Below are 257,440 nucleotides of genomic sequence, written 5' to 3'. Positions count from 1 at the left end.
TCAGATCTATGACCACCATAAATATTGAACAATTGGAATTCTACATTTAAGAAATGAACTAAAAGTAAGATATAAAGGCATTTGGCCTCCGACCTCTCCTGGTCAGTGAAGCCCAACACCACCCCTTGGGAGGAAAACATCCATATTGTTTAGAAGCTGGTTTGAATTTGGCTCCAAAACTTTCTATATAGAGAAAGTCACTGGAATACAACTGGGCTTTCTTTTGGAATTTGTCTTAGACTTGTTTTTTCTTGAAGAATGTAACTTGGGCTTTTAGAAAAATTCAACTTGGGCTTGCAAGAAGGGCTTGTAGAACATAAGGATCTTAGAAAAATTGACTCTTAGAAGAATGCAACTGGTTTAAGAATTATTTAAGGACTACAACAGCGCGAATATTTTCTTGATAACTGTGAGCTTTGACTCTTACAGTCCAAGAGCCCGGATGGCCTACCATGCAAACCCCCCCCACCCCCCCACCCCCCCCCACCCCCCACCGGCAACAAAATGCCACCTAATTTTTTCAACCTTTATGATGTCCTAAATGAGACTTTGAATGGTAACAGTAAAATAACTCATTCCCACTATAATTTTTTTTACGCTATTTCTACTTTACTCCAAAATGCGATATTTTTCCACTAATTTTTTGGTTCTTTTTTACTAAATATATGACATAGCTATCATAGCCATTTCACTCATGGAAATCACAACATATTATATATCATATAAAAGCTTGGAATCTCTAGTTTACAAATCATATTGTTCTTGTATTTTCATTACAATAGAATTGACATATGATACAATGACAGCATGCCTCAGAGTTAACTTTTTCACGGAAATAATATTAGCAACTCCAATTTTATTTTATATATATATATATATATATATGTCAACTTTTTTATTGATGTATAGTACATTCCTGATAGAATGTATTCTATATTGCATATTTGCACTATAATATTATGCATTGCAATGTTTGGTTGCTTACAAATACTGACTTACTGCATGATCTTTGGATTCATTTTTGATCACTTTCCATTCCGTTTGTTGTTCTTGTTACTTTAAGCCTTTATGTTCTGGCTTAGTTAAGGATGTTTTAAAGGCTTTTCAGTAAAGGATGGGGGTCCATCTTGGGTAAAACCAGCAGATTTCACAAATTTTCAGATTTTACCCCAGGAGTGGCAGGTACAATGTAAATAGCAACGTAAATAATCTTTGTTTGAGCATTAACATTTTTTGCCCGTATCAAATTTTTTGGTAAGTTATATTTCAACTTTACAATTCAGTTTCTGTTTTAAATCCAAATTTGAATTAATTGTTCATTAGTTAAGTGCTAACAACACATAATCTAGTATTTACACATGTAGCAATAATATACTTCTGTGTAAATTTCCTTTAATATGTTTTCAGACACCAATAGAGCTGCGAAGGCTGTTCTGCTGATCGTAGAGCAGATAACTGCAAATTTCAGGAGAATCATTCCTTTCCATGAACAAGCACCAAATTTGGCTCACACACTCCTTGGGGATTGCTCTTTTGATAAAACCCATTAGCCACCCAAAAATTCAAGATGGCGGCCATTTTTCAAGATGGCCGCCATCGAATAGACAGAAATATTGCTTTTTGCAATAAAATCGCAGAGGCTTGTCCCATTTGAATGATCTTGGTGTCAAATCACACATTTTTGACTGTAGAATCTGAATTTGGAACCATGTACCTACTCACTGGCTTCCTGGTACCATAATGTCAATCCTGGAATTCTAATTAGGGTAAAAAGTGGCCATATCATAAGCACCATCAGTCCGATATATTATTGGATGTACATGTAGGCAGTAAGCCATTACTCGTTTGTCATTTGTTGTCTTGCTGACTGGATGAGTATACTACAATGCTTCTAAATCTCACATCTACAACTGCACAATGTTGTGCAGGTCAGACCAAAGCAGTTGCATTTGCATCGACCGCAGCATTCAGACTTGCATCTACACTTAGCTGCTGGAAATTCTCTGCAATGGGTGGGAGCTCTGTCCAGACGATGTGCCACAGATCTACTTTCGTGGCAGGAGTCTGTGTTTCTGGTTGATGTACTGTTGACTGACTCCAGATGCAGCCTGCCTGGTAGGTAGCATGCTTCACATGCTGCTTCAGCGCTGCTCAGGTTGGAGGAATGCTTCGTATGGCCTCTGCTTCCGAGCAAACATTTCCAACTTCGCATCACTGACACCTTAAGCTGTGCTGGATCTGTCATTCATCATCCACTACAGGTGGGTACTGGCTGAGTTTGCTGAAGACACCGGAAGCCTCATCACAAACATCCCAAGTTTGCCACCCAGATTTCTTCCCTTTGCCACAGACTGCGCAACCAAGTGGCTGAGTTCAGGACCAGCTATCATCTATCTTCTCTGTGCTGATGGGTCTTCAGTCACATCGATGGATGGATAGATGCATAGACAGATGCATAGATAGATAGATGCATGGATGCATGGATAGGTGTCCTCCATGATACACAACAGCTTTGTCATCATCCTCCTGTCTCCCACAACCTCCACAGGATCAAGGGGGCAGCCCTGGGTAGGCCATCTGGGCTCCCGGACTATTAGCGGTTTTACTTGGGTACAAAGTGCTTTCTTGTCTCTGCCTTCCTGAACCAACACATCCAACACATCATCACAGCTCCACGTCCTGCAGCGGCCTCTCTCTCATTACTACAAAGGCTACGCAAGTATCATTTGCCTTCTGCTAAACAGGGGAATTTACAAATTACAATTGGTTTTCCAATTTTCAAAGTCGTTCTAAATTCATCACCTTTTTTGTCAACTTCTTCCAGTGACGATCACAGTTCACCAGTTTATCAGCATTTATTCATTCATTTATTGTCATTGTTGTTCATTGTTTGTTTGTAGTATTAGTTAATAAATGTTTGTGTATAATTATAATCAGTTCTACCATGTATTTCTCTGTTTTGAGCACTGGAGGTCAATGAAATCAGAGTTTACGACTTTCATAATGAGACTGATCAACTTCATTTTAATCGAAGTCTCTTTGAGACTTAGTTTAAATTGATAATTTCCTCCGGCAAGCTGAGGATGGGCCCCTAAATTAACGAGTGCAATTTTAATCATAAAGTGCAGTTTCTACCATTAGGCATGTTGCAGCCTACACTTTTGCTACATATACATCTATTTTTGGTTCCGCCGTATGAGGCTAATTTGTACAACAATTTTGCACAAAATTCTTTTATGGTTCCCGTGCGAGACACTTTCTATACTTTCTGCTATATAAACACACGTAGAACCTGATATGGAAACTTTTGCCATGTCTACAATCTAATATCTCGAAATAAGTCAGTTTCTAAACGCCTTGAAACTTTAACTTTAATTGATTTTCATGTTTTCACATTGGTTGAAGGTTCCCAGGTTCCTCAGTAGGTTCATAAGTCTGTACAGCTTGAATATTCTGTGTATGTTGAATATAAAAACGGATCATTTTTCAGCGGCCACATTATGTTCACTTTTAAAAAACAAGACAGATCATCCATCTCTGCAGTCTGTTGGCTACCACTTTACCACATTAAATCACTCTCCAGTTTTATATTACTAGTTGTTAAAAGGGGGAAGATGTTTTCCTGAGCTTGTACAGTTATGAGAGAAGCCTGAACACAGCTATATTGCAGAAAAAACCTCCTATAACCTGAAGGTAACCTCCTGAGACATCAAAATCACACAGAGGTTCATGTTTGCTTTGATATATATATATATATATATATATATATATATATATATATATATATATATATATATATATATATATATATATATACACATATATACACACATATATACACACACACACACACACACACACATATATATATATTTCGTGTTGTTGTTTACTGTGGCAGCCGAACATTTAAAATTAACATTAGCTGTATCACTGCAAAGGTAAGAGAGATTAGTGTTTTCTTTTGTCCAAATTTAAAGTTTGCACTACATTGATGAAGGTTGGGCTAGTTACAGGTACAGGTATAGGTGGTGATAGACAACTAAATGTGTATCGAATTACTTTATGAGATAAATTTCTGTTTCTAGTCTTTACGCGTTGGTCTGTGTTCATGTGCACCGTGTTAACACACCTGACATTACTTGAAGAAATGCCATAGAAAAGGTTTCCTTTAGTAAGGCTGCAGTAGGCCTGGGTGTTTTTCTGCCTATTTGCTGGTGAGACACTTGGCATTTTCTGTATGTTTTTCACCACAACTTCTGTTTAAAACATTTGCACATTTTTTTTCTCATTAAATTAACTTTTCAAAGAAAAAACTTTCAACATATTAAGGCAACAACAATGATACCGTCCAAACGTTTAAAATCGTTTGTAACCCAAGACAAAGGATAATTTTTGTGCAGTTGGTTGCCAGCAAATCTTTATTTTTTTCGTCTTCAATTTAGAAACATATCATAGGCAAGAAATTTTTCTAAAGGTGGTGCTGCGCTGGCTTTAAGCACTATAGCTGTGAATCCCAACAATTCTAAAACTTTCAAGCAGTTTAAACAGAGCTATGCTAAGTGTTAAATATGAATTGGACTTGTAAAATTTGAAAATTTGAAGTGTCAAGAAGAACTGATCTTTTAAAGCATTATAGACTTAGACATGGTAATGGTGGTTTCTGCCTTGCCTCTATTGGGAGTGTTATTGCTCGTTTAAAATAGCACAGCACGGGAGGAGAGAAGGGGAAATTTTTCTCTGTTTACAAGACATCAAAAGTGTCTGTCATTAGCCCTTGCCTGCAATTCAATGTCATTTTGCAGTTCAATGATTTCCATGTCCATACCATTTGGTAAGGAAAACGCCTCCTGAAGCTTAGCAGCCAGCGCCTCAATGTCTGTGGGAAGGAATGGGTTGCTGATAAATCTCACAATGTCCTCCATTTTACCCATTTCTTGAAAACGCCCGTCAAATTCAGCCCTCACTTTATCCAGATGGACCCAGTGTTTAGGGATGGGGTTCACTCCCATTATCTGAAAGTCTCTCCAGGTTTGGGAAGTGTGTGAGTTTTTCATTTCTCAGCTGAGAAATCCACAGACCGAGTTTGGCCTTAAATGCACTGACAGCGCTGACCATGTGCGTTGCATCTCTGTCTTTATGCTGCAACTCTGTGTTGAGCTCATTCATTTTGGCGGTCAGGTCTGTGAGGAATCCCAGGTCACGCAGCCACGCATCATCTGACAGTTCTTTACGATGCTCTTTATGTGATTCCAGAAATGAGCAGATCTCAGGCAACAGGTCGATAAAACACTGCAGGACTTTTCTGCGACTTAACCAGTGCACTTCAGCATATCACCATAAACTGCGTCAACCTCATCCAGCAATGACTTGAATAAACGGTGCTGCAATCCCTTCACTCATATTGAATTAACAATCCTTGTCACCAGCGTCATTACATTGGGAAAAGTTCACAACCTTACTAGCAAGAGCTTGCTGGTGGATAACACAGTGATAATTGACAACAACAGGGAAATCGGGATCTTTGCGGCACAGTGCAATAAATTCAGCGTGTGTGCCAATCATTGCCGGAGCACCATCTGTTGTAATAGCAACCAACTTATGAATGGGAATATTGTTGTCGCACACATACCATTTGAACTCGATGAAAATGTCCTCGCCCCTGGTCCCCTCCTTCAGTAGTAAAAGAGTCAGGAAGGCTTCTCAAAAGTCATCCGAGCGAACACCATCAGCTGTGCTGTGTCAGTCATGTCAACCGATTCATCAAACTGCAGAGAAAAGCACTCGCACAACGGTAAATCCGACATCACTTGTTGGGATACATCCTCTGAAAAAGACTCGATCCTTCTCGCCACCGTTGCAGGACCAATTGGCACACTCTCAGTTGCATGTTTGAACTCATCCTTGTTTTTAAAGTCTCTGAATAAAGTGTCCGCAGTTACAGACATTGCCTCCTTAAACAGCTCTCCATCGGTGAAGGGTTTCTTGTGTTTAGCCAAAAGCTGACTCACACAAAATGATGCCTGAGTCGTGGCTTTATTTTTGTCCACCGGCTTGGTAAAAATTTGCTTTTCAGTGCTGTCTGTAGCCCCTTAACTTTGTTGGTGTGCAGGGCGCTTTTCGGCGGGTACTCTTCCCTGAACTTGCCGTGGTTTGTGGTGTGGTGACGCTCCAAGTTACCTTTGTTTGAGAGAGCAGTAGACTGGTGACAGATGAGGCACACAGGTTTGCCTTTAACCAATGTGAACAAAAAGTCATGTTCCCACTCAGAGTGGAAGTGGTACATTTTCGCCTTTTTTCTGTTTGTCCACCATCTCGACTGCTAGGCCTGCCGAGCGGTTTCTGCTTCGTCTGTTACAATGCTGGTAGCCTGCAGCTGAGGATTTGGATGACCCAATCAGAAATCGGAGACAGAGTGACAGATTTGCAACAAAACTATGATTGGTGTGAAGTAGTAAATATGTATTTTTAAAAAATATTTTACATTATATATATATATATATATATATATATATATATATATATATATATATATATATATATATATATATATATATATATATATATATATACATTTTTTTTTTTTTTTTTTTTTTTTTTTTTAAAGATCGACTTTTAACTGGGCAAAGATCGACCTGTCGATCGTGACTGATGGGTTGACGACCACTGTTTTACAGTCATGCTTAAAGAAGCATAATTGTGAGGTTGATGATTTGATAATCTCAGAGATTGCGACAGACCTATGCAAGTCTAACCCAATTACATTAGCTCTAGGACATAATGGTCCTCTTTCCACCTCCTGAAAAAGAAGAGAGTATTTCAAGGAGCATTTTCTGTGGTGGAACCTATACAGTATCTTCTCAGTGCTATGGAAAAGAAAAGTTTCCAATATGTGCCTTTTTTTTTGTCTGCATTTATTTTCATTGTTTAACTCCACAAAAGGGGTGTCAACATTATATGAGATTGATGCATATTTTAGTCTTGCAGCCAAATATTTTAATATTTAGTGCATGTGTGTGACCATCACCAGCCCTCCCTGAAAGCTAAGCAGACATTCTTTATTAGAATTCCCTATTATGAGCCAGGGAGGGCAGTGCTACACCTCAGTGATGTGCAGGGGAAACAAAGACTGGACAGGACAAAACAGGATGAACAGGGATAGAACCTAACAGGCGGTGCTATTACAATTAAAGAGTGTGAGGTGGTGTGTTATTCTAACTACTAACTGCCTATCAATAAAACAGAAAAAAAAAAACTAACAAAGAAAAACAACATCAACAACAACAAAAAAAAAGAGATTCAATAAATAAATAATTAAACAAATGGTATTGAACACCATAATTGTGGATGTCTTGACATTATAGAATAGAATAGGCTAGAAGAGGATAGTAGTGAAAAAGAGAAGAGAGGCTCAGCACATTCTGGCGGGTCCCATCATTCGCTGTCAATGGGACTCAACAGGAGCTGGTGAGAGCTGAACAAACCTGCAAGTGTGAAGGACCCCGAAGCCCAGAACAGCAATTACGGCAAGGCAGGGCCAAGCTACGACACCCCCAGCATGCCAAGACCAACCCAGGCGGCCCGGGGCACGAGGACCCCCCCGCCACCCAAACCCCAACCCCACCCACGCCAGCCCCCACCAGAACCCCCCACCCCACCGCCCCGCCTAGGAGTAGCTATATACAGTGAGGTGTGAAGTATGTGAAGTGCACAGTAAGAGGCAGTCTGGTGTGGATCCGGCCCATGAGGACAGAGCAGCGGGGGAGACAGGTAGTAAGACCACCGTTACTGATGCAGAGGGCCCCCGGAGCCCAGAGGCAAGAGGCCGAGGTGGGTCCACACGAACCAACTGGCCCAGCCAGCACCACAACCCCCGGAATTGGCAGCGCCAAAGCAGCACCCCGAGAGATGCCATAGCCACAACACGGGCCAGCCACACGCAGCACCCTGCCCCAGAGGGGGGACCAGGCCACACCACCAGGAAGCAAGGGCCACGAGCCCCCACGCCCACCCCGGAGCCGGCACGTCCAGGATGCAGGGCGCCCACCCCGCAGCACCACGGAGACCCCACCCACCCCACCACACCCCAGGACAGCACCAGGCCCAGACAGAAGCCATGGTGCCATCCTTCTTAAAAAGGTAGAGGGTTAATAAATTGAAATAAAGCAGAGAAAAGTCAGACCATACACACAGACAGAATAAGTATCACAATTTTATAAGGGAAGTGTCATACGCCCACATACAAGCGGAGGCTATAGATTAATATTTATTGATTTAATAAATGGAGACCATTTTTCTTTAAAAGAGTCCAATTGTTTTTTTCTGATAGCACATATTCTCTCAAGTGAAATATGTTCTGTGAGGAGGTTCAGCCATTGGATGATGTTGAGGGCTTTCTTGTCTTTCCAGTTAACTAAGATAGTTTTTTGGCAATGGCGATAGCTGCAAGTGTGGGTTGGATATGAATGTCTGGTAGGGCTGTTTGCGTTAGATCGCCAATTAGGCAAATGTTCGGGGAATGCGGAATCCCGCAGTCCAAAATATTGGAGAGTTTCTGTGTGATTGTTACCCAGAATTGATAGACGGGTGTACAAAGCCAAAGAGTGTGAAAGTAAGTGTCAGTCATGTTTTGGGTGCATTGCGTACATGTGTCTGAGCGTGAGAAGCCCATTTTATACAGTTTACATTGCGTTATATGCGTTCTGTGAAGCACCTTAAATTGGATCAATTGTAAGTTGATGTTTTTTGTCATTTTAAATGTGTTTTCACAGATCTGGGTCCAAAAATCAGAGTCAAAAGATCTGGATACATTTTTTTTCCCATTTTTGAGTTGGTAGGTGTATAGAGTCTGTCTTTGAAAATAAACTATACATTTTTGAGAGATTCTTCTTATTTCTTGGAGACAGTTTCACAATGTATTTGACAAATTCAGGTGGCTGTAAATCCGTTGGCTGTAGAGTAGTCTGAAGCGATGGAATTCTACTTGTAATCGTCTGCTTTACCTGTAGGTACTGGAGAAAATTTCCATTTCTTATTTCAAATGTTTGGAATAAGTTTATATATGTCCTAAATATGTTATCATCAAGAAGGTGATGGAGGTGGGTGACTCCTCTCTCTGCCCATGTGCTTAGATAAATAGCTATTTTGCTTGCAAAATCAGGGTTGTGCCAGATTGGGGAGAGTATACTGGGTTTTAATTGGGAGTCTGTGATTTCCAGCGCTTTCCACCAAGCAGACAAGGTGGAAGTGATCATAGGGTTCTTGAAGCAGGACTGATGTTTAAGGGCAGAAGTGATAAAGGAAAGGTCAGAGATTTTGATCTGGTTACAATCTAACTGTTCTAGTTCCAGCCAGGAGTTATATTCTTCATGTGGATGTATCCATTTGGTGAGATATTGTAGTTGGTTGGCTAAATAATAATACATGAAGTTGGGAGCCTCTAGTCCCCCTTCGGGTTTATTCTTCTGGAGGGTAGTCAAACTGATTTTAGCCTTTTTATTCTTTGAGTAGAATTTACCAATAGCAGAGTCTAATGATTGGAACCACTTTGATGTGGGTTTAAATGGAATCATGGAGAAGAGATAGTTGATTTCAGGAATATTTTCATTTGGACTGTAGCTATTCATCCCAAAAGGGAGATGGAGAGGTTGTTCCAACGCCTCAGATCATCACAGACTTTGTCCAAAAGTGGGGTGAAGTTCAGGTGAACTAGTTCTGAGAGTTTGGAGGAAATATTTATGCCCAGATATCTGATGTTGCCAGTAGGAAAAGCATAGTGCGAGTTTTGGACTGTGGGATTCCACGAGTTTTCTGTTAAAGGTAATATAAGTGATGTGCCTATTTTGAAGTCCTTACGTGAGGTTTTGATGAAAAAAGCGATCCAGGATTTGTTCAGACATAGTTCTGAAGCAGGCAGCAGGTCCGACACACTGCAAATCATTTCAGGATGGCATACATTTTAAAAACAATACATTGCTATCAGAAAACAATCCAGCCATTTCTTTCATACTGTATGTGGATGATTTTGAAGTGTGTAATCCACTTGGCACATCAAGAAAAAAAAAACACAAAATCACTACTGTATATTGGGTATTAGCTAATGTGCCACCATTGCTCAGATCCTCACTGACATCAATCTACCTTGCCATTCTCTGCAAGGCCGATGATGTTAAAACGTTTGGCTATAGTGCTGTGTTAGAACCACTGTTAAAGGACCTTGCCAGCCTAGAAGAAGTAGAACTTGCATTCCTTCACTAGGTCTACGAGTCTAAGGTAATGTGTATTGTGTCGTTGCAGGTAAGCTTGGTGCCCATTCTATCGAAGGGTTTGTAGAGAGCTTTTCAAGTACACACATCTGCAGGTTCTGTCTTGGAGAAAGATCCCAATTCCAGGTGAGTGAAGTTAAAACAGGAGCATTTTTTTCCTCGAACAACACAAGAGCACAGGGTGCATATTGTAACGGCACAGAGAGATACAATTGCATCTCATTGTTATGGAGTAAAGAGACAGTGCCCACTGACTGACAGACTACAATATTTCAGTGTTTTATCTGGCTACCCACCTGATTTTCTACATGATCTCTTTGAAGGTATTGTGCCTTTAGAGTTAGCACTCTGCCTAAATGCCTTAATCAAAGGGAAATATTTCACACTGGATGAATTAAATAAATTAAAGAGTTCCTATACAGATGGGCTGATAGAACGGATGCACCACAACCAGTGCCACTGACTTTTGCTGCAAGAGAAACAGTTGGTGGGAATGCCCATGAAAATTTGGCTTTGCTTCGCCTCACTCCCCTGATAATTAGAGAAAGAATCCCTGAGAATGAACCAGCATGGCTGATCCTTCTGAACCTTAAGGACATAGCTGAACTTGTCCTTTCTCCTGTTCATACAGACCTCACTATTTGTTTCCTTGACAGCAAGATTTCTGAGCGTCGGCACAGATTCCTGGAGATTTTCCCCCAGGAAAGACTTATTCCGAAGCATCATTTCCTCGAACACTACCCACAGCTGATGAAGGCTTTTGGTCTACTTGTGTCTTTGTGGACCATGCGCTTTGAAGCTAAGCACAGCTTTTTTAAGCGTGTGGTCAGGCATACGCATAGCTTCTGAAACATTCTGTTGTCTCTTGCAGTAAAGCATCAGTGAATGATTGCATACCATCTACGTGGCAGTAAAAGTTTTCAACGTCTCCAGGTAGCAAAACTGTCAACAGTGGATTTGACTGTACTGAGGGAAAACATTAAGAAAGCAGTAGAATCAAAATTCCCTGGTGAGTCATTTGTCCACATGGCAAATACAGTGTGCTACAGTGGCACCAGTTACTCCACTGGCATGATCTTGGCACATAATTCAACAGATGGTCTGCCAGATTTTGTAGAATTGATACAGCTTGTTATCATAAATGGGAAGGTTGGCTTCATTGTGAAGTGTTTAAATTCATGATATATTGAGCCTCTTAGAAGCTATGAGCTTGAAAACACAAGAAGTGTTAAACTCATTGAACCTAGTGAGTTGTTTGACATCTTCCCCATGGCAGCATACAGTGTTGCAGGGAAGCGCATGGTGACCCAAAAGTGTTATATTTATGTATGCTTGGATGGCAAAGGGGTCAGTGTACCTTGTCATTTGTATAAGTTTATAGATAAGACCTCAAAAATGTAATAGTCCTCTCTGTATATGGGGTTACTGTCTCATTATGAAAACAAAGCGTCATCACTTCGGCACATGTCCAAGACAAATTTCCCTACGGGGACAATAAAGTATATCTTATCTTATCTTATCTTATATCAGTTCTATAAAGCATCTTGAGACAATGTGAATTGTTATTGGTGCTATATATTAATAAAATTTAATTTAGTTGTCTGCTTTGTAACAACCAAATCGGAAAACATCTAGCCAATCATGTTGCTGCCCTGATGCAAGCATGGTGTTGTGAAGCTGTCCACATCTGTAGCTCAGGTATATAAAAAAGCTTTCTAAATCTTACTTAGTGGTTAAGTCAACAAAGTGTGAAGCAGTTTTTCATCAGATTTGGTTGGTGATTCATTTGTCTTAGTCCAGCAAATAGGCTGTAACAAAAGCAAGGAAAAAAAAACAGAGGGACTTGGAGCATTTTTCCAACATGTGTTATGTGTTTGTTGGTGCTCATGAACAGCGATAGCGAGGAAAGGGTGCGAGTAGGAGGAGAACAGTGAATCTGCACATGCTAACAAGGTATGGACATTCTCTCAAAAGAATCACAGGATCCACCTTTATTACACATACATGTAAGCTGGAAACCTGGATCGTGTTTTAAGTGAGTATTACTGCTTTCTTTGCCACCACTTTGTCCCAGTGGTCACTCACAGTATTTCAATGAAAAAATGCAGCTTTTCCCCCTTTGACTGCCGTTATGAAAGAGATGTCTGTAAAGGTATAAGTGCACCTCCCTCGGCAACCAAAGTAAGTTTTTATCTTTTGTTTCCCAGAACCTAAATAAGTGAGTTTTATTTTCATTTCATCATCATGATATAAAATCTACAGGATTAGTAGGAATCTGTTGGTGAGGCCTGTGGAGAGACACTAATGTGCAGTATATGATGTGAATACTAACCTGAAAGCTTGAAAACTCTTCTTGTTTATGCATTAGGTGACCAATTTTTTTCCTGAGCAATTGTATGCCATCTTTAGCATCAGGTCCATAAATATTTGGACATTGACACAATTTTCAGCATTTCGGCTCTGTATACCACCACAATGGATTTGAAATGAAACAATCAAGATGTGCTTTACGTGCAAACTTTCAGCTTTGATTTGATGGTATTTACACCCAAGTCAGGTGAACGGTGGAGTAATTACAACACGTTTTTGTGTGCCCTCAACCTTTTTAAGGGACCAAAAGTAATCGGACAACATTCAGCTGTACCATGGCCAAGTATGTGTTATTCCCTCATTATTTCATTTACAAGGAGCAGATAAAAGGTCTAGAGTTTCACACACATTTCAAGTATGGCATTTGTGTTTGCTGTACACCATTGCTGAGCCTCAAAAACAGAAAGACTAGATTAGAGTTTGTTAAAAAAAAAAAAAAAAAAAAAAAAGATCTACAGGAGTCTGTGTAGTTCTGGAACAACATCCTATGGAGAGATGAGAAAAAGATCAACTTGTACCTGAATGATGGGAAGAGAAGAGTCTGGAGAAGGGAAGGAACTGCTCAAGACCCAAAGCATACCACCTCATCAGTGAAGCATGGTGGTGGCAGTGTATAGCTGCCAGTGGAACTGGTTCTTATATTTATTGATGACGTGACTGCTGACAAAGCAGCAGGATGAATTCTGAAGTGTTTAGTTCAATATTATCTGCTCATATTCAGCCAAATGCTTCAGAACTCAATGGACAGCGCTTCAATGTGTAGACAATGGGGGGGGGGGGGGGGGGGGGGGGGGGGGGGGGGGCATGGCTCAGTGGGTAGAGTGGGAGTGGCCGTCTTGTAACCAGAGGGTTGCTGGTTCAATCCTGGCCTGGAAAGCTCATGTCGAGGTGGCCCTGAGCAAAACACCGAACCCCTAACTGCTCCTGATGGGTCGAAAAAGCGATTTTGAATGCAGAGTGTGTACTTTGATATGGAGCGGTACTTTGGACATAACTGATTATGTATCTAAAGAACAGTACAGACTTCCGACTGAGAAAGGGCAGCATTGTACTTTCCATGTCCATGAGGACATGAGGGTCTGCATGATGGAAATTTCTTCATCTGTGCAAGTCCATGTGGACCGACCTTCAAGTGCAATGCAAAATTTGTGTTTTCTCCGCAAGGGAATGCTTGAAATATGTATGGAACAGAGTTTTAAAAGCAAACTCCAAGTAGAAAATAAGGTAATATAACTGCAACAGCTATGCGTCTGTGGTGTCCACAGTTGTTTGTGTGTATGCCCACAAGGGCGTATCATCAAGGCCTAATACATAGAATAGGTTTACGTTATTAATGTGTGCCAGGTGGTTGAAAAATATTGTGTATATTTTCTTGATCTCCCTAAGACCTGTTTAAATATAGGTTGCTGAACAAGGCCAGATGGATCGCTAACAGATGAAGGGAAGATGGCATCTCAAACCTTTATTGAAAAGTACTCTCCCAGTATAAGTTTCTGATGCCATTGGCATCCGTACTTCTACAGATGACATTATTTTGACCCCTGGCAGGAAGGAGCACTGCAGAAATGCCTCCCAAAAAACTCACAGAGAGTGAGGTCCTCATTCAGCTGGTGTCAATTCCAGCAGCTGCAGTCAGAATTTGGAGGCTGCCAGGCTGACCTGACTGATATCAGTATTACACCTCCTCTACTTGCTGGCCTACAGCTCCTGACAGACATCCAAAACAGAAAACAATTGTCCCACACTGTAGAAAAGACCTGTGGAGATGCTGTCTTCACTGTGGTAGAGGAAAATATGTATATTTTTTTCTTTATATTAGTCAGAAAGGCAGTAATAAATTGGTGAAGTTCAATTTGTTAAAATAAATAGAGTTTTATTGGAAGTTGGAATTGACAGAAACTACACTGTAAGTGCTGAAAGAAGTCAAAAGTTATTTTGTTTTTAGTTAAAACATTTAATGCAAAAGTATATATATTTTTAAAAGTGGCTAAGCAGCTTAACGAAGCATAAACAGTGGAAATTATGCAGTTAAGAATATGGAGGGAAAGTCAGCAGATTTATAAGAAACTAAACAGTTAAAACCAGAAAACGAACCGTATACTTACTAAAAATGTGTTGTTTCATTAATTAGACAGACTTCTAAATAATAAAACAATACCTTTTAGTTTTTTTATGTATGTATTTTTGGGATTGATTGTGACTATTCTTTATTTCCTTTCAATTTGTATGCCTGCATTTTATTTCTATTGGTTATTTTATTCTTCTTTTTCCTGTTATTATTATTATTATTATTAATAAAGATTTATTAAGTCATCTGATAGTAGTCCTTTTGACTTCCTATACGCATGCGCGTCACAATAGCTCGAACTAAGCGAGGGAAAACGACTCCAGTTTCCGTAAGTTTTCTTCTTTTATTTCCAGGGAGGAGTGAAATGTTTCTTTCTACTGACTAAGAAACACTGACGTCGGTCTTTAAAATATCGCAAATGCAACATGCTGTTCATTAGTAGGTAGAGCAGTGGTAGTTTGACGCCTCTCACGACTTTGTGTTTGAGAAGGAGCGGACGGGGCCAGACCCAGTATAAAAATCTTAATGTTTGGTTTGCATTGCTTACTGTCAAGTCCGCACGCCGTGTAGCGTAAACTTGTGGGTGTTTTGATAAACGGTAGGTCCCACTTAATATTTCGGCTGGTATTTCAATTAACAGTGTAATTGTTTTCTAAATTAAATTATGCCCTTAATGATTGGGTTGTAGGTGGTCACAGTGCTCTTCGTTCCCTGAATTACGCTATCCTCTACTGCTTGCAGTCAAAAAGGAATGTTAGATAATGATTAAAGTACGTGCTGCAATATGTATTTGATGTCTGCCGAAATTACCAACAGAGTACATAAATTTATTAACATATGTATGGTATCTTCTGTGTTTTGTGTATGCTTACTGAGAATCAACCAACTTTAAACTGAAAATTTTTAAACTGAGTTCGCCTTATCGTACCCTGCGCATGTCTCGTTCGTTACCAGTTTTCTCTGTTTGCACATTGTTTAGATAAGCTGGTAGAGTTAGTGGAGAGCGTGGAATTGCAAATGACCAAGTGCTAAAATGATTGCCTTCGTGGTTCAACCAGAGGCTAGCGAGGCTACCCTCCGTGGTTGTGTTAGCTGTAGCTTGCTAACTAGCTAAGAGTGAGCTCCCTGTTTGTTAGCCAAACTTTAAGTTGGCTATCTGACCTAACGCACAATATCTTTATCGGTTCCTGTAGAGAAGGAAACTGGAATCTAGATGTGTGTTGTTGATTATCTCACATAGCTAGACAACCACACATGAAGAATGACAAATGGACCACAGAATCCTCATATGACATTAGGCTACTGTCCATCGCAGTAACTCACTGGCTGCTTTAGGGCATCCTGAACGTTTGAACCACTCCCGTAGAAACTTTTCAACGGCTGGTTTTGGGTTAGTAGCACTTAGTCTCAACGGTGGCTCTAAATAGTGAATGTGCCTGTCTTACCACTGATTAGTTGTCTTGGAAAAGATAAACGCTGATTGGTTACACTCATACCCTATTTTTCTTCCTTCTTGATGTCCTTGTTTTGTAGCATTTTTTCCCTCTCCATCTTGCCATCTTCAACATAAAATTCACCATATGGGCCAAAATAACATAACTCCATTGTTATATTCTCTACATGCATATTGAACTGGAGCCCTGTAAGTAAGAGTTTTGCTTCACTATGAGTTAAGATTGTCTGCGAAACTCTGGATCCTACACAGCGGTGGAAACAGAAAGCCTGGACAGGCAGATAATGGGGCCATTCCTGTAAAGGTTTGTGCCACCTTGTGCCGGAATCTGACCTGCCTTCCTGTGAAAACCACTCACTGGTAGGTGTAGGCATCACTAGTCTGAGGAACTAGTCAGTTATGATGGATTGATGGATGTGTCAGTTGATTTAGCACAGTGCTTCTCAATTTTTTTTTTTGTCGGGCCCCCTTCGGAGGACAAAAAGCTTCCACGCCCCCCCAATAACTTTGTGTGTGTGTGTGTGTGTGTGTGTGTGTGTGTGTGTGTGTGTGTGTGTGTGTGTGTCTGTCTATATATATATATACACACACACACACACACACACACACACACACACACACACACGTATATATGAACTGTGAAAATGTGACTATGCAGGGCTGTGTTATTTGATCTGATTCCATTTTGTTGTTTTTCACAGTAAAAATCAGGGGTGTCAAACCATATGAAGCGCAGTCTGACCTCCAGTTGGCCCCACCAGTAAAATCACAGCATGATAACCTGTAAATAACCACAACTCCAACTTTTCCCCTTTGTTTTAGTTGAAAAAAGTAAATTCTGAAAATGTTCACATATAATGAACTATCTTTTTTTTTTACAAAACATTATGAATCTGAAATTTCTTATGGAAAACAAATTCCATTTCAACATTAGCCTATTATGCCTGAGTTCATCATTTACACATGCACTGTAACTGCCAGATCACAGTTTATCTACAAAAACACAAAACATTCAGTCACAGGTATCTGGAACTGAACAATCTAGTATTTTACTTTATGACCAAAACGACTTGTCACGGTCTAGAAATTATTTTAAATTCACAGTTTTACAAATTTACAGTTAATGTCGTAATTTTTATCCGTCCCGCGGGCCGAAATGGACCATCTGGTGGGCGGTTTTGGCCCGCGGGCCGTATGACATTGCTGGTAAAAATCATCGGAGTAGATTAGCCAAGTATGTGATGTTATCAGGTATGCTGGTGTTGCCACTGCACATTTACGATGTGTTCTCCCGTTCCTGGGAGTCTTCCGAGTCTGAACGGCCAGCCCATATACAGTCTATGGGCCAGCGCAATTTCAGTATTGTTGTGCGCCATGAAAAACAGGCCGACATTAAAACAATAGTTCAGCTAATTAGTTCAGTGTAGGTGGACCTTTTCCTCCCAGTCGCCTGCGCCCCACTTGACATGCCTCTGCGCTCCACCTGGGGGGCATGCCCCACTTTTTGAGAAACACTGATTTAGCATATCAGCTTCTAGTACAGGCTTCTGTGTACTGAATGAACACCAGATGTTTTAGAGTGAATTTGCCACATGGTACAATGATTACAATTTGTAGATTTATAGTAGGTTATACAGTGTTCATGTAATTTTTCATTTTTGGGGTTCAGTGTTAGCTGTAATCTGATGCATCAGTTAGACCCTTGGCCCTGTGTCATGTAATGCGGGACTTAAATATATTAAATTCAGTAAATTCTTCAAATATAAGAGTGAACAGTCAGTCAGTGAACTCCAAACATCTGGAGTACAGAAAGCCATCACTGTTAGCTACAGAGGTCTCTTATTTCACAGTGGCTAATGCTATGCTAATGACTAGCAACTTAATTAGGAAGTAGCCACAGATTAACTGGAAACAGTGTCTGAAGAAGCAATAATGAGTGATGCTTAAAAATATGGAGCTTATTGGGAAATAAAGTGAGAGAACAGAGAAACATTATGAGAATGATGAAGAACAGAAGGAGCTGCAGCAGTACAAATTATTATTGATGTCAATCAATCTCTCTCAGTAAACAGATGATAGCGTCTGTCAGCGTGTTTGTTTACTTGCTATAATGAGGAATCCTGAGTCTCAATTATCCATTAAGAATATTTAATATACATTGGAGAATTGAAAGCATGTACATGGACCTTCATGGTTTGGAAAACCACAGTTCTCTGTGACTAATACACAATCAATCAATCAAGATTTATTTATAGAGCACTTTACAACACTCAAAGGTGACCAAAGTGCTTTCCAGTTAAAATCAAACAATAAAATTAGAATAAAAGCAAATTAAAATAAAGGAACAATAGAACACATGTCAACAAATAAAATCAAGATAAAATAAGATAAAATAAAATGTCCCCACATTACTGAGTTTTAAAAACCAGTCTGAAAAGATGTGTTTTGAGCCGGGCTTTGAAAAGGCCAAAGTCAGTGATGGTACGCATGTCAGGAGGCAGTTTGTTCCAAAGTCTTGGTCCAGCGACTGAAAAGGCTCGATCACCCCAGTGTTTGTACCTGGTCCTAGGGACTTCCAGAAACAGCTGTTTAGAGGACCTTAACGCCCTGTCAGGGTTTCGGACAGAAAGAAGTTCCGTTAAATAAATAGGCGCAAAGCCGTTGAGGGCTTTAAAAACGAAAAGCAAAATTTTAAAATCTATCCTAAAAGAAACTGGAAGCCAGTGGAGGGAAAAGAGGACCGGGGTGATGTGCTGACGCCTTGAAGTGTTCGTCAGGAAACGGGCTGCCGCATTTTGCACCGACTGGAGGCGGCTCAGGGCTGACTGGGAAACACCAACATAAAGAGCGTTGCCATAGTCTATTCGTGAGCTGATAAAAGCATGAATAGTCCTTTCAAGGTCGGTGCGATTTAAAAAAGGCTTTAGATAAAAGACGTAATTGATAAAAACTCGCTCTGACCACGTTGTCGATCTGTTTGACGAATGTAAAACTGCTGTCAAAAGTAACCCCAAGGTTCTTTACAGACGGTTTTAGCTTTGAAAACACAGAGTCCGAAGCCACAAGAACATTGTCACCAAATAAAATGAACTCAGTCTTGTCCTCATTTAGATGGAGGAAATTTTTCTCCAGCCATGACTTGATGTCATTGATGCAGTGTGTGAGGGACTGAAGAGCACCACTTTTGTTTGGGAACACCGGTAAATACAACTGGAAATCATCGGCGTAGCAGTGAAATGCTAAATTATGCCTCGCTATAATTGACCCCAGTGGCAACATATACAATGAAAATAGCGAAGGGCCCAAAATGGAGCCCTGGGGAACTCCACAAAACAAAGAGGCAACAGAGGAGGAGATATGAGAAGAGAGAGTTGCTGTAGCCAACTTCCCCAAAAAGGATGCCTAACTTAACATTACACAGAGTTTTCTATGAGAATGTGCTTCTATCAGATTGGTCTGTAGTTGGGGAAATCCGTGGTTTAAACTTGAACCCCCTAAACATCTGTCTTCAGCCAATCTGGACCATCTTCACCCTGAAGGATGATATGTGAATGTAGAGGTCTTTCTACTGTGTTGTGAGGACTGAATGTGGTGTATATGTGAGTTCCTGATAACGCAGAAGTGAGGTGGATGTGGTGTCTTAGAGTGGCCTTGAGTATCGAGTAAGTGTGTGTGAGCGTGTATGGGTGTATGTGTGTCTACAGTGCATGTTCGTGTGTCTGATATGTCTTGAGTGTAAGCGGATGTGCTTTTCCCTCTGTCTGACCTGGTGCTATTCAACTTTGTTTTATCCCAATTCACATAGTGTGAGATAATGTTTGAGACCCTCATTCATTCACAGATCAACACAACTCTTTATATTGCAAATAATGCAATGTGTATATCAGTATTAAGCCAGCAGTATGTTTAATATAAACAATAAATCCTTACACACCGTGAAATAATAATATCAACACTGTGATAGCATTATGTCACTCTCAAATGTCAGCATTCATACCTCTTTATTTGTACATGTTCAGTTATAGTAATCCTTTTTGATGAAGAAGCATTGTTATGAATGACAGGTTTCCTGCTTTGTGTGTGTGCGTGTGTGTCTTCTAGGGCTGGACCCGAATTTAGCTTTTGGAGTCTCCTCTCCACTGCTTCTCCTGTGTGGAGCTGCAGACCAATATTTATAAGCTTATTCATCCTGTCTCCACCTGCCTGCCAGAGATAAAAGTCCCTCATGCTTTTGAAGTGCTGGCTACTTGCTTCGGGATAGATCACACAATGTGTAACCCTGGCAACCTCCTGTTGGACAGGTATATGAGTGGGCGAGGACCTTTTACTTTCATGTGACTGTGGCATCCTAGTATTTCTTCTATTTGCTTTGGTGGCTGCTGCATTAAAGACATTGCCTGCCATTTTTTGTCTCCCTTTTCACCTGAAAAATTGTCAATTGGAGTAAAAGGGAGCAAGTCCAGAGTCTGGCTAGTTTCCAGCTGAAGAGACTGAAAGAGCAGAGTGAATCTGTTCAGCAGGAGGCTGAGATAGCAGCATAAGTCAGTTCTCCGTAAAAGTCTGACTGAAATAGGACACTGTGTTGTTGGCTATGCAGTGATAGTCTTACAAAACACTGATAGTTGGAGCTTGAGGCTGAATGATTAACCATTTTTAAACTGAAAAAGCAGTCTGAAAGGGAAATTTTGTCATTACATACACTGCCGTTCAAAGTTTGGGGTCACCTAAACAATTTCACGTTTTCCATGAAAACTCACACTTATATTCATGTGTTAACATAGTTGCACAAGAGTTTCCTAATCATCAATTAGCCTTTCAACACAATTAGCTAACACAATGTGCCATTAGAACAAAGGAGTGATGGTTGCTGGAAATGTGGAAATGGACCTCTGTATCCCTATGTAGATATTCCATTAAAAATCAGCTGTTTCCAACGAGAATAGTCATTTACCATATTAACAATGTCTAGACTGTATTTCTGATTCATTTAATGTTATCCTTATTGGAAAAAAATCTTTTTCTTTTAAAAACAAGGACATTTCTAAGTGACCCCAAACTTTGAACCGTAGTGTATATTTGAATAATCTTTACAATTACTTGCAGGTTTGGCCAGCTGCAATACATTTGTCACTGGCAAAGTAACACAGCTGTTGCCTATTAATGTTAATTATGTCACTTGGCCAAAACACAAGGTGAAAATCACCTGTGTCATTTTTGTGTTCCAAAAGATTGGAAGTGGACAAAATTTATCAGAATGAAGTGTTTTAGAGGTCCATGCACTGCCCCCTTAGAAACCTTCTATCTAGCTATTGATATGACACCCAGAAAGCCCCTCTTTGAGTAAAATAACAATCTGACTGAGCTTAGTTATGATGTCATGTTTTCTACTACCACAGTGTTACTTAGTAAACGGTGTCCAGCTAGAAACTTGAGGGACAGACTTATTTCTGATTTAGGGGAACACACAGGCAGTCAAATCCGTGTCATCTGCTAGCAAGCTTCAACAGAATGGATTCTGACGTTTTGTATAGTAGTCATAATTTTAATAACAAGTAAACTGCAGCGTTGTGAGTCAGTAATCGATTAATCATCAAATTTCAGATTATTTTGAGCCTTACATAAAAGTCTAACAAAGTTTGATGTAGTCTCAGGTTTAGGACTCTGCTATACATTGCTACAGTATTATAGATAAATTTAACACTAATTTCTATATGTCACTTATTTCATCAATTCAGTATCTAAAACTGTTTTAAAAATGTGTTTTCATTGTTTTTCCTGAAGCTTGTTACAAGCATATACTATTTTCTATCAAGGTATACATCTCAAATGTTAACATGTGGAGTTGTTAAATGGCAGACACAATCTTCAGCCTAGGACTGCAAGTATGTATTTTCCAAAAAATTGTTCAATCCTAGATAAACTGGTAACATCACAAATGTGGAGGTGACAGAACAGGTGGCAGGTGAACACAACAGGAAGTGGCTGTGTTGCAGATGGGTTGTAGGCAGTGATTGACTCAGCAACATGTAAGTCGGCTGCTGATTTTTCATTTAGGAACACAAGAATGCTCAGTCCTCCATAGATACACTTTCACTCTCCTCTCTTCTGTCTATTCGTCAAATGACCGAAGGGTCGGCGGTTCGATTCCCGCTCTGTCTTAGTCATGTGCTGTTGTGTCCTTGGGCAAAAGACACTTTACCCACCTTGCCTCCAGTGCTGCTTCTCACACTGGAGTATGAATGCGTGTGAATGTTGGTGGTGGTCGGAGGAGCCGTAGGCGCAGATTGGCAGCCACGCTTCCGTCAGTCTGCCCCAGGGCAGCTGTGGCTACAAATGTAGTTTACCACCACCGAGTGAGAATGTGTGAGTGACTGAATAATGGATTTATTGTGAAGCGTTTTGAGTGCCTTGAAAAGCGCTATATAAATCTAATCCATTATTATTATTATTCTAGTAGCTGGTTTTTTTGATTCTGATCTTTTTGGGGTTTTCAAACTCTCCCTCTTCCTCTCTCATATAGAAAGAGACAAAGATTATGCAAATGTGTAGCAAATAAGAATTGGCAAAGAGTTAGGCTGAACAAACAGAAAGGACAGTTTGTGATTTGACACACACTTGCTGTTTGTCAGAGGAAAACCACTGCAAGGCAGCATTGCCATCACTGTCTGTGTGACGTGTTTGTTTTCCCATCCACCTCACTTCATCCTGATTAGGTGAGGTTTGGCAGGGCAGATTAATTTACATATTCTGCAGTTTTACCAGAGTTTCTGAAATCAAAGCATTGAGACTCAAAAATTCAACTGTGTAGCTGTGAATTATAGAATTTAAACTAGTAAATGCTTTTCATAATTTTTGTATTCAGGATTATTCAAGTTGAAAACACACTGGAGCCATATTTTGCTTGAACCCATTCTCATTTGCAGTACTACACCTTCTGCTTTTTGCTAGCTAGAGATATCAATGCATCTTCCACATTAATGGACAGCTGAAGATCAACACCAACACTCACATCTGCAGTAAATGTTTTACATGGTGAATGGTGTCACTTGTGAGTGCGGCTGAACCAGCTATCTCTCTTGCCTTAATTTATAATAACAGGTAACAGTCCACAGCTGCAACTTAATGAAAATATTCCATATCAACAGTGTGTGTTTGTGGTTTAATCTGTAACCTCTTTGATTCTGATAAAAATTAACTCTGTTTTTTTTTAGCTCAGTTCCTACAGTCCTTTTGGGCCATTGTGAAAAAAATGCTGCTCTTTTTCGTTCAAATTTGGCCGGGTGGTTAATAACCACCTGCAACATCTCTGCAAACATCTCTCTGCCCTGTGATGGTACCCACCTGCCACTCAAAGTACCTCATCCTCAACTGGTACATAACTTTAAGCTTCAGTACAATTTTGGTGATGAACTTTCTCAAAAATCACCTCTGTACAATTGCCATGAACTGGGAAATTTGCTATGAAGACCAAATTTGCTTTTTGTACCGGGTTGTAAACATGTTTATTTCTGCTGTAACGGACATTTTAACATGGGGGTCTATGGGAATTGACTTCTTTTGGAGCCAACTTCAAGTAGCCATTTGGGCACTTCTGTTATGGCTGTATTTTTCAGCCCCAGAGGTTGCTGTGTGCCAGTAACACAGTTTTAAGTCATATGATAAACACAGAACATGTAGCTATTACTGCTTTACATGGATTTTAAAACAGTTATTCTTAAACTTTCAGGTTGGCTTTGTTTGCTTCAACAAGAATCAGAACTTAAAAATAGGCTTATCTTAGATCATCTGCTATATGGGATTCTGATCCTTATTTTCACTGTTGATTGGTCTTCATTGATTATTTTAGCAGTTGGCCAACAAATTAGTCAAATGTAAAATATTGTGTGTTAGGATAGAATTTAAGTATGAAATGCTGAATGCTGTGAAGCAATTTACATTTGATCATTTGATACAGATGTTTCACATTTTAAACACATATCTTAGCTGATGGTCCAGCACATTAATAATCAACAGCAGCAACACTTTTTAAATTCCAAATAAAGCCTTCTATCTGCTGTTCATTATGTTATTAACAGTATTATGCTGCTGGTTTCACAGTATAAGCCTTGTAGTAGGTCAGAGAACATAATCAGCCCCTTTTTTGACAGGGTTTTAATGTGAAACATAAGCCAAAATTTTTGTTACATCAACGCAACCCCATCATTTTAACATCTGTAATATCTCAACAGGAACTTTTTTGATATCTTACATTGCTGTAATTTATGTTCTTCACAAAAAAACTCTGTTCATTTGTTATTTTCTCTGACACAGTAATTGCATGCGTGCTGATCTTGTCACCTGTATCCGACAACTTTAATCGAAGTCACTCTTGGGGATAAATTGAGATTAAATTTTTTTTAGAAATAATTATTTTAGTGAGGTAATCCTCAGATAGACGCTAATTAAAAGCTCTAATCATTGCCATTATACCAATAAGACATGGCACTGTGGCGCCTGTAGTCAGCAGCTCATCGATAGCTATTGAGTAACTAAATTCATTAATAGAGGAGATCCAGAATCCAGTAGCTCAGCATGTAACAGTCTGATATATTGTTACAAATGTGTGCAGGAGCAGATTTGTGAGGAGTTGCATATAGTGTTTGGGTATAGTGTTTGGGTGAATCCACTCTGCCTCATGTGCTTTAGCTCTTTAGTTGGTTTCTTAGTTTTATCAGCATGTAAGAGCGAAACCCACAGCCTGTGTTCTTGCTACGTTGCATTCTGCTTCCCATCAGTCTGTTCATTACAGCTGTAATGATCAACTGACTTCAGTCATGCCCCTCAGTGTACAGCATTGATGTTTTCATTACTGAAAGTGTGTCAGTTTCTTCGTATCAGTTGCTGATGATGACAGAAGGTTCTTCTGTCTCTTCCTTCTGGGAGGATTTGTCTGATTCCCAGAGCAATGAAAGTTCCTCCAGACTATGAGAAAATAAAGCTCTTGGACTGGTGTTTTAACCTGGGGGTCAGGAGATAAGACAGATAATTTGAGAGAATGCATTGATAGAACATATCTCCACTGCACAGACCATGTGTACCATTGTACCTCCAGTTTTTTTAGTTGTTTTTTTTTTGCAATACTTACTGTCTTCAAGACTCTTCTGGTGAGAAATTAGATACACTATAAATATTTGGACACTGACAGTTTTCAGCATTTCGGCTCTGTACACCCCACAGTGGATTTGAAATGAAACAAGATGTGCTTTAAGTGCAGGTGAATGGTGTAGAAATTCCAACACATTTTATATGTGTCCTCCACCTTTCAAGGGACCTAAAATAATTGGACAAACTATCATAATCAGAAAGTTGAAAGTCATTTGCAGTCAATGACAGCCTGAAGTCTGGAACTCATAGACATCACCAGACACTGGGTTTGGTCCTCGGTGATGCTCTATCAGGCCTCTACTTCTGCCTTCTTCAGTTCCTGCTTGTTCTTGGGGCATTTTCCCTTCAGTTTTGTCTTCAGCAAGTGAAATGCATACAAAATTGGATTCATGTCAGGTGATTGACTTGGCCATTGTAGAACATTCCACTTCTTTGCCTTAGAAAACTCTGTAGTTGCTTTCCCAGTTGCTTCGAGTCATTGTCCATCTACACAGTGAAGCGCTGTCCAGTGAGTCCTGAAGCATTTGGCTGAATATGAGCAGATAATATTGCCCAAAACACTTCAGAATTCATCCTGCTATTTTTGTCAGCAATCACATCATCAATAAATATCAGAGAACCAGTTCCATTGGAAGCCATACATGCCCACATCATTACTCTACCACCACCATGCTTTACTGATGAAGTGGTATGCTGTGAATCTTGAGCAGTTCTTTCCCTTCTCCAGATTCTTCTATTCCCATCATTCAGGTATTGATCTGTGTCTCATCTGTCCATAAGATGTTGTCCCAGAATTGCACAGGCTCTTGTAGATATTTTTTTCTAACAAACTCTAATCTGCTCTTCCTGTTTTTGAGGCTCAAAAATGGTTTACAGCTTGCGGGGAACCCTCTATATTCACTCTGGTGAAGTCTTCTCTTAATTGTTGACTTTCACCTCCTTGAAAGTGTTCTTGATCTGCCCAACTGCTGTGAAGGGGTTTTTCTTGACCAGGGAAAGGATTCTTCTCTCATCTACCTTATTTGTTTTCCATGTTCTTTTGGGTCTTTTGCCATTGCTGAGCTCATCAGTGCTTTCTTCCTTTTTAAGAATGTACTATAACACTTGATTTGGCAACATCTAATATTTCTGCTATCTCTCTGATGGATTTCTTTTGATTTTTCAGCCAAATGATGGCTTGCTTCATTGATAGTTGACAGCTCTTTGCACTTCATATTGAGAGTTGACCTCACCAGTTTCCAAACACAAATGCCACACTTGAAATAAACTCTAGACCTTTTGTCTGCTCCTTGTAAATGAAATAATGAGGGAATAACGCACATTTGGCCATGGCACAGCTGAATGTTGTCCAATTACTTTTGGTCCCTTAAAAAGGTGGAGGGCACTAGGGCTGGGCGATAAATTGATTTTATCGATTAATTCAACTTTGTACTTAATGTCGATTTGTTTTAATGAAAACAGGCACAAAATTAATTCAACAAATCTCTACATCATTCACAAAGAGCTTGCGAATGAAATTGGAAAAAGGCTCGAGTACAGCCATTCTTGATAAGTGTTCACGGTCCAAACCAGCTCAAAACTGTTCTTCCTTGGCAGCTTCCGGCACTTCCAGTGTTGCAACAAAATAAAACAACAGCTGTATTTTGTATTTCGGGTTTATAAAGCTAGAGCAAAAATCCAACACTGTGGTTTTTTCATTAGTTAAATAATAGATTTCTACATTTAGGTTTTAAAAACTAAAAAACAACAAAAAAAAAAAAACAAAGCGGTTTATTGTTTATTAGATTTTATTTTGAAACTGAAAAACCAAAGAAAAAGCCATATACGGATTCGAAGCATTTTAATTCTTGTGCATGTTTTGTGAAAATTGGTGTAAAATCTGCATTGAATTTGAATGAATGCTTTTCCAGAAACACACCAGCAACCAGTTAGCCTACATGTTTTAAACAGACAATAATAACAAGGAGGCAAGAGGAAGAAAACAACATGTGTTGTACAATGTCAATGTGCAACCACTGAAAGTTCTCATGGAGATGCTGTGTGTAGCTTTTTCTCTTTTCACCAGAGCAGATGCAACAATCACCTTTTCAGCTGATAGTGAACCTGTGACCAAACATATTGCATTTGCACATCCTTTGATTATGGAGCAATTATATAATTATTAATCTACAGTCACATTTATGTCAAACTGGTAAGTCGAGGTCGCTCCCTTTTAGCTCCGATTTAGTCTCTACCAATTCTTTAAGGAAGCAGGTTGCGATGTAATTAGGTACACATTCATTTTGTTTGACTTCGTGTGTATGTGTGCAATTTTGAACCCCTAAAGTTTTGGCACCATGTGTTACAAAGAAGATATCCACGCTCAAGGAGTGGAGTCATTATTACTTGTGATGTTCTTCATTTTTATAATTGTTGTTATTGTTTTACTGATTTCCAATTAAATACATTAATTAGATTATGTGGTTCTTTGGCACTCATGCAACTGCCACTCTGTTTCTGCAGTGGGGCTGCATGATAATGTAAAAACTGACATTGCAATGTTTTGTTTTTCTGCAACATGTATTGTGATTAGTGGTGAGACACAATTAAAAAAAATGTATCTATTTAATTACAGGCTTTGGAGTTAATCGCAATTTATCGCATTTTTGTCACATAGCAATATTTGACACAATAAGCTAAATTTTTCAATTCAAGTAATTTCGGTTGATGACTGACTCGATGAATAGACATATACGTGAATTTAAACAACAAAAATGTTTGTTTCATTTCTGTTTATCTGTGCATTTTTCATCTGTCTACTACATTCACAGATTACTGCAAACTCAATGTGCAATTATAGCGATTATATTCAACATTTTAAGACTTTGTAAGCTGAAGCACTTTCAAAGCCTTGAAAAGTGGTCTGTTATGAGCAAGCTACACTGTTTGCCGGCGACAGGACTGTTGTAGCTAATGTTAGCTCTGGTGCTCACAGGAACATGTTTTGCACTGAGGTGATACAGTTGGCTTAAAGTGCTGCGGTGATAAGTAAACTCTTTGTTGCACAATTTGCACACAAGCACGCTTTTATTGAAGCTGCTATCGGGAATATTTTTTAAAAGAAAACTTTCCACTCAAATAGCTCAATGCAGTCTCATCTTCCATCACTGTTCACCAAACTTTCTTGTGCACTTGTGCGTATATCTTCTTCGCGGCTGGCAAACTTTAGGTGCATTACTGCCACCTACTGGGTTGGAGGGTTCATCAGTATTATTAGTGTGCCAGAAATTAGGGAACTGAGAAAGGTGTGATTAAATGCGTTATTTTTTCTGTAAGTCTCGAGCCCTAATTGTGATGTGTAAAATAAAATACAGAAGTTTTCACTAGATAGCCTGAATAGTTTTATTTACAAATAATTAATTCTAGAATGATTGAGGTGATTTTGTATAAACATTAGCTTCTAAGGGTATTTAAAAATTCACAATAATCATTTTATGTCACGTTATAGTCTATGATTTGTGTTAGAATTTGTGTCTTTCTAACCTTTTTGATTTCCTCATTTCTGGATTTTTATTTTTACTGCAGATGTGTATTCGTTCAAAATATGTTATTGCTCATCATGTTTACTATGAATCAATAACGGTATTCTCCCTGAAAAGCCATATTGGTTGACCCCTATGCTACACAATTCTTGACTCAAATATATGCAAATGAAATCTGAAAAGTGTGCCCATGTTTTATTTTGTCAGGGAGGCCAGAACCCAAAGGTATTTAGTTTGGATTGCTACAAAACAGAAAAGTTGCATCCAGAGATTAATAGTTTGTTGTTACTTTAAAAATAAGATTGATGCTCAATGACATTTCAAGGCATTAATAGATGTGACTTACACTTACCAAGATGGTCAGGGTGCATTGTTTGTCTGAGTCATACTTCAGTAGGTCACCTTGGCGTCTGAGGGGAACAGGTCGGTCATATTTCAGTCTATGTGACCACTGAGCATCCTCGCACCACAGTAGTCATATCTGATCTGCAGTCCTAACTGCCATACTACAGACATGGTTCAGCAGTGAGCAAGTATTTGGAGACCCATCCAGTGTCCCTGTGCAGCCTCTCTAGTCATCATGAGTGATTTTGTTGGAGTGAACTTGAGTTACCCTCTGAGTTAATGAGCATCCCAGAGAAGCTGAGCAGTGGGTTTTGGAGACGCTTGGAGAAGGAAGGTCACCGTCTGCTTGGGGTGGCCTGGCTGACATTTGGCAGGGAGCTTCTGTTCCACTGCGGGGATCAGCTGACTGTTTACAGGCAACTGTTGGGCTCCGTGTTGTTGTTTTGTGGGGAGGACTTCTACTCTCAGCTTGGTCTGAGGTTAATTGACACACCAGCTACAGGATTCCACACCTCAGCTGGCTGCCCTGTATATTGATAAGATCATACAAGTCCAGGTGTTAAAATGTTGTCATGCAGGTTGTTTTTGTAGCCATGCCGACAGAATGCAGTGAGGCCATTTAATGGAGATGCAAAGCTGAGGGAGATGCAGGTTCCACAGATACTTTACCTCGATATAAATCAAAATTGTAAAGATTTTTGTGAATAATAACCTCTACACAGAAAAATATGAGTCTCTCGCAGGATTTATTCACACTATTCAATTCAATTCAATTTTATTTATATAGCGCCAATTACAGTCAAATTGTCTCGAGACGCTTTACAGAACCCATATGCCTGACCCCCAGAGCAAGCCAAAAGGCGACAGTGGCAAGGAAAACACCCTTTTAACAGGGAAAAAAACCTCGAGCAGAACCCGGCTCTAATGTGGGGGGACCCATCTGCCTGCTGGCCGGGCGGGTTGAGAGGGACAGAAGAAGTAGAGAGGTAGAGATAGAGGGGTAGAGGTAGAGATAGAGGGATACAGATAGAGGGGTAGAGATAGAGAGGTGGGGGGGTGGGACACAAGGACCATAAAACACAGCCACACATCTGAAGCATCCAGCATCCAGCTCTGGGACCAGGGACACTCGGAGAAAGGACACAGAAAGAAACAGAGTGAATGTAATGCAATAATGGTATATATAGTAAATACATAGGTAGTTAGAGAAGGGCTCAGTGCATCCAGAGAGGTTCCCCAGCAGCCTAGGCCTATAGCAGCATAACTAGGGGCAAACTAAAGGGACGTCAAGAGGGGAAGTCAGTTGTGCAAATGAAAACACCAGCTCACCCCGTCAGGGTCACCCAGTCAGCCCTAACTATAAGACTAAAAACTAAAAGTTTGTACTACAATATGAACCTGGAGAAAACCCATGCATGCACATTGAGAACATATAAACTACATGCAGAAAGATCCCAGGCTGGGACTTGAACTGGCGATCTTTGAGCTGCAAGGCGATGATACTAACCACAGAGCCACTGAGCAGCTTAGTTAAACTTGCTAAGACAAAATAACAAAATAAAACAACAAACAACAACTCCATAGCTAAACTTTAAGGTAGCAACACCCATGTGTCTGACAACAGTAATTAACAAATTAGTGCAAGTGTAAAGAATTAGCTAAATGAACGAGTGCTTCAAAACACATACAAGCTCAGAGCCACTCATAACCATTTCTCAATGGCTATGGAAAACACAAGACAAGTAGCTGTTAAGTTGCAGTCACAGAAGCTCAGTCACAGCCATCTTGACTGTAAGTTTGGCTGTAGATTTATACCTCAGGTGTGGTGATTGGTGCAGTTCGATTGGTGGAGGGACCTGGGTGGTGGACCAATCAGGCAAGGCAGTAGTAGGCGGGCTGGAGTGCAGGGCTGGAGCTCAAGGCCAATTATCCAGGAAGACAGACAGCTGGAGTCCGGAGCATATGCTTGAATCAGCTTTAATAAAAAGTCTACACAAACCATCTCCCCACGTAGAGGCTACAAGGGCCAATCACAAAAAAGGACATGGCTACTGGGGCCTTTTGCAAGGATAATGTAAGGCTGTAAATAGTAGAATAAGGCGTGATCAGTCAGATTTGATATCTGACTGATCACGCCTTATTCTGCTGTTTACATCCTTGTCAGGATGTAAACTTGACAGATACAATCCTCTTTGAGAACTCCTACATGCACTTGCTTTAGCTTTCCTGTTTACCTGATTCTTGCCACACAAGCGGAACTATTAGTATAGAATGCAGCCAAAATTCGGTCATCCTTTACAAATAAAATTTCCCATTGAAAAGATGCTGATAATCTGGGAGTGCAGCCATCACTTCCTGTTCCATTAGTTCATTGTACATTTTCTCCTAAAAGATAAGGATCTCCTATTTGAGATTTTTCTTCATATTTAGGATTTACGGGATACTATCTCTGCTTTTCAATTACTGTTCTCACATTGTCTTTTGCTGTATTATAACTGTGTTCTGTATCAGCAGTGCATATCTTTAGGCTGTACCTGGTAATCTTACATTGGTCAGTGTATATCTGAATGGCCTTGAGTTTACTTACAAGCATTTTTTTCTGAATATGACATACATGTGAATACAAACATGAAGATTTTGGCTTTGTTTTACGTGCATTTAATGTATTTTTTCTTGTTGTCTAAAGTTGCGGTTTGCTAAGCACTCTCAGCCAGAGGTTTGATTTCCACTAAGAACTGCTCTAACAAAGGTTTACTGAGATTATGAATTCAGCTGAATCTGACATTTGGCATGTCCTTTTGATACATAAGTTTTAAAAAAAAAAAAAATCCTCGGTGTATAGCCACTGAAGCGAGTTTTTACATGTTTTTATCAGTGTCCAGTATAAATCAGTGACACCAGGATGACAGAATAATTTTGTAGTTTGAACTGATCTGCCAGATGAGCTGCAGCTGTGGAGTTCAGACTGATGGAGCTGCAGGTGTAGGTGAGCCTGTAAACCAAAAAGCAACTCCAAACTCATGAATAAATGAAAGAATCATTCATCCTGCTCTAATTCGGCCCTCCGGCTCATACCTTCTGGTTTAAATCAGTGAGGTTTATTTGATTTTGTTTTTTCCATGGCTGGGTTGTCTGCCTGACTGAGTAACTGACAGTATGGTTGACTGAACAGCTCTGCTGCCTTGCAGGCTGTTCCTGCTCTGCCATCGTTGTTCAGTGAGGTACCACCAAGCGACTTGCCAGTCAAATCTGCCCGAAATCAAATCAACAAGCTCTGACAGGAAGCAACGTGCTACCTGCTGGGAACATGGCCAACACTTTCCTGGGATTCTATCTGAAATGCCTCATAGACTTTAACCCTCCCGCTGTGCTGTCGACATAGATCTGGTGTTTCTTGTCAGATGTTTATCATTGTATTGAGTTGTATGTGGTGGGAGGTCGACTGGACTTTAAACCAGAGATCACAGGTTGGATCAGTGTCTGTCAGCAGCCATGTGTAATGTGTACTGGACAGGTGACAGATTAAAGCCTGAAACCACTAACGTTCACAGATGTCTAAAGTAGATTAACAGGAGCTGAATTTTTCCCCTTGTTTCACTGGTGACATCATTGATCACTATGTGTGATGGTACATAATTGATTTATGATTCATGTCTCTCAGGTCACCTTGACGTCATGCCTTTCCATGTGCTGTTGGAGGGGATGGGGACAGGCCCGCAGATACCAGCACACCTGACCAGGATTTCCATTTCACTCATCACCACCAGCACTGACTTAACCAACAAAGTAGTTAAGGTTTGTTTACAGCGAGCCTATAGTCCAAAAGAATTTTTTTTTGTAACATAATGCATGTAATCACACCAGAAAGCCCTGTTTCACAGCTTTCAGGGGCAGTTTGAATGATTAAAATTGCATGAAATAGCAAGGAGTTACAGTAATTAGAAATACACATGCGCCACGGTGTCACCGGTGATCCCTGTGGTTTTAAAAGGGTTAAGTTAGGTTTTCATCAAACAATCCAGCCCCATGGAAGGAATATAACTGGAACAGCATGTAAACAATATTGACAAGGTCAGCTCTTTCTTTCCTACCAGAGTTCCAGAGAAGTCTTTTATAGACTTGACTACTGCAATCATTTAGAACTTATACAGGGTATTGTTGTTATGAATGTGTTTATTGATCAACTCCAGTATGTCTAAGTCTAATTTTTGACCAAACCACTAAAAAAAAAAAAAAAAAAAAACAGTTCTCTTTCCACTGCTCCAGTAGAGTAAACCTTCTACTTGTGATACATCTCATGAAGTTTCAACATTATGGTTGTGTCAGCGGGAATATGCATTTCTTTGTGCCGTAATGTTTAATATAGGATGATATCTGAGTTTTGTCTTGTAAATATTCTACACAAATTACATTAGAAATATTAATATTTGCAGAAAATGATGACACACAAGCCATTACCTGCTGCCAAGAGACAACTAGGCAGGATGGTCAAGCAAGAAATCACTAGAAAATAGATCTGCAATAAATTAGAAGCTCTTCTGAGGGCACAGTGAAGTGCATTTTACTTTGTCATTGGCTGAGAGGCTGTCATGCCAGAAGGAAACCGTCCTCTAGAAGTGGCACTTAAGGCCTGACTGAAATTTGCTGCTGATCAAAGGACAAAGAAAAAGCCTTCTGGAAGAATGTTTTGTGGTCAGATGAAACTAAAATTATGCTATTTGACCAGTGATATGTCTTTAAACCTAAAAACTCAAACCTGCTGTTGAGCATAGTGGTGGGATTATGATGCTCTGGGGCTTTTCTGGTGCCAGTTGAACTGATGCTTAACACAAAGTAAATTGAATAAATAAGAAGGAAGATTTACCTCCACATTCTTCAGAAAAACCTAAACTCATCAGCCAGAAGGTCTTGGATGCAGTTGGGTGTTCCAACAAGACAATGACCTGAAACACACATCAAAATGCTAAAGAATGACAAAATCAGGCTAGAATTTAAGGTTTTGGACTTGTCTCCCCAAACTCCTGACTTACACCTGTTAAGAGAACTGGTCAAGGATACAACCAGAAGCTTGTGGACAGCTACCAAAAGTGCCTAGTTGAGGTAAAAATGGTCAGTGGATGTTTAACCAAATATTGGCATTTCTATATGAATATTTTTACCCAGCGGATTTTGTCATATTTCCAGAAAGCCAACATTCATGATTGTTTCTTTGTGACATGGATAGATGGGTTTCAAAGATTCTCCCATAGAAAATTGAGAGCTATAGCAGTCATTGGAAACTCAAGACTACCATGATATACATGATCTTCACAAGTGCATGTAAACTTTAATTTATGGTCACAATCTGAATGTGAAAGTATGATGCACAGTCACTTTAAGAACAAATTAACTACGAGATGTTTTGTGGTGCCTGCTGTAGATACCAAATCTTTCTTGTAGATTTCAAGGGTTTTCTCTTTTTTCTCCACTGATATCCATCTATTTTCTCCCTTTTCATTCGTCTGTCACCTACCTCCATCTGTTCATCCACCTAATTTCTTTTTTTTTCTTTATGTGAGGATGTTGTTCTTGATTAGAACACTGCAGGAATACATTAATGAAAGCCAATGCAGCAAAATAATCACCTTCTGTCTTGCAGCTCATTTCCCCAAGGCACTTATCAACACTGCTCAGTTTCCTGACGTGACTTTGATCGGTTGACAGGCCCTCAGTGAAATTCAGCAGCGCTTTAGTCTGAGCTAAATGCTTTTCAGTTCATCTTGAAGTTTAGTGTTTTTATTTTTTTGTTCTTTTCCAGGGAAAAGTGGTTCAAAAAGGGCCGCTGGTGTCATTAGCACCTGACAACTTTATCCTGAAGACTGTCATCCAAGGTAAAGCTCAAACGTGTTTTTCTCCATATTTGTATCAGCTTTTCATTTGTAGCTTAATTTGGTCCAAGCAGCTGTCTGCTTGCTTCTGTGTGTTGTGAATTAGTTTTAGATTATATGGCTTTACACTTTATCTTGTCTTGACCACAGTTCCCCTCTGCCTGCATTTCTTAGTGACATTTTGGACAGTGGAAATTTCAAGGTGGAAGTTCACTAATATTTTTTTTGTAACCTTTCCCTGCTTTGTAGGTGTCAACGAGCTTCATTTTAGATCCTTGTTCAGAAGAACCCGTGGTTGCTGAGTGTTATTATGGCAAAGTTTGCATTTAAAAATTCTCAACTATGGAGTTGTCATCAACTGACATTTCTTGGCGTTTCTTTCATCCTCTACTTCATGAAATAAAAAGTAGCAGCACATTAACATCTGAAAGCCTTATTTGCCCAGGGGAGCCCAAACGCTGCTATACAAATGTATATCTAAGGCTGCTCCCCAGGGGAACAGGAACATTTTGAAAAACCCAGTTACTCTACCCGCGCATCTACTTTCAGCACCAGGGTCTAAATGAAGAGTAGTACTTTGGCCAGGACTCCCTTGAAAAAGAGATCATGTACTCTCAATGGGACTCACCTGGTTAAAAAAAGTTAAACAATAACTTTAGCCTTGCTTGGGGCCTACTACTTTTTGAAGTTTTGGGAACTTCTGGTGTGAATCTCTTTGATGAATAGCTCAAGTGGGCAGCAGTTTTCTTCAGTATTTTACAACTGCCATATTGGAAAACCTACAAATGCAAATAGGTCTATCTTGTTTTTGGTTATTGTGCTTCAACACAACAGCTGTGTGACCATATGGATGGACAGTCAAGAGGAAAAGCTCCAGTGCATAATTCCTTGGAAAGTTCCAAAATATCAGTTACTGGAAGTAAATGTTATGGGGACTGTTGATGGAAATGTCTATCTTCTGATTCTTTATGACACAATTTGATTCAAAATTGAATGTTAATTGAAAATGCTTCTTGATTTAATTTGATATAGGAGGCACTGTGATTCTTCTTTTGTAACTTTACTGATGATCAAATGATTGCGATCCTACTATAAATTGACTGCTGCGGACTTATGAAGACTTATCTGTCAGAAATGATACAATTGATTAAATTGTGGGGGTGTTTCCGAGTCCCATCAATTCCTGCCGCCCACTACATATTTGGGTCACGCGATTCGGTATCCGTACATAATGCACACATGTATAACACATGCCTGTGCTCAGCGCAAGGTCATTTTTTATTAAAGATTTCATCCATTGGAAATGATACAACTGAGCAGCCTTGGCGCAGTACTGTGCTCTGTGAGTGCTTTTCTTGTTTGTTATGTGCGCAATGACCAATCTGTAGAAAATTGTCCTGCTTGAATCCGGTCCGTGGTGCAAAAAAGGTTGGAGACCGCTGCTGTAAAGTATCCACTTTGTTTAATAATACAGACTAAGTTTAATCATTCATCTATGCATATGTTTCAGTCCAAAAAATGTCAGAAAATGGTGAAAAACAGCCATCACAACTCAGTTATGCCAGTGCGACATAAAAATGATTTGTCTGGCAATCAATCAGAAATCCAAAGATATTCAATTTAATACAACATAAGACAAGCAAAATCCCCACAATTGAAAATGCAGCTATCAAAATACTCATTATTTCAAAGTAATTGTCTAATTATCAACTAGTCATTTAAAAGACAAATTGTTTAAGCTCAAGCACATAAATTGTATAATACATTAAGTTATGATGGTTCATGTTCATATATTCATGGCTACAAATATTCATCTGCCATAAATTTCTTTATATGAATGTTAAAACCTTATCTCAACTCATTCCAGTGTAAAGACATGCTCTGTGTGTGTTTTTCAGAAGAAGATTCTGAGTTGAATGCCTCGTCTCAGAATCTATCTATTAACGTCGTCCTTTTTGGAGAACTGGCCAAGAACTTCAGCCAAGGTGTCAATCAAGAGGTGGGTTCACTCAGTCAAAGATATGATGTTAAACCACAGTCAAGACTGACTTTAGACTTTAAAACAAAAAGACATGGAGGCACAGCAGACTTTGTGACTTTAAGGGTCAGCGTTACATCAGGGTTTCTTGGAAAAACTTGTGCTGACAGCAGTTTTCCTATACTGCATCTTTAGGTCACGTTCACGCCTCATCTGTGAATCATGTATCATATGCTGCTGTGATGAAGTGTGGCCTATGCAGATGTTCCTATGCTGGCATGTGTGATGTGTGACTGCTGAATTCAATTTACAGTTCAAGTTACTTTCAGTTTCCTTTTTCCCCCTTACTTTTATTAATCCCAGAGGGGGATTCTGTTTTTCGCATATCCCAATTGAGGTCAGAGCACAGGATCAGCCATGGTTTGGTGCCCCTGGAGCAGGAAGGGTTAGGGGCCTTGCTCAAGGGCCCAACAGTGGCCATCGGGGTTTGAACCTCTGACCTTTGGATCAGTAGTCCAGAACTTAGCTGTTGCACCACCACTGCCTCATAAATTTTTTCTCTTCTGTGTCAGCTGAGTGTTATCAAAACCGTGAAGTTTCTTTGTTACTTGGCAAATATCTTTAGCTCTTCCAGACATGTGCAACATTACTGGAGTTTCAAATAGAGACAATGACCTTCCTCTATGCAGTGATCCATGTCTTCATTTGAATTTGGCTTTTATCAGAGATTAGTCATTATTGTTTGCTTTCTCCTGATTTATAAATATATTTCATTATGTTTCAGTTAGAATTTCAGTAGACCTTGTTTTTATTATAATTTTTTTTAATATACTACATGCATACTTTGTTTACCTTCAAAACGAATGTCATGTTCTGACACTTACTTTTCATGACGCCTACTGACTCTGTTTATATATATATATGTATATATATATGACACGCCAGAGACTAATATAAGCAATGACAAGCGCATTACGTTTTTGATTTTGTAATTTGTAAAATTATTACAATCTAATTTATAGATGTCAAGAAAAATGAATTTCTAAATGAGGGAATTCCTTATTTGATCTCAAACATTGGGATTGGGACTGACCATGGTATACAAGGATCATAAAGGGAGAGCACATTTTGTGACAAGACACAAATCATGTGACAGGATACAAATCCTAAAAAAAATTCTAGTCAGAAATCTGCTGCATTATCAATCAATCAATAATCTGTTAGCTGATACCACAAATTGAGCATAGCTGACATTTGCTCTGTATTGATATAACTGTTTCAAACAATGGATGCACAATTTGGGACACAAAGTTAACTAACACTACTCGTATATAGGAATGCTGTCCTAATCATTCTCAGCTTGTCTTAAATACATGTGCACTGGCTGGGGGACATCAAGCATCACAAATGTCTTTGTCATGGTGTCCATTGGTGTCCATGGTGTCCGCAGAACTGTTGTCATCAGAGCCCTCCAATAACAAAGAAAATGCTACTTAGCCACACCATTGTGAAAATGAAATCGTACTGGAAGATTACACTATTCATGTCTACAGTTTGGAGGCTAATATTCACAAACTCTCCAGCAGTACACATGCTAGAATAGAAGAATAATACTTTATTGATCCTGTACAGGACATTGTGTTACGGGGCTAGAGGGGTCTGAACCCAGAATGCAGGCACACAGACAGCAGGCGGAGACAGATCAGAATCAACCAATTTCATTTACAGAAGGATATTGTAACAAAAGAAACTGGGCCGAAACTCAAACCCAAGCCCATTCACAAAACTCAGGGTTTAACTAAGAACTAAACTGGGGGCGGCATGACTCGGCGGGTAGAGTGGCCGTCTTGTAACTGGAGGGTTGCTGGTTCAATCCTCACCTGGAGAGCTCATGTGTAGGTGTCCCTGAGCAAGACACCGAACCCCTAACTGCTCCTGATGGGTCGTGGTTAGCGCCTTGCATGGCAGCTTCCGCCATCAGTGTGTGAATGTGTGTGTGAATGGGTGAATGTTATGTATAATGTAAAGCGCTTTGCGTACCGTTTCCGGTATGGTAAAGCGCTATATAAATACAGACCATTTACTATTAAACTGGACTAACCAACTAAAAAAGATAAACTAAGGCCAGGGCTCTAGAGGAGTAATTAGTTTAAACTAAACTACGACTGTATTTGCTAATGGGTAGGTGGCAGGCAGACTCAGAAGAACAGTGTTTGAGAGGAGGCGCACCGACCGAGGGAGACCGGCACCTGGGAGGAGGCGCGCCAGAGCAGGTTGAGGATGGCCGCCATGGGCGGCAAGGCAGAGCCTGTGTGTGAAGGCAAGCAGTCATTGGGGAAAGAGCCAGCGGCAGTGGTTCTTCTAAGCAGCAGGCAGGGGAAAAAGAGCCAGCGGCAGCACCTCGGCAGGCAGGTCAGACCGGCAGACAACTATGGCAGAGCAGAACAGAATCAATTGCTTTTTGTATTAAGCGAAAAGAAACAAGAATCGTACTCACACACTGGTGGGTAGCTGATGCTTATGATCCGGCAGAGACTGGAGAGCAGAGCTGGGATTTATGTGCGGCATAACAAGACGCAGCTGCGCTCCCTCAGCAGCTGCGCTCCCTCAGCAGCTGCGCTCCCTCAGCAGCTGCATCCAATGCGCCCTGATACTTGGCAGCCAGGAGCATAGCAAAAGTGGGGAGGTACCAAGAAGGAGGACGAGAAACAGAAGCAGAAGGAAAGAGAGAGAGAGTGAGGAGGAGAAGAAAGAGGAAGAGAAAAGGTAGAAGAGAGAGAAGACAGCAGGAAAGGGGGCAGGCAGGGGCCCTGACACATTGCTTTGTTACAGCAGTATGTTAACACCAGACAACCCACAAACCCGACAGAACACCAATACTAATAGTCATCAGTATGACCATATACTTCGGACATAAGTTAGAAAAAAATTATAAAAGTTAAAACATATGCACAGCATATAACTCTTAAGTTAAACTATTAATATGAACTGAAAAGCCTTAGTCCACCTGGTAGGAAGGACTTCCTGCTGCACTCAGACCTGCACTGAGGAGGGATGAGTCTGTGGCTGAAGGTGTATTGCCTAAACACCTCCAGATTGTGTAGTGGGTGAGAAGCATTGTTCATAGTAGAGTTCAGTTTCCTAAGCATTCTCACCACAGCCACCTGTTGGACTGATCCCAGCTCAACACCAGTTTTGGAGCTCGCCTTCTTGATCAGCTTATTCAGCCGGTTTCTGTCCCTGGAGTGAGCCACCTCCCTCAATCACACAACCCCAAAAGATAAGGCACTGGCCACCACAGTCGGGTAAAATGTACATAGAAGTGGCCTGCTGATGTTAAAAGGCCTTAACCTTTGCAGGAAGTAAAGTCTGCTTTGGACCTTCTTGTACACTACCTCCATGTGTCTGGGTGAGTCCAGCTTGTCGTCCAGCTGCTCTCCCAGGTACCTATAACCAGGTACCTACCATGGGTACAACACTCCCCACCCTCCAGGATATCCACACCAAAAGGAGCGTGGCCAGGGCGAACAGGATCATGAACGATCCTCAACACCCTCACAACGAACAGTTCGAGGGGCTGCGCTCTGCACCTTCGCCTCATCAAGGCGAAAACAGAGAGACTCAGGAGAAGCTTTTTCCCTCAAGCTGTCAAAACTGTCAAATCTGACCTCCAGTCAGCACCTCACAAACAAGGACTATGAACACATAACTGTAAATATTGCAACATTGCACATGCACATTACACAGACTGCACATTCTCTGTGTGAATGCACATCCTCACTTTTGCACATCCACTACATTTTGCACTGTGTGCATTCCATAAATATTACCATTTCACCTGTTTATATTTCTTGCATATTGTAGTTTTACCTATTTGTATTTTTTTTGTATTTTATATTTTTACATATTTAACATTTTGTATTTATTTTTATTTTTTTATTTATTAATTTTTTTTTCTTTTTTGTCTGCATTTGTTCTCATTGTTGAACTCCACAAAAGAGGTGTCAACATTGTATGAGATTGATGCATATTTTAGTCTTGCAGCCAAATGTTTTAATATTTAGTGCATATGTGTGACCATCACCGGCCCTCCCTGAAAGCTAAGCAGATATTCTTTATTAGAATTCCCTATTATGTGCCAGGGAGGGCAGTGCTACACCTCAGTGATGTGTAGGGGAAACAAAGACTGGACAGGACGAACAGGACAAACAGGATGAACAGGGATAGAAACTAACAGGCGGTGCTATTGCAATTAAAGATTGTAAGGTGGTGTGTTATTCCCAACTACTAACAGCCCATCAATAAAACAGAAAGGAAAAAAAATAAATAAAAAAAAGAAAACCAACACAAAAGAAAAAGAGATTCAATAAATAAATAATTAAACGGTACTGAGCACCATAATTGTGGATGTCTTGACAGTATAGAATAGAATAGAATGGGCCAGAAGAGGATACCAGTGAAAGACAGAATGAGTTTAGGGTAGAGACTAAGAGACTAGAGATTCTCAGCACATTCTAGCGGGTCCCATCATTTGCTGACAATGGGACTCGGCAGTAGCTGGCGAGACCTGGTCAACCATGCAAGTGTGAAGGACCCCGAAGCCCAGAACAGCAATCACGGCAAGGCAGGGCCAAGCCAACAGGGCACCCCTCCCCCAGGGCCGTGGGAGCCACAGGGCGGCGCCCCCAGAGAGCCACCAGGGCCACCGTGAACCACGCGGACCCGGAGAACAAGAGGGAGCAGCTACCGACACCCCCAGCGCGCCAAGACCGACCCAGGCGGCCCGGGGCACGAGGACCCACCCGCCACCCAAACCCCAACCCCGCCCACCCCAGCCCCCACCAAACCCCCCCACCAGCCTGCCCGCCCACCCCCTCCCCCACCCCCGAGGGGGCCAACGGCCCCATGCAGCCAGGAGGCCAGACACAGGGGCCGAGCAGCCCACCAAAGGGATGGCAACCAGCCCAGCACAAAGCAGGCCACCACCGGGAGCCAGCCAGAGGAAATCGGAGCCGGGACCCGATGCGAGTCCAGAGGGTAAAAATGGACAGTGTGGTGGGGTCCAGCGACGCCGACAGGGAGGCACCCCGCATACCCCCCGCACCAGGCCCCAGGCCAGCGCAGTACACCCAGGGCCCCCACACCCTGCAATGCGTCCCGACAACCCACCAGGACAGAGCCACCACATGCCACCAGCCCGCAGTAAAGCTACAGCGCCCACCAGGATGGCCAATCCAGCCCCCGCAGCCCACCAAGAGCCATCGCACCAGCCCGGACCCGTCAGGCATGCAGGAGAAACCCCCCCCGGCCACAGCCCCCAGGTCCCGGGGACCCCCCAGCTACAGCAACATGGATGATGGTCCACCCCCTCCACCCCATAGCCATAAGGGGGCCGGGACCACAGAGGATGGCTACTCTGCAGCCTACCCTGACCCAAGTTCCCCGAGCCATCCCAGACCTACCCCCAAGGTGTGAGTGTGTGTGGTGCATTAAAAAGAAAAGAAATTAGAGAGCAGGGGAGGCAAGCAAGAGGGTGATGGGGAAGAGACAAGGCCATAAAGCCCTGTCATCCGCCCCACCACAGAGCCCATCGTTCCCGCCCCCACCTGCTCTCGGGGCCCTAACTGTCGTGTCCCTATATGTGCCTAAGAGTAGCTATATACAGTGACGTGTGAAGTATGTGAAGTGTACAGTAAGAGGCAGTCTGGTGTGGATCCGGCCCATGAGGACAGAGCAGCGGGGGAGACAGGTAGTAAGACCACCGGTACTGATGCAGAGGGCCCCCAGAGCCTGGAGGCAAGAGGCCGAGGTGGGCCCACTCTATCCCGACCGGCCCAGCCAGCACCACAACCCCCAGAAGTCGCAGTGCTAGAGCAGCGCCCCGGCAGATGCCATAGCCCCACCACGGACCAGCCGCACGTAGCACCCTGCCCCGGAGGAAGGACCAGGCCGCACCACCAGGAAGCAAGGGCCATGAGCCCCCATGCCCACCCCAGAGCCGGCACGTCCAGGATGCAGGGCGCCCACCCCGCAGCACCACGGAGACCCCACCCACCCCACCACTCCCCAGGACTGCACTGGGCCCGGACAGAAGCCCCCAGCCAGCAGAAACTGATCTCCAGTGGTGGCACACAGGCAAGTACCAAGGCCTGTGCCCAGATGAGCCAGAGCCATCCCCCCAGAGAGACCACCCGGCCCCCATGCCAGATCCCCAGGCAGCGGCGGGCCCCAGGCCCCCCCAGGGGAGGGAGAGGGGCGAGGAAGAGCGGCCAGGTAGGAGAGGAGGGAGGAGGAGGGAAGCAGAGCGGGAAGAGACAGGGGAGCGACGGGAGGGCCGACCCACCCCAAACCCCAGGGCCAGCCAGGGCGCCCCAGAAGAGACCAGCCGCTGCCACTCCCAAGGCCCCGGGAGAGCGCACAGACCCAGCAGACCCAGGGCTCAAAGGGAGAGACACCGGGGACACCCACCCCCAGGCAGAGGGGCCCGAGCCACGCAGGCCCTGCAGAGCCAGAGAGCAACCCCAGGAGCAATAGGGAAAGGACACCACCAGTGCATGCACACGGCCTTGAAGTCCACGGTGCCATCCTACTTAAAAAGGTAGAGGGTTAATAAATTGAAATAAAGCAGACAGAAGTCAGACCATACACACAGACAGAATAATAATTACAATTTTATGAGGGAAGTGGCATACGCCCACATACAAGCGGAGGCTATAGATTAATATTTATTGATTTAATAAATGGAGACCATGTGTTCTGTGAGGAGGTTCAGCCAATGGATGATGTTGAGGGCTTTCTTATCTTTCCAGTTAACTAAAATAGTTTATTTTTGGCAATGGCGATAGCTGCAAGTGTGGGTTGGATATGAATGTCTGGTAGGGCTGTTTGCGTTAGATCGCCAATTAGGCAAACGTTCGGGGAATACGGAATCCCGCAGTCCAAAATATTGGAGAGTTTCTGTGTGATTGTTACCCAGAATTGATAGACGGGTGTACAAAGCCACAGAGAGTGAAAGTAAGTGTCAGTCATGTTTTGGGTGCATTGCGTACATGTGTCTGAGCGCGAGAAGCCCATTTTATACAGTTTATATTGTGTTATATGCGTTCTGTGAAGCACCTTAAATTGGATCAATTGTAAGTTGGTGTTTTTAGTCATTTTAAATGTGTTTTCACAGATCTGGGTCCAAAAATCAGAGTCAAAAGATCTGGATAGGTCTTTTTCCCATTTTTGAGTTGGTAGGTGTATAGAGTGTGTCTTTGAAAGTAAACTGTAAATTTTTGAGAGATTCTTCTTATTTCTTGGAGACAGTTTCACAATGTATTTGACAAATTCAGGTGGCTGTAAATCCGTTGGCTGTAAAGTAGTCTGAAGCGATGGAATTCTACTTGTAATCGTCTTCTTTACCTGTAGGTACTGGAGAAAATTTCCATTTCTTATTTCAAATGTTTGGAATACGTTTATATATGTCCTAAATGTGTTATCATCAAGAAGGTGACGGAGGTGGGTGACTCCTCTCTCTGCCCATGTGCTGAAATAAAGAGCTATTTTGTTGTTTACAAAATCAGGGTTGTGCCAGATTGGGGAGAGTATACTGGGTTTTAATTGGGAGCCTGTGATTTCCAGTGCTTTCCATCAAGCAGACAAGGTGGAAGCGATCATAGGGTTCTTTAAGCAGGAGTGATGTTTAAGGGCAGAAGTGATAAAGGGAAGGTCAGAGATTTTGATCTGGTTACAATCTAACTCTTCTAGTTCCAGCCAGGAGTAATATTCTTCATGTGGATGTATCCATTTGGTGAGATATTGTATTTGGTTGGATAAATAATAATACATGAAGTTGGGAGCCTCCAGTCCCCCTTCGGATTTATTCTTCTGGAAGGTAGTCAAACTGATTTTAGCCTTTTTATACTTTGAGTAGAATTTACCAATAGCAGAGTCTAACGATTGGAACCACTTTGATGTGGGTTTAAATGGAATCATGGAGAAGAGATAGTTGATTTTAGGTAATACTTTCATTTTGACTGTAGCTATTCGTCCCAAAAGGGAGATGGGGAGGTTGTTCCAACGCCTCAGATCATAACAGACTTTGTCCAAAAGTGGGGTGAAGTTCAGGTGAACTAGTTCTGAGAGTTTGGAGGAAATATTTATGCCCAGATATCTGATGTTGCCAGTAGGAATAGAATAATGCGAGTTTTGGACTGCGGGATTCCACAAGTTTTCTGTTGAAGGTAATGTAATTGATTTTGACCAGTTGACGGAGTAGTCTGAAAGATGCGAGAAGGTTGTGATGAGGTTAAATACTTCCTTTACTGAAGTTTTGGGTTCTTGTAGATAAAGTAAAATGTCATCTGCGTATAGCTTAATTTCATGTTCAGACTCCAGAGCGCAGATACCTTTGATATCGGTGTTCTGACGTACAGCTGTTGCTAATGGTTCGATAAAGATCGCAAACAATAAGGGAGAGAGTGGGCATCCCTGTCTTGTTCCCCTTTGCAGACTGAAGCTTTGTGAAGTGATCCCATTAGTGGTGACTGTAGCCTTGGGTGAGTTGTACAGAGCTGATACCCACTGGATAAACGATTCTCTGAAGCCAAATTTGAGGAGCACAGCGAAGAGAAAGGACCAATTAACTTTGTCAAAGGCTTTTTCTGCGTCCAGTGACATAACAATAGCTTCTTTGTTGTGGCGTTGCGTCAAAGACATTAGATTTAGAAATCTTCTGATATTGTTGGTGGAGTCGGCCATTCATAAATCCTGTTGGATCGCTGTGAATTATTGACGGGATGATTTTCTCCAGCCTAGAGGCGAGAGCTTTTGAGATTATTTTGATGTCGGTGTTGATTATTGACAGAGGTCGATAGCTAGAGGGAAGCGTAGGATCTTTGTCTGGTTTCAATAATAATTTAATTGCAGCTGTATTCATGTGCGGACTGATATAACCATTATTTTTAATCTCTGTCACTGTCCTGAAGAAAAGGGGTGCTAACATTGACCAGAAATGTTTAAGAAATTCAGCAGGGAAACCATCAGGACCAGGTGCCTTGCCTGCTGGCATACTGTCTAATGCACATTGTGATTCTTTCATAGTCAATGGAGCATCTAATATGTCTCTGTAATCTGACGTTAGTTTGGGCATGTTTAAATTGTTGAGAAAATTATGAATATCTTCTATGTTTGGGTTAACTGCTGCTGAGTATAAACTCTGGTAATAATTATAGAAGGTCTGGTTAATTTCCTGAGGTGACTGAGTATATTTTCCTGAGGGATCCTGAATTGCTGTTATGAAGGATTTTTCTTTATTACGCTGGAGTTGGTTCGCCAGAAATTTTCCAGATTTATTATTGTGTTTGAAATCAATATATCTTAGTTGCTGTAATAAAAACTCTGTTTTCTTGGATAGGATATTATCAAGATTTAGTTTTGCACTTTGTAGTTCGGACCATAATTGATCACTTGGATTTATTGCATAATTCTCTGTAAGTTGTTTAATTTTTTCTTCAGTTTCTTTCTCTGTTTGTAGATCTTTTTTTTCCTTGTATGAGGAGTACTATATTATTTTACCTCTAATTACAGCCTTTCCAGTTTCCCAAAGTAAAGATGGAGATAAATCATTAGATTCATTGTTTTTTAGAAAGTCTGCCCACTCACTCCTTATTACTCGATCAAATTTTGGGTCTTTGAGTAGAGACATGTTGAGGTGCCAAGTCTGAGGAGGTTTAGGGATGGAATCTGTCAGCAGGCTGAGAGATATTGGTGCGTGGTCGCTGATAATGATTGGGTAAATTTTAGTGGTAACTTTATGTGCGATAGAGTTATTTGAGAGGAAAAAAACAATTCTTGAAAATGTTTTGTGCACCGGAGAGAAAAATGTATAGTCCTTCTTTGTAGGGTTTTTGAGTCTCCAGAAGTCATCTAGTCCAAAATCTTTCATATAATCATGTATGACTTTAACTGATTGTGATTGTTTTGCATTTGTTAGATCGATCTACTGAAGGGTTTAAAACTATGTTGAAGTCACCACCGATAATAGTTGTTGAGTTAGCAGATAAGTCTGCTAAGTGAGAGAAAACAGTGTGAAAGAAGGCTGGATCGTCATTATTCGGAGCATAGAGGTTTGGAATAGAATATAATTTATTAAAGATTGTTGCCTGGATAATAATATATCTGCCCTCTGAGTCGGTTACTGTACTTTTTAAAGTGAATGGTACTCTCTTATGGACTAGAATGGAGACCCCTCTTTGTCTGCTGTTATAACAAGATGAAAAGATAATACTATAATTCGAGTCTGATAGAGATTTTTCTTCCGACTGTATTAAATGTGTTTCTTGGAGAAGCAAAATATCTGCTTTTAATTTAGAGACATAGTCCATGATTTTAACTCTTTTTGTTTGTGAGCGTGTGCCATGAACATTCCAGGCTACGATATTAAACTTCAGCATAGAGAGAGAAGATGTTCTGTCACTGAGTATGTAGCAATGTAATGTAACATCTGTGTGTGTCCTTGTGAGCTGTCTGTTGCTGTCTGTGAGCTGTGAGTGTTGGAGAGAGATGTATACAGCAGGTCAGGATCTATATTTACATTATATAATAGCACATCATTGCCTGAAAAACTATCAACAAACACATTAAAAAACATACAAGCACAATAAACATGGGGGGTACATAGGGTGTGAGTGAGAGTGTGGGGGGTGAGTGTGTGAGAGGGGGAGAGAGCTAAAGGGAGACATATAGAGAGGGAGAAAAGTAGAAGGAGGAGGGGGTTCTCCAGTGGGGAGTGTATATTAGGAGAGTGAGACGTTTACATCTGTGAGTTTTTTTTTTGATTACATTTTCTAGCATAAATGACTAAGTAATGTATTAAGCGTTTAAGCCATTTTTTTTTGTTTGTTTTTTTTTTTTTTTTTTTTAGAAGAGCCAGGGGGGTAATGGAGGGTTCCCGAAATAGCTGCCCATCTATGTACATTTTCTCCACAACCAGTGCAGTCCGTTTACCTTTCTGCCTGTGTTCTTTCATGATGGGGTATAATACTTTGCGCCTTTCGTTGATTTCCCTGGGAAATTGGTCGTTTATTCCGAACGCCGTGCCTTTTAGCTCCCGTCCTTTGCTTCTTACGAGCACTTTCTGCTTGAAGTGCTCGAACTTTGCGATGATAGGACGGTGTCGGTTTCCTCCTCGGGGTCCGAGCCGGTGGACGCGGTGGAAAGTGATGTTTTTAACCGCAGGGATTTTAAGCGCCGACACCATAAAGTTTTTAACAAGGGTCTCTGGGTTATCCAGTGTGGACTCAGGGATACCAGAAAAGATCAGGTTGTCCCACATGCTCCTCGACTGGATGTCCAGGATGGTCTCCCTCAGGGTTTTATTTTCTTTTTTAAGTGTATTCACCTCTGAAGTGACAGCTGTCAGCGTGGACCGGAGTTCAGTGTTGTCCCTCTGCAGATCCTCTATCTGCTGGTGGGTGAACTCCAGGCTTGCTTTCAGGTCCTTTTTCTTCTGGTGAAGCAAACAAAGGATATCGAGCTTCTTATTAATAGACTCGAGAACACTTACCTGGATATCCGTGATCTCCAAGTCTTGTGTGTCTGTCGAGGAGTCTGCCTTCTTCCTCTTGTTCAGGTTGGCGGAGTTGGCGTCTTCCATGGTGCACCGGACGAAGTAGTCGTCAATAAAGTTCTCAAGGTCCTCCACTGTGAGCACTACCGTTTCCGATCTTGAGCAGGCTATTTAGTTAGGTTGTTGTTTTGTTTTTTTTTTAATATAAATACGTCGAGACAACGGCGATTTGTCTACTTCTCATCTAGCAGCTGGGAGCCGCCATGTTGAATTTCGTCACTCTCACTCAATCTCGCGATCTCACAGCATCTCGGGCATCTCCAATCCACATTTTGTATTTATAAAGCCTGGTGGACAGTCACTGCATTTCACTGCCATACTGTATGTCCATGGATGTCCATGTGACAAATATAAAATCTAATCCTAATCTAATCTAATCTAATCTAATCTATAGCTTGAGACAACCCCCATCTCCGTTCAAGGAATGGTGACTGGGGCCTGTGTGGACTTCTTCCTCCTGAAGTCAGTCACCATTACCTTGGCTTTAGAGGTGTTCAGTATAATTTGGTTGAGGTTGCACCAGTCAACAAAGTCCATGATCATGTCCCTGTACTCCTCCTCACATCATCCTCTGGTACAACTGACAAACGCGGAGTCATCAGTAAGTTTCTGATGAAAGCAGCTCTCTGAGTTACACCGGAAGTCAGACATATATACAGGGGGTCCTTGGTTTACGACGTCATTGACCTACGGCGTTTCAGTGTTGCATCGGAACTGCTTACATGGAACTATTTGACGAGCGGAGCGGACGGATATGTCATCAAGCGGCGCTATAAGATGGCTTTGTTTACACTCGCCAGTTGTACGCAACGTTGCATTGTGCTACATTCGCTAACTTTTTGTCCTTCATTATGGCTCCCACGTGTAAGTCAGACTCTTCTGATGGCGTAATACAATGCTTACAACAGGGCGAAATGCTGATGAACATCGGTCAAGATGTAAAAACAGCGTAACATATTGCGGCGACCCTCTGTGATGAATTAGTTATTTATCCCATTCTCTGGTCATTTATTGACACGGGGTACTGTGGGCCATAGCCAACACCAAAATAACTACAAAAAAACCAATAACTTGGCTCCAGAATTAGCCACCATTCCCAGCTCTCTCTCGCTCGATACACACATCGACACGGCACGGAGCAACACGCACGCACGCACGCACGCACGCACACACACACACAGACTACTGCTGACTCAGCCAATCAAAGGTGAGCAAACTAAACATGGCATGTTCACTGACATTAGGCAAATCTCGACCTGACCAATAAACATTGAAACCTCAACATCAACAACAATATCAGTCCGTTAAAATATTCTGTTATCTTCTTGTAAAATGACTCGTACATGCATGAAAGTCATTGGTATTCATGTCTTTTCCGAAGCACTGGTCATATAGTGATGCACGTAATGGCTTTGTTTACATCTTCGTCGGAGGTCCGACTTATGGCAAAAATCGACTTACATAGATCAGTAGGAATGGAACTCCGATGTAAGTCAAGGACCCCCTGTAATATGAAGAGGAAAAGGGACAGGACAGTTCCTTGTGGGGCCCCTGTGCTGCTGAGGATTTTGTTTCACACACAGTTCTGCAGTCGAACATACTGTGGTCTACAGGTCAGATAGTCCATGACCTAGGAAACAAAGTGCTGATACCACCTGCATTATTCTCATCTTCTTGCCAAGCAGTGCCGGCTTGATAGTGTTGAAGACACTTGAAAAATAAAAAAGAACATCATCCTTACAGTTGTATCAACAGCGTCCAGATGTCCATAGGCCCTCTGTGGCATGTAGATGAGGGCATCATCCACACCAATGCTGGACTGATATGTAAACTGCAGGCAGTCTGAGTACATCCTCACTCTGGGTCTTAGATGAGAAAGTACCAGTCTCTCAAGTGTCTTCATGATGTGAGAAGTGAGGGCTACAGGTCTGTAGTCACAGGAGTCAGTAGGTTGTCTCCTCTTGGGGACAGGGACTATGCAGGATGTTTCCACAATGTTGGGATCTTCTGCAGATTCAGGCTGAGGTTGAACAGGTATGTGAGGATTCCACACAGCTGAGTGGAGCAGGTCTTCAGCAGTCTGGGGCTGATACCATCAGGTCCAGCTGCTTTGTCCTGTTTCAGCCTGTTCAGTTATCTTTTCACCAGAAAGGGCAGGATTGTTAAGGATGGGATGGTAGATGAGCTGGTGGAAGGGAAGTGAGATTGAGTCAGAGGGATGGGACCCCAGAGGGTGAGACTGAGCTGAAGGAGGGCACCAGAGCTGATGGGGGGATACGAGGGGTGTAAAAGTTCCTGACCACCTTGAGAGGGAGCTTAAAGTCCCTCAGGCATCTGAGGTGGTAGAGACGCTGTCGAGCTTTCTTCACCAGGGTGTTGATGTGACAGGACCATGTCAGGTCCTGCGTGATGTTAACACCAAGGTACTTAAAGCTCTCCACTCTCTCCACCTATGTCCCGCTGATCCTGAATTGGTGGTATGCCCTCTGCTGCTTCTTGCTGTAGTCCACAATCAGCTCCTTGGTCTTGCTGACGTTCAGGAGGAGGCTGTTGTCTCTGCACTAGTCCTCCAGGTGGGCGATCTCCATCAAATAGTCCTCCTCGTCGTTGTTGGAGATCAGACTCACCACTGCTGTGTCATCAGCAAACTTAATCATGGTGTTAGTCTGATGTGAATAGTCATTAGTGTACAGTGAGTACAGCAGCCACAGCCCTGGGGGGCACCGATGTTCAGGGTGCATGAGTGGGACAGGTGTCTTCCTACTCGAACCACCTGTGGTCTGCTGGTCAAAAAGCTGTAGACCCAAACCCAAAATTCTGTTTGGTAGTATATTTTTTGTCACATTTACAGTGGTTGTACATTTTTTGTTGTTTAATTTCATCAGTAAATAAATGCAATTTGAGAAAATATCTGTGCCACACAGAGAGTAGATTTTAGAAGTTACTCTGTTGGAACTAGGCACTTAAAGCCTCACAGGGTTGTGCAAAGAACGGGTTGAAAGGGTTTATGTAATGAATATTCATGAGATTCCATTTAGACTGTTTTATGTTATTTTCATTAAAAACAAAGTTTGGCTGTTTGGAAAATGTGTCAGTGGTAATTATTTTTTTCTGGATCGTGAAACCTGTGATTTGAGTAAGTCAATGAGCTGAGTATGACTCATCTGATTTGCTGATGAGCCTAACATCAATCTGTAGAATGATATAAATTAATTTGCATAGAGATAAGCCTCTAATGGTTTGAAGTAATGGAATATTCTGTGGTTTTATAAAGAAAATCAGTGAAACAATCTACACTGACAGTTTATTCAGAGAACCATTTTATTTGCAGGTTGTGTAGATAGTGACAAGAGTGGAAAAACTACAATAAGACAAATGTTGTAATAAATGAGAACTATCCTTTATCACTGACTCATAATCAGTATTTACCCTGAAAAAAAATGCTATATACATTATTTGCCATGTGCTATTTATCAGTTACATTTCTAGTGAAGAAGCTGTGAAGAGAGTGTTTGCTGCCTCCAGACCTCTGAAACTAGTTTCACAAAGATAAACTTTGAATGTCGCTTAGATCTAACAAATCTTTCAACTGTAGCTAGTCATTGACAGGTGTCTGTCGCACAAAGTTGTTTAGCTTTCGACTGTTTTAAGTGGGACTATTTGCTGTGAATTCTGGATGAATTAAGACTTTTTTTAACCCTTTGATGCACAACATGGGTCAAGAGAAACCCATTTTCCATTGAATATGGGTCACTTTTTACCAATGTTGTGCATCAAAGGGTTAAATGAATGAACATGGCGGACCAAAGAACTGCATCACAACAGCTTCCTTCTGTCCAGAGAAAAACCTATGGCTCCTTGAACTCAAACACTTGAACAGAATATGCTATCTCTATCTATCTATCTGTCTATCTATCTGTCTTCTGCCCTCAGTCAAGTGTAGGGACTTGTAACCTAGGCAGCAAGCTAAACTTGTGTAAAGATGGCTCCAGCAATGACAGCACACATATACTTCTTTGCTTCTTTGTCTTTACTGAAGTTCATACTTCAACACGTAAACAGTAAAACTGTAAAACATACACAGAATGTGTCTTAATAACAAAGAAAATATGAAGCTTTCAACAATTGCAAGCAGTATGCTAGCTTGCAGTGAAGAGGCTAACATGAGGCTAACAGAAAAGGCTAGCATAAAAAACGTTTTTCTTTTAGCTTATAAAAGTTATCAAAAAGTACACAAAAGTACCTAAAACATGTACAAAACAATGTTATCATATGTATAAACTTACAGATTATGATTTATCAAGCTCCTCAACGATGTTTTGGGCAAGGAGATGCGTGGCCTGTTTCACCTCTGAGGTCTTTTCTCTTTCTGCCGTTATAACCAATTTGCCTGCTGCTTACAGTGGGCAGCCACTAGGGGGCAGTGTCGCACTATACTAATACCACCAAAGAAGGGGCTGTAAGCCTAGTGGCAATGTCGACATCTACTGGACAAATAAAAAACTACAAAAGCTTCTGAAGTAAACTGACTTAGAGAATAAAATAGAAAGTATACACTAAAAATGGAGGGACAGAATAATCTGTCTGTCTGCCCCTCAATACTCAATATTATCAGCATTTTGCAAATGTCCACCATGTTTCTCTCCTTCCCAGCAGTTTGTACCACCATGGAAATGGTCTGGGTTCAGAGTTAGCTTGTGGGCTAGGTTCCTAGATTTAAAAGGTGCCATATGCGGTTATAATCCATTTCTTTTGTGTGTTTTGTGGTTGTAGTAAACGTAGAGGTAGAGGTAACTGCTGTCAAGATATGAAGATGTTCACTTCTGCCATTCCTTAATCCCTCCCCAGAAATAGTAATCCTGCTCAAATGCTTGTCTGGGTCTGGGACTGACAGCTGAAGGTGTTGGTCACAGACTGTAAATTGGCAGTAACAACAGCTCACTGGTTTTCAGAGAAAAACAGCTAATTTAGAAGAGGCCTTAAACCAGGGTTATACAGTCACAGTGAAACAAAATGTCTTTGCAGTATTTTGCGCTAAATAGATGAAAGACATACTGTGGGAACATATAAGACTTTGATTAATATGCTGAAAAGGGTCACAATATGGGACCTTGAAGGCATAAAATACAATGATCTTTATTGTTGTGAAACAGTATAGCTTGCATTAAACTAATCTGAGACAAACTGTAAGAACTATCGCCTTAAAGTTTGCTTCAGAGAGTAGATGATGGTGAATACTGTTGCTCTGTTCATGTAAGTTGTATTTTCATCTATCAGGGCTCAGGTGTGACATTTCAAAGTAGCTTTGCAGCAAAACAAAGTGACTGTAAATCATTGTTGCTTTAGCTCAGATACTGACACGTCTGTACACAGCAGCATCTCTGATGTTGTTTACAGAGTTGCATTTGTTTGTGTCCTGGGTGGAGACAGTGAACACATCGGGGATAATCCTTACCATCTCACTTTGTTTTTGGTTTCCCTACAATGGTGTCTTGATAGAACTCCAAGGCCTGTAAAGCTTGGTGACAGCAGGAAATCATTGCAGCCTGAGCTGCTGCGCTCAGCTATGGAACACAGAGGTCTTGTCAGGCTGTGTGTCTCTGTAAACATGATTATTCAGACTATCTGCTGTCCCTTTGTCAGCCCTGAGCAGAGGCTTAAAAGCCATCTCGGGGGCAGCTGACATGCCAAACAAAAGACAATCTTCACTTTTCACACACCAGCTTATCATCAGCAGCTTGTTGTGATGTCTTGCTTAGCATCTCCCAGGGTGCAACATCTGTTTCTCCAATCTGCTCCTTCCTCTGGGAAGAAGAATGCATGTTTATCACTCTGAACTCTCCCACTTCTAACCCCAGATTTCTCTGCTTGTTGTTGTTTATCTTGTGTTTCCCTGCAGGATATGGTGGTGGCCGCTGGCTTCACCATGAGCAAATCTCCCACAGTTCGTAAGGACAACCTGCACCCATTTAACCTGCTGCTGTCTGGAGATGACGCCTGCATTTATGTGAGGACTTTTATATATATATATATATATATATATATATATATATATATATATATATATATATATATATATATATATATATATATATATATATATATATATATATATACGTGTGTGTGTGTGTGTGTGTGTGTGTGTGTAATATGTACTTTATGTATGTGTTGATACATATGTCAAAAGGGTTTTTCTTAATTTTTCGTATTTGCAGTGAAGGGGCTCTCACACTCAGCGAACTCATTCCTGTTCATTTGTGGTCTAATGCAGTCATTGTGTACTGAATGTGGTAGTACATCAATCACACCCAAAATCATAATCAGGTGACTCCCTCTGTGAGGTTGTGAGCCAAGGTGGTCACATTGCTACTTCTTTTTTCTGTCTCAACTTAATGCATCACAGTTTCATTTCTGAGTATGTGCCTATTTATTTTCAAGCAAGAGATCTTCTCTGTGTGCTAAAAACTGAACTTGACTCATCTCTGACCATGTCTAATTCTATGCTGTTGTCAGACAACAATACCTGGAAGCCTGTCTCTGTTTACCTGCTAATGAATTTCTCATCATCCTCATGTTTTACCTGCAGGCAATCATCAGTACATTAACAATGCAAGACGTTACCTCAAAGCGACAGCAGGGACTAACTTTTTCTTAATTTTCATACATATTCAAAATCACATGTGCAATTTGAAAAACTTTGTTCTCTGCATACTAATAGTTTAAATACATAACGCTAGGGAAAAATTGCAAATTTCTGTCATGCAAAATGGAGAAATATGCCAGGATCTGCTCTATTTCCAGGTCAGCAATCAAAGGACATACACGGATCAGGCATAACATTATGACCACTGATAGAGGAAAGGAATAACACTGATTATCTCTTCATCATTGCACCTATTAGTGGGTTGGATATATTAGGTAGCAAATGAACATTTTGTCCTCAAAAATGTGTTAGAAGCAGGAAAAATGGGCAAGCGTAAGGATTTGAACGAGTTTGATAAGGACCAAATTGAGATGGCTAGACAGCTGGGTCAGATAATCTCCAAAACTGCAGCTCTTGCGGGATGTTCCTGGTCTGCAGTGGTCAGTGTCTATCAAAAGTGGTCCAAGGAAGGAACAGTAGTAAACTGGTGACAGGGTCATGGGTGGCCAAAGCTCATTGATGCACGTGGGAAGTGAAGACTGGTTCGTGTGATCTGATCCAACAGTTGAGCTACTGTTGCGCAGATTACTGAAGAAGTTGATGCTGGTTCTGATAGAAGGGTGTCAGAATACACAGTGCATCGCAGTTTGTTGCATATGGGGCTGCATAGCCGCAGACCAGTCAGGGTGCCCATGCTAACCCCTGTGCACCGCCAAAAGCACCAACAATGGGCATGTGAGCATCAGAACTGTACCACGGAGCCATAGAAGAAAGTGGCCTGGTCTGATGAATCACATTTTCTTTTACATCAAGTGGATGGCTGGTTGCGTGTGCATCACTTACTTGGGGAACACATGACACCAGGATGTACTATGGAAGAAGGCAAGTCAGCAGAGGCAGTGTGATGCTTTGGCCAATGTTCTACTGGGAAACCTTGGGTCCTGCCATCCATGTGGATGTTACTTTGACATGTACCACCTACTTAAGCATTGTTGCAGACCATGTACACCCTTTGATGGAAGCGGTATTCCCTGATGGCTGTGGCCTCTTTCAGCAGGATAATGCACTGTGCCAAAAAGCAAAAATGGTTCAGGAACGGTTTGAGGGTCACAAGCAGCTTGAGGTCTTGACTTGACCTCCAAATTCCTCAGATCTCAATCCAATTGAGCATCTGTGGGATGTGCTGGACAAACAAGTCTGATCCATGGAGGCCCCACCTCACAACTTCCAGGACATATAGGATCTGGGCAGGTCATAATGTTATGCCTGATCAGTGTATAGTGTCCTCTAAACCTCTTCTCAAGAGGGAAACAGGGACAAATGCTGGTGCTGAGCAAAAACATAGCAGTATTTCACAGTGGCTAATGGAAATAGCCCTATTTAATGATGAACCCCAGTGTGGGATTAGTGTCAGTAACAGAAGAGGGAATTAAGGAGACCGGCAGGAGAGAGACAATGATACCACAGTTGATTAAACTCAAAATAAAACATGCTGCTGGGAATGTTCAAGTCTAGTGCTAATCTGGAGTTGGACTGGTACTGCATCAAATTTGGAAGTGCAAAATTGTACTTAAAATGTAAAATCGCTCCTCAGCCAATAGATGTGTTTAAATTGACATTGAAATTTGCAGGTAAATCAGTCTGCATTGATGTATAAATTAATATGAGTGATTCTAACAGTACCTGTTGTCCACAGCCTCTTTGTACTTTGTGAAAAGCTCTTCCTTCATTGCGTTAATTCTCTGCAGCATCTTAAGGCAACAGGACACATATTGATGAATAAGAAGCATCTAATTAGAGAAACGTCGTGCCATAGCACAGTGCCATTACATATCACCGTCCACTGTGTTTAACCTAATTCATATCAAAATGATACCAGGGTGCGACAAAGTAATCCCAATCAATACAAAACCATCAGAGTCATGGTATTGCGTGGTTTCTTTAGGTGATGTTAGAGTACAGTGGCTCATCCATCCTGTCTGTCACTTCTTCTTTTCTAAATTTAAATTTGTTTTTAGCAAAAGCAGCATTTCATGTATGCATGATGGTGCAAACTCTGATTAATACCCACTTGCCCTCTCACCATCTGTGTAAAGTGTTGCGTGTGGCTACAATTTCATTGTTGTCTAAACAGTGCAGAGCTGTTGTCATCATTAGCATAGCTGTTTTAGAGGGAAGAGACCAGTGATGTGACTTGCTCAGGGTTACATTTATTAGACAACATGCTTACATTTATATTCCACTTCCACACCAAATAGCAGGTATACCCTAAGTCACTGACACTGTCTGTGTACCCAAGACAGATGGCACATGGTTATGTAATGTAGATAAAGACCTTTTAGGCAAAATTGTGATTTTGGTCTGCAGTTATGAACAAAAGTTGCCATACACTTGAACAGAAACATAGAAAATTAATAGTTGTAGGAATTACTGGAAAGTCAAGACTGATATACATGGTGTGCACCACCAGTGCATGTAAACTTTTGTTTGCAACTGCATATAAAAAAAATTTACTGTTGGACCATGCTGTATTTTGAAGTAAATGTTCACTCATTTTTACTATTTTAATTTTAGACAGCTGGCATTATCTACTCACCTATGCAGTGTGTCTGTGTTGACTTGTAGTGCTAAGAAAACTGACAACAAAACAGCAGTTTAACACCTCATATCTGTCTCCTGTTGCTTTTCAGGTGTTCCGTCCAAAGCCTCCTCCTGACGACAGATCTTTGCTGGCCAACAGAAGGAGTTCCACGCTCTCTGCTGAGGTCAGAGTCAGAAGCCTGGTTCACTGAAGCTGCTGCTGGAGTGTCTTGTATCTGTCAGGATGCTTCACGTCATTTGTTGGCTGTGCTAAGGTCACCTCTGCTGAAGGGTTTCACCACACCTGTGTTTGGCCTGTAGTCAATATATGATACTACTCTATTTAGGCCTTTAAAGTCCCATTTTTTAATAATTTGACGCATTTTGACTCCACCACAATGGATTTTATGGAATAAAACAATCAAGATGTGCTTAAAGTGCTGACTTTCAGCTTTAATTTAAGCCATGGGCCATGTAACAGCTGAGCAGCCAATTGTCCCATTGCTTTTGGTCCCTTAAAAAGGTGGAGGGCACATATAAAATGTGTTGCAATTCCTACACTGTTCACCTGATTTGGATGTAAAGACCCCTAAAGCTGAAAGTCTGCACTTAAAGCACATCTTGATTGTTTCATTGCAAAACCACTGTGGTGGTGTATGGAGCAGAAAAGCTGAAAACTGTGTCAAAAGAGCCTCACAAACTCAAGAAATAAATGTTAAGCGAATAACGAACAGACTAAGAGTGAATTTTGAAAACAGAAAAAAAAATAGCAGACACAGCACACAGTAACACTCACTGTAAAAGATTAGAGATTTTCAGAGTCCTGTGATCAAAGTTTGAAGGCTGGATTTAAAAGAAAAGTTAGATTTCTCCTCTGTTCGATCTGTATTGTAGAGCAAATGCTGGCACAAATAAATGTCGGACAGGCTTTGACTCCCTGCTTTTCTCTCTGATGAGCATATGCTCATTTTTCAGATCTTTTTTATTCTCCTCTGAATACCCAATCTTGTGTAAGGAACTCAAAGAGATGGAGGGCATTTGCAAACTATCAGCTACTCTGATCAGTCATTCCCTAAGCTTTTAGCTTTTATCTGTCTGTTTAAATGCCAAGATTACAAAATCTGTGAGTTACAGAAAACACATGATTCATAATTGATTTACTGTTTGAGACATCATGCCTGCAGTTAGTCTTCCTCACAGTCTGTAATGATCATGAGCTGTGGAGGCTTCTCAATCAGCTCACTGTTAGCATGTTAACATGACTGTTTGACACCTGTTTACCCAGTTATACTTGCAGTAAAACTCAGTCAGGGTGTATTGTCCTGCATAAATTTCAGGACCTAAGGTTTCCCAGTTAAACATTGTAGCAAGATTACCAATGTCATTCAGTTCACCAGGTAGTGTTTCTAGAGTTGTGGATGATCTGTGCATGCTAACATGCCAACACTGGTGTGTAAACAATGGCATACAACATACTTTTTTTTTTAAAACTTGGACTTTATTGTCCCTGTGGAGAAATTCTTTTCCACAGCGCCATTCCACTGGATTTACATTGACAGGACAGTACAAAACAAAACAAACAAACAAAAAAAAAACCCATACACATTCAACAAAAACACTGTTCAACGCATAAGTGTAGTTTTCACTCTGGCCAGATCACCTTGGCCCTTTATTAAGGGTTGCTATAACATATAGGATCAGGCTTTTGCCTAGTTATCTCAGTGTTCAGAATCTATGTCCTGAGGGGAGGAGGGGGAGGTATGTGTTGAGCGAGTGTTTTATGTCCTGTTCCAGTATACTTGCAACTCGTATAGTTGCCCTGTTGTTTAATTCTGAAATGTTTGATGTGGGAAGACCGATTATTTTGGAGGCTGTGGTGGTTATACGTATGAGTTTGGTTTTGGTTGTAACAGTGAGCATGTTGTAGAAGCAGGTGGAGCAGTACAGGAGGATATGGATTGGACTGGATGATGCTTTGATACAGCAACAGAAAGAGATGGGAGTCAACATAAAGTCCTTTTAGTTTACAGATGGTTGATAGTCTCTGGTGGCTTTATCAACAACATGGAGTACTAACGTGGAGTGTTTGTGCTTCTTGTTAACATTTTTTTTTCCTTTTCAGGTTTCCAGGAAAACTAAAGTTCCAAAATACACATATGTCCGACTGGGTGACCTGACGGCTGGGTCTGTTGTTAACGTGTATGGCGTGGTGGTGTTCTTCAAACAGCCGTTTAAGAGCCGTGGCACAGGTCAGTCAGTAACTCCGACCACAATGTGATTTGTGTATGTTTCTCAAACAAAACACAATATTTCTACAGCCCTGCTAGTAGATTCATCAGACTGTTGAAGATAAATACTAATGTTAGCATGTGCACACAAACAATGCTAACGTGCTGCAACATTAAATGTTTGCCATTTTAACCATCTTGTTTAAATGTGTTAGCATGCTACCACTTGCTAAAAAGCATTAAACATAAAAACATCAGTAGCTGAGGGAAAGGATTAAATGTTTTGTTGATTAGTGCATTATTTACAGAATTGAACAGATAAAAATTTTGACTAGAGGAAAAAATCTGAAAATGACTGTTACAATTCATGCCACAGAGATCATGAATGTCTATACCAAATTTTGTGATAATCCCTCAAATAGCTTTGAAGGTACAGTCAGGTCCAGAAATATTTGGACATTGACACAATTTTCAGCATTTTGGCTCTGTACACCACCACAATGGATTTGAAATGAAACAGTCAAGATGTGCTTTAAGTGTAGACTTTCAGCCTTTATTTAAGGGTATTTACATCCAAATCAGGTAAACGGATACATTCTTAAAAAGAAAGAATGTACTTGTGAGCTCAGCAATGCCAAAAGACCCAGAAGACCACAAAAAACAAATGTGGCTGATGACAGAAGAATCATTTTCTTGATCAAGAACAACACCTTCACAACGTTTGGCCAGATCAAGAACACTCTCCAGGAGGTAAAAGTCAACGGTTAAGAGAAAACTTTACCCATTCTGGAATGATATCCTATGGACAGATGAGACAAAGATCAACTTGTACCAAAATGATGGGAAGAGAAGAGTCTGGAGAAGGGAAGGAACTGCTCAAGATCCAAAGCATACCTGCTCATAAGTGAAGCATGGTGGTAGTAGTATCATGGCGTGGGCATGTATGGCTGCCAATGGAACTGGTTCTCTTATATTTGTTGATAATATGACTGCTGATCAAAGCAGTAGGATGAATCCTGAAGTGTTTAGTTCAATATTATCTGCTCACACTCAGCCAAATGCTTCACAACTCACTGGACGGTGCTTCACGAGTTTTTTAAGGCAAAGAAGTGGAATATTCTACAATCGCCAAGTCAGTCACCTGACCTGAATCCACTTTAGCATGCATTTCACTTGCTGAAGACAAAACTGAAGGGAAAATGCCACAAGAACAAGCAGGAACTGATGACAGCAGCAGTAGAGGCCTGGCAGAGCATGACCAGGGACCAAACCCAGCGTCTGGTGTTGTCTTTGGGTTCCAGACTTCAGGGTGTCATTGACTGAAAAGGATTTTCAACCAAATGTTAAAAGTGACAGATTTATGATTTTGTGGAGCAGGCAATAGGTCACGTGTTCAGTCGGCTCCGCATAGAAGATGCATTAAATTCTTTTTTTTTTTGACGATTTGACTGAGAGTGAAACACTACGGCTCATTTAAGACAGTATAATACTATACGAGATGGCTTTTTCTTTGAAAAATGGCAAATAACCTGCGCAAGTACAAGTACACGGGCAAGGTTTCTGCAAGCGGGACAAGTTCCGACTCTGCTGACGATAGCAATTCCGCTAGCATCACGTCCAGACCTGGGACTCCTGCGGATCCTTCAGGCAACTCAGCTAACATGAGGTCCAAACACAATGAGCAAACTAACCCGAAGGTTCTGAAAATCGAGCTGCTGGCATCTATTAAAACTGAAATGACTGTGCTCTTTCAAAGAGAAGTGACAAAGGTGATTACAAATGAGATCGAAGGGCTTAAATCGGAGCTACAATCAGTTAAGCTGGAGATAGCTAACAACACAGCAGCTCTTCGTTCGGAGTTGGATACAGTCAAAACTACAGTTTTGGATGAGGAGCGGGTGCTTTCTGTCCACTTGGACGATATAACGATGCTGCAAACCAAGGTCCGGAAACTGGAGAAAACTGTTGAGAGTCTGCAGGAGAAAAGTGTGGACATGGAGGGGCGTATGCGGAGATCAAATATTCGTATATTGAATGTAGCTGAAGGATCCCCAAGCACACTTGTTGCTGTATCCAGATTACTCCGAGAAGTACTGAAGATGGACAAGGACGTGCTTGTTGACAGATCCCATCACATTTTACAAGGGAAAAGAGAAGATGGCAAGCCCAGAGCGATCATAGCCAAATTGCACTACTACCAAGATGGGGTGAATGTCCTCCGTCACGCACGGGAAGCTGCTGGCCCACTTCACCACAACGGCTCAACCATTTTTATCTTTCCCGACTACCCACCGAGTGTGGTCTGCCTTTAATGATGTCAAAAAGTTTCTTCGGGGACGAGAGGGGGTGCGCTACGGGCTCCTCTACCCAGCCCGGCTGCGGATCACCCACAACGGCAAGGAAAAGATCTTCGAGGACCCAGCGGAGGCCACAACGTATGTAGAGGAAAACGTGAGGAGAGACAATAATTACCGGTAAAATTGCCCCATTTTATTTTGCATATTTACCATTTCAAATTGGTTAGTGTTTACATGCAGTATCGTTGCAGAATGTTTAAATATCTTACTAAGCTTATGGCACTGGGGCATTGATATTTTATAATGGCCTCGCTCCTTTCAAACGTTTTTGTGGGATCACATATCTGTTTCATTTGTTACACTCTCACCAAAATAGATAATTAACGCCATTATTTTTTAAAATATGTATATGAATGCGTATGCATATGCATGTATGTATGTATATGTGTATGTGTACATATGTATATATATGTATATGTATAGAGCATTGCAACAAAAAGACTTTTATCCATATTCAAGTTTTATTTGGAGCTGCCTGCCAAGCTAGAGTTCGTACAAACACGTAATGTGTGGATTTTGTTGTAAAGGGGTGTTTAATCACCATGTTCTTGCTGGTGACTTTTGGGATTGCGTACCTGTTGCACCAAAATTATCTCATGCATATTTTATGTTGGTGATGGAATTTTCTTCTGTATGTTTTGAATCAACTAAACACAATTTTGCAAGTCGTATTACATTTCAAAACTTATGGTTAGTCAATTGAGTACTCCAGGTTGTGTGTGCCAGGTGAATTTTGTATGCTGGAATGTTAAGTCTCTAAATCATCCAGTGAAACGTAGGAAGGTGCTTACACATCTAAAGCAGCTGAATGCAAACATAGCGTCTCTCCAAGAAACCCACTGATCCACTTTTGATCACTCAAAACTCAGAGGGGGTTGGGTGGGACAATTCTTCCATTCAAACTTTCATTCTAAATCTAGAGGAACGGCCATTTTAATTAAAAACATAGTCTCCTTTAGTGCATTAAAAGTTGAAGATGATTCAGCTGGGCGTTATATTATAGTAGTGGGGAGGCTAAATAACACTCCAGTTGTTCTGGCAAACGTATATGCCCCTAACTGGGATGACAGCACGTTCTTCACCGGACTCCTCTCTTGACTACCAAATATAGATACACACCATCTCATTCTGGGAGGTGATATCAATTGTGTGCTGTCACCGTCACTGGACCGCAGTTCACCAAGGACCATGCAGCCAACCTGATTAACACAAGTGGTTAACCAGCTTCTCAAAACATATGGAATGAATGATGTCTGGAGAATTCGAAACCGTGGTCGTAAAAGTTACTCCTTTTATTCATCTGTGCATAACACATTTTCTCAAATAGACTACTTTTTCTTGATAATACACTTCTTCCATTTGTTAATAATTGTGAATATCAAGCATTAGTCATATCAGACCATGCACCACTGTCGATGACTTTGAATATGCCAACTTTGAGCCGTAGTTACCGACCATGGAGATTTAATGCACTTTTGCTTTCCGATGCTGAATTTGTCATTTTTATCTCCAAAGAAATAGATGAATACTTGGTGCACAATAAAACTCCAGGTATATCCTTTGGTCTGATTTGGGAATTGCTAAAAGCATATATTAGAGGCCAGATTATATCCTACAGTGTTAAAGTAAAGAAATCTCAACAAGAGCGCCTCAGAAAGATTAAAAGCGATATTTTATGACTTGATGAAACTTTGGCTCACTCTTTTTCATCAGAACTATTTAAACAACGTCTAGCTCTTCAGACTGAGTTTAATCTGATAACTACAAAACAAAATGAAAATCTTTTAAATGAATCTAGACATAAAATATATGAACATGGCGAAAAAATTGGAAAAATATTAGCTCATCAATTGAGACAACAGCAAGTTGACAAGACTATTCTTGCAATTAACAATATGCATGGGGTGAAACTTACTGAACCTTTAGACATTAATCACCGGTTTAGTGAATATTCCTCACAATTATACACTTCAGAGTCCTGTGGAAGTGAATCACATTTTGATTCCTTTTTTAGTAGGTTTAGTCTCCCCACTGTTAGTGATCAAGCTGCTCAAGACTTGGAGAGGCCCTTCTCTAAAGAAGAATTTCTGAACGCTATTGCTTCTATGCAGAGCGGGAAAGCTCCCGGGCCGGATGGCTTTCCGAGCGAGTTTTTAAAAATATTTTCAAAAGAATTGTCCCTTATTTTGCTTTCTGTATATGAAGAGTCCTCGGTATCTGGCATACTTCAAGAAACTATGAGGCAAGCTGTTATATGTCTAATTTATAAGAAGGGCAAAAGTAAATTAGAACGTAGTTCGTATCGGCCAATTTCATTGTTAAATGTGGACAGTAATATTCTTGCCAAAATGTTAGGACGTCACTTAGAATTAGCTGTGCCTTTAGTTGTATCTGATGATCAAACTGGGTTTATTAGGAATCGGTATTCATTCTGTAATATTCAAAGGCTTTTAAATATTATTCATAGTCCCACTCCACCCGAGACACCAGAAGTAGTTCTTTCACTCGATGCAGAGAAAGCTTTTGATCGGGTGGAGTGGGATTACCCTTTTGATACCCTTAAAAGATTTGGCTTTGGTGTGAGGTTTATATCATGGATTTATATGCTATACTCTTCTCCTGTTGCTGCAGTTCGTACAAATAATAATCTTTCACATTTCTTTAAATTAGAACGTTGAACACGACAAGTGTGCCCCCTGTCCCCCCTATTATTCTCGCTGGTTATAGAGCCTGTAGTGGCAGCAATACGTAGTGATGCTTCAGTGAAGGGTGTACGAAGAGGTGTTTCTGAACATAAAGTGTCCCTTAATGCGGATAACACTCTTCTATATGCATCTGAGCCACTTCAGAGCCTGCCAAGATTACTTGGCCTTTTGGAGGATTTTGGGAAAATATCAGGTTATAAGGTAAACATGCAGAAGAGCGAGCTTATGCCCATAAACTCTATGCCCCAACATGGTATGCTAGGTTCACTCCCATTCAAATTAAGTAAAGATAAATTTAAATACCTATGGGTATGGATAACAAAAAATTATAAACACATGTACAAAACAAATTTTCTCCCACTATTAGACTTTTTAAAACAGGATTTTGAACATTGGAATACACTACCATTGTCATTAGGGGGTCGAATAAATATTATTAAAATGAATGTGTTACCCAAATTCTTATATCTATTTCAGGCTGTACCTATATTTTTGACAAAAACGTTTTTCATCCTCTTAGACAAGTTAGTTTCCTCTTTTATATTGAATGGGAAAACTGCACGCATCTCTAAAAATATTTTGCAACAACACAGAGAACATGGAGGATTCTCGCTTCCTAATTTCCAGTATTATTATTGGGCATCCAACACCCGTGCAATGTTATATTGGCCTCATGCATCGCATATTAGTAGCTCTAAATGGCTGAAACTTGAAAATATGTCTTGCAGTTTTGCCTCTACACTCTTTGCTATGTTTAGGGTTACCTATGTCTCAACCATTATGCAAATTTTCCACAAACCCAGTCGTTAAGCATTCATTCAAAATTTGGGCACAATTCAGGAGAGGTTTTGGTCTAAATGATTTGTCACCTCACGCTCCTATTGTAAAAAATCATATGTTTTTTCCTTCCATTATTGATGATTCCTTTACAGTTTGGGCAGCACCATGGACTGAAGTCACTGAAAGACATGTTTGTTGAAGGACTGTTTGCTTCGTTTCAACAACTGAAAATGAACTTTCAGGTTCCTGATTCTCATTTCTTCAGGTATCTTCAGCTACGCAGTTTTGTATCAACCTCGTTCAACCATTTTCCTGCACGGCCACCTGACTCACTCCTTGAAACCATCTTGGACTTGAATGTACATTCGAAAGGGATAATTGGTAAAATTTATGCTGCTATCAACTCCTTCAAAGTGGAGTCGTTGGATCGTGTTAGAGGAAAGTGGGAGGAGGAACTTGGAACTGTAATATCTGAGGAAAAAATGGCAATCTGTGATTAAAATTATATTCAATCTTCAGTCCGTTTGAGACATAGAGTAATCCAATTCAAAGTTGTCCATAGATTGCATTGGTCAAAAGCAAAACTGGCAAAATTTAAACCAGATTTGGATCCAATTTGTGATCGATGTGAAACTGAGACAGCAACGCTATCTCATATGTTCTGGAAATGTTCGAAATTGACACCATTTTGGCAGTCTATACTCAAATTTCTCTCTGACACATTTTGGATTGATATTGAACCAGATGCCACAACTGCACTTTTTGGCACTGTATCACAATTTGCTAATCTGAATAAAAAGTATAAAGATGTGATTGCCTTTACTACACTTACTAGTGGAAGGCTCATACTGCTTAAATGGAAAGAGAAATACCCTTCATCCTTCAAACTATGGTTCATTGACTTTTTGCATCATTTAACTCTGGAAAAAATAAGGTATTCCTTAAGACGCTGTGCTAACACATTTTATCATATCTGGCAACCTATTTTAGATCAGATTAAAGAGGTGGATCCATCACTGATTGTTAATGAGTAATGCTGCAATTATTGTAATTTACATTTTGTCCTTTTTTGTTATTGTGCAACAGGGTGGGATTGTTCGGGGGTGGGGGGTGTTTATAAACAAAAAAGGTAACTGTATTGTAACCTTGATATAATGCCTAAGTGAATTTTCAATAAAAAACAGTTTGAACAAAAAAAAGATTTATGATTTTGTTCGTTTGTCCCATTACTTTAAGTCCCTTAAAAAGGTGGAGGGCACAGATAAGATGTCTTGTAATTCATCCACCATTCACCTGATTTGGATGTAAATCCCTTCAAATTAAAGCTAAAAGTCTGCACTTAAAGCACATCTTGATTGCCTGCTCCCAGTAGTTCAGTTCACCCACTTACAAACTGTGCAATAAAAATGTAAATATAGACGCTGTGCAATTTCATAGAAATTTTGATGTAAATATTTGTATTTTTCTTCAAGAAGGAGAAAGTATCTACACACTTGGACAAAATTGTTGGTGCCCCTCGGTCAATGAAATAAAAACCCACAATGGTCACAGAAATAATTTGAATCTCACAAAAGTTAAATTAAAATTCTGTGAAAGTTAACCAGTGAAAATCAGACATTGCTTTTGAGGCCTGTTTCATGAGTTTATTTTTAAAAATAATTCTGTTGAACCACAGTTCAAAAGCAATGTCTGATTTTCATTGGTTAATTTTCATAGAATTTTTATTATTACTTTCCCTTCTGGGGTTTAAGTTACATAAACAAGCCACAAAAAAGAGATGGCAAGCAAGCTTTCAAAATGACACAATGCACTCTAAAACTAACGTAAAAAAATAAAACATTAACTTATAAGACCCTTTTTTGAGGTTGATAAAATAAAGTGCAAACAAAACTCTCAGTTACCTGAACATGTTTAGCATAATAAAGTGGTGCGTGTGTGGTAAACAAAAAGTCTTGTTCCTTTCATAGGGAGCAACACCTCTCCCACTCAGGCATGCACTCTGAACTACAGAAGCCCAGCAGGCAGGCGTTGGTGACGGATGTTGATGAGATAATCAGTTTTCATTAAAAGAAATTGACATTAAGTACAAAGTGGAATTAATCGATAAAATCAATTTATCGCCCAGCCCTAAGATACAGTAATAAAGAAAAACCATGTTAATAAGAACAATAAACATCTTATCAACTGAAAAAATAATGACTGAAAATCCCATCGTTTGAAAAATTGTGGAAATTTTATGTTTAAATTTTGAGAACAAAGTCATGCTTTTGGGCTGTCTAGTAGATCGGTGGTTAGCACTGTCACCTTGTAGCTAGAAGATCACTGGTTTGTGTCCCGGGCTGGGCCTGAGATCTTTCTGCATGAAGTTTGCATGTTCTCCCTGTGCATGCGTGGGTTTTCTTCAGCTACTCCACCTTCTTCCCACAATCCAAAAACATGCTGAGGTTAATTGGTGATTCTAAATTGTCCGTAGGTGTGAATATGAGTGTGATTGTTTGTCTCTATATGTAGCCCTGTGATAGATTGGTGACCTGGCCAGGGTGTCCCATGCCTTCACCTCAAACAGGCCCATGTGACCATAATGAGATTTAAGTGGTATGGAGATAATGGATAGATGAATGGAAGTCATGCTTCTACAAATAGAATTTCTATTTTACCAAATTTACAAAACTTCCCAAATGAAGAAAACTAGTGAGAGAGGAAAAAAAACACCTTCTTTTTCTCGTTTGCAACTTCTGTTTTCATTTCCTTTCTAATATTAGAAACAGAGGTTTTTCAGTATGTAAATGTTTACAAGAGACAAAACTGGCTCGGGCGAAGGCAGGGGACACCCTAGACAGGTCGCCAGTCTGTCGCAGGGCCACATACAAAGACAAACAAGCACTCTCACGTTCACACCTACGGGCAATTTAGAATAATCAATTAACCTCAGCATATTTTTGGACTGTGGGAGGAAGCCGGAGTACCCGGAGAGAACCCACGCATGCACAGGGAGAACATGCAAACTCCATGCAGAAAGATCCCGGGAAAGCCGGGACGCGAACCAGGGACCTTCTTGCTGCAAGGCGAAAGTGCTAACCACTACGCCACTGTGCAGCCCTGTTTTCTTTCTTTCTTTTTTAAAACAGTTTCTGTTATTAAACATTTACTGTTATAACTAAAAGTAGAGGGTTCATCTTTTCAGCACCATGGACAACGGTGTAAAATGCTCAACATCTGTGTTTGACACTTTATTTTGGTATTTTTTGGTATCTTTTATATGTCTAAAACTGTCAAAAAGCATGCTAGCTATTGAAAAACAAGGCAAGAAACCTGAAGAATGCTTCCTCCTCTATGACAGAAATGATCTGACAGACACACAAAAAGAGAAAATCTTTCCTGAAGCTATGAAACCTGGATCAGTGTGGTGTGAGAGCACGAGCAGCAGCAGCAGCAGAGAGTTGTTTGGGTGGAAATATCTGTGATTATTCCTGTGCACACACAGAGAGGTGTTGAGAGAGGTTCAGAGGAGTCGGATGGCTAAACATATTTTCAGTTTATGTGTTGGTGGGCTAATAATGGAGGTCTGGGTTTAAAAGCTTCGATACTCTTCATCATCACTCTGGGAGATGTGCAAATCTAATCCACTGAACCTTGGGAGCAATGTTTTGTCATTTGTTTAATTTCCCTATTAACACTGTTCAAGTGATATCATCATAAAATAGAGAAGATGCAATTTGGCTTGAGGTTAGCTTGTAGATGACTGTGTCAATACTGCAAAAGAAGAGTGATGGACATGGTGGTTAGGCAATAAACACTAGATTGTTCAGTCTGGGTCAGCATGGCGTGTGTGTGTGTGTGTGTGTGTGTGTGTGTGTATGTGTGGGGTGTGTGTGTGTGTGTGTGTGTGTGTGTGTGTGTGTGTGTGTGTGTGTGTGTGTGTGTGTGTGTGTGTGTGTGTGTGTGTGAGTGATAAACCAGGAGTCTTTCACAGTAAGATGATTGTCATTTTTGCTGGTTCTAGCTTCTCCAAGGTGAATATTTGATGCCTTTCTTTGCTTTGTAATTCTTTGCTCTGAAAACAGTCACTACTCACTATATACCTGTGTTCACCATTTTGGAGAGTGCTGTCTGAATGTTAAGTTGCAATTGTTACACCATATATAGTGCTCTCAAAGTATCACACAATGCACCGTGAAAAGTAACGTACAGCTGATAGTTGCTAACCAAGCAATATATATGATATGGTATACCATCATGCCTTGTGTTGAAGGAGAAGGATTGGTGCCATTTCAACAGCTTCCTGATGGCTATTTATGTTTATATGTATATTTTACAGAATAGCAGAATAGATCTTTTACTTTTGTGTAGCTTCTTAAAATGACACTGGGCATGAGACAAATTCTTTAGTTACTGTGTGAAAATATTAAAATGAAAAATCGTAATTTGTATTAATATTACTTCTGGGCAACTATTAAAATTTTCAATCGCAATTAATCACATTGTTATGCGGAAATTAAATAATGAATTTTAAAGTAGTGTATTTTGCCCTTTTATTTTAAAAGTACTGCTATATGAACAAAAGTGCAGTCACATTTGGTTTGCAAACTCTTTAAACAAATAAAATGCTTTTTAACAGCAGTCTGCCCTAAACACAGTAGCAGTTAAAATATTTCTTGTAAATCTCAACCTAAACATTAATGTAATCAAATCAAACAACACTATTTGCCACTGCCAGGGCATTAATGTTTTATGTGGTTTGCAATAGAAAAACAAGTTATCCTCAGGGTCCAGAGCCATGATCATAACGTTATAACAGGAACCTTCCCAGCAACAGCAAGTTAACATTTGTAAATCTGTATTCTTATTTTTTCTCTGAACAGGTACCAGCAGAAACATTTTTCTTTGATCAGGAAGCAGCAGAAACAATCAATGTTCAGTAGTGGCTGCCCCTGTTAGAGCGAAGTGAAGTGGTCGAACACACAAAAATACGCAGCTCGGACTGACTGTGCAAAAGACCTTTTAGTCTGTGAAGTCCGTGTTTGTACTTCTTTTTTTTTTGGCCTTTTTAGGCTTTAATATATTGGACAGTGGATAGCGGATCTCTACTCCTCTACCCTCTCTACCCACCGGCCAGCAGACAGATGGATCCCCCCACATAAAGATCCGGGTTCTGCTCAAGGTTTCTTCGCATTAAAAAGGGAGTTTTTCTTGCCACTGTTGACTTTTGGCTTGCTTTGGGGGTTCAGGCATATGGGTTCTGTAAAGCGTCGACAGTTTGACCTGTAATTGGCGCTATATAAATAAAATTCATTTGAATTGAAATGAATTGACAGGAAACATGGGAAGAAGAGCATATGGCCATGGGTCAGACTCAAATCCATGACCGCTGCGTCAGGGACTGTAGTCCCCGGTTATTTCGTCACACACATACACAAAAAAACATTCTAGTGATTGCAGGTTGAGGCTTGTACATGCTGTCATTCGTTGTGATCCTAAGAATGTTAGACAGACCGACATCTTCCACAATATTAATCGGAATGCAGTGTATGGCCAACTACTTCGCTGTGGCATTTGTTAGCTTGTCTTGTTTTAGTTTGTCTCTGCTTCTCCCACACACTGTATCCAGCTAGTCTGCCAAAGCCTCCCTCCACTGTTAGTTTGGGTGAGATATGATGATGCCCATCCGAAGTACTGATCAACATCCAGCCCTCCTGTGATCCATGGTTAGTCTGTCTGTGTATTCAGAGCCAGTGAGCAATGGACTTTTACGATAATATTGTAGTGACCCTCTGTGATGAATGAGTGAGACTTTATTTCGTTCTCTGGTCGTTTATTGAACCTTCACACAGGCTACTGTGGGCCGTAGCCAATGCCAAAATAAATACTAAACCCTATAACTTAGCTCCAGAATTAGCCGCCATTTCCAGCTCTCCCTATTTTTCTTTTAAAAAATAGCTATTTGGCCACAATGACCATAAATATGTAAGCCAGTAACAGAAACATCCCACTAGGTGGTACTGTATGTTGTTCGGTTGAATTAAGCAAATTCTATATTTTTATCCCTTCGAGGACACCGTAGTTAGACCGGCGTTCAGCTGAGAACGCCATGTTTCGGGGTGAGATACGTTTTACTGTTGTTGAAGAAGGTGGTATGTACAAGGATAGTTAGCAATAAAAATAAATAATAATAATAAACCGGTCTCCATCGCAACTCCGAGCCCCGCCGTCTGCTTCTTCTCGCTGCAAGACACCCTGCACTCAAATTTAAACACACACACAACGCAGAGCTACGCAGGGTTTGTGGAGAGGCGCCCCACCGGAGCAGAGGCGCAGAACGTGTGGGTTACAAATACAATCATGGAAAAAATTATTAGACCACCCTTGTTTTCTTCAATTTCTTGTTCAGTGCCTGGTACAACTAAAGGCATAGTTGTTTGGACAAATATAATGATAACAACAAAAATTGCTCAAGAGTTTAATTTAAGAGCTGATATCTAGCCATTTTCCATGGTTTTCCTGATAATAACCAAAATCACTTAAGTTCTTACATCAATAGCTATGGCATTATACTGCCAAAAACAGTGCTTTTAGGCATTCCATATTTTCTTTTCTGTCCGTTTTTGTCACGATACACACAGGAGTTAGTACTTGATTGCATAACCATTGCTTTTCATGACTGTCGCCATGCATCTTGGCATGCTCTCCACCAGCTTCTGACATTGTTCTGCTATCACAGCAGCCCATTCCTGTTGCACAAATTCAAACAAATTTGCTTTGTTTTTGGGCTTGTGGTTCTCCATTTTGCATTTGATGATCTTCCACAGGTTTCAATTGAATATAGATCTGGTGATTGAGCAAGCCAAGGCATGATTCGACTGTTCTGGTTCTCCATCAAGGCTTTAACTGACCTTGCCGTGTGGCAAGGGGCATTTTCTTGTTGGAATATCCAGTCATTCGAGGCAGGAAAGAGTTTTCCAGCTGATGGAAGAAGACTGTTTTTAAGAGTAGCTTAACGAGTAACTGTACATGCCCTGGTTCATTCGTCCTTCACACAATTGCATTTGCCCTGTTCCAGCCCTACTGAAACAACCCCAGATCGTCACTGATCCACCCCCATGTTTTACTGTAGGGGTAAGACAGTCAGATTCGTAGGCTTCTCCAGACTTCCTCCTAACCAGTAAGTTGGCTGGAATGGGCATCAACTGAAAATCACTGAAGTGAACCTTAGTCCAATAATCAACAGTCCAATCCTTGTGATCCCCAGCAAAGAGTAACCAGGCTTTCCTCCGCCTTTCGTTGATGAAGGGCTTCTTCCGTGCCCTGTGTGACTTCAGACCAGCTTCAACAAGTCGATTTCAAACTATCCTTGCCAAACAAGTCTCATTTCCCGACAGTGCCTACTGATTTTTAAGGTCCCTAGAGGTCTGATGGCAATTTTTGACACAGGAATGGATGAGTGCATGGTCATCTCTTTGGGTAGAAAGACGTTTCCTGTTGCGACCGTCTAGCAATTTGGTAGTACCATTTCGGCTTGTTTTTTCTTGGTGTAATGAATGGCTGTCTTGGAGATCTTCAGTTTTTTCGCTACCTGTCTCTCACTCATGCCAATTTCCGGCAGTGCTGAGATGGCTGCCTTTGTGGCTTCACATAATTCTTTTGTTTCAGGCATTATGTGAGAGCTGACAAATTCTGAGTTGTGCTACAGCTTGAATGTAAGCAGGAAACCACTCTAGGCCTTTGCATGTGCAGTGCTGCTTATGACATGAAATGGCCTCTTATGTACTCTGGGAATACAATTAAGCTTAAGCATGTCAAATTGGACATAAAGTATTATGTAATCAGCTGCATTTTTTGTTATGTTCATTGTATTCATCAGGTAATATACCTTTAGTGTTACCATGCATTGAAATGATCAAGAAATTGAAGAAAACAATGGTGGTCTAATATTTTTTTCCATGACTGTATATTTGGAGGAGAGAAATTGAGGCCCTTATTTCCAAAAACCCCATACCTACCGTCAAGCATGTCAATGGTAGTATCATGTTCCTGGGATGTTTTGCTGCCTCTGCAACTGGTGCTTTACACAAAGTAAATGGAATTAAAAATGAATGGAATAATGAAGAAGGAGGATTACCATTCCTTCAGTATTCTTCAGGAAAATCTAAAATCATCAGCCAGAGGGTTGGTTCTTGGACACAGTTAGGTATTACAACAAGACAATGACCCCACCCAAACATGCATCATGCTGAATCAGGCTCTAATTAAGGGTTTAGACTGACCTCCCCAAAGGCCTGACTTAAACTGCATTGACAACCTATGGACTGTGCTGAAGAAACAAGTTTGTATCAGTAAGCCAACAAATTTTGTGCACCAATTCATTCAAGAGGAATGACAAAAGATACAACTGGAAACTTGCCAGAAGCTTGTGAACAGCAACAAAAGCGCTTAGTTGGTGTGAAAATCGCCAGGGGACGTTTCACCAAATTTTAGCACTGCTGTAGTTAATGATTGCATCATAGAAAGCTAAGAGCTGTTGGAGTCATTGGAAACTTAAGACTGCCATGATATGCATAGTCTTTGCAAGTGTTTGTATACTTTTGTTCACAACTGTATACCTGGATAAGAAGCTTATGTTACCTGAACTTGTGATTTTGAACAACACACTGTTTATAGACATGACATAGCTAATAGTGACAGCACTCATTGATTGAAAGCACAAAGTTTCAGCGTATAGACAGGGCTATCTTTTCCATTTGAAGTCAGGATCTTTTTGTTTAAGGAGTATAGTGTGCTACCTTTCACACACCATGCAGCCTCTAGTCTCAATAGCCACATGTCAGGCATTGAAGCCCTTCCACCTTAATACCGAATCAATAATTTCTAAAATCTATCAAGATGCTTATCACAGAGCTCCCACTTACCAGAACATTTGTGTGATTGCAGTTTAAGTGAGTTGCACATTGGCCTCAGCCTCAAGCTGTGGTAACTGCAGATTGTTTCTAACACTTGGCCCTGGCTCACCTTGCCAATGGACCATCCAAATCATCTGGCAACAACACAGTCATCTCATTTATGGGAAATATGTCAGCATGAAATAAAGGGGAGCATTCATTTAATTATTCAGGGAAATAGATGGGCAGCAACCTCAGGTCAGATCAATATGTAAATGCCTGAGCAAGTTGTCTAAGAAAATCAAATCCTCAAATGCCTCTGTGCCATTTTTTAGAGGTCATGGGGGTTGAATTCAAGTTTCCTCCAACTACTTTGTACATACAGCAACCTGCCTTGACTTTAAGTTTATTCACATAGAGTTTTATCATAAAGCAGGATGAAGAGTATTTTTTAACTCATTACTAGCCAGAAATGAGTCCATAATCCATAAAACTGTTTTTAGTCTTTTGCTTTCATGGTGAACCACACATTTGTTTCTGACACTTGGAATTTTCTTTCCATAGACTCCTGCTCCATCCTGAAGATCACTGATCAGTCCAACCAGAACATCACCTGTAGCATCTTCTGTGAGAAGCTGGAGGACCATCCCAAAATCTTTCAAATTGGAGACATTGTCCGCATGCACAGAGTCAAGGTCTGATCTTCCAAATGGGATTTTGTAGTAACGTTAACTTGTTACTTGCTACATGTTTATTCTAATCACATTTTTCTACACAGGCTCAGTTCTTCAAAGACTCCATCTCGCTTGTCAACACCTTTGGTTTCTCTGTGGTGACATTTGATGGGACAGTAGGTGGAGCTATGGAACCGCGAACATCTAGCCGCTCTTTTCACTTCAACCAGGAGGACCGGCAGACAGTGGAGGAGCTGCGATCCTGGGCCTCAAGCCAAGCTCTCTTCCCCACAGTTTCTGCTGCAATCCACCTGTCTGCTGTGCAGCCCAAATCTTACTTTGACCTGAACTGTCAACTGCTGGCCAAAGCCCCCATAGACTCCACCTGCATCCTGCTAAGGGTAAGAAACCTAAAGAAAAGCTGCTTTCAAGTACAAATGCAGCCCACTGCAAATATATACAGGAGTCATAATTATTGCATTTATTTTGTGATGATCTGTTGTGTAACTTAGGGGGTCAACAAATGTGATCGCGTTAAAAAAACAATATAAATTTAATTTGGTCTTCTCAGGATGAGAAAATAAAAATCAAAAAATATAATTATTTTTGCAGGTGGGTAAACAGGGACAGTACAGGTATCAAACAAAGATAAGATAAACTTCATATTGATGTACTTAGCATTTTTTAATTGTAGAAAACCTGTTTAAAATCGATAACCTCACCTTTATCGGATTCATTTTTACCTGTTGTATCCCTATCAGTAAACTAAGATAGTAAATAATAATACAGGACACTAATGAGCAAACCCACATGATCATATAATCACCTCTGCATTTGAGACGCAGTGTGTGCATGTATTCAAGTTTCTACAAAGATGTAGATGTTTGAAAAAAAAACAGCTTTCTTGAACTGTAGGTACACTGAACAGGCAATATACGTGGACTGTTTGCAGATCAGATGTGCTGTGGATTGTACCTTTTTACTGGCTATATCTGCAGTGTGGTGACCATTAATTTTGTGATTTTTGTGTCTTCTGTTTCTGGACCCAGCACAGCGTGAGATTTCAGGTTTTTAAACAAAATTGTGTCCTGTGGGTAAGTTAACATGATCTACAGACCAAAGTAGACTCTGTAAGGTATAAAGTTACTAAGCAACTGTGAGCTGGTACTGGCAAATAAATGCCGACAGTTTGATCATGACTCCAAAGTGGAATCCCTGTTTGTTACAAACACATACAATACTTTATGACCCATTTCTGTATTAAAGGTCCATGCAGACCGTGTGTGAAAATAAAAATAAAAGTTACATTTTTATGGTTGCAGTGTGAATCTATGCGAACACATCATTTACTGGTGTAGCTATCTCCTCTGAGCAGCTTCTCTGCAACTACTGCTCCATGTTGGGTCTGCATTAGGGATGTCCGATATTGCCTTTTTTGCCAAAAACCGATATACCGATATTGTCCAACTCTCAATTTCCCATTCCGATATCAACCGACACTGATACCGATATATGTGGGATTGGAAATAATTCCAAACAAGAGACATATTGTTTGTCAGGCACAGCAAACTTGTTACTGCAGCTACACTTGCAGCGCTAAAAGTGAAAAATAATCCAAAATCTGAACTTTTTTGCTTTTGGGTGTGGGTCGGGGTATAATCTAGCTAACTAATAAGAAATGAAGATATCTGCATTCAGAAACTCAGAATGCAGATTATAGTAATACTAAAAAGATCAGTAGGTGGTGGTAGATATTCCATCTGACTACAACATGGTGCACATATATTATTTAGCAGCTAATCAGTAAAAGACATGGAAAAAGGATATTGATTCACCTTTTAACAATATGTGCACTATTTATTCTGAAATACAACTATGTAAACAGCTACAGTGCAATAAATATAAATAAAAATATAGTTTATAACAGCAAAGTATATTTCAGTTCAAATAATAACAAAAAAAACATCAAAGTGCTCTAAGAACTGGTAACTTAAATAATCAGACATAAGAAAATAGAAAATAAATACAATTTACTACAGACAACAACAGTTTAATTTTAAAAAAAATTACTGTGTTACAAGAACTAGTAAGCTATCTATTTATTCTTTCTTTCTGACATCTTTTACTTGTTCCGTAAGTGTTGAGGCCATGTTCACTTTTCTGTTGGCCAGATGTTGAGTTCCTCTGGCCTATTCATCATCAAATAAACGAACAAGCACATGAAGAATTGTGTCCATGCTCTGGCTAGTGGCTTCGTCAATATCCAATGAAAACACAATTTTTTTGGAGTTTTTCAGGAAGACTTTTCTTAAATGCTGGTGCTATGCCATGTGTATTTATGGAACCAGCATGCTGATTTGACATGGACAGTTTTGACAAAGCATTTTTATCTTCAGCAGAGATTAACGAGTGGCTGAGATATGGTGAACGACAAGCCGTGTTCTGCAATGAACAAGCACACGCATTTTTATATCACAAACCTGGTCAATCTGCTGTCGGTACCTCAGCGATGACTGTTGCTCCCGGAAAATGAGTTGTGAGTTTCAGAGCTGACAGCAGCGCCATGGGTCTGACTCGTGGTGTGACAAAACTTTTTTGCCGCTAGTTGCGGCATGAATTTCTTTTTAACACACGGTACAGAAGCAAGCACCTGGCTCCTTCAGTTTTTTGTACCAGCAACCAAAGGATTTTCCGTTTCTGTTGAGCTCTTCCAACCACGCGAAGCGCCATTTATTTTTACTCCGCCAAGGAACGCGACAGAGTTATGTGACGATCGGCGTATGTTTGTCCTTCCATCTATTTGTCGGTACACAACATTACTCAAAAAAAAAGGAACAGTGGATTTGTATGAAATTTTCAGGGAAGGTCAGAAATGACACAAGGACCAAGTGATTAGATTTTGGCAGTGATGCGGCTTATAATCTGGATCCATGGATTTATTAAAGATTTCTGTATCACTGCATCACAATAATCATGACATCAATGGACTCACCTGCAGCGGGATCTCAATGTCTTTCTAAGACCCGCCCCCACTCTACTTACCTTTGGCTAGTGATATTTGATTGAGAGCAAAAACTGCGTTCCCCTCATTCCATTGGTAGACGAACTCGACTGGCAATGTAGTACTATCTTTTTTTTAGAGCCAAAAGCCGGCACCGCATGCTGGAAATCCAGCACGGTTGTTTACACGCTTCGTGATGCAGTTTGATGATATGATCATTTGCGCACCGGTAAATGCCGGCGAAATCCAGACATTATTTTATCGGTTTTCATGATAGGCAAAAAAAAATCGATAACGGTATTGACCGATAATGCATTTTTATGCCAGTATCGGGCCGATAATATCGGTGGGCCGACATCCCTAGTCTGCATATATTATGTATGCAGTATAGCCACTGGGTTACTCTACACATGCTATGGACCCTTCTGCTGGTTTCCAACTTAGTTGGATATGCCAGAAGTTTCCACACATGCTTATGTGCCAGTCACCGCCCTCTGCATTGCATACTCCTGCATTAAGCCATATGGGTTGCATTTGAATTGTATTAAAATCTGCAGATTTGCTTCGACTTTACTTTTTGAAAAAGTGATCAGCATGCAATGTGACTAAGGTTGCATTAGATCTGTGCACTGTCACAACAATGCATTAGAAAAACTGAAGCAAACAGGAAATACAAGCCATGTCCTTGCAGAGGACCAGCTTTCATGTGTCCCCATGATGTTCCACAGAGGCCAGAGGTGTTCCAGCGAGGACTTAGACTGTGGTTTTAAATTTGTTTTTCATAGGTGTTGACTACACCATTTAATTTGGATTGATTCCACATGACACACTAATGAAAACTAATGGTAGACTCCAAGGGTGAGGTTTACCTTTAGTGTGGGATGTGTCCTGCAAATAAACAACCAACCAGAAAATCCCTCTGTGTTCACGAAGCTTCCCTCTAGAATATATACTGTCTGCTTATATCCATTTTTTCTGACCATCTTGTTTATATACCCACCTGCTTTTTAATTGTTCACTTGACATGCTTTCTTGTTAGGAAACTGTATTGCTGTCTTGTTCCTCCATGTTCTTCCAATTCCTTTCCTCTTGTAATAGCAATCTTTTTCCTCCTTTAATTTGAAAATTTCCATAGTTAATACTAAATTTTAGTCTTTGGTGTAGTGGAGCTGTTTACTTTGCATCTTCACTTGTCTTGTAGTTAATCTACTTTACATTCTGGTGGTATCAAGAGGGGGAGGTCTCATGAGATTTATCTTGGTCTTGAGCAGCTTTACCTGCCACTACAGTTTTCAGAACAGAAATGAGGCCGTAAGTGATGTCTGGATTATTGCCAGTGAGACTGATACAGGAAATAAATTTGAACAGGATTTGGTAGTGACTGCTGGTATGCAGCCAGTAGGCTCTCACTAATTTTAAAGCTGCTCTGAGCCTGTTGTTACACAATGAAACGTACAACCAGGAAAGGATGTTTTTCAAACCATAATAGTCTACTTGATAATATTCATAGATACTGATGTTGTAGTCTGCCTCCCCTCAACCAGATCAAAGCATCAAAAGGAAGGCATTAATGATGCATCCTAATTAGATGCCTGAACCATCTTAACTGGCACTTTCTATTTGCAATTTCAGTCTTTCACTGGCTACCCAAAGGTTTTTAGCATAGCTTAGCGTCAGGAAGTACCCTCTCATAAGTTTGTCTGAGAAATGCCACCTTAATGTGGTGGAGCTGCATGTACATCGCTGTGATTCTGGGATTGTGTGTTTTCTGGAGCAACCTGGTAGGGTCTCCCAAGGCAAACCGTGGGTAAAAATGTACATGTTGTTATTCTCTAGTATCCCTAGTGCCGACAGCATGTCTACGATATCAGTGATATTATAAATAAACAAGTACCATCATGTTTGCAGTATTTGGCATGGACATAGAAGAAAAATATTGGTTCTTGTGACTTGCTTTATCCAAATGTCGTGCTCCCTAACAACGTTGTCCAGCTCCTCCTAGGCTGGATAAGAAACATATTCAATCCTGTGTATTCTGGAGCTACTCCAGGGTCTCCTACTAGTTGAACATTTTCAGAAAACCTCTAATGGAAAGCCCCGAGGGGATGACATGAGGACATGCCTGAATCACTTCAACTAACTCCTCTCTAGGCAAAGAAGCAGCACCTCTAAAACAAACTTCCTCTGAATGTCTGACCTCACCATATCTTTTGTGAACCCTAAAAAGGGTGAACCCTTAGACCCTTATACACAGATCAGGCGTAACATTATGACCACTGACAGGTGAAGTGAATAACAGTGATTAGCTCTTCATCATGGCACCTGTTAGTGGGTTCGATATATTAGGCAGCAAGTGAACATTTTGTCTTCAAAGTTGATATGTTAGAAGCAGGAAAAATGGCCAAGTGTAAGGATTCGAGCTAGTTTGACTGGCCTTACCTGGGGAACACATGGCACCTGGAGATGCACTTTGGGAAGAAGGCAAGCCGGTGAGGGCAGTGTGATGCTTTGGCCAATGCTCTGCTGGGGAGCCTTGGGTCCTGCCATCCATGTGGATGTTACTTTGACCACCTACCTAACCACTGTAGCAGACCATGTACACCCTTTCATGGAAACGGAGTTCCCTGATGGCTGTGGCCTCTTTCAGCAGGATAATTTGCTGTGCTACAAAGCCATGGAGGCTCCACCTCACAACTTCCAGGACTGAAAGGATCTGCTGCTAACATCTTGGTGCCCGATGCCACAGCACACCTTCAGGGGTCTAGTGGAGTCCAAGCCTCAATGGGTCAGGGCTGTTTTGGCAGCAAAAGGGGGACCAACACAATATTAGGCAGGTGGTCATAATGTTATGCCTGATCGATGTAGATTTTCTGTTTTTAAGGCTTTTTATATTGATGTAAATGTAATATTTTTGGGTTTTGGAAATTTTAAACTAACCATAATTAAAATAAACATCAACCCGAAATGTATTTTTCATGACTGAACAGATAAATACTTTACAGTATGAAAGAAAATCTAATGTTTGTTTTCTATTTTATCTTGTGGTGTCTTTTAAGTCAAATTGTTGTTTTTCAGATTTTTAGATCTGTCTCTAATATCTGTCTCTGCCAGACTCCAATATATGAAATTGAATGTATTTATGCTTTTCTAGTTTACTGTGTGTTTTATATTCACAAGTTTGTTGAATAGAACATAGAACACATTGTTGAAATTGGTGAGGGTTGCAAAATGTTGCTAAGTTTTTCTTCCTGAAGAACTGGACAGACCAATGGATGAATTGAGCAGCATCACTTTCTCTATCTAAAAGCTGAAAAATATCCATGTCCTGCTCGATTTGTATGACATGTTATTTATATTTTTTTGTTTGTTTTTTCAGGTGTGGGATGGGACCAGATGTCCTCATACTCTGCTGAAAGTAAATGTTGAGCCAAATGTAACAGAAGGGCCATCTTCCTTCTCCAAGGAGAAAGAGAACATCATCGCCAATGTCTTTGTCTACGACAACCATCTGGATTGTGCAAGGAAACTGAAGGTCAGAACTCATCAACAAACATAAAATTCTGGAAATGAATTAGCCTCCTGAAAGCTAAAATTACAAATACTGGGTTCAGTCTTGAGATCTCAGTTTTCTTACTGCCTACCTGATTGATTTTGTGGCAGAAATTTCATCACTAATTCTTGTAAGTGACTAACTTACTCCTTCCAGACATGGTGGTACTAATATTCATTTGTTGGTAACATCCATGAATACTGTATGGTTTAAAATTATACCTTGACATTGTTTGGTTAATGTGTGTGTGTGTGTGTGTGTGTGTGTGTGTGTGTGTGTGTGTGTGTGTGTGTGTGTTTATATATGTGTGTGTATATATATATGTATATGTATATGTGTATATATATACACACACACACACACACACACACACACACACACACACACACACACACACACACACACACACACACACACACACACACAGTGGCATGAAAAAGTACCTGAACCCTTTGAAATTTCTCACATTTCTGCATAAAATCACCATCAAATGTGATCTGATCTTTGTTAAAATAACACAAATGAAAAAACAGTGTCTGCTTTAACTAAAACCACCCAAACATTTATAGGTTTTCAGAATTTTAATGAGGATAACATGCAAACAATGACAGAAGGGGGAGGAATAAGTAACTGAACCTTCTGCCTAAGGAGACTTTGAGAGCAATTAATACCAATTTTTACCAAATAATTTAAGTCAGGGGTGTCCAATCACTGAGGAGTGGCTTAAAGCTGCCCTGCCCACTATAAAACACACACCTGGTAAGAATTGTGTCTTGATGAGAAGCATTGTCTGATGTGCACCATGGCTCGGTCAAAAGAGCTCTCTGAAGACCTGCTATCAAGAATTGTTGATTTGTATAAAGCTGCGAAAGGTTACAAAACTATCTCTAAAAGTCTGGATGTTCATCAATCCACAGTTAGAGAAATTGTCTACAAATGGAGAGAGTTTGGCACTGTTGCTTCTCTCCCAAGGAGTAGCCGTCCACGAAAAATGACAAGAGTTCAGCGCAGAATGCTCAGAGAGGTAAAAAAGAACCCTAGAGTGTCTGCTAAAGACTTACAGAAATCACTGACACAGTCCAATATCTCTGTGCATACATCGACAATATGTAAAACACTGGCCAAGAATGGTGTTCATGGGAGGACTCCACGGAGGAAGCCACTGCTGTCTAAAAAAAAAACATTGCTGCACGTTTAATGTTCGCAAAAAGGCACTTGGACACTCCACAGAACTTCTGGCAAAATATTTTGTGGACTGATGAAACGAAAGTTGAATTGTTTGGGAGGAACACACAACGTCATGTATGGAGGAAAAATGGAACAGCTCACCAACATCAACACCTCATCCCCACCGTGAAGCATGGTGGAGGGAGCATCATGGTTTGGGGCGGTTTTGCTGCCTCAGGGCCTGGACAACTTGCAATCATTAATGGAAAAATGAATTCAAAAGTTTATCAGGATGTTTTGCAGTAAAAGCTGAAGCCGTCTGTCAGACAGTTGAAGCTAAAAAGAGGATGGATGCTGCAACAGGACAATGACCCAAAACAGAGAAGTAAATCAACTTCAGAATGGTTTCAGAAGAACAAAATACACGTTCTGGAGTGGCCAAGTCAAAGTCCTGACTTGAACCCCATTGAGATGCTGTGGCATGACTTCAAGAGAGCGATTCATGCCAGACATCCCAGGAATCTGACTGAACTGCAGCAGTTTTGTAAAGAGGAATGGTCCAAGATTGATCCTGATCGATGGTGCCAGACTGATCTGCAACTACAGGAAACGTCTGGTTGAAGTTATTGCTGCCAAAGGGGGGGCAACCAGATATTAAATGTGAAGGTTCAGTTACTTATTCCTCCCCCTTCTGTCATTGTTTGCATGTTATCCTCATTAAAAATATGAAAACCTATAAATGTTTGGTTGGTTTTAGTTATAGCAGACAGTTTTTCTTATTTGTGTGATTTTGACAAAGATCAGATCACATTTGATGGTGATTTTATGCAGAAATGTGAGAAATTCCAAAGGGTTCAGATACTTTTTCATGCCACTGTGTACACACACACACACACACATATATACATATATATATATATATATATATATATATATATATATATATATATATATATATATATGTTTTGTTAAATAGCAAAATAGCAATATTTGACACAATAAGTAAAGTTTTTCAATTCAAAAACCTTTTGGTTGACAGTTGAATCAATAAATAGATACATATTTATCATTTTAAATTTAAATTATTGAAATTATTACAATTTTAAAATGAGACATATAGAAAAAAGTGATATTGATGATTTAAAGCCTAACATGACATAAACATAAGTAGTTCAAGGACATTCAAAAAGCTGAAAATCCACAGATCCATTCTGTTTCTGGGTCTGATAAATGGTGTAATTTTGATGGTTCTGTTTTTAGGAATATACATTTTTATTTATGAGCAAAAACATTTTTGTCATAAACTAAAAGCTTGTAATTAAGTTATTAAAAGACAGACATTATTGTGATTTAAGTTGTTTGTTTCATTTATATTTATCTGCATTTCTCATCTGTCTGCTACATTCACAGACTACAGCAAACTCAAAGTGAAATTACAGCGATTGTATTCAGCATTTTAAGTTTTTTGTAAACCCAACCACTTTAAATGACTTCTAAAATGGTCTATTATGGGATGGCTACACTGTTAGCAGGACTGTCATAGCTAACGTTAGCTCTGTTGCTAACAGCAACACGTTTTACATTAAGGTGATACCGTCGGCTTGAAGTGCTGCGGTGATCAGAAACCTCTTTGCTGCACAATTTGCACACAACCACATTTTTATCCAAGCTGACATCGGCAGGATTTTTAATATTAAACTTCCTGCCCAGCAAGCTCAATGCGGTCTCGTCTTCCTTCACTGTTCACCAAACATTCTTCTGCCTGACTTCACTCCTGTGCATAGGCTCATTACCGCCCCCTACTGGCCCTGGAGTGTTCATCAGACTTACTGGTGTACCAGAAATAAGGGAACTGAAAAAGGTGCGATTAAATGCGTTATTTAATTTAACGTGTTATTTTTATGTAACTAATTAATCGAAATTAATGCGTTAAAGTCCCAGCCCTAATATATATATATATGAATGAAGCTGTTGCCTTGATCTTGAAATATCTGCACATAGATTTCTTTCACCGCTCTCAGTATTGTAGGAAACTTCAACATAACTTCGTTTTTTGTTTGTTTGTTTGCTTGCTTGCTTATTGGTATTGTGTCTTTGTTTTACATAAAATCACAGACATACCTGCTAGGTTCTGTGTAAATATCAATCTGTAAATTAGCAGACTGGATATAGAAAAACATATTTTTTGAAAAATTTCACGTCTGACTATGACATACCATAGGCCTGTAAATATTGTTTGGCAAGAAGAAATTCAAGTCCCTCTTTGGTCATTGATATAACCCCCTAAAAACTCATGTGCATCAAAGTTCCATTCATTTTTAGAAGTATTTTCTTTGAAAATAATCTTTAGCCGCTTTACAAAGTATTAAAATGGCACAAAGCCTCAGTTGGGTTTTTTCAGTGATTAAAGAATAAAAACCTGTTGCAGATTACAGATTAAGACAGAGGAAATGTTGCAGCTATAAAACCCACTGGTTTCACATAGATATAGTTGTGATAGGAATCAGTTAGAAATGAAACTGTGTTCTGTTGGGATGATGGACGGTGACCCTTGGGACTCCAGGAGACAGGTGGCATAACACTACAAGAAATATTGAAGATACTGAGCTGTGCATCGTCTTTGATGGTGTATGAGTCGGTATTTTTTCCACGCCTATAGGGCGTATTATTGGAGAGACAGTTTTGACACCATTATACTTTTCTAAATTTATTTGTCAGATCTTGTCATGAAGTTATCATATTTCACCTCTAGATCATGTGCATTAAGTAATCATTAGGTCAAGTTTTACAGAGAACATGTCCAGACATGTTCACACTCTGTTCTGTGTTCCCCCCCCACTATTTTTATGACAGTCTTCATGCATTTTACACCATTCTGTGTTGTTATGTTTCTGATGCACTTTTTAAAAAAGTTATATTGCCTTAAGTTCACACCATTATTGAGTACTCCATATTTCATTTTTTCCACAAGGCATCTGATTTGTCTTCACACCAATAATACATTTACTTTATGATCTTCCAGCTGTGTGTGTGTGTCCTCCACACACTCACACTCACACACACACATGCACACACCATCGAAACATTAGTGATTGCTGGAATATTTATCATTATGTATTTCACACACGTTTTAACTCTATTCTTCAGTTTAATAGCATTTGGCATAATTATATCATGTTTTTCTTGTGGTACAACATACCCAAAAATATTACACTACAGGAGTCACAAGTTTGTTTCTGTTATGAACTTAATATAGATTACACTTTCAAACACCTGTATGACATTATTCAGATTTTTAGTTCCCAGAATATTTATTATAAGTTCAACTGTGCTCAATTAAGATAACAAGATGATTCATTTACTACTACTACTTTTTGTGTGTGCGTATGCATGTGTGCATGTCCACGACAATCAGATTTGTAGCCTTAAAGAAGTCCCTGCTCACAAACTGTGTACAGTTTCATTTACACCATAATCAGCACTTGGTGACTCCAGTATTAATGATACAAGGACAGACAAACACTCAAAAGTTTTGCTTCTTTTTGTCATTTAAACTCAGTGCTCACTGTTTGGGTATCCTGTTGTCTGCAATTTGAGTTTGTTTTGTATGTTTAGTCCATCCATCCATTATCTATACACCTCTTAATCCTCATTAAGGTCACGGGGGGGCTGGAGTCTATCCTAGCTGACTTAGGGTGAAGGCAGGGGACATCCTGGAGAGGTCACCAGTCTATCACAGGGCTAGATATAGTGACAATCACACTCACATTCACACATATGGACAATTTAGAGTCATGTTCAATTAAATTCAATTCAATTTAATTAAATTTTACTTAAATAGTGAAAATTGCAATTCAGACTGAAGACGCTTTACAGAAACCATATGCCTGAACCCGCAGAGCAAGCCCTAAGGCGAAAGTGGCAAGAAAGAAAACCCTCTTAACAGGAAGAAACTTTGAGCAGAACCGGGCTCATATGGAGGGACCCATCTGCTGCTGGCCGGCGGGTTGAGAGGAACAGAAGAGATAGAGAGGTTGAGGAGGGAGAGGGATTGGAGAAGAGGGGGAGTGGGGGATAAGAAAACATATAACACACATTGGGAGACATCCATAAGGGTAACAGAGATGATACATACAAAGTACAAGCCAGCACTGAAACTGATTCAGACTGGCTGCAGCGTTTTGGATCAGCTGTAGGTGTTTGAGAGAGTTACTGGGACATCCTGATAGTAAGAAATTGCAATAGTCAAGCCAGGAAGTAACAAATGCATGAACTAGTTTTTCTGCATCATTCGGAGACAGGATGTTCCTGATTTTTACAATATTTCTCAGGTGAAAGAAGGAAGGAGGTCCTACAGATTGTTTTATGTGTGAGTGACAGTGTGAATACCTGACAGGAAATGACATCGAATCCAAATTTTTGTGCAGATTCTGCCTTTTAAAGGCTCTGATCTTAAACTTTTGATCAGCTGACAAAAGCATGTTTGAGTTTAAATACATTTTTCAATAAGTTGCCTGCTCCAATTTTTTTTCCTCACTCCCATTTCTTCTTTTTGCATTTTGAAGCTCCACTGAGAATCGTCTTAAGATCTACCAGTGCAAAATGCAATTTCTTGTAATTTTTCAAGTGGTCTTAAGATTTTGATCAGGAGTATACGTTTCACCTTAGTTAGATTTCACACTTTAAAATCTCCCTTTGAAACTTACAGGCCAGGTGAGTGGGACAAGGAATATTTTTGCTGTATTTCAAAATCCCCCATGTGTCTCTTACCCTTTGAGCCTAAGGTTTTTCATTTGGGGTTTGCAGTTGTGGAGCTGTCACTGATTGAATTTGGGAATGTTTTTTTAAGGGAGATATTTACAAAAAATTGAACAGGACTGAAACTTTGATTATACTCCATTCAGACCTGTACACAGACAGTTGTGGACACCACAGATCCATAGTGGTCATTATTGTACTGTCTAGTTCATTTGATGTCCACTTGTCTGTTTCATATATGTCTAGTAGAATGCCAACCATGTTTTCTACATGCACACTATTGCCAAACTTGTACTCTGCTGCTCTTGTTGTGTAGTCATTGTGCAAACTCTCTGCTCCACCCTCCCTCTTTGACTGCACTTGGGCATCTAAAGAGGGGCCTGCACAGATTCTGTTGGATTTGATCAGATGAGAAATTTTACGTTACATGGTATTTTACGGATATGGAAAATATAGCACTGAATACAAGTGTGATAAGATTTAAACATGATGATGTCACAAATTAAAAAGGCAAGAGATCATTGCTCCACCAAGGAACGCAGTGGAGTTATGTGACGATTGCCAGTGGTTTGTCTGTCTGCTAGCAACATTGCTCAAAAACGGACTAATGCATTTGGATGACATTTTCACGAAAGGTCAGAAATGACTCAAGGACCAAGTGATTAGATGTTGGCAGTAATGTGGCTTGTAGTCTGGATCGATGGATTTGTTAAAGATTTCTGTATCATTGCAAGATAGCTACACGGTGTCACTGTAACTATGACTACAAATGAACACTATGTAAGCTGCCTGCTGATGATCACATGATTACGATCCTACTACAAATCACCCACTGCAGTCCACAAAGTTTTTAAAGATTTAATCTGTCGGAAATCATACAATGACTGAGCAGCCTTGACGGAGTATTTCACTGTCTGAGTGCTTTTCTTGTTTAGGTTGTTATAATTCATTGTCTGGGGACCATGAATTCTGTGGCAAACCATCCCGTAGTTCTTGAGGTATTTCAGTGAAATATAAAGTGATGTACATCTCTAGAGCCACACATTAGCACAGTCAAAAGTATTCACTGGGATTTTTTCTGAAATGACACTTTAACACAAATTGTATACCTGCTCAAAGATTGCAATCGAATGCTCATAAGGAATCTCTGCTGTGGCTTTATTTGGGCTGTGGAGGTTCAAGAATCTCAGGATTTGAACTATACTGCACCAAGAGTATCTTTACACTGTTGACACATTCTAAGCTTCTCTACTGGAGTCCACGATGGTTCAGAATTATCTACAGATTCAGCACTGCAAGTGTTCTTTTCCCATTATAATGTGTCATTTCACTCAGTATTATAACAAAAAATACTGTATCAAGTAACTGGAAGATTTTAGGCGGTTATGCTTCATTTAAGTAATTTTTCAACCAGACCTTTCTTGATGGGTGAGTTTAGAAATGCTAAATGATCCCTCACAAACAGAATTTTATAGTCCCGCTTTGGATCTTCAACGAAACTCTGAATCATTTTTTAGTTTCTCTTTTCTTTGGTTTCCAACCTTCGTAACTAGCTGTTATTTGCCCCACATTGGATCTCTAAAGTTTGTGCTGTCTCTTACCATCCATTTCTCCATCTCTTATTTTCATTTTCTCCTGACTCTGCCATTCTTCATTTATCCATTTATCTCCTGTAATCCTTCCTGCCATCTTTCCCTCTCTGTCTCAGGAGAAACTCCAGCACAAAAATGTGTCAGGTTACCTTTACACTCTCCTTATTTTCTCTTCATGCTGAACCTGCACCTTTGTATGAATCTTGGTCCCGTCACCTCGCTCATAGTTAAAAAAAAATCGGATATCCATTGTTTCTGTGGGTAAACAGATTCCAACTAACATTGCTAGTGTTACGTTCTGGGTCAGTCCAAATGTCTAAACTAAATGGGCGTGCTCCCAGGCTCATCCAAATCCATCGATCATCATGTCCACAAGGGCCCTCAAGAGGACATTGTGCAGACTTCCAGAAAGTCCACAGACTTCACTTTGCAGAATATCATCGTCTACAGGCTGCAGGGTTACTTTGGGCTACTAATTTTAATTTTTTTTTTGTTTTAATAAGTTTCGGCCATTTTTAGGTTCTATTTTTTTTACATTTATATGTTAAATCAAGTTAATGTTATAATTTGAAAACAGTTTGACCTGACATTTGCACCTGTTCTCTCCAACAAAGTTCAGCTTCAAGTTGTTGTATTCGTTGTTTACTATCTGAGTTAACATGGAAACATGGAAAGCAAGAAAATCAGATGGACCATCATCACTATTCCTGGAACTGAATCATCCCTTCTGACAGCGACACCAATATGTCTGACAGTCAGTAAGCTACCTTCGTGTTTGTAATTGTATTGTTTCTTGTCTTATCCTTAGTGTAATGTATAGATGTATTTAGGTAATAAATCTGTTTCTATTAAGAACCACAGTAAGCTAACAGTACTAACAGTCAAGTGTTCGTACAGCAGGTCATCTGCTTTCGAACAAGACATTTTCGACCAAATCTTCTAGATTGTTACATGTTGAAAATATTGAAATTGACTGCCAATTAAATACATGTTATGATCTAAAAACCTGGAAATTTAAAAACATGACTCGACATTTCTGGCCTGTGTTCTTATTAGCTGGATCAAAAGTAAAGTGTAACTTTGATCCACAGCATGTACTCCTTATAACTTCACTTTATTCACCAAGGCTGCTCAGTTGTATGATTTCCGACGGATGAATTCTTTCAAAAATTTGTGGTCTGCAGATTTGTAGTAGTCATGTGATCATCAGCAGGCAGTGTTTACTTGTAGTCAAAGTTACAGTGACGACGTGCCACTATCTCGCAATGATACAGAAATCTTAAACAAATCCATGGATCCAGACTATAAGTTGCATCACTGTTAAAATCTAATCACTTGGTCCTTGTGTCATTTCTGACCTTCCCAGAAAATATCATTCAAATCTGTCCTTTTTTGAGTAATTTTGCTTACAGACAGACAGACAAACCATCACCGATCGTTACATGTTCTCTGCACATTTTTACTCCGCCTTACTCTGTTCCTTGGCGGAGTAAAAATGTGAAGAGAACATAAATGTACATTTTTATTTTGACAAGTTATTTTTCTTTAGTACAGTAACAGTGTTTAGTGAGTCTTCGCAATGCCCAGAAATAACAATATATTATTTTAGTGTAAACTTGTCTGTCATAACCTGTTTTGTTTTAAATGTAGGGTGTTGAATACTGGGTTATGGTTAGGTTTATTAATAACCAGATCCTGTCTGCTTTTTGACAAGAAATTATTGGCTACAACAAACATTATTAGCTTATTTTTCTGCATAGAGAAGCAACTTACTGCTGTCAGCAATAGGTTCCTGGTTCAGTTACGAACCTTTAGTGAATGTCTCTTCCCTGCTCTATTTCCCTACACTTTTTTTGCCCTATTAAGGGCAAAAAAAAGCTGATCTTAGAAATTCTTTTATTTCAACAATAGCTTTCTTGCTTATCAGCCATTAATATATTGACCACAGATATATTTGGGATCCCTCCTTAGTATAACTATGGAACACAATGAGTTATCTGTCTGTAAGGCATCAGTATTTAGCAGTAAGTCTGCATATCTCCTGCTACTTTGGTATGCTTATTTTCCTCGTGGAAGTGTCCCTTTGATAGTATAATTGTTGCTGTTGATATTTTTTCTCAACTTCCACGTCTTTTAATTACCATTCACGAAATCATGTTTGACAGAAGTGCGACGAGTGTTAATTGAATAATTTCCATGATCACACAGATGCTCAGATGAAAATAAAATGATTGTAACATGAGCTATTACTGTCCCCTTTGTACTGTGTAACTCCAGGCTTGATGTGATGATTTAACTTACAGAGCCTTAACCTCCATGTCCAGAGGGTGGACATTTCGATTCAACCATTTCTGCATGTTTTGTTTTCTTTAATGGCCACATCCTGAAATACTGTGGAGAACAACTGAACCGTTAATGGTTGTATTCACAATATCATAGTGATCTCTTCAGTCTGTCTTCAACTATGACAGCTTGCGTCCGCTCATTATCTCATATTTAGCTTTCATGTTTGACCAAGTGCACATTTCCGTGTCATTGAATGTTTTTTGAGAGGGGTCTCTAATGCAGCAAGCTCTTAACTCCCACACTCTTTCCTGGTTAGTGAACACAGCTCTGAGAAAAATGAGAGTTCATGTTGGCCTGCGGGCTCAAATCTCCTCCCAAAAACCACCGTCCGCAATGGAAATGCTGCTTCTTCTGGCACTTGAGAAGCCAACAGATCATCGCTCAAACACATTCACACCGATGCTTCATTACACAGCCTTCCTCTGTGTTAAGCTTTGTCTCATGTACATATAATTTCTTTAAATAATAAAACTTTGCCTGGATTTTTCTATGTGTGAGTGGTTGTAATACCTAAACTGAGGAGCTGAGTTAAGAAAAAAAACTTTTATTATCTGGCATTTTTTATTGCCTGTAAGGTATTTTGTTCTTTTAGCTCTTTGTCAGCCTTTATTTTTTGTCAGTAAAATAATTCTTATGTCTGAGTCTGTTGCCAGTTTGAGTAATAAATCCTGCTGCTGAAGGTTTTTGAAGTCGTGGGGGTCTGGACTTCCCTGGTGGTCGTCTGATTCCACGGCAGCCTCGAGGCTTGTCTCAACCTTCTTCTATATTATTCATAAGAGAGACATAAGAAACCAGAAATCGGAAAGACACAACAGCACATTCTCTCTGAGCACTCTAGGATTTGTTTAGGGGTTTAGACATTTTGAGTGCTGAAGAACAAACAGACGTTACAGTGAATCCTTCAACTTCTACAGTTGAAAATAAATTTATCAGTGCTCTCTGGTGGATAAACGGTGTAATGCAGATTTTTCCCACAACGATTTACGTGAAGGCATCCTGCGTTGCATGAAAAAAAGAAACAGCCACTTTTATAAAATATAATGTCAAGATTGTTAACGTCAGGCAACAAGCAATGAAAACCACTATTGCTGAATTTGAGAGATGACAGGCTGCCTAAACTATTGCTTACAAAATTTAAATCAAGTCGACTTCTGTCTGATTCACCTTCTCTCACTAATTTCCTAGGAAACCATATGGGAGGCACTCTTTCTATTTTTGTCCTGACATTTCTTGTCAGGAATTACCTGAAATATACAGTCATGGACAAAAATTATTAGACCACCCTTGTTTTCTTCAATTTCTTGTTCATTTTAAACAACTCAAGGTACATGTGTTTGGATAAATATAATGATAATAGCAAAAATAGCTCAAAAATGTATGAATATGTATGAATGTTGGTGGTGGTCGGAGGGGCCGTTTAGCGTGGATTGGCAGCCACGCTTCCGTCAGTCTGCCCTAGGGCAGCTGTGGCTACAAATGTAGTTTACTACCACCAAAGTGAGAATGTGTGAGTGAATGAATAATGGATTCATTGTAAAGCGCTTTGAGTGCCTTGAAAAACGCTATATAAATCTAATCCATTATTATTAAAAGAGTTTAATTTAAGAGCTAATATCTAGCCATTTTCCATGATTTTCTTGATAATAACCAAAATCACTTAAGTTCTTACATCAATTACTATGGCATCATACTGCCCAAAACAGTGCTTTTAGGCATTCCATGTTTTCTTTTCTGTCAGTTTTAGTCACATGATACACACAGAAGTTAGTACTTGATTGCATAACCATTGATTTGGTGACTGCAGCCATGCATCTTGGCATGCTCTACACCAGCTTCTGACATTGTTCTGCTGTCACAGCAGTCCATTACTGTTGCACAAATTCAAACAAATTTGTTTTGTCTTTGGGCTTGTGGTTTACCACTTTGCATTTGATGATTTTCCACAGGTTTTCAATTGTATTTAGATCTGGTGATTCAGCAGGCCAAGGCATGGTTCAACCAATCTGGTTCTCCATCCAGGCTTCAACAGGACAGGAAAGAATTTTCCAGCTGATGGAAGAAGACTGTTTTCAAGAGTAGCCCTGTGCATGACTTGGTTCATTTGCCCTTCACACAATTGCATTTGCCCTGTTCCAGCCATGCTAAAACAACTCCAGAAAACAAAGGTTGACTAATAATTTTTTCCATGACTGTATGTTGATACAGTGCCTGTAAAAATATTTTTCTGCCTTGGAAGTTTTACCTTTTTTTTTTTTTTTTGTTTGTTTTTCACATGGAATCATGGTCACTTTAACGTGTTTGTTTTGGGGTCTTTTTTTTTGCCAAGAATTTAAAATTGTCTCTTTCATGTCAAAATGAAAAGGGATTTCTATAAAGTAATCCCAAAAACAATCAAATATAAAACATAAAAAAGCACAAGTATTCACCCTCTTTGACATTATTCACCTAATTCAGTTGAGGTGCAGCCAGTTGGTGGTAGAACTCACACAATTAGTGAAATGGATCCAGTGTTTCCTTTGGGATTTTTTTAGCAGCAGTGGCAGGCTCTCCAAGCCGTGGCAGCATAAACAAATAACACTTGACTGCAGATTTTACTTCTACAACCTATCGTAATTATTGAATGGCCAATTGAAAATAGCTTTTTAAAGGCTGAATGTAAAAAACAGAAACAGTTACATCATGGCGTGTCGATATTAGCTTAATGCTATTCATTAGTTTACTTATATTAGCGACACTGAGTTGGCACTGGGCCCAATTAACTTAAGCTACTGATATGTTATGTAATGCTACCTGGTCATCAGTATTTTGCAAATGTGTATTTAACTTGTAAAATCTATTATGAGTTATCTTATGCTAGTAACTTTTCTCCGGTAAGTCGCTGCCCTATTTTCCAAGATGACAATCCTCTGACTCTATGACCTGGTGCCTGGGTGCTTAACGTGGTGTCACTTTCAAGTCCGCGCTCTCGCGAGTAATTCATGTTGTGTTAACCCCCCAAAGAGTAGCTACTCATCAAGATAGTTATATGTAGTTTACTTTGGTACTCACGAATACCGGACCCAGTGCAGGACTCTGCTGTGAAGGTGGAGACATGTGGCGGTGGTGTATTTGCGACAATAAAGAAAGAAAGAACGAAAGAAATTTGAAGGAGCGGCAGCTAGGATTTAGGAATGGTGGCCCGCCACTCCTAAATGAATGTAGAGATAACACTGGGATCATGTGAGTGCAATGAATGTGTCTCAAGTAGTACAAAGACTCCTGTATGTGGAAGGTCCAGTTACTGCTGAATTGGTGCTCCTGGATATAATTACACTATGAAGACAAAAAAAAAAAAGCATTACAGGCAACTCTGTAAAAACATTACTGAATAACATAAGCTAGTGGATGGATACATGAAAATGTCCAAGTCACTTCATGTACTGAATATGACTTGGAGTACAGTTAAGTCGATCATTCTGTGGCTATACATCTACTGATGCCTCTGGACACATCTTCAGTGATGTTCTGATCATCGGGTGTTTCGGTTCTTTCAGCATCATACACCAGGGCTATTCAATTAAAAATTCATTCGGGCCGGATTTTCAGACTAAGGACATGAGCTAGGTCGAACATTTTTAGCAGACAGTGAGCAAAGTTAATCATTTAAAATAAGCACAAATAGATAAGATGACAAACACACTGGATATGTATTACTGTACCGCCACATCTAAAAGGACATAAACACAATAGAAGAGCAGTACTTAAACAACACATTTTGATAGGTAAAAACAAGCACATGTTAAGGTGCATATGAGCATAAAAACAAAGTGCAGCTTAGAAACACCATCTTTTGTTTTTGTCACATCTGAAAGTGCATAAAAAAGTAACTTGCTTCACAGCAACTTTTCAGAACTTGAGGTATTTTTCTTCTTTTGAAATAGCAAAAAACAGAGTTTGTACCTGTCCATATTTGGTCTCATGTGAGACAGTCACATCTTCAGTACATATAATCAAAAATAATAAACAGTGGGCACAGTGACACAGTTACTATCCCTCACACATCTGTGGCAAGAATGTCAATCCTGCAAATGTTTGAAGTGTCAGACAGGGGTACCTGTTTGATAGCAGATGCCACACTTGACTTAACTGTATCGTTGCTTAAAACTTAACATGCAGTCCATCACAGTTTCTGAATCTGTGAACGGCCTCTTTGTCTTTGCCAAGATCCAGTACACATGAAGAGAAACTGCTGTGGCCCTTTCTTGAGCTGTGCAAGTCCGCTTCACTGTAGTACAGCTCTGGATGTAAGACGTAGTCAATAGGGTGATGACTTTTTTACAACCTCATATCCCTGTATCATAATTTGATGAACTTTTATTAAAGATTAGATAAAATCTTACTTTTAAGGTGATTTGATAAAAAAACCTCACGCACAAAATGATTTTAAAAATTTTAATTATCAGCTTTTTGGCCAGAATTTATCAACTTCAAAACAACTACCAACACTTAGATTATCTTTTAAGGCATTGAATCATTTACTTTTCTATGGTTGGTGCATTTGGTACTGTTTGTGAATGCTTCTTTGGGCTTAACGAATTTAGTCCCATTGATAGTAATAGTGATTTTTTCAAAGTGGTTTGTGCGTGACCTTTTTCAATATTTCAACAGAATAAATGTCATTTTAATCATTAATAGGCAAAAGTTCATTCATTAGTGCTACAGGAAATAATTTTTGAGAAAAAAAAAGTCAAAAAGTCATCACCCTAGTAGTCAAACTCTGAATTTAAACACCCTCTCATGAGATCCCTCAGGAAAGTTTGCCCGAAACGCAGCATGTTTTTCAATGTGGTGTCTTCGGACATTATAATCTTTTAGCACTGCAACGCACTCATTGCAGAGTGAACACATTGGTTTGGCGTTCGGACTTTGTGGTAAAATAAATAAATAATTGTCAGTCAACACAGGATTAAACCGACGGTTTTCCTCGCCGATTTATCGTTTCACGATAGAAAAAGACATGCTGCCATTTTCACCTATATAGAACTGCTAATGTTAACTTTTCAGACACGCCTCCTCAACAACACAATGCATTGTGGGTTAGTTGCTAGGTTATGGTAAGTGTTGCATTCAGTGTTTGTAATAATGTTGGAATTGTTGTAAGAACTTGTCAGTGTTACTAAAAGATATTTTATCTGTTTTTCTCGGACCCAAGTCCCAATCACTCGGCAGTTGCTTTTGGGCCACTCAAGGGTTGCTTTTGTGCCGCATGTAGCCCACAAGCTACTAATTGAATAGGGCTGTCATACACCCTCCTCCAGGTGACCCAGCCAGGGCTGATGAGACCCCAGCTTGTGTCCAGATGGCTAGCTACTATGACTCCATGGCTCTCCTCTCTTTAGCCCCAGTCATCTTGAGGCTTTTTCTGCCCTTTCAGTGGTTCTGCGGATGGCTCTCTTTTTCCTCTCTCTCTCTCTCTCTCTCGCAATGCCCAACTGGCTGAAGGCTCTATTTAAGGAATGGGCTACAAAACCCCTGCATCCCACTTCCACTGGAAGACACCTTGCTCTCTATCCTGCCTGCAGACAACTGTTGACCACCTCTACATATTTGGAGAGCTTCTGTTCAAAGGCCTCTTCCAGGTGGCAGTCCCATGGAACTGTCAGCTCCAACAGCAACCTGCTTGGTGGATTCAGACACAAGGACAATGTCTGGTCTGAGTGATAGCTGCAATGTGGTTGGGGAACTTAAGCTGCTGCTTGAGGTCCACCAACAGCTGCCAGTCCCTTGCAGAGGTTAGAATGCCTGATGTTCTGTTGGCACTTTTGGTTGCCCCTCAACTCTGACAAAGTCGATGGTCTGCCTTAAGACATAAAAACACTGAGGGACAATGCTCGTAAGACAGTAGTGACAGAGGACACAAAGACACCTCTAACTCCTCTGCTCCCTGAGTTCTTCACCAGTCAAAGTTTTGTAGGAGAGTAGCAGCTAAGATAAGGCGGAAACTGAATACTTTTTATAGGCACTGTGTCATTATATAAGCCGTCCATCCATCCATATTGTTTCGCTTATACGGGGCCAGGTCGCGGAGGCAGAAGACGAAGCAGGTCGTTCCAGACGTCCCTCCCCCCAGCATTGCTTTCCAGCTCATCCTGAGGTATCCCGAGGTGTTCCCAGGCCAGACGAGATAAATAAACCCTCCAGCGAGTTCTGGGTCTGCCCCGGGGTCTCCTCCCAGGCGGACATGTTTGGAAAATGAATGGCTCGTATGAACGAGCCCGATACCCCATAATTCCGCAGTACCCCCCACATAGCCCCTCAGGGGACATGGTCATAGGCCTTCTCCAGATCCACAAAATGCATGTAGACTGGCAGGTCGAACTCCCATGGAACCCTCAGCAGCTCTGCAAGGGTAAAGAGCTGGTCCACTGTTCCACGACCAGGACGGAATCCACATTGGTCCTCCTGAATCCGAGGCTCAACAATCGGTCAGAGCTTCCCTTCCAGCACCCTAGAGTAAACTTTCCCAGGGAGGCTGAGAAGTGTGATACCCCGGTAGTTGGAACACACTCTCTGGTCCCCCTTTTTGAAAATGGGGACCACCACCCCGCTCTGCCACTCCACAGGTACCATACCCAATGCCCATGCAACATTACATTGCATGCATGTCAGCCAAGACAGTCCAACAATGTCCAGAGCCTTCAGCATCTCAGGGCGAATCTTGTCCACACCTGGCGCCTTGCGACCAAGGAGCTTCTTAACTTCCTCGGCAACCTCTGCCACGGATATGGACGAAGATACCCCCCGAGTCTTCAGGCTCTGGCTCCTCCACAGAGGACGTGTTCACCAGATTCTGGAGCTCCTCGAAGTGCTCTTTCCACTGCTTGAAGATGTCCCCAGTACGGGTCAGCAGTTCTCCACTCCAACTGTACACAGCCTGAGTAAAGCCCCTGCCTCCCCTTCCTGAGGTGTTGAGCGGTTTGCCAGAACTTCTTCAAGGCCAACCAAAAGTCCCTCTCCATAGCCTCCCCGAACTCTTCCCACACCCGAGTTTTAGCTTCAACAACTTCTGCAGCTGCAGCCCTTTTGGCCAACCAGTACCTGTCAGCTGCTTCGGGAGATCCATGAGCCAACCAGGCCCGAAAAGCTTCCTTTTTCAGCCTGACGGCTTCCCTCACCAGCGGGTTTTTGGGTTGCTGCTGTGACAGGCACCAGTGACCTTCAGGCCACAGTTCTTAACAGCTGCTTCTGCAATGGAGGATTTGAACATGGACCACTCAGACTCCATGTCCCCAACCTCCCCTGGGATGCAGGAGAAACTCTTCCAGAAGTAGGAGTTGAAAAGCCCATGGACAGGGTCCTCCGCCAGACATTCCCTGTTCACCCGCACTATACGTTTGGGCTTATCAGGTCTGTTCGGCAGTCTTCCCCGCCATCGGATCCAACTCACCACCAGGTGGTGATCAGTTGACAGCTCTGCACTTCTCTTCACCCAAGTGTCCAAAACATATGGCCGCAGGTCTGACTATATGACTATAAAGTCAATCATCAACTTTTGGCCTAAGGTGCTCTGGTACCAAGCACACTTATGAGTAACCTTATGCTCGAACATGGTGTTTGTTATGGACAATTTATGACTAGCACATAAGTCCAATAACAAAGCACCACTCAGGTTCAGATCGGGCAGGGCATTACTCCCAGTCACCCCCCTCCAGGTTTCTCCATCATTGCCCACGTGAGCATTGAAGTTCCCCATCAGAACTATGGAGTCCCCAGGCGGTACCCCTTCCAAGACACCACCCAGAGACTCCAAGAAGGCTGAATACTCTGAACTGCTTTTGGGTGCATAAGCACAGACAACAGTCAGAGTTTTCCCCTCTGCAACACAAAGTCGCAGAGAGGCAACCCTCTCGTTCTCCGGGTAGAACTCCAGCAATGCGGCGTTCAGCAAGGGGCTCATGACACCCACTCGGCGCCTCTCACCCTGGGCAACTCCTGAAAAGGAAAGAGTCCAACCCCTCTCCAAGATTTTGGTTCCGGAGCCCTTGCTGTGCATGGAGGTGAGCCCAACTATATCTAGCCGGTATCGCTCCACCTCCCGCGCCAGCTCGGGTTCCTTCCCTGCCAGTGAGGTGTTAAATATATATATATATATATATATATATATATATATATATATATATATATATATATATATATATATATATATATATATAAAAGCCATTCCAGTTTATATGCTGGGCTTTGAAATTAAATAATGAATGTGAAATATATTATTCAATGATTAAAAAAATGCTATCTAATCTCTGTCCTTTACCACTTTATTCCAGGTGTGAGAGTTCACTTGTCATATTTTAAGCTGGAAGGAGATGTACTTTAGTTGGTCACATCTCCTGTCCCCTGCTGAGCTGATGTGCCCTGCTGTCCTGTCACGCTGGTTCTGTCTGGCTTTTAATGAACATTTCCTGCTGCTACATAAAGAAGCCAGTGTGAAATGAAGAGTTTCTTCTTCTCAGCTAGGACACAAGTTTTTTGGCTGCTTTACAAGAAGTCATGGAAGCCCAGAGCAATCTTTTGAATTTTAGCAAATCTCTATTTACTGAGCAGCCAAGCAGCACTAATACCATGAGACAGCGGCAGCGGCATCTTAGCAGTCAGGCAGTGGGTGGATGGTGGAATGTTTAGTTTTCATACAGATCTAGTACTTATAGAAGATGCCACGGTCTGCTCCACTCTGTTTCCTCTCCCTCTTTAAAAAGAAAATGGTTTGTTTGCAGGGGAAGCTGCAGGGAACCACTTTCTGTCAGACAGGCCAATCACTCTCTGAGCTGTGCACCAGCATGGCCTACAGCCCTTGAAAGTCCCTCGTGCACATGCTGATGATAATAATATGTCCATTATACTCAGTGTGGTCTCAGCTGAATGATCTGATTGGTCAAAGAGCTCAAAAAGCTTTAATGATGCCACTGTTTCTCCTACTGTTGGTTGCTATGCCAACTGTTGTAGTACTTGATGGACCACAGAGGTAATTTTCTCTTGCCTCCTGGGCTTTTATTTTCTTTAAGAAGGAAATGTTCTCAAGTATGGGGTTCTTTTCCACAAAGAAGATATTCTTGGTGAATCTTTTGATGCAAAAGACAAGGTACGGAGGCAGTTTGGTCAACTGGAACCTTTTAAGGACATTTTCTTTGTGGGTTTTGTCTATCTAATGAAGTATTTTACACCTGTAACATTCCAGTCAAATTCATTTGAAAAGTATGGCAGGTAGCATGTTGTTTTTTTTAAATACATTTACAGCATTATAGTCCTTGTCTGACACAGTATCCAATTGGTTTTGTTCAGGTATACTTTGAATTACTCACATAAATTCAGGGACACTGAATAAAAGTTCCTAGAAGCATTAAAGAAGATTAATGTTAAATGCTGTAATTGAATTTAAATACCATGCTTTTTGACGCTCTTAGAAGTATGTTTTTTTCCCCTTAAAATGAGAATAAGAAACAAAGTTTGTTCAATGTTTTCTAAACACAAGCAGCTGGAGAGGGATATTTTGTTCTAAATGAAATGTAGTCTAATACTGTTAATTTTGGTTTATATCACTAAATGTCTGATTAAAGAATAAGCAAACAAGATCTAATCAGATATTTAATGCCAGTATTTGGTACTTTAATATTTAGAATAAGGAACACATTTCAGTCAGCACTAAAAAAAGTTTGGGGTTTTGCACCCTGCTGAAAGAGAAAATGTACTTCAAAATGGTGAAAAATTTGCATAAATAAACCATGAATAAAAAAAATAAAACTAGCAGGGCTGCCCTGTCGTCGTCGTGACCAATCCCAATCATCTTTATCGGTGCTATGCTCAGGATGAAGTGACAAAATAGTGACAGAGGAATTTATTTTGGTGAAACATTTGCATGCAAGGAAAGCAAGTACTGTCATTAGAGTGGCTAGTTCACCAAAAATCCAACAAGGCTGCCTTATAGTGCCATCCAAATCGTGGGCAACGTTTCCATTTTCAGTGTGTCGGGATTGTTGTTTTCTGCAGAGAAAGGGATTTTGAAAATGGTAGCAATCAGATAGTGGAAGAGCAAGAGAAAGTCGTATGAAATGTGGTGGACATGGCAGACTTAAGGCTGGGTTATACTTTCGGCATGAATGAACCGTGTGGAAATCCGCACGAGAGAACGCGTGCATTTATACTCTGTGCAGCGTCTGCTCCCAAACTGCAGGGGGCAGTGTATCGCAAACACACGTCTACCTAGTCTACTCTAGTACTAAACTAGAGTAGAAGAAGTTTGCCATTGTTTACACCACTTACAACATAGCATTTTACCGAATAGTTGCATTTCAGCAGTTAGTTTTAATTTCACACCATGAATTGTTCATAACACGGTTACCACGGTGATCTCTGTGTGATGAATCGTATAAGTGCATGTATTTCTAGACTTCAGCTACAAGTAGGGCCTGGTCATCTGCCATGTTTTTCCGCGTGGCTCTGTCCGCGTAGTTAGAAAAATGTGGAGGTGCACGATGCTGAAATTTTCCACGTGAGAACGGCCGCTCGAGGAGGTGTAGCTGCTAAAATCACGTAATTTGTCCGCACGGAGCCGCATGGACCTCGCAGATGCGGAAAGCATATAACAAGCTTTATACCTACAGTCTTCTTCCATTGAGTCAGACTAGTTGGGTTGAGATTGGACCCAACACAAAACAGCTGGCCTATTTGAATCACTAAATAAAGGCAAAGATGTGGGCAATGATTCTCCAATTTAGAACCAGGCTAACCATAGCAACGTGCACTTTTATGGTGTAAGGCTTTTCACCAGATGTTGAACGTGGCTATGGAGATTTACTCTCCTTCAGCCACAATACCATGTGTGAGCTCCAACGCTGATGATGGGTGATGAGGTTCGTAGCTGCTGTTTCAGATCATTCCACAGGTGTTGCATGGGGGTTGAGGTGATAGATCTGTGTAGGCCTGTAAAGACGCTGTATATGTACACCTGCAAGTCCATGATTTTCACTGTGGGATTATCTAGGTCTCTGGTAGTCTTGTGTAAGTAGAGGAGCTTCCACAACTTCACCTACTTCTCAGGCGGAATGAGAAGAGAATTGCAAGGTCATCATCATTTTGACAAGGTCAAAACTTCAGCGACACATGCTTTATGGATAGAACAGCACTACTGGGAGGCCAACACATCAGGGCCATAATCTGTTAGATGGCTGTTCTGGGACATCTAAGAGGCCATTTTTATCGCTGGTGTCCTCATACCAAAAAAAAAAAAAAAAAAAAAAACTACCTGAGGTTATGTTTAGTCTTCCTTCAAACTACAAACATATAAATGGTACAAAGATCATCTGAAAAAAGGATAAATGAGAATGAAAATATACAGTTGTCACCTGGTGTGTAGGTATCACAAGAACAGTAGCTTCAAGTTTTGTTTGCAAAACTGCCTGCATTAAATTCTGTACCTTTGGCTGCTCTGTGACCTTGGTTCTGATCAGATGAGACATGTTGTAGTCCAAACTTAGTGCTGCTTCTCTCAGCCAAATGTCTACTTATTATAATCATACCTTGTCTCTGGGAGATACAGAAGATTTAACATGTGCATACAGATGGGGCGCTCGACAGGCTAAATCAAAGCCGACGGCACATGGCACTGCCTTTATTTGCCCTGCTGTCTGTCCCATGGTATTTTCTCCCACTCTCCCAATGTTAGTCTCTCTCTGGGTTCTCTCTACATCAGTTTCCAAGCACAAACTGTAGTAAATTCTTTTAAACTTTCTTGTAGAACTGAGAAAACACAGCCAGACTCCAGGTCTCCTGAGAGAAAATAAAACCCAGAGTCTGGAATCCTGCAAACAAAATTACTGCCTGTTTGGTCTCATTGTTTACTTCCTGCCTCAGCAGGATATATATGATCTTAATAATTCTCATTTAAGCAGCAGGTTCGCCTGTGTTCTTAGAAAGTTCCACCGAAGAAGAAGAGAAAATTAAACTAAAATGAAAATAACAAATCAAAGAAGGAGGAGTGCTACTTCTGGCCATGATGCAGGAAATGTAACTTTACTAGAACCAATTTGTACTTCTATTGATATGGAAGGTTATTAATCAAATGACTTCTGCAAGGGTTACGTTTTTTAAAATGAGATAATTCGTGTTAATGAGATTGCATTGTCTGTAACAAAAAGTCATGTATGTTTCCAAATGATGGCAGATCATTTGTGGTTGAGTGAAAGTCTTCAGCGCCACCAGTTGTGACTGCAGGCATTATTTTTTCAAGATATCCGTTCTCACAAACTTAATGTCTCAGGAATGCATTGATTCAAACTTAAAGATGAACTTGAATACCATCCATCCATCCATCCATCCATCCATCCATCCATCCATCCATCTTCTACCGCTGGTCCGAGTCGGGTCGCGGGGGCAGCAGCTTTAGGAGGGAAGCCCAGACCTCCCTCTCCCCGGCCACATCCTCTAGCTCCTCCCGGGGGACCCCAAGGCGTTCCCAGGCCAGCTGAGAGACATAGTCTCTCCAGCGTGTCCTGGGTCTTCCCCGGGGCCTCCTCCCGGTGGGACGTGCCCTAAACACCTCACCAGGGAGGCGTCCGGGGGGCATCCTAATTAGATGCCCGAGCCACCTCATCTGGCTCCTCTCTACGCGGAGGAGCAGCGGCTCTACTCTGAGATCCTCCCGGATGGCCGAGCTTCTCACCCTATCTCTAAGGTAGAGCCCAGCCACCCTGCGGAGGAAACTCATTTCAGCCGCTTGTACCCGCGATCTTGTTCTTTCGGTCACTACCCAAAGCTCGTGACCATAGGTGAGGGTAGGAACGTAGATCGACCAGTAAATTGAGAGCTTCGCCTTTCGGCTCAGCTCCCTCTTTACCACGACGGACCTGCACAGCGCCCGCATTACTGCGGACGCCGCAGCAATCCGCCGGTCGATCTCTCGCTCCATCCTTCCCTCACTCGTGAACAAGACCCCGAGGTACTTAAACTCCTCTACTTGGGACAGGACCTCATCCCTGACCCGGAGAGTGCACTCCACCCTTTTCCGGCTGAGGACCATGGACTCGGATTTGGAGGTGCTGATCCTCATCCCAACCGCTTCACACTCGGCTGCGAACCGATCCAGTGAGAGTTGGTGGTCCTGGCATGACGAAGCCAACAGGACCACATCATCCGCGAAAAGCAGTGACGGAATCCTGAGGTCACCAAACCGGACTCCCTCAACACCTTGGCTGCGCCTAGATATTCTGTCCATTAAAATTATGAACAGAATCGGTGACAAAGGGCAGCCCTGGCGGAGTCCAACTCTCACTGGAAACGAGTTCGACTTATTGCCGGAGATGCGGACCAAGCTCTGGCACCGGTCATACAGGGAACGGACAGCCTGTATTAGGTGGTCCGTTACCCCGTACTCCCGGAGCACTCCCCAGAGGATTCCCAGAGGGACACGGTCAAAAGCCTTCTCCAGATCCACAAAACACATGTGAACTGGTTGGGCAAACTCCCATGCACCCTCAAGGACCCTACTGAGGGTGTAGAGCTGGTCCACAGTTCCACGGCCGGGACGAAAACCACATTGCTCCTCCTGAATCCGAGGTTCGACTATCCGGCGGACCCTCCTCTCCAGTACCCCTGAATAGACCTTCCCGGGGAGGCTGAGGAGTGTGATCCCCCTATAGTTGGAACACACCCTCCGGTCCCCCTTTTTGAAAAGAGGGACCACCACCCCGGTCTGCCAATCCAGAGGCACTGCCCCCGATGTCGAACTTGAATACACAAAACAAAAATATCACCCAATTGTATAATGGGATACAATGATGATGTCATGACTCTTCAATATCCAACAGGTTAAAGGTTATTATACCATTATATAACATCTTATCACAGTAACAGAAGGGGAGATCATGTCCCCTTTTCACAAGGGGTCAGATACTGAATTGGTAACCCTAACTAGGGTTCCTATTCTGTGCTGTTGAGTTGAAGATGTGTTTGAAGCTTCCACATTTTAGATTTTGTTGCTACATCACAGTAACATCCATTTTTAAAGCGTTCTCTTACTGTCATGGCAACAACTTTGTTTTGTATCAGTATCAGTTTTATTGACAAAGAATATGAAAACATACAAGGAATTTAATAGTTTTATTTGTTTTTTTTCAATAAGCTTGCACACTTCTAATTCTGAACTATGTATACTCATGAACAAAACACTATGATTGTAGAAACCATGTATATCATGACGGTCTTGACTTTCCAGTGACTACTGTAACTCTACATTTTCTCTAATGGAATCATTAAAATCCATGTGTCTTTGGCAGAAAAAAAAATATCATGCATCATGCAAAAGAACCAAAATTCTCTTAGAGATTTAAAACAGATCTTCTGGAATTATGTCAAAATCTGTTGGGTCAAAAATATACAACTCTGACAGCTTTGTTGCGGCTCTGGCAACTTTGGTTGACGCCAATATTAACTGTAGACAAGTGAACAAATGTGACCAACAGTCTGTAACATCAAATAGACTTTTTTTTTAAGTTAAACCATCATTAATGCATACAGGGTAATTATAACTGATTGTGAGGTGTTATATACACATTGTCAGACCAGCTACTTAGAAAGTGTAGTGAGGTAAACTACGAATTATTCTACATTAAATGAAGTTTCACTACACTGAAGGTACCTCCAGAGAAATGTAGTAAGCAAAACTACACGCACATGGCATAAAACAGTTTTCTGCATCAGAAGACACAGTGTTTATTTATTTTTGCTTTGAAATGTCTTCATTTGCTGCATGCAGATATCCAGCCATTCATGAGCTGTTAGCAAGCTGCTCGTTGGTGTTTGCATGAGCACTAATGATTAGTATGTGAAGCCATGGTGATCCAAAAGTGCCTCTGTCAACTATACATATACGCTAACATTCAAATATTTGGGGTCACCCAATTTCATGTTTTCCATGAAAACTCACACTTTTATTCATGTGCTAGCAAAATTGCACAAGGGTTTTCTAATCATCAATTAGCCTTTCAATACAATTAGCTAACACAATGTATCATTAGAACACAGAAGTGATAGTTGCTGGAAATGGGCCTCTGTACCCCTATGTAGATATTCAATTATAAATCAGCCATTTCCAGCCAGTCATTTACCATATTAACAGTGTCTAGACTATATTTCTGATTAATGTTATCTTCATTGAAAAAACATCTTTTCTTTCAAAAATAAGGTTATTTCTAAGTTATTTTGTTGTTTCTATAATAATGACAATAAAGAACCTTTTTTTTTTTTTAACCACAAACGGTAGTGTACATGTATAGTACTGGTGTCACATACTAATCTAGTTTTACTTCAGACACACTGAAAGCATCACTGTTCTTGTGGCTTCAGATCTGCTGGGAAAAATGTAGTTTGTGTGGGTGCTGCCTCACTACTTGTTCGATCAAAGGGCTGCATTACTAAGGAAACAAAAATTAATAGATTTACAACCTGTAGCTCTCATTTATCGGTCCTCAGAATCAGCAACTCTCAGTTTGTTCTCTGTACAGATTTTTGCCTCCAAAGGACGATGGTGGTTCCGTTGCCACTTGGTTTACTTTTAACAAACTTAGAAAAGACTACATTTGCAAGAGAAGAGTTGCCAGGCAACGTAGAAACAAGTGTAAATTCTTCATAAATACACCTGTGGTTGTGTAGATTGCATACTGTTATACTCTGACCACTGAATTCTATGTTTCCATATAACCAGTTTTGTTGCCTTTACACAATTTAAAGTGAACAGATATGGTATTTTACAGCTTTTCCTGCGCCATTAATTTGCTGTGAATCTGTTGATTTTAGTATTTACTCTGAAAATTTTAAATTTTAAGTTGAGGTGATGACATATTGACATGTAAGGATGACCGAGGTAGAAAATGAAACTTTTATTTATCCTTCAAATGCACCAATACTATGCAGTATCTATAGCACATTAAAATGTGTTACGAACACCTGAAGACAAGAACAGGTAAAATGATATTCATACTTTGTTCCACTCTGGCCAGGAAGATGGACTGTAGCCTTTTCGTTCAGATTTGTCTAAACACCCAAAAAAGCTTTGAGACTATATCAAGCTGGCACTAGCTTCCTTTGCATCACAGCGAGGTCATTTACACAATCACAGGAAGCCGCTTTGCATGAAGGAAATTGAATCCGTTTGTACAAACAACCAGTACTGTCACATTTCTCCAAAGGACGATCTTCTTGCAGCAGTAACGCATTATAAACAGAGAGTCCAAGTGTCAATTTTTACTGTATTTCCTTTGGCCATTTTGGGCTGAGCAGCAACCAAGGATGAAATAGTGTCAGTCAGCAGTGACGCTGGCGATCCTTCCCTCAATCAAACCTTTCATTGCTTTATTATCTTATGCTGGATCAAAATTATTTTTCTCTATGTCATTAAAGTTCCTCTTCATAGATCATGACACAGCAGAAGTGAAACCAAGTTGATTCCAGTTTTTATTTCTTTGAACTCAAAAACGGCAAAGCATCTCCTGAGCGTCGGTTTCACAGTAACATCCAGTTATGTGGAAAGAATTCTGGAAAATAAAGCACTTCCATGGGAGGGTGCAGCTCTCCAGTCCTCCCAGTTTGTCTCTCAGTTCCTCTTGTGAGTGTTCAGAGAAGAGGAGGACTCAGGAGATCATCAGCTAATCCACCCTAACACTGGCTCAAATGTCCCTTAGTATACGGAGAAAATGGGTTTAAAAAAAAGCCACACCTTATAGAGGATTCACTCTCTGAGTCATTCCTCTGCTTCTCAGCTATAATGCAATTAAAGGTTATATACTGTATATGTGTATTATAAACTGTCATGTTGGAACGGTGTCAAGGATTCAGGGAAAGTGGAGTGAATCCCTCTGATGCTTAATCACTGAAGCATTTGTTGATGATGAGAGTGAGGACAGATTTCTGTTGGCTGCAGGCTTGTCGTGAGAGAGAGTTGAGGGGAAAAAAAAACAAAAGTGTTTTTTTTGACAATCTCTCCAAACCAAGTCTTTTGAACAGCTTCTGAATCACTGTCACCACACTGACTGTAAGTTTGGTGCAACATCGCCATCTGCTGATTAATAAAAGCTGTAGGGCTTTACAGTCACTGAGTAGAAAAATATCAAAACCTGCATCAGAGAGGAGTTCATTCAAAAGAATTGTTTAATTTTAACTGTGAGACCATTTACACACAGGCAGGAGCAAAATATTAGATATTCATTGAAGCTGCTTTAAACAGTATTTTTACTGTAACAGTCATTAAGTGGCTGCGTAGCACAAAAGGTGTCACTTGTAGTTGTGAACCCACAGATTTGCAGCTCTGTGAGAGACTAACTCTTGCAGCATCCAGTTTTGAGTCTGCTGCATTTATTGCTCAGTTCAGACTGAGTGTTTCCAGCAGCAACTAGCAGCTGTTTTCTGCACAAAAGCTGTGATAAAGCCCTACACTAGCTGTATGCAGTTCGACAAACTGGTGAAAAACTTTTTAAAAAAACATCCCTTATTAGTCCCCCCACGGGAAATTTGCAGTTTTCACATATCCTCCCAATTGGGGGGGTCAGAGCGCAGAGTCAAGCCAAACCAGAGCACTGTACCAAACCAGAGGTATGGTACAGCGCCCCTCTACCATCTAGCAGCTATTTTTTTGATGAGCCGGTGGCGACCAAACCAGAGGTATTAGGAAAGCTACTAAAGGACTTGATCATGATCATGTTCCACATATTTCACATATATATTGTTTTACAGCTCATTGTGCTACCCCCAGTGGCCAAAAACAGTGACATTAATGTTTCTTTACCAGCACTGATCAGTTCTGTTCAACTTTTAAAAATAGTTCTAAAGAAAGTCACCTGTACTTTCTGTCTTCTATGGCTCTGAGGGAGAAACGAACTCGGATGATGTCATCATGAGCTTGGAGGCTGCAAATTAATAAAAGAAAACCTGCACTACAAACTGGAGGTTTGAGGTTTTTGGAGTTTGATAGACGGGGTATAATGAACACTGCCATCCAGTTCCACCTTGGGAAATTTATGATCCAGCATTTTAAAGTTTGACTCATTGAGGACTAAAACTCAGGATGTCTGGATCTCTGCTGTATTGATTTTGACCTCAGATTTGAATGTGTCTCTCAATCCAACAACTTTAGGAAGTTTATTACTAAATCATAGTTTGTCAAGGATTGTTGGTGATCCAGCCCTGTCTGATTTGTTCTGGAGTTCCTCAGACTGTTTATCCTTTGCAATTATCTGGTGTCAAAATGTCAAAAATGCTCCAAGCATTGTTTTCTCATGTTTCTATCAAAAGAGGGCATAGGATACCTTGCTATCTGAGGTATGTTAGAATGTTTTTTTGTTTTTTTTTCCCCAGACAACTCAATGCAATTGAAAACAGACAATGTTGTTTTCTTTCAGTTTGATCTTATGATAGAGTTTTGTTATGGTAGACTATGTGGTGAATGTTACCCTGATGATAGGAATCGAAAGAGAGAAGACTGCCACTTGATCAGGACATTAAGAGAGCGGAAAAAAAATGTGGAGCTCGTTGTCTTCTCTAATTTTAACCAATCAGTACTGAGCACCACACAGCAATTTTTTTTCTCCCTCGACCCTGCAGCTGTAAACGTACTAGTTTCAGAAGCTTCAACCTGAGAGACTGGATGATCTCAGTTCTCAGTTCTTGTGGAAAACATCAGCCTTCAGTTGGTGTGACCACAACTCGAGGAAAAAAAAGCAGTGCTACAGCTTCCAAAAGCCGATGCATGATCTCAGTTTTTTTTTTTTTTTTTTTTTTTGCTGCATATCCACGAACAGTATTGTTAAAGATTTTTTTTTTCTGGATGTGCAGTGTGTATGTTGAAATGTTTAAAAAAAAAAAGAAAAAAGTAAAAATACAGCACTGAAAAGATTTTTTTTTTTTCTGTTACCCGGGCAACAGCTCCCTCATTGGAAAATTCCAAGGCAGAACACTAAATGCATCTGTTGTCTCATTGCTGGAATAACGCCTGCTCAGGAGGGAGGGCACTCGCTCCAGTATTTCAAATGTGATCAGTGTTGCACACGTCAGTGTCAGTGAGCGTACACCGGACATTCAGTTGTTCTAGATGCCTACTTGCACGGCGCAGTGTGAGTTGGTGAATTAGAGGCTTTGTCCTACTCATCTTGAAAATCTCTATATCGCTTAAAGAAACTTTGACTTTTTTTTAAACAACTAAATGTGTACTTTATTCGCACTCCAAGTTCCTTTTCTCTCTTGCTGCTTTTCAGTTTACTGACAACATATGTTATAATTTTTAAAATAATCTCTTTGATGAAGGTTTTTTTGGTGTTAATTGGCCCATTTGTCCCATCAGCTTGGGTCCTTCTTGAGGATCTACAACCTTCGAGCAAATCCAGGACACAGTAATGTCCCGGGCCTCACTAGCAGCCACTCAGTGGATCACCTGGCTTTTCACCTGCACGGAGGAACGTCATATGGCAGAGGGATACAGGTTCTCCCAGAAGACAGTCTCGACGTACAAGAGCTAAAGAGGTATGATTGGAGATATACTTGTAGAGTAATAGGACACCGTCATTACTGCACACTAAGATCTGATCCTGGTTGTGCTGCATTGGAAAACCAGGAAAAGACCAAAGCAGTTGCCATGTTTACATGAGACCTTTAATTCCTCTTTAATTCGGAATTAAAGTTAATTCCGCTTTAAAATCTCCTTGTAAACACTTAATTCCGAATTAAAAAGTCAAATCCGAATAAACTTAATTCCGAATAAACTACCTGGTTTATTCCAATGTTAATTCCGAATAAACTAATTCCTGTGTACGTTCTATTCATGTATACAGTTAATTCCACTTTAGTTAATTCCGGTCATTCTGCGCATGCTTGGCTCCTCACGTAGCGAGACGTAGCGACGTACACAGCTTGGTCGTCTGCCTCCCTTCTCCAGTATTCTATCTTCTCCTTCTCAAGTGATGCAACAGAAGTAGTACGCCATTGTCGAGTTGCTGTTTCAAAACGACAATAAAAAGCAAAGCGAAAAGTGTGCTTATTAATTGTCCCTCCATGTTGGGGAAAAGAAATGCCGCGGCAAAGGGAGTTTGTTTTCTTCCGGTGAACAGGGATACGTCGCGTCCACTCCCTGTCCAATCAGAATCCTTTCCAACACCCCAAGCGTTAAAGCGGCATTAAGGAAGGGGATAAACGTGCGGTCCATGTAAACCTTAATTCGGAATTAATATTTCTATGTAAACGCGAAGCACAAAACTTTAATTCCGAATGAGTTAATTCCGAATTAATAATTCCGAATTAAAAAACTTCATGTACACGTGGCCAGTGTCAGTGTAGACAAGGTGTGTGTAGCCACACTCCTACAATGACTGCTACTGATTCACATCAGGCCAGTATGGACCACTGAAGAATATAATAGTTAGCACAATCACCTCACAACTAGAACATCCTGGGTTTGATTCTCAGCCTGGGATCTTTCTGTGTGGACTTTGCATGTTCTCCTTATGCCTACTGGGTTTTCACTAGGCTCTCCGGCTTCCTCCCACAGTCCAAAAACATGCTGAGGTTAATTGGTCATTCTAAATTTTCAGTAGGTGTGAATGCAAGTGTGATTGTCTCTGTGTATCCCTGTGATAGACCGGTGACCTGTCCAAGGCGTCCCCTGCCTTCACCCTAAGTCAGCTGGGATAGACTCCAGCCCCCCGCAACCCTAATGAGGCTTAAGTAGTGTATACATAATGGATGAAAGGATAGATGCATGCTCTTGTGATCCCATAGTATTTCATTAGTAGTTGCAGTTAGACGTTTCAACCACTTTTTTTTGGCAGAAATGTTATTTTTAAAAATCACCTTATGTAGAGACACAATAAAACAATAACAGTCTTATGGAGGTGATCAGTTCATCAAAGACCAAGGCAGACAAATTTGTGTTTTCAAATCAGATATTTCTCAAAAACTTGTGGGGTCCCTTGTACTCAGTTAATAATCCAAAATCAGAAGTATTACTTATTTTTGCTATTTATATATTAAACCAACTTTGTTTGTTTTTGCTTATGTCATAAACTGGAAATTAATGAACAGCCACAGGCCGAATGAGACTGTGATCCTTGATCTGATATGTGTGACCAGGAAGTTGCTGACTTCTTTGTGTGATGCGCTTGATACACTTGTATAAAATACACTGAGGTGATGGTGTTACCTGATTTACTATAATGAATATTACCTTGGTCATCAATGGAAGTGATATAAACTTTTAGAAGAAACAGGAAATATACTTTTGCCATGGATACAGTGAGTTGCACTGTCAGCTGCAACTTGAGCTGTGTTTTGCATTTGTTTGCATTTTGAAAAATCAAGTTCCCTAAATGAACTATTTACACTTTCTTTTTGTTTTAGTCTATATGTTTCCAGTTTTGTATCAGGATCTCAAAATTACAAAATTGTGATGCACACCATCATTCATGATCCTGATTATGAGAGTTTTGTCATACTTACATCATATTGTACTATTATATGTACAGTGCCGTAAAAAAGGTTTTGCCCCCTTCTCAAATCTTTTTTTTGTGCATATTTTCTCCACTTTAATGTTAAAGATCATCAAACAAATGTAAATATCAGATAAAGATAATTCAAGTAAACCCAAAATACAATTTTTAAATGATGATTTTATTAAGGAAAAAAATTGCTCAAAGCTACCTGGCCCTATGTGAATAAGCAATTTCCCCCTAAACCTAATAACTGGTTGGGCCACCCTCAGCAGCAAGAACTGAAACCAAGCATTTTCTATAACTGGCAATGAGTCTTTCTCATCCCTGTGGAGATATTTTGGCCCACTCTTCTTTGTAGAATTGTTTTAATTCAGCAAAACTGGAGGGTTTTCAAGGATGAACAGCCTTTTTAAGGTCATGCCACAGCATATCAATCGGATTCGGACACTAGGCCACTCTAAAACCTTCGTTTTGTTTTTTTAAGCCATTCAGAAGTCAACTTGCTGGTGAGTTTTGGATCATTGTCCTGCTGCATACACCAAGTGAGCTCCAGCCTGAGGTCAAGAGCTGATGACTGAACATTCTTCTTCAGGATTTTCTTGTAGAGATGTAATGAGACACACACCTTCCAAAGAATTAAACTTTCTTCTCGTCAGTCCTTAAAATATTCTCTTAAAAGTCTTGTGGCTCATTCAGATGTTTGTTTGCAAAAATAAGATGAGCCTTTATGTTCTTTTTGGTCCGCAGTGGTTTTCACTTTGGAACTCTGCCATGCATGCCATTTTCGCCCAGTCTCTTCCTTATTGTTGAGTTATGAACACTGACCTTAACTGAGGCAAGGGAGACCTGCAGTTCTTTAGATGCTGTCCTGGGTTCCTTTGTGACCTCCTGGATGAGTCGTCACTGTGCTCTTGGGGTAATTTTGGTTGGCCAGCCATTCCTGGGAAAGTTCACCACTGTTCCATGTTTTCTCCATTTTTAGAAAATGTCTCTCACCATGGTTCGCTTTAATCCTAAAGCTTTGCAAATGGCTTTGTAACCCTTTCCAGACTGATAGATGTCAATTACTTTATTTCTCATCTGTTCTTGAATTTGTTTGGATCGCAACATTTTGTTGCAACTTTTTGAGATCTTCTGGCCAACTTCATTTTGTCAGACAGGTTATGTTTTAAGTGATTTCTTGATTAAACTGGTCTTGAGGTAATCAGGCTTGAGTGTGGTCAGTTAAAATTGAACTTGCTTTCCAAAAAACTGTGATTAGCCACAGTTAATTCATGATTTAACAAGGGGGCAATTACTTTTTCATGTAGGGCCAGGTAGGTTTGGATAGGTTTTTTCCCTTAAAACATTAAGTGATCATTTAAAAACTGCATTTTTGTTTACGGGCTGCACAGTGGCGTGGTGGCTAGCATCTTTGCCTTGCAGATAGAAGATCCCTGGTTCGCATCCTGGCTTTCCCGGGATCTTTCTGCATGGAGTTTGCATGTTCTCCCTGTGCATGCGTGGGTTTTCTCTGGGTACTCCGTCTTCCTCCCACAGTCCAAAAATATGCTAAGGTTAATTGAATATTCTAAATTGCCCATCGGTGTGAATGTGAGTGTGATTGTTTGTCTGTATATGTAGCCCTGTGACAGACTGGTGACCTGTCCAGGGTGTACCCTGCCTTCGCCCCAAGTCAGCTGGGATAGACTCCAGCCCCTCCGCAACTCTAATGAGGATTAAGCGGTGTATAGATAATGGATGGATGGATGGATTTTTGTTCGCTTTGGTTATCTTTGTCTAATAGTTAAATTTGTTTGATGATCTTCAACGTTTGAGTGGGGGAAATTTGCAAAAAAATAAAAATGAATTCAAGAAATGGGCAAATACTTTTTCACAGCACTATATATTGTGGCACGTTTCAAAATTTCCCTGAAAATCCTCTAGTACGACCATCACCCCAACTAAGGTAATTTTTTAAATGGCATTTATCCGGCTAGATACAAAGGACAATAATACAACACCCCAAAATACAGTCTCTCCTTCAGTTTTACAGCATTGTACAAGTCTAGAAATCTGCTGTCAGACAAAGTCTTGTGCTGATTGTAGAACATTGCCTTCTTTTCACTCACTTTAAAGCACAAACAGTGCAAACAGCTGTAGCATCACACAGCAACAAGAGCCAGGAGCTGTGTGCTATTACGGTGGTGACACAGCAGCAGTAACTTCATTAAATATTCACATCTTCTGAGGTGTCATTGTGGTTTAATGTTCCCTTATTCACCAAAATGTTTTTCTAAAAGCAAATATCTGAAATGCGGTACAGATTCACAGTTTTTACAGTGTAATCTTTGGGAACAAAGCAGTGGTGCTCAGTATAAATCCATTTCCAATGGATCCTATCCAGCATTTCAAATGCAGTTCCACTGGAGAATCACAATATGTTTTTCTGGCCTAACAAGTGTATTATTATATTATTATATAATATTATAGTTTTCAGTGTTGCTGCTTCATTACATGTAATTGTTTGCATAAGTGCTGCAGATATGAAGGTATCCAATCACTTACCTAAATTTTAAAAAAGGCAAACATAAAATGTATCCTAATGGTCCAAATGTTTACTGTACATGCCACAGTGTGTTTGGTTATGAGACTGTATTTTGGGGTGTTGTATTATTGTCCTTTGTATCTGGCCATATAAATGCCATTTAAAAAATTACCTTATGAAAATTCAACTGCACCATATCTTTCTCAAAGCAGAGCTGTTGTTACTCTGAACAATCTACATGTACAGAACACAACGTGTAGTTTTCACTGGAGGTTTATATTGGAATAAAGGCCATACTTCTAAGCTTCCAAGGGCTCCAACCACTCACAAAGCCCAATCTAACTCCTGGCCCTGATTTACTCACTGCTAGTTAATCAAGTAAATACACATAGAACTTAGTAAATTCATGGTCAACAAATCAGACAGATAAAATATATAAATTAAATCTCATCCTTTGCTCATTTTCTCATTTCCTCTTTTTGAGTTAGTAATGAAATCAGAAGTTAAAAAAAAGCAAAAAAAAAACAAGCAGTTACTTTTTTTCTCTTGGTCTAGCACCTTCAAAAAAGCAAAAACAGTTTCCTTGAGTGTGTATAAAAAAATCACTGGAGATCAAAACTTTATATTCTTTTCTATGCCAAAATTCAAATCCGAATTAAATGTTCAGGTTTTTAAGATGGCTATTGAGAGGAGGGTTTAAGGCAAGACAAAATTAAAAAGGTGATTTAAAGCTTTTCTGTGTGTATGTGTTTGTGATCATAACTCTCATAATCAGAACTCATTTTCTATGTGTGTATGTTTGTGTGTAGAGTCTTGGAGGCCTTCCCACATGATGACATGAATGAACCCTTTGACCTGAATGACTCGGCACTGTTGGAGGTCTGGAGCACTCCACCAGAGTTGCTGGGTATGAAATAGATCTGCAGGACACACTTTGTGGTGTCCTGATCAGTCGTAGCCGCAGTTCTTCTATTGGTGCTGCTACTGCTGCAGCTCAGATCTGATACTTAAACTTCTTCTGATGAGTTTTTGTGGAGATTTTCAACCGTGCCAGATTCTAGAGATTTTTCTTTCTGTCCAGACAGTTTGCAGCAGTCACAGACTGAAAGGAAATGGGTTATACATTTTAATTGTTAGGCATTTGAATTATAACTTATATGTTTGCTTGACTCTTTATCTAGCACCATCATCAAGTAACAATTTGAAGTGGTTCAACCAAATGCCTACACAACAAAACAAGTATTCCAATCAGCCTGTGCTGCACTTTGTCATTATCAAAGCTATCAGGCTAGCACATTGAACTGAAATGGTAAGCATGATAAACTGTTATGTTAACTGCATATTAGCATACTGTTGTTAGAAATTAGCCCCAAGCTTTACTGTGCCAAAGTACAGCCTCACAAGGCTGTGTGTTTTTTCCAAAAAACCTCAGGGTCTGCTGAATAACAAGGAAATTTACATTCAGTATTTTTATTTTGTGACCTAACTACAAAGATAGAATGATATGAGTTGTGACCATTGACCATACTTTGATGAAATCAAAAAACTTATTTTGCGATGGATTTTTTGATGGATGGATGGATGGATGGATGGATGGATGGATGGATGGATGGATGGATGGATGGATGGATGGATGCTGCAAGGAGCTGCTTCCATTAGCTGGGTCTTCAAAAAGCCCACGCGTCACTGAGGATGCAATAGAAGTCCAAACTTTAAATGTGACCTGAACGTTTCCACACAGATATACAAACAGCTTGAAAAGACCTCTTCAAAATCTTTGTAAGCAGACCCACAGGCCTGATTGCTGTTGTGTAACAAATGCCTTGTTGAACAAAAATACTTATGGCAGTTTTATTGCACAAGAAGCATGGATGTTGTTTTTCTTTGTCAACATCAATTTCTCCAACATATTGCCATTTATACACTACTTCCTTCAGTTTAAACATAACCATGGTCAAGCGTGCTTATTTTAAGCCTGTGTTACTTATTGGTTTTTGATTTGCCTGCTCTAATATCAGCTTCAGTCCTTCATGGTGTCTTTGTTTGTGTTTTAGATGGTAAAGCAGTAAAGTCCAGCACAGGTATGAAACACAGCAGTGCAGCAGCTCAATAGACGTGGTGGAAGGTTGAACAGTCCATATGTGTAAAATGAAACAAAAGCATCCCCTGGAAGCTTTTGAAGTACAGATAATTACTCATATCTTCTAGTCTTTACCGGTGTTAGATACTATGTTTTAATGTTAATCAAAGTTGTAAATGTTCTGTTTCGTTTCTCGTCAATAGTGCTATTCCATTTTTTTTTTCAAGATCAACATTTTTCTTCTGTGCTTCTTTGTGATCAGAGAGGGGCGACAGTCCTGACATGCCACTGATGACACTGTCTGAGCTGAAGCAGTGTGAACTGAGTCGAGTTCACCATGTCAGAGCCCAGCTGAGGTCCTATGAACCACGCAGACTCCACCAGGCTCTGAAACTCTACTGCAGCAAGTGCACATCAATGTAGGCACACACACCTGGTGGTAACAATCTTTATTTCGATCTTTATTTCGATCTTTATTTAGGTAACTTATCAGTATAAGGCCATGGATACGGCACATTAGGATCAGCCTGACATATCTGAAGGTAGATAAGATAAACTTTATTGATCCCACAGTGGGGAAAGTCCACCGTTACAGCCGCTCCAGAAGAAAAAGTATAAAGGAAGTACAAAAATAAATGAGAAAAAACACAGTGCAAAAATTGCAGAGAACATTATATACAGCATTTTTTGTTTATATATATATATATATATATATATATATATATATATATATATATATATATATATATATATATATATATATATATATATATATAAATATATATATATATATATATATATATATATATATATATATATATAAAAGACTATATACAGAGCCCTCCTCTCTCCCCCCACCTCAATGGAGTCCAGGGGGCAGCCACAGACTGAGCTGGCTCTTTTTTAGGCATGAATTGTGATTTGATTTCAGCAGGTGTAAATAATTGTAATGAAGAAGTTTGGTTTGTAACATATTCAGATTATTATTATTATAATGAACTAAAATATCTAATTTCAGGCAGGAAATCCCAGATGAAGAGCTGGTGGCAGGAATCTTCTCTGAGGCATCCAGTGACTATGAACCCTGTAATGCCCCACCATGGGCGTTACTGTCCGCTTTCCTCACAGACTCCCCAGTGTCCCCAGATCGAGCTCTGACACTTCTTCTGCCCAGACAGCTCATGTCTGATGTCAAAACCAAGGGGCTCATCTTCCTCATGGGTAACAGTCTGAACCAGTGTGTCCACAGGGGTATTTTTCGAAAAGGGTTAGGGTTAAAACGGGACCTTTAGGCATGGGCAGTGTCATGATATGTGATTGACAGGTGATCTTTAACAGAAAACCGTTACAGGCTACTCCTTATACAACCGTGCAAATTCTGGCTATACCCGATTGGATGAATATTTCACTTTATCCTATCTACTCCTGCATTTTAAACCAGACCAACATGGCAGCTTCTTTCTACACTTTCTGTTACATTACAAACAACAACAGCAGTTCACCAAAATGTGTTTCAGAAAACATTTCAGGTGAGAAATAAGCCTTGCAACTACTGAAGCTGTCTTTGTTTAAGGTAGTTTCTAAAAGCATCTAGCTTTGGCTGCCTTGTTTGCATAAAGTGGCCAAGACCTGATCTTTATGCAAATGAGAAGTGGACATAGCCGGGTTTGTCCTCTTGAAATACACTGCAATGCCACCAGAATGCATTGCACAGATCCTGCAGAGATGTACCTTTTTTCCATTATAAATATTTAAAAATGTTTTTCTCTCCACAAATCTTAAATCAAAAACAAAATTCAGAAGCGTATTTAAGGGAAACTGATGAGAATAGTCGACAAAGAAGACTCTTTCTCATGCCATTAAAACCACAAAAACAGACAATAACGTTTTCATCCTAAAATCACAGATCTTGGTGTCTTGCAGGTACAACTCTGGAGGAAACGTATCGACTAGCAGCCAGCTACCAGAACATCGTCCCAGTGAGGTCATCAGGACGTGAGATTACTCTGCTTGACCTGTCAGCACCTTTTCTGTTCAGAGGGAGGAAGAGACACTATGGGTCAGTGATAAGCCTCACACAGTATTAGAGTAGAGTTACTGTTTTATTAAGAAATGTGTTATTGAATGCTTTGGTATCCAAAGGCACTGTATCGTAAGCAGGACATTTTGCAGTGTAAAAATGAATTCATCAGTTCTCTTTGGTACGGAACTTATGCAGTGGAAATACTGTCTCTGAATGACAGACATATTCCAATAAACAAACACATCAGGACTACTCACATGAAGCAGATACCTTTCTTATCTTTATCTATGAATGGCCCATGTGAAGGCCTGGGATATATTAGATCTTAAGTTAGTCCTTGAAGTTACCATCTTGGATGAGCGTCTCGGACAAGGATCCAATTATAATTAACAGACAACGGAAGCAGAACATTTCAGAAAGGCCTGTATGGTGTTGTTGGTCAACAGTGGTGAGTCCTTGCTGACACTGGTACAAAGAGGGCCAAGCCAGCCATTGTACATATTATTATTATTATTATTATTATTATTATTATTATTATTATTATTATTATTATTATTATTATTATTATTATTATTATTATTACTGTAATACATATGTTTGTTGCTACTAAATAAAGGATTATCTTATCTTGCCTCAACAAAGAATCTGTGGCATAATGTCACCAAAAATTCTAACAATGGTAATGGAAAGGATGTATCACAATGCACAGTGCATCACCCTGCAACATGTAAGGCTACATAAAGGGACATGTAGATTTGACACTTACCAAAACATTGCTTCCAACAGATTTTCAAGACAATAGTCCTCCATGATTGCAGTGGCCTCTTTTAGTAGGATAATGCATCCTGCACTTTCCTGATCAGCTGACATGCACACTACCTTTCAAACTTTGCACACACCTTCTCATTTAATGGTTTTTCTTTATTTTCTTTTTTTTGTCTATTTTTGTTTATTTACATTGTAGATTCTCCCTGAAGGCATCGAAGCTATAAATGTGTACATATGGAATTATCTAGTAAACAAAAAAAAATGTGAAATAAGTCAAAACAAAAATGCTTTATATTTTAGATTCTTTAAAATAGCCACCCTTTGTTTTGACTACTGCTTTGCAAACCCTTGGCATTCTCTCGATGAGCTTCATGAGGTAGTCACCTGAAATGGTTTTCACTTCACAGTTGTGCCTTTTCAAGGTTAATTTGTGGAATTTCTTGCCTGGGGCTGGGACCATCAGTTGTGTTGTGCAGAAGTCAAGTTGGTACACAGTTGACAGCCCTATTGACAGCTGTTAGAATCCATATTATGGCAAGAACCAATCAGCTAAGTAAAGAGAAATGACAGTTCATCATTACTTTAAGAACTGAAGGTCAGTCAGTCCAGAAAATTGCAAAAGCTTTGACTGTATCCCCAATCCAGTCGCAAAAACCATCAACCACTACTACTACTGAGTTAAATGAATCCAACAGTTGTAAAGAAGTTAGTTCAAAGAGCCCAACACTGGCAGATGCAGTACTCGTGTTCAGGAAGCAAGTGGCCCCCAGCCTCAGCTCTACATTCTGCACCAGCCAAATGGCCTCTGCTTCCTCGCTCGGCCTGATTGGAGCTGTGAGGTTGCGGGAGTCGTGTCGGACCTTAAACGAAACAGTGACGTCCGCGTCCTCTTCTTTCTGAGGGATCACTTTGATGAAGAAACCAATCTTATTGGATTGGGGGGCGGCTTGGCTAAGTGGGTAGAGTGGCCGTCTTGTAACCGCAGGGTTACTGGTTCGATGGTTTCATGTCGAGGTGTCCCTGAGCAAGACACTGAACCCTTAACTGCTCCTGATGGGTTGTGGTTAGGGCCTTGCATGGCAGCTTCCGCCATCAGTGTGTGAATGGGTGAATGTGATGTATAATGTAAAGTGCTTTCGGTATCGTTTCCGGTATAGTAAAGCGCTATATAAATACAGACCATTTACCATTTTACCATGTACGACCAAACTGGCTCACATGAGGACCGCCCCAGGAAAGGACGGCCAAGATTCACCTCTGCTGCTGAGGATAAGTTCATCCCAGTCACCAGCCTCTGAAATAGCAAGTTAACAGCACCTCAGATTAGAGCCCAGATAAATGCCACACAGAGTTATAGTAGCAGTCACATCTCTACATCAACTGTTCAGAGGAGACTGTGCCAATCAGGCCTGTATGGTCAAATAGCTGCTAAGAAACCACTACTAAGGAAAAGCAACAAGCAGAAGAGATTTGTTTGGGCCAAGAAACACAAGGAATGGACAGTAGACCAGTGGAAATCTGTGCTTTGATCTGATGATTCCAAATTTGAAATCTTTGATCCACCCACCACATCTTTGCAGAAAAGGTGAATGGATGGTCTCTAGACGCATGGTTCCTACCATGAAACATGGAAGAGGAGGTGTGATGGTGTGGGGTTGCTTTGCTGGTGACACTGTTGGGGATTTATTCAAAACTAAAGGCACACTGAACCAGCACGGCTCTACCAGAGCATCCTGCAGCGACATGCCATCCTATCCAGTTTGCGTTTAGTTAGACCATCATTTATTTTTCAACAGGACAATGACCCCAAACACACCTCCAGGCTGTGTAAGGGCTATTTTACCAAGAAGGAGAGTGATGGAGTGCTGCGTCCGATGACCTGGCCTCCACAGTCACTTCAATCGAGATGGTTTGGGATGAGATGTATCGCAAAATGAAGGCAAAAAGACCAACAAGTGCTCAGCATCCCTGGGAATTCCTTCAAGACTGCTGGAAAACCATTTCTAGTGACTACCTCGTGATGGTCATCGAGAGAATGTGAAGTGTGCAAAGCAGTAATCAAAGTAAAGAGTGGCTATTTTGAAGAATGTAAAATATAAAACATGTTTTGACTTATTTCACACGTTGTTGCTTACTACATAATTCCATATGTGTTCATTCATAATTGTTATGCCTTCAGTGAGAATCTACAATGTAAATAGTCATGAAAATAAAGAAACGTTGCAAAATTTTGACTGGTTGTGTACACTGATAGAGATCAGTAAGAAGACAATATTGAGCGGATGATTTCGCAGTTGGGCTTATGTATCGTGTAGCATTGTGTAGCAGCTCTGATTGTGAAAGGCAACTTTTCTTTTAAACACTGTGCTCCGTAACACAATGTGTTACTGTTCAAAAGTCCACAGAGGCCCCAAATGCCAGACACACAATCTGCGACAAGACCAGCAATGGCAACTCCTGCACTGTGTGTGTGTGTGTGTGTGTGTGTGTGTGTGTGTGTCTGTGTCTGTGTCTGTGTGTGTTGTAGGTGTAAGCAGTGCTCTGAGACTGTACTGAGGGACCCAAGTGCTGAGGGAGTCAAGGTGATCGATGAGAAGGTCGTTGCAGAAGGTGAGGCAGAGTTTGCTTGATTTACTGGACTAGCAGAGGAAACTGTGGAGGTGGAGAAAAGACAGAAAACAGCTCACACTAAATTGTCAGTATTTTCTGCTTGTTGTGTTGCTACATATGGCCAAACAGTTACATTTTTGCATCTTCAATACATATATATATATATATATATATATATATATATATATATATATATATATATATACTAGGGCTATGACCTTAATGCGTTAATTCCGATTAATTAATTACAGCGCAAATAACGCGTTAAAAATAATAACGCGATTAATTGCGCCCTCCTCAGTTCCCTCATTTCTGGCACACCGGTAACTCTGATGAACACTCCAGCCCAATAGGTGGCGGTAATGAACCTAAAGTCTGTTTGTAGCCATGAAGAAGAAGCACAGGAAGTACTGAGTGAAGTCAGGCACTGGTGAACAGTGAAGGAAGACGAGATTGAACAGAAAGTTTCATTTTAAAATTCTTCCTGATGGCAGCTTGGATAAAAGCCTGGTTGTGTGCAAATTGTACAACAAAGAGTTTTCTGATCACTGCAGCACTTCAAGCCGACGGTATGACCTCAATGTAAAACATGTTGCTGTTAGCACCAGAGCTAACGTTAGCTACGAGTCATGCTAACGACTAACAGTATAGCCATCCCATAATAGACCACTTTTCTAGACAGTGCTTGAGTTTACAGAAAGTCTCAAAATGTTGAATAAAATCGCTATAATTGCACTTAGATTTGCAGTAATCTGTGAATGTAGCAGACAGATGAAAAATGCAGATAAATAGAAATGAAACATTTTTGTGGTTTAAGTTTTTACTCTGTCAAGGCTCTGCCTCCTTGGAGGAGGAATAACCTAACAAAAATATCTCTTTTAATAACTTAATTATAAACTTTTCGTTTATAAAAAAAATACATAAATAGAAATTGATATTCCTATAAAAAGAACCATCAAAATTACACCATTTATCAAACCCAGCAAAGATGGAAACAGAATGAATCTCTGGATTTTCAACTTTCTGAAGCCCCTTGAACTACTTGTGCTTATTTTATGTGCCACAAACAACAAAATTCAGACTTTGTTATCAAATCACTTTTTTCTGTATGTCCCATTTTCCTTTTTTTTGAATAAATTTTAAATTATAAACATGTATATGTATATTCATTGATTCAACTGTCAACCACAATTTTATTTGAATTAAAAAACATCCCTTATTGTGTCAAATATTGCTATTTGTCAAAACTGCAATTAATTTTGATTAATTAATTACAAAGCCTGTAATTAATTAGATTAATTTTTTTAATCGCATCCCACCACTAATATATATGTATATGTATATATATATATATATATATATATATATATATATATATATATATATATACACATACATATGTATATATATATATATATATATATATATATATATATATATATATATATATGCTATGTTGCAAAAAGTATTCGCTCACCCATCCAAATAATCAGAATCAGGTGTTCCAATCACTTTCATGGCCACAGGTGTATAAAATCAAGCACCTAGGCATGCAGACTGCTTTTACAAACATTTGTGAAAGAATGTGTCGCTCTCAGGAGCTCAGTGAATCCCAGCGTGGAAGTGTGATAGGATGCCACCTGTGCAACAAATCCAGTCGTGACATTTCCTCGCTCCTAAGTATTTCACAGTCAACTGTCAGCTGTATTATAAGAAAGTGGAAGTGTGTGGGAATGACAGCAACTCAGCCATGAAGTGGTAGACCACGTAAACTGACGGAGCGAGGTCAGCGGATGCTGAGGCGCTTAGTGCCAAGAGGTCGCCAACTTTCTGCAGAGTCAATGGCTACAGACCTTCAAACTTCATGTGGCCTTCAGATTAACTCAAGAACAGTGCTTCAGCAGAGAGCTTCATGGAATGGGTTTCCATGGCCAAGCAGCTGCCTCCAAGCCATACATCACCAAGTGCAATGCAAAGCGTCGGATGCAGTGGTGTAAAGCACGCCGCCACTGGACTCTAGAGCTGTGGAGACGCCTTCTCTGGAGTGACCAATCGCGCTTCTCCATCTGGCAATCTGATGGACGAGTCTGGGTTTGGCGGTTGCCAGGAGAACGATACTTGTTGGACTGCAATGTGCCAAGTGTAAAGTTTGGTGGAGGGGGGATTATGGTGTGGGGTTGTTTTTCAGGAGCTGGGCTTGGCCCCTTAGTTCCAGTGAAAGGAACTCTGAATGCTTCAGCATACCAAGACATTTTGGACAATTCCATGCTCCCAACTTTGTGGGAACAGTTTGGAGCTGGCCCCTTCCTCTTCCAACATGACTGTGCACCAGTGCACAAAGCAAGGTCCATAAAGACATGGATGACAGAGTCTGGTGTGGATGAACTTGACTGGCCTGCACAGAGTCCTGACCTCAACCCGATAGAACACCTTTGGAATGAATTAGAGCGGAGACGAGAGCCAGGCCTTCTTGTCCAACATCAGTGTGTGATCTCCCAAATGTGCTTCTGGAAGAATGGTCAAAAATTCCCATAAACACACTCCTAAACCTTGTGGACAGCCTTCCCAGAAGAGCTGAAGCTGTTACAGCTGCAAAGGGTGGACCGACGTCATATTGAACCCTATGGATTAGGAATGGAATGTCACCTACGTTCATATGCGACTCAAGGCAGGTGAGCGAATACTTTTGGCAATATAGTATATATATATATATATATATATATATATATATATATATATATATGTATATATATATATATATATATATATATATATATATATATATATATATATAGAGAGAGAGAGAGAGAGAGAGAGAGATATAGATATATATATAGATATATATAGATACATACATACATAGATACATAGATAGATGAGCCACAATATTAAGACCATATGCCTAATATTGTGTAGGTCGCTCTTGTGATGTCAGAATAGCTCTTAATGATGGGGCTATACACATGGGACTCCTGAGGGTGCCCTGTGGTGTTGGAATGTTGGCACGAGTACTTGGGTGCTGAGGGTTGTGGGCTGCAGCCTCTGTGCATCAGACTTGTTCCAGGGAATTGTCCTGCTAGGAAAGGCTGCTGCAGTCTGGGAGTAGTATTGCATTTTTTTTTTCTACTTGGAAGACTCACGGCTTTACTGTTTTCTCTCATTGGGAACTGGATATTTTTCTGTTTGGACTGTACAAAAGTGACATATTGATACTTTACCTTGGTGTCCAGGGAGACTGAGCATTTTGGGAATTCTGACATTTTCCAATAATAAAGCTCCTTTTTAAGTGCAACCTTAGTTTTCTGACATCATAGTTGGTTAGGTTCTGGAATTTGAAAACACCAATAAACTGGTCACATTATTTTGACAACGAAATAGTATTTCTCAACTGTTCTTGGTGTGTTGTTCTGTTTTAGTTTTTGTCTTTTAATCTTCTGCCTTCCTCCTAACTACAGTTTCTGAAATGCTCTGGCTGATATCAGGTCTGTTTAAGCTGCAATTTTCCTCTGAAATAAATCATATGTTCGTGTCTCTGACCTTCGGGTCTGCAGTTCTCGGCGTTCAGCTGCTGCAGTGCGTCCTGCTGATGAAGCTGGAGCTGCAGGATGCTACTGACACCCTGGAAGTCTTCCTGTGGACACACGCTGTGAGTTTTAGATCACATATAATGCTCCCAATCATTCCAGATAAGATGAGATTTGCTCACATGAAGAATTACCCATTTCCCAATTCCATCCATCCATCCTTTTTCTATACAACACTTGATCCTATGTATGGTTGCGATGGGCTGGAGCCTATCCCAGGTGACTTTGGACAAAGGTAGGGTTCATCCTGGACAGGTTCTATTTCATCATTGTGGGATCACAGGTCTGACCCCCATCAAAACATGGAAAATTTAGAAACGCTTTAGAACAAATGAACTTCTTACATGTAAAGTGAAAAATAAATATTTTCAACTTTGGTTAGATTTCCACTGTATTTGTAGGGCAGCCAACAAACTGAAGCAGATTAGTGCAGTGACCATGTGAACTCCACTGTAAATATTTCAGATCTCCTTGAGTTTCCATTAAAGCGACATTCAGATGACACTCAGCTGAATTTGAATCACCAGAGACCTGTTCAGCTAAATCAACATACAGTCATTGTTCACCATATTTGCTGTGTATCCAGTTTCCAGCAGAACATCGTTCACTAAGTAGTATGGCCATCATCAGAACTAAGTGAAAGTGTTAGAAGTCAGATTGTTACTCCGCCAAGGAACGGTGGAGTTATGTGATGATCGGCGTACGTCTGTCTGTCTATCTGTCTGTGTGTCTGTCTGTCTGTTTGTGTGAAACCTTACTGAAAAACGGACTAACGGATTTGGATAAAATTTTCAGGGAAGGTCAGAAATGACACAAGTACCAACTGATTACATTTTGGCAGTGATGCGGCTTATAGTCTGGATCCACGGCTTTGCTATGGATTTCCCATTGCCAGACATAGCTGCCGGCACGGCATCGCTGTAACCATGACATGAACACTATGTCAGTTACCTGCTGACGATCACATGATTGCGAGCCTACTACAAAATGACCATGATTTATCAGTTGGAAATCATACAAGGAATAAATGATTAAACTGTGAGGTGTTTCTGAGTCCCATCAATTCCTGCCACCTGCTACATATTTAGGTCACCCAATGTAGCAAACACCAGCCAGACACGTTAAATTCAGCTGTCAGCCTTATTTTTGAACACAAATTCACCTTTCTGTCCTTCACTCATTTCTTCACCATAAGAGCTTGTCTCCATTCCAGCTAGTTGCTTATAAATTTAGACACATCCTTTGCTAAACAGCAACAGCGTGGAACCGTTTTCTTTCATCTTTATGTTAATTTTCAGACTTTTTGGCAGCATCTTCGTTATGTCAAGAAACCGCTTCTTAGATAAACACTTCCTGTGCCGCTGGAATGGTGACAAAATAAAAGCTAGCGACAATAAAAATACGTCTTCAAAATAAAAGCATGGAGGGAACAGTCATTTTAACACTAGCAAAACAAAAGCTTGCCAAAAGTGATGAATTGATCAACAGACCTTTATAAGAGTAATTTACATGCAACCTGTATTCATACATAACATGCACATGCATAACACATGCCTGTGCTCAGCACAAGGTCATTTTTTTATTAAAGATTTCATCCTTCGGAAATGATACGTCAACTGAGCAGCCTTGGCAGAGTCCTGCACTCTCTGAGCGCTTTTCTAGTCATTCTGAGCAAGGAGGAGCTTTTTCAACATAAAACCATGGCTGGACTGAAGGCTTCTGAGAGGGCAGTGCATGGAGCTCTGTAATACATTGTGGATACTGGAGCAGTTGCATCCAGAGCAGGATCAGACAGACCAGTAATGAGCACAGAAGATCAATACGTCAAGCTTTGTTCACTGAGAGAAAAGACACTCGCTGCCTCTGTTTACAACATCACAGATGCAGAACTTACTAAACAAAGAACACAGGGCTCTAATCAGAAGAAGTTCTGTCCAAAGCAGGTTGTTTAGTTTTGGTCTCAGATAGCTTCTCTAAACCTCTTCTCAGGAAGAAAGAGAGTTCAAAGTGGGGTGGGCTGAGACAAAACAGCATTTAACTGTAGATAATGGTGGGAAAAAACATACAAGTCATGAAATGTTTTGCTGTTTTGACGTTGGACACCTGCAGTGAATCAGCTCCACCCTGACCAAAAAGCAAGCAGTTTTTCATCCTTCAGAGACATACTCCTTCCTCTGCTTTGCATCTTTGAAGAGAAGGATTCATACTGCAGCAGGATAATGAGCCTAAGCACACCTCAAAACTTTGACTTGAAGACCAAAGAAGACCAAGAAAAGCTGACTGTCATGGACTTTCCTCCACAGTCCCATGACCTCAACCTCCACTGAATATTTATGGGGAACTTGAAGACTGACAAAGTCAAACATTCCTGACATGATTAGAAGCTTTATGGAACATTGTTACATTATTGTATCAAATTTTTTTTTGTGTTAAATTCAAAATGATGCAAACAGAAATATCTTCACTAGTGGTTTTAGACGTTTGGACGCTACTATACGTACATTAAGTTTTAGTTTCTGTGTCAGTCTACTACAGTGGCAGGATGTCTTTTATATGTTTGTACATGACTTGATTCTTTTATGTTATTGTCTCTGTATTGGTAATCCAACAAGCTCTGCCTCTGGGCAGCAACAAAGTTATCTAAATTGAAAGAAATAGATCAGCAGGTGAAACAAGAAAAGGAAACATAAAGGACAAAAAGCATGACAAACATGTCCATGAGTGTAAATTGGTGAATTAATCACTTGATTTTCTCTGTTTTCAGGATTCCCTGTTATTCTTTGTCCTGTAGAATAGTAAAATATTATTTTTGGGTGTTTTAGACTGTTGAGTCGACAAAACAGGCTTTTTAAAAGACATCAGTTTAGAACTCTTGAAATTGTAACAGCTATTTTCAATGTTTTCTGACAGTAAAGAGAACAAACAATAAGTTAACTGAGAAAATGCTCCCATCCATAACAAATCATATTTAGCTAAAAGTACAGACACAGGCTTGTCAGTTTCATAGTTTGGCTAATTCACAGAATTAAAATGAATTAGTTCCAGCTGACGTAACGATGAGAAGTCTGGTGACACAGGTAAACCTAATTTTATGGGGACAGTTAGAGTAAGGAAAAAGTGAAGAAGTCTACCAGAACCTTTGTGGACAGGGAACTTAGAATAACGTTGACAAGCTGCACAGTGAGTGCAGACATCAAATAAGCTTCTTAAAGTTAGAATAATAACAGTAAATTGGATATTGATGACTATATATTTTTTAAATGTAAATAATAAACACTGACTCTGATTTTGTTTTCTGTTAACTCGGTTTGCATCTTACATCAGGAGTCGTTCTTCGGTGTATCTGCAGAGGACGCAGCAGCCAATCAAGAGGCTCAGAACAGCATCCGTCAAACCATGGAGTCCCTCTGTCCACCAGGAGGCAGCATGGGTATGTCAGTGAGCCACAAACACCTCAACAAAGCTTTTCAAAGAGCTCTATGCATACAAGAACAAATCAAGAGAGACAAATTCATCAGCTCTGCTAATGGGTGGGCGCCCCTGTAGCTCAACAGCTTGAGCGGGTAACTCATAAACAAGGGCTATAGTCCCGACGCAGCAGTCATGGGTTCAAGTCCGACTCGTGGCAATTTACCGTCTTTACCCCACTGTTCTCCCCACGTTTCTTGTCTCTCTCTCCACTGTGCACTATAATGAAAATAGGCAAAAAGCCCCAAAAAATAACTTTAAAAACATCAGTTTTGCTTGTGGTTATGAGGCAACAGAACAAGAATGACTAAATGGTGGAATGTCTGAAACACAAATGGTCAGTGATGGCAGGTCAAGCCTATCATTAATTTAGTGTTCTGGTTTATTTCCACCTGCTGTATTTCTTATTAATGTAGCTATTGTGCATCTCTATGACTGATGCTAGTTTTGTACTCTCAATTTCTGTCATAGAGATTCAGCAGAACAAGAAGTTGTTCAAAAAAGATACCACAGCAAAAAGTGTGAGCTTCCTACATCAAGTGCAAGATGAGACTTAGATGATATAGGCAGATGGATAACAAGATGTCGTGAATGACACTGTACCTCTAGAAACTGTTGCTGTGGATGATGAGACTGTTAATAACACACTGTCCATGTGTTCATGGATGAGAGGAGTCCCCACTGTGGAACTACACAGTGGGGACTCCTCTCATCCATTCTTGTCTTCTCCCACTATTAGTGTGTTGTCATTTTCTAAATCCCCTTTACTGTGGGAAATAATCATGTTTGATGTGAAGATCTGGATTGTGCAATAAGGCAGCCCTGTTTGGTTCTTTTGGTGAATTATCCATTTTAGTGACGGTGTTTATCTTCCAGCATGCAAATGTTCCATCAAGACAATTCCCCCGTCACAATTTTGAAGGGACAATGCATCCTGGACTTAGTACCACCCAAGATGACTGTCTTTGGTTTAAAGTAATACAAACAAGCCACTCTCCTATTATAGACTGATAATGAGGTGCAGCCTAACCATTCTCCAGCACTGTGTCTGCACTGGAGAATGGTCTAGCTTTCACAGACTAAGCTATAAAATAATGAATCTGCAGCAATCTCTCTAATGTAGTTAACCAAAGATTCATTCCAGGCAGCTAAATTACAAACTTTTATTAGCAAACCTCCCAAAAAAGTCACCTAAGAATCATTCTTTTGGAAAAGTTGAAAGTAGGGAGCTCTCATTTTTTGCTTTGATATATTCCTCATTTCCTTGACTCTCTACAACACAGGTGGACAGTGCAAAGTTAGCATGACCCATAGTGCTATAATAACCACATCAATGGGAAGTACACCAGTTTGGAAAAAAAGCAAGTGAAAATGGTGGACTGTTGACTCTCTTTACTTAGCTGTGTGGTTTTTGCCTTAATATGGGTTTTTATAGTAGTTGAACAGGGCTGATTTCTGTATACAAACGTTACCTCGACACAACACAGATGATGTTCTCAAACACATAAATAAAGCAAGAAATTCTACCAGTTTACATTTGACAAGTTAAAGTAGATGACCTCATTAAGCTCAACATCCAGTTTGAATTCATTTCAATTCAATTTTATTTATATAGCGCCAATTACAGTCAAATTGTCTCGAGACACTTTACAATCAACCCAACTCAAACCCACAAAGTCTGCCAGAAACTTGAGTGTCATGATCAGTGACCAACTAACCTTCAAGGCTCATGTGCCCTCTCTTGCTCGGTCGTGTTGATTTGCCCTGTACAACATCTGGAAGATTAGACCCTTCCTTTCTAAACATGCAGCACAACTCCTGGTCCAGGCTATCATAATATCACACATCGACTACTACAACTCGTTACTGGCAGACCTCCTGCACGCATGGTCAAACCTCTGCAGATGATCCAGAATGCAGCAGCACATCTTGTTTTCAACCACCCAAAAACACCACGTCACCCCGCTCTTCAGATCGCTTCACTTACAGTTGCAGCCACGTAAGATTCTAAACTCAGACACTTGTGTTCAAAATTGGAATAAAAACTGTTCCCTCCTACCTGAACTCTCGCATTCAGGTCTACGCTCCCTCCCGCTCACTACGCTTGGCCAATAAATGGTGCCTCATACAACCACCACAACAGGGCTGGTCTATAGCTAAACTGTTCTCCTCTGTGGTTCCCCGGTGGTGGAATGAGTTACCAAACTCTGTTCGATCTGCAGTCTCTCTCAGTCTTTAAAAAAAACACTAAAAACCCAGCTCTTCACTGAACACCTTTGCACCTGACAGACTTCAAAAAAAAAAAAATCTTATTACGTCTGCACTGCTTGTAGACACCACAGTCCTATTATCACACTTGAACTTGTTTTATGGCTCTTATCCAGGTTGTTCTCTCCTGACTGGTCCTTGCTTGTGTTGTATCTACTCTCAAATGTACATTGCTTTGCGTCTGATAAATTGTAGATTGTAGAAGCAGGTTGACATACAACATGCTATTGTATGGTAGTAAAAAAAAAAAAAGAAAATCCTTCATAGAAGGTTTGTCCAAACTCTGACTGGTACTGTGTTACATTCAACTCATTTATCAGACACATAATTGTGGGTCTTTTGAACACAATACAGGCAAAACCTTTGTTCAAAAGATACCTCCAGTTTTCGGTTTTAGGCGTGTTCTCAGTTTAACCGCTGTGTTTTGTTTTAGTCCTTCACTTCCCAGGCAGTGTAGAACATTTGAAGTTGTTCTCAGGTTTGTAATTTTCGATCATTTGTTCGTCCTCAGACCAACATCCGTGGCTCGACTTGTTTCTGACGGCATACCAAACGAAGGATGATGTGGGGCAGAATCAGACCTGTTATCAGATCTGTCAGACCACCCTCATCAAACCCCCTCCACAGAATCGGACCCCGACCCCTCCTGAACCACCTCCACCTCCATCTCCAGGGTCAGAGATCACCAGTGCAGGATAAAACCAGTTTACACCATTGTGGTGTTCATCATTTTGTTCCTTTCTTCGGCAGTTTCTTATTTGTGTTTATTGTGTAAATGTATATAAAAGTAAGACATGAAACGATCCTGTATAGTTCATAGTGTTAAATGACTCTTTCTAAATAAAAGACCAAACAGTATTGTTTGATAGATTGCTGATATTTTGCAACTGGACCTGCGTATGAGATTAAACACTGAATCCTCTCTGACACAGGATGGCTGTCATTCTTACCATCTACAGCTGATGGGCTACTTATGGGTTTAATGCAGAATCTGATGCATCTAAGCTCACATGGAGTAACTGAGCTCACTTTATTTGGCTTTCGTTAAGTAGGATTTTGTGGTCTTGGCTGTTCAGAGCAGTTTTAGTGCCTTGTCAGCATTCAGTTTACAGATCATCCCCCAGGAATGTGCCTGTTTGAGCTAAATAAAGGTGCTAAGTTAGGAAATCAAACCAACAATATTTTAAAGTTGTTATACAAAGTCAAGAAATCAGTTCAGTGACAGAATTTAAGTATCTTGGGGTTGTATTAGATCCTCAACTTAAATGTAATCTCCACATGAAGATTTCAAAAACAGTTTAAAAAAAATCTGAACTTCTTTAAGTTAGTCAGAAATTATATTCCTAACCAGACAACTCTACTGTACATGCACACTATGATCTTCTCCCATATCTCTTACTGTCTGCCCGTTTGGGCTCCAACAGCACCATCTACTATAAAACATATAAGTTCATTCTACAATGAAGTTCTGAAAATTAGAGATAAAAAAAACTATTTGGTGGCATCACTGTCTTATTTTTAAAAAACGAATGAGTTTTGAAAGCTTCGCTGATCTTTGCTTCATCAAATGACTCTTTAAATGCCTCAGTAAATCAAGGTATAATGTTTTCAGTTCTGTTTTTATTGGTGTTGTTGGTCCTCTTTGTCTACTTTCACTGAAAAGCCCAACCAGGGAGAGGAGTTCAAAATGAGCTTAATGCCATACACTCTGTATGCAATACATCAGATGTTTGCTATGTTAATTGCATGCAAATAAAACAAAAGTTTTTCATACAAACACATCAAACTCACTTCACCCCTCACTTTAACCCACATAGGGTCAGAGCTCATAGCTACCATGTTTGGAGTGAGGCCATATAATCACATTTCGTTACATGGAGCTGGTGATCATATTCAAGCTGGGCATCCATTCATTCCACAGTATCTCTTTTTATTTTCTGTTTTCTTCTCGTGGCTCCCTGGAACTGTGATTCCAAATTGGGTTCTATCAGTGTATGCTACAGAGAGTACAGTAACTTCTAAATAGTTGTCTGATAAGATGTGGTCTGGAGTACATAGTCACGGATTTATCTTCAAGAATAGCTGTACTAATGGTTCTGCTGTAAGTGAGTGGCAAAGTACCTGTAATGCAGAGTTGAAAACCAGGGGTATAATCATCAAATTTGCAACATGCAAGGTGCAATTAGCAACTCGCGCTGGTTTTCTCTTGTGCTAATTCTGGTATTTTTAGCTCATCAAACAAAACAACATCCTTATTATCTATGCATTGTAGCGTAACCACTAAAGTAGTTACGTTTGCACTTGTTAAGAAAGGGCCACCATCCTCAGTTTGTCTGAGGAAATCATTAAACAAAATCTCAAGGAGACTTGAAGTATCTGATCTGATATGGGTTCTGACAGGAGTTGTTTACCACAAAATGGGACCTGACTACAGGTGTTACAAATTTCATTGGTATGTGTTTTTCTGCTCAAGAAACTCTATGCTGTGTTGATTTCGGGGTCCACTGGCTAGCCAGAGATGACTTGTGGCCCTTCGGGACATGCAGAGTCGAGGACCTCCATTTGAGGGGAGTCTTGTTTTTGAGTGAATGTCTTCAAATATTAACCAGATGTTATAATTCTATCCTTTACCAGAGGATATAAAAGCAACCTGATTTCTTTGTTCAAGTGGGAGATTCATATTGGCTGGGGAAACTCTCCACAGGCAGACCATGGAGCCTGTTCAGATGCTGTCTTATTTGTGTAATAAATTATATTATAAAAGCAACAGTGTCAACGGACGTTTTCTTCAACATCTGCACATCTTTGAGGTCTAAGAGAAACTATGACAGACTGATTCAATTCAATTTCAATTAAATTTTATTTATATAGCCCCAATTACAGTCAAATTGTCTCGAGACGCTTTACAGAGCCCATATCCCTGACCCCCAGGGCAAGCCAAAAGGCGACAGTGGCAAGGAAAACACCCTTTTAACAGGGAAAAAACCTCAAGCAGAACCCAGCTCTTTAAAGAGGTAGAGAGGTAGAGATAGAGGGATAGAGGTAGAGGGTTACAGGTAGAGGGTTACAGTTGGTGGGAGAACAACACACATCTGAAGCATCCAACTCTGGAACCAGGGACACTCGGAGAAAGGACACGGGGAAACAGAGTGAGTGTAATGCAATAATGGTATATATAGTAAATACATAGGTAGATAGAGAAGGGCTCAGTGCATCCAGAGAGGTTCCCCAGCAGCCTAGGCCTATAGCAGCATAACTAGGGGCAAACTAAAGGGACGTCAAGAGGGGAAGTCAGTTGTGCAAATGAAAACACCAGATCACCCCGTCAGGGTCCCCCAGTCAGCCCTAACTATAAGCTTTGTCAAAAAGGAAGGTTTTAAGCCTGGTCTTAAAAATAGAGAGGGTGTCCGCCTCCCGAACCCAAACTGGGAGCTGGTTCCACAGGAGAGGCGCCTGATAACTGAAGGCTCTGCCTCCCATTCTACTTTTAGAGATTCTAGGAACAACAAGTAAGCCTGCAGTCTGAGAGCGAAGAGTTCTGCTAGGATAATATGGTACTATCAGGTCTTTAAGATATGATGGAGATTGGTTGTTAAGAGCTTTATATGTCAGAAGAAGGATTTTGAATTCTATTCTAGATTTAACAGGAAGCCAATGAAGAGAAACAAGTATAGGAGAAATATGATCTCTCTTGCTAACTCCCGTCAGTACTCTGGCTGCAGCATTTTGGATCAGCTGTAGATGTTTCAGAGAGCTATTGGGACAACCTGATAATAAGGAATTACAGTAGTCAAGCCTAGAAGTAACAAATGCATGGACTAGTTTTTCTGCATCACTCTGAGACAGGATGTTCCTGATTTTCACAATATTTCTCAGGTGGAAAAAGGAAATCCTACAGATTGAACTGATCCATACTGAACCATAACTGATTAAATGAGCCATTCGCAGTTTCACTGTACCGGCCGTGTGTACTTAGACTTGCATGGCTTAACCTTTGAGACAAGCATATGCTACTGGCAGGATCAACCAGGTAGCCCACAGATGATTAAAATGAAGTTGATCAGTCTAATATCTGAAAGTCTAGAATTCTGATTAAATTGACCTCAGTTCCCACACAAAGAAATGCACGAGACCGTGAATTGGTCTAAATGAAAAACATTATTAACTATTCTACCAAGACAATACAGGTGAGCTATATACAGTGAGAAATATAATGTGTGTGCGTGCGTGCGTGCGTGCGTGTGTGTGTGTTGAATCAGATTAACATATTAAAGGAGAAGGAGGATTATGGTGAAGGAGGATAGTTAGCGGAGGATCTAACAACATGAATCGGTAATTTGGGCTATGATCGATACGCTAAAGAGTGACTAAATTTAAATCATCAAGTTATTAATGACATCAACCCAAATCAGGAACAGATAGAGATTTTCCATTTTCCAGATTTTCAACGCATTTTCCTACGTTTGTGTAGCGCTGCTAAGGTTGGAGCCTCCGTGGCTGGAACGCAGTGGGAGGCCGGAAACTTCCTCACAACGCACTCAGGCTTTCTCTTCCCGAAGCGACGTCTGGTTGCTATGCAACGAGTTCTGCCGTTGGAGCTCTCAGCGCAGTCGGAGGTCAGCCAGCAGATGTCTGGTGTAGGCACGCAGGTGAAGAGCATCAAGTTGCCGGTGTGTCTTTCAGGGTTGATGAAAAATAACTTGTTTAACGGTGGATCTCGTTATGTTTTCAGTTGGCGTTAGCCAAGTAATATAAAAAGAAAATGGTGGAAACTGAGAGCGGAGACGCGGTGAAATTTAGAAAAAGGAAGAATTTATTTCTATTATTTCTTCTTGGAAAGCAGATTAAAACATATAAGCTCAGGCTTGTAATGAAGGTCAGCAGTGTCTAAATATGTTGCAAAAATAAAAAGGCGACAAAAACGGGCTAAAGAAAAGAATACCGAGATGAAGTAAAATTTCAGAGGACGAAAACATTGATGAAAAAGTTAAAGAAAAGACGTGTCTAAGCAAGGAAAGAACGGAGATGAGGCGTCAGAGCGGCTGCAAAAAAGAAGCGTTCAGGACGAGAGGAAGACTAGAGCAAGGAAGGGAAAAGAAGAGAAGGAACTATGAAAGTCATTGTCTGGCCTTTTATCATGGAAGATATCTTTGGGCGTGGAAAGGAATTTCCTGTGACTTTTGGTAATCTGATTACTTTCTCTTTGTTCTCAGATGGAGGGAAAACGGCATTTGTAAAACTGAATTAAAACATATATTATACTCGCAAACACGATCTGTCCGTCTCTCACCATGATCCATCAATAGAACATAAGCAAAAATCAAGATTATACATTTTAGCAAATACGTGAGTTACCTTATACTACAAGCTATATATCAACGTACAAATGGGCTTTAGATATTAACAACATATGTTATTGTGAGGATATGTGTTACATTTCATGTGTACGGTTATGAATGACACCAACTTCACATTTTACACTCTTAATTGATGATGATACACTGGTTATTAAGGGTTTTATCCCGACATTGCCATGTCCTCAGATGTCGCTAGGTGGCACTGTGGGTCCATGGAAGAAATATGATTATTTCATTAAAATCTTAACTTCATCCCCATTTCACCTACAGATGTGAATTTTGGATATGTGATAAAGGAACTCCTTACTGTGATTTCGGTATGCATGAAAACATAGAACAGATATCAGAAAGCAGTTATTGAGTCCATGTATGTTTCAGTGTAAAGATGTGGGTCTCAAACCCGGCTCTTCACAGGTATGTGGCAGAAGTTTTATGGCTTGTCTTATCAGATCTCCTCCTTGCAGAGGAGGCTGGGGTGCTTACATTCCTAAGAAAAGGGGGGTTGAACATGAATGAAAGTATTGATCGAGAACATTCACTGTTGCATGAGAGTCACTGTGTCTTTTAAGTTGTGTTCTTCCAGGATGTTAATGTCTTGTATGAAGCCTCATCCCTCCACAGGAGGTCTGAGATTCACTCTTCTGTATGCAAAAGAGATGAATGTAACGCAGTTTTCTCCAGAGAACTGTGAATGGTGAGGGGAAATCACAGCGGTCCTGCCGTAATTCACCTGCCACACTTAATAGAGTTTCTTTCCTGCGAACTAGAACGTTTCCCGTCCTGTGCAGCGTCCAAGATGGCAGCTTTATGTGGCTTTGGGTCCACCCTAAATACAAAGGATTTGTTATTTGGTTTGGCCTCTGCCTTGGCATTCCGAAGAAGCCAAGCCATGTCTGCTACAGCATGAAGATTTGAGAGGACGTGTTAATCTAGCTGCAATTTGTGAGTGACAGTCACTCATGAAACAGATTTCTGGCACTGTTTATAATGTATAAGTCCTCCTGGCAATCGCTTTTTTTTCTCACAAAAGTGCACTGTCACAGTCCACCTGAGGTTCAACATCAGCTGACAGAAGACCTGCAAGGATCATACGAAAATATGACCATATGATCATATGAAAATAATCACAAAGAGAATAGTGTTCATTTTCCATCAGCTTGTCTGGTCGCTCCAGGTGGGACATATGTTGTGTTTTTCATTCTTGTTTCAGTAGCTATGCAGCAAATACAAAACATCTAGCAGTTACTAGTCTCACCAGAGACTAGGATGGGCCTTCTGTCACGGTGCTGAGTCAGTGCTGCATATGGGTCTGACTGCACCTCAGTATTATTCTACTATAGAGGGGAAAACACTGAATTGTTTGTATTTCTTTAAACCAATTCACTAAATCTTCAGCAAAACCTACACTACTGTTCAAAATTTTGGGCTCACCCAGACAATTTCATGTTTTCCATGAAAACTCACACTTTTATTCATGTGCTAACATAATTGTACATGGGTTTTCTAATCATCAATTTCAACATGATTAGCTAACACAATGTACCATTAGAACACAGGAGTGACGGTTGCTGGAAATGGGCCTCTGTACCTCTACGTAGATATTCCATTAAAAATCAGCTGTTTCCATCTAGAATAGTCATTTACCACATTGACAATTCCTAGACTGGATTTCTGATTCATTTAATGTTATCTTCGTTGAAAAAACAGCTTTTCTTTAAAAAATATCCAATCCATCCAATCCAACTTTATTTCTAAATCACTTTAAAACAACACTGTCAACCAAAGTGCTGTACACATTAAATAATAGAATAAAAAAAAATATTTATTTATTTATTTATTTTTTTTTAATAAAAAATAAGGTAATTTCTAAGTTATTTTGTTGTTTTTATAACAATGACAATAAAGACCCTTTTTTTGTTTAACCTCAAATTTGTGAACGGTAGTGTACATGTACAATACTGGTGTCACATACTAATCTGTAGTTTTACTTTAGACACACTGAAAGCATCACTGTTCTTGTGGCTTCATAACTGCTGGGAAAAATGTAGTTTGTGTGGATGCTGCCTCACTACTTGCTCAATCAAAGGGCTGCATTTCTAAGAAAACAAAAATTAAGAGACGTACAACCTGTAGTTCTCAGTTATTGGTCCTCATTCATTCATTTAATGGTATCTTCATTGAAAAAAGTTTTTCTTTCAAAAACAAGAACATTTCTAAGTGACCCCAAACTTTTGAATGGTAGTGTAAATATTTCAACAATGTTTAATTACTGCTAAGAGGTTTTTGCCCTTGTTTCTCGTAGTAAATGGATTAGACAGCACAGAGAGGACAAAGCATCTGAAATGGCTTGACTTATATCAACCGTCTACATGTGGTGAGTCAGACTAGTAGTTACCAGCTTTAAATATTTAGCAACTAAACCTCACAATTTTGTATTGTAATTAGCTTTACTTTGCTGCAGACATACACTGTAAAACCCGGTGAGTTAGTTGAACTCAAATGGTTTTAGGAAACCGATTGCCTTGAACCAGTTAAGTTTATTAACTCAACTAAAATATTTTTGTAACTTAAAGTATTTAAGTATACATAACTCAAGTATTTACTATAAGGTCACTTGAATAAATAAAGTTAATATCACCTATTCCATTAAGTCAGCTGAACTTAAAGCTACTAAGTACTTACAATCATATGCAGCATTTATCTAAACTCATTTAGAGTGTGAAAATGTAAATTAATTATGGAAATTAAGGAAATTATTTGAACCAAGCAAATGTAACTATACAAGTTGAATTCACTCAATTTGTGTCCACTGAAGCAAATCACTACATTCTAGTTGTGACAACTTCTAGTTACTCGATTCATTTGAGGAAACCGATTGCCTTGAACCATTTAAGTTGTATTAACACAATACAAACAATGCACATCTGGCACAGCTTAAACAGTTTATTTAACTGAATGCATATTCCACTCCACTTTTTCTTCACATTCAAAAATTCAATAACAATAACATACAAATTCAGACTTAATTTCCATTTCAAAAAATGCCTGCTTTATCTCCAAAATAATGACAGTATGTAGCACTCAACTTATTGTGCCAAGAGTCACACAATACGTTTTCAAAAAAAAATCAAGCAGCACTGTCTCTTTCCAGAGATCATGACCTGGTTACACAAAATAATCTCCAGACCTTGTTGCGAGCAGTTTAATGTAGAAACGATTTTCTTTTTGCAGTAATCTGTTGGAATTTAGAATCTACATGAAACTGCTCCCAACAAGGTCTGTGAAATACAAAAAGAATATACTGTAGATGTCTAAACAGCACTACAGGGATAAAAAACATATTTTAAAATTATTTGTAGCTGAACTGAACAAACTCCCCTCAACCCCCTTTAGTGGAGAAAAATGTTCACCTCCAAATACTTTTGTAAAAGCATACCAGATAACTTGTTTTCTGCTTTTTTGCAATAACTTCAGCCCTGCTCAAAACTACCAGTCAATAATTATCAAACATATTGGGTGGCTAGAGGATTTTTAACCAGTCCTCTATATTGACTTTGATGCATTATTTGTTTTTGTGTAGCATCACATCAAATTTACGACTAAATTTACTCTTGATTCATTAAGGACAAAAATGTCCCATTAAGTCCCACTATAATCTAAATTTTTGATCGCATAGCCATTACAATAAAGTCAGTCAATATTTTAGCTAATTCGTCATATATCCAAGCAACATGTAATCAAACAAACAAAACAAGCCAAAACTTTTGAGATAAAACATGTCAGACTACTGACCTTCAACAACAAGGAGCATTGGCTCCAACTTACTCCAGCTCATTTCTCAAGGCCTGTAACTTAGGTTTGAGCTGCTTTCTTCCATCATCAAGTTTTAAGAGGACAACCTGGATGAACTCAAAGAAGCCACTTAGCTTCTCTGGGTAGCTCAAATTGAGAGCATAGATCAGTCCAAAAAGAATCACCAGAGAATCTGGCCAAGATTTGTGAGACATTACAACCTGATCCTCGAGAATGATGGACACATGGTGAGTTTCAAAAGGAACACCTGCAGGCACCTCCTCTTTATCCACTTCTGCCACCAGAGCCACTGCTCCCTCCTGAACTGCCCCAAAGTCCTCCTGAAAAGGGAATACATGTACATTATGTGTGAGTGCAAGTGTGCAAATCATCAAGCTAGTACAAGGACTTTTACAGGTAAGTAAAGCAATATCCAAAAAGTGATGTATTACTGTGGGCAGGTTAACCATCAAGAAGAAGAAAAACTCAGTTCAGAATATTGTCTCTGCTTTAATTTGGGACGCTTCCAACAGGAAATTGAAACATTAATTTAATCTCACAGAAAACAGGAGTTGCTAGTGTACTGCTGCCTCCTGGTAAATTTGTTTGTTTAACTGAGTGACTGTGGTAAATCCACACTAACCATAAGAACACCAAAGCTAGTAACACAAACCAACCCTCAATCAACATGGCAGTAGACCAGTCAGTCCCATTTTCTGTATAGTAAAACTAGAGTTGATTTGGAAAGTAATTTTTGCTTTATACAATGGTGGTTTTTGGTCTGATATAAAATTAATTAAATTAAATATACTCTTTGAATGACAGTGAATTTGTTGTAGGTGTTTAAAGTAAGTTTGCAACTGAACCTGTCCACAGCAATACATTGCTTACCATCTAATAACGATGCTCCTGCTGCTGCTAGAGGCAGCAACAAGTAGAGATACAGTAGAAAGCGATCAAACTTTTCTACTTAAAAAATAAACTTAGATGAGGATATTGATCAATGGATGGGAGAACTGGAGAAAACAAAATACCTTGCAAGTCTTGAAGATCTCTGAGAAGTCCTCCTTTAAGTACAGTGGAAGGCCAGCCAGGGCTGCTATTCTAGCTGCAGTGATGTTGCTCTTGTCCTGTTGTCCAAAGGCATGCAGAGGAGGATGTTACGGTCTGCTATTCACATTGAACATCAATGTCATGCATTGCACATAGTTTTACCTGTTCTTCATATCCCATCAGGAGTTGTTCCATCTTCTCACCAAAATTTCCAGTCCTTCTCTTTTTGTAAAGCTTCAACAGCTGAGGTGTACATTTGTCAATTGCAGCAAAAAAGGAATATGGTAGATTTTGATTGGCAATCCTGTTGAATTCACTGTAGACCTGCATGAAAAACAAAAGCACAATACAAGACATTTTAACAGAAATAGACATACCATATTAAATAACACAAGCTCTTTTTTCAAGTCATGTATGATAAATCATAACTTGACAATCAGTGTCTCGTCAAAATGTATGCGTTTTTACTCACTTGGGATTCACAGAAGAGTGCAGGCCATCTTTCTTTTATTTCAGCAATGGGAGGAGCCGATTTCACTACTTCTTCCCGTCTGAGTGCAAAGGTGTGCTGCATATGGAGATAGATGAGAATCATGTCTCTTTCTGGCGATGTCTTCTTGAACATGCTCCACCATCTCAAGCCTCATGGTCTCCAGTGTGTCTTAGATTCTCCAGCGGGATAATTGGGAAGGAAGCTGACTTCCCCTCTTTTAGGTCTTTTGATGTTGGCTCTGGATGATGCACCCTCAGGATTGGTCCTGCTGCGTTTTCCTGCATTCACAGCCACATCCTTTATGCCAGCTCTGCTCAACTTTGTCCTGTAGTTGCCCATTTTGAAGTGCAAGCTATTCTTCCAACCCTCAAACCCTGTTTCGGAACCATTCTCTTTCAGACAGGGGTGTTTGCTCACTAGAGCCTTTGCAGCCTTGCCAGTCTGTTTACTACTAGGATATGCTTTATGCTTATATATATTTCAGCAGCCATTACATCTAGTATGTTGTGTTTTTGATCCCTGGACAACCTGAGTGTTTTCCCCTCTTTCACAAATGTACAGTTGCCCTCTCTCAGTGCATACTCAACCTCATATGAAAATGTTGGAACAACAAATGTCTCTGGCCATCGGCAAGCATGCTCTGGTGAGTCTGTGTTGTCAGAGAGTATTATTGTGTCATCTGTGCTGGTTGAACTCAGATCTGACTGAATAAGTCTGACTACCTTAACAGTTGCCCTGGACGGTAGGTCTTCTATGTTAACTAAATTGCACAGGGCATTGTCAAACTCAGGGTCTTGAAATTGAAGGCGAAAGTCATAGGACAAGTTCAGCTTAGTTTTAACCTCATATATGAGAGCATTTACAGATTCAGGGCGAGAGGGCAAAATGAGCCTTTCTGCATTTATGTCATCTAGGACGACCCTTAATTTCAAGACATCAGTTGCTTCCATTTACACAGTTAGGGAGACCTGGAACATAAAGCACAAAGAACAACTTAAAGGCATTGTTGCTCATATCATCACTAAACACACATGTTGTACATTTCATAGTAATTTTCAAGTTTCTAAGATGTGCAAATTTACCATGGAGGCACTGCACGCAGAAGGCAGACAACATTTTTGGAAATGTCTATATGCAAAGCTAACAGCAAAAGTAGATTACTTTAGCTTATTATTAGACTGGAAATCATAGACCAGGAACTGTCCGAAGGTTAAACAAAAAATCAGTCTACCAGCACCTTTTAAGATCACAGATTTACACATCTTTTTTCTTTTGAATCCACAAAATCTTTACAGTAAACTGAGCAGTCGTGACGTTACAGGTGTTACGTGCTCAAGTATTTCTTGGCAAGACTCAGTAACTTCCTTGAGTACTGTTATCATAGACTCCAGGAAAGCAGTGCTCCCAGCTAAGAAGCTACCCAGCACATAAATAGCCTTAAAGCCAATGTTATTTTCACACTACAAGTTTTGCACAGATTAAATCATCAAGTAATACATGTTCAGAACAGTTGGTAAACAGAATTTTGTACCTTTGGACAGAATCAAGATTGTCGTTTCCCCATTTTCATTTTTATTCTAAGCTGAACTGACAAGCTGCTGCCTGTATTTAATTTAGTATACATCACGGTTTACATACTGCAAGGTGCAGACAGTTCTTAAGCACCCCTCGGGTCTTTAGGAAAAAGACTGAGGATGGCTGCTGCTCTTTTACTCGGACACTGGAATGAAATGTTTAGTTGTAAGAATTAGCTTGCCTGAAACTTTATAAGCAAACTGGGGACTCTGATCAGTTAGTTGAGACACAGATTTCATAGTATGGCTTGAATGAGCTCTAAGCTCATATGACCGCAAATGCTCAATATACCAGGTTTCATAGTTTTTCAACAGAAAGCTGATGTCATCTCTGATAATTAATATGTTTCTGATCTCTTTAAACTCAGGCAAGGCAGCATGTGCCCCAGTGCAAACAAACATGCCAGCCACAAAAATTGTGCCTTCAATGGTTACCTGTTTTGTGCTGTACACACTGTTGCTGTCTGTGATGCGCAATATTAATGCATGTGTATCAGCGGGCATTGAGTCAACATAGACAGATTCCACTTTTGAGGTCTGTATTGGGGGCTTGAAAAATCTTGGCGATGACAAATAGAATGCCATCATGTTTTGGTGTCTCTCTGCTACTGTTTTCAACACATTTTTGTAGTTACGGACAATCTTCTTGAAAACTTTGTGCTTCCCCTCAAATCTCATTGTCCACAGATGCAGCAGGGGACCAAAGCATTTTATGAGATGAGGGTAATGCTCAATGTAATGATGTTTTGGCCGTAATTGTAAGCTGGGGAAGACTTCCTGAAGCAGCTGCCTGTGATCTGAAATTTTAACGGCCATGTACTGAATGGTCTCATCAGTGAATGTGTGAGACACAGCAAGCTCAATTATATCTTTTAAATCCATGAGCACCTCCCAAAATTTGTCCCCTTCTGGCACTCGGGAACCAATAAGAACCGGCAGCAGTCTGATCAGAGTGTGGTTCTCGTGCCCATTCCCACCAATTGTTCTTCGACTGGCAAAGTTTTGTGGAATTGGGTGAGGGCGGTCAACCTTATCAGAATGTTGATAAGGAAAGGATAGTATTGTCCTATTCAGCTCTTCCAAAGTGAAATATTTCTTTGTAATCATACCTTTCAAACAGAGTGCCAACTCAAAAGGAACCACACCTTCAAACAAGTCATGCAAAACATCAGGTGGAAATCCTGTGACTGGATGGAAATACAAAAGATGGTCAGAGAGAACGCAACTGTGTTTTACACCACAACACTCTCCATTTTCATTGTTCTCTGCTTCTTGAACAAAGTAATCATGCAAATCCTTTGTTCTTATTTCAAACCTTCCAGAGACTGCATCTGATGTTTGCATTTCTGTCTGGGTGGCAAGGCAAAATCTGCAGAAATATGTGGACCTGAAACACTCATTGAAACCAGCTAGCCCGTGGGCAGCAAGGTTATCAGACACAACAGAGTAGACAGTGCCTTTAAGACAGTCACCAAAGGCTTCAATGTAGACACCCACTTCTTCAAGAGTTTTTAGGTCACTCAACAAAGGTGCAAAGATTTTTGCATACCCAAACTGGCGTACATCATTTGTATTGCACAGAAGAGCCAACTGAGTCGAGTGGAGGGCGGAGCGGCACTTTATTGGTAGGTTAGCTAATTTCCAATTAACCGCACAGATTTTGTGTATTTTTTTTGACGTTCCTAGTGGATTTGCAATTTCAAAATCATCAACAGAGAATTACTGATAATTTCTGGCCCTCAGCTGAGAGAAGTGGATTTCCCTGGTAGTAAGAGCCATCGCAGTGTGACAAATACTGTCCAGGCAGCTGTGGCAGTTTTTTTTGGACTTTCTCCAGTACATCTTTTTTTTTCAACAACTGCTGTAAAGATGTGAGAATAGGTACATACATAAATGTACGTTCTGATGACTCAATAAGATACTCTACTGGTTTAACAAATGGAAAGTTCTCTTCAAAATATGATTTTCTTCTCTTAGCTGTTGACAGGGGTCCTTCAGATGTAACTGATTTATGCAAAACATTACTATCTGAGACACTCTGGACAACCTCATTCACAAGCGCGTCAGTGACTGTACAGCCATGTTTTTCCAGTATCTTGATTATAGATTGTCTGACAACAGGTTCTGAGAGTGAAAACAACTGATCAATATGCTCAATGATCTCCTGTGTTGCTCTCTGTGAAACATGGAGAATGGTTTGCATTTTCAAGAAAAATGCAGCAAGATTATGCTGTAACTGCTCTTCTAGTCCCTCAGTGCTACTGCTTCCTATTGGGTCAGTTTGATTTTCATCTGCAAACTGTATTGGATCAGGTTCAATCTCACTATCCTGGGGTATATTTGTTACACTTTGCACTACAACTGCTACATCATAGTCTGACGTATTTTGATGCTCTCTGCATTTGTGTGCATTATACGTAGAGTACACGTTTGTCATAAACTTGCAGGCCCTGAACGGACATGGCACCATTTCCTTCCGTCTTAAATGCCCTCTTAAATGAACAAACATGTCCCTCTCAACAAATGGCTGCTTAAACTCACACACAGGGCAATGAAAGGCCCAATCAAATGTCAAATCATGACTCTGTCCACTGACCATTCTGTCCTCAGAATGTACTCTTGACAAATGTACCTTTAGTGAATTAAAAGTACTAAATGTACACTTACATCTGTTGTAAAGGCATGGCAAAGGTGAAACTGTGGAATACTGGCCATGATAGAGTCGATAATGTCTCAATAACTGTATTTTTACAGCACTGGAATAAGCACACAGTTTACATGTCCACATGATTTGTCCCCTTTGAAAACGGCTGACATTAGATTTAATCGTTTGTCAAAGCCTAAAGCAGTTTGTTATGAATATCTGTTTAACTCATGGATTGAATTTACTATCACTCTTACCTTTAATCCCGGAGAACAATGTGGCTGAAAGCGCCAAGTGGGCTGTGGCTTCTCCAATCAAATACCTTGACGTTCGTTAACTGAAAGAGAATAGAACACGTGACTCAAATTTGAATTGTCTAGAAGTGTTTGCTACCCAGCTAATGAAATAACAAGTAAGGAATATAACATTTAACTGAGGTTTTTTTAGTTTCTGCTTTACTCCATCTGACAAGTCCAACAATAACTCTGAACCGTGAAATGGAAGCACTTCAAGCTAACATCGTCTGCTCCACATGCAGCGAGCAAGGTTCTGCCTTCAAAGTGTGTTCTATAAACCAGTTCAAACAGCACAACGCAGTAACAAAATAACAGGAGCAGCTTACCTGGAACAACAAAACGTAGGGTCCCCGTGTCCTGAGTGAGGAAAATAAATCTGTTGCACCACATTCACCATCGGACACCCTGTTAGAGCCCTTTCTGTATATTGCAACCAGCAAATAACCCGCACTGCTCACAGGATCCTACATGACCCCTCACCAGCGGTGTGCACAGACATTTTGGGGGGGCAGGTGCTCAGTGGAAAAAAAGGGCACCACTGGCTGCCTTAATATAACAGTGTGAGATCTGAAAAATAAAAAAAAACAGGAACACATTTTCTGTAACGGCATTAATTTTAACATCTTAATAATAACACACAAAGGGTCAATAAAAGTCAGAGTTTTAATAATAGCCTATCAATATAAATACAAAATTACTGCAAGTGTTGTAATGTAGAAGTAACTCATGGTTTATACAAAATAATATATTTTGCTAATACAGCCTATTGCCTGATTTAGTTCCATCAAATCACTTTGTGTTGACAAAATAAATCAGGAACAGCTTTTAAGATATCTCAATAAAATTAGAGGAAAAGGCCCTAAACAGTTAGCATGACTGATGTTGACTCTGATCTTTCTTCTTCATGATCATGATCTGTCTCTTCATCCTCCTTAGATGTTTTTTTTTTGTCTGCATTTGTTCTCATTGTTTAACTCCACAAAAGAGGTGTCAACAATGTATGAGATTGATGCATATTTTAGTCTTGCAGCCAAACATTTTAATATTTAGTGCATGTGTGTGACCATCACTGGCCCTCCCTGAAAGCTAAGCAGATATTCTTTATTAGAATTCCCTATTATAAGCCAGGGAGGGCAGTGCTACACCTCAGTGATGTGTGGGGGAAACAAAGACTGGACAGGATGGACAAGACGAACAGGACGAACAGGGATAGAAATTAACAGGCGGTGCTATTGCAATTAAAGATTGTAAGGTGGTGTGTTATTCCCAACTACTAACTGTCCATCAATTAAAAAAAAAAAAAAATTGAAAAAAGAAAAGAAAACCAAACCAACACAAAAGAAAAAGAGATTCAGTAAATAAATAATTAAACAAACGGTACTGAGCACCATAATTGTGGATGTCTTGATAGTATAGAATATAATAGAATAGGCTAGAAGAGGATACTAGTGAAAGAGAGAATGAGTTTAGGGTAGAGACTCTGGAGAGATTCTCAGCACATTCTGGTGGGTCCCATCATTCGCTGACAATGGGACTCGGCAGTGGCTGGCGAGACCTGATCAAACATGCAAGTGTGAAGAACCCCGAAGCCCAGAACAGCAATCACGGCAAGGCAGGGCCAAGCCAACAGGGCACCCCTCCGTAGGAGCCACAGGGCGGCACCCCCAGAGAGCCACCGGGGCCACCATGAACGACGCGAACCCGGAGAACAAGAGGGAGCAGCTACCGACACCCCCAGCGCACCAAGACCGACCCAGGCAGCCCGGGGCACGAGGACCCACCCGCCACCCAAACCCCAACCCCGCCCACCCCAGTCCCCACCAAACCCCCCACCCCACCATAAATATTCACTTATAGTATACTGATCATATACTCTACCAATTCACCAAATAACATTGGTTGTGTGGTCATCATCGCTACGGTTGTCTATTTCCACTACCTATCCTTTACTTTTAGGTAACTCTTAACTTTTCTGCTTAAACCTGGTCAGATTCACCCAGTTCTTTAATTAAATAGTAATTTTAGCTTTTCACATGAAATCAGCTAATCTTTCCATGGATCTTCTGGCTACAGGCCAGTAATGAACCTATTCTGAGGCATTGTTCTGTAGTTTAATGAAACAAATGATTGATTTGCAAAATGTAAACAGTAACAACTAATTAGGGAAACAGTTTGTCTGCAACATGTAACAAAGGAAAACGATTGAAGTAAAACTAATGAAACAAGTAAAATAAAGTAAAACTAATGAAACAAATAAAAGGTAGAACTAATGAAATAAAACCTATGAAAATAAAAAACAAATTAAAATTAATGAAATAAAATAATGTAGGAAGTAAAACAGCAAAGTAAAACTTATGAAGTAAAACCATAGACTTTACAGTCTATGAGTAAAACTAATACAACCACAAAATAAAGTCAAAGTAATGAGGTAAAACTGATGTAACAAGTAAAATAAACTACGAAAGTATAAGTAACATATCACCTAATGTAACTAAATAAAAGTAATGTAAAAAGTAAAACAAAGTAAAATTAATAAAGTAAAACAAATGTAACAACAAAATAAAGTAAGACCATTGAAGTAAAACTAACTTTATGTCTAATGTGACAAAGTAAAACGAGGGAAGTAAAAGTAACTCAACAGCTGATGAAACAAAGTAAAAGTAATTAAAGTAATTAAAATATAGTGAAATAAAAAAAAAGTCAGTAGAGTCTGTCCTCCATAGAGGGATGAAAAGCAGGAAACAGACATCCAGGAAACAGAGGTCCAGGAAAGAGACTCCAGAAAACTCTGTCAGGAGTCAGATGGTTCATGAACATCAACTAGAAATACACTCATGACCTCCCAGACTTTGACTGAACGCACTTATTGAGGAAAACAGATTTGAAAAGAGATCTGAGATCTGATCACTGTTAAAACCAACCCTGGCCTCAAATAACAAACACTGATAAGGTCTGTATCAAGATTTTTGTCTATTTATTTATCGTTTGTTGTAATGAAAACTTGGACAGAATGTGACACAGAGCTCATCTGTCCTGTTCTGCATTTAAGGAACAGTTTTACAGTTAGATTCACAGCTTTATCCACTCTGCTGTCAGAGCAGATACATTCACTTTATCTATCTAAAGCCGATCCTACCTGATGCACCAGAGGCACCTAAGCTCCACCAAGATGACATTTTTTGGTCAGAGTTCTGAGTATGGTTTGACACAATGTGGATGAGGATCTTCAATTGAAAGCAAGTGCTTTTCTCCTTCAGTGTGTTCTTGTGTCTCTCAGTGCTGATGGTAAAATGACCATAATCCATCAGAGACCTCTCAAGACATCATAATGTCATTTGGAATTCGCTGTGTTGCATTTCAATCTTTTCACAACCTCACTGACATGCAAGTTAAAATATCTGAGTCCAGCTCCTGATAGTTATGAAAAATGTTTCCCTGTAAATATGATTTTACAACATTTACAGACTAATCATATTCAAAGCAGCACACACTCCCCAACAGTTGGCGTGTGTGTTCAGTTTTATTGTTTTTCACGCATACACTACTGTTCAAAAGTTTGGGGTCACTTAGAAATTTTCATATTTTTGTAAGAAAAGCATTTTTTTTTTCAATTAAGATAGCATTAAATAAATCAGAAGTACAGTCTAGACATTGTTAATGTGGTAAATGACTATTCTAGCTGAAACGGCGGATTTTTAATGGAATATGTACATACAGGTACAGAGGAACATTTCCAGTAACCATCACTCCTGTGTTCTAATGCTACATTGTGTTAGCTAATGGTGTTGAAAGGCTAATTGATGATTCAAAAACCCTTGTGCATTTATGTTAGCACATGAATAAAAGTGTGAGTTTTCATGGAAAACATGAAATTGTCTGGGTGACCCCAAACTTTTGAATGGTAGTGTATGTATGTGAACAGGGCTGCACAGTGGCGTAGTGGTTAGCACTTTCGCCTTGCAGCAAGAAGATCCCTGGTTCGCGTCCCGGCTTTCCCGGGATCTTTCTGCATGGAGTTTGCATGTTCTCCCTGTGCATGCGTGGGTTTTCTCCGGGTACTCCGGCTTCCTCCCACAGTCCAAAAATATGCTGAGGTTAATTGATTACTCTAAATTGCCCGTAGGTGTGAATGTGTGAGTGCTTGTTTGTCTGTATATGTAGCCCTGCGACAGACTGGCGATCTGTCTAGGGTGTCCCCTGCCTTCGCCCGAGTCAGCTGGGATAGGCTCCAGCTCCCCCCGCGACCCTAGTGAGGATTAAGCGGTGTATAGATAATGGATGGATGGATGGAAGTTTAAAATACCAACAGCTTTCCCACTTACCATGACAACTTATATATATCATTTCATATACAAAAATGTGTCATCAGAGTGACTTTACTTATCTTTTCCCTCAAAAAGTTTTGTATTTAAGCAATGCAGCTACTTCTGTACATTACATTTGTCCTAAGTAGCATGAGATTTCAACTAGTCAGGAGTACCATATGCCTAGATGCACCAGGGGCTGTAACAGCTGTAGCAGCTGTTGAAGGTCAAAGGTGACAGGTGGACACTTTGAGGTTCGTATGACTTTCTCATTGAATAGAAAAAGTTTTTTAATGTTAGATAATTAATAACTAGTTAGCTAGTAAATAGTTAGCTACATTATAACTAGCTAGCTACTAACTAATTAGCTTCATTATTATTGAAGCAAGCACATAGCCTACATTTTGCTAGCTATTTAGTTAGCTGAAATGAATGAAAAAATGAATTCCACTTTAGGTTATTGCACATGACAGTTTGCTAACTGTCATTAAGTGAGTGTGTGTGGTCTGTTGGAAGCCAATTATAAAGTCTGATACCAGCATGAAGGAAGGACCTGCAGTAACGCTCCTTCACACACCTGGAGTCATGCAGTCTGTCACTAAAGGAGCTGTCTAGTGCTGTCAGAATGTCATGCATGGGGTGGGAGACACTGTCCAGCAAGGATGCTAGCTTGGCTAACATCCTCATTTCTCCCACAACCTACACTGGATCCAGGGGGCTCCCCAGGACAGAGCAGTCCATCTTGATCAGCCGATCAAGTTTCCTTTTGTCAACAGCTGAGATGCTGCTGCCACAGCAGACCACTCCATAGAAGATGGCTGATGCCACCACAGAGTCATTAAAAGTCTTCAGGAGTTCCCCCTGCACCCCAAAACACCGAAGTCTCCTCAGTAGACAGAGTCTGCTTTGACCCCTCTTGTAGAGTGCTAGTGTGTCGTCTGACCAGTCCAGTTTATTGTTCAGGTGAACACCCAGGTACTTGTATGAGTCCACTCTCTCCATGTCCACACCCTGAATGTTCACCGATGGTGGGGGGGGGTGTGACTGTGCCTGTGAAAGTTCTCTACCAGTTCTTTGGTCTTTCCTGAGTTGGTCTGGAGGCAGTTCCACTGGTGGCAGTCCACAAAGTCCTGGTTAAGTCCTCTGTACACCCGATCATCATCATCTGAGATGAGACTGATGATCACAGAGTCATCAGAGAACTTCTACAGGTGACAGCTCGCTGAGTGGTCCATGAAGTCTGCAGTGTACCGGGTGAAAAGAAACGGAGCCAAGACCATTCCCTGTGGGGCCTCCGTGCTGCAGACCACCATGTCAGACTCACAGTCCCGTGTCCTCACAAACTGTGGACTGTCTGTGAGGTAGTCCATTATCCAGCCAGAGAGGTGGTGATCCACCCTTGTGACCTCCAGCTTGTCCCTCAGGAGAACCAGCTGAATCGTGTTAAAAGCGCTGGAAAAATCAAAGAACATGATTCTCACAGTGCTTGCAGGCTTCTCCAGGTGGGACAGAGCTCTGTCCAGGAGGAAGATGACAGTTACTGCAATCATGTTAAAAAAAAGAGCTGTAGATAACATCCAGGATCCTCCTGAAGGTATTTGGGGATCTGCCTGAGTTTATAGTGGACAGTAGTGGTGCAAATCAGGATGTAGTGCAGCTGATGAGTCAAAATCCTGTCATGTGCACAAAAGCTGCAGAAATGCTATTGCATCACAGAGGCTACTTTACCCATCCAAATCATACATGTTGCCACTGTTCGCAGAGTTGCCTACCAGCCCCACTATGGCTTGGCATGCAATGAAAGTCCTCAGACAAACAATCAGCTACCTTAGTCCAGGTCAGACACCCATGCTCCAGAGATTTGTCCTGATGCTCTATGGTGTATCTGAGGACAACATCACAACTGTGGATGCTGCACAACTCTCCCTCTTCTTTCATAAAGGAAAAGATTTTCACCACATGCCACCAAGCAGTGATGCACTCCATCAGCACCTACTTTGAGTAGCTTTTCAGTTAAGACAAATTTGTCTAGGGACATAATATAAATATGACTAAGAATAATGGAGGGCCTTGGTATCACTAATCATGTTTCTCTTTAGAGTGGACATGTATGGGGCATTGCACTTGTCAAACACCATGCAACAATTTTGCCGTCTCTATGGGGATGGCAGCAGGATCCCCCAGACTCTTCACCATCTCCTTTCTACATTATAACTGCCATTATTTCAAAGGACTTGCCAGAATTTGTCATTTGCAAGTGTAAGACTGGCTGTAAGGCATCTTGTACATACTGCATGCAGAGGCTGCCTTGCATTTCTCTCTGTGGATGTCATGGCTTATGTTCTCACAGTGGTCACACATCTAAATAGAAAATCATCTTTGTGATGTATTAACACTAAGCTATTAGTCTTCATCACAACAAAACTGTAGGTATTTGCATTGCCTACTTCTAAAATGTGAACATACAGTCATGGAAAAAAATGCTAGACCACCCTGGTTTCCTTCAATTTCTAAGGGTGCATTTGTTTGGACAAATATAATAACTACAAAAATAACTCATAGGAGTTTAATTTCAGAGCTGATATCGGCAATTTTCCATGGTTTTCTTGATAATAACCAAAATGACTTCAGTTCTTCCATCAATAGCTATGGCATTGTTCTGCCAAAAACAGCTTTTAGGATTCCATGTTTTCTTTTCTGTCTGGTTTAGTCACATGATACACACATGAGTTAGTACTGGTTCATAACCATTGTTTCTGATGACTGCAGCCATGTGTCTTGGCATGCTCTCCACCAGCTTCTGACATTGTTCTGCTATCACAGCAGCCCATTCCTGTTGCACTAATTCTAACTAATCTGCTTTGTTTCTGGGCTTCTGGTTCTCCATTTAGCATTTGATGATTTTCCGCAGGTTTTCAGTTGGATTTAGATCTGGTGATTGAGCACACAAGACATGGTTCCAATGTTCTGGTTCTCCATCCAGGCTTTAACTGACCTTGCCGTTTGGTAAGGGGCATTGTCTTGTTGGAAAATCCAGTCACTGGAGGCAAGACAGAGTTTTCCAGCTGATGGAAGAAAACTGTTTACAAGAGTAGTCCTGTGTATGACCTGGTTCATTTGCCCTGTTCCACCCAAACTGAAACAACCCCAGATGGTCACTGATCCACCCCCATGTTTTACTGTAGGGGCACAGTCTGGTTTGTAGGCTTCTCCAGGCTTCCTTCTAACCAGTAATGTGGCTGGAGTGGGCATTAACTGAAAATTGGAGTCATCCATGAAGAGAACCTTAGCCCAATAATCAACAGTCAAGTCACATTTCTCCACAGTGCTCACTCATTTTTAAGGTCCCTGGAGGTCTGAGGAAGATTCCTGACACAGAAATGGATGAGTGACGGTCATCTGGTGGGTAGAAAGACGCTTCCTGTCACTACCAGCTAGCTGTTTGGTAGAACTATGTTGGGCTTGTTTTTTCTTGGTGTAATGAACGGCTGTCTTGGAGATCTTCAGTTTTTTCGCTGCCTGTCTCTCACACATGCCAATTTCCAGCAGTACCAAGATGGCTGCCTTTGTGGCTTCACATAATTAGTTTGCTTTAGGCATTATGTGAGAGCTGACAACTTCTGAGTTGTGCTATGGCTTGAATGTCAGCAGGAAACCACTCTAGGCCTTTGCATGTGCAGTGCTGCTGATGACATGAAATGTCCTCTTATATACCCTGGGATACAATGAAGCTGAAGGATGTCAGATAGGACATAAAGTATTATGGAATCAGCTGCATTTTTTGTCATGTTCATTGTATTCTTCAGGTAATATACCTTTAGTGGTACCAGACATTAAAATGAACAATAAACTGAAGAAAACAAGGGTGGTCTAATAATTTTTTTCCATGATTGTACTTATGAACTTGTTGTCTCACTACTCAGTTTCTTTGAATCCATAATACACATATTCAACACTTTAAGTTATTTATTAAATTATTGAGTTGTGAATCGACTGTGTTTTTTGGTATGTGTTTTTTTTTTTTTTAAATAAATTGCATATTTTGCCTTCAGTTGTCATGGTGAGGAGAATATCATTCTTTTTTTAGTCTTGAAACCTATTTTATTGGATTCCTTGACCCCAAAAATCTACACTTTGACACCAAGTTTGCCATTGTAGCTATAACAGAAGCAAAGATATGGGCCTCTCAAGGAGCACGCTTTGGCGGCCATTTTAAAAATGTCCGCCAAAGTGTGAGCTCATTTGTGTCTTAGGATAAATTTACTTGTATGACCCCAAGGTACTTCCACACCAAAGGGGACCTTTGCATCATGACTTGAAGTCAAAAGTCACTTAACCTCCCTACTATGTGAGAAGCTACATTTATTTATTTTTTTTGGTTTGTTTATTTTTAAAAAATAATTTCTTACTATGTAACCCAAACGCATACACATTTTGGATATCTGTGCTAGACAGAGGTGATTCTGTCATATTCTCCCTCATGTTCTATTACATGTAGTGATCGTTTGAATTTATCTTCACTCTGTATGAAGTTACTTTATGTAGTAGTTGTATGAGATTAGGTGACAGTAAATTCTGACAGATTCCCTGGACTGATAAAGTTGATGCGACAGTAATTATGTTGATCTGTTCCAGCTGAGTAACTGCTTCCAGCAGATGGACTAATGTGAACTACAATGAAGAAATCAGGTCATCATGCAGATCAGCTATAAGGATGATTTGAAAGTCAAACTGCTGTGAAGAGACTAATAACTAACAGGTTATTTGTAGTGTAAGACTGCACAATCAAAACCAATTTACAATCACATAATATCCTGACACGTCTTTGAGCTGTGGGAGGAAACTGGGACTCCCATAACAGGGAGAACATGCAGACTCCACATAGAAAGAACCCAGAGACTCCGAGCTAGAACTTTCCAGCTGTGAAGTGACAGAGCTAAATTAACAGGAACTATCAGACTATTGCTGCAAACATTTGTGACACCTATTGCCTGCCCTGAGTTCCTGCAGCGGAAAGAAACGTTATTCTCACACTGCTCATCACCTCTGTAGCCCAGGAGAACTTAAACTGATAAGAGGATGTGTCAACCAAAATATTAAGATACGAGAATCATTAATGACATCTGTCTTCAGGATTTCTACTGCAGGTCATTTCATTTTCTCTCGTATGAGAGGACTTGATGACTGGTCAGTAAACTGCAACAACTTGTGTAACTGCTGTGTATTTTCTAAACAGCAATGACAAAAAGCAGATGATATGAAACAGTTTAAGCAGTGTCTACTTCTCACATAAAGAGTGATGGCCACAACTGAATAAACTACTTCTTATAGAGTGTATATATACCCAAAAGCTGAACACTGACACTTAAGAAAAGGTTATAGATTTATTCTGATGAATGAGTTTCTAGGAGGAGGGAAAGTGGTGGAGGTCGAGTTTCCTGATGCTGCTGTGAGTCTGAGGTGGTGAAGGTGGAAGCTTAGACTGGCGATGGACAGCAGGCAGGTGGGAGGAGAGCATGGAGCCTGGCTGAAGGTCTTGGGAGACAGAGAAGCTGAAGGTCTGGCTGGTCTGAAGGATGAGTGGAGACAAGAACAAGCTGGCTGACACACCAAGGAGAATTTGTTTCTAAATGCAACTTGAGGAAACATTAGTTGTTTTCTTGAAAGAATGAATGTTTCGCCTCCTCAACTCCAAATTTAAAACTCCTTCATCTTTACCCTGACATCTAAAACAATTATAATAAATACATCAATTACCTGACAACATGAGTTCATTCATTCATTCACCTGCAACTACATTGACCAAGGAATATATGTTTCTAATGCTTCCCCTTGTCATTTGTCAGTGTTAACAGAAAAAAATTAGATCTCCACTGCTGTCAGTCAATATAGAACATATTTCTTTTAGTTATTTTTTGAACTTATGGATAGGTGCAGTGGAGACAGACAGGAAAGGAGGGAGAAGAGTGGGGGGAAGACATGCAGCAAATGGCCACGAGTGGGAATCGAACCCAGGCTGCTGCGTCAGGGAAGCCCCTGTACATGGGTTGCCTGCTTGACCCGTTGAGCTATCCGGGTGCCCCAATATTGAACATGTTTCTGATGTTCGTTCATTTTCGTTTTAAAAACACTAATAACCATTATCAGAGCTTGAAGCACCTACTGCATAAATAACTACTTATTGTTACAGTGGAAGTTATTTCCAACATTCAGCTGAACATGATGTTGGCAAAACATTCATCTGGGATCTTTGTTATAATTACATGAGCACAATGCCAAATGTTCCCAAATTGAAGCTTGTTAACTGTGGAATTTGCCATCAACTCTGACAGAACTACATTTTCTCAGTCAATTAAATTCAATTCAATTCAATTTTATTTATATAGCGCCGATTAAAGTCAAATTGTCTCAAGACGCTTTACAGAACCCACAAGTCTGACCCCCAGAGCAAGCCCTAAGGCGACAGTGGCAAGGAAAGCACCCTTTTAACAGGGAAAAAAAAACCTTGAGCAGAACCCGGCTCTTATGTGGGGGGACCCATCTGCCTGCTGGCCAGCGGGTTGACAGGGACAGAAGAGGTAGAGAGATAGAGGGATAGAGGTAAAGGAGGAGGGATGGGAGAAGGGGTGGGGTGGGGAACAAGACACATATAACATACAATTGGATACATGTATGAAATGCAAGATGATACATACAAAGTACAAGCTAGCATTGAAATTGATTCATAGTTTACTCAAGTATAGTAAGGGCAATGCAGAGTAGACTGGTGGAAATGGGCAGCTGGAAGCAGTGGGCGGGAGGAAGTTCAGCAGCAGCAGCCCACAGTGGGACATGATGGAGATTAGGCCAGTTGGTGGGACAACAACCACAGACCTGGAGCATCCAGCTCTGGGACCAGGGACACTCGGAGAGAGGACACAGGGAGAAACAGAGTGAGTGTAATGCAATAATGGTATATATATTAAATATAAAGGTTAATAGAGAAAGGCTCAGTGCATCAAGAGAGGTCCCCCAGCAACCTCGGCTTATAGCAGCAGAACTAGGGGCAGAACTAAAGGACGTGGAAAAGGGAAGTCAGTTGTGCAAATGAAGACACCAGCTGACCCCACCAGGGTCCCCCAGTCAGCCCTAACTATAAGATTTGTCAAAAAGGAAGGTTTTAAGCCTGGTCTTAGAATAGAGAGGGTGTCTGCCTCCCGAACCCAAACTGGGAGCTGGTTCCCCAGGAGAGGTGCCTGATAACTGAAGGCTCTGCCTCCCATGGGGGAAGGTGGTGGGGGAAGAAAGGAGGTGGAGGAAGAGGAGGGTGGGAGGAGAGAGGAAGGAAGGGAGGAAGCAAGTAGGAGCTGAGGAAGAGGGAGAGGAGGGTGGGGGAGCGGGAGGGGAGAGGGCAAGGAGGTGGAGGGAGAGGGAGAGGGAGAGGAGGGGGAGGGAGGGCAGAGGGCAAGGAGGAGGAGGTGGAGGACGAGGGAGGGGAGGGTGGGGAGGCGTGAGGGAGGGCAGAGGGCAAGGAGGAGGAGGTGGAGGAGGAGGAGGGAGGGGAGGGTGGGGAGGCGTGAGGGAGGGCAGAGGGCAAGGAGGAGGAGGTGGAGGAGGAGGAGGGAGGGGAGGGTGGGGAGGCGTGAGGGAGCGTGGGGAGGCGTGAGGGAGGGCAGAGGGCAAGGAGGAGGAGGTGGAGGAGGGAGGGGAGGGGAGGGGAGAGGGCCAGGAGGTGGAGGTGGAGGACGAGGGAGAGAGGGGAGAGGGCAAAGTGGAGGAGGTGGAGGAAGAGGGAGAGGAGTGTGGCGAGAGGAGGCGAGGGAGGAGGGGGAAGGGAGGGGAGATGGCAAGGAGAAGGGGGGGAGGAGGGGGAGAGAGGGGAGAGAGAAAAGGGGAGGAGGAGGGACGGGAGAGGGTAAGGAGGAGGAGGTGGAGGGAGTGGGAGAGGAGGATGGGGAGAGCAGGGGAAGGAGGAGGGGGACGAGAGGAGAGGGGAAGGAGGAGGAGGAGAAGAGGGAGGGAGGGGAGAGGGCAGGGGAGGGAGGCAGGGGAGGGAGGGAAGAGGGCAAGGAGAAGGAGATGGAGGAAGAGGGAGAGGATGATGGTGAGAGGAGGGGATGGAGGAAGAGGGAGGAAGAGGGAGAGAATGATGGCGAGAGGAGGGGCAGGAGGAGGGGGCCGGAGAGGAGAGGGGAAGGAGAGGAGGAGAAGGGGGAGGGAGAGGAGAGGGCAGGGGAGGGAGGAGAGGGATGGAGGGGAGAGGGCAAGGAGGAGGAGGTGGAGAGAGAGGGAGAGGAGGGTGTCGAGAGCAAGGGAGGGAGGGGGGAGAGAGAGGTCACAGGGCAAGGAGGAGAAGGTGGAGGAGGATGACGGGATGGTGGCGAGACCGGGGGAGGGAGGAGGGGCACGGAGGAGAGAGGGCAAGGAAGAGGAGGTGGAGGGAGGGGAGAGGGAGGGGAAAGGGCAAGGAGAAGGAGGTGGAGTAGGAGGGGGAGGGAGGTTAGAGGGCAAGGAGGAGGAGGTGGAGAAAGAGGGAGAGGGAGGGGAGAGGGCAGGGGAGGGGAAGAAGGAGGGGGACGGAGGGGAGAGGGCAAGGAGGAGGAGGTGGAGAAAGAGGGGGAGGGAGGGAGGGGTAAGAAGGAGGAGGTGGAGCAAGAGGGAGAGAATGTGGCTACAGCAGGGGAGGGAGGTGAGAGGGCAAGGAGGAGGAGGTGGAGGGACAAGGAGAGGAGGGTGGCGAAAGCAGGGGAGGGAAGAGGGGGATGGAGGGGTGAAGGGAAGGAGGACGTGGTGGAGGGAGGAGAGAGGGAAAAGGGGAGGAGTAGGGAGGGGAGAGGGCAAGGAGGAGGAGGCGGAGACAGAGGAGAGTGGGCCAAGAGGAGGAGGTAGAGGAAGAGGAAGAGAGGGGAGAGGGCAAGGAGGAGGAGGAGGTGGAGGGAGAGGGAGTGGATGGTGGCGAAAGAAGGGGAGGGAGGAGTGGGACGGAGGGGAGAGGGGAAGGAGGAAGAGGGGAAGTAGGAAGAGGTGGAGGAGGAGGGGGAGAGAGGGGAGAGGGCAAAGTGGAGGACGTGGAGGGAGAGGGAGAGGATGGTGGTGAGAGCAGAGGTGGTAGGAGGTGGAGGGAGGGGAGAGGGCAAGGAGGAGGAGGTGGAGAGAGAGGATGGTGGCGAGAGCAGGGGAGGGAGGAGGGGGACGGAGGGGAGAGTGCAAGGAGGAGGATGTGGAGGGAGAGGGAGAGAATGTTGGTGAGAGCAGGGGAAGGAGTAGGGGGATGGAGGGAAGAGGGCAGTGGAGGCAGGAGGGGGAGGGAGGGGAGAGGGCAAAGGGGAGGAGGAGGGAGGGGACAGGCCCAGGAGGAGGAGGTGCAGGAAGGCGATGGTGGCGAAAGCAGTGGAGGGAGGAGGGGGAGGGAGAGGAGAGGGCAAGGGCAAGGAGGAGGAGGTGGAGGAAGAGGGAGAGGGAGGGGAGAGGGCAAGGGGAACGAGGTGAAGAGCGAGGAAGAGGAGGTGGCAAGAGCAGGGGAGGGAAATGGAAGGGAGGCGAGAGGGAGGGAATGGGGCAAGGAGGACGGGGAAGGAGCGCGAGGGAGGGTAGAAGGCCAAGAGGAGGGCGTGGAGGAAGAGGGGTTGGGTGCTGGGGGGTGAAGGCAGCGGTGAAGGCGGTGGAGGCGGTGGAGGCGGTGTTGGCGGTGGCGGTGGTGGCAGTGGTTGTGGTGGGGAGGTGACGGCGGTGGTGGCGGCGGTGGTGGTGGCGGCAGTGGTGGCGGTGTTGGCGGTGCTGGCGGCGGCGGTGGCCGTGGTGGTGGCGGTGGCCACCAACTTTATTTGAATTAACTGTTGTACATTGGGTTTAGAGTGATTCTTTGGGCTCGGTTCTTGTCGGTGGGACTCTGGTCAGGGGGCCTGTACAAAGTGTGAGTGGATCTGGGGGGGATCGTGTGAAACATCCAGTCGTCCCCCCCTTACAGTGAAGTTCCACTAAAAAGGTGAAAAGCCACCGCCAACAACACCACCACCACCACCGACACCACCGCCACCGACACCACCGCCACCACTGCTGCCTTCACCCCCCATCGCACAACCCCACCCCCCTGCTACCACTGAGGTCACAGTGTGACTCTCCTGAACTTTGATCTTTTTCACTGTGGACACTACTCAGGGTCCAGGGTGGGATACAGACACATTTCTTCTCCGTCCATGATGTCTGCATCCTGTTCACCTTTTGAGTGAACCTCATCACCGCCACCATCACCACCGCCACCGCCACCAACACCGCAACCACCACCACCACCGCCACCACCACCGCCGCCACCACCAGCCCCCCCACCGCTGCCACCACCGCCACCCCCACCACCACCACAGCCAACATGGCCAACATGGCCACCGCCAACACTGCCATGTGTGTGGACTTCACTCTGGGTACAGGGTGGGATACAGACACATGTTCCTTCTCTGTCACATGATATCTGCATCCTGTTCACCTTTTGAGTGGAGCTCACCACCGCCACCGTCACCACTGCCACCGCCACCACCACCGCCACCACCACCACCACCGCTGCGACCGCCGGCCCCCTCACTGCCGCCACCCCACGGCCAAAACTGCCACCGCCAACACCGCCATGTGTGTGGACTTCACTCTGTGTCCAGGGTGGGATACAGACACATGTTCCTCCTCCATCACATGATGTCTGCATCCTGATCACCTTTTGAGTGGAGCTTCACTGTAAGGGGGGACTGCTGGATGTTTCAAACGATCCCGACCAGATCCACTCAAACTTTGTACAAGCCCCCCTGACCAGATCACCACCGACAAGAAAAGAGCTCAAAGAATCACACTCAACACAATCTCAGACAATTAATTCAAATAAAATTGGTGGCTGCCGCCACCGCCGCCATCACCGGCACCACCACTAACACCGCCAACGCCAAAACTGCAATGTGTGTGGACTCCACTGTTGGTCCAGGCTGGGATACAGACACATGTTCCTTCTCCATCACATAATGTCTGCATCCTGATCACCTTCTGAGTGGAGCTTCACTGTAAGGGGGGGACCGCTGGATGTTTCAAACCATCCCACCCAGATCCACTCACACTTTGTACAAGGCCCCCTGACCAGAGAACCATGTACAAGAACCGAGATCACAGAATCACACTCAACCCAATCTAAGACAGTTAATTCAAATAAAGTTGGTGGCTACCTCAACCACCGCCACCACCACCGCCGCCACCACCACCGCCACCACCACCACCACCACCACCGCCACCGCCGTCACCATCCACACCGCCACCACCACCACCACTACTTCCGCCACCACCGCCACCACCACCACCGTCACCACCGCCACCACCACCGCCACCGCCACCACCACCACCACCACCACCGTCACCACCACTAACAATGCCACCGCCAACACTGCCATGTGTGTGGACTCCACTGTTGGTCCAGGCTGGGATACAGACATATGTTCCTCCTCCATCACATGATGTCTGCATCCTGATCACCTTTTGAGTGGAGCTGTAAGGGGGGGACTTCTGGATGTTTCAAACGATCCCACCCAGATCCACTCAAACTTTGTACAAGCCCCCCTGACCAGATCACCACCGTCAAGAAAAGAGCTCAAAGAATCACACTCAACCCAATCTCAGACAAGTAATTCAAATAAAATTGGTGGCTGCCGCCACCACCGCCACCACCGCCACCACCACCACCACCACGACCGAGACCGCCGCCACCATCCCCACCGCAGACAACCCACCGCTAACACTGCCATGTGTGTGGACTCCACTGTTGGTCAAGGCTAGGATACAGACACATGTTCCTCCTCCATCACATGATGTCTACATCCTGTTCACCTTTTGAGTGGAGCTTCACTCTAAGGGGGGTGCCGCTGGATATTTCAAACGATAACCCCCAGATCCACTCACACGTTGTACAAGCCCCCCTGACCAGAGAACCACCGACAAGAACCGAGCTCAAAGAATCACACTCAACCCAATCTAAGACAATTAATTCAAATAAAATTGGTGGCTGCCGCCACCGCCGCCATAACCGCCACCACCGCCACCACCACCACCGTCACCACCACTAACAATGCCACCGCCAACACTGCCGTGTGTGGACTCCACTGTTGGTCCAGGCTGGGATACAGACATATGTTCCTCCTCCATCACGTCTGCATCCTGATCACCTTTCGAATGGAGCTTCACTGTAAGGGGGGGACCGCTGGATGTTTCAAACGATCCCACCCAGATCCACTCAAACTTTGTACAAGCCCCCTGACCAGAGAACCACCGACAAGAACCGAGCTCACAGAATCACACTCAACCCAATCTAAGACATTTAATTCAAATAAAATTGGTGGCTACCGAAACCGCCCCCACCAACGCCACCACCACCACCATCACCAACACCACTAACAATGCCACCGCCAACACTGCCATGTGCGTGGACTCCACTGTTGGTCCAGGCTGGGATACAGACACATGTTCCTCCTCCATCACATGATGTCTGCATTCTGATCACCTTTCGAATGGAGCTTCACTGTAAAGGGGGAACCACTGGATGTTTCAAACGATCCCTCCCAAATCCACTCACACTTTCTACAAGCCCCCTGACCAGAGAACCACCGACAAGAAACGAGCTCAAAGAATCACACTCAACCAAATCTAAGACAATTAATTCAAATAAAATTGGTGGCTACTGCAACCACCGCCGCCACCACCACCACAGCCACCACCACCACCGGCAACACTGCCATGTGTGTGGACTTCACTCTGGGTCCAGGGTGGGATACAGACACATGTTCCTCCTCCATCACATGATGTCTGCATCCTGATCACCTTTTGAGTGGAGCTTCACTGTAAGGGGGGACTGCTGGATGTTTCAAACGATCCCACCCAGATCCAGTAAAACTTTGTACAAGCCCCCCTGACCAGATCACCACCGTCAAGAAAAGAGCTCAAAGAATCACACTCAACCCAATCTCAGACAATTAATTCAAATAAAATTGGTGGCTGCCGCCACCGCCGCCACCACCGCCACCACCGCCACCACCAGCACCACCACGACCGAGACCGCCGCCACCATCACCACCGCAGACAACCCACCGCTAACACTGCCATGTGTGTGGACTCCACTGTTGGTCAAGGCTAGGATACAGACACATGTTCCTCCTCCATCACATGATGTCTGCATCCTGTTCACCTTCTGAGTGGAGCTTCACTGTGAGGGGGGGACCGCTGGATGTTTCAAACGATCCCACCCAGATCCACTCACACTTTGTACAAGGCCCCCTGACCAGAGAGCCATGTACAAGAACCGAGATCACAGAATCACACTCAACCCAATCTAAGACAGTTAATTCAAATAAAGTTGGTGGCTACCTCAACCACCGCCACCACCACCGCCGCCACCACCACCGCCACCACCACCACCACCACCACCACCACCACCACCACCGCCACCGCCGTCACCATCCACACCGCCACCACCACCACCACTACTTCCGCCACCACTGCCACCACCACCACCGTCACCACCGTCACCACCACCACTAACAATGCCACCGCTAACACTGCCATGTGTGTGGACTCCACTGTTGGTCCAGGCTGGGATACAGACACAGGTTCCTCCTCCATCACATGATGTCTGCATCCTGATTACCTTTTGAATGGAGCTTCACTGTAAGGGGGAACCACTGGATGTTTAAAACGATCCCACCCAAATCCACTCACACTTTCTACAAGCCCCCCTGACCAGATCACCACCGACAAGAAACGAGCTCAAAGAATCACACTCAACCAAATCTAAGACAATTAATTCAAATAAAATTGGTGGCTACTGCAACCACCGCCACCACCGCCGCCACCACCACCACAGCCACCACCACCACCGGCAACACTGCCATGTGTGTGGACTTCACTCTGGGTCCAGGCTGGGATACAGACACATGTTCCTCCTCCATCACATGAGGTCTGCATCCTGATCACCTTTTGAATGGAGCTACACTGTAAGGGGGGAACCACTGGATGTTTAAAACGATCCCACCCAAATCCACTCACACTTTCTACAAGCCCCCCTGACCAGATCACCACCGACAAGAAAAGAGCTCAAAGAATCACACTCAACACAATCTCAGACAATTAATTCAAATAAAATTGGTGGCTGCCGCCACCGCCGCCATCACCGGCACCACCACTAACACCGCCAACGCCAAAACTGCAATGTGTGTGGACTCCACTGTTGGTCCAGGCTGGGATACAGACACATGTTCCTCCTCCATCACATAATGTCTGCATCCTGATCACCTTCTGAGTGGAGCTTCACTGTAAGGGGGGGACCGCTGGATGTTTCAAACCATCCCACCCAGATCCACTCACACTTTGTACAAGGCCCCCTGACCAGAGAACCATGTACAAGAACCGAGATCACAGAATCACACTCAACCCAATCTAAGACAGTTAATTCAAATAAAGTTGGTGGCTACCTCAACCACCGCCACCACCACCGCCGCCACCACCACCGCCACCACCACCACCACCACCACCACCGCCACCGCCGTCACCATCCACACCGCCACCACCACCACCACTACTTCCGCCACCACCGCCACCACCACCACCGTCACCACCGTCACCACCACCACTAACAATGCCACCGCTAACACTGCCATGTGTGTGGACTCCACTATTGGTCCAGGCTGGGATACAGACACATGTTCCTCCTCCATCACATGATGTCTGCATCCTGATCACCTTTTGAATGGAGCTTCACTGTAAGGGGGGAACCACTGGATGTTTAAAACGATCCCACCCAAATCCACTCACACTTTCTACAAGCCCCCCTGACCAGATCACCACCGACAAGAAACGAGCTCAAAGAATCACACTCAACCAAATCTAAGACAATTAATTCAAATAAAATTGGTGGCTACTGCAACCACCGCCGCCACCACCACCACAGCCACCACCACCACCGGCAACACTGCCATGTGTGTGGACTTCACTCTGGGTCCAGGGTGGGATACAGACACATGTTCCTCCTCCATCACATGATGTCTGCATCATGATCACCTTTTGAGTGGAGCTTCACTGTAAGGGGGGACTGCTGGATGTTTCAAACGATCCCACCCAGATCCAGTAAAACTTTGTACAAGCCCCCCTGACCAGATCACCACCGTCAAGAAAAGAGCTCAAAGAATCACACTCAACCCAATCTCAGACAATTAATTCAAATAAAATTGGTGGCTGCCGCCACCGCCGCCACCGCCGCCACCACCGCCACCACCAGCACCACCACGACCGAGACCGCCGCCACCATCACCACCGCAGACAACCCACCGCTAACACTGCCATGTGTGTGGACTCCACTGTTGGTCAAGGCTAGGATACAGACACATGTTCCTCCTCCATCACATGATGTCTGCATCCTGTTCACCTTCTGAGTGGAGCTTCACTGTGAGGGGGGGACCGCTGGATGTTTCAAACGATCCCACCCAGATCCACTCACACTTTGTACAAGGCCCCCTGACCAGAGAGCCATGTACAAGAACCGAGATCACAGAATCACACTCAACCCAATCTAAGACAGTTAATTCAAATAAAGTTGGTGGCTACCTCAACCACCGCCACCACCACCGCCGCCACCACCACCGCCACCACCACCACCACCACCACCACCACCACCGCCACCGCCGTCACCATCCACACCGCCACCACCACCACCACTACTTTCGCCACCACTGCCACCACCACCACCGTCACCACCGTCACCACCACCACTAACAATGCCACCGCTAACACTGCCATGTGTGTGGACTCCACTGTTGGTCCAGGCTGGGATACAGACACAGGTTCCTCCTCCATCACATGATGTCTGCATCCTGATCACCTTTTGAATGGAGCTTCACTGTAAGGGGGAACCACTGGATGTTTAAAACGATCCCACCCAAATCCACTCACACTTTCTACAAGCCCCCCTGACCAGATCACCACCGACAAGAAACGAGCTCAAAGAATCACACTCAACCAAATCTAAGACAATTAATTCAAATAAAATTGGTGGCTACTGCAACCACCGCCACCACCGCCGCCACCACCACCACAGCCACCACCACCACTGGCAACACTGCCATGTGTGTGGACTTCACTCTGGGTCCAGGGTGGGATACAGACACATGTTCCTCCTCCATCACATGATGTCTGCATCCTGATCACCTTTTGAGTGGAGCTTCACTGTAAGGGGGGACTGCTGGATGTTTCAAACGATCCCGACCAGATCCACTCAAACTTTGTACAAGCCCCCCTGACCAGATCACCACCGACAAGAAAAGAGCTCAAAGAATCACACTCAACACAATCTCAGACAATTAATTCAAATAAAATTGGTGGCTGCCGCCACCGCCGCCATCACCGGCACCACCACTAACACCGCCAACGCCAAAACTGCAATGTGTGTGGACTCCACTGTTGGTCCAGGCTGGGATACAGACACATGTTCCTCCTCCATCACATAATGTCTGCATCCTGATCACCTTCTGAGTGGAGCTTCACTGTAAGGGGGGGACCGCTGGATGTTTCAAACCATCCCACCCAGATCCACTCACACTTTGTACAAGGCCCCCTGACCAGAGAACCATGTACAAGAACCGAGATCACAGAATCACACTCAACCCAATCTAAGACAGTTAATTCAAATAAAGTTGGTGGCTACCTCAACCACCGCCACCACCACCGCCGCCACCACCACCGCCACCACCACCACCACCACCACCACCACCGCCACCGCCGTCACCATCCACACCGCCACCACCACCACCACTACTTCCGCCACCACCGCCACCACCACCACCGTCACCACCGTCACCACCACCACTAACAATGCCACCGCTAACACTGCCATGTGTGTGGACTCCACTATTGGTCCAGGCTGGGATACAGACACATGTTCCTCCTCCATCACATGATGTCTGCATCCTGATCACCTTTTGAATGGAGCTTCACTGTAAGGGGGGAACCACTGGATGTTTAAAACGATCCCACCCAAATCCACTCACACTTTCTACAAGCCCCCCTGACCAGATCACCACCGACAAGAAACGAGCTCAAAGAATCACACTCAACCAAATCTAAGACAATTAATTCAAATAAAATTGGTGGCTACTGCAACCACCGCCGCCACCACCACCACAGCCACCACCACCACCGGCAACACTGCCATGTGTGTGGACTTCACTCTGGGTCCAGGGTGGGATACAGACACATGTTCCTCCTCCATCACATGATGTCTGCATCCTGATCACCTTTTGAGTGGAGCTTCACTGTAAGGGGGGACTGCTGGATGTTTCAAACGATCCCACCCAGATCCAGTAAAACTTTGTACAAGCCCCCCTGACCAGATCACCACCGTCAAGAAAAGAGCTCAAAGAATCACACTCAACCCAATCTCAGACAATTAATTCAAATAAAATTGGTGGCTGCCGCCACCGCCGCCACCCGCCGCCACCACCGCCACCACCAGCACCACCACGACCGAGACCGCCGCCACCATCACCACCGCAGACAACCCACCGCTAACACTGCCATGTGTGTGGACTCCACTGTTGGTCAAGGCTAGGATACAGACACATGTTCCTCCTCCATCACATGATGTCTGCATCCTGTTCACCTTCTGAGTGGAGCTTCACTGTGAGGGGGGGACCGCTGGATGTTTCAAACGATCCCACCCAGATCCACTCACACTTTGTACAAGGCCCCCTGACCAGAGAGCCATGTACAAGAACCGAGATCACAGAATCACACTCAACCCAATCTAAGACAGTTAATTCAAATAAAGTTGGTGGCTACCTCAACCACCGCCACCACCACCGCCGCCACCACCACCGCCACCACCACCACCACCACCACCACCACCGCCACCGCCGTCACCATCCACACCGCCACCACCACCACCACTACTTTCGCCACCACTGCCACCACCACCACCGTCACCACCGTCACCACCACCACTAACAATGCCACCGCTAACACTGCCATGTGTGTGGACTCCACTGTTGGTCCAGGCTGGGATACAGACACAGGTTCCTCCTCCATCACATGATGTCTGCATCCTGATCACCTTTTGAATGGAGCTTCACTGTAAGGGGGAACCACTGGATGTTTAAAACGATCCCACCCAAATCCACTCACACTTTCTACAAGCCCCCCTGACCAGATCACCACCGACAAGAAACGAGCTCAAAGAATCACACTCAACCAAATCTAAGACAATTAATTCAAATAAAATTGGTGGCTACTGCAACCACCGCCACCACCGCCGCCACCACCACCACAGCCACCACCACCACTGGCAACACTGCCATGTGTGTGGACTTCACTCTGGGTCCAGGGTGGGATACAGACACATGTTCCTCCTCCATCACATGATGTCTGCATCCTGATCACCTTTTGAGTGGAGCTTCACTGTAAGGGGGGACTGCTGGATGTTTCAAACGATCCCGACCAGATCCACTCAAACTTTGTACAAGCCCCCCTGACCAGATCACCACCGACAAGAAAAGAGCTCAAAGAATCACACTCAACACAATCTCAGACAATTAATTCAAATAAAATTGGTGGCTGCCGCCACCGCCGCCATCACCGGCACCACCACTAACACCGCCAACGCCAAAACTGCAATGTGTGTGGACTCCACTGTTGGTCCAGGCTGGGATACAGACACATGTTCCTCCTCCATCACATAATGTCTGCATCCTGATCACCTTCTGAGTGGAGCTTCACTGTAAGGGGGGGACCGCTGGATGTTTCAAACCATCCCACCCAGATCCACTCACACTTTGTACAAGGCCCCCTGACCAGAGAACCATGTACAAGAACCGAGATCACAGAATCACACTCAACCCAATCTAAGACAGTTAATTCAAATAAAGTTGGTGGCTACCTCAACCACCGCCACCACCACCGCCACCATGACCACCGCCACCACCACCACCACCACCACCACCACCGCCACCGCCGTCACCATCCACACCGCCACCACCACCACCACTACTTCCGCCACCACCGCCACCACCACCACCGTCACCACCGTCACCACCACCACTAACAATGCCACCGCTAACACTGCCATGTGTGTGGACTCCACTATTGGTCCAGGCTGGGATACAGACACATGTTCCTCCTCCATCACATGATGTCTGCATCGTGATCACCTTTTGAATGGAGCTTCACTGTAAGGGGGGAACCACTGGATGTTTAAAACGATCCCACCCAAATCCACTCACACTTTCTACAAGCCCCCCTGACCAGATCACCACCGACAAGAAACGAGCTCAAAGAATCACACTCAACCAAATCTAAGACAATTAATTCAAATAAAATTGGTGGCTACTGCAACCACCGCCGCCACCACCACCACAGCCACCACCACCACCGGCAACACTGCCATGTGTGTGGACTTCACTCTGGGTCCAGGGTAGGATACAGACACATGTTCCTCCTCCATCACATGATGTCTGCATCCTGATCACCTTTTGAGTGGAGCTTCACTGTAAGGGGGGACTGCTGGATGTTTCAAACGATCCCGACCAGATCCACTCAAACTTTGTACAAGCCCCCCTGACCAGATCACCACCGACAAGAAAAGAGCTCAAAGAATCACACTCAACACAATCTCAGACAATTAATTCAAATAAAATTGGTGGCTGCCGCCACCGCCGCCATCACCGGCACCACCACAAACACCGCCATCGCCTAAACTGCAATGTGTGTGGACTCCACTGTTGGTCGAGGCTGGGATACAGACACATGTTCCTCCTCCATCACATAATGTCTGCATCCTGATCACCTTCTGAGTGGAGCTTCACTGTAAGGGGGGGACCGCTGGATGTTTCAAACCATCCCACCCAGATCCACTCACACTTTGTACAGGGCCCTCTGACCAGAGAACCATGTACAAGAACCGAGATCACAGAATCACACTCAACCCAATCTAAGACAGTTAAATCAAATAAAATTGGTGGCTACCGCCACCACCGCCACCATGACCACCGCCAACACCACCACCACCACCGCCACCGCCGTCACCATCCACACCGCCACCACCACCACCGCCACCACCACCGCCACCGCCACCACCACCACCACCACCACCGTCACCACCACTAACAATGCCACCGCCAACACTGCCATGTGTGTGGACTCCACTGTTGGTCCAGGCTGGGATACAGACATATGTTCCTCCTCCATCACATGATGTCTGCATCCTGATCACCTTTTGAGTGGAGCTGTAAGGGGGGGACTTCTGGATGTTTCAAACGATCCCACCCAGATCCACTCAAACTTTGTACAAGCCCCCCTGACCAGATCACCACCGTCAAGAAAAGAGCTCAAAGAATCACACTCAACCCAATCTCAGACAAGTAATTCAAATAAAATTGGTGGCTGCCGCCATCGCCGCCACCACCACCACCACCACGACCGAGACCGCCGCCACCATCACCACCGCAGACAACCCACCGCTAACACTGCCATGTGTGTGGACTCCACTGTTGGTCAAGGCTAGGATACAGACACATGTTCCTCCTCCATCACATGATGTCTACATCCTGTTCACCTTTTGAGTGGAGCTTCACTCTAAGGGGGGTGCCGCTGGATATTTCAAACGATAACCCCCAGATCCACTCACACGTTGTACAAGCCCCCCTGACCAGAGAACCACCGACAAGAACCGAGCTCAAAGAATCACACTCAACCCAATCTAAGACAATTAATTCAAATAAAATTGGTGGCTGCCGCCACCTCCGCCATCACCGCCACCACCGCCACCACCGCCACCACCACCACCGTCACCACCACTAACAATGCCACCGCCAACACTGCCATGTGTGTGGACTGCACTGTTGGTCCAGGCTGGGATACAGACATATGTTCCTCCTCCATCACGTCTGCATCCTGATCACCTTTCGAATGGAGCTTCACTGTAAGGGGGGGACCGCTGGATGTTTCAAACGATCCCACCCAGATCCACTCAAACTTTGTACAAGCCCCCTGACCAGAGAACCACCGACAAGAACCGAGCTCACAGAATCACACTCAACCCAATCTAAGACATTTAATTCAAATAAAATTGGTGGCTACCGAAACCGCCCCCACCACCGCCACCACCACCACCATCACCACCACCACTAACAATGCCACCGCCAACACTGCCATGTGCGTGGACTCCACTGTTGGTCCAGGCTGGGATACAGACACATGTTCCTCCTCCATCACATGATGTCTGCATTCTGATCACCTTTCGAATGGAGCTTCACTGTAAAGGGGGAACCACTGGATGTTTCAAACGATCCCTCCCAAATCCACTCACACTTTCTACAAGCCCCCTGACCAGAGAACCACCGACAAGAAACGAGCTCAAAGAATCACACTCAACCAAATCTAAGACAATTAATTCAAATAAAATTGGTGGCTACCGCCACCACCGCCACCACTGCCACCACCGCCGCCACCACCACCACAGCCACCACCACCACCGGCAACACTGCCATGTGTGTGGACTTCACTCTGGGTCCAGGGTGGGATACAGACACATGTTCCTCCTCCATCACATGATGTCTGCATCCTGATCACCTTTTGAGTGGAGCTTCACTGTAAGGGGGTACTGCTGGATGTTTCAAACGATCCCACCCAGATCCAGTAAAACTTTGTCCAAGCCCCCCTGACCAGATCACCACCGTCAAGAAAAGAGCTCAAAGAATCACACTCAACCCAATCTCAGACAATTAATTCAAATAAAATTGGTGGCTGCCGCCACCGCCGCCACCACCGCCACCACCGCCACCACCAGCACCACCACGACCGAGACCGCCGCCACCATCACCACCGCAGACAACCCACCGCTAACACTGCCATGTGTGTGGACTCCACTGTTGGTCAAGGCTAGGATACAGACACATGTTCCTCCTCCATCACATGATGTCTGCATCCTGTTCACCTTTTGAGTGGAGCTTCACTCTAAGGGGGGTGCCGCTGGATGTTTCAAACGATAACCCCAAGATCCACTCACACGTTGTACAAGCCCCCCTGACCAGAGAACCACCGACAAGAACCGAGCTCAAAGAATCACACTCAACCCAATCTAAGACAATGAATTCAAATAAAATTGGTGGCTGCTGCCACCGCCGCCATCACCGCCACCGCCACTACCACCGCCACCACCGCCATCACCACCACCGTCACCACCACTAACAATGCCACCGCCAACACTGCCATGTGTGTGGACTCCATTGTTGGTCCAGGCTGGGATACAGACATATGTTCCTCTTCCATCACATGATGTCTGCATCCTGATCACCTTTCGAATGGAGCTTCACTGTAAGGGGGGGACCGCTGGATGTTTCAAATGATCCCACCCAGATCCTCTCAAACTTTGTACAAGCCCCCCTGACCAGAGAACCACCGAGAAGAACCGAGCTCACAGAATCACACTCAACCAAATCTAAGACAATTAATTCAAATAAAATTGGTGGCTACCGCCACCACCGCCACCACCGCCACCACTGCCACCACCGCCGCCACGAACACAACAGCCACCACCACCACAACCGCCACCACCACCACCGCCAACACTGCCATGTGTGTGGACTTCACTCTGGGTCCAGAGTGGGATACAGACACATGTTCCTCCTCCATCACATGATGTCTGCATCCTGATCACCTTCTGAGTGGAGCTTCACTGTGAGGGGGGGACCGCTGGATGTTTCAAACGATCCCACCCAGATCCACTCACACTTTGTACAAGGCCCCCTGACCAGAGAACCATGTACAAGAACCGAGATCACAGAATCACACTCAACCCAATCTAAGACAGTTAATTCAAATAAAATTGGTGGCTACCTCAACCACCGCCACCACCACCGCCGCCACCACCACCGCCACCACCACCACCACCACCGCCGTCACCATCCACACCGCCACCACCACCACCACTACTTCCGCCACCACCGCCACCACCACCACCGTCACCACCGTCACCACCACCACTAACAATGCCACCACTAACACTGCCATGTGTGTGGACTCCACTGTTGGTCCAGGGTGGGATACAGACACATGTTCCTCCTCCATCACATGATGTCTGCATCCTGATCACCTTTTGAATGGAGCTTCACTGTAAGGGGGAACCACTGGATTTTTAAAACGATCCCACCCAAATCCACTCACACTTTCTACAAGCCCCCCTGACCAGATCACCACCGACAAGAAACGAGCTCAAAGAATCACACTCAACCAAATCTAAGACAATTAATTCAAATAAAATTGGTGGCTACTGCAACCACCGACACCACTGCCGCCACCACCACCACAGCCACCACCATCACCGGCAACACTGCCATGTGTGTGGACTTCACCCTGGGTCCAGGGTGGGATACAGACACATGTTCCCCCTCCATCACATGATGTCTGCATCCTGATCACCTTTTGAGTGGAGCTTCACTGTAAGGGGGGACTGCTGGATGTTTCAAACGATCCCGACCAGATCCACTCAAACTTTGTACAAGCCCCCCTGACCAGATCACCACCGACAAGAAAAGAGCTCAAAGAATCACACTCAACACAATCTCAGACAATTAATTCAAATAAAATTGGTGGCTGCCGCCACCGCCGCCATCACCGGCACCACCACTAACACCGCCATCGCCAAAACTGCAATGTGTGTGGACTCCACTGTTGGTCCAGGCTGGGATACAGACACATGTTCCTCCTCCATCACATAATGTCTGCATCCTGATCACCTTCATAGTGGAGCTTCACTGTAAGGGGGGGACCGCTGGATGTTTCAAACCATCCCACCCAGATCCACTCACACTTTGTACAGGGCCCCCTGACCAGAGAACCATGTACAAGAACCGAGATCACAGAATCACACTCAACCCAATCTAAGACAGTTAAATCAAATAAAATTGGTGGCTACCGCCACCACCGCCACCATGACCACCGCCAACACCACCACCACCACCGCCACCGCCGTCACCATCCACACCGCCACCACCACCACCACCACCGCCACCACCACCACCACCACCACAACCACCGTCACCACCACTAACAATGCCACCGCCAACACTTCCATGTGTGTGGACTCCACGGTTGGTCCAGGCTGGGATACAGACATATGTTCCTCCTCCATCACATGATGTCTGCATCCTGATCACCTTTTGAGTGGAGCTGTAAGGGGGGGACTGCTGGATGTTTCAAACGATCCCACCCAGATCCACTCAAACTTTGTACAAGCCCCCCTGACCAGATCACCACCGTCAAGAAAAGAGCTCAAAGAATCACAGTCAACCCAATCTCAGACAATTAATTCAAATAAAATTGGTGGCTGCCGCCATCGCCGCCACCACCGCCACCACCACCACCACCACGACCAAGACCGCCGCCACCATCACCACCGCAGACAACCCACCGCTAACACTGCCATGTGTGTGGACTCCACTGTTGGTCAAGGCTAGGATACAGACACATGTTCCTCCTCCATCACATGATGTCTACATCCTGTTCACCTTTTGAGTGGAGCTTCACTCTAAGGGGGGTGCCGCTGGATGTTTCAAACGATAACCCCCAGATCCACTCACACGTTGTACAAGCCCCCCTGACCAGAGAACCACCGACAAGAACCGAGCTCAAAGAATCACACTCAACCCAATCTAAGACAATTAATTCAAATAAAATTGGTGGCTGCCGCCACCTCCGCCATCACCGCCACCACCGCCACCACCGCCACCACCGCCACCACCACCACCGTCACCACCACTGACAATGCCACCGCCAACACTGCCATGTGTGTGGACTGCACTGTTGGTCCAGGCTGGGATACAGACATATGTTCCTCCTCCATCACGTCTGCATCCTGATCACCTTTCGAATGGAGCTTCACTGTAAGGGGGGGACCGCTGGATGTTTCAAACGATCCCACCCAGATCCACTCAAACTTTGTACAAGCCCCCTGACCAGAGAACCACCGACAAGAACCGAGCTCACAGAATCACACTCAACCCAATCTAAGACATTTAATTCAAATAAAATTGGTGGCTACCGAAACCGCCCCCACCACCGCCACCACCACCACCATCACCACCACCACTAACAATGCCACCGCCAACACTGCCATGTGCGTGGACTCCACTGTTGGTCCAGGCTGGGATACAGACACATGTTCCTCCTCCATCACATGATGTCTGCATTCTGATCACCTTTCGAATTGAGCTTCACTGTAAAGGGGGAACCACTGGATGTTTCAAACGATCCCTCCCAAATCCACTCACACTTTCTACAAGCCCCCTGACCAGAGAACCACCGACAAGAAACGAGCTCAAAGAATCACACTCAACCAAATCTAAGACAATTAATTCAAATAAAATTGGTGGCTACCGCCACCACCGCCACCACTGCCACCACCGCCGCCACCACCACCACAGCCACCACCACCACCGGCAACACTGCCATGTGTGTGGACTTCACTCTGGGTCCAGGGTGGGATACAGACACATGTTCCTCCTCCATCACATGATGTCTGCATCCTGATCACCTTTTGAGTGGAGCTTCACTGTAAGGGGGTACTGCTGGATGTTTCAAACGATCCCACCCAGATCCAGTAAAACTTTGTACAAGCCCCCCTGACCAGATCACCACCGTCAAGAAAAGAGCTCAAAGAATCACACTCAACCCAATCTCAGACAATTAATTCAAATAAAATTGGTGGCTGCCGCCACCGCCGCCACCACCGCCACCACCGCCACCACCAGCACCACCACGACCGAGACCGCCGCCACCATCACCACCGCAGACAACCCACCGCTAACACTGCCATGTGTGTGGACTCCACTGTTGGTCAAGGCTAGGATACAGACACATGTTCCTCCTCCATCACATGATGTCTGCATCCTGTTCACCTTTTGAGTGGAGCTTCACTCTAAGGGGGGTGCCGCTGGATGTTTCAAACGATAACCCCAAGATCCACTCACACGTTGTACAAGCCCCCCTGACCAGAGAACCACCGACAAGAACCGAGCTCAAAGAATCACACTCAACCCAATCTAAGACAATGAATTCAAATAAAATTGGTGGCTGCCGCCACCGCCGCCATCACCGCCACCACCGCCACCACCACTACCACCGCCTCCACCGCCACCACCACCACCGTCACCACCACTAACAATGCCACCGCCAACACTGCCATGTGTGTGGACTCCACTTTTGGTCCAGGCTGGGATACAGACATATGTTCCTCCTCCATCACATGATGTCTGCATCCTGATCACCTTTCGAATGGAGCTTCACTGTAAGGGGGGGACCGCTGGATGTTTCAAATGATCCCACCCAGATCCTCTCAAACTTTGTACAAGCCCCCCTGACCAGAGAACCACCGAGAAGAACCGAGCTCACAGAATCACACTCAACCAAATCTAAGACAATTAATTCAAATAAAATTGGTGGCTACCGCCACCACCGCCACCACCGCCACCACTGCCACCACCGCCGCCACCACCATAACAGCCACCACCACCACAACCGCCACCACCACCACCGCCAACACTGCCATGTGTGTGGACTTCACTCTGGGTCCAGAGTGGGATACAGACACATGTTCCTCCTCCATCACATGATGTCTGCATCCTGATCACCTTCTGAGTGGAGCTTCACTTTAAGGGGGGGACCGCTGGATGTTTCAAACGATCCCACCCAGATACACTCACACGTTGTACAAGCCCCCCTGACCAGAGAACCACCGACAAGAACCGAGCTCAAAGAATCACACTCAACCCAATCTAAGACAATGAATTCAAATAAAATTGGTGGCTGCTGCCACCGCCGCCATCACCGCCACCGCCACTACCACGGCCACCACCGCCATCACCACCACCGTCACCACCACTAACAATGCCACCGCCAACACTGCCATGTGTGTGGACTCCATTGTTGGTCCAGGCTGGGATACAGACATATGTTCCTCCTCCATCACATGATGTCTGCATCCTGATCACCTTTCGAATTGAGCTTCACTGTAAGGGGGGGACCGCTGGATGTTTCAAATGATCCCACCCAGATCCTCTCAAACTTTGTACAAGCCCCCCTGACCAGAGAACCACCGAGAAGAACCGAGCTCACAGAATCACACTCAACCAAATCTAAGACAATTAATTCAAATAAAATTGGTGGCTACCGCCACCACCGCCACCACCGCCACCACTGCAACTACCGCCGCCACGACCACAACAGCCACCACCACCACAACCGCCACCACCACCACCGCCAACACTGCCATGTGTGTGGACTTCACTCTGGGTCCAGAGTGGGATACAGACACATGTTCCTCCTCCATCACATGATGTCTGCATCCTGATCACCTTCTGAGTGGAGCTTCACTGTGAGGGGGGGACCGCTGGATGTTTCAAACGATCCCACCCAGATCCACTCACACTTTGTACAAGGCCCCCTGACCAGAGAACCATGTACAAGAACCGAGATCACAGAATCACACTCAACCCAATCTAAGACAGTTAATTCAAATAAAATTGGTGGCTACCTCAACCACCGCCACCACCACCGCCGCCACCACCACCGCCACCACCACCACCACCACCACCACCACCACCACCACCACCACCGCCGTCACCATCCACACCGCCACCACCACCACCACTACTTCCGCCACCACCGCCACCACCACCACCGTCACCACCGTCACCACCACCACTAACAATGCCACCACTAACACTGCCATGTGTGTGGACTCCACTGTTGGTCCAGGGTGGGATACAGACACATGTTCCTCCTCCATCACATGATGTCTGCATCCTGATCACCTTTTGAATGGAGCTTCACTGTAAGGGGGAACCACTGGATTTTTAAAACGATCCCACCCAAATCCACTCACACTTTCTACAAGCCCCCCTGACCAGATCACCACCGACAAGAAACGAGCTCAAAGAATCACACTCAACCAAATCTAAGACAATTAATTCAAATAAAATTGGTGGCTACTGCAACCACCGACACCACTGCCGCCACCACCACCACAGCCACCACCATCACCGGCAACACTGCCATGTGTGTGGACTTCATCCTGGGTCCAGGGTGGGATACAGACACATGTTCCCCCTCCATCACATGATGTCTGCATCCTGATCACCTTTTGAGTGGAGCTTCACTGTAAGGGGGGACTGCTGGATGTTTCAAACGATCCCACCCAGATCCAGTAAAACTTTGTACAAGCCCCCCTGACCAGATCACCACCGTCAAGAAAAGAGCTCAAAGAATCACACTCAACCCAATCTCAGACAATTAATTCAAATAAAATTGGTGGCTGCCGCCACCGCCGCCACCACCGCCACCACCGCCACCACCAGCACCACCACGACCGAGACCGCCGCCACCATCACCACCGCAGACAACCCACCGCTAACACTGCCATGTGTGTGGACTCCACTGTTGGTCAAGGCTCGGATACAGACACATGTTCCTCCTCCATCACATGATGTCTGCATCCTGTTCACCTTTTGAGTGGAGCTTCACTCTAAGGGGGGTGCCGCTGGATGTTTCAAACGATAACCCCAAGATCCACTCACACGTTGTACAAGCCCCCCTGACCAGAGAACCACCGACAAGAACCGAGCTCAAAGAATCACACTCAACCCAATCTAAGACAATGAATTCAAATAAAATTGGTGGCTGCCGCCACCGCCGCCATCACCGCCACCACCGCCACCACCACTACCACCGCCTCCACCGCCACCACCACCACCGTCACCACCACTAACAATGCCACCGCCAACACTGCCATGTGTGTGGACTCCACTTTTGGTCCAGGCTGGGATACAGACATATGTTCCTAATCCATCACATGATGTCTGCATCCTGATCACCTTTCGAATGGAGCTTCACTGTAAGGGGGGGACCGCTGGATGTTTCAAATGATCCCACCCAGATCCTCTCAAACTTTGTACAAGCCCCCCTGACCAGAGAACCACCGAGAAGAACCGAGCTCACAGAATCACACTCAACCAAATCTAAGACAATTAATTCAAATAAAATTGGTGGCTACCGCCACCACCGCCACCACCGCCACCACTGCCACCACCGCCGCCACCACCATAACAGCCACCACCACCACAACCGCCACCACCACCACCGCCAACACTGCCATGTGTGTGGACTTCACTCTGGGTCCAGAGTGGGATACAGACACATGTTCCTCCTCCATCACATGATGTCTGCATCCTGATCACCTTCTGAGTGGAGCTTCACTTTAAGGGGGGGACCGCTGGATGTTTCAAACGATCCCACCCAGATACACTCACACGTTGTACAAGCCCCCCTGACCAGAGAACCACCGACAAGAACCGAGCTCAAAGAATCACACTCAACCCAATCTAAGACAATGAATTCAAATAAAATTGGTGGCTGCTGCCACCGCCGCCATCACCGCCACCGCCACTACCACGGCCACCACCGCCATCACCACCACCGTCACCACCACTAACAATGCCACCGCCAACACTGCCATGTGTGTGGACTCCATTGTTGGTCCAGGCTGGGATACAGACATATGTTCCTCCTCCATCACATGATGTCTGCATCCTGATCACCTTTCGAATTGAGCTTCACTGTAAGGGGGGGACCGCTGGATGTTTCAAATGATCCCACCCAGATCCTCTCAAACTTTGTACAAGCCCCCCTGACCAGAGAACCACCGAGAAGAACCGAGCTCACAGAATCACACTCAACCAAATCTAAGACAATTAATTCAAATAAAATTGGTGGCTACCGCCACCACCGCCACCACCGCCACCACTGCAACTACCGCCGCCACGACCACAACAGCCACCACCACCACAACCGCCACCACCACCACCGCCAACACTGCCATGTGTGTGGACTTCACTCTGGGTCCAGAGTGGGATACAGACACATGTTCCTCCTCCATCACATGATGTCTGCATCCTGATCACCTTCTGAGTGGAGCTTCACTGTGAGGGGGGGACCGCTGGATGTTTCAAACGATCCCACCCAGATCCACTCACACTTTGTACAAGGCCCCCTGACCAGAGAACCATGTACAAGAACCGAGATCACAGAATCACACTCAACCCAATCTAAGACAGTTAATTCAAATAAAATTGGTGGCTACCTCAACCACCGCCACCACCACCGCCGCCACCACCACCGCCACCACCACCACCACCACCACCACCACCACCACCGCCGTCACCATCCACACCGCCACCACCACCACCACTACTTCCGCCACCACCGCCACCACCACCACCGTCACCACCGTCACCACCACCACTAACAATGCCACCACTAACACTGCCATGTGTGTGGACTCCACTGTTGGTCCAGGGTGGGATACAGACACATGTTCCTCCTCCATCACATGATGTCTGCATCCTGATCACCTTTTGAATGGAGCTTCACTGTAAGGGGGAACCACTGGATTTTTAAAACGATCCCACCCAAATCCACTCACACTTTCTACAAGCCCCCCTGACCAGATCACCACCGACAAGAAACGAGCTCAAAGAATCACACTCAACCAAATCTAAGACAATTAATTCAAATAAAATTGGTGGCTACTGCAACCACCGACACCACTGCCGCCACCACCACCACAGCCACCACCATCACCGGCAACACTGCCATGTGTGTGGACTTCACCCTGGGTCCAGGGTGGGATACAGACACATGTTCCCCCTCCATCACATGATGTCTGCATCCTGATCACCTTTTGAGTGGAGCTTCACTGTAAGGGGGGACTGCTGGATGTTTCAAACGATCCCGACCAGATCCACTCAAACTTTGTACAAGCCCCCCTGACCAGATCACCACCGACAAGAAAAGAGCTCAAAGAATCACACTCAACACAATCTCAGACAATTAATTCAAATAAAATTGGTGGCTGCCGCCACCGCCGCCATCACCGGCACCACCACTAACACCGCCATCGCCAAAACTGCAATGTGTGTGGACTCCACTGTTGGTCCAGGCTGGGATACAGACACATGTTCCTCCTCCATCACATAATGTCTGCATCCTGATCACCTTCATAGTGGAGCTTCACTGTAAGGGGGGGACCGCTGGATGTTTCAAACCATCCCACCCAGATCCACTCACACTTTGTACAGGGCCCCCTGACCAGAGAACCATGTACAAGAACCGAGATCACAGAATCACACTCAACCCAATCTAAGACAGTTAAATCAAATAAAATTGGTGGCTACCGCCACCACCGCCACCATGACCACCGCCAACACCACCACCACCACCGCCACCGCCGTCACCATCCACACCGCCACCACCACCACCACCACCGCCACCGCCACCACCACCACCACCACCACAACCACCGTCACCACCACTAACAATGCCACCGCCAACACTGCCATGTGTGTGGACTTCACTCTGGGTCCAGAGTGGGATACAGACACATGTTCCTCCTCCATCACATGATGTCTGCATCCTGATCACCTTCTGAGTGGAGCTTCACTGTGAGGGGGGGACCGCTGGATGTTTCAAACGATCCCACCCAGATCCACTCACACTTTGTACAAGGCCCCCTGACCAGAGCACCATGTACAAGAACCGAGATCACAGAATCACAGTCAACCCAATCTAAGACAGTTAATTCAAATAAAGTTGGTGGCTACCTCAACCACCGCCACCACCACCGCCGCCACCACCACCGCCACCACCACCACCACCACCACCACCACCACCACCGCCGTCACCATCCACACCGCCACCACCACCACCACTACTTCCGCCACCACCGCCACCACCACCACCGTCACCACCGTCACCACCACCACTAACAATGCCACCGCTAACACTGCCATGTGTGTGGACTCCACTGTTGGTCCAGGCTGGGATACAAACACATGTTCCTCCTCCATCACATGATGTCTGCATCCTGATCACCTTTTGAATGGAGCTTCACTGTAAGGGGGAACCACTGGATGTTTAAAACGATCCCACCCAAATCCACTCACACTTTCTACAAGCCCCCCTGACCAGATCACCACCGAGAAGAAACGAGCTCACAGAATCACACTCAACCAAATCTAAGACAATTAATTCAAATAAAATTGGTGGCTACCGCCACCACCGCCACCACCGCCGCCACCACCACAACAGCCACCACCACCACAACCGCCACCACCACCACCGCCAACACTGCCATGTGTGTGGACTTCACTCTGGGTCCAGAGTGGGATACAGACACATGTTCCTCCTCCATCACATGATGTCTGCATCCTGATCACCTTCTGAGTGGAGCTTCACTGTGAGGGGGGGACCGCTGGATGTTTCAAACGATCCCACCCAGATCCACTCACACTTTGTACAAGGCCCCCTGACCAGAGAACCATGTACAAGAACCGAGATCACAGAATCACAGTCAACCCAATCTAAGACAGTTAATTCAAATAAAGTTGGTGGCTACCTCAACCACTGCCACCACCACCGCCGCCACCACCACCGCCACCACCATCACCACCACCACCACCACCACCACCACCGTCACCATCCACACCGCCACCACCACCACCACTACTTCCGCCACCACCGCCACCACCACCACCGTCACCACCGTCACCACCACCACTAACAATGCTACCACTAACACTGCCATGTGTGTGGACTCCACTGTTGGTCCATGCTGGGATACAGACACATGTTCCTCCTCCATTACATGATGTCTGCATCCTGATCACCTTTTGAATGGAGCTTCACTGTAAGGGGGAACCACTGGATGTTTAAAACGATCCCACCCAAATCCACTCACACTTTCTACAAGCCCCCCTGACCAGATCACCACCGACAAGAAACGAGCTCAAAGAATCACACTCAACCAAATCTAAGACAATTAATTCAAATAAAAATGGTGGCTACTGCAACCACCGCCACCACCGCCGCCACCACCACCACAGCCACCAGCACCACCGGCAACACTGCCATGTGTGTGGACTTCACTCTGGGTCCAGGGTGGGATACAGACACATGTTCCTCCTCCATCACATGATGTCTGCATCCTGATCACCTTTTGAGTGGAGCTTCACTTTAAGGGGGGACTGCTGGATGTTTCAAACGATCCCGACCAGATCCACTCAAACTTTGTACAAGCCCCCCTGACCAGATCACCACTGACAAGAAAAGAGCTCAAAGAATCACACTCAACACAATCTCAGACAATTAATTCAAATAAAATTCGTGGCTGCCGCCACCGCCGCCATCACCGGCACCACCACTAACACCGCCAACGCCAAAACTGCAATGTGTGTGGACTCCACTGTTGGTCCAGGCTGGGATACAGACACATGTTCCTCCTCCATCACATAATGTCTGCATCCTGATCACCTTCTGAGTGGAGCTTCACTGTAAAGGGGGGACCGCTGGATGTTTCAAACCATCCCACCCGGATCCACTCACACTTGGTACAAGGCCCCCTGACCAGAGAACCATGTACAAGAACCGAGATCACAGAATCACACTCAACCCAATCTAAGACAGTTAATTCAAATAAAATTGGTGGCTACCTCAACCACCGCCACCACCACCGCCGCCACCACCACCGCCACCACCACCACCACCACCACCACCACCACCACCGCCGTCACCATCCACACCGCCACCACCACCACCACTACTTCCGCCACCACCGCCACCACCACCACCGTCACCACCGTCACCACCACCACTAACAATGCCACCACTAACACTGCCATGTGTGTGGACTTCACCCTGGGTCCAGGGTGGGATACAGACACATGTTCCCCCTCCATCACATGATGTCTGCATCCTGATCACCTTTTGAGTGGAGCTTCACTGTAAGGGGGGACTGCTGGATGTTTCAAACGATCCCGACCAGATCCACTCACACTTTGTACAGGGCCCCCTGACCAGAGAACCATGTACAAGAACCGAGATCACAGAATCACACTCAACCCAATCTAAGACAGTTAAATCAAATAAAATTGGTGGCTACCGCCACCACCGCCACCATGACCACCGCCAACACCACCACCACCACCGCCACCGCCGTCACCATCCACACCGCCACCACCACCACCACCACCGCCACCGCCACCACCACCACCACCACCACAACCACCGTCACCACCACTAACAATGCCACCGCCAACACTGCCATGTGTGTGGACTTCACTCTGGGTCCAGAGTGGGATACAGACACATGTTCCTCCTCCATCACATGATGTCTGCATCCTGATCACCTTCTGAGTGGAGCTTCACTGTGAGGGGGGGACCGCTGGATGTTTCAAACGATCCCACCCAGATCCACTCACACTTTGTACAAGGCCCCCTGACCAGAGCACCATGTACAAGAACCGAGATCACAGAATCACAGTCAACCCAATCTAAGACAGTTAATTCAAATAAAGTTGGTGGCTACCTCAACCACCGCCACCACCACCGCCGCCACCACCACCGCCACCACCACCACCACCACCACCACCACCACCGCCGTCACCATCCACACCGCCACCACCACCACCACTACTTCCGCCACCACCGCCACCACCACCACCGTCACCACCGTCACCACCACCACTAACAATGCCACCGCTAACACTGCCATGTGTGTGGACTCCACTGTTGGTCCAGGCTGGGATACAAACACATGTTCCTCCTCCATCACATGATGTCTGCATCCTGATCACCTTTTGAATGGAGCTTCACTGTAAGGGGGAACCACTGGATGTTTAAAACGATCCCACCCAAATCCACTCACACTTTCTACAAGCCCCCCTGACCAGATCACCACCGAGAAGAAACGAGCTCACAGAATCACACTCAACCAAATCTAAGACAATTAATTCAAATAAAATTGGTGGCTACCGCCACCACCGCCACCACCGCCGCCACCACCACAACAGCCACCACCACCACAACCGCCACCACCACCACCGCCAACACTGCCATGTGTGTGGACTTCACTCTGGGTCCAGAGTGGGATACAGACACATGTTCCTCCTCCATCACATGATGTCTGCATCCTGATCACCTTCTGAGTGGAGCTTCACTGTGAGGGGGGGACCGCTGGATGTTTCAAACGATCCCACCCAGATCCACTCACACTTTGTACAAGGCCCCCTGACCAGAGAACCATGTACAAGAACCGAGATCACAGAATCACAGTCAACCCAATCTAAGACAGTTAATTCAAATAAAGTTGGTGGCTACCTCAACCACTGCCACCACCACCGCCGCCACCACCACCGCCACCACCATCACCACCACCACCACCACCACCACCACCGTCACCATCCACACCGCCACCACCACCACCACTACTTCCGCCACCACCGCCACCACCACCACCGTCACCACCGTCACCACCACCACTAACAATGCTACCACTAACACTGCCATGTGTGTGGACTCCACTGTTGGTCCATGCTGGGATACAGACACATGTTCCTCCTCCATTACATGATGTCTGCATCCTGATCACCTTTTGAATGGAGCTTCACTGTAAGGGGGAACCACTGGATGTTTAAAACGATCCCACCCAAATCCACTCACACTTTCTACAAGCCCCCCTGACCAGATCACCACCGACAAGAAACGAGCTCAAAGAATCACACTCAACCAAATCTAAGACAATTAATTCAAATAAAAATGGTGGCTACTGCAACCACCGCCACCACCGCCGCCACCACCACCACAGCCACCAGCACCACCGGCAACACTGCCATGTGTGTGGACTTCACTCTGGGTCCAGGGTGGGATACAGACACATGTTCCTCCTCCATCACATGATGTCTGCATCCTGATCACCTTTTGAGTGGAGCTTCACTTTAAGGGGGGACTGCTGGATGTTTCAAACGATCCCGACCAGATCCACTCAAACTTTGTACAAGCCCCCCTGACCAGATCACCACTGACAAGAAAAGAGCTCAAAGAATCACACTCAACACAATCTCAGACAATTAATTCAAATAAAATTCGTGGCTGCCGCCACCGCCGCCATCACCGGCACCACCACTAACACCGCCAACGCCAAAACTGCAATGTGTGTGGACTCCACTGTTGGTCCAGGCTGGGATACAGACACATGTTCCTCCTCCATCACATAATGTCTGCATCCTGATCACCTTCTGAGTGGAGCTTCACTGTAAAGGGGGGACCGCTGGATGTTTCAAACCATCCCACCCGGATCCACTCACACTTGGTACAAGGCCCCCTGACCAGAGAACCATGTACAAGAACCGAGATCACAGAATCACACTCAACCCAATCTAAGACAGTTAATTCAAATAAAATTGGTGGCTACCTCAACCACCGCCACCACCACCGCCGCCACCACCACCGCCACCACCACCACCACCACCACCACCACCACCACCGCCGTCACCATCCACACCGCCACCACCACCACCACTACTTCCGCCACCACCGCCACCACCACCACCGTCACCACCGTCACCACCACCACTAACAATGCCACCACTAACACTGCCATGTGTGTGGACTCCACTGTTGGTCCAGGGTGGGATACAGACACATGTTCCTCCTCCATCACATGATGTCTGCATCCTGATCACCTTTTGAGTGGAGCTTCACTGTAAGGGGGGACTGCTGGATGTTTCAAACGATCCCACCCAGATCCAGTAAAACTTTGTACAAGCCCCCCTGACCAGATCACCACCGTCAAGAAAAGAGCTCAAAGAATCACACTCAACCCAATCTCAGACAATTAATTCAAATAAAATTGGTGGCTGCCGCCACCGCCCGCCACCACCCGCCACCACCCGCCACCACCAGCACCACCACGACCGAGACCGCCGCCACCATCACCACCGCAGACAACCCACCGCTAACACTGCCATGTGTGTGGACTCCACTGTTGGTCAAGGCTAGGATAGAGACACATGTTCCTCCTCCATCACATGATGTCTGCATCCTGTTCACCTTGTGAGTGGAGCTTCACTGTGAGGGGGGGACCGCTGGATGTTTCAAACGATCCCACCCAGATCCACTCACACTTTGTACAAGGCCCCCTGACCAGAGAGCCATGTACAAGAACCGAGATCACAGAATCACACTCAACCCAATCTAAGACAGTTAATTCAAATAAAGTTGGTGGCTACCTCAACCACCGCCACCACCACCGCCGCCACCACCACCGCCACCACCACCACCACCACCACCACCACCACCACCACCACCGCCACCGCCGTCACCATCCACACCGCCACCACCACCACCACTACTTCCGCCACCACCGCCACCACCACCACCGTCACCACCGTCATCACCACCACTAACAATGCCACCGCTAACACTGCCATGTGTGTGGACTCCACTGTTGGTCCAGGCTGGGATACAGACACAGGTTCCTCCTCCATCACATGATGTCTGCATCCTGATCACCTTTTGAATGGAGCTTCACTGTAAGGGGGAACCACTGGATGTTTAAAACGATCCTACCCAAATCCACTCACACTTTCTACAAGCCCCCCTGACCAGATCACCACCGACAAGAAACGAGCTCAAAGAATCACACTCAACCAAATCTAAGACAATTAATTCAAATAAAATTGGTGGCTACTGCAACCACCGCCACCACCGCCGCCACCACCACCACAGCCACCACCACCACCGGCAACACTGCCATGTGTGTGGACTTCACTCTGGGTCCAGGGTGGGATACAGACACATGTTCCTCCTCCATCACATGATGTCTGCATCCTGATCACCTTTTGAGTGGAGCTTCACTGTAAGGGGGGACTGCTGGATCTTTCAAACGATCCCGACCAGATCCACTCAAACTTTGTACAAGCCCCCCTGACCAGATCACCACCGACAAGAAAAGAGCTCAAAGAATCACACTCAACACAATCTCAGACAATTAATTCAAATAAAATTGGTGGCTGCCGCCACCCGCCGCCATCACCGGCACCACCACTAACACCGCCAACGCCAAAACTGCAATGTGTGTGGACTCCACTGTTGGTCCAGGCTGGGATACAGACACATGTTCCTCCTCCATCACATAATGTCTGCATCCTGATCACCTTCTGAGTGGAGCTTCACTTTAAGGGGGGGACCGCTGGATGTTTCAAACCATCCCACCCAGATCCACTCACACTTTGTACAAGGCCCCCTGACCAGAGAACCATGTACAAGAACCGAGATCACAGAAACACACTCAACCCAATCTAAGACAGTTAATTCAAATAAAGTTGGTGGCTACCTCAACCATCGCCACCACCACCGCCGCCACCACCACCGCCACCACCACCACCACCACCACCACATCCGCCACCGCCGTCACCATCCACACCGCCACCACCACCACCACTACTTCCGCCACCACCACCACCGTCACCACCGTCACCACCACCACTAACAATGCCACCGCTAACACTGCCATGTGTGTGGAATCCACTATTGGTCCAGGCTGGGATACAGACACATGTTCCTCCTCCATCACATGATGTCTGCATCCTGATCACCTTTTGAATGGAGCTTCACTGTAAGGGGGGAACCACTGGATGTTTAAAACGATCCCACCCAAATCCACTCACACTTTCTACAAGCCCCCCTGACCAGATCACCACCGACAAGAACCGAGATCACAGAATCACACTCAACCCAATCTAAGACAGTTAATTCAAATAAAGTTGGTGGCTACCTCAACCACCGCCACCACCACCCCCGCCACCACCACCGCCACCACCACCACCACCACCACCACCACCACCACCACCACCGCCACCGCCGTCACCATCCACACCGCCACCACCACCACCACTACTTCCGCCTCAACCGCCCCCACTACCACCGTCACCACCGTCACCACCACCCCTAACAATGCCACCGCTAACACTGCCATGTGTGTGGACTCCACTGTTGGTCCAGGCTGGGATACAGACACATGTTCCTCCTCCATCACATGATGTCTGCATCATGATCACCTTTTGAATGGAGCTTCACTGTAAGGGGGGAACCACTGGATGTTTAAAACGATCCCACCCAAATCGACTCACACTTTCTACAAGCCCCCCTGACCAGATCACCACCGACAAGAAACGAGCTCAAAGAATCACACTCAACCAAATCTAAGACAATTAATTCAAATAAAATTGGTGGCTACTGCAACCACCGCCACCACCGCCACCACCGCCACCACCGCCACCACCACCACCACCACGACCGAGACCGCCGCCACCATCACCACCGCAGACAACCCACCGCTAACACTGCCATGTGTGTGGACTCCACTGTTGGTCAAGGCTAGGATACAGACACATGTTCCTCCTCCATCACATGATGTCTACATCCTGTTCACCTTTTGAGTGGAGCTTCACTCTAAGGGGGGTGCCGCTGGATATTTCAAACGATTACCCCCAGATCCACTCACACGTTGTACAAGCCCCCCTGACCAGAGAACCACCGACAAGAACCGAGCTCAAAGAATCACACTCAACCCAATCTAAGACAATTAATTCAAATAAAATTGGTGGCTGCCGCCACCACCGCCACCACCGCCACCACCACCACCGTCACCGTCACCACCACTAACAATGCCACCGCCAACACTGCCATGTGTGTGGACTCCACTGTTGGTCCAGGCTGGGATACAGACATATGTTCCTCCTCCATCACGTCTGCATCCTGATCACCTTTCGAATGGAGCTTCACTGTAAGGGGGGGACCGCTGGATGTTTCAAACGATCCCACCCAGATCCACTCAAACTTTGTACAAGCCCCCTGACCAGAGAACCACCGACAAGAACCGAGCTCACAGAATCACACTCAACCCAATCTAAGACATTTAATTCAAATAAAAGTGGTGGCTACCGAAACCGCCCCCAACACCGCCACCACCACCACCATCACCACCACCACTAACAATGCCACCGCCAACACTGCCATGTGCGTGGACTCCACTGTTGGTCCAGGCTGGGATACAGACACATGTTCCTCCTCCATCACATGATGTCTGCATTCTGATCACCTTTCGAATGGAGCTTCACTGTAAAGGGGGAACCACTGGATGTTTCAAACGATCCCTCCCAAATCCACTCACACTTTCTACAAGCCCCCTGACCAGAGAACCACCGACAAGAAACGAGCTCAAAGAATCACACTCAACCAAATCTAAGACAATTAATTCCAATAAAATTGGTGGCTACCGCCACCACCGCCACCACTGCCACCACCGCCGCCACCACCACCACAGCCACCACCACCACCGGCAAATCTGCCATGTGTGTGGACTTCACTCTGGGTCCAGGGTGGGATACAGACACATGTTCCTCCTCCATCACATGATGTCTGCATCCTGATCACCTTTTGAGTGGAGCTTCACTGTAAGGGGGGACTGCTGGATGTTTCAAACGATCCCACCCAGATCCAGTAAAACTTTGTACAAGCCCCCCTGACCAGATCACCACCGTCAAGAAAAGAGCTCAAAGAATCACACTCAACCTAATCTCAGACAATTAATTCAAATAAAATTGGTGGCTGCCGCCACCGCCGCCACCACCGCCACCACCGCCACCACCAGCACCACCACGACCGAGACCGCCGCCACCATCACCACCGCAGACAACCCACCGCTAACACTGCCATGTGTGTGGACTCCACTGTTGGTCAAGGCTAGGATAGAGACACATGTTCTTCCTCCATCACATGATGTCTGCATCCTGTTCACCTTGTGAGTGGAGCTTCACTGTGAGGGGGGGACCGCTGGATGTTTCAAACGATCCCACCCAGATCCACTCACACTTTGTACAAGGCCCCCTGACCAGAGAGCCATGTACAAGAACCGAGATCACAGAATCACACTCAACCCAATCTAAGACAGTTAATTCAAATAAAGTTGGTGGCTACCTCAACCACCGCCACCACCACCGCCGCCACCACCACCGCCACCACCACCACCACCACCACCACCACCACCACCACCGCCACCGCCGTCACCATCCACACCGCCACCACCACCACCACTACTTCCGCCACCACCGCCACCACCACCACCGTCACCACCACCACTAACAATGCCACCGCTAACACTGCCATGTGTGTGGACTCCACTGTTGGTCCAGGCTGGGATACAGACACAGGTTCCTCCTCCATCACATGATGTCTGCATCCTGATCACCTTTTGAATGGAGCTTCACTGTAAGGGGGAACCACTGGATGTTTAAAACGATCCCACCCAAATCCACTCACACTTTCTACAAGCCCCCCTGACCAGATCACCACCGACAAGAAACGAGCTCAAAGAATCACACTCAACCAAATCTAAGACAATTAATTCTCATAAAATTGGTGGCTACTGCAACCACCGCCACCACCGCCGCCACCACCACCACAGCCACCACCACCACCGGCAACACTGCCATGTGTGTGGACTTCACTCTGGGTCCAGGGTGGGATACAGACACATGTTCCTCCTCCATCACATGATGTCTGCATCCTGATCACCTTTTGAGTGGAGCTTCACTGTAAGGGGGGACTGCTGGATGTTTCAAACGATCCCGACCAGATCCACTCAAACTTTGTACAAGCCCCCCTGACCAGATCACCACCGACAAGAAAAGAGCTCAAAGAATCACACTCAACACAATCTCAGACAATTAATTCAAATAAAATTGGTGGCTGCCGCCACCGCCGCCATCACCGGCACCACCACTAACACCGCCAACGCCAAAACTGCAATGTGTGTGGACTCCACTGTTGGTCCAGGCTGGGATACAGACACATGTTCCTCCTCCATCACATAATGTCTGCATCCTGATCACCTTCTGAGTGGAGCTTCACTTTAAGGGGGGGACCGCTGGATGTTTCAAACCATCCCACCCAGATCCACTCACACTTTGTACAAGGCCCCCTGACCAGAGAACCATGTACAAGAACCGAGATCACAGAATCACACTCAACCCAATCTAAGACAGTTAATTCAAATAAAGTTGGTGGCTACCTCAACCATCGCCACCACCACCGCCGCCACCACCACCGCCACCACCACCACCACCACCACCACATCTGCCACCGCCGTCACCATCCACACCGCCACCACCACCACCACTACTTCCGCCACCACCGCCACCACCACCACCGTCACCACCGTCACCACCATCACTAACAATGCCACCGCTAACACTGCCATGTGTGTGGACTCCACTATTGGTCCAGGCTGGGATACAGACACATGTTCCTCCTCCATCACATGATGTCTGCATCCTGATCACCTTTTGAATGGAGCTTCACTGTAAAGGGGGAACCACTGGATGTTTCAAACGATCCCACCCAAATCCACTCACACTTTCTACAAGCCCCCCTGACCAGATCACCACCGACAAGAAACGAGCTCAAAGAATCACACTCAACCAAATCTAAGACAATTAATTCAAATAAAATTGGTGGCTACTGCAACCACCGCCGCCACCACCACCACAGCCACCACCACCACCGGCAACACTGCCATGTGTGTGGACTTCACTCTGGGTCCAGAATGGGAAACAGACACATGTTCCTCCTCCATCACATGATGTCTGCATCCTGATCACCTTCTGAGTGGAGCTTCACTGTGAGGGGGGGACCGCTGGATGTTTCAAACGATCCCACCCAGATCCACTCACACTTTGTACAAGGCCCCCTGACCAGAGAGCCATGTACAAGAACCGAGATCACAGAATCACACTCAACCCAATCTAAGACAGTTAATTCAAATAAAGTTGGTGGCTACCTCAACCACCGCCACCACCACCGCCGCCACCACCACCGCCACCACCACCGCCGCCACCACCACCGCCACCACCACCGCCGCCACCACCACCGCCCCCACCACCGCCACCGCCGTCACCATCCACACCGCCACCACCACCACCACTACTTCCGCCACCACCGCCACCACCACCACCGTCACCACCGTCACCACCACCACTAACAATGCCACCGCTACCACTGCCATGTGTGTGGACTCCACTGTTGGTCCAGGCTGGGATACAGACACATGTTCCTCCTCCATCACATGATGTCTGCATCCTGATCACCTTTTGAATGGAGCTTCACTGTAAGGGGGGAACCACTGGATGTTTAAAACGATCCCACCCAAATCCACTCACACTTTCTACAAGCCCCCCTGACCAGATCACCACCGACAAGAAACGAGCTCAAAGAATCACACTCAACCAAATCTAAGACAATTAATTCAAATAAAATTGGTGGCTACTGCAACCACCGCCACCACCGCCGCCACCACCACCACAGCCACCACCACCACCGGCAACACTGCCATGTGTGTGGACTTCACTCTGGGTCCAGGGTGGGATACAGACACATGTTCCTCCTCCATCACATGATGTCTGCATCCTGATCACCTTTTGAGTGGAGCTTCACTGTAAGGGGGGACTGCTGGATGTTTCAAACGATCCCGACCAGATCCACTCAAACTTTGTACAAGCCCCCCTGACCAGATCACCACCGACAAGAAAAGAGCTCAAAGAATCACACTCAACACAATCTCAGACAATTAATTCAAATAAAATTGGTGGCTGCCGCCACCGCCGCCATCACCGGCACCACCACAAACACCGCCATCACCTAAACTGCAATGTGTGTGGACTCCACTGTTGGTCTAGGCTGGGATGCAGACACATGTTCCTCCTCCATTACATAATGTCTGCATCCTGATCACCTTCTGAGTGGAGCTTCACTGTAAGGGGGGGACCGCTGGATGTTTCAAACCATCCCACCCAGATCCACTCACACTTTGTACAGGGCCCCCTGACCAGAGAACCATGTACAAGAACCGAGATCACAGAATCACACTCAACCCAATCTAAGACAGTTAAATCAAATAATATTGGTGGCTACCCCCACCACCGCCACCATGACCACCGCCAACACCACCACCACCACCGCCGTCACCATCCACACCGCCACCACCACCACCGCCACCACCACCGCCACCGCCACCGCCCCCACCACCACCACCACCACCGTCACCACCACTAACAATGCCACCGCCAACACTGCCATGTGTGTGGACTCCACTGTTGGTCCAGGCTGGGATACAGACATATGTTCCTCCTCCATCACATGATGTCTGCATCCTGATCACCTTTTGAGTGGAGCTGTAAGGGGGGAACTGCTGGATGTTTCAAACGATCCCACCCAGATCCACTCAAACTTTGTACAAGTCCCCCTGACCAGATCACCACCGTCAAGAAAAGAGCTCAAAAAATCACACTCAACCCAATCTCAGACAATTAATTCAAATAAAATTGGTGTCTGCCGCCACCGCCGCCACCACCGCCACCACCACCACCACCACGACCGAGACCGCCGCCACCATCACCACCGCAGACAACCCACCGCTAACACTGCCATGTGTGTGGACTCCACTGTTGGTCAAGGCTAGGATACAGACACATGTTCCTCCTCCATCACATGATGTCTACATCCTGTTCACCTTTTGAGTGGAGCTTCACTCTAAGGGGGGTGCCGCTGGATGTTTCAAACGATCCCACCCAGATCCACTCAAACTTTGTACAAGCCCCCTGACCAGAGAACCACCGACAAGAACCGAGCTCACAGAATCACACTCAACCCAATCTAAGACATTTAATTCAAATAAAATTGGTGGCTACCGCCACCGCCGTCACCACCGCCACCACCACCACCGTCACCATCACCACTAAAAATGCTACCGCCAACACTGCCATGTGTGTGGACTCCACTGTTGGTCCAGGCTGGGATACAGACACATGTTCCTCCTCCATCACATGATGTCTGCATCCTGATCACCTTTCGAATGGAGCTTCACTGTAAAGGGGGAACCACTGGATGTTTCAAACGATCCCACCCAAATCCACTCACACTTTCTACAAGCCCCCTGATCAGAGAACCACCGACAAGAAACGAGCTCAAAGAATCACACTCAACCCAATCTAAGACAGTTAATTCAAATAAAGTTGGTGGCTACCTCAACCACCGCCACCACCACCGCCGCCACCACCACCGCCACCACCACCACCACCACCACCACCACCACCGCCACCGCCGTCACCATCCACACCGCCACCACCACCACCACTACTTCCGCCACCACCGCCACCACCACCACCGTCACCACCGTCACAACCACCATTAACAATGCCACCGCTAACACTGCCATGTGTGTGGACTCCACTGTTGGTCCAGGCTGGGATACAGACACAGGTTCCTACTCCATCACATGATGTCTGCATCCTGATCACCTTTTGAATGGAGCTTCACTGTAAGGGGGAACCACTGGATGTTTCAAATGATCCCACCCAGATCCTCTCAAACTTTGTACAAGCCCCCCTGACCAGAGAACCACCGAGAAGAACCGAGCTCACAGAATCACACTCAACCAAATCTAAGACAATTAATTCAAATAAAATTGGTGGCTACCGCCACCACCGCCACCACCGCCACCACTGCCACCACCGCCGCCACCACCACAACAGCCACCACCACCACAACCGCCACCACCACCACCGCCAACACTGCCATGTGTGTGGACTTCACTCTGGGTCCAGAGTGGGATACAGACACATGTTCCTCCTCCATCACATGATGTCTGCATCCTGATCACCTTCTGAGTGGAGCTTCACTGTAAGGGGGGGACCGCTGGATGTTTCAAACGATCCCACCCAGATCCACTCACACGTTGTACAAGCCCCCCTGACCAGAGAACCACCGACAAGAACCGAGCTCAAAGAATCACACTCAACCCAATCTAAGACAATGAATTCAAATAAAATTGGTGGCTGCCGCCACCGCCGCCATCACCGCCACCACCACTACCACCGCCACCACCGCCATCACCACCACCGTCACCACCACTAACAATGCCACCGCCAACACTGCCATGTGTGTGGACTCCATTGTTGGTCCAGGCTGGGATACAGACATATGTTCCACCTCCATCACATGATGTCTGCATCCTGATCACCTTTCGAATGGAGCTTCACTGTAAGGGGGGGACCGCTGGATGTTTCAAATGATCCCACCCAGATCCTCTCAAACTTTGTACGAGCCCCCCTGACCAGAGATCCACCGAGAAGAACCGAGCTCACAGAATCACACTCAACCAAATCTAAGACAATTAATTCAAATAAAATTGGTGGCTACCGCCACCACCGCCACCACCGCCACCACCGCCACCACCGCCACCACCGCCACCACCGCCGCCACCACCACAACAGCCACCACCACCACAACCGCCACCACCACCACCGCCAACACTGCCATGTGTGTGGACTTCACTCTGGGTCCAGAATGGGAAACAGACACATGTTCCTCCTCCATCACATGATGTCTGCATCCTGATCACCTTCTGAGTGGAGCTTCACTGTGAGGGGGGGACCGCTGGATGTTTCAAACGATCCCACCCAGATCCACTCACACTTTGTACAAGGCCCCCTGACCAGAGAGCCATGTACAAGAACCGAGATCACAGAATCACACTCAACCCAATCTAAGACAGTTAATTCAAATAAAGTTGGTGGCTACCTCAACCACCGCCACCACCACCGCCGCCACCACCACCGCCACCACCACCACCACCACCACCACCACCACCACCACCGCCACCGCCGTCACCATCCACACCACCACCACCACCACCACTACTTCCGCCACCACCGCCACCACCACCACCGTCACCACCGTCACCACCACCACTAACAATGCCACCGCTAACACTGCCATGTGTGTGGACTCCACTGTTGGTCCAGGCTGGGATACAGAGACATGTTCCTCCTCCATCACATGATGTCTGCATCCTGATCACCTTTTGAATGGAGCTTCACTGTAAGGGGGGAACCACTGGATGTTTAAAACGATCCCACCCAAATCCACTCACACTTTCTACAAGCCCCCCTGACCAGATCACCACCGACAAGAAACGAGCTCAAAGAATCACACTCAACCACATCTAAGACAATTAATTCAAATAAAATTGGTGGCTACTGCAACCACCGCCACCACCGCCGCCACCACCACCACAGCCACCACCACCACCGGCAACACTGCCATGTGTGTGGACTTCACTCTGGGTCCAGGGTGGGATACAGACACATGTTCCTCCTCCATCACATGATGTCTGCATCCTGATCACCTTTTGAGTGGAGCTTCACTGTAAGGGGGGACTGCTGGATGTTTCAAACGATCCCGACCAGATCCACTCAAACTTTGTACAAGCCCCCCTGACCAGATCACCACCGACAAGAAAAGAGCTCAAAGAATCACACTCAACACAATCTCAGACAATTAATTCAAATAAAATTGGTGGCTGCCGCCACCGCCGCCATCACCGGCACCACCACAAACACCGCCATCGCCTAAACTGCAATGTGTGTGGACTCCACTGTTGGTCGAGGCTGGGATACAGACACATGTTCCTCCTCCATCACATAATGTCTGCATCCTGATCACCTTCTGAGTGGAGCTTCACTGTGAGGGGGGGGACCGCTGGATGTTTCAAACGATCCCACCCAGATCCACTCACACTTTGTACAAGGCCACCTGACCAGAGAGCCATGTACAAGAACCGAGATCACAGAATCACACTCAACCCAATCTAAGACAGTTAATTCAAATAAAGTTGGTGGCTACCTCAACCACCGCCACCACCACCGCCGCCACCACCACCGCCACCACCACCACCACCACCACCACCACCACCACCACCACCGCCACCGCCGTCACCATCCACACCGCCACCACCACCACCACTACTTCCGCCACCACCGCCACCACCACCACCGTCACCACCGTCACCACCACCACTAACAATGCCACCGCTAACACTGCCATGTGTGTGGACTCCACTGTTGGTCCAGGCTGGGATACAGACACAGGTTCCTCCTCCATCACATGATGTCTGCATCCTGATCACCTTTTGAATGGAGCTTCACTGTAAGGGGGAACCACTGGATGTTTAAAACGATCCCTCCCAAATCCACTCACACTTTCTACAAGCCCCCCTGACCAGATCACCACCGACAAGAAACGAGCTCAAAGAATCACACTCAACCAAATCTAAGACAATTAATTCAAATAAAATTGGTGGCTACTGCAACCACCGCCACCACCGCCGCCACCACCACCACAGCCACCACCACCACCGGCAACACTGCCATGTGTGTGGACTTCACTCTGGGTCCAGGGTGGGATACAGACACATGTTCCTCCTCCATCACATGATGTCTGCATCCTGATCACCTTTTGAGTGGAGCTTCACTGTAAGGGGGGACTGCTGGATGTTTCAAACGATCCCGACCAGATCCACTCAAACTTTGTACAAGCCCCCCTGACCAGATCACCACCGACAAGAAAAGAGCTCAAAGAATCACACTCAACACAATCTCAGACAATTAATTCAAATAAAATTGGTGGCTGCCGCCACCGCCGCCATCACCGGCACCACCACTAACACCGCCAACGCCAAAACTGCAATGTGTGTGGACTCCACTGTTGGTCCAGGCTGGGATACAGACACATGTTCCTCCTCCATCACATAATGTCTGCATCCTGATCACCTTCTGAGTGGAGCTTCACTTTAAGGGGGGGACCGCTGGATGTTTCAAACCATCCCACCCAGATCCACTCACACTTTGTACAAGGCCCCCTGACCAGAGAACCATGTACAAGAACCGAGATCACAGAATCACACTCAACCCAATCTAACACAGTTAATTCAAATAAAGTTGGTGGCTACCTCAACCATCGCCACCACCACCGCCGCCACCACCACCGCCACCACCACCACCACCACCACCACCACCACCACCGCCGTCACCATCCACACCGCCACCACCACCACCACTACTTCCGCCACCACCGCCACCACCACCACCGTCACCACCGTCACCACCACCACTAACAATGCCACCGCTAACACTGCCATGTGTGTGGACTCCACTGTTGGTCCAGGCTGGGATACAAACACATGTTCCTCCTCCATCACATGATGTCTGCATCCTGATCACCTTTTGAATGGAGCTTCACTGTAAGGGGGGGACCGCTGGATGTTTCAAACGATCCCACCCAGATCCACTCACACTTTGTACAAGCCCCCCTGACCAGATCACCACCGAGAAGAAACGAGCTCACAGAATCACACTCAACCAAATCTAAGACAATTAATTCAAATAAAATTGGTGGCTACCGCCACCACCGCCACCACCGCCGCCACCACCACAACAGCCACCACCACCACAACCGCCACCACCACCACCGCCAACACTGCCATGTGTGTGGACTTCACTCTGGGTCCAGAGTGGGATACAGACACATGTTCCTCCTCCATCACATGATGTCTGCATCCTGATCACCTTCTGAGTGGAGCTTCACTGTGAGGGGGGGACCGCTGGATGTTTCAAACGATCCCACCCAGATCCACTCACACTTTGTACAAGGCCCCCTGACCAGAGAACCATGTACAAGAACCGAGATCACAGAATCACAGTCAACCCAATCTAAGACAGTTAATTCAAATAAAGTTGGTGGCTACCTCAACCACTGCCACCACCACCGCCGCCACCACCACCGCCACCACCATCACCACCACCACCACCACCACCACCACCACCGTCACCATCCACACCGCCACCACCACCACCACTACTTCCGCCACCACCGCCACCACCACCACCGTCACCACCGTCACCACCACCACTAACAATGCTACCACTAACACTGCCATGTGTGTGGACTCCACTGTTGGTCCATGCTGGGATACAGACACATGTTCCTCCTCCATTACATGATGTCTGCATCCTGATCACCTTTTGAATGGAGCTTCACTGTAAGGGGGAACCACTGGATGTTTAAAACGATCCCACCCAAATCCACTCACACTTTCTACAAGCCCCCCTGACCAGATCACCACCGACAAGAAACGAGCTCAAAGAATCACACTCAACCAAATCTAAGACAATTAATTCAAATAAAAATGGTGGCTACTGCAACCACCCGCCACCACCGCCGCCACCACCACCACAGCCACCAGCACCACCGGCAACACTGCCATGTGTGTGGACTTCACTCTGGGTCCAGGGTGGGATACAGACACATGTTCCTCCTCCATCACATGATGTCTGCATCCTGATCACCTTTTGAGTGGAGCTTCACTTTAAGGGGGGACTGCTGGATGTTTCAAACGATCCCGACCAGATCCACTCAAACTTTGTACAAGCCCCCCTGACCAGATCACCACTGACAAGAAAAGAGCTCAAAGAATCACACTCAACACAATCTCAGACAATTAATTCAAATAAAATTCATGGCTGCCGCCACCGCCGCCATCACCGGCACCACCACTAACACCGCCAACGCCAAAACTGCAATGTGTGTGGACTCCACTGTTGGTCCAGGCTGGGATACAGACACATGTTCCTCCTCCATCACATAATGTCTGCATCCTGATCACCTTCTGAGTGGAGCTTCACTGTAAAGGGGGGACCGCTGGATGTTTCAAACCATCCCACCCGGATCCACTCACACTTGGTACAAGGCCCCCTGACCAGAGAACCATGTACAAGAACCGAGATCACAGAATCACACTCAACCCAATCTAAGACAGTTACTTCAAATAAAGTTGGTGGCTACCTCAACCACCGCCACCACCACCGCCGCCACCACCACCGCCACCACCACCACCACCACCACCACCACCACCACCACCACCACCACCACGGCCACCGCCGTCACCATCCACACCGCCACCACCACCACCACTACTTCCGCCTCAACCGCCCCCACTACCACCGTCACCACCGTCACCACCACCCCTAACAATTCCACCGCTAACACTGCCATGTGTGTGGACTCCCCTGTTGGTCCAGGCTGGGATACAGACACATGTTCCTCCTCCATCACATGATGTCTGCATCATGATCACCTTTTGAATGGAGCTTCACTGTAAGGGGGGAACCACTGGATGTTTAAAACGATCCCACCCAAATCGACTCACACTTTCTACAAGCCCCCCTGACCAGATCACCACCGACAAGAAACGAGCTCAAAGAATCACACTCAACCAAATCTAAGACAATTAATTCAAATAAAATTGGTGGCTATTGCAACCACCGCCACCACCGCCACCACCGCCACCACCGCCACCACCACCACCACCACGACCGAGACCGCCGCCACCATCACCACCGCAGACAACCCACCGCTAACACTGCCATGTGTGTGGACTCCACTGTTGGTCAAGGCTAGGATACAGACACATGTTCCTCCTCCATCACATGATGTCTACATCCTGTTCACCTTTTGAGTGGAGCTTCACTCTAAGGGGGGTGCCGCTGGATATTTCAAACGATAACCCCCAGATCCACTCACACGTTGTACAAGCCCCCCTGACCAGAGAACCACCGACAAGAACCGAGCTCAAAGAATCACACTCAACCCAATCTAAGACAATTAATTCAAATAAAATTGGTGGCTGCCGCCACCACCGCCACCACCGCCACCACCGCCACCACCGCCACCACCACCACCGTCACCGTCACCACCACTAACAATGCCACCGCCAACACTGCCATGTGTGTGGACTCCACTGTTGGTCCAGGCTGGGATACAGACATATGTTCCTCCCCCATCACGTCTGCATCCTGATCACCTTTCGAATGGAGCTTCACTGTAAGGGGGGGACCGCTGGATGTTTCAAACGATCCCACCCAGATCCACTCAAACTTTGTACAAGCCCCCTGACCAGAGAACCACCGACAAGAACCGAGCTCACAGAATCACACTCAACCCAATCTAAGACATTTAATTCAAATAAAATTGGTGGCTACCGAAACCGCCCCCACCACCGCCACCACCACCACCATCACCACCACCACTAACAATGCCACCGCCAACACTGCCATGTGCGTGGACTCCACTGTTGGTCCAGGCTGGGATACAGACACATGTTCCTCCTCCATCACATGATGTCTGCATTCTGATCACCTTTCGAATGGAGCTTCACTGTAAAGGGGGAACCACTGGATGTTTCAAACGATCCCTCCCAAATCCACTCACACTTTCTACAAGCCCCCTGACCAGAGAACCACCGACAAGAAACGAGCTCAAAGAATCACACTCAACCAAATCTAAGACAATTAATTCCAATAAAATTGGTGGCTACCGCCACCACCCGCCACCACTGCCACCACCGCCGCCACCACCACCACAGCCACCACCACCACCGGCAACACTGCCATGTGTGTGGACTTCACTCTGGGTCCAGGGTGGGATACAGACACATGTTCCTCCTCCATCACATGATGTCTGCATCCTGATCACCTTTTGAGTGGAGCTTCACTGTAAGGGGGGACTGCTGGATGTTTCAAACGATCCCACCCAGATCCAGTAAAACTTTGTACAAGCCCCCCTGACCAGATCACCACCGTCAAGAAAAGAGCTCAAAGAATCACACTCAACCCAATCTCAGACAATTAATTCAAATAAAATTGGTGGCTGCCGCCACCGCCGCCACCACCGCCACCACCGCCACCACCAGCACCACCACGACCGAGACCGCCGCCACCATCACCACCGCAGACAACCCACCGCTAACACTGCCATGTGTGTGGACTCCACTGTTGGTCAAGGCTAGGATAGAGACACATGTTCCTCCTCCATCACATGATGTCTGCATCCTGTTCACCTTGTGAGTGGAGCTTCACTGTGAGGGGGGGACCGCTGGATGTTTCAAACGATCCCACCCAGATCCACTCACACTTTGTACAAGGCCCCCTGACCAGAGAGCCATGTACAAGAACCGAGATCACAGAATCACACTCAACCCAATCTAAGACAGTTAATTCAAATAAAGTTGGTGGCTACCTCAACCACCGCCACCACCACCGCCGCCACCACCACCGCCACCACCACCACCACCACCACCACCACCACCACCACCACCGCCACCGCCGTCACCATCCACACCGCCACCACCACCACCACTACTTCCGCCACCACCGCCACCACCACCACCGTCACCACCACCACTAACAATGCCACCGCTAACACTGCCATGTGTGTGGACTCCACTGTTGGTCCAGGCTGGGATACAGACACAGGTTCCTCCTCCATCACATGATGTCTGCATCCTGATCACCTTTTGAATGGAGCTTCACTGTAAGGGGGAACCACTGGATGTTTAAAACGATCCCACCCAAATCCACTCACACTTTCTACAAGCCCCCCTGACCAGATCACCACCGACAAGAAACGAGCTCAAAGAATCACACTCAACCAAATCTAAGACAATTAATTCTCATAAAATTGGTGGCTACTGCAACCACCGCCACCACCGCCGCCACCACCACCACAGCCACCACCACCACCGGCAACACTGCCATGTGTGTGGACTTCACTCTGGGTCCAGGGTGGGATACAGACACATGTTCCTCCTCCATCACATGATGTCTGCATCCTGATCACCTTTTGAGTGGAGCTTCACTGTAAGGGGGGACTGCTGGATGTTTCAAACGATCCCGACCAGATCCACTCAAACTTTGTACAAGCCCCCCTGACCAGATCACCACCGACAAGAAAAGAGCTCAAAGAATCACACTCAACACAATCTCAGACAATTAATTCAAATAAAATTGGTGGCTGCCGCCACCGCCGCCATCACCGGCACCACCACTAACACCGCCAACGCCAAAACTGCAATGTGTGTGGACTCCACTGTTGGTCCAGGCTGGGATACAGACACATGTTCCTCCTCCATCACATAATGTCTGCATCCTGATCACCTTCTGAGTGGAGCTTCACTTTAAGGGGGGGACCGCTGGATGTTTCAAACCATCCCACCCAGATCCACTCACACTTTGTACAAGGCCCCCTGACCAGAGAACCATGTACAAGAACCGAGATCACAGAATCACACTCAACCCAATCTAAGACAGTTAATTCAAATAAAGTTGGTGGCTACCTCAACCATCGCCACCACCACCGCCGCCACCACCACCGCCACCACCACCACCACCACCACCACATCTGCCACCGCCGTCACCATCCACACCGCCACCACCACCACCACTACTTCCGCCACCACCGCCACCACCACCACCGTCACCACCGTCACCACCATCACTAACAATGCCACCGCTAACACTGCCATGTGTGTGGACTCCACTATTGGTCCAGGCTGGGATACAGACACATGTTCCTCCTCCATCACATGATGTCTGCATCCTGATCACCTTTTGAATGGAGCTTCACTGTAAAGGGGGAACCACTGGATGTTTCAAACGATCCCACCCAAATCCACTCACACTTTCTACAAGCCCCCCTGACCAGATCACCACCGACAAGAAACGAGCTCAAAGAATCACACTCAACCAAATCTAAGACAATTAATTCAAATAAAATTGGTGGCTACTGCAACCACCGCCGCCACCACCACCACAGCCACCACCACCACCGGCAACACTGCCATGTGTGTGGACTTCACTCTGGGTCCAGAATGGGAAACAGACACATGTTCCTCCTCCATCACATGATGTCTGCATCCTGATCACCTTCTGAGTGGAGCTTCACTGTGAGGGGGGGACCGCTGGATGTTTCAAACGATCCCACCCAGATCCACTCACACTTTGTACAAGGCCCCCTGACCAGAGAGCCATGTACAAGAACCGAGATCACAGAATCACACTCAACCCAATCTAAGACAGTTAATTCAAATAAAGTTGGTGGCTACCTCAACCACCGCCACCACCACCGCCGCCACCACCACCGCCACCACCACCGCCGCCACCACCACCGCCACCACCACCGCCGCCACCACCACCGCCCCCACCACCGCCACCGCCGTCACCATCCACACCGCCACCACCACCACCACTACTTCCGCCACCACCGCCACCACCACCACCGTCACCACCGTCACCACCACCACTAACAATGCCACCGCTACCACTGCCATGTGTGTGGACTCCACTGTTGGTCCAGGCTGGGATACAGACACATGTTCCTCCTCCATCACATGATGTCTGCATCCTGATCACCTTTTGAGTGGAGCTTCACTGTAAGGGGGGACTGCTGGATGTTTCAAACGATCCCGACCAGATCCACTCAAACTTTGTACAAGCCCCCCTGACCAGATCACCACCGACAAGAAAAGAGCTCAAAGAATCACACTCAACACAATCTCAGACAATTAATTCAAATAAAATTGGTGGCTGCCGCCACCGCCGCCATCACCGGCACCACCACAAACACCGCCATCACCTAAACTGCAATGTGTGTGGACTCCACTGTTGGTCTAGGCTGGGATACAGACACATGTTCCTCCTCCATTACATAATGTCTGCATCCTGATCACCTTCTGAGTGGAGCTTCACTGTAAGGGGGGGACCGCTGGATGTTTCAAACCATCCCACCCAGATCCACTCACACTTTGTACAGGGCCCCCTGACCAGAGAACCATGTACAAGAACCGAGATCACAGAATCACACTCAACCCAATCTAAGACAGTTAAATCAAATAATATTGGTGGCTACCCCCACCACCGCCACCATGACCACCGCCAACACCACCACCACCACCGCCGTCACCATCCACACCGCCACCACCACCACCGCCACCACCACCGCCACCGCCACCGCCCCCACCACCACCACCACCACCGTCACCACCACTAACAATGCCACCGCCAACACTGCCATGTGTGTGGACTCCACTGTTGGTCCAGGCTGGGATACAGACATATGTTCCTCCTCCATCACATGATGTCTGCATCCTGATCACCTTTTGAGTGGAGCTGTAAGGGGGGAACTGCTGGATGTTTCAAACGATCCCACCCAGATCCACTCAAACTTTGTACAAGTCCCCCTGACCAGATCACCACCGTCAAGAAAAGAGCTCAAAAAATCACACTCAACCCAATCTCAGACAATTAATTCAAATAAAATTGGTGTCTGCCGCCACCGCCGCCACCACCGCCACCACCACCACCACCACGACCGAGACCGCCGCCACCATCACCACCGCAGACAACCCACCGCTAACACTGCCATGTGTGTGGACTCCACTGTTGGTCAAGGCTAGGATACAGACACATGTTCCTCCTCCATCACATGATGTCTACATCCTGTTCACCTTTTGAGTGGAGCTTCACTCTAAGGGGGGTGCCGCTGGATGTTTCAAACGATCCCACCCAGATCCACTCAAACTTTGTACAAGCCCCCTGACCAGAGAACCACCGACAAGAACCGAGCTCACAGAATCACACTCAACCCAATCTAAGACATTTAATTCAAATAAAATTGGTGGCTACCGCCACCGCCGTCACCACCGCCACCACCACCACCGTCACCATCACCACTAAAAATGCTACCGCCAACACTGCCATGTGTGTGGACTCCACTGTTGGTCCAGGCTGGGATACAGACACATGTTCCTCCTCCATCACATGATGTCTGCATCCTGATCACCTTTCGAATGGAGCTTCACTGTAAAGGGGGAACCACTGGATGTTTCAAACGATCCCACCCAAATCCACTCACACTTTCTACAAGCCCCCTGATCAGAGAACCACCGACAAGAAACGAGCTCAAAGAATCACACTCAACCCAATCTAAGACAGTTAATTCAAATAAAGTTGGTGGCTACCTCAACCACCGCCACCACCACCGCCGCCACCACCACCGCCACCACCACCACCACCACCACCACCACCACCGCCACCGCCGTCACCATCCACACCGCCACCACCACCACCACTACTTCCGCCACCACCGCCACCACCACCACCGTCACCACCGTCACAACCACCATTAACAATGCCACCGCTAACACTGCCATGTGTGTGGACTCCACTGTTGGTCCAGGCTGGGATACAGACACAGGTTCCTACTCCATCACATGATGTCTGCATCCTGATCACCTTTTGAATGGAGCTTCACTGTAAGGGGGAACCACTGGATGTTTCAAATGATCCCACCCAGATCCTCTCAAACTTTGTACAAGCCCCCCTGACCAGAGAACCACCGAGAAGAACCGAGCTCACAGAATCACACTCAACCAAATCTAAGACAATTAATTCAAATAAAATTGGTGGCTACCGCCACCACCGCCACCACCGCCACCACTGCCACCACCGCCGCCACCACCACAACAGCCACCACCACCACAACCGCCACCACCACCACCGCCAACACTGCCATGTGTGTGGACTTCACTCTGGGTCCAGAGTGGGATACAGACACATGTTCCTCCTCCATCACATGATGTCTGCATCCTGATCACCTTCTGAGTGGAGCTTCACTGTAAGGGGGGGACCGCTGGATGTTTCAAACGATCCCACCCAGATCCACTCACACGTTGTACAAGCCCCCCTGACCAGAGAACCACCGACAAGAACCGAGCTCAAAGAATCACACTCAACCCAATCTAAGACAATGAATTCAAATAAAATTGGTGGCTGCCGCCACCGCCGCCATCACCGCCACCACCACTACCACCGCCACCACCGCCATCACCACCACCGTCACCACCACTAACAATGCCACCGCCAACACTGCCATGTGTGTGGACTCCATTGTTGGTCCAGGCTGGGATACAGACATATGTTCCTCCTCCATCACATGATGTCTGCATCCTGATCACCTTTCGAATGGAGCTTCACTGTCAGGGGGGGACCGCTGGATGTTTCAAATGATCCCACCCAGATCCTCTCAAACTTTGTACGAGCCCCCCTGACCAGAGATCCACCGAGAAGAACCGAGCTCACAGAATCACACTCAACCAAATCTAAGACAATTAATTCAAATAAAATTGGTGGCTACCGCCACCACCGCCACCACCGCCACCACCGCCACCACCGCCACCACCGCCGCCACCACCACAACAGCCACCACCACCACAACCGCCACCACCACCACCGCCAACACTGCCATGTGTGTGGACTTCACTCTGGGTCCAGAATGGGAAACAGACACATGTTCCTCCTCCATCACATGATGTCTGCATCCTGATCACCTTCTGAGTGGAGCTTCACTGTGAGGGGGGGACCGCTGGATGTTTCAAACGATCCCACCCAGATCCACTCACACTTTGTACAAGGCCCCCTGACCAGAGAGCCATGTACAAGAACCGAGATCACAGAATCACACTCAACCCAATCTAAGACAGTTAATTCAAATAAAGTTGGTGGCTACCTCAACCACCGCCACCACCACCGCCGCCACCACCACCCCCCCCCCCCCCCCCCCCCCCCCCCCCCCCCCCCCCCCCCCCCCCCCCCCCCCCCCCCCCCCCCCCCACCCCCACCACCACTACTTCCGCCACCACCGCCACCACCACCACCGTCACCACCGTCACCACCACCACTAACAATGCCACCGCTAACACTGCCATGTGTGTGGACTCCACTGTTGGTCCAGGCTGGGATACAGAGACATGTTCCTCCTCCATCACATGATGTCTGCATCCTGATCACCTTTTGAATGGAGCTTCACTGTAAGGGGGGAACCACTGGATGTTTAAAACGATCCCACCCAAATCCACTCACACTTTCTACAAGCCCCCCTGACCAGATCACCACCGACAAGAAACGAGCTCAAAGAATCACACTCAACCAAATCTAAGACAATTAATTCAAATAAAATTGGTGGCTACTGCAACCACCGCCACCACCGCCGCCACCACCACCACAGCCACCACCACCACCGGCAACACTGCCATGTGTGTGGACTTCACTCTGGGTCCAGGGTGGGATACAGACACATGTTCCTCCTCCATCACATGATGTCTGCATCCTGATCACCTTTTGAGTGGAGCTTCACTGTAAGGGGGGACTGCTGGATGTTTCAAACGATCCCGACCAGATCCACTCAAACTTTGTACAAGCCCCCCTGACCAGATCACCACCGACAAGAAAAGAGCTCAAAGAATCACACTCAACACAATCTCAGACAATTAATTCAAATAAAATTGGTGGCTGCCGCCACCGCCGCCATCACCGGCACCACCACAAACACCGCCATCGCCTAAACTGCAATGTGTGTGGACTCCACTGTTGGTCGAGGCTGGGATACAGACACATGTTCCTCCTCCATCACATAATGTCTGCATCCTGATCACCTTCTGAGTGGAGCTTCACTGTGAGGGGGGGACCGCTGGATGTTTCAAACGATCCCACCCAGATCCACTCACACTTTGTACAAGGCCACCTGACCAGAGAGCCATGTACAAGAACCGAGATCACAGAATCACACTCAACCCAATCTAAGACAGTTAATTCAAATAAAGTTGGTGGCTACCTCAACCACCGCCACCACCACCCCCGCCCCCCCCCCCCCCCCCCCCCCCCCCCCCCCCCCCCCCCCCCCCCCCCCCCCCCCCCCCCCCCCCCCCCCCCACCCCCCCCCCCACCACCACCACCACTACTTCCGCCACCACCGCCACCACCACCACCGTCACCACCGTCACCACCACCACTAACAATGCCACCGCTAACACTGCCATGTGTGTGGACTCCACTGTTGGTCCAGGCTGGGATACAGACACAGGTTCCTCCTCCATCACATGATGTCTGCATCCTGATCACCTTTTGAATGGAGCTTCACTGTAAGGGGGAACCACTGGATGTTTAAAACGATCCCTCCCAAATCCACTCACACTTTCTACAAGCCCCCCTGACCAGATCACCACCGACAAGAAACGAGCTCAAAGAATCACACTCAACCAAATCTAAGACAATTAATTCAAATAAAATTGGTGGCTACTGCAACCACCGCCACCACCGCCGCCACCACCACCACAGCCACCACCACCACCGGCAACACTGCCATGTGTGTGGACTTCACTCTGGGTCCAGGGTGGGATACAGACACATGTTCCTCCTCCATCACATGATGTCTGCATCCTGATCACCTTTTGAGTGGAGCTTCACTGTAAGGGGGGACTGCTGGATGTTTCAAACGATCCCGACCAGATCCACTCAAACTTTGTACAAGCCCCCCTGACCAGATCACCACCGACAAGAAAAGAGCTCAAAGAATCACACTCAACACAATCTCAGACAATTAATTCAAATAAAATTGGTGGCTGCCGCCACCGCCGCCATCACCGGCACCACCACTAACACCGCCAACGCCAAAACTGCAATGTGTGTGGACTCCACTGTTGGTCCAGGCTGGGATACAGACACATGTTCCTCCTCCATCACATAATGTCTGCATCCTGATCACCTTCTGAGTGGAGCTTCACTTTAAGGGGGGGACCGCTGGATGTTTCAAACCATCCCACCCAGATCCACTCACACTTTGTACAAGGCCCCCTGACCAGAGAACCATGTACAAGAACCGAGATCACAGAATCACACTCAACCCAATCTAACACAGTTAATTCAAATAAAGTTGGTGGCTACCTCAACCATCGCCACCACCACCGCCGCCACCACCACCGCCACCACCACCACCACCACCACCACCACCGCCACCGCCGTCACCATCCACACCGCCACCACCACCACCACTACTTCCGCCACCACCGCCACCACCACCACCGTCACCACCGTCACCACCACCACTAACAATGCCACCGCTAACACTGCCATGTGTGTGGACTCCACTATTGGTCCAGGCTGGGATACAGACACATGTTCCTCCTCCATCACATGATGTCTGCATCCTGATCACCTTTTGAATGGAGCTTCACTGTAAGGGGGGAACCACTGGATGTTTAAAACGATCCCACCCAAATCCACTCACACTTTCTACAAGCCCCCCTGACCAGATCACCACCGACAAGAAACGAGCTCAAAGAATCACACTCAACCAAATCTAAGACAATTAATTCAAATAAAATTGGTGGCTACTGCAACCACTGCCGCCACCACCACCACAGCCACCACCACCACCGGCAACACTGCCATGTGTGTGGACTTCACTCTGGGTCCAGAATGGGAAACAGACACATGTTCCTCCTCCATCACATGATGTCTACATCCTGATCACCTTCTGAGTGGAGCTTCACTGTGAGGGGGGGACCGCTGGATGTTTCAAACGATCCCACCCAGATCCACTCACACTTTGTACAAGGCCCCCTGACCAGAGAGCCATGTACAAGAACCGAGATCACAGAATCACACTCAACCCAATCTAAGACAGTTAATTCAAATAAAGTTGGTGGCTACCTCAACCACCGCCACCACCACCGCCACCACCACCACCGCCACCACCACCGCCGCCACCACCACCGCCACCGCCACCACCACCACCACCACCACCACCACCACCGCCACCGCCGTCACCATCCACACCGCCACCACCACCACCACTACTTCCGCCACCACCTCCACCACCACCACCGTCACCACCGTCACCACCACCACTAACAATGCCACCGCTAACACTGCCATGTGTGTGGACTCCACTGTTGGTCCAGGCTGGGATACAGACACATGTTCCTCCTCCATCACATGATGTCTGCATCCTGATCACCTTTTGAATGGAGCTTCACTGTAAGGGGGGAACCACTGGATGTTTAAAACGATCCCACACAAATCCACTCACACTTTCTACAAGCCCCCCTGACCAGATCACCACCGACAAGAAACGAGCTCAAAGAATCACACTCAACCAAATCTAAGACAATTAATTCAAATAAAATTGGTGGCTACTGCAACCACCGCCACCACCGCCGCCACCACCACCACAGCCACCACCACCACCGGCAACACTGCCATGTGTGTGGACTTCACTCTGGGTCCAGGGTGGGATACAGACACATGTTCCTCCTCCATCACATGATGTCTGCATCCTGATCACCTTCTGAGTGGAGCTTCACTGTAAGGGGGGGACCGCTGGATGTTTCAAACGATCCCACCCAGATCCACTCACACTTTGTACAAGGCCCCCTGACCAGAGAACCATGTACAAGAACCGAGATCACAGAATCACACTCAACCCAATCTCAGACAATTAATTCAAATAAAATTGGTGGCTGCCGCCACCCGCCGCCATCACCGGCACCACCACAAACACCGCCATCACCTAAACTGCAATGTGTGTGGACTCCACTGTTGGTCTAGGCTGGGATACAGACACATGTTCCTCCTCCATTACATAATGTCTGCATCCTGATCACCTTCTGAGTGGAGCTTCACTGTAAGGGGGGGACCGCTGGATGTTTCAAACCATCCCACCCAGATCCACTCACACTTTGTACAGGGCCCCCTGACCAGAGAACCATGTACAAGAACCGAGATCACAGAATCACACTCAACCCAATCTAAGACAGTTAAATCAAATAATATTGGTGGCTACCCCCACCACCGCCACCATGACCACCGCCAACACCACCACCACCACCGCCGTCACCATCCACACCGCCACCACCACCACCGCCACCACCACCGCCACCGCCACCGCCCCCCCACCACCACCACCACCACCGTCACCACCACTAACAATGCCACCCGCCAACACTGCCATGTGTGTGGACTCCACTGTTGGTCCAGGCTGGGATACAGACATATGTTCCTCCTCCATCACATGATGTCTGCATCCTGATCACCTTTTGAGTGGAGCTGTAAGGGGGGGAACTGCTGGATGTTTCAAACGATCCCACCCAGATCCACTCAAACTTTGTACAAGTCCCCCTGACCAGATCACCACCGTCAAGAAAAGAGCTCAAAAAATCACACTCAACCCAATCTCAGACAATTAATTCAAATAAAATTGGTGGCTGCCGCCACCGCCGCCACCACCGCCACCACCACCACCACCACGACCGAGACCCGCCGCCACCATCACCACCGCAGACAACCCACCGCTAACACTGCCATGTGTGTGGACTCCACTGTTGGTCAAGGCTAGGATACAGACACATGTTCCTCCTCCATCACATGATGTCTACATCCTGTTCACCTTTTGAGTGGAGCTTCACTCTAAGGGGGGGTGCCGCTGGATGTTTCAAACGATCCCACCCAGATCCACTCAAACTTTGTACAAGCCCCCTGACCAGAGAACCACCGACAAGAACCGAGCTCACAGAATCACACTCAACCCAATCTAAGACATTTAATTCAAATAAAATTGGTGGCTACCGCCACCGCCGTCACCACCGCCACCACCACCACCGTCACCATCACCACTAACAATGCTACCGCCAACACTGCCATGTGTGTGGACTCCACTGTTGGTCCAGGCTGGGATACAGACACATGTTCCTCCTCCATCACATGATGTCTGCATCCTGATCACCTTTCGAATGGAGCTTCACTGTAAAGGGGGAACCACTGGATGTTTCAAACGATCCCACCCAAATCCACTCACACTTTCTACAAGCCCCCTGATCAGAGAACCACCGACAAGAAACGAGCTCAAAGAATCACACTCAACCCAATCTAAGACAGTTAATTCAAATAAAGTTGGTGGCTACCTCAACCACCGCCACCACCACCGCCGCCACCACCACCGCCACCACCACCACCACCACCACCACCACCACCGCCACCGCCGTCACCATCCACACCGCCACCACCACCACCACTACTTCCGCCACCACCGCCACCACCACCACCACCGTCACCACCGTCACAACCACCATTAACAATGCCACCGCTAACACTGCCATGTGTGTGGACTCCACTGTTGGTCCAGGCTGGGATACAGACACAGGTTCCTACTCCATCACATGATGTCTGCATCCTGATCACCTTTTGAATGGAGCTTCACTGTAAGGGGGAACCACTGGATGTTTCAAATGATCCCACCCAGATCCTCTCAAACTTTGTACAAGCCCCCCTGACCAGAGAACCACCGAGAAGAACCGAGCTCACAGAATCACACTCAACCAAATCTAAGACAATTAATTCAAATAAAATTGGTGGCTACCGCCACCCACCGCCACCACCGCCACCACTGCCACCACCGCCGCCACCACCACAACAGCCACCACCACCACAACCGCCACCACCACCACCGCCAACACTGCCATGTGTGTGGACTTCACTCTGGGTCCAGAGTGGGATACAGACACATGTTCCTCCTCCATCACATGATGTCTGCATCCTGATCACCTTCTGAGTGGAGCTTCACTGTAAGGGGGGGGACCGCTGGATGTTTCAAACGATCCCACCCAGATCCACTCACACGTTGTACAAGCCCCCCTGACCAGAGAACCACCGACAAGAACCGAGCTCAAAGAATCACACTCAACCCAATCTAAGACAATGAATTAAATAAAATTGGTGGCTGCCGCCACCGCCGCCATCACCGCCACCACCACTACCACCGCCACCACCGCCATCACCACCACCGTCACCACCACTAACAATGCCACCGCCAACACTGCCATGTGTGTGGACTCCATTGTTGGTCCAGGCTGGGATACAGACATATGTTCCTCCTCCATCACATGATGTCTGCATCCTGATCACCTTTCGAATGGAGCTTCACTGTCAGGGGGGGGACCGCTGGATGTTTCAAATGATCCCACCCAGATCCTCTCAAACTTTGTACAAGCCCCCCTGACCAGAGATCCACCGAGAAGAACCGAGCTCACAGAATCACACTCAACCAAATCTAAGACAATTAATTCAAATAAAATTGGTGGCTACCGCCACCACCCACCCGCCACCACCGCCACCACCGCCACCACCGCCACCACCGCCACCACCGCCGCCACCACCACAACAGCCACCACCACCACAACCCGCCACCACCACCACCGCCAACACTGCCATGTGTGTGGACTTCACTCTGGGTCCAGAATGGGAAACAGACACATGTTCCTCCTCCATCACATGATGTCTGCATCCTGATCACCTTCTGAGTGGAGCTTCACTGTGAGGGGGGGACCGCTGGATGTTTCAAACGATCCCACCCAGATCCACTCACACTTTGTACAAGGCCCCCTGACCAGAGAGCCATGTACAAGAACCGAGATCACAGAATCACACTCAACCCAATCTAAGACAGTTAATTCAAATAAAGTTGGTGGCTACCTCAACCACCGCCACCCACCACCGCCGCCACCACCACCGCCACCACCACCACCACCACCACCACCACCACCACCACCGCCACCGCCGTCACCATCCACACCACCACCACCACCACCACTACTTCCGCCACCACCGCCACCACCACCACCGTCACCACCGTCACCACCACCACTAACAATGCCACCGCTAACACTGCCATGTGTGTGGACTCCACTGTTGGTCCAGGCTGGGATACAGACACATGTTCCTCCTCCATCACATGATGTCTGCATCCTGATCACCTTTTGAGTGGAGCTTCACTGTAAGGGGGGACTGCTGGATGTTTCAAACGATCCCGACCAGATCCACTCAAACTTTGTACAAGCCCCCCTGACCAGATCACCACCGACAAGAAAAGAGCTCAAAGAATCACACTCAACACAATCTCAGACAATTAATTCAAATAAAATTGGTGGCTGCCGCCACCGCCGCCATCACCGGCACCACCACTAACACCGCCAACGCCAAAACTGCAATGTGTGTGGACTCCACTGTTGGTCCAGGCTGGGATACAGACACATGTTCCTCCTCCATCACATAATGTCTGCATCCTGATCACCTTCTGAGTGGAGCTTCACTTTAAGGGGGGGACCGCTGGATGTTTCAAACCATCCCACCCAGATCCACTCACACTTTGTACAAGGCCCCCTGACCAGAGAACCATGTACAAGAACCGAGATCACAGAATCACACTCAACCCAATCTAACACAGTTAATTCAAATAAAGTTGGTGGCTACCTCAACCATCGCCACCACCACCGCCGCCACCACCACCGCCACCACCACCACCACCACCACCACCACCACCGCCACCCGCCGTCACCATCCACACCGCCACCACCACCACCACTACTTCCGCCACCACCGCCACCACCACCACCGTCACCACCGTCACCACCACCACTAACAATGCCACCGCTAACACTGCCATGTGTGTGGACTCCACTATTGGTCCAGGCTGGGATACAGACACATGTTCCTCCTCCATCACATGATGTCTGCATCCTGATCACCTTTTGAATGGAGCTTCACTGTAAGGGGGGGAACCACTGGATGTTTAAAACGATCCCACCCAAATCCACTCACACTTTCTACAAGCCCCCCTGACCAGATCACCACCGACAAGAAACGAGCTCAAAGAATCACACTCAACCAAATCTAAGACAATTAATTCAAATAAAATTGGTGGCTACTGCAACCACTGCCGCCACCACCACCACAGCCACCACCACCACCGGCAACACTGCCATGTGTGTGGACTTCACTCTGGGTCCAGAATGGGAAACAGACACATGTTCCTCCTCCATCACATGATGTCTACATCCTGATCACCTTCTGAGTGGAGCTTCACTGTGAGGGGGGGACCGCTGGATGTTTCAAACGATCCCACCCAGATCCACTCACACTTTGTACAAGGCCCCCTGACCAGAGAGCCATGTACAAGAACCGAGATCACAGAATCACACTCAACCCAATCTAAGACAGTTAATTCAAATAAAGTTGGTGGCTACCTCAACCACCGCCACCACCACCGCCACCACCACCACCGCCACCACCACCGCCGCCACCACCACCGCCACCGCCACCACCACCACCACCACCACCACCACCACCGCCACCGCCGTCACCATCCACACCGCCACCACCACCACCACTACTTCCGCCACCACCTCCACCACCACCACCGTCACCACCGTCACCACCACCACTAACAATGCCACCGCTAACACTGCCATGTGTGTGGACTCCACTGTTGGTCCAGGCTGGGATACAGACACATGTTCCTCCTCCATCACATGATGTCTGCATCCTGATCACCTTTTGAGTGGAGCTTCACTGTAAGGGGGGACTGCTGGATGTTTCAAACGATCCCGACCAGATCCACTCAAACTTTGTACAAGCCCCTCTGACCAGATCACCACCGACAAGAAAAGAGCTCAAAGAATCACACTCAACACAATCTCAGACAATTAATTCAAATAAAATTGGTGGCTGCCGCCACCCCGCCGCCATCACCGGCACCACCACAAACACCGCCATCACCTAAACTGCAATGTGTGTGGACTCCACTGTTGGTCTAGGCTGGGATACAGACACATGTTCCTCCTCCATTACATAATGTCTGCATCCTGATCACCTTCTGAGTGGAGCTTCACTGTAAGGGGGGGACCGCTGGATGTTTCAAACCATCCCACCCAGATCCACTCACACTTTGTACAGGGCCCCCTGACCAGAGAACCATGTACAAGAACCGAGATCACAGAATCACACTCAACCCAATCTAAGACAGTTAAATCAAATAATATTGGTGGCTACCCCCACCACCGCCACCATGACCACCGCCAACACCACCACCACCACCGCCGTCACCATCCACACCGCCACCACCACCACCCCCCCCACCCCCCCCCCCCCCCCCCCCCCCCCCCCCCCCCCCCCCCCCCCCCCACCCCCACAAAAAATGCCACCGCCAACACTGCCATGTGTGTGGACTCCACTGTTGGTCCAGGCTGGGATACAGACATATGTTCCTCCTCCATCACATGATGTCTGCATCCTGATCACCTTTTGAGTGGAGCTGTAAGGGGGGAACTGCTGGATGTTTCAAACGATCCCACCCAGATCCACTCAAACTTTGTACAAGTCCCCCTGACCAGATCACCACCGTCAAGAAAAGAGCTCAAAAAATCACACTCAACCCAATCTCAGACAATTAATTCAAATAAAATTGGTGGCTGCCGCCACCGCCGCCACCACCGCCACCACCACCACCACCACGACCGAGACCGCCGCCACCATCACCACCGCAGACAACCCACCGCTAACACTGCCATGTGTGTGGACTCCACTGTTGGTCAAGGCTAGGATACAGACACATGTTCCTCCTCCATCACATGATGTCTACATCCTGTTCACCTTTTGAGTGGAGCTTCACTCTAAGGGGGGTGCCGCTGGATGTTTCAAACGATCCCACCCAGATCCACTCAAACTTTGTACAAGCCCCCTGACCAGAGAACCACCGACAAGAACCGAGCTCACAGAATCACACTCAACCCAATCTAAGACATTTAATTCAAATAAAATTGGTGGCTACCGCCACCGCCGTCACCACCGCCACCACCACCACCGTCACCATCACCACTAACAATGCTACCGCCAACACTGCCATGTGTGTGGACTCCACTGTTGGTCCAGGCTGGGATACAGACACATGTTCCTCCTCCATCACATGATGTCTGCATCCTGATCACCTTTCGAATGGAGCTTCACTGTAAAGGGGGAACCACTGGATGTTTCAAACGATCCCACCCAAATCCACTCACACTTTCTACAAGCCCCCTGATCAGAGAACCACCGACAAGAAACGAGCTCAAAGAATCACACTCAACCCAATCTAAGACAGTTAATTCAAATAAAGTTGGTGGCTACCTCAACCACCGCCACCACCACCGCCGCCACCACCACCGCCACCACCACCACCACCACCACCACCACCACCGCCACCGCCGTCACCATCCACACCGCCACCACCACCACCACTACTTCCGCCACCACCGCCACCACCACCACCGTCACCACCGTCACAACCACCATTAACAATGCCACCGCTAACACTGCCATGTGTGTGGACTCCACTGTTGGTCCAGGCTGGGATACAGACACAGGTTCCTACTCCATCACATGATGTCTGCATCCTGATCACCTTTTGAATGGAGCTTCACTGTAAGGGGGAACCACTGGATGTTTCAAATGATCCCACCCAGATCCTCTCAAACTTTGTACAAGCCCCCCTGACCAGAGAACCACCGAGAAGAACCGAGCTCACAGAATCACACTCAACCAAATCTAAGACAATTAATTCAAATAAAATTGGTGGCTACCGCCACCACCGCCACCACCCGCCACCACTGCCACCACCGCCGCCACCACCACAACAGCCACCACCACCACAACCGCCACCACCACCACCGCCAACACTGCCATGTGTGTGGACTTCACTCTGGGTCCAGAGTGGGATACAGACACATGTTCCTCCTCCATCACATGATGTCTGCATCCTGATCACCTTCTGAGTGGAGCTTCACTGTAAGGGGGGGACCGCTGGATGTTTCAAACGATCCCACCCAGATCCACTCACACGTTGTACAAGCCCCCCTGACCAGAGAACCACCGACAAGAACCGAGCTCAAAGAATCACACTCAACCCAATCTAAGACAATGAATTAAAATAAAATTGGTGGCTGCCGCCACCGCCGCCATCACCGCCACCACCACTACCACCGCCACCACCGCCATCACCACCACCGTCACCACCACTAACAATGCCACCGCCAACACTGCCATGTGTGTGGACTCCATTGTTGGTCCAGGCTGGGATACAGACATATGTTCCTCCTCCATCACATGATGTCTGCATCCTGATCACCTTTCGAATGGAGCTTCACTGTCAGGGGGGGACCGCTGGATGTTTCAAATGATCCCACCCAGATCCTCTCAAACTTTGTACAAGCCCCCCTGACCAGAGATCCACCGAGAAGAACCGAGCTCACAGAATCACACTCAACCAAATCTAAGACAATTAATTCAAATAAAATTGGTGGCTACCGCCACCACCGCCACCACCGCCCCCACCCCCCACCACCGCCACCACCGCCGCCACCACCACAACAGCCACCACCACCACAACCGCCACCACCACCACCGCCAACACTGCCATGTGTGTGGACTTCACTCTGGGTCCAGAATGGGAAACAGACACATGTTCCTCCTCCATCACATGATGTCTGCATCCTGATCACCTTCTGAGTGGAGCTTCACTGTGAGGGGGGGACCGCTGGATGTTTCAAACGATCCCACCCAGATCCACTCACACTTTGTACAAGGCCCCCTGACCAGAGAGCCATGTACAAGAACCGAGATCACAGAATCACACTCAACCCAATCTAAGACAGTTAATTCAAATAAAGTTGGTGGCTACCTCAACCACCGCCACCACCACCGCCGCCACCACCACCGCCACCACCACCACCACCACCACCACCACCACCACCACCACCGCCACCGCCGTCACCATCCACACCACCACCACCACCACCACTACTTCCGCCACCACCGCCACCACCACCACCGTCACCACCGTCACCACCACCACTAACAATGCCACCGCTAACACTGCCATGTGTGTGGACTCCACTGTTGGTCCAGGCTGGGATACAGACACATGTTCCTCCTCCATCACATGATGTCTGCATCCTGATCACCTTTTGAATGGAGCTTCACTGTAAGGGGGGAACCACTGGATGTTTAAAACGATCCCACCCAAATCCACTCACACTTTCTACAAGCCCCCCTGACCAGATCACCACCGACAAGAAACGAGCTCAAAGAATCACACTCAACAGAATCTAAGACAATTAATTCAAATAAAATTGGTGGCTACTGCAACCACCGCCACCACCGCCGCCACCACCACCACAGCCACCACCACCACCGGCAACACTGCCATGTGTGTGGACTTCACTCTGGGTCCAGGGTGGGATACAGACACATGTTCCTCCTCCATCACATGATGTCTGCATCCTGATCACCTTTTGAGTGGAGCTTCACTGTAAGGGGGGACTGCTGGATGTTTCAAACGATCCCGACCAGATCCACTCAAACTTTGTACAAGCCCCCCTGACCAGATCACCACCGACAAGAAAAGAGCTCAAAGAATCACACTCAACACAATCTCAGACAATTAATTCAAATAAAATTGGTGGCTGCCGCCACCGCCGCCATCACCGGCACCACCACAAACACCGCCATCGCCTAAACTGCAATGTGTGTGGACTCCACTGTTGGTCGAGGCTGGGATACAGACACATGTTCCTCCTCCATCACATAATGTCTGCATCCTGATCACCTTCTGAGTGGAGCTTCACTGTGAGGGGGGGACCGCTGGATGTTTCAAACGATCCCACCCAGATCCACTCACACTTTGTACAAGGCCACCTGACCAGAGAGCCATGTACAAGAACCGAGATCACAGAATCACACTCAACCCAATCTAAGACAGTTAATTCAAATAAAGTTGGTGGCTACCTCAACCACCGCCACCACCACCGCCGCCACCACCACCGCCACCACCACCACCACCACCACCACCACCACCACCACCACCGCCACCGCCGTCACCATCCACACCGCCACCACCACCACCACTACTTCCGCCACCACCGCCACCACCACCACCATCACCACCGTCACCACCACCACTAACAATGCCACCGCTAACACTGCCATGTGTGTGGACTCCACTGTTGGTCCAGGCTGGGATACAGACACAGGTTCCTCCTCCATCACATGATGTCTGCATCCTGATCACCTTTTGAATGGAGCTTCACTGTAAGGGGGAACCACTGGATGTTTAAAACGATCCCTCCCAAATCCACTCACACTTTCTACAAGCCCCCCTGACCAGATCACCACCGACAAGAAACGAGCTCAAAGAATCACACTCAACCAAATCTAAGACAATTAATTCAAATAAAATTGGTGGCTACTGCAACCACCGCCACCACCGCCGCCACCACCACCACAGCCACCACCACCACCGGCAACACTGCCATGTGTGTGGACTTCACTCTGGGTCCAGGGTAGGATACAGACACATGTTCCTCCTCCATCACATGATGTCTGCATCCTGATCACCTTTTGAGTGGAGCTTCACTGTAAGGGGGGACTGCTGGATGTTTCAAACGATCCCGACCAGATCCACTCAAACTTTGTACAAGCCCCCCTGACCAGATCACCACCGACAAGAAAAGAGCTCAAAGAATCACACTCAACACAATCTCAGACAATGAATTCAAATAAAATTGGTGGCTGCCGCCACCGCCGCCATCACCGGCACCACCACTAACACCGCCAACGCCAAAACTGCAATGTGTGTGGACTCCACTGTTGGTCCAGGCTGGGATACAGACACATGTTCCTCCTCCATCACATAATGTCTGCATCCTGATCACCTTCTGAGTGGAGCTTCACTTTAAGGGGGGGACCGCTGGATGTTTCAAACCATCCCACCCAGATCCACTCACACTTTGTACAAGGCCCCCTAACCAGAGAACCATGTACAAGAACCGAGATCACAGAATCACACTCAACCCAATCTAAGACAGTTAATTCAAATAAAGTTGGTGGCTACCTCAACCATCGCCACCACCACCGCCGCCACCACCACCGCCACCACCACCACCACCACCACCGCCACCGCCGTCACCATCCACACCGCCACCACCACCACCACTACTTCCGCCACCACCGCCACCACCACCACCGTCACCACCGTCACCACCACGACTAACAATGCCACCGCTAACACTGCCATGTGTGTGGACTCCACTATTGGTCCAGGCTGGGATACAGACACATGTTCCTCCTCCATCACATGATGTCTGCATCCTGATCACCTTTTGAATGGAGCTTCACTGTAAGGGGGGAACCACTGGATGTTTAAAACGATCCCACCCAAATCCACTCACACTTTCTACAAGCCCCCCTGACCAGATCACCACCGACAAGAAACGAGCTCAAAGAATCACACTCAACCAAATCTAAGACAATTAATTCAAATAAAATTGGTGGCTACTGCAACCACTGCCGCCACCACCACCACAGCCACCACCACCACCGGCAACACTGCCATGTGTGTGGACTTCACTCTGGGTCCAGAATGGGAAACAGACACATGTTCCTCCTCCATCACATGATGTCTACATCCTGATCACCTTCTGAGTGGAGCTTCACTGTGAGGGGGGGACCGCTGGATGTTTCAAACGATCCCACCCAGATCCACTCACACTTTGTACAAGGCCCCCTGACCAGAGAGCCATGTACAAGAACCGAGATCACAGAATCACACTCAACCCAATCTAAGACAGTTAATTCAAATAAAGTTGGTGGCTACCTCAACCACCGCCACCACCACCGCCACCACCACCACCGCCACCACCACCGCCGCCACCACCACCGCCGCCACCACCACCACCACCACCACCACCACCGCCACCGCCGTCACCATCCACACCGCCACCACCACCACCACTACTTCCGCCACCACCTCCACCACCACCACCGTCACCACCGTCACCACCACCACTAACAATGCCACCGCTAACACTGCCATGTGTGTGGACTGCACTGTTGGTCCAGGCTGGGATACAGACACATGTTCCTCCTCCATCACATGATGTCTGCATCCTGATCACCTTTTGAATGGAGCTTCACTGTAAGGGGGGAACCACTGGATGTTTAAAACGATCCCACACAAATCCACTCACACTTTCTACAAGCCCCCCTGACCAGATCACCACCGACAAGAAACGAGCTCAAAGAATCACACTCAACCAAATCTAAGACAATTAATTCAAATAAAATTGGTGGCTACTGCAACCACCGCCACCACCGCCGCCACCACCACCACAGCCACCACCACCACCGGCAACACTGCCATGTGTGTGGACTTCACTCTGGGTCCAGGGTGGGATACAGACACATGTTCCTCCTCCATCACATGATGTCTGCATCCTGATCACCTTTTGAGTGGAGCTTCACTGTAAGGGGGGACTGCTGGATGTTTCAAACGATCCCGACCAGATCCACTCAAACTTTGTACAAGCCCCCCTGACCAGATCACCACCGACAAGAAAAGAGCTCAAAGAATCACACTCAACACAATCTCAGACAATTAATTCAAATAAAATTGGTGGCTGCCGCCACCGCCGCCATCACCGGCACCACCACAAACACCGCCATCGCCTAAACTGCAATGTGTGTGGACTCCACTGTTGGTCGAGGCTGGGATACAGACACATGTTCCTCCTCCATCACATAATGTCTGCATCCTGATCACCTTCTGAGTGGAGCTTCACTGTAAGGGGGGGACCGCTGGATGTTTCAAACCATCCCACCCAGATCCACTCACACTTTGTACAGGGCCCCCTGACCAGAGAACCATGTACAAGAACCGAGATCACAGAATCACACTCAACGCAATCTAAGACAGTTAAATCAAATAAAATTGGTGGCTACCGCCACTCCCGCCACCATGACCACCGCCAACACCACCACCACCACCGCCGTCACCATCCACACCCCCACCACCACCACCGCCACCACCACCGCCACCGCCACAGCCCCCACCACCACCACCACCACCGTCACCACCACTAACAATGCCACCGCCAACACTGCCATGTGTGTGGACTCCACTGTTGGTCCAGGCTGGGATACAGACATATGTTCCTCCTCCATCACATGATGTCTGCATCCTGATCACCTTTTGAGTGGAGCTGTAAGGGGGGAACTGCTGGATGTTTCAAACGATCCCACCCAGATCCACTCAAACTTTGTACAAGTCCCCCTGACCAGATCACCACCGTCAAGAAAAGAGCTCAAAAAATCACACTCAACCCAATCTCAGACAATTAATTCAAATAAAATTGGTGGCTGCCGCCACTGCCGCCACCACCGCCACCACCACCACGACCGAGACCGCCGCCACCATCACCACCGCAGACAACCCACCGCTAACACTGCCATGTGTGTGGACTCCACTGTTGGTCAAGGCTAGGATACAGACACATGTTCCTCCTCCATCACATGATGTCTACATCCTGTTCACCTTTTGAGTGGAGCTTCACTCTAAGGGGGGTGCCGCTGGATGTTTCAAACGATCCCACCCAGATCCACTCAAACTTTGTACAAGCCCCCTGACCAGAGAACCACCGACAAGAACCGAGCTCACAGAATCACACTCAACCCAATCTAAGACATTTAATTCAAATAAAATTGGTGGCTACCGCCACCGCCGTCACCACCGCCACCACCACAACCGTCACCATCACCACTAACAATGCTACCGCCAACACTGCCATGTGTGTGGACTCCACTGTTGGTCCAGGCTGGGATACAGACACATGTTCCTCCTCCATCACATGATGTCTGCATCCTGATCACCTTTCGAATGGAGCTTCACTGTAAAGGGGGAACCACTGGATGTTTCAAACGATCCCACCCGAATCCACTCACACTTTCTACAAGCCCCCTGATCAGAGAACCACCGACAAGAAACGAGCTCAAAGAATCACAATCAACCAAATCTAAGACAATTAATTCAAATAAAATTGGTGGCTACCGCCACCACCGCCACCACTGCCACCACCGCCGCCACCACCACCACAGCCACCACCACCACCGGCAACACTGCCATGTGTGTGGACTTCACTCTGGGTCCAGGGTGGGATACAGACACATGTTCCTCCTCCATCACATGATGTCTGCATCCTGATCACCTTTTGAGTGGAGCTTCACTGTAAGAGGGGGACTGCTGGATGTTTCAAACGATCCCACCCAGATCCAGTAAAACTTTGTACAAGCCCCCCTGACCAGATCACCACCGTCAAGAAAAGAGCTCAAAGAATCACACTCAACCCAATCTCAGACAATTAATTCAAATAAAATTGGTGGCTGCCGCCACCGCCGCCACCACCGCCACCACCACCACCACCACGACCGAGACCGCCGCCACCATCACCACCGCAGACAACCCACCGCTAACACTGCCATGTGTGTGGACTCCACTGTTGGTCAAGGCTAGGATACAGACACATGTTCCTCCTCCATCACATGATGTCTACATCCTGTTCACCTTTTGAGTGGAGCTTCACTCTAAGGGGGGTGCCGCTGGATGTTTCAAACGATCCCACCCAGATCCACTCAAACTTTGTACAAGCCCCCTGACCAGAGAACCACCGACAAGAACCGAGCTCACAGAATCACACTCAACCCAATCTAAGACATTTAATTCAAATAAAATTGGTGGCTACCGCCACCGCCGTCACCACCGCCACCACCACCACCGTCACCATCACCACTAACAATGCTACCGCCAACACTGCCATGTGTGTGGACTCCACTGTTGGTCCAGGCTGGGATACAGACACATGTTCCTCCTCCATCACATGATGTCTGCATCCTGATCACCTTTCGAATGGAGCTTCACTGTAAAGGGGGAACCACTGGATGTTTCAAACGATCCCACCCAAATCCACTCACACTTTCTACAAGCCCCCTGATCAGAGAACCACCGACAAGAAACGAGCTCAAAGAATCACACTCAACCCAATCTAAGACAGTTAATTCAAATAAAGTTGGTGGCTACCTCAACCACCGCCACCACCACCGCCGCCACCACCACCGCCACCACCACCACCACCACCACCACCACCACCGCCACCGCCGTCACCATCCACACCGCCACCACCACCACCACTACTTCCGCCACCACCGCCACCACCACCACCGTCACCACCGTCACCACCAACACTAACAATGCCACCGCTAACACTGCCATGTGTGTGGACTCCACTGTTGGTCCAGGCTGGGATACAGACACAGGTTCCTCCTCCATCACATGATGTCTGCATCCTGATCACCTTTTGAATGGAGCTTCACTGTAAGGGGGAACCACTGGATGTTTCAAATGATCCAACCCAGATCCTCTCAAACTTTGTACAAGCCCCCCTGACCAGAGAACCACCGAGAAGAACCGAGCTCACAGAATCACACTCAACCAAATCTAAGACAATTAATTCAAATAAAATTGGTGGCTACCGCCACCACCGCCACCACCGCCACCACTGCCACCACCGCCGCCACCACCACAACAGCCACCACCACCAAAACCGCCACCACCACCACCGCCAACACTGCCATGTGTGTGGACTTCACTCTGGGTCCAGAATGGGAAACAGACACATGTTCCTCCTCCATCACATGATGTCTGCATCCTGATCACCTTCTGAGTGGAGCTTCACTGTGAGGGGGGGACCGCTGGATGTTTCAAACGATCCCACCCAGATCCACTCACACTTTGTACAAGGCCCCCTGACCAGAGAGCCATGTACAAGAACCGAGATCACAGAATCACACTCAACCCAATCTAAGACAGTTAATTCAAATAAAGTTGGTGGCTACCTCAACCACCGCCACCACCACCGCCGCCACCACCACCGCCACCACCACCACCACCACCACCACCACCACCACCGCCACCGCCGTCACCATCCACACCACCACCACCACCACCACTACTTCCGCCACCACCGCCACCACCACCACCGTCACCACCGTCACCACCACCACTAACAATGCCACCGCTAACACTGCCATGTGTGTGGACTCCACTGTTGGTCCAGGCTGGGATACAGACACATGTTCCTCCTCCATCACATGATGTCTGCATCCTGATCACCTTTTGAATGGAGCTTCACTGTAAGGGGGGAACCACTGGATGTTTAAAACGATCCCACCCAAATCCACTCACACTTTCTACAAGCCCCCCCTGACCAGATCACCACCGACAAGAAACGAGCTCAAAGAATCACACTCAACCAAATCTAAGACAATTAATTCAAATAAAATTGGTGGCTACTGCAACCACCGCCACCACCGCCGCCACCACCACCACAGCCACCACCACCACCGGCAACACTGCCATGTGTGTGGACTTCACTCTGGGTCCGAGGGTGGGATACAGACACATGTTCCTCCTCCATCACATGATGTCTGCATCCTGATCACCTTTTGAGTGGAGCTTCACTTTAAGGGGGGACTGCTGGATGTTTCAAACGATCCCGACCAGATCCACTCAAACTTTGTACAAGCCCCCCTGACCAGATCACCACTGACAAGAAAAGAGCTCAAAGAATCACACTCAACACAATCTCAGACAATTAATTCAAATAAAATTCGGTGGCTGCCGCCACCGCCGCCATCACCGGCACCACCACAAACACCGCCATCGCCTAAACTGCAATGTGTGTGGACTCCACTGTTGGTCGAGGCTGGGATACAGACACATGTTCCTCCTCCATCACATAATGTCTGCATCCTGATCACCTTCTGAGTGGAGCTTCACTGTAAGGGGGGGGACCGCTGGATGTTTCAAACCATCCCACCCAGATCCACTCACACTTTGTACAGGGCCCCCTGACCAGAGAACCATGTACAAGAACCGAGATCACAGAATCACACTCAACCCAATCTAAGACAGTTAAATCAAATAAAATTGGTGGCTACCGCCACTCCCGCCACCATGACCACCGCCAACACCACCACCACCACCGCCGTCACCATCCACACCCCCACCACCACCACCGCCACCACCACCGCCACCGCCACAGCCCCCCACCACCACCACCACCACCGTCACCACCACTAACAATGCCACCCGCCAACACTGCCATGTGTGTGGACTCCACTGTTGGTCCAGGCTGGGATACAGACATATGTTCCTCCTCCATCACATGATGTCTGCATCCTGATCACCTTTTGAGTGGAGCTGTAAGGGGGGAACTGCTGGATGTTTCAAACGATCCCACCCAGATCCACTCAAACTTTGTACAAGTCCCCCCTGACCAGATCACCACCGTCAAGAAAAGAGCTCAAAAAATCACACTCAACCCAATCTCAGACAATTAATTCAAATAAAATTGGTGGCTGCCGCCACTGCCGCCACCACCGCCACCACCACCACGACCGAGACCGCCGCCCACCATCACCACCGCAGACAACCCACCGCTAACACTGCCATGTGTGTGGACTCCCACTGTTGGTCAAGGCTAGGATACAGACACATGTTCCTCCTCCATCACATGATGTCTACATCCTGTTCACCTTTTGAGTGGAGCTTCACTCTAAGGGGGGTGCCGCTGGATGTTTCAAACGATCCCACCCAGATCCACTCAAACTTTGTACAAGCCCCCCTGACCAGAGAACCACCGACAAGAACCGAGCTCACAGAATCACACTCAACCCAATCTAAGACATTTAATTCAAATAAAATTGGTGGCTACCGCCACCGCCGTCACCACCGCCACCACCACAACCGTCACCATCACCACTAACAATGCTACCGCCTAACACTGCCATGTGTGTGGACTCCACTGTTGGTCCAGGCTGGGATACAGACACATGTTCCTCCTCCATCACATGATGTCTGCATCCTGATCACCTTTCGAATGGAGCTTCACTGTAAAGGGGGAACCACTGGATGTTTCAAACGATCCCACCCAAATCCACTCACACTTTCTACAAGCCCCCTGATCAGAGAACCACCGACAAGAAACGAGCTCAAAGAATCACACTCAACCAAATCTAAGACAATTAATTCAAATAAAATTGGTGGCTACCGCCACCACCGCCACCACTGCCACCACCGCCGCCACCACCACCACAGCCACCACCACCACCGGCAACACTGCCATGTGTGTGGACTTCACTCTGGGTCCAGGGTGGGATACAGACACATGTTCCTCCTCCATCACATGATGTCTGCATCCTGATCACCTTTTGAGTGGAGCTTCACTGTAAGAGGGGGACTGCTGGATGTTTCAAACGATCCCACCCAGATCCAGTAAAACTTTGTACAAGCCCCCCTGACCAGATCACCACCGTCAAGAAAAGAGCTCAAAGAATCACACTCAACCCAATCTCAGACAATTAATTCAAATAAAATTGGTGGCTGCCGCCACCGCCGCCACCACCGCCACCACCACCACCACCACGACCGAGACCGCCGCCACCATCACCACCGCAGACAACCCACCGCTAACACTGCCATGTGTGTGGACTCCACTGTTGGTCAAGGCTAGGATACAGACACATGTTCCTCCTCCATCACATGATGTCTACATCCTGTTCACCTTTTGAGTGGAGCTTCACTCTAAGGGGGGTGCCGCTGGATGTTTCAAACGATCCCACCCAGATCCACTCAAACTTTGTACAAGCCCCCTGACCAGAGAACCACCGACAAGAACCGAGCTCAAAGAATCACACTCAACCCAATCTAAGACAGTTAAATCAAATAAAATTGGTGGCTACCCCCACCACTGCCACCATGACCACCGCCAACACCACCACCACCACCGCCGTCACCATCCACACCGCCACCACCACCACCGCCACCACCACCGCCACCGCCACCGCCCCCACCACCACCACCACCACCGTCACCACCACTAACAATGCCACCGCCAACACTGCCATGTGTGTGGACTCCACTGTTGGTCCAGGCTGGGATACAGACATATGTTCCTCCTCCATCACATGATGTCTGCATCCTGATCACCTTTTGAGTGGAGCTGTAAGGGGGGAACTGCTGGATGTTTCAAACGATCCCACCCAGATCCACTCAAACTTTGTACAAGTCCCCCTGACCAGATCACCACCGTCAAGAAAAGAGCTCAAAAAATCACACTCAACCCAATCTCAGACAATTAATTCAAATAAAATTGGTGGCTGCCGCCACCGCCGCCACCACCGCCACCACCACCACCACCACCACCACCACGACCGAGACCGCCGCCACCATCACCACCGCAGACAACCCACCGCTAACACTGCCATGTGTGTGGACTCCACTGTTGGTCAAGGCTAGGATACAGACACATGTTCCTCCTCCATCACATGATGTCTACATCCTGTTCACCTTTTGAGTGGAGCTTCACTCTAAGGGGGGTGCCGCTGGATGTTTCAAACGATCCCACCCAGATCCACTCAAACTTTGTACAAGCCCCCTGACCAGAGAACCACTGACAAGAACCGAGCTCACAGAATCACACTCAACCCAATCTAAGACATTTAATTCAAATAAAATTGGTGGCTACCGCCACCGCCGTCACCACCGCCACCACCACCACCGTCACCATCACCACTAACAATGCTACCGCCAACACTGCCATGTGTGTGGACTCCACTGTTGGTCCAGGCTGGGATACAGACACATGTTCCTCCTCCATCACATGATGTCTGCATCCTGATCACCTTTCGAATGGAGCTTCACTGTAAAGGGGGAACCACTGGATGTTTCAAACGATCCCACCCAAATCCACTCACACTTTCTACAAGCCCCCTGATCAGAGAACCACCGACAAGAAACGAGCTCAAAGAATCACACTCAACCCAATCTAAGACAGTTAATTCAAATAAAGTTGGTGGCTACCTCAACCACCGCCACCACCACCGCCGCCACCACCACCGCCACCACCACCACCACCACCACCACCACCACCGCCACCGCCGTCACCATCCACACCGCCACCAGCACCACCACTACTTCCGCCACCACCGCCACCACCACCACCGTCACCACCGTCACCACCACCACTAACAATGCCACCGCTAACACTGCCATGTGTGTGGACTCCACTGTTGGTCCAGGCTGGGATACAGACACAGGTTCCTCCTCCATCACATGATGTCTGCATCCTGATCACCTTTTGAATGGAGCTTCACTGTAAGGGGGAACCACTGGATGTTTCAAATGATCCAACCCAGATCCTCTCAAACTTTGTACAAGCCCCCCTGACCAGAGAACCACCGAGAAGAACCGAGCTCACAGAATCACACTCAACCAAATCTAAGACAATTAATTCAAATAAAATTGGTGGCTACCGCCACCACCGCCACCACCGCCACCACTGCCACCACCGCCGCCACCACCACAACAGCCACCACCACCACAACCGCCACCACCACCACCGCCAACACTGCCATGTGTGTGGACTTCACTCTGGGTCCAGAATGGGAAACAGACACATGTTCCTCCTCCATCACATGATGTCTGCATCCTGATCACCTTCTGAGTGGAGCTTCACTGTGAGGGGGGGACCGCTGGATGTTTCAAACGATCCCACCCAGATCCACTCACACTTTGTACAAGGCCCCCTGACCAGAGAGCCATGTACAAGAACCGAGATCACAGAATCACACTCAACCCAATCTAAAACAGTTAATTCAAATAAAGTTGGTGGCTACCTCAACCACCGCCACCACCACCGCCGCCACCACCACCGCCACCACCACCACCACCACCACCACCACCACCGCCACCGCCGTCACCATCCACACCACCACCACCACCACCACTACTTCCGCCACCACCGCCACCACCACCACCGTCACCACCGTCACCACCACCACTAACAATGCCACCGCTAACACTGCCATGTGTGTGGACTCCACTGTTGGTCCAGGCTGGGATACAGACACATGTTCCTCCTCCATCACATGATGTCTGCATCCTGATCACCTTTTGAATGGAGCTTCACTGTAAGGGGGGAACCACTGGATTTTAAAACGATCCCACCCAAATCCACTCACACTTTCTACAAGCCCCCCTGACCAGATCACCACCGACAAGAAACGAGCTCAAAGAATCACACTCAACCAAATCTAAGACAATTAATTCAAATAAAATTGGTGGCTACTGCAACCACCGCCACCACCGCCGCCACCACCACCACAGCCACCACCACCACCGGCAACACTGCCATGTGTGTGGACTTCACTCTGGGTCGAGGGTGGGATACAGACACATGTTCCTCCTCCATCACATGATGTCTGCATCCTGATCACCTTTTGAGTGGAGCTTCACTGTAAGGGGGGACTGCTGGATGTTTCAAACGATCCCGACCAGATCCACTCAAACTTTGTACAAGCCCCCCTGACCAGATCACCACCGACAAGAAAAGAGCTCAAAGAATCACACTCAACACAATCTCAGACAATTAATTCAAATAAAATTGGTGGCTGCCGCCACCGCCGCCATCACCGGCACCACCACAAACACCGCCATCGCCTAAACTGCAATGTGTGTGGACTCCACTGTTGGTCGAGGCTGGGATACAGACACATGTTCCTCCTCCATCACATAATGTCTGCATCCTGATCACCTTCTGAGTGGAGCTTCACTGTAAGGGGGGGACCGCTGGATGTTTCAAACCATCCCACCCAGATCCACTCACACTTTGTACAGGGCCCCCTGACCAGAGAACCATGTACAAGAACCGAGATCACAGAATCACACTCAACCCAATCTAAGACAGTTAAATCAAATAAAATTGGTGGCTACCGCCACTCCCGCCACCATGACCACCGCCAACACCACCACCACCACCGCCGTCACCATCCACACCCCCACCACCACCACCGCCACCACCACCGCCACCGCCACAGCCCCCACCACCACCACCACCACCGTCACCACCACTAACAATGCCACCGCCAACACTGCCATGTGTGTGGACTCCACTGTTGGTCCAGGCTGGGATACAGACATATGTTCCTCCTCCATCACATGATGTCTGCATCCTGATCACCTTTTGAGTGGAGCTGTAAGGGGGGAACTGCTGGATGTTTCAAACGATCCCACCCAGATCCACTCAAACTTTGTACAAGTCCCCCTGACCAGATCACCACCGTCAAGAAAAGAGCTCAAAAAATCACACTCAACCCAATCTCAGACAATTAATTCAAATAAAATTGGTGGCTGCCGCCACTGCCGCCACCACCGCCACCACCACCACGACCGAGACCGCCGCCACCATCACCACCGCAGACAACCCACCGCTAACACTGCCATGTGTGTGGACTCCACTCTGGGTCCAGAATGGGAAACAGACACATGTTCCTCCTCCATCACATGATGTCTACATCCTGTTCACCTTTTGAGTGGAGCTTCACTCTAAGGGGGGTGCCGCTGGATGTTTCAAACGATCCCACCCAGATCCACTCAAACTTTGTACAAGCCCCCTGACCAGAGAACCACCGACAAGAACCGAGCTCACAGAATCACACTCAACCCAATCTAAGACATTTAATTCAAATAAAATTGGTGGCTACCGCCACCGCCGTCACCACCGCCACCACCACCACCATCACCATCACCACTAACAATGCTACCGCCAACACTGCCATGTGTGTGGACTCCACTGTTGGTCCAGGCTGGGATACAGACACATGTTCCTCCTCCATCACATGATGTCTGCATCCTGATCACCTTTCGAATGGAGCTTCACTGTAAAGGGGGAACCACTGGATGTTTCAAACGATCCCACCCAAATCCACTCACACTTTCTACAAGCCCCCTGATCAGAGAACCACCGACAAGAAACGAGCTCAAAGAATCACACTCAACCAAATCTAAGACAATTAATTCAAATAAAATTGGTGGCTACCGCCACCACCGCCACCACTGCCACCACCGCCGCCACCACCACCACAGCCACCACCACCACCGGCAACACTGCCATGTGTGTGGACTTCACTCTGGGTCCAGGGTGGGATACAGACACATGTTCCTCCTCCATCACATGATGTCTGCATCCTGATCACCTTTTGAGTGGAGCTTCACTGTAAGGGGGGACTGCTGGATGTTTCAAACGATCCCACCCAGATCCAGTAAAACTTTGTACAAGCCCCCCTGACCAGATCACCACCGTCAAGAAAAGAGCTCAAAGAATCACACTCAACCCAATCTCAGACAATTAATTCAAATAAAATTGGTGGCTGCCGCCACCGCCGCCACCACCGCCACCACCACCACCACCACGACCGAGACCGCCGCCACCATCACCACCGCAGACAACCCACCGCTAACACTGCCATGTGTGTGGACTCCACTGTTGGTCAAGGCTAGGATACAGACACATGTTCCTCCTCCATCACATGATGTCTACATCCTGTTCACCTTTTGAGTGGAGCTTCACTCTAAGGGGGGTGCCGCTGGATGTTTCAAACGATCCCACCCAGATCCACTCAAACTTTGTACAAGCCCCCTGACCAGAGAACCACCGACAAGAACCGAGCTCACAGAATCACACTCAACCCAATCTAAGACATTTAATTCAAATAAAATTGGTGGCTACCGCCACCGCCACCACCACCACCGTCACCATCACCACTAACAATGCTACCGCCAACACTGCCATGTGTGTGGACTCCACTGTTGGTCCAGGCTGGGATACAGACACATGTTCCTCCTCCATCACATGATGTCTGCATCCTGATCACCTTTCGAATGGAGCTTCACTGTAAAGGAGGAACCACTGGATGTTTCAAACGATCCCACCCAAATCCACTCACACTTTCTACAAGCCCCCTGATCAGAGAACCACCGACAAGAAACGAGCTCAAAGAATCACACTCAACCCAATCTAAGACAGTTAATTCAAATAAAGTTGGTGGCTACCTCAACCACCGCCACCACCACCGCCGCCACCACCACCGCCACCACCACCACCACCACCACCACCACCACCGCCACCGCCGTCACCATCCACACCGCCACCACCACCACCACTACTTCCGCCACCACCGCCACCACCACCACCGTCACCACCGTCACGCCACCGCCAACACTGCCATGTGTGTGGACTCCACTGTTGGTCCAGGCTGGGATACAGACATATGTTCCTCCTCCATCACATGATGTCTGCATCCTGATCACCTTTTGAGTGGAGCTGTAAGGGGGGGACTGCTGGATGTTTCAAACGATCCCCACCCAGATCCACTCAAACTTTGTACAAGCCCCCCTGACCAGATCACCACCGTCAAGAAAAGAGCTCAAAGAATCACAGTCAACCCAATCTCAGACAATTAATTCAAATAAAATTGGTGGCTGCCGCCATCGCCGCCACCACCGCCACCACCACCACCACCACGACCAAGACCGCCGCCACCATCACCACCGCAGACAACCCACCGCTAACACTGCCATGTGTGTGGACTCCACTGTTGGTCAAGGCTAGGATACAGACACATGTTCCTCCTCCATCACATGATGTCTACATCCTGTTCACCTTTTGAGTGGAGCTTCACTCTAAGGGGGGTGCCGCTGGATGTTTCAAACGATAACCCCCAGATCCACTCACACGTTGTACAAGCCCCCCTGACCAGAGAACCACCGACAAGAACCGAGCTCAAAGAATCACACTCAACCCAATCTAAGACAATTAATTCAAATAAAATTGGTGGCTGCCGCAAAAGCCGCCATCACCGCCACTACCGCCACCACCACCACCGTCACCACCACTAACAATGCCACCGCCAACACTGCCATGTGTGTGGACTCCACTGTTGGTCCAGGCTGGGATACAGACATATGTTCCTCCTCCATCACGTCTGCATCCTGATCACCTTTCGAATGGAGCTTCACTGTAAGGGGGGGACCGCTGGATGTTTCAAACGATCCCACCCAGATCCACTCAAACTTTGTACAAGCCCCCTGACCAGAGAACCACCGACAAGAACCGAGCTCACAGAATCACACTCAACCCAATCTAAGACATTTAATTCAAATAAAATTGGTGGCTACCGCCACCGCCCCCGCCACCGCCACCACCACCACCGTCACCACCACCACTAACAATGCCACCGCCAACACTGCCATGTGTGTGGACTCCACTGTTGGTCCAGGCTAGGATACAGACACATGTTCCTCCTCCAACACATGATGTCTGCATTCTGATCACCTTTCGAATGGAGCTTCACTGTAAAGGGGGAACCACTGGATGTTTCAAATGATCCCTCCCAAATCCACTCACACTTTCTACAAGTCCCCTGACCAGAGAACCACCGACAAGAAACGAGCTCAAAGAATCACACTCAACCAAATCTAAGACAATTAATTCAAGTAAAATTGGTGGCTACCGCCACCACCGCCACCACTGCCACCACCGCCGCCACCACCACCACAGCCACCACCACCACCGGCAACACTGCCATGTGTGTGAACTTCACTCTGGGTCCAGGGTGGGATACAGACACATGTTCTTCCTCCATCACATGATGTCTGCATCCTGATCACCTTTTCAGTGGAGCTTCACTGTAAGGGGGGACTGCTGGATGTTTCAAACGATCCCACCCAGATCCAGTAAAACTTTGTACAAGCCCCCCTGACCAGATCACCACCGTCAAGAAAAGAGCTCAAAGAATCACACTCAACCCAATCTCAGACAATTAATTCAAATAAAATTGGTGGCTGCCGCCACCACCGCCACCACCGCCACCACCAGCACCACCACGACCGAGACCGCCGCCACCATCACCACCGCAGACAACCCACCGCTAAAACTGCCATGTGTGTGGACTCCACTGTTGGTCAAGGCTAGGATACAGACACATGTTCCTCCTCCATCACATGATGTCTGCATCCTGTTCACCTTTTGAGTGGAGCTTCACTCTAAGGGGGGTGCCGCTGGATGTTTCAAACGATAACCCCCAGATCCACTCACACGTTGTACAAGCCCCCCTGACCAGAGAACCACCGACAAGAACCGAGCTCAAAGAATCACACTCAACCCAATCTAAGACAATGAATTCAAATAAAATTGGTGGCTGCCGCAACCGCCGCCATCACCGCCACCACCGCCACCACCACTACCACCGCCACCACCGCCACCACCACCACCGTCACCACCACTAACAATGCCACCGCCAACACTGCCATGTGTGTGGACTCCACTGTTGGTCCAGGCTGGGATACAGACATATGTTCCTCCTCCATCACATGATGTCTGCATCCTGATCACCTTTCGAATGGAGCTTCACTGTAAGGGGGGGACCGCTGGATGTTTCAAACGATCCCACCCAGATCCTCTCAAACTTTGTACAAGCCCCCCTGACCAGAGAACCACCGAGAAGAACCGAGCTCACAGAATCACACTCAACCAAATCTAAGACAATTAATTCAAATAAAATTGGTGGCTACCGCCACCACCGCCACCACCGCCACCACCGCCACCACTGCCACCACCGCCGCCACCACCACAAAAGCCACCACCACCACAACCGCCACCACCACGACCGCCAACACTGCCATGTGTGGACTTCACTCTGGGTCCAGAGTGGGATACAGACACATGTTCCTCCTCCATCACATGATGTCTGCATCCTGATCACCTTCTGAGTGGAGCTTCACTCTAAGGGGGGTGCCGCTGGATGTTTCAAACGATCCCACCCAGATCCACTCACACGTTGTACAAGCCCCCCTGACCAGAGAACCACCGACAAGAACCGAGCTCAAAGAATCACACTCAACCCAATCTAAGACAATGAATTCAAATAAAATTGGCGGCTGCCGCCACCGCCGCCATCACCGCCACCACCACTACCACCGCCACCACCGCCATCACCACCACCGTCACCACCACTAACAATGCCACCGCCAACACTGCCATGTGTGTGGACTCCATTGTTGGTCCAGGCTGGCATACAGACATATGTTCCTGCTCCATCACATGATGTCTGCATCCTGATCACCTTTCGAATGGAGCTTCACTGTAAGGGGGGGACCGCTGGATGTTTCAAATGATCCCACCCAGATGCTCTCAAACTTTGTACAAGCCCCCCTGACCAGAGAACCACCGAGAAGAACCGAGCTCACAGAATCACACTCAACCAAATCTAAGACAATTAATTCAAATAAAATTGGTGGCTACCGCCACCACCGCCACCACCGCCACCACTGCCACCACCGCCGCCACCACCACAACAGCCACCACCACCACAACCGCCACCACCACCACCGCCAACACTGCCATGTGTGTGGACTTCACTCTGGGTCCAGAGTGGGATACAGACACATGTTCCTCCTCCATCACATGATGTCTGCATCCTGATCACCTTTTGAGTGGAGCTTCACTGTAAGGGGGGACTGCTGGATGTTTCAAACGATCCCGACCAGATCCACTCAAACTTTGTACAAGCCCCCCTGACCAGATCACCACCGACAAGAAAAGAGCTCAAAGAATCACACTCAACACAATCTCAGACAATTAATTCAAATAAAATTGGTGGCTGCCGCCACCGCCGCCATCACCGGCACCACCACTAACACCGCCAACGCCAAAACTGCAATGTGTGTGGACTCCACTGTTGGTCCACGCTGGGATAATGACACATGTTCCTCCACCATCACATAATGTCTGCATCCTGATCACCTTCTGAGTGGAGCTTCACTTTAAGGGGGGGACCGCTGGATGTTTCAAACCATCCCACCCAGATCCACTCACACTTTGTACAGGGCCCCCTGACCAGAGAACCATGTACAAGAACCGAGATCACAGAATCACACTCAACCCAATCTAAGACAGTTAAATCAAATAAAATTAGTGGCTACCGCCACCACCGCCACCATGACCACCGCCAACACCACCACCACCACCGCCGTCACCATCCACACCGCCACCACCACCACCGCCACCACCACCGCCACCGCCACCACCACCACCACCACCACCGTCACCACCACTAACAATGCCACCGCCAACACTGCCATGTGTGTGGACTCCACTGTTGGTCCAGGCTGGGATACAGACATATGTTCCTCCTCCATCACATGATGTCTGCATCCTGATCACCTTTTGAGTGGAGCTGTAAAGGGGGAACTGCTGGATGTTTCAAACGATCCCACGCAAATCCACTCACACTTTCTACAAGCCCCCCTGACCAGATCACCACCGTCAAGAAAAGAGCTCAAAAAATCACACTCAACCCAATCTCAGACAATTAATTCAAATAAAATTGGTGGCTGCCGCCACCGCCGCCACCACCGCCACCACCACCACCACCACGACCGAGACCGCCGCCACCATCACCACCGCAGACAACCCACCACTAACACTGCCATGTGTGTGGACTCCACTGTTGGTCAAGGCTAGGATACAGACACATGTTCCTCCTCCATCACATGATGTCTACATCCTGTTCACCTTTTGAGTGGAGCTTCACTCTAAGGGGGGTGCCCGCTGGATGTTTCAAACGATCCCACCCAGATCCACTCAAACTTTGTACAAGCCCCCCTGACCAGAGAACCACCGACAAGAACCGAGCTCACAGAATCACACTCAACCCAATCTAAGACATTTAATTCAAATAAAATTGGTGGCTACCGCCACCCGCCGTCACCACCGCCACCCACCACCACCCGTCACCATCACCACTAACAATGCTACCGCCAACACTGCCATGTGTGTGGACTCCACTGTTGGTCCAGGCTGGGATACAGACACATGTTCCTCCTCCATCACATGATGTCTGCATCCTGATCACCTTTCGAATGGAGCTTCACTGTAAAGGGGGAACCACTGGATGTTTCAAACGATCCCACCCAAATCCACTCACACTTTCTACAAGCCCCCTGATCAGAGAACCACCGACAAGAAACGAGCTCAAAGAATCACACTCAACCAAATCTAAGACAATTAATTCAAATAAAATTGGTGGCTACCGCCACCACCGCCACCACTGCCACCACCGCCGCCACCACCACCACAGCCACCACCAACACCGCCAACACTGCCATGTGTGTGGACTTCACTCTGGGTCCAGGGTAGGATACAGACACATGTTCCTCCTCCATCACATGATGTCTGCATCCTGATCACCTTTTGAGTGGAGCTTCACTGTAAAGGGGGACTGCTGGATGTTTCAAACGATCCAACCCAGATCCAGTAAAACTTTGTACAAGCCCCCCTGACCAGATCACCACCGTCAAGAAAAGAGCTCAAAGAATCACACTCAACCCAATCTCAGACAATTAATTCAAATAAAATTGGTGGCTGCCGCCACCGCCGCCACCACCGCCACCACCGCCACCACCACCACCACCACGACCGAGACCGCCGCCACCATCACCACCGCAGACAACCCACCGCTAACACTGCCATGTGTGTGGACTCCACTGTTGGTCAAGGCTCGGATACAGACACATGTTCCTCCTCCATCACATGATGTCTGCATCCTGTTCACCTTTTGAGTGGAGCTTCACTCTAAGGGGGGTGCCGCTGGATGTTTCAAACGATAACCCCCAGATCCACTGACACGTTGTACAAGCCCCCCTGACCAGAGAACCACCGACAAGAACCGAGCTCAAAGAATCACACTCAACCCAATCTAAAACAATTAATTCAAATAAAATTGGTGGCTGCCGCCACTGCCGCCATCACCGCCACCACCACTACCACCGCCACCACCACCACCGTCACCACCACTAACAATGCCACCGCCAACACTGCCATGTGTGTGGACTCCACTGTTGGTCCAGGCTGGGATACAGACATATGTTCCTCCTCCATCACATGATGTCTGCATCCTGATCACCTTTCGAATGGAGCTTCACTGTAAGGGGGGGACCGCTGGATGTTTCAAATGATCCCACCCAGATCCTCTCAAACTTTGTACAAGCCCCCCTGACCAGAGAACCACCGAGAAGAACCGAGCTCACAGAATCACACTCAACCAAATCTAACACAATTAATTCAAATAAAATTGGTGGCTACCGCCACAACCGCCACCACCCGCCACCACTGCCACCACCCGCCGTCACCACCACAACAGCCACCACCACCACAACCGCCACCACCACCACCGTCACCACCACTAACAATGCCACCGCCAACACTGCCATGTGTGTGGACTTCACTCTGGGTCCAGAGTGGGATACAGACACATGTTCCTCCTCCATCACATGATGTCTGCATCCTGATCACCTTCTGAGTGGAGCTTCACTGTGAGGGGGGGACCGCTGGATGTTTCAAACGATCCCACCCAGATCCACTCACACTTTGTACAAGGCCCCCTGACCAGAGCACCATGTACAAGAACCGAGATCACAGAAGCACAGTCAACCCAATCTAAGACAGTTAATTCAAATAAAGTTGGTGGCTACCTCAACCACCGCCACCACCACCGCCGCCACCACCACCGCCACCACCACCACCACCACCACCACCACCACCGCCGTCACCATCCACACCGCCACCACCACCACCACTACTTCCGCCACCACCGCCACCACCACCACCGTCACCACCGTCACCACCACCACTAACAATGCCACCGCTAACACTGCCATGTGTGTGGACTCCACTGTTGGTCCAGGCTGGGATACAAACACATGTTCCTCCTCCATCACATGATGTCTGCATCCTGATCACCTTTTGAATGGAGCTTCACTGTAAGGGGGAACCACTGGATGTTTAAAACGATCCCACCCAAATCCACTCACACTTTCTACAAGCCCCCCTGACCAGATCACCACCGAGAAGAAACGAGCTCACAGAATCACACTCAACCAAATCTAAGACAATTAATTCAAATAAAATTGGTGGCTACCGCCACCACCCGCCACCACCGCCGCCACCACCACAACAGCCACCACCACCACAACCGCCACCACCACCACCGCCAACACTGCCATGTGTGTGGACTTCACTCTGGGTCCAGAGTGGGATACAGACACATGTTCCTCCTCCATCACATGATGTCTGCATCCTGATCACCTTCTGAGTGGAGCTTCACTGTGAGGGGGGGACCGCTGGATGTTTCAAACGATCCCACCCAGATCCACTCACACTTTGTACAAGGCCCCCTGACCAGAGAACCATGTACAAGAACCGAGATCACAGAATCACAGTCAACCCAATCTAAGACAGTTAATTCAAATAAAGTTGGTGGCTACCTCAACCACTGCCACCACCACCGCCGCCACCACCACCGCCACCACCATCACCACCACCACCACCACCACCACCACCGTCACCATCCACACCGCCACCACCACCACCACTACTTCCGCCACCACCGCCACCACCACCACCGTCACCACCGTCACCACCACCACTAACAATGCTACCACTAACACTGCCATGTGTGTGGACTCCACTGTTGGTCCATGCTGGGATACAGACACATGTTCCTCCTCCATTACATGATGTCTGCATCCTGATCACCTTTTGAATGGAGCTTCACTGTAAGGGGGAACCACTGGATGTTTAAAACGATCCCACCCAAATCCACTCACACTTTCTACAAGCCCCCCTGACCAGATCACCACCGACAAGAAACGAGCTCAAAGAATCACACTCAACCAAATCTAAGACAATTAATTCAAATAAAAATGGTGGCTACTGCAACCACCGCCACCACCGCCGCCACCACCACCACAGCCACCAGCACCACCGGCAACACTGCCATGTGTGTGGACTTCACTCTGGGTCCAGGGTGGGATACAGACACATGTTCCTCCTCCATCACATGATGTCTGCATCCTGATCACCTTTTGAGTGGAGCTTCACTTTAAGGGGGGACTGCTGGATGTTTCAAACGATCCCGACCAGATCCACTCAAACTTTGTACAAGCCCCCCTGACCAGATCACCACTGACAAGAAAAGAGCTCAAAGAATCACACTCAACACAATCTCAGACAATTAATTCAAATAAAATTCATGGCTGCCGCCACCGCCGCCATCACCGGCACCACCACTAACACCGCCAACGCCAAAACTGCAATGTGTGTGGACTCCACTGTTGGTCCAGGCTGGGATACAGACACATGTTCCTCCTCCATCACATAATGTCTGCATCCTGATCACCTTCTGAGTGGAGCTTCACTGTAAAGGGGGGACCGCTGGATGTTTCAAACCATCCCACCCGGATCCACTCACACTTGGTACAAGGCCCCCTGACCAGAGAACCATGTACAAGAACCGAGATCACAGAATCACACTCAACCCAATCTAAGACAGTTACTTCAAATAAAGTTGGTGGCTACCTCAACCACCGCCACCACCACCGCCGCCACCACCACCGCCACCACCACCACCACCACCACCACCACCACCACCACCACCACCACCACGGCCACCGCCGTCACCATCCACACCGCCACCACCACCACCACTACTTCCGCCTCAACCGCCCCCACTACCACCGTCACCACCGTCACCACCACCCCTAACAATTCCACCGCTAACACTGCCATGTGTGTGGACTCCCCTGTTGGTCCAGGCTGGGATACAGACACATGTTCCTCCTCCATCACATGATGTCTGCATCATGATCACCTTTTGAATGGAGCTTCACTGTAAGGGGGGAACCACTGGATGTTTAAAACGATCCCACCCAAATCGACTCACACTTTCTACAAGCCCCCCTGACCAGATCACCACCGACAAGAAACGAGCTCAAAGAATCACACTCAACCAAATCTAAGACAATTAATTCAAATAAAATTGGTGGCTATTGCAACCACCGCCACCACCCGCCACCACCGCCACCACCGCCACCACCACCACCACCACGACCGAGACCGCCGCCACCATCACCACCGCAGACAACCCACCGCTAACACTGCCATGTGTGTGGACTCCACTGTTGGTCAAGGCTAGGATACAGACACATGTTCCTCCTCCATCACATGATGTCTACATCCTGTTCACCTTTTGAGTGGAGCTTCACTCTAAGGGGGGTGCCGCTGGATATTTCAAACGATAACCCCCAGATCCACTCACACGTTGTACAAGCCCCCCTGACCAGAGAACCACCGACAAGAACCGAGCTCAAAGAATCACACTCAACCCAATCTAAGACAATGAATTCAAATAAAATTGGCGGCTGCCGCCACCGCCGCCATCACCGCCACCACCACTACCACCGCCACCACCGCCATCACCACCACCGTCACCACCACTAACAATGCCACCGCCAACACTGCCATGTGTGTGGACTCCATTGTTGGTCCAGGCTGGCATACAGACATATGTTCCTGCTCCATCACATGATGTCTGCATCCTGATCACCTTTCGAATGGAGCTTCACTGTAAGGGGGGGACCGCTGGATGTTTCAAATGATCCCACCCAGATGCTCTCAAACTTTGTACAAGCCCCCCTGACCAGAGAACCACCGAGAAGAACCGAGCTCACAGAATCACACTCAACCAAATCTAAGAAAATTAATTCAAATAAAATTGGTGGCTACCGCCACCACCGCCACCACCGCCACCACTGCCACCACCGCCGCCACCACCACAACAGCCACCACCACCACAACCGCCACCACCACCACCGCCAACACTGCCATGTGTGTGGACTTCACTCTGGGTCCAGAGTGGGATACAGACACATGTTCCTCCTCCATCACATGATGTCTGCATCCTGATCACCTTCTGAGTGGAGCTTCACTGTGAGGGGGGGACCGCTGGATGTTTCAAACGATCCCACCCAGATCCACTCACACTTTGTACAAGGCCCCCTGACCAGAGAACCATGTACAAGAACCGAGATCACAGAATCACACTCAACCCAATCTAAGACAGTTAATTCAAATAAAGATGGTGGCTACCTCAACCACCGCCACCACCACCGCTGCCACCACCAGCGCCACCCCCACCACCACCACCACCACCACCACCACCACCACCGCCACCGCCGTCACCATCCACACCGCCACCACCACCACCACTACTTCCGCCACCACCGCCACCACCACCACCGTCACCACCGTCACCACCACCACTAACAATGCCACCGCTAACACTGCCATGTGTGTGGACTCCACTGTTGGTCCAGGCTGGGATACAGACACATGTTCCTCCTCCATCACATGATGTCTGCATCATGATCACCTTTTGAATGGAGCTTCACTGTAAGGGGGGAACCACTGGATGTTTAAAACGATCCCACCCAAATCCACTCACACTTTCTACAAGCCCCCCTGACCAGATCACCACCGACAAGAAACGAGCTCAAAGAATCACACGCAACCAAATCTAAGACAATTAATTCAAATAAAACTGGTGGCTACTGCAACCACCGCCACCACCGCCGCCACCACCACCACAGCCACCACCACCACCGGAGACACTGCCATGTGTGTGGACTTCACTCTGGGTCCAGGGTGGGATACAGACACATGTTCCTCCTCCATCACATGATGTCTGCATCCTGATCACCTTTTGAGTGGAGCTTCACTGTAAGGGGGGACTGCTGGATGTTTCAAACGATCCCGACCAGATCCACTCAAACTTTGTACAAGCCCCCCTGACCAGATCACCACCGACAAGAAAAGAGCTCAAAGAATCACACTCAACACAATCTCAGACAATTAATTCAAATAAAATTGGTGGCTGCCGCCACCGCCGCCATCACCGGCACCACCACTAACACCGCCAACGCCAAAACTGCAATGTGTGTGGACTCCACTGTTGGTCCACGCTGGGATAATGACACATGTTCCTCCACCATCACATAATGTCTGCATCCTGATCACCTTCTGAGTGGAGCTTCACTTTAAGGGGGGGACCGCTGGATGTTTCAAACCATCCCACCCAGATCCACTCACACTTTGTACAGGGCCCCCTGACCAGAGAACCATGTACAAGAACCGAGATCACAGAATCACACTCAACCCAATCTAAGACAGTTAAATCAAATAAAATTAGTGGCTACCGCCACCACCGCCACCATGACCACCGCCAACACCACCACCACCACCGCCGTCACCATCCACACCGCCACCACCACCACCGCCACCACCACCGCCACCGCCACCACCACCACCACCACCACCACCGTCACCACCACTAACAATGCCACCGCCAACACTGCCATGTGTGTGGACTCCACTGTTGGTCCAGGCTGGGATACAGACATATGTTCCTCCTCCATCACATGATGTCTGCATCCTGATCACCTTTTGAGTGGAGCTGTAAAGGGGGAACTGCTGGATGTTTCAAACGATCCCACGCAAATCCACTCACACTTTCTACAAGCCCCCCTGACCAGATCACCACCGTCAAGAAAAGAGCTCAAAAAATCACACTCAACCCAATCTCAGACAATTAATTCAAATAAAATTGGTGGCTGCCGCCACCGCCGCCACCACCGCCACCACCACCACCACCACGACCGAGACCGCCGCCACCATCACCACCGCAGACAACCCACCACTAACACTGCCATGTGTGTGGACTCCACTGTTGGTCAAGGCTAGGATACAGACACATGTTCCTCCTCCATCACATGATGTCTACATCCTGTTCACCTTTTGAGTGGAGCTTCACTCTAAGGGGGGTGCCGCTGGATGTTTCAAACGATCCCACCCAGATCCACTCAAACTTTGTACAAGCCCCCTGACCAGAGAACCACCGACAAGAACCGAGCTCACAGAATCACACTCAACCCAATCTTAGACATTTAATTCAAATAAAATTGGTGGCTACCGCCACCGCCGTCACCACCGCCACCACCACCACCGTCACCATCACCACTAACAATGCTACCGCCAACACTGCCATGTGTGTGGACTCCACTGTTGGTCCAGGCTGGGATACAGACACATGTTCCTCCTCCATCACATGATGTCTGCATCCTGATCACCTTTCGAATGGAGCTTCACTGTAAAGGGGGAACCACTGGATGTTTCAAACGATCCCACCCAAATCCACTCACACTTTCTACAAGCCCCCTGATCAGAGAACCACCGACAAGAAACGAGCTCAAAGAATCACACTCAACCAAATCTAAGACAATTAATTCAAATAAAATTGGTGGCTACCGCCACCACCGCCACCACTGCCACCACCGCCGCCACCACCACCACAGCCACCACCACCACCGGCAACACTGCCATGTGTGTGGACTTCACTCTGGGTCCAGGGTGGGATACAGACACATGTTCCTCCTCCATCACATGATGTCTGCATCCTGATCACCTTTTGAGTGGAGCTTCACTGTAAGGGGGGACTGCTGGATGTTTCAAACGATCCCAGCCAGATCCACTCAAACTTTGTACAAGCCCCCCTGACCAGATCACCACCGTCAAGAAAAGAGCTCAAAGAATCACACTCAACCCAATCTCAGACAATTAATTCAAATAAAATTGGTGGCTGCCGCCACCGCCGCCACCACCGCCACCACCGCCACCACCACCACCACCACGACCGAGACCGCCGCCACCATCACCACCGCAGACAACCCACCGCTAACACTGCCATGTGTGTGGACTCCACTGTTGGTCAAGGCTAGGATACAGACACATGTTCCTCCTCCATCACATGATGTCTACATCCTGTTCACCTTTTGAGTGGAGCTTCACTCTAAGGGGGGTGCCGCTGGATGTTTCAAACGATCCCACCCAGATCCACTCAAACTTTGTACAAGCCCCCTGACCAGAGAACCACCGACAAGAACCGAGCTCACAGAATCACACTCAACCCAATCTAAGACATTTAATTCAAATAAAATTGGTGGCTACCGCCACCGCCGTCACCACCGCCACCACCACCACCGTCACCATCACCACTAACAATGCTACCGCCAACACTGCCATGTGTGTGGACTCCACTGTTGGTCCAGGCTGGGATACAGACACATGTTCCTCCTCCATCACATGATGTCTGCATCCTGATCACCTTTCGAATGGAGCTTCACTGTAAAGGGGGAACCACTGGATGTTTCAAACGATCCCACCCAAATCCACTCACACTTTCTACAAGCCCCCTGATCAGAGAACCACCGACAAGAAACGAGCTCAAAGAATCACACTCAACCAAATCTAAGACAATTAATTCAAATAAAATTGGTGGCTACCGCCACCACCGCCACCACTGCCACCACCGCCGCCACCACCACCACAGCCACCACCAACACCGCCAACACTGCCATGTGTGTGGACTTCACTCTGGGTCCAGGGTAGGATACAGACACATGTTCCTCCTCCATCACATGATGTCTGCATCCTGATCACCTTTTGAGTGGAGCTTCACTGTAAAGGGGGACTGCTGGATGTTTCAAACGATCCAACCCAGATCCAGTAAAACTTTGTACAAGCCCCCCTGACCAGATCACCACCGTCAAGAAAAGAGCTCAAAGAATCACACTCAACCCAATCTCAGACAATTAATTCAAATAAAATTGGTGGCTGCCGCCACCGCCGCCACCACCGCCACCACCGCCACCACCACCACCACCACGACCGAGACCGCCGCCACCATCACCACCGCAGACAACCCACCGCTAACACTGCCATGTGTGTGGACTCCACTGTTGGTCAAGGCTCGGATACAGACATGTTCCTCCTCCATCACATGATGTCTGCATCCTGTTCACCTTTTGAGTGGAGCTTCACTCTAAGGGGGGTGCCGCTGGATGTTTCAAACGATAACCCCCAGATCCACTGACACGTTGTACAAGCCCCCCTGACCAGAGAACCACCGACAAGAACCGAGCTCAAAGAATCACACTCAACCCAATCTAAAACAATTAATTCAAATAAAATTGGTGGCTGCCGCCACTGCCGCCATCACCGCCACCACCACTACCACCGCCACCACCACCACCGTCACCACCACTAACAATGCCACCGCCAACACTGCCATGTGTGTGGACTCCACTGTTGGTCCAGGCTGGGATACAGACATATGTTCCTCCTCCATCACATGATGTCTGCATCCTGATCACCTTTCGAATGGAGCTTCACTGTAAGGGGGGGACCGCTGGATGTTTCAAATGATCCCACCCAGATCCTCTCAAACTTTGTACAAGCCCCCCTGACCAGAGAACCACCGAGAAGAACCGAGCTCACAGAATCACACTCAACCAAATCTAACACAATTAATTCAAATAAAATTGGTGGCTACCGCCACAACCGCCACCACCGCCACCACTGCCACCACCGCCGTCACCACCACAACAGCCACCACCACCACAACCGCCACCACCACCACCGTCACCACCACTAACAATGCCACCGCCAACACTGCCATGTGTGTGGACTTCACTCTGGGTCCAGAGTGGGATACAGACACATGTTCCTCCTCCATCACATGATGTCTGCATCCTGATCACCTTCTGAGTGGAGCTTCACTGTGAGGGGGGGACCGCTGGATGTTTCAAACGATCCCACCCAGATCCACTCACACTTTGTACAAGGCCCCCTGACCAGAGCACCATGTACAAGAACCGAGATCACAGAAGCACAGTCAACCCAATCTAAGACAGTTAATTCAAATAAAGTTGGTGGCTACCTCAACCACCGCCACCACCACCGCCGCCACCACCACCGCCACCACCACCACCACCACCACCACCACCACCACCGCCGTCACCATCCACACCGCCACCACCACCACCACTACTTCCGCCACCACCGCCACCACCACCACCGTCACCACCGTCACCACCACCACTAACAATGCCACCGCTAACACTGCCATGTGTGTGGACTCCACTGTTGGTCCAGGCTGGGATACAAACACATGTTCCTCCTCCATCACATGATGTCTGCATCCTGATCACCTTTTGAATGGAGCTTCACTGTAAGGGGGAACCACTGGATGTTTAAAACGATCCCACCCAAATCCACTCACACTTTCTACAAGCCCCCCTGACCAGATCACCACCGAGAAGAAACGAGCTCACAGAATCACACTCAACCAAATCTAAGACAATTAATTCAAATAAAATTGGTGGCTACCGCCACCACCGCCACCACCGCCGCCACCACCACAACAGCCACCACCACCACAACCGCCACCACCACCACCGCCAACACTGCCATGTGTGTGGACTTCACTCTGGGTCCAGAGTGGGATACAGACACATGTTCCTCCTCCATCACATGATGTCTGCATCCTGATCACCTTCTGAGTGGAGCTTCACTGTGAGGGGGGGACCGCTGGATGTTTCAAACGATCCCACCCAGATCCACTCACACTTTGTACAAGGCCCCCTGACCAGAGAACCATGTACAAGAACCGAGATCACAGAATCACAGTCAACCCAATCTAAGACAGTTAATTCAAATAAAGTTGGTGGCTACCTCAACCACTGCCACCACCACCGCCGCCACCACCACCGCCACCACCATCACCACCACCACCACCACCACCACCACCGTCACCATCCACACCGCCACCACCACCACCACTACTTCCGCCACCACCGCCACCACCACCACCGTCACCACCGTCACCACCACCACTAACAATGCTACCACTAACACTGCCATGTGTGTGGACTCCACTGTTGGTCCATGCTGGGATACAGACACATGTTCCTCCTCCATTACATGATGTCTGCATCCTGATCACCTTTTGAATGGAGCTTCACTGTAAGGGGGAACCACTGGATGTTTAAAACGATCCCACCCAAATCCACTCACACTTTCTACAAGCCCCCCTGACCAGATCACCACCGACAAGAAACGAGCTCAAAGAATCACACTCAACCAAATCTAAGACAATTAATTCAAATAAAAATGGTGGCTACTGCAACCACCGCCACCACCGCCGCCACCACCACCACAGCCACCAGCACCACCGGCAACACTGCCATGTGTGTGGACTTCACTCTGGGTCCAGGGTGGGATACAGACACATGTTCCTCCTCCATCACATGATGTCTGCATCCTGATCACCTTTTGAGTGGAGCTTCACTTTAAGGGGGGACTGCTGGATGTTTCAAACGATCCCGACCAGATCCACTCAAACTTTGTACAAGCCCCCCTGACCAGATCACCACTGACAAGAAAAGAGCTCAAAGAATCACACTCAACACAATCTCAGACAATTAATTCAAATAAAATTCATGGCTGCCGCCACCGCCGCCATCACCGGCACCACCACTAACACCGCCAACGCCAAAACTGCAATGTGTGTGGACTCCACTGTTGGTCCAGGCTGGGATACAGACACATGTTCCTCCTCCATCACATAATGTCTGCATCCTGATCACCTTCTGAGTGGAGCTTCACTGTAAAGGGGGGACCGCTGGATGTTTCAAACCATCCCACCCGGATCCACTCACACTTGGTACAAGGCCCCCTGACCAGAGAACCATGTACAAGAACCGAGATCACAGAATCACACTCAACCCAATCTAAGACAGTTACTTCAAATAAAGTTGGTGGCTACCTCAACCACCGCCACCACCACCGCCGCCACCACCACCGCCACCACCACCACCACCACCACCACCACCACCACCACCACCACCACCACGGCCACCGCCGTCACCATCCACACCGCCACCACCACCACCACTACTTCCGCCTCAACCGCCCCCACTACCACCGTCACCACCGTCACCACCACCCCTAACAATTCCACCGCTAACACTGCCATGTGTGTGGACTCCCCTGTTGGTCCAGGCTGGGATACAGACACATGTTCCTCCTCCATCACATGATGTCTGCATCATGATCACCTTTTGAATGGAGCTTCACTGTAAGGGGGGAACCACTGGATGTTTAAAACGATCCCACCCAAATCGACTCACACTTTCTACAAGCCCCCCTGACCAGATCACCACCGACAAGAAACGAGCTCAAAGAATCACACTCAACCAAATCTAAGACAATTAATTCAAATAAAATTGGTGGCTATTGCAACCACCGCCACCACCGCCACCACCGCCACCACCGCCACCACCACCACCACCACGACCGAGACCGCCGCCACCATCACCACCGCAGACAACCCACCGCTAACACTGCCATGTGTGTGGACTCCACTGTTGGTCAAGGCTAGGATACAGACACATGTTCCTCCTCCATCACATGATGTCTACATCCTGTTCACCTTTTGAGTGGAGCTTCACTCTAAGGGGGGTGCCGCTGGATATTTCAAACGATAACCCCCAGATCCACTCACACGTTGTACAAGCCCCCCTGACCAGAGAACCACCGACAAGAACCGAGCTCAAAGAATCACACTCAACCCAATCTAAGACAATGAATTCAAATAAAATTGGCGGCTGCCGCCACCGCCGCCATCACCGCCACCACCACTACCACCGCCACCACCGCCATCACCACCACCGTCACCACCACTAACAATGCCACCGCCAACACTGCCATGTGTGTGGACTCCATTGTTGGTCCAGGCTGGCATACAGACATATGTTCCTGCTCCATCACATGATGTCTGCATCCTGATCACCTTTCGAATGGAGCTTCACTGTAAGGGGGGGACCGCTGGATGTTTCAAATGATCCCACCCAGATGCTCTCAAACTTTGTACAAGCCCCCCTGACCAGAGAACCACCGAGAAGAACCGAGCTCACAGAATCACACTCAACCAAATCTAAGAAAATTAATTCAAATAAAATTGGTGGCTACCGCCACCACCGCCACCACCGCCACCACTGCCACCACCGCCGCCACCACCACAACAGCCACCACCACCACAACCGCCACCACCACCACCGCCAACACTGCCATGTGTGTGGACTTCACTCTGGGTCCAGAGTGGGATACAGACACATGTTCCTCCTCCATCACATGATGTCTGCATCCTGATCACCTTCTGAGTGGAGCTTCACTGTGAGGGGGGGACCGCTGGATGTTTCAAACGATCCCACCCAGATCCACTCACACTTTGTACAAGGCCCCCTGACCAGAGAACCATGTACAAGAACCGAGATCACAGAATCACACTCAACCCAATCTAAGACAGTTAATTCAAATAAAGATGGTGGCTACCTCAACCACCGCCACCACCACCGCTGCCACCACCAGCGCCACCCCCACCACCACCACCACCACCACCACCACCACCACCACCGCCACCGCCGTCACCATCCACACCGCCACCACCACCACCACTACTTCCGCCACCACCGCCACCACCACCACCGTCACCACCGTCACCACCACCACTAACAATGCCACCGCTAACACTGCCATGTGTGTGGACTCCACTGTTGGTCCAGGCTGGGATACAGACACATGTTCCTCCTCCATCACATGATGTCTGCATCATGATCACCTTTTGAATGGAGCTTCACTGTAAGGGGGGAACCACTGGATGTTTAAAACGATCCCACCCAAATCCACTCACACTTTCTACAAGCCCCCCTGACCAGATCACCACCGACAAGAAACGAGCTCAAAGAATCACACGCAACCAAATCTAAGACAATTAATTCAAATAAAACTGGTGGCTACTGCAACCACCGCCACCACCGCCGCCACCACCACCACAGCCACCACCACCACCGGAGACACTGCCATGTGTGTGGACTTCACTCTGGGTCCAGGGTGGGATACAGACACATGTTCCTCCTCCATCACATGATGTCTGCATCCTGATCACCTTTTGAGTGGAGCTTCACTGTAAGGGGGGACTGCTGGATGTTTCAAACGATCCCGACCAGATCCACTCAAACTTTGTACAAGCCCCCCTGACCAGATCACCACCGACAAGAAAAGAGCTCAAAGAATCACACTCAACACAATCTCAGACAATTAATTCGAATAAAATTGGTGGCTGCCGCCACCGCCGCCATCACCGGCACCACCACTAACACCGCCAACGCCAAAACTGCAATGTGTGTGGACTCCACTGTTGGTCCACGCTGGGATAATGACACATGTTCCTCCACCATCACATAATGTCTGCATCCTGATCACCTTCTGAGTGGAGCTTCACTTTAAGGGGGGGGACCGCTGGATGTTTCAAACCATCCCACCCAGATCCACTCACACTTTGTACAGGGCCCCCTGACCAGAGAACCATGTACAAGAACCGAGATCACAGAATCACACTCAACCCAATCTAAGACAGTTAAATCAAATAAAATTAGTGGCTACCGCCACCACCGCCACCATGACCACCGCCAACACCACCACCACCACCGCCGTCACCATCCACACCGCCACCACCACCACCGCCACCACCACCGCCACCGCCACCACCACCACCACCACCCACCGTCACCACCCCAAACAAAGCCACCGCCAACACTGCCATGTGTGTGGACTCCACTGTTGGTCCAGGCTGGGATACAGACATATGTTCCTCCTCCATCACATGATGTCTGCATCCTGATCACCTTTTGAGTGGAGCTGTAAAGGGGGAACTGCTGGATGTTTCAAACGATCCCACGCAAATCCACTCACACTTTCTACAAGCCCCCCTGACCAGATCACCACCGTCAAGAAAAGAGCTCAAAAAATCACACTCAACCCAATCTCAGACAATTAATTCAAATAAAATTGGTGGCTGCCGCCACCGCCGCCACCACCCCCACCACCACCACCACCACCACCCAGACCCCCCCCCACCAACACCACCCCAGACAACCCACCACTAACACTGCCATGTGTGTGGACTCCACTGTTGGTCAAGGCTAGGATACAGACACATGTTCCTCCTCCATCACATGATGTCTACATCCTGTTCACCTTTTGAGTGGAGCTTCACTCTAAGGGGGGTGCCGCTGGATGTTTCAAACGATCCCACCCAGATCCACTCAAACTTTGTACAAGCCCCCTGACCAGAGAACCACCGACAAGAACCGAGCTCACAGAATCACACTCAACCCAATCTAAGACATTTAATTCAAATAAAATTGGTGGCTACCGCCACCGCCGTCACCACCGCCACCACCACCACCGTCACCATCACCACTAACAATGCTACCGCCAACACTGCCATGTGTGTGGACTCCACTGTTGGTCCAGGCTGGGATACAGACACATGTTCCTCCTCCATCACATGAT

At 45.5% G+C, this 257,440-nt stretch overlaps 2 protein-coding genes across 7 annotated transcripts; one reads left to right on the top strand and one right to left on the bottom strand.

Moving 5' to 3' along the window:
* Positions 1–14,970: 14,970 nt before the first annotated feature.
* pot1 (protection of telomeres 1 homolog) lies at positions 14,971–133,628 on the top strand. 4 transcript variants are annotated; one of them, XM_023287891.3, is made up of 20 exons: positions 14,971–15,028; positions 32,825–32,958; positions 34,961–35,033; positions 36,929–37,029; positions 54,519–54,626; positions 57,953–58,027; positions 59,965–60,091; positions 75,350–75,480; positions 75,564–75,860; positions 81,837–81,992; positions 111,234–111,412; positions 116,710–116,807; positions 117,955–117,981; positions 118,243–118,399; positions 118,999–119,201; positions 119,904–120,039; positions 123,299–123,381; positions 126,933–127,027; positions 130,290–130,395; positions 133,213–133,628. In XM_023287891.3, the coding sequence occupies exons 2-20, from the start codon at positions 32,839–32,841 to the stop codon at positions 133,398–133,400; spliced, it is 2,460 nt and encodes an 819-aa protein (XP_023143659.2). In that variant the 5' UTR covers positions 14,971–15,028; positions 32,825–32,838; the 3' UTR covers positions 133,401–133,628. The 4 variants fall into 4 exon arrangements, with proteins under 4 accessions (XP_023143659.2, XP_035812006.2, XP_054865144.1 ...); XM_055009169.1 differs by lacking the exon at positions 14,971–15,028 and adding an exon at positions 15,167–15,298; XM_035956113.2 differs by lacking the exon at positions 117,955–117,981.
* A 7,056-nt stretch (positions 133,629–140,684) lies between these two features.
* LOC111576907 (uncharacterized) lies at positions 140,685–148,351 on the bottom strand. 3 transcript variants are annotated; one of them, XM_035954068.2, is made up of 6 exons: positions 148,237–148,351; positions 147,872–147,951; positions 143,376–144,364; positions 143,066–143,227; positions 142,885–142,980; positions 140,685–142,191 (listed from the first exon to the last, which is right to left on the bottom strand). In XM_035954068.2, the coding sequence occupies exons 3-6, from the start codon at positions 143,526–143,528 to the stop codon at positions 141,880–141,882; spliced, it is 723 nt and encodes a 240-aa protein (XP_035809961.2). In that variant the 5' UTR covers positions 143,529–144,364; positions 147,872–147,951; positions 148,237–148,351; the 3' UTR covers positions 140,685–141,879. The 3 variants fall into 3 exon arrangements, with proteins under 3 accessions (XP_035809961.2, XP_054864161.1, XP_023138642.3); XM_055008186.1 differs by having other exon boundaries at positions 147,872–148,279; XM_023282874.3 differs by lacking the exons at positions 147,872–147,951; positions 148,237–148,351 and having other exon boundaries at positions 143,376–144,719.
* Positions 148,352–257,440: the final 109,089 nt, after the last annotated feature.

The sequence above is a fragment of the Amphiprion ocellaris genome, chromosome 3, assembly GCF_022539595.1.
Source record: "Amphiprion ocellaris isolate individual 3 ecotype Okinawa chromosome 3, ASM2253959v1, whole genome shotgun sequence".
Taxonomy (NCBI): domain Eukaryota; kingdom Metazoa; phylum Chordata; class Actinopteri; family Pomacentridae; genus Amphiprion; species Amphiprion ocellaris.
This window is presented reverse-complemented; position numbering and strand designations above follow the sequence as displayed.

Excerpts from the sequence above, each read along its gene's own strand:
- pot1 (XM_023287891.3), top strand. The coding sequence starts at position 32,839 with ATGCCTTTCCATGTGCTGTTGGAGGGGATGGGGACAGGCCCGCAGATA. Across the intron at positions 119,202-119,903 it reads GGGGCTCATCTTCCTCATGG|GTACAACTCTGGAGGAAACG; the intron begins GTAACAGTCTGA and ends GGTGTCTTGCAG. Across the intron at positions 123,382-126,932 it reads TGAGAAGGTCGTTGCAGAAG|TTCTCGGCGTTCAGCTGCTG; the intron begins GTGAGGCAGAGT and ends TCGGGTCTGCAG.
- LOC111576907 (XM_035954068.2), bottom strand. The coding sequence starts at position 143,528 with ATGTTCAAGAAGACATCGCCAGAAAGAGACATGATTCTCATCTATCTC. Across the intron at positions 143,228-143,375 it reads CACTCTTCTGTGAATCCCAA|GTCTACAGTGAATTCAACAG; the intron begins GTGAGTAAAAAC and ends TTTTTCATGCAG. Across the intron at positions 142,192-142,884 it reads AGATCTTCAAGACTTGCAAG|GAGGACTTTGGGGCAGTTCA; the intron begins GTATTTTGTTTT and ends TTCCCTTTTCAG.